The following is a 288,358-nucleotide window of genomic DNA, read 5'->3' on the forward strand; positions in this document are numbered from 1 at the left end:
ATTTCGTCTCTCTAAAGATATTCATATAACAATAATAATAATAATAATAATAATAATAATAATAATAATAATAATTATTATTATTATTATTATTATTATTATTATTATTATTATTATTATTATTATTTATTCCTGAATATGTCACCCTTATATAATGTAGTAACCTTAGACATCTTAGTTTAAAGTGCTTTCTTTAGTAATAATTTGAGCAACCACGTAACAAAATTTAAACTGTAGGAGGGGCACGACGTTTTATTTTGCCCCTCTATTTTCAGGACCCTCCCAAAAGAAAGTATTTAATTTCTGGTAATCAGGGCAGACAAAATGAATAAGAAATATATTTAGAGCATCCTTTCCTCCGTGAGTGGAATATCACGTAGCATTTTTTATTTTACCGAAAATGACTCTAGGCTATTATGATTAGGTAACAAAAGAAATAAGCGGTTATGATTAGGTAACAAAAGAAATACGTAATATATTTATAGCGCCCTTTGGCTGTAATATTACCGCTTCTTTATTTGTTCGAAGGCGCCCTACACAACCAAGGGTGACAAAAAGAATAGGAAAAGTGTCTAAAGATTATAAAACACTTTATATTTTGTCAGAATCATGGCAGTGTATGCACAGCATTGCTTTCGTTAACAAGTGTTTCACCCTTGACTCGCTTATAAAATTAGCCAGAATAAACTTTTGCCGATCGTTGCTCTAGAGGGATTTGTCCAGGATGATTTGGTGTCGGGCTAATAACAAGGAGTATGTTTATTTACAACACCGTTAAAGAAATATCAAACTTTCTGAAAGGAACTTACTTAGGAAATATCAAATCCTCCTTATTCTTAGCCAGAGCCCATTCTGAATATTGCATCTGGTGTTCTATGGGACTATTAGAAAAATATATATTCCCGTTTCCACGCTGACGGTAGAATTTCTGAAACAGTTATTGAATTACGTTCGAAGCATTGGCGTAAATAGCGCCCCCACAACCCTGTGGCGTGGGACCGCACAAGCTGCAAAGCCAAAAAATATATAGAAAGTACGCAGGGACGGACCAGGCCAAATTTTCACCTGGGCAAAGTGACTTGATGGCGCCCTCCCCCTAGTATTTACATTTTATCCTAGTATTTTAATAGTTTAAACCCATTTTTCAAAAAGACATTCATTTCCTAGGAAAACTTCACAAAGAATATGGCCTGCTATAAACAATACGAACACCGCCCCCCCAGCTTGGTCTAGTGGCTAACACGCCTGCCTTCTGTGGTCCCGGGTCCAATTCCCGGTGGGTTACTGTTGAACGATAAACGTGGTTCGGATTTCACTATAATCAGTATCCACATCTCCTTTGGCTATTAAGGCATAACCGTGGAACGCTAAACTCAAGCAAAGAAACAAACAATACTTACTCCCCCTCCACTCTTTATTCTACATGCCATCTCTCCATTTGTCGATACAGTCCCCTTAGTGCTATGAAACTCTCTTCTTCCATGGTGAAATGGAAAAAAGATTATGTAATTGCCGCTACTTTACAAGAATATAAACCAAAAAAGTCAGTAGGAAACATTATAAAATTTACTTTTTGAGGCTCGTTTTGGCGTCCCTCTGACTCTGGCGCCCCGGGCAGTCGCCCGGGTTGCCCGGCCCAAGGTCCGACCTTGAAAGTATGGACGCATAACTAAGGGCTGCGGACGTGAGGTTAACCTTCATGCTATGCCACTGGCGTTTGAAATGTTCAGCAACTGATCGGTTAGTGAAATAATTTCGACGGTTACTGATATTTAATTTAGGATGTTTATTTTAGGACAAAGTTACCTAACCAAATACATTTGATATCGCGATGTTACAATTTGATTTCTCTTCACATAAAAAAAGAGAAAAACAATAGTAATAAAAACTCTTACTCCTATTAGGCTCGAACTAACAACCTAATTCATACAGATTAGTTGCTCTGACCAACTGAGTTTAGATTTCTTACGCGAAAGAAGTCTGTTATATTAAGAGGCATGCTTTTCATTATGATCGTGCTGTTAATTTATTCTTTCGATAGGTAATTTCCACTCTTTGCTTTACCTATATAAATAAATGTATGGATTCATATATTAAGTGACTTTGGGTAATGTGTGTAATAATTTCGCGACAAATATACTTGCTTAAATGTATTGTATGCTATGATTTGCCCTGATTGTCTGTTCATATGGTGGTTGAAAAACACACGTCAAAACTGTTCGAAGTAATACAAACACAGCTTAAGAACAGGGACTGAACTGAATCATCACTCGATTGACCTTGAGGGCAAAAAACACCAAAGAGTAGCTATAAACGAAAGTTCAGCATGCATTTCTATGGAGCTCTGTTCAGTATCACGGTTCTCTGGCAAACACGTTTGTTCTTAGGAGTATATATTACAAACCTAACCTTTCGATACAGCGCATTGGCAGAGAACCAAAGTAAAGAAATTCTTGCCCTGGTTAAGTTGGGGTACCACCATGTGCACTAAAAAATATCGCGTCTCCTTGAAGTGATACTTTATCGAAAATAACTCGTTTTCCTTTATATATTCGAAGTTTCTGAGGGTTTGAAAATGAGGAAACATTACTGACAAACAAGGACGCAAGTAGGGGTGGGTTCAGGGGGTCCGGACCCCCTCTGAAATCCCAACTTTTCTGTAAATTTAACCTAATTTTGGGGGTTATTTTTTAAAAAATATTATAATTTATCCTAATATTGAAGTCGGACCCCCCAGATATCTTTGGACCCCTCTCGAAATAAATTCCTGCATAGGTGCCTGCTGACAAATATATTTTCAATATATTTGTTAAATAATAAAATAAAATAACTAAATTAGGCGCAAAAAGCTTCAACACGGTCCAACTTTTGTCCACTGCCAATATTGTTAGAAGGGATATTAATAGCAAAAACTCCTAGTCAATGCTGAACCTTGGAACTTCATCCCGAACACAAGCATATTTTCGAAACACACTAAGGCCTAGCCAGAAAGCATTGTAAGCGAGTTACGTTTGGCAACATCGCACGGAAACAAATGGATGCTGAGTTGCATTGTAACCCGTTCCTACTACTACTATTTTTACTACTAACTTTGCTACGGATCTGTATAGTGCAAAAACAAACTTATTTTAATGAAAGAAGTTTAATGAAAATTTTAAAAATAATAATTGTTAAATCACTTTTTGAATATTGTTTTAAATATTTTTTTAACGAAAGAAGTGTTATAAACTTTTTTTTAAAAAATAAAAATTATTCTCCTTAGGAAGGATTTGAACCCACGCCAAAACCAATCTTTCTTACTAGCATGCTGCGCTAGCTCACTTTTTTTTTCTCACTCAGCTACGAGAGCCGACAGCATTTAGCGTTTACTTTGTGCTATATTTACGTCATGACTCGTGATGTCACCTACAGGATCACGATATAGACGTCATTATTTTTCCTACATTGCAGAGTCCCCCGAGATTTGATCATTGCCTACTCTTACTGGAATTGTCATTAGGAAAAAAACACTTGAATATGAAGACAAAAATTCCTTTAAAATAGACGAAAACATCGAAAGTTTTAAGAATTTTAACATTTTTGCCTTTTTCCATAAGGGGGTCATAGCCTCTACACCGAAAAGCCCCCCGAGATTTGATCATTGACCACTCGGACTGAAATTCCCATTTGAAACCAAAACTTTAATATGAAGTAAAAAATTAAACTTTTACATCAACTTGAACTGACTGGGTTCCGGTTAACCACACTATTATGTTTAGTTTAGTTAAGTGGTAATTTGTGACATCTTCACATCATCAAAAGAATCCTTCACTTCACCGCTTCCCCCCCCCTCAGGAACCCGTGCTGGATCAGCCACTAGAATCAATACACACTTTTCCTATTCTTTTTGTCACCCTTGGTTGTGTAGGAGCTCCCTCGAACAAATAAAGAAGCGGTAATATTACAATCAAGGGGAGCTATGTATTAGGTCTCTCTTTAGTTACCTACCCCTAACGGCACATGGTTATCTTCGGTAGAATTAAAAATGCTACGTGATATTCCAATCATGAAGGGAGAGAGGGTGATATAAATATATTTCTTATTCATTTTGTCTGCCCTGCTTATCAGAAATTACGTAACGTTGTCTCTGTTTGTCAGTAACGTTGTCCTTGTCTGTTGGGAGGGTACTGAAATCAGAGGGGCAAAAAAACGTCGTGTCGCCTCCCACATGGTTGCTCAAATTATTACAAAAGAAAGCATTTTAAACTAAGATATCTAAGGTTACTAAATTAGGTAAGTATGGCATATTCAGGATTATTATTATTATTATTATTATTATTATTATTATTATTATTATTATTATTATTATTATTATTATTATTATTATTATTATTATTATTATTATTATTATTATTGGGTGATATCAATAAAAATAAGTAACTACTCCTGAGAAGTCCTGCTCGAGAATCGGAGTAACTACACCTGGAGTAATCTCCTCCCTCAATTTCGTATCAATAAAACAAGCCACTACTCAGGTCTAGTCTGCTCCAGATTTATGAACGTTTACTCGCGCTTCCTCTGCACGTAGCACTGAGTCGTATCAATAAAAGAAGTGACTACTCATTTCTTCCATTCATCGCGCAGTCATTTCGTTGTTTTTAACCTATGGCGTAGTATCTTAAAAGCCATGAAACGGGCAAGTAGCAACGACAGCTTCAATCAAAGTGCATTTATGGATATTGCAAAAGAGTTTCCAGTGGTACTTTCAAAGTCACAGCTACCAGAAAGTAAACGAAGGAAAGCCGAAACTTTGAAGGTAATTACAGTGAAATGCAACGAAATATCAAATACATCTACGACTGAGACACAAATTCAAAAGAGAATCTTTAATATTCGAGCGAGAATAAAACAAAAATAAAAAAGAAGAAAAAATTTTTAAAAAAACGGGAAAGAAGAAAGTAATACTGAAACCATGGGAATGAACCTATTTGAGCTGATGGATGTTGATTGGAATCCAGCAATATCAAGATTAACACGACAAGAGCATATCACGTGTTGTCCAAGGTCTTTGTAGATTGTTTGGCTTTAAGAACGAAATCAGACACTTGGCTCCTTTGTTTTCTTCTTTAAAAAGTCCAGCCACCCACGTTATAAATCACGTCCATGTGATTGCGTTCTCTACACCATACGTGTCCCTTTTGCCTTGATATAAACAAAATACATTCTCATGTATACACCCTTTCTATCAACGTTGAGTTGAGTTGATTATTAGTTTAACGTCCTTTTGAGTAGCGTGCCTATATGAGACAGAACCCACTGATTAACGTGGAATCCAAACCACATGAGCTCCTGCCGGGAATCGAACGCGGGTCTCCTATGCCAAAGGCATGTACGCTAACCACTTAGCCACGAAATAGCTCTTCCTATTAACGTATTACTCTCCAAAATACTAGGTTTCTTTAATGCCACTTGTGTATAGTCAAGTGCTCCGATAGCACCGGGAAATATATATTGTTCTTGCCACTCTGCCTTTGCTGTTTGTATATTACGCACACTTCCGGAAACAATCCATTTTCAGGTAGTCATAGACAGTACTTTGAGCCACACCAGAATCCCCTGACATTCCGACCTGGAATCCCGGATCACTCACGTAACGCAAGAAAACCAAGGGCACCGATTTCTCTGTAAATTTGGGGGGGAGGGCATTCAGATGCAGAAGGTATATATATCAGGATTTTAAGACAAATTGCACTCTAATTATGTCAAATATTGTATATTCATAAATATAATAGGGGGCCCACATGAGCTTTGGGGAGCCCGGGCTCCCACAGGATCGGCGCCCTTAAAGAAAACCCGCATCTTTTCATCATTACGTAGTCCATCACCCCGAATTTCGGTTGATTCTCCTTATAAAATGTTGTGCTAATTACTACATTTTCTTTCATAAACTTATAATGCTTTTTGTAATCTCCATTTCCAACATTTCTATGCAGTTTATAAGTTTTTCTACGTAGTAAAACAGTCATATACTCTGCCATATTTCGCACGGAGTCACCTATTTAGCTTGCTCCACAAATTTGGAGAAGTTACTAGCATCACAGAGGAGTCTTTGATTTTTATTGATATCAAACGCGTAGTAGTTACTCGGCTCGAGAATAGAGGTGTGGTTACTTCAAAAGGGCGGGGCTTCTCCGAGGTCAGCCGAGACGACTAGTGCTCAGTTCTCTTTTTATTGATACTAATGCGAGTAACTACTTCAAAATTGGGCGTAATGAGTAACTTCTCCGTTTTATTGATATCACCCATTATTATTATTATATGAATGTCTTTGGAGCACCGAAATTGTGTAAGACGAACCATGGTATGTAGAGGTTTAAGATGGGTGGTCATAGGGGAGGAAAAAACAAGATTTTTCTCCATCTGACTCTAACATAAAGATTATGTGCTGAAGGTAAGAAGCATCATCATTCTACAATAGGTTGCTTTTACGTAAAATATCAACTACTTCAGTTCTCCTCCTTCGGGCTACTTACCTCATGTGCTAAATTCAAAACAATTTCAATTTAAAACAAATACATTGTAAAACTTTTCCGTAATTAAACATCTAGGGAAAATTAAACATTTAATAGGGAAATCTGTTATCAAAATGTCCAAACAAGTAGATAGAAGATTATTTAATGATAAACATTATGAAACTTTATAAAATTCTCCAAATTACAATTAACGTTTACTGGAAAACATTCGTTATACACCAGCGAGCATATTGTGAGCAGTGAGCACAGGGAAAATAATTACGAAACTGTTTGCAAACAAAAATTAGGGACACTAATGCAAGTGCGACATTTTTTCTTTTTTGGTACACAGAGAAAAATCCGTTCTCCGGACAGCGGTATATTGTACAAATATACGGTATCCTCTTGCTTACTATAGAAATCAGTACGGAGCGTACGTTATCCGTATGCTACATAGGCACTGCCATTAGATGTTACATCATGTCGTTGCAGGATGTCTGACATCTAACAGTTTTCCGTATATCACATGCATATACTTATGTTAACTACGTCAGCTGTATGTTGTATACGTCCATTTGTATGTGAGATCCTGACCGCCTACATTGTTTCATACAGAAAGTACATATAGATGGAACACTTATACGGAAAGTATTATAAAACATGCGTTTTCAGTTATACGTCTGCTGTACGTTAAGTCCAAAAACTACAGGAATTACGCATGTAACCTATCTTTTTAAGTACGCCACCTACAATTTTTTTTCTCAGTGTATTGTCATGAGTTTTACACATATGTTATAATTTGATTCTTTCCTACATAAAAAAATGAATAAAATAACCATAATAATAAAAGTGAAAATTGCACTTCTAAGGGGTTCGAACCAGCTACCTCCGGCATGCAGACTAGTTGCTTTAACTAACGGAGCTATTTGTTTTCTTACAAATGAATCTTTTCTACGGTAAAAATGATGTTTCATTACGATCGTGCAACCAGTTCGTCCTTTTTCATAGGTAATTTCAACTATTTGCTCTATCTATACGTTAATACTTGGCATAGATTCATATATTTGAAGTTTGCACATAATGCACGTAATAGAACATATTAGAAATGTTTCATTAAAAGTTTCGTTTGTAGATCTAATCCACATTCGTGTTGAACTGCATAATTCCCTCGCGTTCTTGAAAAATTCCCACTTTAGCAGAGTTGGTAATTATCGTAATTTCGGTCGATTTAATGTTTTTTGCTTCTAATTTATTTATTTTAAGCTAATATCTAACACAAATATTTAAAACGGGCTTGTTATTAACGTTTCCTGCTGGGGAAACCTTCCGAAATTTCGAACATATAAATAAAACGGAGACATTTTCAAAAAACTTCAAAATAAAGAGACGCGTCATTTATTTTTCTCATAGTAGTACATGACATTCGGGCCTGAGATAATCTTTATCATACCGTGTCCCCCAACATGAGGAGGGGAGAGGAATACATAAAAATCACCGCCAATATCAGATTACTGGCGAGTGCCTTGACCAGAGATTCACGATCACTAAGTGCTAAATGGTTCGTCTTTAGTGTGTTTAAATTAGATTTCCTTGCATCCACTTATAAATTTCTAAGTTAGTATTTTTCTTTGTTTCAAAATATCTTTCGTATTTCTTTTATGATAATGTAAGTCAATAATCTTTGGCATAATTTATATTAATACCGTGGGTTGTTCTTAAACCTTTCGTTCGCAATTTTGGTTCTTCTCCACTCCAAACTACAGATATGATAAATGTAATTCTCATACTTCGCATTTGGTTTCAAAGCAGTCACCATTAACTGGTAAAGCAATTTTGTCCGCCACAATTCATGAATTTTATAACAAAACACGTCAGGAAATGTATTAAATGAAGGCTGCAAAAGTTAATATCAAATTTGAGTATTGTGAGCTAATGACAAGCATGTAATAACGTCCCGTATTTGAAAATAATGTCAGCTACTTTTAATTCACTAACTGGTATTAAATTTGATTCAAGCTTGAAGATCTGGAATGCACAAACTCAGTGTAGCTAAAAGAAAAAAAGCAACAAGGATGGACGAGATTCGAACCTAGGATCACCAGCAGAAGAATCCCGTTCACTAACCCCTCTTCTAACAAGCCATCACCTTTTACAACTTATAAATTTGCTTGCAAATGATACCATTATACGTTTGTGCAATCAATGTTTTGCTCTTTTTCTCTTCAGAAACGTAACATGTTTACGAAGATTCGTTTTGTTTTCCATTAGAGCTTCGAAAGAGATAATTTGTGTTTGAGTATAGGATCTTTTGTTTCTTGTAACCGACAATTCTAGCAAATACAACTCAATTCACACAGCAGGAAAAAACCGTACTGCCTTAGAAAATATTCCTAAAAGGGGGAAACTTCTTCATGCACCCTGAACGGTGGTGTAACTAACGGGAGTGCGGTGAGGAAGGCCTAGAGCAAAAAGGGGCTCACTGAAGTTTACTAATTCCACTTTGGTTTTTTTTTTTATATAATTTCTCAGTTTTTCCTCAATGCAACTACTTTAGCCTTAGATGAAAAAGAAGTTGTGAAGGAGCTACAGACTGTGAAGTCTGCTGAAAAGATTTATCACGTTCTTGCAGCAACAACTTTACGTTTTCGAACAGTAATGAAGAACAAGATTGATTGAAATTTTAACTTAGAATGAAATAACTAAAAATCTATTCTTATATAACTCTCATTGATAGTAGTGTTCCGTATTTGTTTAGGCGTCTATTCTTTTATAACTTTACCTATGGTGCATGGGGTCCTTGGTTTCACCCCAGCTCGCGCCGAATGAACTTTATTATGGACAAACTCCGTGTGCATGAGTTTTCTCGGGTTTCTCCCGTTTCCTCCCACTTTTTCATTAAACAATTGCATTTATTTCTCACCATTACTCTCTCTATTAGCGTAATCGGCATAACGTGGAACGTAAAACTTAAATATTTCATTTCATTTTTCTTTTATAACTGTATCTCACTTTTCCTGTGACGAAAGCAACATCTAAGCGAGTATTCAGTGAATTAAACCACTAAAATCTATATTCAGAGCACAATAGTGCACAATAGCACAATAGTGCAGAAAAAAAGGAAATATATTTATATTGAAAAAGTAGTTAATGAATTCATCTCCAAAAAAGATTACCCGTACAGTTGTTTTTCAGATGGTAATTTATAATTATACTTACGTTTGTTGCAATTCCTTCACAGTTATGGGGGCGAGACACTGAAACCATCTCTACCAAGAGGTGAAGGTGACATGTAAAAGTAGTCAAATACGAACGATATTAGTGTCGAATTCATGTGTAAAGATGAATAGTGACACTGTGGATGCTGCGTAAGTCCAAATTAAGCCTTGGTTGGCATCTAGTTGACAATGGGAGGGTGACAGGAAAAAAGAATGAAAATATCCTATATTTGTGTCGAATGGATAGTTTTCGGGATCACTGACATGAAAGGTGATATTTCAGATGTGGATATGTCCAAAGTTGGCCCTATTGGTATGGGGTCATAGGGAGAACCAGTAAAGACTTCAGAAGAGTTCTTTTTTGGAATCTAATCATCATCTCTAAAATTAAATATAATTTACAGAAAAGTAGTGTTTTCGTGGGAGGCAGGAGCTTCGGATTGCCAAGGCCTGCATCCTTTGTATGTCCCTGCTGCTCTGAATTGTCATAAGGTCCTCTTTAAATGTAAGACATAAAATGTAAATAATAAACTATAACATAGAATAGAATATAAATAGAAAATGTTATTATAACTAAGAAATAGAAAATAATTATAAAATAAAGTTGAAGGTCAATGATACTTGAAAGTAAAATATACTTTCAACGTAGCTAAAGGAAACGTATGTGAACGAGTACATACAGTTCTCCGTAGCAGAATGGATAAAGTCATGGTTCGATAACTACAAGGTTTATGGTTCGAAACCCGTCTCGGAAGCTGTTAATTCTTCCTCTCTCTCTCTCTCTCTCAATGTCGCCAGGAACTCATTTAGCTTGAGATCAAACCTTCAACTCTTGAAACCAAATGTAAGCTCTCTAGCAATGTGCTATCGTAACTCTAGATGTTTGTTGCTAACAGCAGTGTCTTTTAGATTTTATTGAGGGGGGGGGGGATTCTGCGCCGATATAGGATTTTCACTATTTTATTAGTGTGTTACTATACATTTGATCAAGCAATATGTATTTATGAAGCTCAAGGGAGGGGAAATTACACCCTCCTGTCCTGGCCAAATGACACCCCTGGAACATTTGCTTGCAATTACTTAAAAGAAATGAAGCATTGAATAACACCATAGCTATCTCTAGGAATGCCCCGCCATAGAAACTTGGCAACGCAACGTGAACGTCCTATCGGCTGGAACATTTGCCTTTCGGTAAATGGTGAAAATCGCACACTGTCAGTAAAAGGCGTTGGTATTTAGATGCTGTCAAGTGTTACATTTAGGCTCGGTTCAGACGTGCAGAAAAGTCTGTTGCGGGCCCGCAACAGACTCGCAGCAGACTCGTGCGGGCGTCTCAGCCCAACCACTTCACATAGACATAAAAAACAGCTCATTTTATTTTCAGCTGCAGTTGAATGAAGATGGAAATTGAAAGAAGAAAACGATCTTCTTCCAGTATATCCTAAGGACTTAGCCAGTAAAATCCTAAGGAAGAAACAGAGACGATACTGGGTTCATCCGTATGTAAGCTCACGACTGCTTAAAGGTGAATTTTCTTCCATGTTTATTGATTTGCGCAATGACGAAGAAAAGACCTTTAATTATTTTCGCATGAGCATTACTTCATTTGATGAACTCTTATCGAAAATAAGTGATAAAATTAAAGCAGAAGATACTTTCATGAGACTTGCGATACCACCAATTGAAATGTTGGCTGTTACATTGAGTTGATTCTGAGTTTAACCTACTGATTAACGTGGAATCCGAACCACATGAGCTCCCGACGGGAATCGAACCCGCGCCTCCCGCCCCAAAGGCGGGTACGCTAACCGCTTAGCCACGGAGGAGCTCTGGCTGTTACATTAAGGTAAGTTAATTATGCTAACTAATTATCGTTTGTAAGATCACAGAAAGTTAAACATTCGGAGACCTATTCACAGACATTTTCAGACGTTATTAGCGGCCACTGGCGTAGTTTAACAATTGCGTGACTAATTTCGATTTTTTTTGACATAGTTGGTGGCTTTAAATTAAAAATAAGACATTTATTTTAGACTTCCCGAATATCCCGCTCAAGAGGGGGCGTTTCAATAATAGTAAAATTTCCCTTTATTTATTCACAAATTACCGAAAGTGAGGATTCGCTTCAGTTAGAGATGTAAAATTCGGCATATAAACTCATATTAAATATAGGAGCACAGATTTCAGTGTCTTTGAAAATTTCCTCTTGAAGGGGAGATGGGGGATTTCTATAGTAGTGGGATCCGGTGGCTCAGTGATAGTGTGTTCGCCTCTGGTTCGATCCCAGCTTGCGTCAAGTGGGCTTTGTGGTGCGAGAAGCACCGTGTGCGTGAGTTTTCTCGGGGTTCTCCCGTTTCCTCCCACTTTATTCATTCCACCATTTCATTCATTTAGCATCATCATATTATTTCCTTTAGCCTGCCCGGTATATTCGTGCGACGTAAAACTCAAGGATTTAATTTCATTCCTATAGTAGTGACATTTCCCGTTATATAATGAGAAAGTATAGGACTCGCTTAGATTGGAGATGTGAAATTCTTAATGTAAATTCTTAAATAAAAATAATGGATTTAGTGTTTCCGAATAATCCATTTCTAAGGTGAGAAAATGGAAACATTTTTATAATTGTGACATTTAACGATAGAAGGTTTTGAGGAAATCCCCAATGCGTGTAGCACACCAAAAGGAGGCAACGCAGCAAACGGAAGCAGAAACAGATGGGCTGATTATTTTGTAAGCGACATAGGTAGAGTTCCATGGGAAGATAACTTTGTTTAAGTTGTTCTTTATGTAAGAAAACATTCAGTTGTTATCTCTAGAATAGCAACGACGTGCACAATATTATCAATTGCACGAGAAACAAAAATATTTCTGTTACATCTCGACCATGCTTTTTTGTTTTTTAACTACATGAGTACCCTAATGTTCAACAATTTTCGTGTTAACTCTATTTTTTTTTAAATTTAGTACATTACCAAATAAAGACAACAATTGTCAGTCGAAAAACGATGTTTTTTCTTTCTTTTCTGTTCTGCTATTATGTTGATTGTTGTTTTGGACTTCCGCGTCCCTTTTGAGCACAGAAGCTATATAACACGTGACCTCGACCCAAGAGCGCCCATGTTATGGTTTTCAAGGGGGGGGGCAAATATAAGCGACTTTTCAAATATAGTTTCATTTTTTGCTGCAACTAATGTAAAAATTCTATTGGGTTTTCGATATTCACAAGTGCAATTTCCTCTTAGGGGAAAGCGAACGCCCCACCTTGCCCCCCCTGATGGGCGCCCTTGCCTCGACCTAAAGTATAATGCAACGTACGTTATAAACAGTCGGTTCATTCCGGAGTGAGTGACAAGAAATCTCATCAAAGAAACTGCATTAAGAATAAAGGCTTTTTCTCCAAGCGTATGTGTTATCTATTGTTATCACAAAAAAGTATTCATAGCCTCTCTGCTGGAAAGGGACGCTAAACGAAAATCAAATGTAAACACTACATGAATATTAGATTTTTACATTGAAAAGTAATAATAATACATACCAATGCTGTTTTTTTTCTTTTTCTTCTGTTTTTTCATTAAATTTCTCACATAAGGTTTCACACGCCTTATTCCATGCATCCCGTTTTCTTTTTTATTTCTATCTCTATACATTTCGTACTTTAAATTCCATATCTCGTGATATTTTTGTATTTCGTTAATGAACAGTTTTTCATTCAGTTCTTCGCTTTCCATTTCTGCGGGCGCGGGAAAGTCTGCACGTGTGGCTTGACTCATTGCCAGCAATGGTTTTCCGACCCGCTACACCTGTGCGGACTCGCTGCGAGCCAGCAGTCCCCGCAACTCAATTTTTGCCCGCTGCGGGTCCGCAGCAGAGTCGTGCGGGAAAGTATGCACGTGTGGCATGAATGATAAGAACCAATGTATTTCTGGCCCGCAACAGACTTTTCTGCACGTCTGAACCGAGACTTATCATTTATGGGAATTAGAGGACAGAATGCCAGATAAATGTATTATGCCTGGGTATCAACGTAATTACACTAAAACAATTAAGGAGGAAGAATATGTAAAGAGTTTCCGATTTCCAAAGCGCTCCATTCTCAAGCGAAATATTGGATGATCATTACGAATTTGTAAATAGTAAAGATGATATTAATAGTTTGTTTCTTGACTATTTGCGCGGTGTTACATTAGATGATTCTGCATTTCTGTACGTATGTGGCTGTACATATGTGTTTGAAGACAACACACAAACTTAACTGTGATGCATGTAATGATATTTTGATACATAAAGAAGAATCAAAAGATGAATATTTTACTTAACATAAATCGAAGCAAATTGTCGATACCATCAGATTTTATTGTAAGAGTGTACAATCAGGTATTTGCCATTATGCAAGTGTTAATATCTATAGAATATGAAAACAAGTTAATTTTAAACAATAGTTAAGTCATGCTTCGCTTAAGTGTATTAGCGATAAGCAGAGACAATAACATACTTGATTGTATGATTATTGTAAATCGATAGCACCTCAACAGTGAAAAATTGGTAGGAAACAATGTTTCTATTATGTGTAATATTGTTTTAAAAAACTATTCAAAATTAATGAAGAAATCTATTGTGAAAGAAAGGAATAGAAGGAACTTAGACATCTTTTCAGCATGAGAACGGCCTTTAATACACCTAAAATTCTGACAATTCTGCCAAATTTGTAAATGTACTGCATATGCATTATCTACAATACTTATGAACATGGGCGCCAGAAGAAAATTTTCTAGAGGGACATCTCCCTAGCTGCTACATTACGTTTGGTATTTTTTTAATTTATGTTAAGAAAACCTTAAGAAATTTAAAATGAAATCTTTGAGTTTTACGTCCCACGGTAATGCCGGTTAGGCTAAAGGAAACGGTGATGATGGGAAATGAGTGAAATGGTGGAATGAAGAAAATAGGAAACGGGAGAACTCCGAGGAAACTCACACACATGGTGTTTGTCCACCACGAAGTTCACTTGGACGAGCTGGGATCAAACCTGGGACCCCACAAACCAGAAATGAACGCTCTACCACTAAGCCACCGCGGCCCTTAAGAAATTTAAGTAGTTGTAATGCTCATACATTTTCGTGAACCAGGGGGCACCGGATTCCATGCCCTCACCTTCGTGCGCCTATGTTTTATGAATACTTATGTAAACGTATATAAAACGAGAATAGGAATTTATGCATATATCATCGTCACTTAAACAGATAGCCTCAGTGCTGAAAAGGACGCTGAACTTCAATTTAATTGTCAATTTAGTGATATTAAGCCTATCATATTGTTCGTTTACCCTTTCTTGCTTTGGCTTACATCTTTCAATATATTTTGTAATCTTATTTTGAGTACTTCTAATTTTATGAATAGATTTTATATTATTCTAGTCAATTTGTTGTCATGATCGTGTACTTTAAACATATCTTACTAATTATATTGTATTAGTCAATCACTCTTTGTTTACTTATTACTAATTTAGGTAGTCTTCGCTATATTAGTCTCTTGCTTATTTCATTTAACAAGAATATTCCATTTGTTTGTTGAACAAAACAATCACAAAAATTTGACAGAAGTGAAAAAAAAAAGAAAAACAACCTTCAGAAAAAGATTTGTTCCCGTGTTGCTCGCGATGGACGTTGAGTAGTGTGGGGAACAGCGTTGCCACACCGAAGGCCGGGGCCTTCCTAAAACCGGCTATAATAACACTCATTTCTGTCAGTAGATATTTTAGAGCTCTGTGTATGCATTACAGATTTTGGGAAGCACAAAACCTACTACCGTTATTGGCAATTTCCATAGATTTCTTAGGGAGCATCTTACTAGTTTGCAGTCTTTAAAGAAGGGGAAAAATGACACTAAATGTATTTATGAAGCTCTGGGAACATCGTGTGATTTTTTTTTTAATTTAGGCTCTTAAAATATTTCAGAACAAACGAATGGAAAAGACTGTTTTCAAGCGATAACGTTGTAAACTTGATTCCTGTTTCTTTTTCAGCTGAATGGAAAGAGTGTACTACATCACACACATTGCTTTAGACAAGGAGAGGTGAAGGTGGGGGAGGAGTTGGATTGAATACTAGAAGCAACTAATCGATTGAGACATGTATTTCTGGATGTATAAGAAAACGGGGCAAGAGTTTGTTATTAATTTGGATTTAGAATTTGTGTAACGATTTCTATGCCGCGAATTGTACAGTAGTCACTTGTAACAGTAATCACTTTTCTGTACAATTTAGTAGGGAGAGAAACATTGTTGCGGTAGTTGCTTGTAACAGTAGTCACTTTTGTGTACAATTTAGTAGGGAGAGAACATTGTTGCGGTGAAGTACTATTTTATTTTGCTTTTTTTAAATTTTCTACTCGATTTTCATACTTTTAAACCGAAAGTACTAATAGAGGGTATAGCTCATCTTGTCAGGTAATATTGTAAGAAGTAGATTATGTAATACTATTAACATAGCAAATAAATTGTATTTCATAACTGCAGCATATCATTTGCTTGCATATTTACAACCAACCTCGCTTTGATATTTATAGTAATTTGTCCGGCACTGGGAACAGTTTTCTGACCAACGCCATTTTGTGCATTTTAGAAAATCGAAAAATTTAATGTTGAAATCTTATAATAAAAATGTTATGCTGTGATTATTGTCAGTGTGTTTTCTTGTATCGATTGTTGATTGGTTCTTAAGCAAATAGAAAAAATGCTTTGGTGTCCGATGCTGAGGCAAGCTTCTCTATATTAAAGGGAAGCAATGAAGCACGACCAATACCTACAAGTTCTTCAAGAAGAACTGCTTCCCCAGATATCTGTTTTGATGACGCATACTTCATCTTTATGCATGATGGAGCCCCATGCCACCGGGGCAAAACTGTGACAAATTTCTTCAAGGACAATGAAATTAGTTTTCTTCCGTGGCCGGGCAATAGTCCTGATATGAACTCGATTGAAAACCCGTGGAGCTTCATGAAGGAAAATCTAAAGAAGAAGCATATTACAACCAAACATTAATTGATCGAGGAGTTCAACAATTTGTGGCATCATTATGCTGAATTGAAGTCAAAATGTGCTAAACTCGTATATAACATGCCACAAAGGATAAAAGACTTAAATAAAGAATAACGGATTTCATACGAAATAGTCATCTTTGTGTGAGAGCATTTTCTTGTAAGTATTCCACTTCATTTTTTTGTTTCCAATTTAGGTACACACACTGTATAGTATTTATATTTAAATGTCACGTACGCATTTATTTAATTGATATTGAAAAGCATGTGCCATGACCAACAGAAACCAGAAGAGTTGCAGAACAGTAATTTGGACTAAGTTGAAAGGCGTTTTCTGATGAAATATTGTAAGAACTGTAAATTATTCAGAAGCTAAATGTTGAGTCGAATAATTTGAACACGTCTGTAGTAAGTATAAACTATATTTCACATTTCGATCTTTGCTAATAAAAATATCTTGATCAGTATTTCAGAATTAAAATAAATAAATATTTATACAACGCTCAAAATAAGACTCCTATATGCTATGTCGTGAAGATGAACATTTAAAAATAATCAAATAACATCACAGTTAGTTTTCACAATTAAAATGAATGGTCTAAAAATAACATGCTGAACATATTTCAAATGTATTAAATGTGTAATAAATAGGAGTACCCAGAACTTTTCATGTGGGTGTGTGTGAAAGTAATTAAAGCTAATCTACCCTTTTATTATAACATTTTTAGGAATAAGTTTTATTGAGTTTTCCGTATTTTAAAAGAAAGAAAATGTGACAATCGAAGGAAAAAAATAATCATATAGGGCGAGCACTGGTAAATCAAGTATATACTCATATAATGCTGTCCATAGGATTTCGTCCGCCTTGTCAGAATTTTTCTTGGATTTTTTTATCGCTTGGGTTTTGTACCCGCTCTCGTTACTACCGCCATTATATGCAGCTTCATGACTTCCGACGTGCATAAAAACACGCTAGGAGTCAAGCATTTAGGTGCTACATTTCCCTTTAAAAAATCCTTCCAGCATAAATTTCCCTGTCTCCAAAGATTAGGCAGAACGGAAATTCCCGAATTAGGCAGAATTATTAATAATAATAATAATAATAATGCAACAGTTCTGTACTTCTCTTAAACTTTTTCCTACTTTTCATTTATAAACCGCATTTACTTTACATTTACTTTGTAAACTGCATTATAGCACAAACAAAATGAAACATATTTTCGAGAAAAATGTAACTAAACAAAAAACTGTCTGCTACGTATATCGCATAACAAAAATAGCAAGAAGACATTGAGTGTATCGTTCTAATATATTAAAGTTAAAAACAGAACGGAAAAGAAATGTTAATCCTATTTAAAACTGTTCTTTAATTCCACCTGGTATAATGGCATTATGGTATGTTCTTAGAATTATAACAAGACAACAGCACATTGCCCAAAGTTTGGACACTGACTACTAGTAAACTAATATAAAAGAACCTAAAAAGGGTAAAAAAAATTTTTATTAAAAAGTGCTTGAGTTTCGGAGAGCGACAGCCCTCAGGCTCTCACGCTGGATACGTCCCTGATTCAGTGCAGTGCAGTTATTTGTTATAAAACATTATTATTAGATGCGTAATATGTAAAATTATATCATAAGTTTTACTTTTAATAGGTCTTTTCTTAACACATCCATATTATCCAGCGTTCTGACTGCCTGTTTATGTCGGATAAGCGAAACTCTACTGTATTTCCAAAACTAGCATATACATGAACTAGAATTGTATCATCCTAGAACAGACAATAGTGTGAAATGCTTATTAAAAGGCTGGAATAAAAAAAAGCGTAAGTACTGTTTTGGTAGCGTGAGAACAAATTAAAAACAATTGAATATATTTCCTAGGTATCAGATTATCATCTTATTGTGTCGATGTGTATTCTTTTTTAAACATTGTTTTAAGTCATACCATTCGCAATATTCCTAAGGAAATCGAAAGAAAAACTCCTATGTGCCTCTATGGCAAAGCGGCTTAAGTGCATGGTCCGAAACCGATTCCCACGTTAAGGTATAGATAAAGTTCCCGTACTTCAAAAATGCAAATCCAGGACGCTACTAAATTACGAGAATCTTTGAAATGCTTAAAATTGAAAGAAGTGTTGAATACTAATTTACTTTCCTCCATTAGATAGAGTTATTCAAGTATTACGTTATCACATTTTTATTCATTTCACTAGACCTTCCAAGGACGCCAATTTCTCTGTAAATTTGGGGGAGAGGGCATTCAAATGCAGAAGATATATATATATATATATATATATATATATATATATATATATATATATATGAGGATTTTAAGACAAATTACACTCAAATTATGCCAAATATTGTATATTCATAAATACAAAGGTGGCCTGCATGAGCTTTGGGCGGGCCCGGCCCCCCAGGATCGGTGCCCTTGCCTTCTTCCTAGTTAAGAAAACGTATGCAGATGATTTACTCCCTCCCCCTGGTAAGCAAAAAAAAAAAAATTTTTTTTTCTCAAGATCTGTTGTGTTTCGTGAAATAACAGCAGGAATTTCCTGATTACTTAACCATCTAAATGAATGTTTTCACTTAGAGCCATCCCGTCGATTCGCGTTGCCTAGGACTAAAATAAATTAAGGATCAATAATGAAGATGAGACTTCCATATCAAACATGAAGAGACATGTGGATCGAAGATCTTTCTTTGTTCCAACTTTGATTTTTTCAAATCCATGATGGGAAATTATATTATGAGTACAATTTTCGAAATTAATAGTATACAATCGTAAAAATATCTTACAAAACGATGGTTTATTGTAAAATACTTTGACTCAAAGAATGAATTACAAGTAATAAACTTGTTACTTTTCCTGAAGAGTCTAAGTCTTGAATGAGACGGAAGCTCTCAAGCGTAGTGCTTGGAACGATTGCCTCACTTGTTCTACCTTCCCGTGGCGCAGCCTTAATTCGACTTGATCCTAAACGTATTATTCAGAAGTCGAAGTCGGAAGATGTTTCCCATTTTTCCAAAACACTCTTGGTCGATTACAATCTGCCTCACTCGTGAGGGGAAAATCCCATGCCGTAAGCGTCGGTGGACCACCGATAGGCAACTAGTGGCATGTCCCCAAAAATTGACGGTCCCGCAGCCAAAAATTGGTAACACTTCTGTTTTGAAAATTATACCACCACCGGCAGAAAAGCGACGGGACGCCAACGAAACACAAAATTATTCCCCTAAAGTACGTTAAATCGCCTATATGCGTAATTTCTTTGCATCAAGGTGTCTAAAAACATTTTTTTAAAAATAAAACAACAGTGCCGTGAGCTGGGCGTGAACCATCAACCTTAGGGTTACTAGTTGCGTAATCTTCCGAACTCGCCACGGAAGCGACTATGAAAAAACAGCTTGTAGAGTGATAAATCGTTGAAGTCTTTTTAATATTTCTAATCAGAGTGCTCCTTTAACCGTGTATATTTGAAGATAACTGTTTGGAAGCAGATCAAATGCACTCGTCATGTAATTTTATAACAAAATGGCAAGCGTCTATTTACTTTTTTTCATAGTTCTCCCATATTCACTTGCTAGTGATCGGCGACAGTTGCCAACTAAATTCATACAATTATACGCACCCATCTCAAGATTTTTCACTTCATGATGTAAAGGCAGGAGTTACTCTTGACCCCCGGAGTTCAAGTATTCTCCTTATAATAACAATTCGTCAGCGAAAAATAATATATAATAATAACCGCATGCACATGACTGGTGATAGTTCATGTTGGCCCCTTTATGATTCTCCGTGACAAATCAAACGAGCGCGGACCAAAATGAAGTCCTCGTTTTTACGTGGTGGTAACTTCAATACCCCGATTTTTTTTTTTTTTTTTAAATGCTCAGATCTGCCTCTTCAGTTTCGGCATCTGAAGACTTTAACCGAAACGGGCTATCATCATCGCATTTTGTTTTTCTTTAGCCTTTTTCATCATCCTTTATTTGCAATAATTGGAAAGAAGACAGGGAACAAGGAAAACGGTGGGAAGGACGAGACCACAACACTCAACATCCAACAACAATGAACAACAAATAAAACAAAACAAAATTTTAAAAACAAAAAGAAAAACAAAAGGACTTGAGCTATCTAATCAATATTAACTAACTAAACAAGAATTAAATTACTATCTAATTCCTGGTTTGGGTACAAAACCTCGCGGCCAGAACCTCGCGGCGACAACCTCGCGGACCAAAACCTCGCCTAGCCAAAACCTCGCCTCCCAAAACCTCGCGGCCCAAAATCTCGCCGGGCCGAAACCTCGCCTGGCCAAAACCTCGCTTCCCAAAACCTCGCGGGACAAAATCTCGCCTGGCCAAAACCCCGCCTGGCCGAAACCTCGCCGCCCAAATCCTCGCGGGACAAAATCTCGCTTGGCCAAAACCCCGCCTGGCCAAAACCTCGCCGCCCAAAACGTCGCGGGGCCAAAACCTCGCCTGGCGAAAACCTCGCCACCCAAAACCTCGCGGGCCAAAACCTCGCCTTTCCAAAACCTTGTCTTCCAAAACCTCGCGCCCCCAAAAATCGCCATATCCAAAATCTCGCCTGACCAAAATGTAAAAATTCCAACAGATTATAAGGATGACGGTATAAAAGACGCTGTTTCAGAAGAAATATGACGGGTATTTGAGTCCCGCGATACCATATGAAAATTCTATTTCTGTATTAGAGGATTTCAATGTGAAGGTAGGGCGACAGGATGTTTTTAAACTGGTTATAGGGAAAGAAAGTCTGCATAAGAAAAATAATGACAACTAACGGGGTTAGTTTCGTGAACTTTGGAACATCCAAAAACTTAAAAATTTAACAAAAATCTAATAATATTTATGAAAGTATGAAATAATATATGAGTTTTTACGACGTCCCTTGATTATGTCTTGTAGGTTAAAGGAGACGTAGATGACCAGGATGAAGGAAATGATCGAATAAAGAAAGTGGGAGGAAACGGTAATAACCCGAGAAAGCCCACGCACACGATGTTTTGTATGTTATTATTATTATTATTATTATTATTATTATTATTATTATTATTATTATTATTATTATTATTATTATTATTATTTGTAATGTGAAATTGCATATTAAGAAACTCATTGGGTAAATTTTAAAGAAAAGTTTCATTCGCGTCGAGGTTTTGGCCACGCGATGTTTTGGGTGGCGAGGTTTTGGCCCGGCGAGATTTTGGCCGGCGAGGTTTTGGCCACGCGAGGTTTTGGCCCGGCGAGATTTTGTCCCGCGAGGTTTTGGGCGGCGAGGTTTTGGCCTCGCGAGGTTTTGGGCGGCGAGGTTTTGGCCACGCGAGGTTTAGGCCCGGCGAGATTTTGTCCCGCGAGGTTTTGACCGGCGAGATTTTGGGCGGCGATGTTTCGGCCGCGAGATTTTGTCCGTATCCCCTAATTCCTACCTAATTTTATTATCGTATTAAGTAAAAAATTTGATTGCTATCTAGCTACTACCTAAATTGTCATATATAGTAAGTTGACAATTGTTTAATATTTCCAAAGTATACATTTTCTATTTTCGTCTTATTGATTTTAAGAGTTTATTAAATAACACGAAAAATTCATGTTATCACACTCTGATAACTTCGGTGTCTGCTTACTGCTGACTGCTGATACACTTCCTAATCTTGGTTTCTCACCTAAATGATTTTCACCTGTATGTGCGTTCCTCTCCTGTGTCACGGTTTCCCCTGTGTCGTTAATAATCACTATATACACATCACTTCACTAAACACTACACTACACATCACTTCACTAACACACCACTTTTCTATAATGCATTTAAGTGTCATATCGATAAAGTTGGTTCACTGATTTTTTAAAAATTTTGATTATGGCTGTATTTGTTGATGTAGCTGTATTATTCATTGATCTCGGTTCATCCTACACATCAGAAACGGACCGTGAGTATCGACATGAGGCCCAGGACACACTCGGAGCACTTAGTGCGGGCCCTGGTCAGTTGTGTCCCGCCGCCGCGTACCCACGGACCGAAAGTCGCACGCTATCGTAACCGAATCGCGAAGCGGCTTCGAGATTATGCTCTATTTCCGAGTCTTCATGTCAAAATTGGGATATTTTTATATGATTGTTTCTATTACATATTAGTGTATATTTATTCCCACGGCTCTAGATTTAACACTCATTCCGTCACCATCGCATCACATACGCTCCCAGAGCATCCGGAGTTCCTTACCAGTCAAAGACCGAGAATGCTCTAGGCACTCACACACCATCACTCAACCTCCTTCCTGGGGGCGCGGAGATCCAGCGCTTCCAGAAGTTTCCTTCGGTCCAGGAGGGAGGAATCCTCATTCATTCTATTTCCATATTTTATGTTCATTTAGTTTGTTTTTTCTCTGTAAAATATTTTCTGCATAGTTCTGAGTATTCCTCTGCTACATGTGCCAGGATTCTATAATCCTCTTCATCTTCCAAGATAGCTTTTATATCTTTCTGTCTAATTTGGTCACGAATTCGCAAGTACTCCTCCAGGAACGGGCACCACAGAACACTGTGTTCAGGTGTCCCTTGTTCTCCACATTCACAGCTATCATGTTCTTTTTTGTTGATTCTATAAAGATGGGTTGGAAAGGGACCATGTCCTGTTAGGAAATGAATTAGTCTTTTGTTGGGATTGAAGTAATTCCATTTGAGTCGCGTTCCAACGTCTGGAATAAACGTGAATTATCTTCTTGATGTTTTGTCTACTTGCCAGTCCTGTATCCATTTTTGTTGAATTTGTCTTTCTATTTCATCGAGTTTTTGTGCTTTGGTCCCTAAAAGTTCTTTCGTCTTATTTAAATTTCCTTTTTTATACCAATATGTTGCCGCTCTCTGGATTACTGTTAAATACATTGGTTTGAAACCCATCAAAATACACAACGCGCTGTGTGGTGTCGTGCTGAAGGCACCAATGAGCCGAATTAAAAGGTTTCTTTGTGGGCGATTTATTTTTGCTTTTAAGAAGTTATTCTCTAATAATCAATGTGTCCATACGCTGGAAGCATAGTTCATCGAGGCGCTTAGGATTACCTCCTGATAAGTCTTAATTAATTTTCTCGGTAGCCTATAATTTGTTTGAGCCAATGAAATGAGTTTATTAGTTACTTTATGACCCTTTTGAGTAACATAATTAATATGCTCTCCAAAATTCAGTTTATCGTCTATCATAATCCCTAAATATTTAAATACTGATACCCTCTCGATCTTACTGTTGCCTATTTTAATTATTGGTCCTCTTAATTTACTTCCAAAAATCATGTATTTCGTTTTCCTCTCAGAGATTTTTAGCTTAGACTTTCCACACCAATCAAGTAATTCGTTTATAATTCGTGCTGATTTTCTTTCCAATTCTATTCTAGAGTTTGCTTAGATTATTACAGCCAAATCATCAGCAAAAGCAATTACTCGTTCAGTTTCCTCTAATTGGTTTAGTCTTTCTAAACACGGCTGGTATTCAGAATCCCACATCAATGGTCCTAAGATCGATCCTTGCGGACATCCCTTTTGTGCAGTAACTTTGATATTTCCCAGGTTTTCATGGATGATGATCTGTCTATTTAAGAAGTAATCCCTAACTATATTTACTAAATATTGTGATAAATTTAGCTCTTTTAACCTTTCAATGAGAGATGGTATCCATAAGTTATCAAACGCTCCCTCTATGTCAAAAAAAGGGCCAGTGCATATTTTCTTTCCATGCTACTTTCCTTAACTTGATACACAAATGCATTTAAGGCATCTTCCGTAGATTTGCCCTTTCTGAAACCATATTGTAAACTATCATCTTCGATATTTCTATGCTTTCGTCGAATTCTATTTGCTATTATCCTTTCTAATAATTTTGAGATGTTTCTCAAAAGGCAGATTGGACGGTAAGAACTCACTTCTGTTAAATCTTTATCCTGACTTTTTAACAAAATTAGCAATTTCGATTCTTTCCACAACGAGGGAAATATCTGCCTCTTAAGTAGGGTGTTGAACAATTTTGTTACATATGGAGTCCAAATATCCTTTTTATTTTTGTAGATCTCATTTACTATACCATCCAATCCTGGAGCTTTTTTAGTTTTTAGTTTCTTAATTATTGTTTCAACTTCCTCGTTGTCCGTTACTTCGATATCTTCCTCTGCTGTCAATGCGATGGGTTGCAAATATTTTCTTCCCGATACCCCCGATTCTAGATATCTGCTTTGACTCGACAAAACCCTGCCACTAGTGGCACACTAGCGGCAATCCTTCGACGCGTCGCTATATCGACGATCGCCATTTATCGGCAAGTGGGCCACTAGGAGTTGGCGACGTTTACGGCATGGGGAAGCTAATAAACAAACAAAAAAATAAATCTAAAGCCTTATAAAAAAAGTTTTCCGAAAATTTACATCTAGCAAAATCATTTGTTGGTATTCCAGAGCTGTGAATTCACCTTTATTCATAATTTATTTCTATCGTAGTTTTGATATGAGAATGATATGTCTGAAACTGTAACACAGGTCATTAATATATATATATATATATATATATATATATATATTTTTTTTTTTTTTGCTTTACTCAGATTTAGCAGTTTTACTTAACAGTCAGTCAACTTGGATCTGTGATATCAGAATTTTAGAGATTTCCTTAAATTTTTCATTTCTAAAACAGTTTGCAACTAACACCATTAACGTATCTCTTTCGATATTTCCATATGTAATGGCTTGGTCACTCCCAGTATATTTCAAACAATAAACTATTTACAGTGTCTTACTCCATTAATCCGAACTACATTTTATATCCAACAACTCTGTGCATTTTCCCTTAAATCTGCAAACTTTCTATTAGGTTAAAACTCAGTATTTTCTATTTTCTTCCTTTCTTGCTAAAACGAAAGTGTTCTTTAGGCAACCTGAAATGATGACTCTATACTACATTATGTTGCATAGGGCATTTTATGTAGCATATCATTTGAAAGTTGGACACTTTCTTCGTATATTGAAAGCAACAGGGATTAAGTCCTTCTACACTTACATGAGAAGTAAACACATTCTTTTTAATTCGTGGAATTGTGCCAATGCACTAGGTCCAGAGAGTTTTTAATTTAAGCTAATTAATAATAATAATAATAATAATAATAATAATAATAATAATAATAATAATAATAGTTATTATTATTATTATTATTATTATTTTATTGACTTAGGTTTTCCTGAATATTAAACAATATTTCACAAAAATCTGGTATTTTTAAACAAATGTGTTCGATATCAAGTTTTCATAAAGTAGTCACTCTCTCCTATAAATAATTTCAGAGGGGCCGCGGTAGCTCAGTGATAAAGCGTTCACCTTTGGTGCATGGGATCCTTGGTTCGACCCCAGCTCGCACCAAGTGAATTTTGTGGTGGAGAAACACCATGTGCATGGGTTTTCTCGTGGTTCTCCCGTTTTCTCCCACTTTTTTCATTCCACCATTGCATTCATTTCTCATCACCGTGTCCTTTAGCCTAGCCGGTATAACCGTGGGTCGTAAAACTTAAAGATTTGACTTCAAATAATTCCAACCCAAACAGTTGCAGGAAGTATGTCATTTCGAATAAAACAAACTACTCTATAAAATTCTGAGTATTATTATTTTTTATATATACAATTCTAGCGGACCTTATTTGTAAATCGAAGGGTAAGAAGATTAAATTCACTCTCTTATTATTATAAATTCATTTCAATTGAAGCAGTTAAAATAGTTGGGAAAAATTAGAAAGCCATACCCTATATTCCAGTGTGCCACAACCGGATAACGGGGCACACTGGCGTGCCCAGCAAAATGAACAGTGTGACGCAAACTTTTACCTATTATTTACAAGAATATTTGTCGAGTTTATTTTATTTATTATTATGAACAATTCTTCCACGGATCAGCTGTCTGTATACAGTTAAACAAACAAGTGTCACATTGAGGGAATGAGTGTAATTATTTACTTTAATAGCAATAGAAATGTATATTTTCTTGTATTTTCTACCGGGAATAACTGCATCCGGTCTAGAAAGCTGCGACTAACAACAAAGGAACCCGATGTGCCAAACACACACCACCTACGCACTTCAATACACCAACAAAAGGTGCAGACTATTCATGAGTTAAAGTCTCTCACCCAATGTATGCTCCTAACATGTCTCTCAGCGATTACAACATTTTTTGGTATCTCAATCACTTCCTAGTAGGATAGCTTTACCTAGAGACCACTGATTAACCTGGTATTGGATGTTTCACTTTTTTACCTTTGGAGTTGACAGTCATCGTTTGGATATCTCACACGCAAATATCTAATATTAACAACGTTTCTTCTATAATTTCGTAATATTGTATTATTTCTTTGTATTATTCATTAGCTTGGTTAAGCTTGTTTAAACACTTTTCTCTTTGCACCTACTTATTACCTATACCTTAACGTTGTATAAAAATACACTAACTCTCACCGGGAATCAAATCCGGAACCAATGCACTTAAACCATTTGGCCACAACAAGGCACATTTAAATAGAAGTTTCGATTTTGTTAGGAAACTTGTGATTAGGTGTAACATTTAAAAATATATTTAAGAATGAAAATGAAATGAAATCTTTGAGTTTTACGTCCCACGATTATGCCGATTAGGCTAAAGGAGACGGTGATAATGAGAGATGAGTGAAATGGTGGAATGAAGAAAGTGGGAGAACCCCGAGAAAACCCACGAGCACGGTGTTTGTCTACCACAAAGTTCACTTGGCGGGGGCTGGGATCAAACCCGGGACCCCAAGCACCAGAGGTGAACACTCTACCACTTTTTTTTAACTTCCTGACTATTTTTTTCTATTTTAACCACTTCTCAGGACTACTGGACACGACAGGGACACGAACACAGAAACATCGAGGACAGTTAAAATTCCACCCTTGCTCTTCAGAGGGACTCGAACCCCCAATGGACTTCACCTTACGATCATCAGCCTAACGCCTCAGACCGTTCGGCTACACCCACCGGCTACCACTGAGGCACCGCGCCCCTCATATTTAAGAATGGGTACGGATGAAATGCACTGATTTTTCTCGCTCGAATTTCTTAAACTGACTCGTGTTAGGCTGCAGCTATTACTGAAACATTTATTTGGGAAATGCGAATAAAATAATGTGTTTTGGAAAACTTTGTTCAAAGTAACTTATGTCCAAAAGTAAAGTAGCCATTGGTCATATTTCTGTTAGAAATAACATATGCCATATATTAGAATTATTAAGGAAATAATTGTATGTGAATTATGAGCAAAAGCGTCTGAGTACTTTCTACGAAATCGTCAAAAAAGTCATCCCGAAGAATAAAATATCCCTTGTGTATCTTTTTAGGACAAACGAGTTATGCTATTTATGAAATACGAACAAAATTGCCAGAGTCATTCTCGACAAAATCGTAGGGTAATTACTTGCTCCGAAAAGTAATGAAATGAAATCTTTAAGTTTAACGTCCCACGGTTATGCCGGTTAGGCTAAAGGAGACGGTGATAATGAGAAATGAGTGAAATGGTGGAATGAAGAATGTTGGAGGAAACGGGAGAACCCCGAGAAAACCCACGAGCACGGTGTTTGTCCACCACAAAGTCCACACGGCACGAGCTGGGATCGAACCAGGGACCCCAAGCACCGGAGGTGAACGCTCTACCACTTTTTTTTCACTTGTTTATTGTTAATAAGTCATATTACATATCAGCTGAAAATCCAGAAAAAAAAAAAAAAAACAACTAAGACTACACATTGGTACAGTTTGTAGTTACAAAGTGAATATATATATAGTAGAGAAAATAACAAGTACTTTCATGTCAATTATAGTGCATACCCATACAAGAGGTAATTCAGGTAATGCGCAAAGAGCTTTTTCTTTCTTGGTGGTGGTAATTTACCGTATCGTAAACACAGGAAATCTTTGTACGTGTGATGTGCTTGAGGAGAACTAGGGGACAGAATAAATTCAATGGTATGAGCAGTGAGCCATACAACAGAGTTTTGCTTCTCATTAGGAAAAAACTTAAAATCAGGAAACAAAAGCATCTGAACAGTAATAGAATCCATGCTTATTTTACACAAATATTGAACCATTTCTCTATAGGTTTTCCAAACTGAGGTCGACCCGTTGCAGGTGGTGAGACGGTGTTCTATAGTATCAACTTGTCCACAAAGAGAACACTGGTTGTCATCTGTAATATGAAGGTGATGTCGTTTAGCCTTAGTATCTATAATGTTATTAACAAGTCTGTACCATAAAGAGCGGGCTGAGGTTGACACAACAGTAGATGAAATTGTTCCCCAAATACGTTGCCAATGCGCAGATGGGAATTTTGTAACTATGTGAGGACATTGGCTTGGTTGTTCTTGTAGAAATAAGTTATAGAGAAGTTTCACTCTGTGAGGTAAGGCTTGATGGCCACGGGCAGACAGATAAAAATAATTACATATTACATCTTTAAAATACCAAAAGTCGGGAGGAATCTGAGATAAGTTGACAGGTAGTACTCCGTCATTGGTAGCTACGAGAGACGAAAGAACGGTCGTGCTGAGTTGATCTCCAATACCTTGAATGTTTTGGAATCCTCTGTAGGAGAATAAAGCTTTCGTTTTACTTGCAACATGGATCAAGTTGAGCCCTCCTGCACCATATGGGAAACATGGAGTTGGATATCGTACTCGAAAAATCGTACCTGTCCACACAAACCAGTTACCAATGCTCGTAAACTTCTGAATGTAAAATGTAGGCATAGGCAAAATTTGACAGACGTACCACAACTTGGAAAATGCATATGTATTCACAAAGTAGACACGAGATATCAACGACAGGGAACGAGATGTATGTTGATGTAAAACAGAGCGAACCTTCAGAAAGACATCTTCAAAATTTTTTGCTATACTCTCATCCAAGTTGCAGGAAAAATAAATACCAAGTACTTTCATAACCTTCACTATCTGAGGAAAATTGGTATATGCATGCGTAGAACCATTTCCTAATGGCATAAGTTTAGATTTCAAGCGATTAAGACGTGCTCCTGACTGTTCAGAGTACTTGTGAACGCAATCTTCAACTACTTCTAAATCCTGGGGATCACGAAGGAAAACATGCACGTCATCAGCAAAACTATACACCTTAACAGGAACATTGCAGATAGTAAGGCCTTGGATACGTTGCGCAATGCTGTGTAGGAAGGGACAGATGGAAATTATAAAAAGAGTCATGCTTAATGGACATCCTTGTCTAACGCTGCGTTTGAGTTTAAGAGGTGTAGTCAGGAACCCGTTGATTTTTAATTTCGATTGAGCGTCACCATACAGGACGCGAATCCAACGGACAAATAAGTCTCCAACGCCCATATGGTTCAATACTGACCACAAGTAATTGTGATCTACACGATCAAAGGCTTGGTTAAAATCTAAGGATAGCAAAGCATGACTAGTAGTGTGAGTCTGAAAATTTGCAATAACATCTCGATCAGTTTGAAGTACGTGATATATTTTTTTCACTCCGACTCGTGCATATTGAAATGGTCCAGCGAGAAGATCAATATAGTGGGAGAGTCTGTTGTTCAAACAACGAGCAAGCAACTTGTAATCACAATTCAGGAGAGTGATGGGTCGATAATGAGTAACACTTGTAGGGTGTGCTTGCTTAGGAATAAATACTGTGACACCAGGACTTCTGTACAGTCTCTGTGGGTTATTACTGAAATATTCATTAACGAGACAGGTGAGTGTTTCACCAATTAGAGGGAAAAACTTAACATACCATTCTGCACATATGCCATCTAGCCCTGGAGATTTACCTTTCGGAGCTGCGAGAACAGCGTGATGTACATCTTCAATACTAAAAGCTCGAACAAGAGATTGCTGTGCTGCATCATCAAGAATACCAGAAAGTGAAGCAGATAATTCCCCAGACGTTGTAGTAGTGTCTGCAATACTATAGAGTTCGGAGTAGTGCATCCAAAACACATGTTTAATGGAAGCAACATCCTTATGAAGGTGTCCGTCGTCATCTATGATTTGATGGATCCATTTTCCTTGGCCTCGTTTGATTTCTTTGAGGACATGATGTAATGATGGCTCTTCATCAGCATCTATTATGGGAACCTTGCTTCTGACCTTGATGCCAGCTACACGGCGGCGATACAAATTGAGAAGCAAAGCTTGATAGCGCTTAACCTGAGAAAACATAGATAAGTCAGAAACAGCAGCACAGCGAGCTTCTCGCAAACACCTGGTATAAAAGGAAAGCAAATTACGAAGATCTCTGGACTTTTCAGCTGAGTACCACCGACAGAAACTTGCAAATCGTGGTTTGAAATAAGCATGCCACCAATCACTAACAGTGGGAAAGTATTGACGTTGTCTAAGCCAGTAATGCCATTTGGATTGAAACTCAGCACAAAATTGATCGTCTTCCAATAACGATGTGTTGAATTGCCAATAACCACGACCTCGTTCAACAGTGAGATCAGGAACGGTGAAGGATACAATATAAGCTGAGTGATCAGAAAAGGAGGTGGGGACAATTTCAACTTGCTTAATGCATGGCACAAAGACGGGAGATACATATATGCGGTCAAGGCGTGACGCACTCTGGTGTGATAGATAAGTGAAATCCCGTGCTTGCGGCTTCAGACAGATCCATGTGTCTCGTAAATTAAGTCCAGTAACTAATTCCTGGAGAGCATGGCAGTAGTTAAATCCTGGCGTTTGATCTTCAGGTCTTAAAACGCAATTATAATCTCCAGCCAAAATTAACCTGTCAACATTGGGTCCAAGCGACAGAGCAACGTCCTGGGAAAAGAAAGCATTTCGCCTAGTGCGAGCTTGTGAACCACTCGGAGAATAAATATTTACAAGATTGATGTCTCCTAGATTACCCCGTATTATTCTAGCAGATGGATGGAACACAGGTGAAGAAAAATTTGTTGAATGTCGGTAAGCAATAGCTGTACCTGTGCCACTATTGTCAAAGTTATTTTCTACAACATAGGACGGACTAAGATTTAATTCAGAAATACCAACCTCTTGTAAAAGGGCAACGTCAATGCCCTCTATGCGCAAAAAGTCACAAAGAGCAAACTGCTTGGCGGAACTTTGCAAATTATTAATGTTAATCGTAGCAATTTTAAGCATCATCACACTGGTAAGCACAGAAAACCACCGACACAAAAGAATGAGCAGAGAAAGTAAATATAACGGCATAATTTCTGACAAGAGAAACAGTAAAAGAAAGCTTAAAACATCTAAATGACATACATATCACTCTAACGTATTATAGAAGAGACTAACGTGTTTTAAGGTACTTAAACTAAATTCATTAAAATATAGCACATGTACTGTATTAAGAACCATATTACGACATAACGTCAGTATTTGGAGACAGAAGAGACGCATTCGTTTCATTTTCAGACTTTTTAAATAGCTTTTGGCTCAATTCATTACGTTTCGTACGCTTGCGTCGATTTCGATTGTCGTCACTAATTGTACTTACTTCCATGATAGGAGAAGCGACCTCCGACTCACTAGACTGAGATGGGGGGGAGGGAGCATGAAACCTTTCTTCAGGAGAACCACACTTTGCTTGGGAATCACTCTCATTACGATTAATTGTTGTAGAAATCGGCGCAGCAGAGAGATCTTGTCCCCCAGGAACTGTTTCGAGATCAGAAACAGAATTTGATAAAGGTGCATCAGATGGGAGTAGTAACGGCTGTGAACCATCTTGTTTTTCAGTGGAACAACTAAAACACGCACTTGCGGACGTTTCTGAGGAAACACTCTTAGCATTGTTCGGCTCGCAGGAAACATTCGTACTTGGTAGTTCCGGAAATTGAGAAGCGTCTATTGTAGGTACATTTGCATCAGATGAGCACGATACACTAGGGGTGGGTTTGTTCCAGTGTCGGGAAGGAATGGGCAAACTGTCAAATTTAGGCATAAGACGCTCTGCAGGATCGTTATTGCGAAATATAGGAGCTACCTTCCCTGCATAACTGTTCGGATCACTGGGAGCTCGAAGGGGACAATTGGAGTACATATGAGCCCCATTGCACCTGAGACATGTTCGGATCTGGTTGGGGTACGTGACACAAAACTTTTGTCCTTGGATGACAACAAAAGATGGAATAGGCCTTTTTACTTCCATACGTATTAATTTACGCCCGGTTCGTATAGGGTAAACATGATCAACGGAATATAGTTCATCAGAAATTTTAGAGATGATCCCATAGTCCCCAAGAACTTTCTTAATTTCAAAATCGTCAAGTTCCATTGGTGTACAAAGCAATTTAACTGTTACAATTTGCACATCAGCCCACAAAACTGGTACCGCATGTTGACCATCTGTATCACTATAGTACACAGTTCCGTCAGAAGCACGCAAAACGTTTTCACAAAGTTCTTCGGTACGAAGTTTCACATACAACAATTTACGATAAACATCCATTTCAATACTCAAGACATCATCAACAGAAAACTTGAAAGAATCACTGAGCCACTGATGCAAACTCAAGGTACTTGGTCGCTGTGAAACACCACCAAAATCATATTTTAATGTATTGACCCTTTTTAACGACATGGTTCATTCAACGAATTCACTCACAAAAATAACAAAAGAAAAAAAACGAAAAATAACAACAGCAAAACTGAATGCTAACGAAAGCACCGTTGAAGGTAAACACGTCAGAGCTTGTTGCAGAGAGCGAAGACACGTCTACTCACTTCAACAACCAAACACAGTATTCTATAATGAATGAAATGGTGGAATGAAGAAAGTGGGAGGAAACGGGAGAACCCCGAGGAAACCCACGCACACGGTGTTTGTCCACCACAAAGTTCACTTGGCGGGGGCTGGGATCGAACCCGGAACCCCAAGCACCAGAGGTGAACGCTCTACCACTGAGCCACCGCGCCCCCACCCGAAAAGTAATATACCACTTCCAGCTTTTTAGGATGATGGAATTATACCATATCGTTAGGTTATTTATGTAACATTTATTTATGAAATATGAACAAAATTGCGTCAGGCGTTAATGGGAAAATCGTTGGAGAAGAGTAAACTACTCCTTCTGAAAGTTTACAGGACGAACGAGTTGTGTCATATTGTTAGGTTATTAATGATACAATTATTTATGAATTGTGATTGAGAAAATTGTTCGAAAAAACGCATCCCATACAGTAAATTACACCTTATGTATTTTTTTTCAGAGCAATGATTCATACTATACTTGTAAACAAAAATAAGCAAAATCTTTACAGCTGTTTTTGAAACAATTTAATTATTTTAAATTTTCATTCGTCAGTAAACTACCCTTATTTTTAGGTGTCGGAGGATATAGAATTCGAAACGATAAAGTGTTATAAAAAATTCGTCTAGAATTCGGTCCAGATACGTCGAACAGTATGGCCTCTATTTGAATGCATGTAAAAGCGTGACGAACCGACAAACGAACAGATGAACAGACATCAAAATAACTTTTTCGATATGTGGGGACGTGAAACTTGAAGTCATTGAAATCTCGAATTCGATTTTTATCACTATTACTACAATTTCTTCTTTCGTCGCTTGAACGTGAAAAAGAATAGGAATACAACGACACGTAAGGTGATAATTTGTAATTCCCAAAATTTAATGAATTACGTTTAATGTGTTGCCATGCTAGAAAAAAAGCTTATGCCTGTTTGTTATATCATTTTAATATCAGTTTTTCACGCTACTATATAATGTAGAAATATGGTATGATTATCGTTCATATTCATGCTATCTTTTGGAAATATTCGTGTTCCGCATAGATCTGTATAATTTAGTTACGTTCAACGAAAGCATTCTTGCACTTGTGGATATGAAAAAAAAAAAGAGATAGAGAAAGTCAATACTCTAAAAAGCAAAAAAAAAAAAAAAACAAGCACACACACACACATAAACGATAATTTAACATCAGGTCGATGTAACAAGGGGTAAGACTGGATAGGCTGTCAAGGTCGCGTATGTTTTTTTTCTTGTTCCAGACACACAAACCCGAAGTGAGTTGTCTGCTGTTCAAGAACGGGAAGTAACATACAAGACTATAAACTGAAAACAATAACTGTTTCCAATAGTATGATCTGTCAGGAAAGTAAATGTACACCTATTTTTCGAGTCTGGCATTCCTGCGCTCCATCCGTGGAGAGTATGAGAATTAAATCAATCAAATGTTTACTGAGGGGCAAAAAGAAAAGCTTAATCTGAATAAGGCATTGCAGAGGGGCACAAGCTGTGAATACGAATAGTGCATTGTGTAAATAAAGGACGACACCGAAAGAGAAAGCCAGAAACAGCTGTTAAACTTACAAAAAAAAGAGTAAAAATTGTCGAAGTGGGAACATAAAACACAAATACAACAAATACGCCGACAACTAAACGGTCACCATGCCGTGATCTTGGTGTAGTGGTTAAGGTGCTGGCTTCCAAATGCAAAGGACGCAAGTTCGAATCCTCGTCAAGGACATTTTTGAAAATTTTTGTTAATAATACATACAACTCATGAGAGATGGTAAAAGAGGTCGTATTTAGTTTTTCGTAGCAATTATTATTGGTAATGTTTAGTACTGATAATACTTTGTCTTTGCGTATTGCTTTTATTCTTTTCTTCATTTCAAAAGAGAAGAATATCCGAACAAATGCCACCAAAATTCCTCATATTTTGAATGTAAACGCCATTCGCAATTAGTAAAGAATAAAAATTGAACGTTCCGATGTAGCTGCAAAAAGTAAAAAGAAAAACATGGAAGTAGACCATACTCATGGTTATTAAAAATACAATTTCTACATGCCTTACACCTCCCGACCACGTTTCTACGTTAGCAAGTAAGAGGTTTGTGTTTAGGTCAGGCTGGTCAATACGTTTTGCAAAGGGGCCCGGTTTAGCTCTGACGCACCACAGGTGCGAGAAGGGAGCAAAACACTTTTTCTCTCTTCCTCTGTGTGTCTATTTATCTATCTATCTGTATATATATAACGCTATTTGTGAATACCATAACCACCCTAATTTTCAGCGGATTGAGACGAAACTTGGCACAAACATTAATTGTTGAAATATCTTGATGAGTTCGTTAACCAGAATAATCAGATGAAAATGTTCAAAATGACGGTCCTTCAAACTCTCAAAAAATTCCAAGGGAACCAAATTTCGTCCATAAATAGGTATTTAGAAAGTTTGAATAACTTTTCCTCTTTTACTGAAATATTTGTGTGCAGAGACTTATTGAAATATTGGACCCGATTAATCGCATAAAGCATGTTCACGCCCTTTCGCTACGGTCAGGCTTTTTTTTTTTTTTTTTTTTTTTGCAGGAGAGGGTTATTTTCGTATCGGAACAAGATGATTGTTAGTGATGATATGAAATTACACATTGAAAGCGAAGTAACTTGTGAAACGTGTTATTTGAAAGAATAATATAATAAATGTGCTTTCCCCTAACACAGAGAACTGTAAATCATGTATTTCGAGTTCGGGGGCGCGCAGGGCGAGGAGTGTTACTTGATTTGATTTGCTTTTTAGTAACACATTGCATTGCAAATAAAGGTAGGCAACATTAGTGGTAAGTAAAATAATAATAACAATAATAATAATAATAATAATAATAATAATAATAATAATAATAATAATAATAATAATAATAAAAATAATAGGTATTGTTTGAGGCAAGGCAATATCTTCCTCAATTCTTCTTCAAACGTAATGATTGTAACGCCATAACTCCCTTACAACCAAATATGAGCAATTTATATCGAGAGAACGGGAAATTGTATAGTGATGGGAGCAACGTTGGACAGTATGCACTCATAGTACTCAGAAAAATAAGCGATTTCAATGCAAAATGAACGAAGAGTCATTGTCATGGGTAGTCATGGAGCCACGGCAGAGCCCTCTTTAGGCAAAATGTCGATAACTTATATCGAGAGAACAGGAGGTGATAGTGAGATGGGACAACCGTTGGACACCGTGGACCCATAAGGCGCATCGAAAAAATTAGGGGGGCGGGCGCCAGCCAGCCGTACTTATTTCCACGTAATAATATAAAATTATATTGTCGAAATAGACACACGAGTTAGCTAGTAATATTTCATATTATTATTATTATTATTATTATTATTATTATTATTATTATTATTATTATTATTATTATTATTATCGACAGCGTCTTTTCATTACGTGTGCATGTTTGACATGAAGCCAAAGAGAAGATCCATCATTCGTAGAAAGAATAAGAGTAGTCAGTTACTTTAACTGTGAACGACAGCGAAAAATACGAAAAGAGTGATTACCTGTAGCCAGGGGCGGATCCAGGGGGGGAGATCGGGGTGATAGCCCCCCCCCAGAAGAGGGAACTTTTTTCATTTTATATATATATATATATATATATATATATATATATATATATATATATATATATATATAAAACCCATCTCAAAGTTTGGAGCCCTCAAAAGTAACAGTATGACAACCCCCCCCCTCCAGAAGTCGGTCATGGATCCGCCCCTGCCTGTAGCGAAAAGAAACAATACTTTCTCTCAAATGGATAAAAAATCATGCCGAGATAGATTCGAACTCGCATGGACGGCGCGAACAGCCAGTTCCTTGTCCATTTTTTTTTCTTTAACTGACTCACCGAACGTGTTTCAGTAACTTACTTATTGCTAATTTTACTTGCTTCACTCGTTTAACTTGCTTTTTCTAATAACTTATAACGACAGGGACACGAACACAGAAACATCGAGGACAGTTAAAAATCATAGATGCTCTCCCGCCGGGAATCGAACCCGGGACACCATACACCAAAGGCGCACGTGCTAGCCACTAGACCAGCGGGGAGGGCACTGTTCACTCTCTGTGTCGTTAGGGATTACGACCACTGTATTGCCAGCTATCACTTCTGTGGGTTGTATACTATGATCACATGTTTCTTCTTTGCTGGAAGAGTTAAACCTACATTCTATGTAATACATGAGGTATTTAGACCTACATGCTCTTCATATAATGTAATAAAAGGGTCATGCTGGGAAGAAGAAAAAGAACATTCCTTGGACAAAACGGAAACTATTGGCATCAGAAATATTTATCTACGAGGCATGCGCAGTAATATATTTCAGAATAGTTACTGTTTAGTTCAGTAAACGAAGAAAGGGGTATAAAAAAGCAAATATGTCGCGTCAACGAGATCGACCAGAGTTGACAGAGGCGGAGCGGATTGATAATTGGTTCTTTATTCTGTAGTAGATCGTATCACAACTTTACGGGAGAGCAGAGAAAGAATTACTAACGCTGTCATATAGTAAGCTTTAGTAACACGATCATACAGACACAAATGGATGTAACTGTGAGTACTACAACTTGGATTTAACGAAAGCCGTTTAGATATTCAGTGGTTTGCAGGGTTGTATAAGACACAAAAAGTTAAGACACAATACAATTCTTCATACCTCAGCTTCCAGTAACTAGATACATGCAATTTCTGGATAGATACTGAAACTGCTGTCGGATTTTAATACATGACGTATTGCAGGATACAAAATGCTTTGCATTACTTGTTTGTTTGTAGACAGCTACTAGCTTAGTGTTCTGAAAGGTTTGTATAAACTAGGGATAGTCAATTCCGGAATTATTACTTTTCGGACTCCCGAAAGTAAAATCGGACAAATTCCGGAATTCGGAAAATTCCGATTTTGGAATAATTCCGGAATTCGGAAAAATCCGGAATTTAGAAATTTCTGATTTCGTTTACATTCCGGAATTCGGAACAATCCGGATATTTTTTGAAATCCGGAGTTTTCTCAATTCCGGAATTTTCTAAATTCCGGATTCTTCCCGAGTTCCGAAATTCTTCTGAATTATGGAGTGTAACTGAATTTCATAATTTTCCGAAATGCGGAAAGTGAAAATTCCGCTTCCAAAAAATGAATTTATTTTGGTTAATATGAATCGTGGTGGAAATAAGTCTTTGGACAGGTAATGGCGACTGCTTTGAAAGAAATAGAGAGTATGAGAATTCAATCTGTCATATTTGTAGTTTCGTGTGGAGAAAAAACAAACTTGTGAACCAACGGTTTAAGAAAAACTCAAGTTATTAATGTAAACTTTTCCGACATCATAAAAGAAATACGAAAGACATTTTGAATCGAAGAAATATAACATACAAGTTTGCAAGCGGAGACAAAGAAACCTAACGTAACCAGACTAAAGACGAATCGTTTACCGCGTAGCGGTCAAGGTCAAACTGTTTTCCAGGGCGAGTTTCGAGTTGAGTCGAGTTTGATAATGGCTCGCTCGCTCGTTCAGCTCGTTTTAACTCTTTTTTAAATAATGGCCTGATTAGACTGGAAAGCGAAAGCCATGAGAAATGTAAGCACTAATGTGGAATACTTTTTAATGTTGCTCACGACAGGGGTGCGTCTCGTCTCGTAATTTGAGTGCATCTCGTGGGGCAATTTTTGTGTATCTCGTCTCGTCTAGATAACGAGAAGACAAGTTTTTTTTATTATTTTTATTACGAGACAGCCTCAAATGTCGTAATCACCAATATAAGTATATACTGTTGTTCTGAAAATCAAGGCTGAGACCTGCACTGTCGAATTTTTGAGCCCAAGCAGAAGACCAACTCGGGTAGCGATATCAACCGGCTCGGCTCGTATCAACTGAGCGAACAGCTCGAGTCGGCTCGGTTGGGATGAGCCGATGACCCGAGCCGGCTCTGTTGGAACGAGCCATCGACTCAGCTCAATTGAGCCGATGGTTCGAGCTTTCTCGGTTGGGATGGGTCCCCTACTGGGCTCATGTGAACCGGTTCAAGCCAGCTAAGTTGAAATTAGTCCATCGGCACGTTAGGATTCAGCTCAACTAAGCCGATGGCTCAAATCGGCTCGGTTGGGTGAGCTGTTGGCTCGGCTCACTTCTTGGTTCGGTTCAATAGTGAATGAGCTGTAAGCCGAGCCGCTCGAGCCGTTGAGAAGCCTAAACCCGGTCCCAGCTGTTTTGAACATGTTTGGCTGAAGCCTATAACTTTTAATAATTTTTGGCTCGAGCCCGAAAACTTGCCCCTTCGGAACTCAAACCCAGAACGTGACCGATGTCCTTCCCTCCTGAAGACTTCTCGACGACCGAGATCGACAGTCAATTAGCTTTTACTATTCAGATACAAACCGTATATCTTTTAAAGATTATACACGGTGTTGATATAATAATAATAATAATAATAATAATAATAATAATGATAATAATAATAATAAAAGTTTAAAACTTGCCGTTGAAATTTGGCAAAACTTACTTAAAAGTAGAGATTTCGGGGAAAGGGTTCCGTACCTTCAAGACAGTGGCGCAGGGAAGGGGGGGCCCGGAGGGGCAGGCCCCCTACAAAGAGGTCCGGCAATGTACTTTGGTACTTTCATGTTTGTAATTTTTTTATATATATTTTATGTTTATAAATTTTTTGTTTGTAATTTTTCTATATGTGCCTATAACAGCACTTGGCCTCCCCCCAAACACACATCCTGGCTACGCTACTGCTTCAAGACACACCTCTGCAACTACCAACATTTTAAACTACAACGTTCCATTGAACTTTCATGTAGAAAGTATTCTACTGTATGTTTTAAGGAAAATAACTGTAATAAATATAACTGAATATCACGCAACAGTAAGGCATATAATAAACTAATTTTTAGGATATGCAGAGGTAAATATAAAAGCTTTGATACAAAATACCTACACAGAGCATAATTCAATGAGCTCTGAAATATAATGTAACGAAATAGCCTATGAGATTCAGTCTACAGAGCAATTGTTACTTAAAGAATGGACATACACTATTTCGAGAATCGAGACAAGACGGGATATGTTTATGATACTTTTCGTCTCGTCTCGATTCTCATCTCCAAACAGAGACAAAAATTTTGAGTTAGTCTTGACCCGTTTTGAATAAAAAATGTTAATTCTCATGTTATTTTATTTGTTTTAGAAACGAGATGAGAAACTCCTCTTCTCGTGAGCAACATGCAGCCCCCTCTTTGGGAGCTGCTATTTATATTTGTGTATATTACCTTGTTTAATTATTCTTGTGTATTGTATTATCAGTTAATATAGTTTTAGAGAGAAATCCCGGCCGGGTAAAATTATTATTACATTTCATATAATCTACATTTTTATTTTTGTCTTTGTGTGATTTTGTTTCTATGGCTCGTTAACTAACATGCAGTTCCCTTTTTTCCAACAGGATTTCTTTTTTCTTTTTTTTTTTTTAAACAGCTCACTTAGGGGAGTGCCAGAAACCAACGCTATCTTGCCCGTTGATATTTTTTGTTTGTTAATTTTAAAATATTTAAGCCAAGCGTCTGTCTGGTGACCGTTGGTTGTATCTTCTATATAAGAGCAGGAGAATCATAGGTGGGGGAGGATTCCAGCTCGACCGTCTAAAGAGGTAGATGGTTAGGATTTCTGTCCAAAGAATGGACGAGATCTCTTTTCTGGAATTCTCACAAGTAAACCTTACGTTTGGGTGAATCGAGTTGCTGACTGAGACACATATGAGAAAGTAGTACTAAATGTGGTCAGTATTTCAGTGAAGTTGTAGGTGCGAAGCTCCAGGGGTTTAGGAGATACAGCTACCAGAACATCACATGGAAGTACAGAATAGTCTTCATACAGTTGGAGGTAAAAGTTCTGTAAGACCTCTTGTAACAACAACAGGTGAATAACAAATATATGGGTACATATTAGGACTAGGGGGAAGTCATATAGTAAGGGTATACCTGACGGCGGCCATCTTGAAATCCGCCATTTTGAATTAAGGTTAAGTTTTTAAAATAGGAATAGGGTAATGTGATACATGATTTAAGGCGCAAATTTAATCAGAAGAACAATGGTGACGTTAATTTTGATTTAGGCGCAATTGGTAAAAAGTTACAGGGAAATTAAATATTGTTGCAGCATATGTATTAGTCCTTTACCCCACCTTGTAAATTTTGTGTTAACGATAATAATTAAATAAAAGGCAGTTGGATAAATATTAGGTGTATGGTAAGAGTTGCCTTGATGGCGTCCATGTTCAAATCCGCCATTTTGAATCAGACAAAAGTTTTAAACAAAACGCATAACAGTGACACCTTATCAATAGCAAATTTTACCATAAATCCAACGGTATAACAATTTTTGCTTTATTATTATTTAGCACAAAATTAAATGGATCGCTCCTTACAACTACTGCTTTGACGGAATTGTTAACGACAAATGTGTGAAGTGTAACTCGATTGCCTTTGTCAGGTGTGCTCACTTTGAGAAGAGCATTTGTGCAAGTCATGCACTCTTTTCTGAACTACATATTGATTGTACTAATTGAGGACTTTTCTGGAAGAAAGACCCAAGTTCAATTATGACTCAATCCCACTTTGGTGATTTGTCCTTAAATTAGCAACTTGTTTATGCGATAACAAATGCTGGTTAATGATAAAGCAAAAATGGTTATACCGTTGGATTTATCGTAAAATTTGCTATAAGGTGTCAATGTTATCTGTTTTGTTTAAAACTTTTGTCTGATTGAAAATGGAGGATTTGAACATGGACGCCATCAAGGCAACTCTTACCATAGACCTAATATTTATCCAACTGCCTTTTATTTAATTATTATCATTAACACAAAATTTACAAGGTGGGGTAAAGGATTAATACATATGCTGCAACAATATTTAATTTCCCTGTAATTTTTTACCAATTGCGCCTAAATCAAAATTAACGTCACCATTGTTCTTCTGATTAAATTTGCGCCTTAAATCATGTATCACATGACCCTATTCCTATTTTAAAAACTTAACCTTAATTCAAAATGGCGGATTTCAAGATGGCCGCCGTCAGGTATACCCTTACTATATGACTTCCCCCTAGTCCTAATATGTACCCATATATTTGTTATTCACCTGTTGTTGTTACAAGAGGTCTTACAGAACTTTTACCTCCAACTGTATAGAGACTATTCTGTACTTCCATGTGATGTTCTGGTAGCTGTATCTCCTAAACCCCTGGAGCTTCGCACCTACAACTTCACTGAAATACTGACCACATTTAGTACTACTTTCTCATATGTGTCTCAGTCAGCAACTCGATTCACCCAAACGTAAGGTTTACTTGTCAGATTCTTAGCCGAAGAGGCGGCTAGAGATTGACATGGTACAGCAAGAGGGCTGTATCGCCGCGATGCGAAAAGTTTAGTTTTTGACATAATTTCAGACCACAACTCTCTTAAGAGGAAGAGAGTCTGGGGGGCTACGGAAATTGTTGGTCTTAAACTGTACCACACAGCAAAAGGGTTGTGTGAAGGGGAAAGCGAATTAAGTCGCTGAACCGTTTTTTTTAAGCTGGCTTCGGGGGCCACGCCACTCCTTTAGTGGGAGGGGAGGCTAGGGGTTCAAGTCCCGTTTGACACCTCACGAAGGAGGCGAAGTTAGGCTTACCCAAATTTTTCGTTAAGATAATTCGTTTAGCATCCTTCGGCAAATTTTGGGGAGATATGCGTGATTAATGGTTCTCTTCTATAAAGGGCTGGATTCTTTTCTTCGAAATGAACGATGCGAGAATTTTTTTTTATTTACTAGTATGAATAAAGATTTATTATAAGTTAATCCTTGGGCGTAATCCTTTCATATTATTAACTTCCTCATTAAGGTTTTTTGGATCCACCTATTAGATTGCTGTTTTGGTGTAATTGAAGTTTCTTTGTTTGAATCTGGTGCATCTAAACCGGATTCGGTACATTGCTTGGAGAGAGATTTTTGGGGGATCGTTTTTATTTGATTTTTCTGTTTTATTCAATTATGCTAATCCTCCAGGGTGCACACAGATGTTAATGAGCCGCTTTTAATCTGTGGACACAAGTTCGGTTCCCGGGGTGATTCTTTTATATTAGGAATGTTGAATTAGTCATTGGGGGACGAACAGTTGGAGGTTGCAAACATTAAACCAAACCGAAATATTATTTCCAAATGTCACGTTTCTGCTTGTAATGGTATGACCTGAGCGATAATTAGCTCCTAGCTTTTAATCTTCTACGAGATAATAATAATTATTGTTAGTTTATTATTATTATTATTATTATTCCTGAAGATTTGATAGTTCAAATATTCAAACATCCGAGTATTCAAATGACTGAATATAATAAAACATATGTTATCGCTGATCAATCGCCATCAAAAATCCTAAAGTAAAAAACAAAAACAAAAAAAAAAAATACAAGGTGCATTAGCACAAGCACCTTGACCACTGAACCGCGATCGCTACGCGGTAAAAGATTCGTTTTTAGTCGGGTTACGTTAGGTTTCTTTCTCTCCGATTGCAAACTTGTATGTTATATTTCTTCGATTCAAAATGTCTTTCGCTTTTCTTTTATGAAGTCGGAAAAGTTTACATTAATAACTTGAGTTGTTCTTAAACCGTTGGTTCACAAGTTTGTTTTTTCTCCACACGAAACTACAAATATTGATTGAATTCTCATACACCCCATTTCTTTCAAAGCAGTCGCCATTACCTTGTCAAAGACTTATTTCCGCCACGATTCATATTAACCAAAATAAATTCATTTTTCGGAAGCGGAACTTTCACTTTCCGGATTTCGGAAAATTATGAAATTCAGTTACACTCCGGAATTCAGAATAATTTCGGAACTTGGAAACAATCCGGAATTTAGAAAATTCCGGAATTGAGAAAACTCCGGATTTCAAAAAATATCCGGATTGTTCCGAATTCCGGAATGTAAACGAAATCAGAAATTTCTAAATTCCGGATTTTTCCGAATTCCGGAATTATTCCAAAATCGAAATTTTCCGAATTCCGGAATTTGTCCGATTTTACTTTCGGGAGTCCGAAAAGTACTAATTCCGGTATTGACTATCCCTAGCTTATACACAACCTTTCAGAACACTAAGCTAGTAGCTGTCTACAAACAAACAAGTAATGCAAAGCATTTTGTATCCTGCAATACGTCATGTATTAAAATCCGACAGCAGTTTCAGTATCTATCCAGAAATTGCATGTATCTAGTTACTGGAAGCTGAGGTATGAAGAATTGTATTGTGTCTTAACTCTTTGTGTCTTATACAACCCTGCAAACCACTGAATATCTAAACGGCTTTCGTTAAATCCAAGTTGTAGTACTCACAGTTACATCCATTTGTGTCTGTATGATCGTGTTACTAAAGCTTACTATATGACAGCGTTAGTAATTCTTTCTCTGTTCTCCCGTAAAGTTGTGATACGATCTACTACAGAATAAAGAACCAATTATCAATCCGCTCCGCCTCTGTCAACTCTGGTCGATCTCGTTGACGCGACATATTTGCTTTTTTATACCCCTTTCTTCGTTTACTGAACTAAACAGTAACTATTCTGAAATATATTACTGCGCATGCCTCGTAGATAAATATTTCTGATGCCAATAGTTTCCGTTTTGTCCAAGGAATGTTCTTTTTCTTCTTCCCAGCATGACCCTTTTATTACATTATATGAAGAGCATGTAGGTCTAAATACCTCATGTATTACATAGAATGTAGGTTTAACTCTTCCAGCAAAGAAGAAACATGTGATCATAGTATACAACCCACAGAAGTGATAGCTGGCAATACAGTGGTCGTAATCCCTAACGACACAGAGAGTGAACAGTGCCCTCCCCGCTAGTCTAGAGGCTAGCACGTGCGCCTTTGGTGTATGGTGTCCCGGGTTCGATTCCCGGCGGGAGAGCATTTAAGATTTTTAACTGTCCTCGATGTTTCTGTGTTCGTGTCCCTGTCGTTATAAGTTATTAGAAAAAGCAAGTTAAACGAGTGAAGCAAGTAAAATTAGCAATAAGTAAGTTACTGAAACACGTTCGGTGAGTCAGTTAAAGAAAAAAAATGGACAAGGAACTGGCTGTTCGCGCCGTCCATGCGAGTTCGAATCTATCTCGGCTTGATTTTTTATCCATTTGAGAGAAAGTATTGTTTCTTTTCGCTACAGGCAGGGGCGGATCCAGGACCGACTTCTGGGGGGGGGGGGTTGTCATACTGTTACTTTTGAGGGCTCCAAACTTTGAGATGGGTTATATATATATATATATATATATATATATATATATATATATATATATATATATATAAAATGAAAAAAGTTCCCTCTTCTGGGGGGGGCTATCACCCCGATCTCCCCCCCTGGATCCGCCCCTGGCTACAGGTAATCACTCTTTTCGTATTTTTCGCTGTCGTTCACAGTTAAAGTAACTGACTACTCTTATTCTTTCTACGAATGATGGATCTTCTCTTTGGCTTCATGTCAAACATGCACACGTAATGAAAAGACGCTGTCGATAATAATAATAATAATAATAATAATAATAATAATAATAATAATAATAATAATAATAATAATAATAATAATATGAAATATTACTAGCTAACTCGTGTGTCTATTTCGACAATATAATTTTATATTATTACGTGGAAATAAGTACGGCTGGCTGGCGCCCGCCCCCCTAATTTTTTCGATGCGCCTTATGGGTCCACGGTGTCCAACGGTTGTCCCATCTCACTATCACCTCCTGTTCTCTCGATATAAGTTATCGACATTTTGCCTAAAGAGGGCTCTGCCGTGGCTCCATGACTACCCATGACAATGACTCTTCGTTCATTTTGCATTGAAATCGCTCATTTTTCTGATTACTATGAGTGCATACTGTCTAACGTTGCTCCCATCATTCAACAGTTTCCCGTTCTCTCGATATAAATTGCTCATATTTGGTTGTAAGGGAGTTATGGCGTTACAATCATTACGTTTGAAGAAGAATTGAGGAAGATATTGCCTTGCCTCAAACAATACCTATTATTTTTATTATTATTATTATTATTATTATTATTATTATTATTATTATTATTACTATTATTATTATTATTATTATTATTATTGTTATTATTATTTTACTTACCACTAATGTTGCCTACCTTTATTTGCAATGCAATGTGTTACTAAAAAGCAAATCAAATCAAGTAACAATTCCCGCCCTTCGCGCCCGCGAACTCGAAATACATGATTTACAGTTCTCTGTGTTAGGGGAAAGCACATTTATTATATTATTCTTTCAAATAACACGTTTCACAAGTTACTTCGCTTTCAATGTGTAATTTCATATCATCACTAACAATCATCTTGTTCCGATACGAAAATGACCCTCTCCTGCAAAAAAAAAAAAAAAAAAAAAAAAAGCCTGACCGTAGCGAAAGGGCGTGAACATGCTTTATGCGATTAATCGGGTCCAATATTTCAATAAGTCTCTGCACACAAATATTTCAGTAAAAGAGGAAAAGTTATTCAAACTTTCTAAATACCTATTTATGGGCGAAATTTGGTTCCCTTGGAATTTTTTGAGAGTTTGAAGGACCGTCATTTTGAACATTTTCATCTGATTATTCTGGTTAACGAACTCATCAAGATATTTCAACAATTAATGTTTGTGCCAAGTTTCGTCTCAATCCGCTGAAAATTAGGGTGGTTATGGCATTCACAAATAGCGTTATATATATACAGATAGATAGATAAATAGACACACAGAGGGAGAGAGAAAAAGTGTTTTGCTCCCTTCTCGCACCTGTGGTGCGTCAGAGCTAAACCGGGCCCCTTTGCAAAACGTATTGACCAGCCTGACCTAAACACAAACCTCTTACTTGCTAACGTAGAAACGTGGTCGGGAGGTGTAAGGCATGTAGAAATTGTATTTTTAATAACCATCAGTATGGTCTACTTCCATGTTTTTCTTTTTACTTTTTGCAGCTACATCGGAACGTTCAATTTTTATTCTTTACTAATTGCGAATGGCGTTTACATTCAAAATATGAGGAATTTTGGTGGCATTTGTTCGGATATTCTTCTCTTTTGAAATGAAGAAAAGAATAAAAGCAATACGCAAAGACAAAGTATTATCAGTGCTAAACATTACCAATAATAATTGCTACGAAAAACTAAATACGACCTCTTTTACCATCTCTCATGAGTTGTATGTATTATTAACAAAAATTTTCAAAAATGTCCTTGACGAGGATTCGAACTTGCGTCCTTTGCATTTGTAAGCCAGCACCTTAACCACTACACCAAGATCACGGCATGGTGACCGTTTAGTTGTCGGCGTATTTGTTGTATTTGTGTTTTATGTTCCCACTTCGACAATTTTTACTCTTTTTTTGTAAGTTTAACAGCTGTTTCTGGCTTTCTCTTTCGGTGTCGTCCTTTATTTACAACTAGCAGCGTTCACCCCGCTTCGCTGCGGTCACCCCGGAACGCAATAAACGTTGTTACTTAGATAATTTTTACTTTTTCGCTTTCAAGTGATATGATAAAAACCATAGAAGATTGCAGTAAATGTTAACATTATATCGCCTGTCATTTATGTTAACCCGCCCCGCTTCGCTGCGGTCACCCCGGAACGCAATAAACTTTGTTACTTAGATAATTTTTACTTTTTCGCTTTCAAGTGATATGATAAAAACCATAGTAGATTGCAGTAAATGTTAACATTATATCGCCTGTCATTTATGTTAACCCGCCGAGTGACACGGTCATGCGGGTTGCATATAAATGCGTTTATTTTTATACCTATGATGAACTAACAAAGGATTTGTACGTTATGGACACTTGAATGGTCAATTATCTCAAGACACTGGTAATTAAAAATTAAAGTGATATGATAAAAACCATCTAGGGTCCAAATCCTAATAACCCCCCAAAAATGAAAGAAATTGGTTCAGCCGTATTAGCGTGATGAGGGTACAAAGGATTTGTGCGTTCTCTTTTATATATATAGATATGCACTATTCGAATTCACAGCTTGTGCCCCTCTGCAATGTCTTATTCAGATTAAGCTTTTCTTTTTGCCCCTCAGTAAACATTTGATTGATTTAATTCTCATACTCTCCACGGATGGAGCGCAGGAATGCCAGACTCGAAAAATAGGTGTATGATCTGTCAGGAAAGTAAATGTACACCTATTTTTCGAGTCTGGCATTCCTGCGCTCCATCCGTGGAGAGTATGAGAATTAAATCAATCAAATGTTTACTGAGGGGCAAAAAGAGAAGCTTAATCTGAATAAGACATTGCAGAGGGGCACAAGCTGTGAATACGAATAGTGCATTGTGTAAATAAAGGACGACACCGAAAGAGAAAGCCAGAAACAGCTGTTAAACTTACAAAAAAAGAGTAAAAATTGTCGAAGTGGGAACATAAAACACAAATACAACAAATACGCCGACAACTAAACGATCACCATGCCATGATCTTGGTGTAGTGGTTAAGGTGCTGGCTTACAAATGCAAAGGACGCAAGTTCGAATCTTAGGCGAGGACATTTTAAAAATTTTTGTTAATAATACATACAACTCATGAAAGATGGTAAAAGAGGTCGTATTTAGTTTTTCGTAGCAATTATTATTGGTAATGTTTAGTACTGATAATACTTTTTGTCTTTGCGTATTGCTTTTATTCTTTTCTTCATTTCGAAAGAGAAGAATATCCGAACAAATGCCACCAAAATTCCTCATATTTTGAATGTAAACGCCATTTGCAATTAGTGAAGAATAAAAATTGAACGTTCCGATGTAGCTGCAAAAAGTAAAAAGAAAAACATGGAAGTGGACCATACTCATGGTTACTAAAAATACAATTTCTACATGCCTTACATCTCCCGACCACGTTTCTACGTTAGCAAGTAAGAGGTTTGTGTTTAGGTTAGGCTCGTCAATACGTTTTGCAAAGGGGCCCGGTTTAGCTCTGACGCACCACAGGTGCGAGAAGGGAGAAAAACACTTTTTCTCTCTCCCTCTGTGTGTCTACTTATCTATCTATTTGTATATATATAACGCTATTTGTGAATACCATAACCACCCTAATTTTCAGCGGATTGAGACGAAACTTGGCACAAACATTAATTGTTGAAATATCTTGATGAGTTCGTTAACCAGAATAATCAGATGAAAATGTTCAAAATGGTGGCCCTTCAAACTCTTAAAAAGTTCCAAGGGAACCAAATTTCGCCATAAATAGGTATTCAGAAAGTTTGAATAAATTTTCCTCTTTTACTGAAATATTTGTGTGCAGAAACTTATTGAAATATTGGACCCGATTAATCGCCTAAAGAAGGTTCACGCCCTTTCGCTACGGTCAGTTTTTTTTTTTTTTTTTTTTTTTGCAGGAGGGGGTTATTTTCCTATTGGAACAAGATGATTGTTAGTGATGATATGAAATTACACATTGAAAGTGAAGTAACTTGTGTAACGTGTTATTTGAAAGAATAATATAATAAATGTGCATTCCTCTAACACAGAGAACTGTAAATCATGTATTTCGAGATCGGGAGCCTGAATGGCGAGGAATGTTATTTGATTTGCTTTTTAGTAACACATTGCATTGCAAATAAAGGTAGGCACCATTAGTGGTAAGTAAAATAATAATAATAATAATAATAATAATAATAATAATAATAATAATAATAATAATAATAATAATAATAATAATAATAATAATAATAGGTGTTGTTTGTGGCAAGGTAATATCTTAATCAATTCTTCAAACGTAATGATTGTAACGCCATATCTCCCTTACAAACAAAATATTAGCAATTTATATCGAGAGAACGAGAAACTGTAGAGCGATGGGAGCAACGTTGGACAGTATGCACTCATAGTACTCAGAAAAGTAAGCGATTTCAAGCAAAAGGAACGAAGAGTCATTGTGATGGGTAGTCATGGGGCCACGGCAGAGCCCTCTTTAGGCAAAGTGTCAATAACTTATATCGAGAGGTGATACTGGGATGGGACCAACTTTGGACACCGTGGACCCATAAAGCGCATCGAAAAAAATAGGGGGGGGGGGCGCCAGCCAGCCTTACTTATTTCCACATAATAATATAAAATTATGTTGTCGAAATACACACACGAGTTAGCTACTAATATTTCATATTATTATTATTATTATTATTATTATTATTATTATTATTATTATTATTATTATTATTATTATTATTATCAACAGCGTCTTTTCATTACGTGTGCGTGTTTGACATGAAGCCAAAGAGAAGATCCATCATTCGTAGAAAGAATAATAGTCAGTTACTTTAACTGTGAACGACAGCGAAAAATACGAAAAGAGTGGACTACCTGTAGCGTAAAGAAGCAATATTTTCTCTCAAATGGATAAAAAATCAAGCCGAGATTAATTCGAACTCGCATGGACGGCGTGAAAAGCCAGTGCTTTGTCCACTTTTTTTTAACTGACTCACTGAACGCGTTTCAGTAACTTACTTGTTGCTAATTTTACTTGCTTCACTCGTTTAACTTGCTTTTTCTAATAACTTATAACGACAGAGACACGAACACAGAAACATCGAGAACAGTTAAAAATCATAGATGCTCTCCCGCCGGGAATCGAACCCGGAACTCCACATACCAAAGGCGCACGTGCTAGCGACTAGACCAGCGGGAAGGGCACCGCTCTCTCCCTGTGTCGTTAGGGATTACGACCACTGTCTTGCCAGCTATCACTTCTGTGGGTTGTATATTATGATCACATGTTTCTTCTCTGCTGCAAGAGTAAAACCTACATTATATGTAATACATGAGGTATTTAGACCTACATGCTCTTCATATAATGTAATAAAAGGGTCATGCTGGGAATAAGAAAAAGAACATTCCTTGGACAAAACGGAAACTATTGGCATCAGAAATATTTATCTACGAGGCATTCGCAGTAGTATATTTCAGAATAGTTACTGTTTTGTTCAGTAAACGAAGAAAGGGGTATAAAAAAGCAAATATGTCGCGTCAACGAGATCGACCAGATTTGACAGGGGCGGAAGCAGATGTATAGTAATACAACAACTTCGCTCAGTTGATACGAGCCGAGCCGGTTGATATCACTACCCGAGTTGGTCTTCTGCTTGGGCTCAAGAAATCGACCGTGCAGGTCTCAGCCTTAATTTTAAGAACTACAGTATAATTTTAAGTACTACAAGAAAAATACCTTTGACTCTACTCGGATTGAACTCGAGTCGAGTCGAATTTTGGCTCGACTCCTGCTCATCCCTATTCGTATTTGTATTTTGTTTCCACTTCAACAATTTCTACTCTTCTTTTCTTCGTTTACCTATTGTTTCTGGATTTCTCTGTCGGTGTCGTCCTTTATTAACACCATGCACTATTCTTATTCCCAGCTTGTGACCCGCTTCAATGTCTTATTCAGTTTAGGCTTTTCTTCTTACATTGACTTGACATGTGATTGATTTAATTCTCACTTTCCGCGCACGACCGATGAAAATGTTTTATTATTATTTATTATTATTATTATTATTATTATTATTATTATTATTATTATTATTATTATTATTATTATTATTATTATTATTATTATTATTATTATTATTATACTATTGAACTTGCACGGCGAAATTACTGTATAATACGATATCATTTCAGTAATTTTATTCTATTGTATGTTATTTAATTTATTAATGGGCACTAAATTGTCTCCAGATCAACGAATAAATTAACTACGGCATGCACTTTGGTGGAAATATCATTACATGAACATGTTTGGAACGAACCAATAATCTTATTGCAATGATATTTCCACTAAAGTGCATGCCGTAGTTAATTTATTCGTTGATCTGGAGACAATTTAGTGCCCATTAATAAACTAAATAACATACAATGGAGTAAAATTACAGAAATGATATCGTATTATACAGTAATTTCGCCGTGCAAGTTCAATAGTATAATAATAATAATAATAATAATAATAATAATAATAATAATAATAATAATAATAATAATAATAATAATAATAATAATAATAATAATAATAATAAAACATTTTCATCGGTCGTGCGCGGAAAGTGAGAATTAAATCAATCACATATCAAGTCAATGTAAGAAGAAAAGCCTAAACTGAATAAGACATTGAAGCGGGTCACAAGCTGGGAATAAGAATAGTGCACGGTGTAAATAAAGGACGACACCGAAAGAGAAATCCAGAAACAGCAGGTAAAAGGAGAAAAAAGAGTAGACATTGTTGAAGTGGAAACATAAAATACAAACACGAATAGGGATGAGCACAAGTCGAGCCAAAATTCAATTCAACTCGAGTACAATTTGAGTCGAGTCAAAGGTAATTTTCTTGAATTGAGTTCCGAGCCAAGTCGCTGTTTTCGAGGTCTAGTTTCGAGTTGAGTTGAGTTTGATAATGGCTCTCTCGCTCGTTCAGCTCGTTTTAACTCGTTTTGAAATATTGGCCTGATCAGACTGGAAAGCAAAAGCCATGAGAAATGTAAGCAGTAATGTGGAATACTTTTAGTGTTGCTCACGACAGAGGTGCGTCTCATCTCGTAATTTTAGTGCATCTCGTGGGGCAATTTTAGTGTATCTCGTCTCGTCTAGATAACGAGAAGACAAGAGTTCATTATTATTATTATTATTATTATTATTATTATTATTATTATTATTATTATTACGAGACAGCCTCAAATGTCGTAATCACCAATATAAGTATATACTGTAGTTCTTAAAATCAAGGTTGAGATCTGCACGGTCGAATTCTTGAGACCAAGCAGAAGACCAACTTGGGTAGTGATATCAACCGGCTCGGCTCGTATCAACTGAGCGAACAGCTCAAGTCGGCTCGGTTGGGATGAGCCGATGACCCGAGCCGGCTTAGTTGGAACAAGCCATCGACTCAGCTCAATTGAGCCGATGGCTCGAGCTTTCTCGGTTGGGATGGGTCACCTACTCGGCTCATGTGAACCGGTTCGAGCCAGCTAAGTTGAAACTAGTTCATCAGCACGTTTCGACTCAGCTCAACTAAGCCGATGGCTCAAATCGGCTCGGTGTGGTGAGCTGTTGACTCGGCTCACTTCTCGATTCGGTTCGATATTGAATGAGCTGTAAGCCGAGCCGCTCGAGCCGTTGAGAAGCCCAAACCCGGTCCCAGCTGTTTTGAATATGTTTGGATGAAGCCTATAACTTTTAACAATTTTTTGCTCGAGCCCGAATACTTGCCCCTTCGGAACTCAAACCCAGAACGTGACCGATGTCCTTGCCTCCTGAAGACTTCCAGACGACCGAGATCGACAGTCAATTAGCTTTTACTATTCAGATACAAACCGTAAATCTTTTAAAGATTATACATGGAGTTGATATAATAATAATAATAATAATAATAATAATAATAATAATAATAATAATAATAATAATAATAATAATAATAATAATAATAATAATAATAATAGTTTTAAACTTGCCCTGAAATTTGGCAAAACTTACTTAAAAGTAGAGATTTCGGGGAAAGGGTTCCGTACCTTCAAGACACACCTCTGCAACTACCAACATTTTAAACTAGAACCTTTTATTGAAGTTTCATGTAGAAAGTATGTTTTGAGGAAAATAACTGTAATAAATATAACTGAATATCACGCGACAGTAAGGCATATAATAAACTAATTTTTAGAATAAGCAGAGGTAAATATAAAAGCTTTGCTACAAAAATACCTACACAGAGCATAATTCAATGAGCTCTGAAATACAATGTAACGAAATAGCCTATGAGATTCAGTCTACAGAGCAATTGTTACTTAAAGAATGGACATACACTATTTCGAGAATCGAGACAAGACGGGAAATGTTTACGATACTTTTAGTCTCGTCTCGATTCTCATCTCCAAAGAGAGACGAAAATTTTGATTTAGCCCTGACCAGTCTCGAATGTAAAATGTTAATTCTCATGTTATTTTATTTGTTTTAGAAACGAGATGAGAAACTCCTCTTCTCGTGAGCAACATTAAACCAAACCGAAATATTCTTTCCAAATGTCACGTTTCTCCTTGTAATGGTATGACCTGAGCGATAATTTAGCTTCTAGCTTTAAATCTTCTACGAGATAATAATAATTATTATTATTACTATTATTATTCCTGAAGATTTGATAGTTCAAGTATTGAAACATCCGAGTATTCAAATATCTGAATATAATAAAACGTATGTTATCGCTGATCAATCGCCATCAAAAATTCTAAAGTAAGAAAAAAAAAATTGCAACGTGCATTCGCAGAAGCACCTTGACCACTGAACCGCGATTGCTACGCGGTAAACGATCCGTCTTTAGTCTGGTTGCGTTAGGTTTCTTTGTCTCCGCTTGCAAACTTGTATGTTATATTTTTCGATTCAAAATGTCTTTCGTATTTCTTTTATGAAGACGGCAAAGTTTATATTAATAACTTGAGTTTTTCTTAAACCACTGGTTCACAAGTTCGTTCTTTCTCCACACGAAACTACAAATATGACAGATTGAATTCTCATACTCCCCATTTCTTTCAAAGCAGTCGCCATTACCTGGTCAAAGACTTATTTCCGCCACGATTCATATTAACCAAAATAAATTCATTTTTCGGAAGCGGAACTTTCACTTTCCGGATTTCGCAAAATTATGGAATTCAGTTATACTCCGGAATTCAGAAGAATTTCGGAACTCGGAAAGAATCCGGAATTTAGAAAATTCCGGAATTGAGAAAAACTCCGACTTTCGAAAAAATCCGGATTTTCCGAATTCCGGAATGTTAACGAAATCAGAAATTTCTAAATTCCGGATTTTTCCGAATTCCGAAATTATTACAAAATTGGAATTTTCCGAATTCCGGAATTTGTCCGGCTTTACTTTCGGGAGTCCGAAAACTAATAATTCCGGAACGGGCTATCCCTAGTTTATACACAACCTTTCAGAACACTAAGCTAGTAGCTGTCTACAAACAAACAAGTAATGCAAAGCATGTTGTATACTGCAATACGTAATGTATTAAAATCCGACACCATGACCCTTTTATTACATTATATGAAGAGCATGTAGGTCTAAATACCTCATGTGTTACATATAATGTGGGTTTTACTCTTCCAGCAAAGAAGAAACATGTGATCATAGTATACAACCCACAGAAGTGATAGCTGGCAAGACAGTGGTCGTAATCCCTAACGACACAGGAAGTGAGCGTTGCCATCGCCGCTGGTCTAGAGGCTAGCACGTGAGCCTTGGGTGTATGGAGTCTCGGGTTCGATTCTCGGCGGGAGAGCATCTATCATTTTTAACTGTTCTCGATGTTTCTGTGTTCGTGTCCCTGTCGTTATAAGTTATTAGAAAAAGCAAGTTAAACGAGTGAAGCAAGTAAAATTAGCAATAAGTAAGTTACTGAAACGCGTTCAGTGAGTCAGTTAAAAAAAGAAAGTGGACAAAGCACTGGCTTTTCGCGCCGTCCATGCGAGTTCGAATCAATCGCAGCTTGATATTTTATCCATTTGAGAGAAAGTATTGTTTCTTTTAGCTACAGGATGGATTTTCTCTTTGGTTTCATGTCAAACATGCTCACAAAATGAAAAGACGCTGTAGATAATAATAATAATAATTATTATTATTTATTATTACCTATAACAGGGGTTTCCCCCCAATTACAATAGGTGTACAAGTATATGTTTCAAAATATTATTACAAGAGAAAAAAAACAGAAAAGAAAAAGAAGACGTCATATATAAGCACCTATTACAGTATTAACTACAATAATCAAAAAGAATATTGCAAGATGCACAACTATACAAACATTTTTTCTACAATACATACTGCTTTTACAATTTGTAATTACAAATGAGCAACTATAAATTTCATTTCAACATTGCTTCTATAACTAAAGCTTCTTATTTGCACTCCAGCAAATTTTAAATAAATTTACCTAGATATGTGTCAAAAATAAAAATAAAATCTTTATCCAATATTAACAGCAAGTAAAATTTAAACTACTTCTTTAATTTTTGACACATATACTTTAAATGGTAAAGAAAAATCAATATTTGAGTTACGTTGTACCAGTTCATTATGTTTTTTACTAAGCCTTATGACAGGTGAAAATTGGTGAAAATTAGAGTGTGAAATACCATAATAAAAGGGTAACCTAATACGCAATACATCTTTCTTCACATTAAAACAAAGTGAACCCAGAAAGTCAGGATTATTAATAACACCATTAACAATTTTATACAAAAAGATATGTTGACTTATTTCTCTTCTGGTATATAACGAAGTTACAGCAAATTCTTCGAGTAAAGATTTATAAGAAATCCTTTCAAAATACGAGGATTTATTGTATTTTTTATAATAAAGAAATCGTAGAAACTTATTTTGTACACGTTCAATTTTCTCTATATTCTTTCTAGTGTAAGGAAACCATATCAGGCTAGCATATTCTAACTTACTTCTTATAAGACTATTAAATAAATTAGTCAAAGCAAATGCATTCTTTATCACCTGAGTATTTCTAAACATAAATCCAAGTAATTTGAAAGCTTCATTACACATTTTGTTAATATGAAATTCAAAGCTTAATTTATCATCCATTGTGACCCCAAGATCTTTTACAACATTACATCTTTTTAAACTTTTTCCAGACAATTGATAATCATAACATAATGCCTTTCTCTTTCTAGAAAAAGATGTGACACAGCATTTATTTGAGTTAAAATATAACTTATTGTCTAAACTCCATTTGTATGCCCTTGATAAATCAGAATTTAACTCATTGCAGTCAGTGAGTGTTTTTATCTCTTTAAATAATTTGACATCATCAGCAAATAACAAACACCTGGAGTATTTGAAGATATCTGGTAAGTCATTAATGAACAATAAAAAGAATAAAGGTCCCAAATTGGAACCTTGTGGTACCCCAGAATTTACCTTATATAATATAATATAATATAATAATAATAATAATAATAATAATATGAAATATTAGTAGCTAACTCGTGTGTGTATTTCGACAATATAATTTTATATTATTATGTGGAAATAAGTAAGGCTGGCTGGCGCCCGCCTCCCTAATTTTTTCGATGCGCCTTATGGGTACACGGTGTCCAACGTTGGTCCCATCCCAGTATCACCTCCTGTTTTCTCGATATAAGCTATCGACATTTTGCCTAAAGAGGGCTCTGCTGTGGCCCCATGAGAACCCATGACAATGACTCTTCGTTCATTTTGCATTGAAATCGCTTACTTTTCTGAGTACTATGAGTGCATACTGTCCAACGTTGGTCCCATCGCTCTACAGTTTCCCGTTCTCTCGATATAAATTGCTAATATTTTGTTTGTAAGGGAGATATGGCGTTACAATCATTACGTTTGAAGAAGAACTGAGGAAGATATTGCCTTGCCACAAACAACACCTATTATTACTACTACTATTATTATTATTATTATTATTATTATTATTATTATTATTATTGTTTTTGTTGTTTTACTTACCACTAATGTTGCCTACCTTTATTTGCAATGCAATGTGTTACTAAAAAGCAAATCAAATAACACTCCTCGCCATTCAGGCTCCCGAACTCGAAATACATGATTTACAGTTCTCTGTGTTAGAGGAATGCACATTTATTATATTATTCTTTCAAATAACACGTTACACAAGTTACTTCACTTTCAATGTGTAATTTCATATCATCAGTAACAATCATCTTGTTCCAATAGGAAGATAACCCCCTCCTGCAAAAAAAAAAAAAAAAAACTGACCGTAGCGAAAGGGCGTGAACCTTCTTTAGGCGATTAATCGGGTCCAATATTTCAATAAGTTTCTGCACACAAATATTTCAGTAAAAGAGGAAAATTTATTCAAACTTTCTAAATATCTATTTATGGGCGAAATTTGGTTCCTTTGGAAATTTCTAAGAGTTTGAAGGGCCACCATTTTGAACATTTTCATCTGATTATTCTGGTTAACGAACTCATCAAGATATTTCAACAATTAATGTTTGTGCCAAGTTTCGTCTCAATCCGCTGAAAATTAGGGTGGTTATGATATTCACAAATAGCGTTATATATATACAAATAGATAGATAAATAGACACACAGAGGGAGAGAGAAAAAGTGTTTTTCTCCCTTCTCGCACCTGTGGTGCGTCAGAGCTAAACCGGGCCCCTTTGCAAAACGTATTGACGAGCCTAACCTAAACACAAACCTCTTACTTGCTAACGTAGAAACGTGGTCGGGAGGTGTAAGGCATGTAGAAATTGTATTTTTAGTAACCATGAGTATGGTCGACTTCCATGTTTTTCCTTTTACTTTTTGCAGCTACATCGGAACGTTCAATTTTTATTCTTTAGTAATTGCAAATGGCGTTTACATTCAAAATATGAGGAATTTTGGTGGCATTTGTTCGGATATTCTTCTCTTTCGAAATGAAGAAAAGAATAAAAGCAATACGCAAAGACAAAAAGTATTATCAGTACTAAACATCACCAATAATAATTGCTACGAAAAACTAAATACGACCTCTTTTACCATCTCTCATGAGTTGTATGTATTATTAACAAAAATTTTTAAAAATGTCCTTGCCGAGAATTCGAACTTGCGTCCTTTGCATTTGTAAGCCAGCACCTTAACCACTACACCAAGATCATGGCATGGTGATCGTTTAGTTGTCGGCGTATTTCTTGTATTTGTGTTTTATGTTCTCACTTCGACAATTTTTACTCTTTTTTTTTTGTAAGTTTAACAGCTGTTTCTGGCTTTCTCTTTCGGTGTCGTCCTTTATTTACACAATGCACTATTCGTATTCACAGCTTGTGCCCCTCTGCAATGCCTTATTCAGATTAAGCTTTTCTTTTTGCCCCTCAGTAAACATTTGATTGATTTAATTCTCATACTCTCCACGGATGGAGCGCAGGAATGCCAGACTCGAAAAATAGGTGTACATTTACTTTCCTGACAGATCATACACGTATTCTAATACAGAATTAATACGTCGATTAAGGGATACTATCAATAAATTATTTCCTTATTATATTGTTTCGGTTCTTATTAACATCAAAATTATACACTTCCTATAATGTTTTGTAAAAAAAAAATAGGATGGGATGGGATGGGATGGGATTCGATGTGGTGTCAAAATAATGAAATAACTACAAGTCCGCCACTTTATCCACCTAACCACGGAGGTTACATGGTATTGGCTCTTTTTTTTTTTTAAAGACATAATCTTCATAACCATGGTCCGTATCGCTTCGAACCTTAAGATAAGAGTTTTTCTGTTTAATTCTATATTTTCGTACGACATCTTAGTTACAGAAGCTAATTTATATTTGGCAGGCAATCTACACACTAGGTTTTAACCAATAAATGCAACATTTTAGTCCACTATCCAACTCCTCGACTCCCCTACTGAATTCCCTCCGCAATCATGCTCTGCTACTGAAAAAAATCCCTAGAAATCATCGTTGCCAGTATACACAAAACCGAGCATAATTTTGTTTTTTGCTTATATTTTTATTATTTTATTATATTTTTTGGAAATATTTTCTTAGATGGATTGCTTTCTATTATCTCCACATACTAATAACTGAATTTTACCTATAAACGTAAGGAAAATGGAATAAATACGAAAAATCTTCAGTTACAGTATACGCGCAATTATTTTGCGCATGGGAGTATTATCTGTCAGGAAAGTAAATGTACACCTATTTTTCGAGTCTGGCATTCCTGCGCTCCATCCGTGGAGAGTATGAGAATTAAATCAATCAAATATTTACTGAGGGGCAAAAAGAAAAGTTTAATCTGAATAAGACATTGCAGAGGGGCACAAGCTCTAAATACGAATAGTGCATAGTGTAAATAAAGGACGACACCGAAAGAGAAAGCCAGAAACAGCTGTTAAGCTTAGAAAAAAGAGTAAAAATTTTCGAAGTGGGAACATAAAACACAAATGCAACAAATACGCCAACAACTAAACGTTCAGCATGCCATGTTCATGGCGTAGTGGTTAAGGTGCTGGCTTACAAATGCAAAGGTCGTCAGTTCGAGTCCCCGTGAAGGACATTTTTAAAATTTTTGTTGATAATGCATACAGCTCATGAGAGGGTAAAAGAGGTCGTATTTAGTTTTTCGTAGCAATTATTCTTGGTAATGTTTAGTACTGATAATACTTTTTTTGTCTTTGCGTATTGCTTTTATTCTTTTTTCCATTTCGAAAGAGAAGAATATCCGAACAAATGCCACCAAAATTTCTCTTATTTTGAATGTAAGCGCCATTTGCGATTAGTGAAGAATAAAAATTGAACGTTCCGATGTAGTTGCAAAAAGTAAAAAGAAAAACATGGAAATGAACCATACTCATGGTTACTAAAAATACAATTTCTACATGCCTTACACCTCCCGACCACATTTCTACGTTAGCAAGTAAGAGGCTTGTGTTTAGGTTAGGCTGGTCAATACGTTTTGCAAAGAGGCCTGGTTTAGCTCTGATGCACCACAGGTGAAAGAAGGGAGCAAAACACTTTTTCTCTGTGTGTGTGTGTGTCTATTTATCTATCAATCTGTATGTATATATATATAACGCTATTTGTGAATGCCATAACCACCCTAATTTTCAGCGGATTGAGACGAAACTTGGCACAAACATTAATTGTTGAAATATCTTGATGCGTTCGTTAACCACAATAATCAGATGAAAATGTTCAAATTGGCGGCCCTTCAAACTCTTAAAAAGTTCCAAGCCAACCAAATTTCGCCCATAAATATTCAGAAAACTTGAATAACTTTTCCTCTTTTACTGAAATATTGGACCCGATTAATCGCCTAAAGAAGGTTCACGCCCTTTCGCTACGGTCAAGTTTTTTTTTTTTTTTTTTTTTTTTGCAGGAGAGGGTTATTTTCGTATCGGAACAAGATGATTATTAGTGATGATATGGAATTACACATTGAAAGTGAAGTAACTTGTGAAACGTGATATTTGAAAGAATAATATAATAAATGTGCTTTCCTCTAACACAGAGAACTGTAAATGGAGCGTGAATGGCGAGGAGTGTTATTTGATTTGCTTTTTAGTAACACTTTGCAATGCAAATAAAGGTAGGCAACATTAGTGGTAAGTAAATAATAATAATAATAATAATAATAATAATAATAATAATAATAATAATAATAATAATAATAATAATAATAATAATAATAATAATAATAATAATAAGTGTTGTTTGTGGCAAGGCAATATCTTCCTCAATTCTTCTTCAAACGTAATGATTGTAACGCCATATCTTCCTTACAAACAAAATATTAGCAATTTATATCGAGAGAACGGGAAATTGTATAGTGATGGGAGCAACGTTGGACAGTATGCACTCATAGTACTCAGAAAAATAAGCGATTTCAATGCAAAATGAACGAGGAGTCATTGTCATGGGGAGTCGTGGGGCCACGGCAGAGCCCTCTTTAGGCAAAATGTCTATAACTTATATCGAGAGAACAGGAGGTGGTGGGATGGGACCAACGTTGGACACCGTGGACTTATGAGGCACATCGAAAAAATTTGGGGGGCGGACGCCAGCGAGCCTTACTTCTTTCCACATAATAATATAAAATTATATTGTCGAAATACACACACGAGTTAGCTACTAATATTTCATATTATTATTATTATTATTATTATTATTATTATTATTATTATTATTATTAATATTATTATTATTATTATTATTATTATTATTATTATTATTATTATTATTATTATTATTATTATTATTATCGACAGCGTCTATTGATTACCTGAGAATGTTTGACATGAAACCAAAGAGCAGATCCATCATTCGTAGAAAGAATAAGAATAGTCAGTTACTTTAACTGTGAGCGACAGCGAAAAATACGAAAAGAGTGACTACCTTAGCGAAAAGTAACAATACTATCATTCAAATGGATAAAAAATCAAGCCGAGATAGATTCGAATTCGCATGGACGGCGCGAAAAGCCAGTGCTTTGTCCTATTTTTTTTAACTGACTCACCGAACGTGTTTCAGTAACTTATTATTGCTAATTTTACTTGCTTCACTCGTTTAACTTGCTTTTTCTAATAACTTATAACGACAGGGACACGAACACAGAAACATCGAGAACAGTTAAAAGTCATAGATTTTCTCCCGCCGGGAATCGAACCCGGGACACCATACACCAAAAGCGCTCGTGCTAGTCACTAGACCAGCAGGGAGGGCATAGCTCAGTCTCTGTGTGCTAGTGATTACGATCACTGTATTGCCAGCTATCACTTCTGTAGGTTGTATACTATGATCACATGTTTGTTCTTTGCTGGAAGAGTTAAACCTACATTCTATGTAATACATGAGGTATTTAGACCTACATGCTCTTCATATAATGTAATAAAAGGGTCATGCTGAGAATAAAAAAAAAAAGAACATTCCTTGGACAAAACGGAAACTATTGGAATCAGAAATATTTATCTACGAGGCATGCGCAGTAGTATATTTCAGAATAGTTACTGTTTAGTTCAGTAAACGAAGAAAGGGGTATAAAAAAGCAAATATGTCGCGTCAACGAGATCGGCCAGTGTTGACAGAGGCGGAAACAGATGTGTAGTAACACAACAACTTGGTTAAATTTATAATTTGTTCTTTATTCTGTAGTAGATCGTATCACAACTTTACGGAAGAGCAGAGAAAGACTCACTGACACTCAGGTCATACCATTACAAGCAGAAACCATCACGACAAGAGGCTTTTCTCATCTTGTTTCTAAAACAAATAAAATAACATGAGAATTAACATTTTACATTCGAGACGGGTCAAGTTAACTCAAAATTTTCGTCTTTCTTTGGAGATGAGAATCGAGACGAGATGAAAAGTATCGTAAACATTTCCCGTCTTGTCTCGATTCTCGAAATAGTGTATGTCCATTCTTTAAGTAACAATTGCTCTGTAGACTAAATCTAATAGGCTATTTCGTTACGTTCTATTTCAGAGCTCATTGAATTATGCTCTGTGTAGGTATTTTATAGCAAAGCTTTTATATTTACCTCTGCATATCCTAAAAATTAGTTTATCATATGATTTACTGTTGCGTGATATTCAGTTATATTTATTACAGTTATTTTCCTTAAAACATACACTAGAATACTTTCTACATGAAACTTCAATGGAACGTTCTAGTTAAAAATGTTGGTAGTTGCAGAGGTGTCTCTTGAAGGTACGGAACCCTTTTCCCGAAATCTCTACCTTTAAGTAAGTTTTGCCAAATTTCAGGGCAAGTTTAAAACTTTTATTATTATTATTATTATTATTATTATTATTATTATTATTATTATTATTATTATTATTATATCAACAATGTGTATAATCTTTAAAAAATATACGGTTTGTATCTGAATAGTATAAGCTAATTGACTGCCGATCTCGGCGTCAAGAAGTCTTCAGGAGACAAGGACATCGGTCACGTTTTGGGTTTGAGTTCGGAAGGGGCAAGTATTCGGGCTGGAGCCAAAAGTTGTTAAAAGTTATAGGCTTCAGCCTATATCATTACATGAACATGTTTGGAACGAACCATTAATGTTTCTGTAATGATATTTCCACCAAAGTGCATGTCGTAGTTAATTTATTCGTTGATCTAGAGACAATTTAGTGCCCATTAATAAACTAAATAACATACAATGGAGTAAAATTACAGAAATAATATCGTATTATACAGTAATTTCGCCGTGCAAGTTCAATAGTATAATAATAATAATAATAATAATAATAATAATAATAATAATAATAATAATAATAATAATAATAATAATAATAATAATAATAATAAATAAATTTTCATCGGTCCGGCGCGGAAAGTGAGAATTAAATCAATCACACTTTTAGTCAAGGTAAGGAGAAAAGCCTAAACTGAATAAGACATTGAAGCGGGTCACAAGCTGGAAATAAGAATAGTGCATGGTCTAAATAAAGGACGACACCGAAAAAGGAATCCAGAAACAGCAGGTAAACGGAGAAGAAAGGATAGAAATTGTTGAAGTGGAAACATAAAATACAAATACGGATAGGGATGAGCACGAGTCGAGCCAAAATTCGACTCGACTCGAGTTCAATTTGAGACGAGTCAAAGGTAATTTTTTGAGTTGAGTTCGGAGCCAAGTCGCTGTTTTCGAGATCGAGTTTCGAGTTGAGTTGAGTTTGATAACGGCTCGCTCGCTCGTTCAGCTCGTTTTAACTCGTTTTGAAATAATGGCCTGATTAGACTGAAAAGCGAAAGCCATAAGAAATGTAAGCAGTAACGTGGAATACTTTTAGTGTTGCTCACGACAGGGGTGCGTCTCGTCTCGTAATTTTAATGCATCTCGTGGGACAATTTTAGTGTATCTCGTCTCGTCTAGATAACGAGAAGACAAGAGTTTTTTTTTATTATTACGAGACAGCCTCAAATGTCGTAATCACCAATATAAGTATATACTGTAGTTCTTAAAATCAAGACTGAGACCTGCACGGACGAATTCTTGAGCTCAAGCAGATGACCAACTCGGGTAGTGATATCAACCGGCTCGTCTCGTATCAACTGAGCGAACAGCTCGAGTCAGCTCGGTTGGAATGAGCCATCGGCTCGGCCCAATTGAGCCGATGGGTCGAACTTTCTCGGTTGGGATGGGTCACCTACTCGGCTCATGTAAACCGGTTCGAGCCAGCTAAGTTGAAACTAGTCCATCGGCACGTTTCGACTCAGCTCAACTAAGCCGATGGCTCAAATCGGCTCGGTGGGGTGAGCTGTTGGCTCGGCTCAATTCTCGGTTCGGTTCGATAGTGAATGAGCTGTAAGCCGAGCCGCTCGAGCCGTTGAGAAGCCTAAACCCGGTCCCAGCTCTTTTGAACATGTTTGGCTGAAGCCTATAACTTTTAACAATTTTTGGCTCGAGCCCAAATACTTGCCCCTTCGGAACTCAAACCCAGAACGTGACCGATGTCCTTGCCTCCTGAAGACTTCCCGACGACCGAGATCGACAGTCACTTAGCTTATACTATTCAGATACAAACCGCATATCTTTTAAAGATTATACACGGTGTTGATATAATAATAATAATAATAATAATAATAATAATAATAATAATAATAATAATAATAATAATAATAATAATAATAAAAGTTTTAAACTTGCTCTGAAATTTGGCAAAACTTACTTAAAAGTAGACACACCTCTGCAACTACCAACATTTTTAACTAGAACGTTCCATTGAAGTTTCATGTAGAAAGTATTCTAGTGTATGTTTTAAGGAAAATAACTGTAATAAATATAACTGAATATCACGCAACAGTAAAGCATAAGATAAAGTAATTTTTAGGATATGCAGAGGTAAATATAAAAGCTGTGCTATAAAAATACCTACACAGAGCATAATTCAATGAGCTCTGAAATAGAAAGTAACGAAATAGCCTATGAGATTTAGTCTATAGAGCAATTGTTAGTTAAAGAATGGACAGAAACTATTTCGAGAATCGAGACAAGACGGAAAATGTTTACGATTCTTTTCGTCTCGTCTCGATTCTCATCTCCAAAGAGAGACGAAAATTTTAAGTTAACTTGACCTGTCTCGAATGTAAAATGTTAATTCTCATGTTATTTTATTTATTTTAGAAACAAGATGAGAAATTCCTCTTCTCGTGAGCAACATTAAACCAAACCGAAATATTATTTCCAAATGTCACGTTTATGCTTGTAATAGTATGACCTGAGCGATAATTAGCTCCTAGCTTTTAATCTTCTACGAGATAATAATAATTATTATTAGTTTATTATTATTACTATTATTATTCCTGAAGATTTGATAGTTCAAGTATTGAAACATCCGAGTATTCAAATATCTGAATATAATAAAACGTGTGTTATCGCTGATCAATCGCCATTAAAATTCCTAAAGTTAAAAAAAAAATACAACGTGTAATCATACAAGCACCTCGACCACTGAACCGCGATCGCTACGCGGTAAACAATTCGTTTTTATTCTGGTTACGTTAGGTTTCTTTGTCTCCGCTTGCAAACTTGTATGTTATATTTCTTCGATTCAAAATGTCTTTCGTATTTCTTTTATGATGCCGGCAAAGTTTACATTAATAACTTGCGTTGTTCCTAAACCGTTGGTTTACAAGTTTTCGGAAGCGGAACTTTCACTTTCCGGATTTCGGAAAATTATGGAATTCAGTTAAACTCCCTAATTCAGAAGAATTCCGGAACTCGGGAAGAATCCGGAATTTAGAAAATTCCGGAATTGAGAAAAACTCCGGATTTCGAAAGAATTCCGGAATGTTAACGAAATCAGAAATTTCTAATTTCCGGATTTTTCTGAATTCCGGAATTATTCCAAAATCGGAATTTTCCGAATTCCGGAATTTGTCCGGTTTTACTTTCGGGAGTCCGGAAAGTAATAATTCCGGAATTGGCTATCCTTAGTTTGTACACAACCTTTCAGAACACTAAGCTAGTAGCTGTCTACAAACAAACAAGTAATGCAAAGCATTTTGTATCCTGCAATACGTCATGTATTAAACTCCGACAGCAGTTTCAGTATCTAACCAGAAATTGCATGTATCTAGCTACTGGAAGGCGGAAGCTGAGGTATGAAGAATTGTATTGTGTCTTATACAACCCTGCAAATCACTGAATATCTAAACGGTTTTCGTTAAATTTAAGTTGTAGTACTCACAGTTACATCCATTTGTGTCTATATGATCGTGTTACTAAAGCTTACTATATTATAGCGTCAGTAAGTCTCTGCTCTCCCGTAAAGTTGTGATACGATCTACTACAGAATAAAGAACCAATTATAAATTTAACCAAGTTGTTGTATTACTACACATATGCTTCCGCCTCTGTCAACTCTAGTCCATCTCGTTGACGCGACATATTTGCTTTTTTATACCCCTTTCTTCGTTTACTGAACTAAACAGTAACTATTCTGAAATATACTACTGCGCATGCCTCGTAGATAAATATTTCTGATGCCAATAGTTTCCATTTTGTCCAAGGAATGTTCGTTTTCTTATTCCCAGCTTGACCCTTTTATTACATTATATGAAGAGCATGTAGGTCTAAATACCTCATGTATTACATAGAATGTAGGTTTAACTCTTCCAGCAAAGAACAAACATGTGATCATAGTATACAACCCACAAAAGTGATAGCCGACAATACAGTGGTCATAATTCCTAATCTCCCTGCTGGTCTAGTGACTAGCACGTGCGCCTTTGGTGTATGGTGTCCCGGGTTCGATTCCCGGCGGGAGAGAATCTATGATTTTTAACTGTTCTCGATGTTTCTGTGTTTGTGTCCCTGTCGTTATAAGTTATTAGAAAAATCAAGTTAAATCAGTGAAGCAAGTAAAATTAACAATAAGTAAGTTACTAAAACACGTTCGGTGAGTCAGTTAAAAAAAAAAGGTGGACAAAGCACTGTCTTTTCGCGCCGCCCATGCGAGTTCGAATCTATCTTGGTTTGATTTTTTATCCATTTGAGAGAAAGTATTGTTCCTTTTCGCTAAGGTAGTCACTTATTTCGTATTTTTCGCTGTCGCTCACAGTTAAAGTAACTGGCTATTCTTATTCTTTCTACGAATGATGGATCTTCTCTTTGGTTTTATGTCAAACATGCTCAGGTAATGAATAGACGCTGTTGATAATAATAATACTACTACTACTACTAATACTACTACTACTACTACTACTACTACTACTACTACTACTACTACTACTACTAATAATAATAATAATAATAATAATAATAATAATAATATGAAATATTAGTAGCTAACTCGTGTGTGTATTTCGACAATATAATTTTATATTATTATGTGGAAAGAAGTAAGGCTCGCTGGCGTCCGCCCCCCAAATTTTTTCGATGCGCCTCATAAGTCCACGGTGTCCAACGTTGGTCCCATCCTACCACCTCCTGTTCTCTCGATATAAGTTATCGCCTTTTTGCCTAAAGAGGGCTCTGCCATGGTCCCACGACTCCCCATGACAATGACTCCTCGTTCATTTTGCATTGAAATCGCTTATTTTTCTGAGTACTATGAGTGCATACTGTCCAACGTTGCTCCCATCACTATACAATTTCCCGTTCTCTCGATATAAATTGCTAATATTTTGTTTGTAAGGGAGATATGGCGTTACAACCATTACGTTTGAAGAAGAATTGAGAAAGATGTTGCCTTGCCACAAACAACGCTTATTATTATTATTATTATTATTATTATTATTATTATTATTATTATTATTATTATTGTTTTACTTACCACTAATGTTGCCTACCTTTATTTGCATTGCAATGTGTTACTAAAAAGCAAAGCAAATAACACTCCTCGCCATCCACGCTCCCGAACTCGAAATACATGAGGCCCGGATTCGATTCCCGACGGGAGCTCATGTGGTTCGGATTCCACGTTAATCAGTAGGTCCACGTCTCATATAGCCTCGCTGCTGAAAAGGGATGTTAAACTCAAAATCAACTCAACTCAACTCGAAATACATGATTTACAGTTCTCTGTGTTAGAGGAAAGCACATTTATTATATTATTCTTTCAAATACCACGTTTCACAAGTTACTTCACTTTCAAGGTGTAATTTCATATCATCACTAACAATCATCTTTTTCCGATACGAATATAACCCCATTCTGCAAAAAAAAAAAAAAAAAAAAAAAAAAAAAAAAAAAAAGCCTGACCCTAGCGAAAGGGCGTGAACCTTCTTTAGGCGATTAATCGGGTCCAATATTTCAATAAAAGAGGATAAGCCTTGCACACAAATATTTCTGTAAAAGAGGAAAAGTTAATCAAACTTTCTGAATACCTCTTTATGGGCGAAATTTGGTTCCCTTGGAACTTTTTAAGAGTTTGAAGGGCCGCCATTTTGAACATTTTCATCTGATTATTGTGGTTAACGAACGCATCAAGATATTTCAACAATTAATGTTTGTGCCAAGTTTCGTCTCAATCCGCTGAAAATTAGGGTGGTTATGGCATTCACAAATAGCGTTATATATATACATACAGATTGATAGATAAATAGACACACAGAGGAAGAGAGAAAAAGTGTTTTGCTCCCTTCTCGCACCTGTAGTGCGTCAGAGCTAAACCGGGCCCCTTTGCAAAACGTATTGACCAGCCTAACCTAAACACAAGCCTCTTACTTGCTAACGTAGAAATGTGGTCGGGAGGTGTAAGGCATGTAGAAATTGTATTTTTAGTAACCATGAGTATGGTTCATTTCCATGTTTTTCTTTTTACTTTTTGCAACTACTTCGGAACGTTCAATTTTTATTCTTCACTAATCGCAAATGGCGTTTACATTCAAAATAAGAGAAATTTTGGTGGCATTTGTTCGGATATTCTTCTCTTTCGAAATGAAAAAAAAGAATAAAAGCAATACGCAAAGACAAAAAAAAGTATTATCAGTACTAAACATTACCAAGAATAATTGCTACGAAAAACTAAATACGACCTCTTTTACCCTCTCATGAGCTGTATGCATTATCAACAAAAATTTTAAAAATGTCCTTCACGGGGACTCGAACTGACGACCTTTGCATTTGTAAGCCAGCACCTTAACCACTACACCGAGATCATGGCATGGTGATCGTTTAGTTGTCGGTGTATTTGTTGTATTTGTGTTTTATGTTCCCACTTCGAAAATTTTTACTCTTTTTTTTAAGCTTAACAGCTGTTTCTGGCTTTCTCTTTCGGTGTCGTCCTTTATTTACAATATGCACTATTCGTATTCAGAGCTTGTGCCCCTCTGTAATGTCTTATTCAGATTAAACTTTTCTTTTTGCCCCTCAGTAAATATTTGGTTGATTTAATTTTCATACTCTCCACGGATGGAGCGCAGGAATGCCAGACTCGAAAAATAGGTGTACATTTACTTTCCTGTCAGATAATACATACTTCTACTGAGCTGTACGTTATCACGTGGAATTTCATCACTCTACGATATGTAGAAGTGAGTCAGGGTAAAACTTTCTCGCGCTCCTGTTGTTAGACGGCAAATTTCAAACAAATCACACATGTGCAAATTATTCAGAAACCATTGATTTCCGACCCCCCCCTTCACATAGGTGAAAAGGTTACAAAGTACTTGTACAATATCCCTTTGCGAGGAATGCATCGAATTATTCATTCTGTATATATATATATATATATATATATATATATATATATATATATATATATATATATATATATATATATATATGCACGTGTGTGTTTGTTTGCGTATGTAAAACTTAAACAATGAAATGAATTGTTTCTCTTTCTCTAGGTCAGTGGTCCCGAACGTTGTTTTGAATCCATCGGGCCACTTGTCCAGTTAGCCATCATGTTGCGGGATATAATTAAAAAAAATGAAAGCAGTGTCCTTCCAAAAATCGCTTTCTGAAAAACATGTGAACGTTTTTGTAAAAGGTAGATACCAAAAACTGAGGTTTTGTAGTTGTAAATAAACTCTAATTCTTAAAAAGCGGTTAGTATGAATTTAAAACTTTACTCCATTTACATTTATATGGAAAACTGGCAAATTTGAAAATATCCTTGTTTTAAAATTTATTTTTCCCATAACAGGCATTAATTAACACAAACGTTATTTATTTCAAAAATTTTAATTTTCCTTGGATTGTAAAACCCAATACGCCATGCCATAAACGTCACCAACACCTAGTGGCTCACTTGGCGGTAAATATCGATAATCGATATAGCGACACTTCGAAGGATATGCGCTAGTTTGCCAGTAACAGCATGGTTTCGTCGAGTCGGAACAGATATCTAGAGTGGGAGTGTTGAAGTTACTACTGCGTAGAAGCGAGCACACTGGAGGACTGGGTCATAAAGGGCAAAGGTGTGGATTAATCATGGTGACCCCTCTCTCTCCATACACAGACACAGATATTGACTTTTTCTTTAGAACTATTGGGCCTTATGCAGAGTCGTTTTGAAGCGCGATTAGTGCCATACTAAAGAGCTCGACTAACATAAGTGTCCTGCAGAAGTCAGTGCTTTAGTATGATGCCAATCACACATCAAAACGACTCTGCATAAGGCAGATTATTTTTTATGTTGTACTAGAATAGGGGTGTATAGCAGCAAGGCTATATGAGACGTGGACATATTGATTAATGTAGAATCCGAACCACATGAGTTCCCACTGTAACTGAAATCTGTTCTCATTATAAGAATATTATTTTAACGTCATCGTATATATTTGACGGACTTGTCAAATTAATGTGACTGAGCTTTGAAACGTGACAGTTTATCTGATTTAGTTTTTTCAAGCACTTCAAAATAGAACTTTATACCTTTTTTTAAAAAAAAAAGATCCTTGTATTGAAAATAAAAAGAACTGATTGTTCTCAGGCTTGAATTACCGCCCTTTGTCTCCAGAGTTTGAACAGTATTACTAAACACGCTTGACCACAGAGGCAACTTGTACGTATATGCGTTGTGATATTGCTAATTGAATCGCTCCAAACGCAGGTTTACGTTTGAAATTTTAAAGACCCATTTTTTTTTTTTTTTTGTCTCTTTCAACAATTCCCACTGAAGATATTGATTGATTTCGCATATTGTACCTGTACATTAAGTGTGAATTAAAAAATACTTTATTTCCTGTTTTTCTTTTTTCAAATTTATGTATTTGTGCGTGTTCCTAATGCCTGTGCACTGTGTGGAGTCATTTTTCCTCATATTTCCCCTGGAACACTCTTCGTGTAATTTATCTGGCAGACTAAAGTTTCATAGCAATAAAAGTTTTTGCTTATAATTTTCTTATTTTGCTTTATTTTATTTCAAAAGTCATAAATAATTATTCAATACTACACTGCTTTGTTAAAGAAAGCACGAAGCAGCATGAAAATGTGGAAGTTACAGTATATGCGAACTTTTTTTTTTTTTTTTTTTTGCAGACAACGATACTTGTGTCAACAGACCACAAAATTTGCGTTTTTGTTTCCTGTCGATAAAATGTTTCTCGCAAACTAAACCGCACGGTTTGCTTTGCATTCACGAAAATCCGTAATAAATGAGACCCAATGAATAATATTTTTAGTGATTTCTTCGTAGAAAAAGTGTGATTAAGAGAATATACTAAATGGTAATATTGAGTCAACCGGAACCGGAAGTCAAAGTTTGTGACATATTTAATGGTTAATGTGTAGTAATGTGGGTGCTAGGTGAAGGCTCAAGAAAAAAACATTTATGTATAAAAAGTTAACGTTTTATAGGTTTACGACCAGTTAGTGAGTATATTTTACTTGATAATTTAAGTTTTGTTTAAAATGTATAGTCAGTACTGAACGATATCGTACAGTTGTTCAACCCATTGTATAACTTTCTCTGAAAGATGTGACTGAATCGTTTGCCTGGATTACCTTCGCAAATGCATGGAATTATTTACTCTGTAAAGGCGATGTGTCACATTTAGAGTATTAAATAAGGTTTGTGTAAACTTCTTTCTGAATGTTGTATACAATTTGCACAAATATTTGTCTGCGGTTTGATGCTCAAATGATGAATATAACTTCCATCGCAGAACTCGGGGCTGAATGCATTAACGTATCTAGTGATAGATTTTATGCTGGATTGAGTTGTGGAATAGCTTACTGGCAGAATGCATGACGGCTGTCAAAAGGAAAACAGTAATGGGATGTTTTCGCATATGTACAGATTGATTTTCATGTATTAAGTAAACTGCTGTAAAAAGAAAACCGTGGTGTGACACTGCATTGTGGAAATTGGTCGTATGTTATTGGTATAGAAACTCTCAGATAGGAAGACAGTTCTCTTTTTTTGACCTTTGAACAGCAGAGTAGGTTCAACATGTTATGGATTAAATTAGGTTACGTTAGGGTAGGTTCGATATCCCTGGACCTGTTCTGCGGCACTTAGTCTTTTTTTGTTAGTTTATTTTTTTACATCACAGTAGTGATGGAAAGTATAGTTTATTTTTCGGCATTATTTCTTTCAATCTATTCCAAGCAACTATTCATTCCTCTGGATTGAATGCTTTGGTTCCTTCTTCAGTTTGTTTCCTTAAATGACTCGTTGCTCTAGATCCAGTCCTTTCTTCAATAAGAATTACCGGTAGTTACTCATGTCATGCAAGGTAGGCTATCGGTAAATAAGTTTTCGTAAGAGAATGGGAAGAAGTAGATGTCAAAAGCACAATAAAACTAACTTACGATTAACTATTGTCATGTTTCCAGACTTGTATAGGAGGTAGTATTTTCATTCCGTGAGTCTAATGTTAGAAGTATTGGTTGAAGTATACGACAGCTACTTCCCGTTTGGGAAGGAGGGGAAACGTGATACTTTTAGGAATTATTCATTGATTATCTAGGATGTTAAAAAGTAGGTAACATAGCGACTTTGATTTAGTTACTGAGCTGATCCCACCCTGCTCTACTCTACTTTATCGTTCATTCAAGCAGACGGTTCTACCAAATAGAAAATTTGGATGGCATTTAGTATCTCCCCCAACTCGTCTCCAGAGCAGAGTGCCTTGTTTTTGTCTAAATCGTGATAAAGGTAGAAAAAAGGCCCTATGGAGCTTCTAATCCCCTAGCCCAGCTGTCGCTTGCCCAGCTATATTTTGTGAAGTGAGTAACACGAGATCATATATGTGCAAGATTGGGGGAGATACTAAATATCAGCCGAAAATTTAAAGGTCTGTCTGAATAGAATAGAATAGAATAGAATAAAATATTTTTATTGTCGTTAACATTTGTTGCAATAGACAACGTCAAGAGAGTATACAAAATATATACATTAAATATATAGGTACATAACTAGTCACTTCTTATTTTTTAATTCTTTCTCAAATTCTAAAACGCTATACACAGCTGTTTCATTGAGCCAAGATTTACAGTGTTTCTCAAAGTTTCTATTACACATACCACGAATTTCTGTAGGTAGAAGATTATATATCTTCATCGCAGTGTATTTATAACTCTTTTGTGTTTTACTTAACCTGAAATATGGTGTATCGAGGTCGTCTCCGTATCTTGTGTTATAGCAATGAATTTTATTTCGGGGGGGCCGCGGTGGCTCAGTGGTAGAGCGTTCACCTCTGGTGCTTGGGGTCCCGAGTTCAAACCCTGCTCCCGCCAAGTGAACTTTGTGGTGGACAAACACCGTGTGTGTGGGTTTTCTCGGGGTTCTCCCGTTTCCTCCCACTTTCTTCATTCAACCATCTCATTCATTTCTCATAATCACCGTCTCCTTTAGCCTAACCGGCATAACCGTAGGACGTAAAACTCAAAGATTTCATTTCATTTTTGTTTCGGGTACTAATATTTTCCAAGTTTTCTTTAATATACGTGAGACACCTATAGATATACATTGAGGGCACTGTCATGATTTATATCTCTTTAAAGAAAGGTCTGCAAGAGTCATTATCACGTAGTCCCTGTCTGCTCGAGTAATGCTCTACTTTTCCCTATCGTACTCTACTGTACCCTTTTAAAACGGTCCTGCTTATCGTTTCCAGCTGGAGCGTGTATTGTAAAGTTTACGCTTCTTCTAAATGTAGCAGTTTTAGAATTGAATCCAATTATGAAAATAGCTTGTCAGCTGAATGGTGAATAACTGGTGGTTTTAAGAACTTAGTAACTAACTATATGACCTATGGAACCCGGAGGTTCAGTGCTGCGTTCACTAAAGTGACTTCCGTCCTTAGCCAACTGGATCCAGTTTCTACTTTGTATTTCTGTTTCTGCAAGATCCATGTTAATATTATCCTCCCATCTGCGCCCAGATCTTCCTAATGGTCGTTTTCCTATTGTCTTCCAGGTAGCTACTTCTATCTACCTGGCTACATAACAGGTTCTTCTATCGTGGCTACATGACCTGCGCACCTGAGCCTCCTAGACTTGACCCTAACAATGTTGGGTAAACCGTATATATTATGTAGTTCCTCGTTATGAAGTTTCCGCCATTCTCCATTCCCATTCCTCTTGGGACAGAATATTCGTCTCAGGATCTTGTTCTCAAATACATTGACTACGTTATCCCCTTAGAATAAGCGACTATATTTCGCAACCATACAAAATATCAGGCATGGTTATCGTTTTATTTATTTTAAGCTTCAAATTCGCGACGACAAGAGATTTTTGAGCTGAATAATAAGACGAATTCCCTGCTTTTAGTCGACATTTAATTTCTTCGTGAATATGGTTTTCATCTGTTAATAATGATCCTAGTTATTTGAAAGTATCCACTTTATCAAAAGTATTATTTAATATTTTAACGCTATATCAGGTAAATTGATAGTCAAGTTTGGAATAAATGCAGGAAGAAAAACTTCATAAAAGATGAATTAGGACGTAATTGAATAAGTGAGTTGAAAAAGGAACACGTTCCAGAAATCTCAACGTTCCGACACTGAATGGAAAAATGAATGAATTAAAGGAATATGTTCCATTTTCCACTCACATGTTTCAGGAGACCTCAATATAGATTATTTAAAATTAAGGAATGTATTCGTGTTCCTCTCAACAGGTATAGACTTACTAAGAATAAAATAACTATCTGAGTTTAACTTGCCTATATTTGTGGAATTTGTACCTTTTTCAACTCACTCATTCAATTAAAATCCAAACGTGCAAGACAGGTACTTGCTGGACATTGTTCGGGTTTCGCCCTTCACGTCATTATCATACCTGATTGTGTATGCTGCAGGGTTGGCAAAAACCATGGTTTTTATTTAAAAAAAAAAATGTTTGTTTAAACCTGGTCTTTTTTGGTTTAAATAATTTGCTCTATGTATTTATATCCCATACGGACAGAAATAAGTTTGTTTCGCCTTGGTGTTATTATGCAACAACCAGGTTATGCTGAGAGGGTTCACATAACCTTAAACCGCTTCTCGGCTTACATCCCAGAGAAATTGTCCTCCATTTGAACTCGAAACCAGGACTAATTGGCCACAAATGCGATACGTTTGCTGACTCACTCACGAAGGACTCCTGATAAAAATATGTTGCACTGATGCTTTACATACTTATTAACATAATTGTCAAGAGTCAATTCAGAAGGACAAAACGATACAGTTGCACAAGTGAAACCACTATACAGAATTACATATGGACTAATTTAGTCCAAGTTAAAGAAATACGACGACTTAATTTGTATAAAATTAAAAGTGAATAAAGATACGAATTATTTGAGTCCACTTTGGCTTTGACCCATTTATACATAAATAGATACCAAAGATATTTTGATTTCAGTAAATGCCTCTCACGGGGTTTGTATGATCCTCCCTCCCAAAAAAAAAAAAAAAAAAAAAAAAAAAATACGGCATATGGATGTATTTTATAAATAGTAAACGTTATTAAAACGAAACAATATTTAGATTTTTCTTTGATTGCTATTGAATAATAATAATAAACTATGAAAAAAATCACAAAAGAAACATTCATAAACTTATTTAAAAAATGATGCTTTTGTAGTATTATCTCTTTGAGTAATGAATGGGGAATTTAGGTCTGAATATAATACGAATAATATACAGAAGTATAACATGATAACCCACAAATGTGAGTTCATCAATATTTTACAAACAGTTACCCTTTTACGAACATTTTTCATTTTTTGGTTGACACCAGCCAACCCTGGTATGCTGTCTTGAATTGTGAATTGTTTGCATACTTGTTTGCTGTGTGATATAAATACATCTACTTAAAAAGAGTAATTTCTACTGCCAACAGTGCATTTTCAATACATTTCTCCAGTCCCAGTGCTTGCATTTCTCGCATTGTTTTTAACACGTTAAATTTGAAGACACGTACTGGACGCTAAACAGAAATACGAACAAGCACAATGTTACAAACAGAAAGGCATGATAAAAGTCACTGAACTAAAAAATATTTTCCCAGCTAAACTAGCACATATTAGAGATAGTGTTTTAATTTATAGTCGAACATTTAGGTTTAAGTACATTGAGATGAAGAACATTAGAAACAAGAATAAAGTTAAGAGCACCCACAAATCAGAATTATGGTAGAAGGGGAGTATTGTTCATAATTAACGAAATTATTGTAGTTTCAGCAACACGAAATAGTGTATAAGAAATAACTCTAGAGAACATAAAAACTTACTATATCTGACACGACATTGAAAATTTGATATTTTTATCTCCATTATAAATAGTGAAACAGGATTTAATTCACAGTGGGTCGTTGCTCAAATAACGAAATGCATGAGTTTTTTTAAGCATGAATGTAAATTAACAATATCTATCACTATTACTTTTTCTGTGAATGGTCGGCCCCTGCGAGGAACATCTTGGGCATGGAAATTTTCAGAACCAAAGCGATTGAACAATTTTTCGGCTGTTTCTTTTGATAGCGTATTTTATCCATACACAGCATAAATTTCTTCACTGGCCTGCGCAGCATTTGTGCCTTTATCGAAACAAAAATCTACAAAAGTATAGCGTGGTTTTGCGAGGAATTGACTTATCTTTACGGTGTGCAATGAGTCTGATTATAAGAATTACAACGCCTTTTTTGACATCTAGCTTATGCTGTCAAATGACGTTAGGCTTGACCTGCTGTAACTCATACAACCCGAGTTTTGGCATATCTCGGGCATCTTGTGCCCAAGAGCTCAATGCATTTTAGAGTATCTGACATATAGGTTATATAAAAATCATGCTTGTGAAAGGATATGAAAAAGAGTGTTTGTATCCGTCCTTGATAAAAGTCTGTGTACACCACTGCTTGGGAATCTGTAGGTTTGTATATATCTATAGGAACCTACAGGTTTATGTAAATATTTTATATTAGAAACTTGTTGGTAAAGAGCACGAGGTACCGAAAACGAACGTATGGAAAATTTGTGTATGGAACTTCGTTTTCTGGATTCAATTATATCCCTATAGCAGAACATGCCGCGATCTGCGATGTGATCGCAGAAAATTTGTCGCGCCTGTGCAGAAAAATTGCCAGAGAAAAAAAAGAAATAGCCAACAGAAAAGTATCAAAACATGCCTGCTATGTGTAGATGTCTTAAATGCACGGACGACTCGCATAAATATAGTTTGAACTGTTTTTTACGTCGCGTAAAGTGTATTTTTAACAGTCACAAGTGTTTTCTTCTGCAGAAAATTTTTGACACAAGAGCTCATCGCAGAAAGACAAAGAAAGTTCTGCCATCAGCAATTATATCGAAACGTACATTGACATTCTATTCACTCTACTTTAGAAGAGGTAGGTAAGCGTTTCACCACAGGTATTTTTTTTTTAATGAATGCTTTATAGTCGATCTTCGTTATATGCTAGTGTAGAAGATCAAGATTATGAAGGACTGATACGTTTCATATACGTGAGCAGCTAAACAGACCGGAATTTCAATGTTGTGCACCGGAAGGGTCTTCAGAGAATCGTGCAAAACTTTTTCGCACAAAACAAAACAAAAAAAAAAAAAAAAAAAACCTGTCGAGTGGGACCTGGGGACCATATCCCCAGAAATCTCAACTTTACCTACCTTCTTTCCTCCCTCCCTCATTAAAGGCATGCGTGCTAGCCACTAGAATACTGACAAGGGCTACGGAAAAGGACAGTAAATAAAGAAAAGTAGTATTTGCCTATGTTCGGTGAATTGTAAAAACTTCTAACACAGTAAGAGCGCTGTGAACCAAAATGTTTCTGCAATAAACTGCATTATGACATGGTCATATCTTCTTATTTTTCCATTCCAGCAATTATTTCACAATAATGATTTTACACTCCATAAATTAGTTAACTTCGAGGTCAAAATGTGAGGACACGATGGCCTAGTCAAAGAATAGTATGATCTCTTGTCCAAGTGATCCTTGGTTCTTTGCATGGGAGCGTGTGGTGGAGAACATTTCCTGTAGTCCACAGAACGTTTCACTTCAATTAAGACGACGTGTGGGATAACATTTAAGTTATTAAATTAAATTATGAGGCAGTATCTGCCAATATGAGAGAGAATATTCTTGTTACTATTTAGTTTCGCAAAGATCTTGAGCAATCTCCGATATGTTAAGACAGTTACAAACTTATTGCAGATTTACTGTAGTATAATAGAAAATTTCTTAATCTACGACTATGTAATGTTTCCTACTGTTAACCTCGGAAGTTAAGTAGGTTTATGGGCTTAAATGCATAATGTGAAATAATTGCCAGAATGAAGAATTAGAAACATACAGGAAGGAATATCTTTAGCTGATGGTTCCAAAGTATTTTTTGTTCAGTGCGTCCTACTGTGCTAGAATTTTCCACGGCTTCCCAAAGACAGTGTTTCGCAACCAATGTGCCGCTGCACACTGCTATGCCTCGCAGGATGAAAGGTGTGACGCGAATTTTTACCTATTGTAAGAAACTAATTATCGAGCTATTATTGTACCTGAGTTACTGTGTTTCATATGCTTCTACATGATTTCATCCTCTGCTATACTTTTTATACTCTGTGCAGTATTTTCGTCAGTTGTTATAATAACACAAAAAACAAAGAAACTCTTATGACTGCTACAGTACGTGTTTAGGAAAGAGTACAGAAAGTTAGTAATAAGACAGGTGAACTTGTCGTAAAGGCCAACAAACTACACATAGTTGAAATGTTGTAAATGACTGCTTGTAAAGAGATAGAAAAAAAAAAAAAGTCAGGCTCATCAGCTCTAAGTGAAATTTTAAAATTTCCTGTCTGTTGGTTACCAGGTTAATTAATTTTCAACTACATATTTGTGTGAACTGGGCTACTCGACGTTGACTGAAATTGAAATACCACAGAGAGTAGGACTCAGATCTGTCGATGAAATAATGAGACTTCTATTACTAATGTTGCGTCAACAGACCAGCTATTTGTGTGCAGTTACGTAGGCATAAGTACGACATTGAAAATATCTGTTCAATTATTTACTTTAACCTTTAAACGCCCATTGACGCAAATGCTGCGTCAGGGCTTTAAGCCTCAATAGCTCACCCCTTAATTAAGGTAGGAAGATGACTATAGTACCAATGTATTCCTGAAGGACGCAGCTTTCCGCCGGTGTGCATTTTATGTATGTGGGGGTACCACGGCGGGGTTAGGAGGGTAAAGAGAGTTTTTTTCAAAAAGTTTTTTTTTGGGGGGAGGGTGCCATTCCCCCTCTGGAGATACACTCATAAAAATCGGTATCTGAAGCAATGAAGTAGGCCACTACATGGTAATATCCTGTATTTGTACTTCTTGCTTATATGGGGGAGCAGGGAGTGGGCAAAGTTGGCCATGTTTTGGAGTTTCAGATTTTTGACGTAAATTACATGTATTTTTACGATAAACATCAATAGCTCAGCCCATAATTATGCCTTCTACGAATATGGTGGGAATTGCACGAATGTTACCTCGTTGAAATCTGTATTCTATAAGCTTCTCAACGGTGTATGAATCATGACTGTGATAATTAGGGGAGCCGCAAGAACCCCTCAACGTGAGAGTCTACGATTTTGCTTAAAACAAAAAATAACAATAACGTGGCGGGCGTCTAAAGGATAACTGTAACAGAGCGTTGTATTTTCTTGCCTTTCTTTTCTTTACAGTAGAGTAAGTTTATAGTATTTATCTTGATCATTATAACTTTAGAAATATTTACACTATTAATGAAAGAAAACAAACCAAAGCACCAAATATGTATTAATAATACTTGTGTAACAGTTTCGGAAATGTAACATCGTCCTCGTCAGACACACTATCTAATGAAGGCGATGTTACATTACCAAAACTGTTACACAAGTATTATATATATATATTTGGTGCGTTGGTTAGTTTTGTTTTATTAGTACCATAATATGGAGCACTTTTAATTCATGTTTGTGAATTATTAGCTAGTAAATACACAATTTAATTTCTATTTAATAATATTACGATACAATAATAATAGGTTGATTATAATACGCATTTATAACAACACTGTCATTATATAATACGTTTTTAGAAGAGAATAAAGTGAAGCTTTTTGGTGTGCCATGTTCAGTCGTAGATAATAAGTACTCTGCTGCGAGTAGAGAAGGGTTGCGGAACACTGATCTGTAAGTCAGTTTGAATCCTAACGTCGGCTGCTAATTTGCCGCGGCTCCCTAAGTCAAGATCAGTAAACAAACAATTATGAAACTTAGGTAAAGAAGCTTCCTTGGGTCAAACACTTAACCCACCTAGAGTAGAAAGATTCCAAGTTGAGAATATGATATATAAACGTTTTATACACACAGTCGTGGGGTGGTCTTAGTAGATCTTTTTATATAATATAGAATGAGCATACCGAATATAGATATTTGTTAATGTGATAGCTTAAATGTACAGTTACGTTATCCACAGGGTGACATCCAGAAGTCCTAAAAATATGGGCACTAGACCTAAATTTTAGGACTTCTGCCATTTAGGACTTGTGCCTTTTTCATTCACTTGCTTTAGTTCTGAAATTCGCCACCACCACACGAAATTGGGACGATGCAGCAACTAGTTGGCAATAATGTTACGAACGTATCTAATTCCAACAGTAACAGCTATATTTGTACTACTAAGATTATTATTATCACTATCTGTTCTGCACTTATACACGAATTACATAATACAACCTATTTCATTCTAAGAATTACATAATTAGTTACGAAATTCGTTTCTTTCGAATGGAGATACGAGAATTCCAAGACAAATTCCTAAAACGAAAATAAATAAATAAATAAATAATAAAAAATGTTTAAAAAGCATATTTTACCAGACTTCTGAAACCAAGCAAATATTCAGAATTGCAATATATACAGTGCGGAGCGTATTTTATTAAGAGTAGGACAAAAATCCACCGAAGTTTACTTAATTAGGACAAAAGTTCACTAGACATTTCACGAGTGAAAATTAAATACCAACTGTATACATAAAGAACGCAGTAAATTTAAAATTGAACAAAGAGCATTTATTATGCAATACAGTGGGTGACATTCATAAGTCTTAAACGGCACAAGTCCTAAAAATATAGGCACTAGACCTAAATTTTAGGTCCTGTGCCATTTTTGCAAAAATTACTACATAGTCATTTAGGGGTGTAGCCTGCAAATTTTTCTAGGGGAGCATGATTTTTATATATTAAAAGCAAATCAAAAGTTTATTTCCAGATTACGAAAGCTTCAATAAGACAATAAATTTATACATATTACACATGTACACAAATACATAATATTATTATATTTCCAGTTAGTTCCTTTTTGAAACCTGGACCTTGACAGAGCGTAAATTTAAAATCACAGCTTGTGGGAAATGTACGAATCAGGTAGTTATAAGAAATCGGAAACTGTTCATGGAAATCCATTTGTTTGACTGTATTTATCTTCTGTACTCTTATATAAAAGAGTAAAGATGAGTAATTTTTTGGGCATACTACTTTAAGTAGAGTCGTTAAATTTTAATTATAAAATATAATTTTCTTATGAAAGCAGGACATAAAAAAGAATTTTTGGAAATAAGTATCGTAAAAAGGGTGGGGCAAGATTTTTTTAAAGGGTAGTGTATCTCGCAAGTTTCTGAAGCTAGTAAAATGAAACTTGGCATATAAACTTTCCTGTTAAAAAAAAACTGAAAATTGAACACATAAAAAGGAAAGAGCAAAGGGAGCACTTTTTTTATGTTCGAATTCCCCATTACTTACTCAGAAAATATGTAAATAAATTAAGGAAAGATTTGTTTAAGCTAGATGCGTGAAACTCGGTACTTGAACTTTTAACTAAAAGTAATAAAATACTATATGTTTCAGCATCTTGAAAATTACACTTCTAAGGGGAAGGAGGGTCAATTTCTATAATATTAAAATATCCCGCTGCTTATAAGATTTGGGCAGAAAACTCTCTTCCTTTAGGCCTCGGTTCATCCAGTTAAGCAAACGAGAGTACAAAGTGGCTAATTAATTAGGTTCTTTTAATTATTTTAACTTGTTGACGTAGTTTAATTCTTTTAAAACTGTATTCTTTCACATTCTATTATAAACATCCTTCATTTGCTGTAATTATTAAACACGTTTAGTAAACATAAAACAGACTAACCCCCGGTCCCGGCCAGGAATGTGTTTTTGGTGTTAAGTCATCATTTGCCGTCCGTAACATAACCTTTGATTTTAACTTCACATACTCTCAAGACTCAAGTCTCAGAAATGTAGCATATACTACTACTGCTTCTACTACTAATACTACTACTATACTACTACTACTATTTCTACTACTATACTACTACTACTACTACCATTACTACTACTATTACTATACTACTACTACTACTACTACTACTACTACTAATAATAATAATAATAATAATAATAATAATAATATGCACTTCTGAAATACGTATGTATCTATGCGTTATTAATTCTTTCATAATCTTGAAAGAAACTTTGGATTTGTTTTTAGTTTGTAAAAATCAAGGCCCTCTAGAATAACTTGCTGGCTACTCCCTGAATGACTATGTATTGGTTTCTGTACACGTATTGTGTTATCACTTGCTAGTCTAGTGTTATTTGTAGAACAAGACAATGGTTCTTGTCTTGGAATATTACTAGTTTGGTGTGGTAGTACAGTGATAGAGTGTGACGTATAATTTAATTTCCCTGTAGGGTATGCTATCTGCAATGCAATAAACTGTATATGCTTCTTTTTCCTAACAAGGATGGGCGATAAGCCCCTGCAATTCCATTACAAATAAGGACGAAATTATTTTATATACTACTTGGTGAACCTTTGTTAATATAACGCTATTAGTTCTTACAAACTTTTGTTAATCTTATTTAACAGTTGCAAAATGGAATAAGAGAGAAAATATATAGTGATGATGATTGTTTATTTACATAAGATATACATACAACAAAAGGGAATCTGTTGGTCACTACTGCGTATCTGCTAAACCAGGGTCAAACTCTGTGTGTCACAAAAGTTAGTTTAACAGAGTTTAAAATAATATATATTTTGTTTCAAAGCAAAATAGGCTTTGGAACAGTGGGTGAGATCCAAAGCTATTGCTAAGAGGTATCAAAAAACTAAAAAAGATTGGCTCTGAGAAACAGAAACGCAACTTCTAGAGACTTAAACATTAAAATGGCTGAGTATGGTGTAGACATTTCGCCTGATAATGTTCGAAGGGTTCTTTGTGTTAAGGGAATAAAAGCACTCAGGCCAAGAAAGAAAGCAAAAATTACTCCAATCATTACAAAGAAGCGCCTCGAATGGGCACGTGGCAAAGAACATTGGACTGCTGATGATTGGAGAATAGGAGTTTCAGTGATGAATCATATCTTCGTATCTGATGAATGTTCACAATATGTGCGACTAGTGTTGCAAAGGTCTAGAAAAAACAAAAAGGAAATTTTGGGTAAAAAAAAACAGTTTTTTTTACCGTTTTTCCCGAACCTGAAAAAAACGAAAAGATTGGGAAAAATTGAAATATTCGAATGTTTCACACATTATGCTTTTAAAATGAAAACTACACTATTTTATATTTATTGCTTTACAGTTAAGATCATTGAGTAGTTATGTTTCTTGTATTAGAATAGGGAAATTTAATGGCAATAAATATATTTACACCATTCCTTTAAAGTTAGCACCGTGATAGAATGGAGTTATGGCTACAAAAAATTCTGAAATATAATGGAAGTTAGATTAAATAATATAGACGCATTTAAATTATCTTAAGTAATCTTATAAAGTTACCGTTTCATGGCAGGGAAGTGTTAAAATAACAGGGCCAGAATCATTTTAGTTAATACCAGTATGTTAAAATCAAATATCTATTTTATGGATACACGTATCTTCCTTGTGCTGTGTAAATTTTTGTAAATTTTGAACCCATTAGAAAAAATCTTTTGTTCGGAAATATTGGCAAAACCCGGATAATGTAATTTAAAAACTATTTATTCGCCTGATGCTAATCTTATTTGCTGTAACGTGTCTGCAGCATCTATACATACAACGTATTTCGCTAGCAGGAAAAATATTTAAAGCAACATCTTTTAATTTTACTTTTTAGTTTTCTGATAAAAAATACCTCTTTATTATTTGTACACTTTTCGAAGAACTCAAAAAGAGAAAGGATTTTCTTTACATATACACACATACACCGCATAAGTGCGTAAATTTGAGCAGCGACAAATATATTAAAGAATTTAACATGTGAAACTTCCGTTCGCTATTCTTAAAGACTAGCAGAATACCCGTTCTTCATACGGGGAGAATAGTTTCATTTTCGGTATAAGGAGCATCAAAACTGTCACCAGTGAACTTAGGGACCCCAAAACTATGAGTTTGACACTAGTATCAGTCATTTTCACTTACTATTACATGTCATCCTCTCCCTTTAGGAGTAATAATGGGGGCTGAATTTGGATTTAAACGGCATCGGAAGTGTCACTGTTCATCTCAGCCACCCAGAAAAGTATGGATTCGACACTGATATCGACCATTTTTATATACCCACATCTTCTCCCCCCACAAGTTCCGGTGCTGAATTTGGATTTAAATGTCATCTGAAGTGTCACTGTTCATCTCAGGACCCCAAAAACCATGAATTCAACACTAGTATCGATCGTTTTGGATCATATATATATCCGCCTCCAAGTTGCGGGGATGCATTTGGATTTAAAGTGCATCGGAAGTGTTACTGTTCATCAAAGCAACCCCAAAAACTATGTATTCGACTATAATATCGGTCACACACACACACACATATATATATATACTATTTCATATACATACATACATACATATATATACCCCTCTCCTCTGTCCCCAGGTCACGGCGCCTAATTTGGGTTTAAACGGCATTAGAAGCGTCACTGCTCATCTCAGCAACCCCAAAAACTATAGATTCAGCACTAATATCAGTCATTTTCGATCATTTTTTTTATATATCACCCCCTTCCCCCTCCCTAAAGTTTCGGCGTTGAATTTGGATTTAAACTGCATCGGAAATGTTACTGTTCATCTCAGTGACCCTGAAAACTATGGATTCACACTAATATGGATTATTTTTCATCATTTTTATATACCTCCCTCAATTTGCGGGAGTAAATTTGAATTTAAACGGCATCGAAAGTGTAACTGTTCATCTCAGCGACCGCAAAAACTGTGGATTCGATACTTATAACGGTCATTTTCGATCATTTTATACATCTTCCTCTCCTTCCCCCAAGTTGCAGTGCTGAATTAGAATTTAAGCTTCATCGGAGATGTCAGTGTTCATCTCAGCAACCCCGAAAACTATGGGTTCGACACTAAGATCGATAATTTTTAATATATATCCGCACTTCCTTCCTCCAAGTTGCACCTTTAAAGTGAAATGATAAAACCATCTCAGGCCCGAACCTCATCTATGTTGAAAGTTTTTGTCGAGATCAGTCTGGTGGTTCAAGTGTTGTTAAGTTACAAATATAGTTACTTTCATTATATATATATATATATATATATATATATATATATATATATATATATATATATATATATATATATATATATATATAGTTACATTCTTTCATTTCTAGTCTAGTTAGTTACATTCTAGTATACTTTCATTTATATATATGTTTATAAAAAACTCAGCTATTGCTTCTGCACTATTTCAATGGTTCGTACTTTAATACATCCCTTCCTCAACCATGATTGCTGAATTGATTAAACGTAATGTTCTTGTATTAAATAAATGTATTTTAAATATATATTTCTCATTAATTTCAATTAAGTTGCTTTTCAAAGATCCTCTAAAATTTCAGTGACGCACTATGGGCTATAAGCCATTAACTTCTATGGCCACCCTGCTACAAACTACAGACTTAAATATTCGATAAAGCATTTCAGTACTAAGTAGTTGCCACAATACCAATATGAACGTATTTAATTCCAACGGTAACAAGTATGTTAGTAACACTAAAATTATTATTAATAATGATAACGAGTAAGGGTTTAGGATGTTTCGGTGTAGGATGTTTCCCTGTAGGATGTTTCGGTGTACGGACGCTACGGTGTAAGGACGGTTCGGTGTAAGGACGCTTGCTGTAAAGGACGTTTCGGTGTATAGCCTAATATTTGATTGCATTAATCATATGCTTGTAATGAACAGGCATGAAGTGTCATAGTGTAGCCACTCTGGAATAGTGTAAACTGATTAACATTGTTATTGAGACAGGATGATAATACAACACCAATCCATTCGCAACAATAATTTCTATTGAGAGATTTCCATAGGCGAGTTTTATAGAATAATAATCAAATTTACTGCAAAATATTCAGCATTATTTCTAAATTGAAATAAATATATTGTACAAAGTTCCTGAGACACAGTAATAATATATACAAACTGAATAATACCTCAAAGGAATTTTTGGCGTGGGAGACCGATTTCCGATGAGAGCTCATGTGGTTCGGATTCCACGTTAATCAGTATGTGGACGTCTCATATAGCCTCGCTGTTGAGCGGGACGTTAAACTCAGAATCAACTCATCTCAACTCAAAGGAATTTTGTTGAAAAAAATATAATTACATAGAATCACTCAACTAAGAATCTAAAATTGTATACAATTCCTTTTAAGACTGTAATCACATCGTCAGATTTGTAATTTTCACAAACGTTGTTCAGTCTCTTCGTAACATCGGCGTATTTTTTCTTTGTTCTGACTTCATATCCGCCAATTAACTTATTTTTTTCCATTTGAACAGCACTAACAAGGAGACTTACGGAAGTGTAATTTACTGATTTGAATGAAACTTTGCATACTTGTAGAATATCAAAAAATAATCGTCACTTTTTTTTAATTTTATTTTTGGCAATGGTGCGGGTTTAAGAGTAGAAACCACTCTTTGAACGTTAGAGGTGGCCTCCAAGCATAAACAGAAAGCAATCATTAAAATAGAAGATTAAATGATACGACCAGCTTACTGTCAAGGAGGTTTTAGGACAGGTGATTCAGAACCTGACATTGAAATTACAAAATTCAAATTGGCGGATCCAATATGATGATTACAATTACAAATAGTCTTCTGGTTTGAAATGTTCTGCAGTTAGCCAAGAACAATTATAATTGGCAGGGACTACTGAGAGAAGGTGCAGACTGATTTGAAACCCCTTTTTGTACTTATTTTAACAGAACGTTTGATTAAATCTATAGCCAAAAAGTTAGAAGCCAATGCCAATGCATTTGTCGCGAATGTGAAGCAACACATATTGGAAAATTAAATATTTATAACTCTGATCAATAGGTTTAATTTTTAAATGCAGACGGGACGTACTCTAGTGTTTACAGGGACACAAACAGTAGAAAGTGTGGTACAGTCAGTAAATTCTATGACTCGTAGCTACATCATACAGCCTTTAATTTCTGCAAATAGTGTTTTGTTATCACCACTTTTAATTGTTTTGTAGGAAAACAATGGAACATTTGGTCTTATAGTCCAACACAACCTCTTTAAATTTGAAGATATCCTTGTAAAAGCATCAAATCCGGAAAAATTAACATCAAGTGTTGTAAGATCATGGTTCCAAGAGATTTTTCTTCAAGCGTCTAATGCAAAGTCCATTTTGTTTTTAGTTTCGTGGAGTGGTCACAATTCAACTTTGACCTATTTTAAGAACAAAAGAGTAACTCATAATAGAAACAATTTCTGCAGGAACAACTGGTAGGATTCAGCCTCTTGTTGTGTTCTTTAGGCCGTTAAAAATTTTCTTGAGACATTTTTCTCACACTGTCCTTCTCTACAACTATAACATGAATTTACATCTCCGTAATAATATAATTAAGATCTCATCACTGATTCATAATCAGTTTTCTTTTCCTAGATTTGCTAATCTTATTGGATATGCATGATATAAAAGCGGTTATTGGAAGAAAAACTACCTGTGTTTGAAAATTTTCTTTCAAAGATTGTGCAGCATTTTGCGATTTGTGCACAGTTATTGCCGTAATAAGGTGTGTGTGGTGTACACAATGTTTATGCATCACACACTTTTTTACTATATATCATTACCGTAAAACGTTTTCCCAATCAATTAATAATTATAACATTTGAGGATATAAGATATATGATGATGATAAGATATAAGATATATATAGGATGAGGATATAAAATGAATCGTTTACAAAAAATAGTTTCTCGCTGATTAATTTGCACACATTCCGGTTTTGGTAGAGTGTTGTGGATAGTTATATTGTACTGCTTGTTCCTATCTGTACCCGTTTTCGTTCTATGTCAATAAACGTTGAAACCAGAAATGGCTAATATTAACCACTTCCAGTTTAAATAGAGTTAATGAAGCAGATGGAACTACTACTTCGGATGCTAATCGATTACAGAAAACTTCACCTTGATACTATTTACCGTCTTTGCTCTAGTGAAATCAGTATTGAAACTGAAAGTAATAGTAAATTTTAACCAGTTCCAGTCTCGGTGGAGTATTCTGGATAGTCGCGATATATTGCCTAGAGACGCTGAACCGCTTAAAAAAAAAAAAAAAAAAAAAAAAATTCATAAACAATGAAACCGGAAGTAATAATAAATTAGAATCACCGTTATCTGTATCATTGTATCTCTTATCGAATGGTTATCTCTTACCGTTTTTACTCTGATACCTGTCGACGGATGGACAGAATCGTTCTATAAAAATTCCGACGCTTATGCATAGCGTAGTTTGTAAGTCTGAACATAGCGAAAACATAATTTGTCATGTTCTACCTAAGTTACAATATCAGGCACAGTATATGATAACGATATCTATTTTATATTAGTTTTTATCACGTTTGATTTCTCTGTGTATTGAATTATCCTATGATTCCGTGTGGTGTGTGTTGTCTGTTTGCCTCAAAACAATTCCCTCTACCCTGACTGCTATGAGAAAAGAGGAGGAAAAACACGCACGACCTGAGAACTGTGTTGTCAGTAGTAGTAATTAAAGATTCTGACTGTTTTCTCCCGGTTTACCTATGACTTACGAAAGAAAGTGGGCCATAGAAGCCTCATCAAAGACAATAAATAAGTCAGAAACCTCCAACAGTTGCACTGTTGGCATTTTTTTTTTACCCATTAAAGGGAACGACATGGACCACCCAAACTTCGAGATACACTTGGAACCAACAATTGTGTCGCAGGCCTTTAGTAATTACATAAATAGAAATAACTATCTTTCTTATGAGAGAAAATTTCATAAGTCTTCTTGGAAATGTACAGAAGAAGAAAAAACATATTTGCTAAAAGATATTTCAACAAAAAATTTAAAAAATAAGCAAGTTATAATTAAAAAACGAAATCTCCGAGCTTTTCATCGCCAAATTCTAAATTCTTTTTTTGTAGATGTGGCAGACGCGCAGCGAAATTTACAGAGAGAGAGAGAATTTTACGGATTTTTACAAATACAATGTAAATCTCTCATTGTGTTAGTTACTTTACATTACAACGGTTTATCGTTGTACTGCCATTGTCTGTACGCCCCTGTCATTGTCAATCTGTACCTGTTTTATGTAAAGGATCAGAGGCGTCATAGCTGAGCAGCTATGCGAAAAGGAAGATAAAAAGAAATGTCTTGAGGTTGCTAGGTAGAAATAATAAATAGATATGTATGAAGTAACGATTATTGAAATGTAAGGTGGTGAGACTTCTTTTGGAAATAAAAAAGGTAAAAATCTAGTTATCCTCGAAAAGGATTGTGTTAATCTGCTAGTATAATTATTCTTCTGATTACTAGTTATCCATACGTATTGACTTGTCGTATTATGTTTATAAGCATATGTCATTATAACATCAGGGGCGGATAGGCATCGTAAGGGGGGCGCGGGCGCTTTTTCTCACAAGGACCACCAGCATCTCAATGTCACAAATCAAGTTGCGCAGTTTTCTTTCTGCAGTTAGTCAATAATATCAACCATTAACAATTAAAATCTTATATCCTTCTATCAGCGTCTCATTCTGAATTGTTCAAAGTACTGTATTATACAAACTTCAAGGAATACGTACACTATATTAATAAAATTAGCAGATGTTTAGTGTACTACCTTTTGATGTTACAAGCTCTATCAGCTTTTCATTCAAAACATTCTCTAACAAGTCCTTTTCAATAGACATCAATACAAATGTCATTAAATGTTCCTGAGACATGGCAGTCCTTAACAAATTTTTAATGTATTTCAGTTTTGAAAAAGTTGTTTCACATATTACCTGGGTTAAGGGACGAAGTTAACAGAAATCGGTATTCTAGTAGCAAACCTGGATAAGCATTACTGTTGTACAAATTATAATTCTGCAATATTAAAAAGCAACACATTGGACAATTTTTGCAACCCGTTTTGTGCTCGCATTCCTTGTGAAGAAATGCATTTTTATCTAATCCTGAATCACTTGCGCTATCAACATAATCGGTCGTTTCTTCTCGGTTGCACTTGTCAGCAAGACTGACTTTCAAGGATTCCCACTTCCTTGAAAAGTCCAAAAGCTCTTCTTTTATAGAATCCTTGGAAACTTCTTTACTGATTTTTTTTCAAAAGGTCCGTAAGTTTATCGAAATTCTTATCTGGAAGTTTTGTTACTTGCTGAAGGTTTTAGAGTCCAAACACGATAAATCAGCCCATAAAATATCTTGGTTCTTGAATCTTAAAGAAATACGAAATCACCGTATCCAATATTGTGTTGAATGCTTCGATGCAGTACCTGGTCATTGGATCAGAAGCAGCTTCATCTTCACATTCATAGGGAAACATCCTTTTCCACCTTCGAATTCAAGTTTTCGTCAGGTCTGTAGATACAAAGAAACCGCGTTTTAGTTCTTCAAATCTGTTGTTGGCCCATTCTAAAAGTCTTAACGCTGCATTTTTAGCAGATTCAAAATCATCTCTCTGCTCTTTCAATTGGGACAGTAGTCTGCAGCATTCGATATGACTATAATACATCAATACCCTGTGTTTGGAGAAGTTTGACAGAGGTGTCGTCACTTGAAATATTCTTAGGAACACTTGTGATGTCAGAATTGTGTTGAACTTCTTCCGCTTTGCACCTGGGGCCGCGGTGGCTCAGTGGTAGAGCGTTCACCTCTGGTGCTAGGGGTCCCGGGTTCAATCCCAGCCCCCGCCAAGTGAACTTTGTGGTGGACAAACACCGTGTGCGTGGGTTTCCTCGGGGTTCTCCCGTTTCCTCCCACTTTCTTCATTCCACCATTTCATTCATTACTCATCATCACCGTCTCCTTTAGCCTAACCGGCATAACCGTGGGACGTAAAACTCAAAGATTTCATTTTTCCACTTTGCACCTAGCTTCTGGTTTGATATTTTCTGTAGAAGCAGTATCCTTGATTTTTATGATAACTCGATGTACAAAGCATTTTATGGGTTCGAAAAATCACAAAACACTTTCTGCAAAGCAAAGTGTTTAGCCCACCATCTTGTCTCCGCAGTAACTGTAAGACGTCTTTGTTGAGATTTGATCTTCCAAATGTTCATTTGCAGATAAGACTCACGTATAAATACCGCAGAGTCATTCAGCAGAACAATGACAGAATCAATGCAACTTTTTATCGCATCACATGTGACAAGATTGAGTATGTGAACATAACATCAGACGTGTAACTGATCAGTGCACACGGTACTTAGGTGTTCTGTAAAGCCCGAATATTGTCCTTGCATATTATTTGCGACTTCTGTTGAATTTCCAATACACTTCTTAATATCAAGGTTCAACTCATCAGAATTTCCAGCGGTAAATCGCAAAGATGCTGACTTGTGATAGATATGCATTTTACAGGGGCAACAGTTCTTTCTTTAACAACAGTTTTACCAATCGTAAAACAACAAAGGACTGGTCTCAAACTATTATATCTTCAGTAGTGTCTAATACACTGAGTGCTTACTGAATTGCAACCATCTACCTAATATTTTGTTGATCATCTTTTGCTCAAAGGACGGCGTGGCATGGATTCTTCAAGTTGCTGATATGCTTTGTCGATGATTTGACACCATGGCACCCCACAATTATTCCATATATATCGGTGCAGGAGTCATGAGCGCGAAGATCTCGTTCCACAACATCCCGTGGATGTTCTATAGGATTAATATTTAGTAAGTTAGAGGGCCAATCCATATGCTGCAGCTCGTGGAATGTACCTCAAGCCAAGCAAGTACAATCCTGGTTGGTGGCACTGTGCATTGTACTCCTGAAAAATTCCGTCTCCGTGCCAGTAGAAGTATTGCATTGTAGGGTGTATGTGATTACCTAACACTTGCAATACACAACGGATGTCATTGTGGTCCAGCCATTGTTGGCAGCCAACAAGAAACAAGGAGTGACAACCTGTTTGTCCTTGCTCAGTCGGCACCTGAACACACCTATCTTTGATCGCTTGCTCACTGGTGACGAAAAGCGGGTCGTCCATGACACTCAAGCGTACTCGACATTGGTTGTTGCCATATGATCCTGTTCCTCACACCTCAAGACCACCTCTGCACCCACCAAAGATTATGTTCTCTATATAGTAGAATTGTCTGCAAATCGTGCATTACAAGCTCATTTCACCTGGTCAGACCATCGCTGGTGACTTCTACTCGCAGCAGCTGCAAAAGGTGCACCGTGCATCGCGGCAGAAGGAACCGCATTGGTGAATTGCAACGGTATGCTATTCCTGCACGACAATGCCAAACCACATATAGTAAAATGACGCGGGAGACCCTTTAGCACCTTGACTGGGAGACACTGTCATACACCATATTCACTGGACCTTGCACCAACAGAATGTCAACTGTTTTATTCCCTCCGTGGGAGATCCTTCGCAAATCAGAGAGACCTGCGACTTCTTTGTATCCACAGTATCCGAGTTTTATCACCAAGGTATTGTGCATCTACAGGAACGTTGGCAAATGATGGTGGATGCTGATGGAGATTACTTCGAAATCTAAAGGTGCATACCATCCACTGGATTGCCCTTTGTGTATCACTGCTCTAGAAGGGCAAGAATGTTTTCGATTACCTTGTATGTAGGTATCCACACTAGCCTGATGCATTTTAGAGGATTTATGTTCTCTTATTCGCTGATAAGCGTGTTTAGTGTCACATACAGAACCTTTAACAAATATGTTCGTTCGATTTACAAAATAAGTTATACATACGCTGCAAACAAATGTATTTTAAGGACAATATGACAGCCAAACACTGTTGGTGTCATCTGCTTGTTTATAAGCAAACTCAGGATAAAAGAGTGTTTTCTTTTGGTTATGAAAATAATAATAAAAATTGATATAATTCTCTTGTGAACGTATGAAATAATTTGTTGCCCCGTTCTCTGTTGCATAAAGCTTGATGTTGCCAAGTCTACTGTAGTGAATCTAAACAAGCTTACTCGCGTCGTGGGAAAAAAAAAAAAAAAAAAAAAAACCTGCGGACACTCCATGTATATGTATGCCTGGAAAATCAAAAAAATGGAATTAAACGTTCAATATTGTGAAATAGCATTATAAGAAAACAGTTATGTGTATTTCAAATGCAAAATAATACATAACAAGCTAAGTTTACACAGAGACGTCCGAAATGTCTGTGTTTATGGTCGGGATGATGTTAAACATTCGGAAAATAGGAAATTCAACAGTTTTTTAATGTATGAGCCCCACTTGAAACTGAATATGTTTCTTCGTTTCCACTGCACCGATTTTCACGATTTAAAGTTTGTTCCGTTCAGTTCAAAATTTAATTTTATATGTTGCATCTAGGGGGCACACCGGGCTCTGCCCGGTGGCGCTATCCGCCTCTGCTTTACATATGGCACAGTCTCAATATCAATATTGGGCACTTGAATTAATTCTTGATGTTCGTTGGACAGAAAACACATTTTTATTCCAATAGAATTGTGCGAGATAATTTAAATAGTAGTGTCGAAAAGTGGTCTTTTTTGCCAGCTAACAACCTTTTCCCGCTTTTCGGGTAACAAATAGATTCCACGATAAAGAAAAAATAGTGCATGGTCGTTTGAGGTGATTCACTCTTGAAGTCAGTTTTCAAGATCGTTAAAAGGTGTGAAGTGAAGTCTTGTTCAGAAAGGCCATATTGTATAGACCGAAACAAATAGTAATCGAAAGGGGCTACGTCTGGTGAATACAGGCGGATGGAGTAAGACATCCCATCGAAGTCCTTTCAAGTTTTCCTTCACTCGGTTTGCAACATGTGGTCATGTCATGTCCCTGAACATATTGCGTGCATTTGTCTTTAAGTGCGCTATTTAAATTGAGTAATTGTGCTTTGTAGTGTTCAGCATTCACCGTTTGACCCGGTTGCAGCAGCTCATGATACAGCACACCGACTTGATTCTACCAAATGCACAGCATAATCTTCTTACTATGAATATCCTATTTTGATGTTGATTGTTCGCGCGACGCGCCCATGATTTCGTGAGCTTTGGATGGTCGTAACGAATCCACTTTTCAAATCTAATCACTGTGCGATGCAAAAATGATTTCCGTTTTTGTCTTTGAAGCAACATTTCTCAAATGGTTAAGTGTTTCGCAACGTCTCTTTCTGTCAATTCATGTGTGTACCGTGTTTCCCAATTTCTGAATCATCCTCATTGCTTTTAAACACTTACAGTTAACGCATCCACATTTAGTGTTTCACACAACTGTATAAGCATCTGAGATAAATCTTCCGCGAGCAATGCCTCTGTCGATCGTGAAGCCTCTTCGGCTAACCAGAACGCATTTTGTCACTCACCTGAAATCGTTGTCTCTGAATTGTTGAAACCAATCTCGTCACTTTGTTTCCGACAGTGCATGTTCTCCATACGCTTCCACTAGTAAACTATGACTTTCCGCAGCAGATTTCTTGAGATGAAAGCAGAAGAGTAACACTTCCCAAAATGCTGTTTTTTAAGTACAAAACTCCACATGTTCAAGGCACTAAATAGGTATGTTCTTTTCACTCCACTCAAAAGTCACACACAAATCTGAAAGCCTATAGTTTCTACTGTGCCCATGCCGCACTAGCACAATTGCTGCCCTCTCCGTCAATAGCGAGAAAACTTTACTTCATGAAAACAACAAACATTTTACAAAAGTAATTTCAGAAAAACAATTTAATAACATTTACGGAGCGAACGTAGGTTAGTGGTTAGCGTTGGCGCTTCATTTTCAGAAGTCCCAAGCATTCTGAATGGTGATTTTCTAATTCCCCCAGGCGAAAGCCGGGATACCTTTAATACATAAGCCTTGGCAAACTTTCATTAAAAGTTCGTTCCTTTGTTGTTAAAGCTTCAGTGTAAAATGGCCTTTTCGCTGAATTCTATTTGATAAATCAATAAATAAAATGTATATTAGGTATAATACAATCACTGTGGCTTGATAACTAATTGAGTACGGAACTGAAGTTTAAAAGATGCCATTACGATCCGTTATACAGGTAAATGAATAGAGTAGCTAAGTTATTTGCTCTGAGCAAACCGTTGCAAATAAATGTGAATACAATGTATCCTCAGATAAACTAATGGTTGATCTGGGTTCGATTTCCGGTGGGAGCACACAAAAATCAATATTTCTTATTTGCATTAATTATCCGTCTCCTTTAACGTTAAGATCATAAACGTGGGACGATAAACTAAAATAATTTAAATCCATTTTTCATTTCAATAATTTCCAATGATTTCATCGTCTTAATCGTCAGCTTGCTGCGATCGTGCTATATACGATAAAGATACGAACTGATTTTTCAGCGGACAATTCAATGACTAGACACTACTTATGGACCAGTAATAACACCTAATTTCTTACTATTAATATACTAGTTCAAATGCCAGTTCTTGGCACGGGAAGATTAGGTTTATGGAAAATATTTAAAAGATATATTTGAGCGCACTAGTCCCTCTTTAGGATGACCCTATTTATGAAAGTGAGATGATAAAAACTCGGGTAGACCTAAGTTACAAATCAATTTTAAACGGTTTAACCATTTTCTCATTTTGTTCATTTTATGAATAGAAAATGAGAAAAATAACAGAAATTGATCTCCTCATCCCCTTAAATCGAAATTTTGGAAATCACTGGGACTCGTGTCAGCTTAGATTTAACAAGGAGCTTGTATACCGACTTTGAACTGTCTTGAGTGGTTTCCAAGATATACTTTAGTCGTCTTTCATGAGAGGTTCCAGGTTCGATCCTTGCAACATATGGTACAAGCGTTCCAGCGGACGCATATCAGTGGCTGTCTAGAGCTGGATCTCTGGTGACGGTTGTGGGTATTTGGACACAGTTGATGGGCGTCTTACAGGTGTGCACTATAAATTCTTCTTGGAAAATATTATGCTGCTATCTGTTCGATAACTTTATCCTGAGGGAGTAATCCAATTCCAGCATGATCAATCACCTGTTCATATGTCACGAGTTGTCCAAGAGTGGCTGGCAGAGCAAAATGATGTAGAGATAATCAATTGACCTCTATTTAGAGCAGATCTTAACCCTATAGAAAATATCTGGGCAGAGGTAAAGATGTGTTTGAGGAAGAGATGGGCAAGTGCAGTTCCTTGATCTTCCAATGACCTCTGAGATTTAGTGTTTAATGGTTGGGAAGGCTGCTACGAATGGGACGGGCTATATCCATCGAATGGTAGAAAGAATGCCTCTTCGAATGCTAGCGGTTGTTGAAGCAGATTGTCACTGGATATACTATTAATAACGCATTTAATTTCAAACAGCCCTTGTAAGAGCTACATTTCATACATAAAATTAATGTGAATATGTGATTAAGCATACAAAGAAACTTGTGATGCAATCATCGAAATATTTAATAAATAAATAAAATGTATCTTGATGGGGATTCGATCGCACATCCAGCGACATATGAAGCCTAATTGCTCCCTCTACTCCAACCTTTTACTGGTAGTTACTGCCTACTGATACCTTGTGTACAATAACTGTTAAGCCAGTATTTCATGCGTAACATTCCTAAGTAATTACAGACTGTATACAAGAGATGTAACTAATACGTATCATTTCTTAGCATCATCAAGAAGACTTTTCTTGCATGGAAACCGTAGGCCTTCATTATTGATTGATGAAAAAGGAAACACAATAGTCGAAAATTGTATTTTCTTTGCAGATGATTTGAAGCTAATTCGTATTCAGAACCAAACTTGAAATGAAATGCAGTCGTATCTTTAGACCAGAATTTCTTATATTTTGGAGATTTAGGACATAAACATTAACAAACTTCTGTTGAGTTGAATTGAATTTATTATAAGTTTAGCGTTCCTTTCAGTGGCGGGAATATATGAGACGGGAACTACTGATTAACGTGGAATCCGAACCACATGAGCTCCCACCGGGAATCGAACCCGGGTCTCTCACTCCAAAGGTGCGTATGCTAACCGCTTTAGCCACGAAGGAGCTCATGAGCAAATTTTTAATTAAAGTGACAAAACATGTACAATTTTTGGGGATCCATTACGCATCTTAAATATCTTTAAAATACTTTAGAAATTCTGATTAAGATTTTAACATGGTTCCATGATGTGATAAAATTTCTCGATTTTGGGTTATTATTTTGCAGGGTGGATTGATTTAAATCAGTCTGATTTAAATCACGATTTTAATCAAGATTTAAATCACTTGATTTTTTAAATAAAAATCGTTGGTTTAAATCAAATTCCGAAATAAATTAATTTAAAGTGAAGATAAGTAAAATCCCGTTTCTGTTCTATTATTACGATTATGGAAGATAAACATAATCATAATACAATGAGACCCAAATGTATGTAAGCTCAATATGAAAATGAGTATAATGCAGAGGATGATTAGGGAAAATCCCGTTTTGAACGGGTAACGGGTGAATCCTACTTTCTTCTCTTCGTAACATACGGTTTTTAAATCGTTAACTATTCCAACGGGGAAATCACCATGGACATTTAAGATGAAAATTATTTTGTATCCACGTCTATTTCTTTGTTTCCAGGTAATAGGGGCGTATTTAGAGGGGTTCGATCCCCTCTCCGAAACAAGAAGAAAAATAAAAACAAACTTTAGTCGAAATTTATGTACTAAATACATAGAATCGTAATACGTCAAATTTTGGATGCGTTAAAATATCAAATAATACTTTTGATAAAGTGAATACTTTTAAATATCTAGGATAAATATTAACAGGCGAAAACGATATTTACGAAGGAAATAAATATCAACTGAAAGCAGGGAATTCGCGTTATTATTCAGTTCAAAATCTCTTGTCGTCGCGAATTCTGTCGAGGAATTTGAAGCTTAAAATACATAAAACAATAATCATGCTTGTTGTTGTGTATGGTTGCGAAGTATGGTCGCTTACTATGAGGGAAGAGCATAGGCTGAGAGTATTTGAGAATAAGATCCTGAGACAAATATTCGGACCCAATTGGAACGAGAATGGTGGAAACTTCATAACGAGGAACTATATAATTTATACGGTTTACCAAACATTGTTGGAGTCATCTAGTCTAGGAGAGACGGGTGGGCAGGTCATGTAGCCAGGATGGAAGAAAGTAGGAACACTTTCAAAGTCTTAAGTGGAAAACCAATGTAAAAGACCATTAGAAGACCTAGGCGCAGATGGGAGGACAATATTATGGTGGATCTCGTAGAAATAGTAATACAAAGTAGAAACTGGATCCAGTTGGCTAAGGATAGAAGTCAATGGAGAGCTTTTGTGAATGTGGCATTGAACGTCCGGGTTCCATAGGCCATAGAGTTAGTTACTTAATTTTAGGCGAAGTTTATGTACTTCATATGTATTTCGTGCCGCTAGCTAGTTCCGAGTTTTTAAAAATATGTCCCTGCCAAATATCAGTAACTTTAGTGAAAAGAAAAGTGTCATGTTGATAAATGTTGTTGTACTTTTTCTTTAATGCATAAGAAACATTGTTTGGGATTGAAATAGGTTAGCGATTAGGAATTAATTCAAAATTCAACCCCAACGCTTTCACTTAAATGGCATAATTGACATTTAATACTAATTCCTAATGTTTCTTCTTCAGTTCGCGACGTGTATTATACGAGGAGAAAGGTTTGATTTAAATCCAAAAAAAGATAAAAAAAATCAACGCCTATTGACTTGGGATTCTAATATTTAAAACAACACCAACTAAAAGGATTGCACATGCTCGTATATAACCTTATTCCAGTAACTTGATCACTGAAACGTGTGTCATTGGAAATTATTAGATTATCAGTACATACAATATTGAATTCACATTCATATGCAACAGTTTATCTAGAATAAATAGTTTCCAGTTACTGTCTTAATTTAACTGTATAATGGTTTGTAATAGTGTGTTTTAATTTCGATTTTTGTATATTCAATGTGCGATCAAGTTATGATTGCGTTATACATCATGTGTATTTTATTTATTTAAAAGGTTTCAGATAAAGTTGGAAGACCAAAAAATATCAGATACACTGAAACATCAACAAAAAACGAACTGAATTTATATTAAGTCGGCTGAGGCCTTCTAAGAGCTTAAATGTATCCCGGCCTTTGCGTAATTGAACTGGAGAATCTCCAGGCAATATATCCGATATTTAGTTTAAACCCAGAGACTTCTGATTTTGAAGCTTTGTTAGTGCTAACCGTGCACTTACATTCGTTAGGTACTGAACATGTGACCAATTTTTTGAAACGATTATTTTCATAAAATTTTTGTTATTTTCTGGGAGAGTTAATTTAATTCAGTTTCCTCTTCAAACAAAAAGCTAATTGGGCACTGTTCAAAATAGTGTTAAATAATAAATAATAATAATTCAACAATTGACAAATGCTCAATCCCGCACACTTTAGCAGTTAAAATACACAGTCTAGAAGAGCCTACTCTTCACAGATAGCCAAGGACTCTTTTCGTATAACTTCTAGAGTGTAGACTCTCAAGTTGATATATAATAACACGTGTTACACATCATATAAAATTAGAAATAAGATAGCTATAATCATTACTTGTTACGTCAGGAAGAAGTTTCTTGTATCAACATCATAGGTATTAATCTATTTTCGTGTAAGAAAGGAAATAAAGAACTACACTTTGTTTGGAAATAATTTAAGCTGAATATTTACTAAGAATTAGGGACTTTTAAGACTGGAAGCTCTGGTGCTCTCGTCAGTTAGGATATAAGCGTCCTCAGATTTCTGAAATAACAATAACAATTAGGAAACTATCAATGCATTTTGAATGTGTTTAAAATTGTGTCAGTGCTCAGATATTTAGCCTTTCTTTCTAAATAAATTTACCCAAGGCCGCCTCCGAGTTGGATTTCTCCTCGAAGTGAAAACTCGAGACCCACAAGAGACCCTAGTTGGACTTCCGGTGGGAACTCATGTGATGACTCATATAGCCTCGGTGCCGAAAGGGACGCCAAACTCAAAATCAGCCATCGAAGTGAAAACTTAACTACATCGCTTTTTCGCGCTCATGAAAAAGCATTAAGCGCAATTTTAATAAAATTACATTTACTATCAAACAAATTAATTTGGATTGCTTCCTTTTAGAATATTTAATTTTCATTCCACAACATATTAGACAACTTCGCGTAAAACGATACTGATAGATCTTCATGTTGATCAACATTTTTTTTTTTTTTATCGGCAATTGATAATTTATATTAATTATTTCAAGCCCATTTCCATGTATTACTTGTAGAGAATATGCGGGGTAAACAAAAGAAAAGCAATCATATCTATGGTCATTTTAATGCAACAAAAGATTTGATATTGCTTTTAAAATATTTTGCATTGAACCGTACACATAATTAGAAGAAATTTTCGATAAAATAATTTTGATACTTTCATACTCCTGTACGTTGTAATGTAACGATTTATCACGATATTGTGCATCGAAGAAGTTAACAAACGTAGTTACTCGTTTTTTGTATAGTTAAATTAAACTGTACTACAAAGTGTGACAATAAATTATAGTTACTTATATCGAACTTGGTACACGTATGATTTACAATGTGACAAAATATGTTGTGGAATAAGACACATCTAGCTCTACTAGGAGTGGGAGTAAGAAGGGATGACACATAAAAATAACCAAAAACGACAAATATTAATGTCGAATCCATTGCTTTCGTGGTCACTGATATGAACACTGACACTGCAGAGTCGTTAAGTCCAACTTCAGCCCCCAATGTCGGTGGGTTCGGAAGGAAGCTGATATTTACAAATAATATATATATATATACCGACCTATATTAGTGTCGAATCCATAGTTTTCGGAATCACTAAGATGAATACTGACGTTCTTGATACTGTTCAAGTCCACGTTCGGCCCCCATCGGCATAGTACGTGAGAAAGGGTAGAAAGTAAAATATTCAAAATGAAAGACTATAGTGCCGAATTCATTCCGGGGTCGGGAAAACGTCTGGCCCGTTTGAGATAAATTTTGGGGCATAGTTTCTACCTCAAGATGAATTTTATCATGTCACTTTGATTATAGTTCGTGTTCTATGGAGGTAGGATATTTCAAAATTTATGCCAAAAGTAGGGTATTTTATGGATCATTATCATTACAGTTCCACTGCAATGCGTATCATGAGAGGAAGGGGATTCAAATATTTCCAATGCACCTACTCTCCGCGTGCGAAGAATGGACGTATCAACTAGTTTCTTTATAAAGTTGTTAAAATGAGAATTTGTCAGAAAATAGAAAGAGTTTAAAGAGCTTAAAGAGCTTTTTGGATCAAAAGATCCAGTAGATTTCAATCAAAAATTTTCTTTCAGGCCTTATATCTGGAGAACTACATACAGGGTGGCCCAAAAGTAGGTACATAGTCCCGTACTGACTGGCTCATGACATTTTGTATAATTTTCTTATTGTTATCCATACAGGTAGTGACTTAGTTTCTTTATTATTTGTTCTTAATCTCTCTTCACTCATACCTTGAATTTGGAACAGACAGAAGCAAATAAACTAATTATCTTAAATTTAAAATGTCATACTTTGTAGGACTGTATGCCTATTGTGGGCCACCCTGTATGGTGTAGCTGGACCAGTATAATGTAACTTAACTCAGTATAATGTGCTTAGTCCATAAAAATTACGAAAACTCTATTTAGGGCCGTTCAAAATTTTGCTACCCCTGATCAAATTGGCCCAAAGAAATCCAATATATTTCAAAGGTTTTCTTGTACGCCTTATATCTGGAGAACTACATATAGTGTACCCAAACCTAAACTATCTCTTAATTCAGTATGATGTGCTTATTCCGTAGAAAATACGAAAACTCGACTTAGGGGCCGTTCAAAAGTTTTGTGGCCCGTGATCCAAAAACTAACTATTGGCCAAGATCGCAATCTTTTGATCCATTTTTGGTTTTCCTAAAATCCTTTGTTCATATTTACTACACAAAAAATATACTCGAAAATCATGCATTTTAAAGAATCATATAATGTGATCTGTAATGTTTCCCTTGCAGAGTTCTGTTAAAAGTAATTATTGTTTTCTTGACATTGATGCATGCTGTTCTAAGTTTCTGTGTGCTGAGTCTGTAACGTGACCTCATCAAACGGAAATCTGGTAAACAGGAAATGCATTAATCATAATTGTTGTATTCCTATTGTTTATAAGGATGCCATGAATGGTCATTACTGGAATTCTTCTCTTGTGTCGCTGTCGTATACGTAGTGTTTCAGTTCCTGTCCGTAAAACTGTACAGAAGAGGCGAAACGGTGGCTCAGTAGCAGAACGCTCACTGTAGTGCAAAGGGCTGCCATTCAATTCCAGGTCATGTAAGTTTGTGGTGGGCTTTTTCCTTTTGGTGGGGTGATGTGTAATCTCGTTTCTTCACATTACATCAATTATTTATTTATTTATTTATTTTGAATTTATCAACCGCCTACTTTTGCCGACAGGGTGTAAACACAGAATATTAGTAAAGAATATAGTTTAACTTTTTTCTGCGATTTTGAGTTTGAAGAAGTGGCTTCGTACAGCTTTATTTCCTGTTTTAAAGATTAGTATATGTTCGGTGATTTGTATTTTATTTTTTATTTTTAGGTAAATTTGTTTCGCGATAATCTCTTCCCTAAAGATCATAGGAACATATTAATTGGGTGATTCCACCGAAAATAAATCGATTTACCACAAATTCGTTCCACGACCATTTTTGAAAATTCTGATATGCACAATTATTTGGTACATGCTTCTTAAATACAGTTGTATGATTAAAAACATGGTATGTCATTGCGTATGCTAGCGATAGCCATATTTTTAACATGGCATGTATACTCATGTACAAAATTATTGTCGCATGTCTATAAATATGTTGTTGTAGGAATATAATTTGATAACGATTTCGCCCGGTATTTCTTATAATGATAGTATCTGTATAATCGGCAAAGAAATGTATGTGGCAAATTTCATGTCAAAAGTGCAGTAAATAAGAACAATAAAACGAAAACAAAACTTCCTTTTCCATTTAGTAACATTTTGTTTTACTCATTCTAATTTTCGTATTTATAATTCTTTTCCTATGAAATTTACCACAAATACACATTTCCCGATTATACACATAATATCAGTATTAAAATTACCCTGCAAAATCATTATCAAATTATATTCTTACAAGAAGACAGTTATAGATATGCGACAATCATTTTGGACATGAGTGTACATCGTCATGAGAAAATCAGGATGCGCGCAAAATGCAGTATTTCAGATATGAAAAGTAGTGAACTGGAAGAGAGATGAAAGAAAGGTATTGAAGTGATCTTTAATGCAATGCTAAAAACTGTTACTATCCCAGTTTCAAATGGCGCAAATAACGGCACAAAGTTCTGAATGTGCATAAGCCAAATTACCATTGTTAAGCTATGAAAAGTCTGGGAAAGGGTTGTGCCAAGAGTGTTGCATGCGAACTTTGTTTGTCTCTGCATAATGTACAGTTGAAAGAAATACGAGGTTGTAGATATGAATGATGATTTGATAGGTCATCAAATCTGACCACATACGGAATTTTGCCAGTGTTTACACTTGAATATCTCTCGTGGAGAAAATACGAAAACTCTGAAACGTAAGCTAAATTACCTTTACTTCATATTGTACTTCAAGCATAAAATTGAAGTTCGAGCGCGATCACACATGGACATCAAAATGCCGTGCCGAGCGCGGTAGATTCATTGTGTATTCGCACGGAGTGGCCATTAAGCGGTAATGTGCCGTGGTTGCCGCGTCGACAAGCAGGCAGCACTTCTCGCTCATTGCTGAATTGATACGGCTTCACTTTGACGCTGTTAATTTATCGATGATGTACATAAAAGAACAAAAAAATGTTTCTGGGTGCAATCAATTATATCCGATTATATGATAGTTATATACTAATGTTTTTGGTGAAAGTTAGGAGGTAACAGTGAAAAGTTTTATAACTCCACAAGGTTATTTCGAACATCTTTTATCAAGCTTCTAAGAGCCGTACGAGACAACTAAAAACAAAAGGCAGTATTTGTCCAAGTAATAATAGTATTTGTGTGTCTCTATGTTTTGAGTGTTCCTTTTTGTTTCCCAATCGTTGCTACAACTCAAATTGTTAATACACATTTCGAAGTGCTTCATGCAAAAATTTAATTGTACAAATTTAGTTTAGGTGGGCAAGAAAACGATCTTTTTAATTGTATTTATTTTTTATAAACCGTAATTAGTATATTATAGACGTGGTATATTATATTCCATGCAAATAGCGAATATGGGAGTCACTTTATGAAATTTTATATAAATTATTTTACTTCAAATAATGCACTAATATGTCATAGTGTCATTTTGTTGGTGCATGTGCAAATAGCTGTGTACAGGTTGGTAATATACCGGCAAACTGATACGTCATATACAGTTGTTCATCCCAAAAAAAGTTTCGTTTCATGGTGTAAAATACGGTTGACTTTCAAACTATGCGAATACAATATTCAAACTTGAAGAAGTACATCCATAACTACTGATTGCAAGGAAGTAATAATATCAAAGATAGAACACACTCCTCGGACGCTGAATCCATATCAAAAAGCCATTACTCGCTATCTCTTACTGATTTTTTCTTTGACGATAAAGGCTGAAACGAAATATCGGACCTCTTTTCTTCGTGTACCATGGTTTAAACCAAAAAACGAAAAATGCTCGTAAAAGTGTGTGTTCGTAAAATCTTGATGAACACATATTTATGGGTTACTAGCAGCGTTCACCCCGCTTCGCTGCGGTCACCCCGGAACGCAATAAACTTTGTTACTTAGATAATTTTTACTTTTTCGCTTTCAAGTGATATGATAAAAACCATAGAAGATTGCAGTAAATGTTAACATTATATCGCCTGTCATTTATGTTAACCCGCCCCGCTTCGCTGCGGTCACCCCGGAACGCAATAAACTTTGTTACTTAGATAATTTTTACTTTTTCGCTTTCAAATTGCAGTAAATGTTAAAATTATAGCGCCTGTCATTTATGTTAACCCGCCGAGTCACATGGTCATGCGGGTTGCATATAAATACGTTTATTTTTACCTATGATGAACTAATAACAAAGGATTTGTACGTATGGACACTTGAATGGTCAATTATCTCAAGACACTGGTAATTAAAAATTAAAGTGATATGATAAAAACCATCTAGGGTCCAAATCCTAATAACCCCCCAAAAATGAAAGAAATTGGTTCAGCCGTATTAGCGTGATGAGTTCACAAAGGATTTGTGCGTTCTCTTTTATATATATAGATCACGTTTCACTCCCATATATTATTCGTATTATATTCAGACCTGAATTCCCCATTCATTACTCAGAGATTATACTACAAAAGCGACTTTTGATTTTTTATAAGTTTATGAATGTTTCTTTTCTAATTTTTTATAGTTTATTATTATTGTTATGCAACTGCAATCAGAGAAAAATTCTAAATATTGTTTCGTTTTAATAATGTTTACTATTGATAAAATACATCGAAATGGCGATTTTTTGGGGGGTGGAATCATACAAACCTCACGAGTAGCATTCATTGAAATCAGAAGTATCTTTGGTATCTACTTATGTATAAATGGGTCAGAGCCAAAGTGAACTCAAATAATTCATATCTTTATTCACTTTTCTTACTGATATGCAAATTAAGTAGTTGTTCTTTTTAACTTGGACTAATAAAAGTCGTAGTGAATTAACTTTGACTAAATTAGTTCTTCTATACTCTGCAGTGTTTTGAAATTGTCCATACGTAATTCTGTATAATGGTTTCACTTGTGCAACTGTTTATCTTTTTGTTCTTTTGAAATGACACTTGACAGTTATATTAACAAGTATGTAAAGATCAGTGTAACGTATTTTTATCAGGAGTCCTTCGCGAAAGAATCGGCAGACGTATCGCATTTGTGGCCAATTAGTCCCGGTTTCGAGTTCAAATGGAAGACAATTTCTCTCGGATGTAAGCCGAGAAGAGGTTTGGATTTCACTTTAAGCTTATGTGACCCCTTCCAGCATAACCCGGTTGTTGCATAATAACACCAAGGCGAAACAAACTTATTTCTGTCCATATGTGATATAAATACATAGAGCAAATTATTAAAAAAAAAAAAAAAAAAAAAAACTTTTTTTTTTTTCAATAAAAACCATGGTTTTTGTCAACCCTGCCGTGAAAGCTGCTAATTAGTCTCATGTAATTCACACATTGGAGTTAAACATCACTCACTTTTGTACATGTACAGAGACATATAAGTGAATACATATCTCTGTTTGTAAAATTTTCCCTTTATTGAACTGTACTCGCTTTATACAGAAACCAAGTGGTATCCAACTGAAGCAGATATTGTTTATCGGCTTTTTATCTTTGAAGCAAAGTATTAATCCATTGGAACATTGAATTAATGAATTCCTTATTTTGGCCTAGGGAACTTTTCACACAGTTACTGAAGAAATTTTCTATGGGAAGCGGGTTTTTGGAGACGCTGTGTGATCAGAATCTAAAATAGCCCAGACATGCTCAAATTGAGTTCATATCCGGGGAATGTCGACCCATGGCAGTTTTGGGATGCCATTTTGTACTTACCTGGTTTGGGTGCCTTTGGTAGTATGGCAAGTGGTGCTATCCTCCTTAGAGTTGTTTTTGGAAGCAACCCAGTGGAAAATATTGGTAACAAGTCTCTCTGCAAAATGTCCAGAGCTTCAAATGATTCCCCACATCATCTATGAAAACCGTATCAGGATTTCTACAGACCAGGAAAGTCAGGGAAACTACATTTGGTCAAGGAAGCATATAAGTAGTCAGTAAAAGTCAGACACAGTTACCAAATAACTACTTGACGAAAAACATATCAAAATAACCTACTGCATGTTACTAGTAGGTAGAAAATGCATATTTAAAAAATAATATTTTTTAAAATTTTCAAGTATTATGTATGTAAAATTTTATGTGCTGTTACTTTCGCAAGAAGTTTGTATCAGTCGAGTTGTTTATGTCTAACTGAACATTCAGTTGTAATTCCATGTCTTCAGTATATGTGAACTACGTATACTTTTATAGTACACGAAGCAGATCGAATTAAAATAATAGAAATTGAAACAAGAATATTGAAATATGATACATACATTTGTAGGAAGGTTTATATATTTCTTCCTTTGTAACTGAACGTTAAATTGTAATATTAAAAATAACCTGAAAAGATAGAATATAAAGCCGAGGTATTGATCGTCTGTAAAAGGCTATAACCGATGAAAAGTTTGACTCATAAAATACACACAGAAATAGAAGACAGATTCATCAGCTTAAAGATACTGGACTCTAGTTTTGGCTTTCCTTTAGATGTGAAGGAATTGATGTGGATAACTTATGAAAATATCTTGAAATAGAGGTGCATTTTTATTTGTAGCTTTTATGATACAGACTTGGATGCCTTGCAAATATTCAGTGAAAATACTATTCAAAACAAGGGCTAATGTTAAGCTTTTGACAACAGAGGACCTGCTTCACTTCATTGTGCAGTATGGGGATGATGTACATTCATGCCCGAAATTATTGTCGCATATCTATAAATATGTTGTTGTAGGAATATAATTTGATAATGATTTCGCCCGGTATTTCTTATAATGATAGTATCTGTATAATCGGCAAAGACATGTATGTGGCAAATTTCATGTCAACAGAGCAGTAAATAAGAACAATAAAACGAAAATAAAACTTTCTTGTCCATTTAGCAACATTTTGTTTTACTCATTCTAATTTTCGTATTTATAATTCTTTTCCTATGAAACTTAACACAAATATAAATTTCCCGATTATTCACATAGTATCAGTATTAAAACTACCCTGCAAAATCATTATCAACTTATATACTTACAAGAAGACAGTTATAGATATGCGACAATCATTTTGGACATGAGTGTACTTCCAAATCTGATACTCGGTTTTCAGGTCTGACTTGACTGCAGCATCATCCATTGCTAGTTGTGAAAGGCCTTTCGCATAGGTTGAATAAAGAGTAGTGACAACTATTCTTACGTCAAAGCAGTGTATCTTAACACTTCAAGAGTTCCGAAGCTAATAAGGGAATATGAGACGATGAAATGTGTTGAGTGGTAACGGCTGTGTGTTCAGTCAATAGCAGCAGTCTGGTAAAGTAGAGGAGGAAAGTGGAAGCCTCATAATAATATGTTTCGGAAAGACTAACAATCTGCATGAATCAAGGTTGAAGTGACACATGGGCACAGTGCACAATACTGTTTTCAGGGACTTAGTGACTTTTTTTTTTTTTTTTTTTTGCCAAAGTGAAGAAACGGCTTCGCAGGAAGCCCCACAATACAAAAGAATCCCATCCGTGGCATATGAGAGTCTCTGCAGGACATGACAGAGATTAACGCTCTGACGGTGTACGATACCTACACGTATGGCAGAAGGGGCAGAGATGGGAGACAGTTACATTAAAGGAATGTAACAGGTGTTTTGTGCACAATGCCAGGTACGAGTTATAACATTGTTGCCATTATTTCTTATCCAGTCCTTGTAGTAAGTTACAACTTATACTGCTCTACCTGAGATCATCCATGGAACAGAAAAGGTTGTCAGCTTTGGTTCTGGTAGTGTGGAGCGACAGGTTGATCTAATCGTAAACTGTGAGCAAAAAATCGATAAATTTGCAGCAGCAAAGGCAAGGGGAATCGCTCTTTGAAGTTACATAACTACGAGGATGTACTACAATGATTTACACTTCCTTTTTCTCGTTCGAGATGCGGTGAATCATTGAAGTTGAGAAGGCAGTCACAGGCGTCTAGGACCTTCATCTACCAATTGGGAGCGACACTGGCAAAGAGGATAACAACAGTGCACTGCGCAGTACGTTTCTTGAATCCCTGTAAGTGTTACTAACAGACAACATAGAAAGTGATTATGGAGGAAGACGTCTTGGTTCCTCTGGAAATAGGGCGTGGCCGTTATTCAAATCCGTAGGCAATTTTTGGCAGTGTATGAAGAACATGCACCATCGCGGAAAACATTGTACAACTGGGTAGAAGGTTGGAAAATGGGTAGAATTTCGACGAAAAAGAGGAGCAGTTCTGGAAGGAAAATGACAGTGACAACACCAGCCATCATCGCTGTGATAGAGAGGATCATTGAAGAGAACAAATGCGTCACATTCTTTGAAATGGAGGCTGTCACAATACTAACCAGAAACACCCTGCAGCGCATCGTGCACAACCTCTTACAATTGGGGAAGATCAATGCAAGTTGGGTTCCAAAACTGTTGTCTGCAGAACAAAAACAATGTGTGGATATGTGCATGGAACTTCTGCAACGCCATGATGATGATCCGTAAGATTTCAAGTTTAGACTTGTGACTGATGGTGATATCTCAGAAGCAGCAATTCATGCACTGGAAACATTATGACAGTTCTCCGTCAAAGAAATTTCGAACAACACTTCCATCTGGGAAGAATATGGCTACAATATTCTGGGAAGGGGGGGTGCGGTGGCTCAGTGGTAGAGCGTTCACCTCCGGTGTTGGGGGTCCTGGGTTCGATCCCAGCTCGCGCCATGTGGACTTTGTGGTGAACAAACACCGTGCTCGTGGGTTTTCTCGGGGTTCTCCCGTTTCCTCCCAGTTTCATCATTCCACCATTTCACTCATCTCTCATCATCACCGTCTCCTGTAACCTAACCGGCATAACCGTGGGACGTAAAACTTAAAAGATTTCATTTCAATATTCTGGGACACGAAAGGCATTATCCTGATGACTGGCTGAAAGGTGGAGCCACGATTAACAGTGCAGCGTATGTGAAAACCCTCAGCCAATCAGAGGAAGCGGCTAGAAAAGTGGGTGAAAGTAATACTTCCGCAACATAATAATGCTTATCCTTACACCAACCGGGAAATCACCGCTGCCATTGATTAACTATTGTTTACAGTGCTGTCACACCTTCTCTACTCTCCAGACTTGGTCCCCAGCGATTAACACCTGTTTGGGGCAGTGAAAAAACCTCTGCGTGGTCGTCGGTTTGCAGATGCTCATGAACTTGAACAAGCTGTCGAAACGTGGGTGCGTGGGTCTCCAGACAATTGGTTCCAGGAGGCTCTTCTGAAGCTGACACACCGCTGGCAAAAGTACATAAAGAAATGAGAAAGTGGTCACATCAGTTGCTGTGTTACCTGTATTAATATATCAAAAAAAAAAAAAAAAGTGTAAATCATTATAGTACGCCCCACGTAAATTAAGGCATATCAAACCACTTCTTTTAGTTCGTTAGCTTTTCAGATTATTATATTCAAAGTAATGTTTTCAAGTTTTCGCAGTGCTATATTTTACTAACATTTTAGTGTAAAGTAATTTGTATTGTTTAGGTGCATCCTTGTTTCTTGTTTTGTTATTCAATTATAACTTTCAAGTACCTTGTTGTTTTTATTGTTTTACTTTTTTCATTGTCTTCATATGATAAAAACATGCCACGAAATAAAAGTTTTCATGTTCAAAAACTCAAAATTTTCCGAGAAACATAATAGACTCCGTTATGGTTCACACCTTATCACGAGTTGACCAGGAGGATTCGCAAAAACCGTAGCTACGCGTCTGGTTTATATATATATATATATATATATATATATATATATATATATATATATATATATATATATCCACTTTGAACAAAACGTTTTGCGTTAAACGCTAATAATATATGATAGAATTTGTAGTCTAGACTTACAGTATTTTTGTTAGATGTAGTCTAGATGTAGGTATGATCTACACTTAATGTTCTTGCAATATCTTTCATATTTGTTTTGTTTCTGTAACAGTTTAACATTAAATCTGTTTTTAAGGACAATATGCCTTGGAAATGTTTAGCTTGTCTACAGCCGGAGACGGAAGAGATTAGAGAATTAGATTACAGACATTGTTCTTTATCCGATGTTCCACCAGAAGTGTTCGCTTTTGAGAGGACGCTTGAAGAGCTCCTGTTGGATTCCAATCGAGTAAGTGAACTTGGAGTGTAATTGCAATATTGAGTAAGACATCAAGTAAAAGAAAAACAAAATCTGATATATAAAGGGTGTTTAATAAGTAATGGTCATAAATTAAACCGTAGATACTACACGCCAAAACTAACAAAAAAGTCTTAGTAAACATGTGTCCGCAAACGCTTCGTAACGGAGATAGGGGCAGTTGAAAGTGTGGGAAAATGAAATTTAGAGACGAATATCTCAAAAAGTATGAATCGGACAGAGGGCGATCCAATGAATAACTATCGAAGTCAGACCTGCGCTATGCAGAAATGCATGGTTGATAACTATGCAATGCGCGCGCAAGGGATTTCCGGAACGCGTGCTATAGGCAGTGGACGAAAACCCAGGAACGAGCACAAGACGTGTGGGATTTGCCGAAGGCGTATCCAATGCTTTCGTATGGCACATTCTCCGTGAACAGCACATTCCCCATACCATCTGCAACGTGTCCAACCTCTGATCCCCACAGATTTTCCGATGAGAATGCAGTTTTGTCAGTGGCTCCGAAGACAAATTACTGGCAATTATCATTTCACTGATGACGTCCTATTTACAGATGAAGCACAATTCACCCAGGATGGCATTGTAAATTTTCACAAATCTCATATCTGGGCCACTGAGAATCCACTTGCAATAGTGAAGTTAGGACATCAACGTAGGTTTTCCTTAAACGTGTGGGTAGCACTTAGGTGATCAGCTTGTAGTGCCACTCTTTCTTCCTAATGCATTAACTGGGATCCCATATTTGAGATTTCTCCAACACGATTTGCCGCTTCTACTCGAAGATATACCTCTCGATAGGCGTTAGCGACTGTGGTTTATGTATGATGGAGCGCCAGCATATTTCTTTAACCGTGTCAGAGAACATTTACATGCCCGATTCGGACGAAAGTGGATAGGACGTGGGGGTCCTATTGTTTGGCCATCGCGCTTTCCGGACTTAAATCCTTTAGATTTCTTTCTCTGAGGCCATGTGAAATCGCAAGTTTATTCTACCCATGTTTTAACATTAGAAGACGTTCGAGAAAGGGTTGAACAATGTTGCGGACATATTCAACAGGATGCCAACATGTTATCACGAGTACGTGGATCTTTGCGAAGACAGGTACGAGCATGTATTCGCATGAATGGACGACACTTCCAACATTTACTTTAATGATTAAGTAGGTTAATTTCTTATGCAACTCTTTTGTAGTTACACATCTGGGTATTTACTATTTCCCTTATGATTAATACAGTACACATTACCAACATGACGATTTCTGTTTGTTGATATGGACAAACACGACATGTCCATCATTTTTCGCTTGTTGTAATACACTTACGCGTTCAACATGCGAAATGTTTCATATTCGCCTCCCACATACTCGAATGTTGTAATGCTTTTCCCATTGCAACCCAGTTTCCGGATATAGCACATAATGCTTCATCATTGCCTTGCATACCGTTTGATTTACCTAAATGCTGCTACACTTGTGCGTATGCATTAGTTGTCGGAATTCTCCCTGGAGCCATTTACAACGTACATCACCACACTTCGATTGCCTCCCTCATTTCCTGCTGGTTATGCAACAACACACGGCACGTAAACATTGTCCGCCATTTTGTATCTTTTCGAACTTTCGACCTGGTACCACGACTTATGAATTACTGGTGGATAGACTCGCTCTCGATGTTCATCTCGAGCCCCATTCCCTTGGACAATTTTCCGGGAATCCCTCCTTTTCTTTGGGGAATCCCTTGCGCGCGCATTGCATAGTTATCAACCATGCATTTCTGCATAGCACAGGTCTGACTTCGATAGTCATTCATTGGACCGCCCTCTGTCCGATTCATACTTTTTGAGATATTCGTCTCTAAATTTCATTTTCCCACACTTTCGACGCCCCTATCTCCGTTACGAAGCGTTTGCGGACACATGTTTACTAAGACTTTTTTGTTAGTTTTGGCGTGTACTATCTACGGTTTGATTTATGACCATTACTTATTAAACACCCTATATATATATATATATTTGCGATATTCAAGAAATCTATTAAAGAATCATAATAAGGCATAAAGTTGACCTTATTTTAAACAATGTAGTTTATTTTTGTAACTGGGGAAGTTCATATTCTTGTCAAATATTAAGTATAGATTAGTATAAGATAGAATGAACAAGTTCACTTTGTGCAAAATAATGTATTTATTTACTGAGCTGCCCTGAATTCATTACTTTTATCAGGAGAAGCAATAAATATCAATATACGTACGAATTTTAAGACGTTTTTGTATTGGTTTGACACCACTGTGCCCTTTTGTCGTAGTTGGAAAAATTTAGAAATTAACGGTTTAAAACTGAAGTCTATGGGAAACAAGTGATTAAATTAGAAATTCGTATTAGAAGTAACAATTAAAATTTAGAAAAGAATAATTTATAGATTGAGCAATAAGAAAGTTAACGTAAAATTTAACAAATTACAATCAAGTCATAGAAAATCAATTAAAATCTTTGTTCAGAGATTGGTAAAGTCAAAATCAATGTAGAAAGTAACTGGTAAAAAGTTAGAATATCGTAAAAGAAAGGAAAGAAAAGAAAACTTTTAGTTTGGAAATACATAACTTTTAAGTAAATTTCTTTGTACGCACTAGTTCTGTACTTCTACTATAGATAGTAGTGAGATCTACTATATTAACAGGTAGTAATATCTTGGTAATTTTCCATAAAGTTATTGCAGATTCATATATTAGTACAGGCTTTCAGTAATGGCAATTCCATCATTATAGTAACCATATAAACTAGGTTCGATCTTTGCCGTATTACAATGTAGTCCATTCTAACTAAATATTAATTAATTAAAATTAAAATCAACTCACATGTTTACAGAAGAAAATTGTGATAAGAACTGAGAATTGCTTGATTGTCAATGTAATGTTTTTATTTGTTATGTATCCCCATTATATATAACTCCTCTAAATATATAGTTTAGATTAAGATAGTTCAGTAAGTAGAAAGAAGCATGAGTGAGAGGGAGAGAATGAGTACCCAAGATTTTTGGAATAAGACTGTATATGCTTCATTCTGAAACATTATTTTGTTTGATCACAAGAAGCAGATTACATTTTTATTTTTTATATTATTTGTGAATCACTCAAATGCGTCTAATAATAATAATAATAGTAAATCAACTATCAGTTGGCATTAGGTCTTTTTGTTTTACTACTACTAACGAAACAGAAGACTACATATATTGAAGGCACGTTTGCTGCCACACAGCTACCTGAAAGGTTTAAAGGGAGGAAAGGAATTCGGTGATATTTTCCGAAGCATTCCAATGTTTATCTATTTAATATTACGAATAAAAAATCCAAGAAAGAAATCTCAGTCTGCTTTGACGATACTCTGCTCGGCTCCTGTGTTTGTGTACTTTAACACAAAAATACATAGCCCAGTCAATAAAGGTTTTGAATCGGAAATAATTAGGATAAAGTTGAATTTTACCCCATTGATAGACCTCTACCAGAGGATCATTTTTACAAAAGTCCCCAAAAATCCCCCTGGAGCTTCCCCCTCCGCCCCCCTTCAAAGGGCCGAAATGCCAATATTTACGAAACAGTCAATATCTCTGTTACTAATAATCGGATCAACTCCAACTTTGTTTTGTTTTGTTTGTTATTAAATGGACTACAACTTTGGTCCTCTTCATATTTACGTTAAACGTAGTAGTTTTTTTTATAAATTTAAGAAAGTATACAGAAAAAGTAGATTTTGGAATTTGCAGCCTTTGATTTTTGGGCTGTATTATTTTTATATGTCATATTACGTAAAAACACTTCCTATAAAAGTTATAGCCTATACTTTTTCTGAATCTACTGATATATAGTTTTATTTATGTGCGATGCTAATGATGGGGAGGGAAAGTTAGCAAGAAGGTTCGACGTGGGACGCGGCTGCTCGGTCATGTAATTTTGTAAAGTGGATGAATTACATCCACTACAAAGTGTAAAGTAGTTGAAAAGAAGTATGGTTATTAAATCTACATCTTTAAATTGAGTTTACCGAAGAAATAAGAACATGATATAATACAACATAAATATTTTTATTCAATTTCTAGTAGTTATGCCAGTTTTGGTTCGGGAGGATTTTCCCTAACTCTTTCCATTAAGGGCGATTCCATTATCTACCACCTGTGTGTTCCGGACTGGCAAAACCGGCAGCTATTTAATGACACTGTATCATATAATGATAAGTGTTTTATAGCATCACGGACCACCCACCCACCACTAAATTTTACACTATATTTTCTTTTGACCATCCAATTCTTTTTATCTTTATATTTGTGATTGCTATCAGATATTGAATCTTTATTTACAATATGTATAACTTTATTATACAGATGATGAATTCACATTATCGTCCTCTGAGTAAATTGGCGAGTTTAAGCATAATAATCCATTACAATGCTCACACATGGGAGAACAGTCCAAGTTGACTTTTCTGCACAACATCCTTTTTAGCAAGCACAAGATAGCTGATGTAACTGGTCATCTGGAGCAAATGGCCTGGTTGTTGTAACTGGTTTCAGTGTCCTTTTGAAACTTCCGTTGTGTTTTACAATTTCAATTTTCCATCCCCACTCTATGGCGAGGAGTTCGTTCCTTAACCACCTTTGAATTTGAAGAAAAACTGTAAGTAAGTGTTGATGACACGCTTCTGAGGTCGGCGGTAATTTTGGAATGTCAAAGTTAGATCACAGCGTAGTTTTCTTTGTCAAAAGACAGAAATCTGTAATACCGAGCTTCATTCAATGTAGAGTATTTTTTCAACCTATAAAAATACAATACATATTTCTCTCCGGCAGCCAACAATTTTTCCTTCGATGTACTAGCATCTAGAAATACTTCGACTCAACTGTAAGTCTCTGGTGACTTAAGCATTTCCATTGCTTTTATTTTCCCTATGCCATAAAAACAAGAGGTGGTATCACAGCCGGTCAGTGCATGAGTGAATAGTAAAAGTTGCCGGAAACTCTTATACTTTTCAATTAATGTTTCTATCTTGTATATGACTGTTGAAGAAATAGTACCTCCTTTCTCTTTACGAAAATATATATTTTTTCGTTCAGAAGACAACGAAATTAATACAATTAAATCTGTATCTGAACCCACAACTACAACGTTAGAACTAATGTTAGTTTGGTTTATGACTGTCATCACAATGTCTATATCGGCATCTTCTTCCGCTATTATCACCCTAAGTCCGTGATTTTGAAGTTCCGATTCCAAAGCCAACGTCAAGTTCTTTTTATTGGTCTTGTTGCCCAAGAAGTCCTCTTTTGTTGCAACACAAACGGTGTTTTTCTCAAACGCGATATCACGGGATGAATGTCTTGATGCCCTTCTGTTCTGCTCTTCATTCTTTGTAGTAGGCTCTTCTGGATATCCGTGAAAAACAACGATTGCATTTTCATCATATTTATTGAGAATATATGCACGGTAATTTTCTAGGACATCACCGTACGTACAATTCTTTGGCCATGGCACATAGTGTAGTACCTCCATCCAAAGCTTAAGTACAATTGTTCATATCAAGCTTATCGACAACACCTTCCTCAAACATCTTCATCAGAGAAGATTTTGTACCCTTTCGAAGTGATACGCCATCAAATATGGATGATGGACGTGCTACCAATTCATATTCCAGGTACAATCTTAATTTGCTGGAACTGTCGCAGACACACAATATACGGTTGAACAGCTGTTGCGAATTAACGATAACTTCTCTGGACCTGACTTTTAAGTTAAGCACACTGCAAAATTCATTAACACTAATAGTTTTACGTAATAAAAATGGCAGTTTTAATTTCAAACACTGGATACAGAGCTTAAACGAACTTGAAACTGTTCCTTGACACTGAACACAAAGACACCAAATAAGAGAAGACAACTGTTTCTTCCAACAAGCTATGTCCTACTGAAAGGTCAATGAAGGGTGTGGGAGGGTGGAATCAGCGTGACGTATTTTAGGGTAATAAAAGCAATGTTGACAACTTAGCCGCGACTCAGACAAAACCTTTTTCCTTTCTTCCCCTTTCCCATCGTTGGCATCGCACATAAATAAATAAAACTATATATCAGTAGATTCAGAAAAGTATAGGCTATAACTTTTATAGGAAGTGTTTTTACGTGATATGACATGTAAAAATAATATAGCCCAAAAATCGAAGGCTTCAAAGTTCAAAATCTACTTTTTCTGTATACTTTCTTAAATTTATAAAAAAAACTATTACGTTTAACGTAAATATGAAGAGGACCAAAGTTGTAGTCCATTTAATAACAAACAAAACAAAACAAAGTTTGAGTTGATCCGATTATTAGTAACACAGATATTGACTGTTTCGTAAATATTGGCATTTCGGCCCTTTGAAGGGGGGCGGAGGGGGAAGCTCCAGGGGGATTTTTGTAAAAAATGATCCTCTGGTAGAGGTCTATCAATGGAGTAAAATTCAGCTTTACCCTAAGTATTTCCGAGGTTTGGTATTTTGGAGTCTTCATTGACTGGGCTAACATTATCGTGCTGCACAAAAATAATAATTTGCTTTTCAAAGCTATTTTTCCTAAAGATGTCGATTTTGTTTTTATATACTGGTTTTTACACAAACACGAGAAGTAGAGCGAATAGATTACCTTACGGGCTGGTGTGTTTCTTTGCGTATTTTCCGTATGTACAAAAGTACAGCCATCAGCAAACTGATTGTTTTTTCTTTCTCTCAAATTTCGAAGAAAGTCAACTAATTTTAATCCAACGTTCTTTGAGGTAGAGAAAACATTACTGAAAATTCATTTGACAATAGATCATAGCACGTGTGCACCTATTTTTACCGATGACTACTACTAAAGCGATTTAAAATCATACACAAAATTTAATAGACTTCTGTGGAAAGACAGGTTTCTATAGCTTCTTTTCTCTGTGTTTAACAGAATTGCAGATTTTGATTGCTATACATGTTAACGTAAGAGAAACATAGCATGCATAAATGATGCTGCACCTGTATGGTGTTCATATCACTAATATAGAAATAAAGTCTGTTGATTTACGAATTCTCTATTCTTTGTTTAAAGTTATTAATCAGCTAAGGTAATTAATGTAAACTTCCCCGTACACATGTGAAAATAAACACTGCGTTGAATAATGTATTTTATATATTTCATCTGCAGAAACTTTTTTTTTTTTTTTTTTGTCAGATTAAAGACTTACCTCGCCCCCTATTCCACTGTCATGGATTAAAGCAGTTGGGACTAAGCGATAATGAAATTGAGTTCATACCACCTGCGGTAGCATCTCTGATTAACCTGCAGCAGTTGGATATTAGTAAAAACGGTAAGTTCTGATTGTGTAGTTTACGCAGTAGGAATTATCAATAATTCTGTAAAGTGCCTAAAGTAAACAGGTTTTGTTTCAGTTTCTGTAATTGATTAGTTGGTGTCATTTTGATAGGTGCGTATTATTTATAGGAAACATTTAGCTGACTTAATAAGTAGTAATTTGCTAGATGACATTTAAAATGCATTCAATGTCCAAAACGTAAGGGAATGTTAATTTCGAAAAGTAATCCTTATGTCATGTTGACCCTGAGAATGCCAGACATTGGGCTTGCACGCCTGACTAAAATGACGTAGTTACCAGCTCGTTCGGCGATATAGGTACTCTCAACAACTGCGATAACACGAGAAACATCCGTAGCGGAAGAAACATGTTATTAGTGAGTTGTGATTGTCGGAGTGTGCAGGATAGTGAACGTATTCGAGAAACACACAATGGCCCAGAGAACATACGTGAATGATGTAAAGTGCAGTCGGATCATCAGTAGATTATGAGTGGAACAAAGTCAACAGGGTGTGGTTCGCGACTTGAATATTCCTCGCAGTATTGTGTCGCGACTGTGAAGTCTTTTCCTGGCTGGTGAAAACATTGAAAGGTAAGAATAGTGGAAGTCGTCAACGCGAGGATCGTTATTTGGTCTTAAATGACCGATGAAAAACAAGCACAGCAGGTACAGTAGCTTGTGACCTTCAACTGCATCTGAGACCTACGTATCACGTCAAACCGTATACTGGCGGTTACACGAATTCACATTGTATGCGCACCGACCTGCCAGGTACATTCCTTCACAACAGCAGGGCCAGACACGCTTACAATGAGGTATTACTCACAGTTAGTGAACCTCAAAACGGTAGAGTAGTTTACTTTTCAGCGACGGGTGACAGTCTGCTTGTTCGGGGGACACGGGGAACACACAATGGCGTAGAGTGCTATGAGACATTGAGACGCTGTCTCCCCTTTCAGATTAAAACAACATAGTTTTAGAATTTCCTTATTAATAAGAATCAATATACATTTCATGTTGTAGAAGAATATAGAAATAATAGGTTCGGCAATAGTTTGATTAATTGCAATATACATACAGTATATATATATATATATATTTCAAAACTGCAGAAAAGAAGATCTGTCCCTGTGAAACATGTTATACAGAAACACCAAGAAATATGTCTCAACGCGGTTGAAACAAATCGGTGGAACTCCCAGTTGACAGAGACGCGCGCATATGGCTGTGAACTTCTCGCTCGCTGAAACAACCCGGCAGAGACACTTGGAAAAATGTTTCAGCAGCAGTGCTACCGTACTTACAAGCAATGTACAGAACAAGGCAGTATCAGATCCGACTCAAACTTCGCCCAGAGGACACATAATAGAAAAGAATAAAAAATGCCAAATTGGAGTTGCCCCCATCCAGAAACACCAGAGATATGCTCCGCAACATAACGCACCACGCGACAATATGATATAAGGTAAACGTCGCAAGATACCCATTTATGTCGAAAACGGAAAGAATGGGCAGCACCAGGATGATATCAAGATATTTGATATGCTATAACACTGACTTGGCGGCCATCTTGAAAGCCGCGTAAGGTATTGAAATGAGAAGCGGGGTGTGTGATATATCAATGTAAGGTAAAATGCAAAAGGAAAACCAAAAATGTAACCGCGAAAAACATATGTGTAATGTGTGGACGGGACGAAGTGTGGAAGACGGGCAAAACAAACGTGTGTTCGAAGGACAGAATAATAGGGCAAGACCCCACGACAATGGTGCGCGACAAGTAACTTCAACTCTGTCTGTGCATGGAAGTGCATCCGCCTTGACAGATTATGCCTTTCGAGGATATTGGGACTCTGTTTGGGACAGTGGAAACCACAGTTGCAACCCGCGATACGAGCGCTCGTTTGGAGACTACATAAACTACAAAGAACTATCTCTTATGGAATAGCAATTCGGCAGCTCGCTCCGGAGTGTAGGAGATATCATCTTGGATTGGTGATCAAAAACACGATCTACTTGGGATTGAAGCCCACTCCTGGACAATGTTTTGTACGTTTCTTGTTCAATTTTCTTGCTGTTTCGTGTGAACAAGGAACATTTCGACCCACGTTTGTTTAAACAACACTATCTGAAACAAAGTGTATACGGATGAGAAAGCCCAGCCAAGTTTTAGCTTACATTTCTTTACGAAAGTTTCTTTTCCTTTGTGCGGTTTGCTACGCTGTTTTGCGACGGTCCCAAACAGTCACAATATCAGGGAAAGGCAGCGTTCTGCATTGACTCGATGAGTTACAGGAGTTGTTGCAGTCTCAAACTAGAAGGCTAGTTTACCACACAATGAAACGACTCGAATTGTGTCTACTGGTTTCGAGAGTCTCATCCACATTCACTTTTGTTATATCGTTTTTGTTCAAAATCTCCAGCATGTGTTCAGTTGCTTGTCGTTCGTCCACTGTCGGTTCTGTCGATTGGATGTACATTTGTTTTGGAAGTACACTTTGCATTAGTACATCCAATCGATTTAGTAGCTAGTTTACCACATTGAGAGGGTTCGCCATTGCAACTCTACATTGGTTTGTAGATGAACGATACTACGGACACATACACTACATAGAATATTGCGCGTTTTTGCTTGCGTATGCCACAAACACACTATCCCTTCTCAGTTGCCGGCCTCTGCTGTCACAATCACTTCGTTCCATATGTGCCAGTGAAACCAGTAGACACAATTCGAGTCGTTTCATTGTGTGGTAAACTAGCCTTCTAGTGGGAGACTGCAACAACTCATGGAATTCATCGAGTCAATGAGGAACGCTGCCTTTTCGTGATATTGTGACTGTTTGGGACCGTCGCGAAACAGTGTAGCAAACCGGGTTTCCTCATCCGTATGCACTTTGTTTCAGATAGTGTTGTTTAAGCAAACGTGGGCCGAGATGTCCCTTGTTTACACAAAACAGCAAAAAAATTGAACAAAAAACGTACAAAACCTTGTCCAGGAGTGGGCTTCAATCCCAGGTAGGTCGTGTTTTTGATCACCAATCCAAGATGATATCTCTTACACTCCGGAGCGAGCTGCCGAATTGCTGTTCCATAAGAGATAGTCCTTTGTAGTTTATGTAGTCTCCAAACGAGCGCTCGTATCGCGGGTTGCAACTGTGGTTTTCACTGTCCCAAACAGAATCCCAATATCCTCGAAAGGCATAATCTGTCAAGGCGGATGCACTTCCATGCATAGACAGAGTTGCAGTTACTTGTCGAGTGCTATTGTCGTGGGGTCTTGCCCTATTATCTGTACTTCGAACACACGTTTGTTTTACCCGAGTCTTCCAAACTTCGCCCCGTCCACACATTACACATATGTTTTTCACGGTTACATCATTGGTTTTCCTTTTGCATTTTACCTTACATTGATATATCACACAACCCGCTTCTCATTTCAATACCTTATGCTATATCCAAGATCGCAGCTTCCAAGATGGCCGCCAAGTCAGTGTTATAGCATATCAAACATCTTGATATCCTGGTGCTGCCCATCCTTTCAGTTTTCGACATAAATGGGTATCTTGCGACGTTTACCTTATATCATATTGTCGCGTGGTGCGTTATGTTGCGGAGCATATCCCTGGTGTTTCTGCATGGGGTCAGCTCCAATTTGGCATTTTTTCTTTTCTTTTTTTTTTCTATTGTTTGTCCTGGGCGAAGTTTGAGTCGGATTTGATCCTGCCTGGTTCTGCACGTTGCTTGTTAGCGTAGACACTATTTAAATCCAGTATACTTTTTACTCTTCTTTTTAGATATTCAATAATATTTCAAGCAAAATTACTAAGAAACAGAAGGAAACCAAAACCTAAATTAGTATCTACCTTAAGAATTAATACAAATTTCATGGATACCAGTAATTCATCTAAACCTTCCACGTTCTTGGTTCGGCTTCTGTTTGATCACAGTATCAGAATGTATCAACACTGCGAAATGCAAAAGTGAGCTCATGTTTTGTTATTCTTTTAAAATCGTTGCTAAATATGTGTGTGTGTTAATTATGTATTATATGCAAATCAAATGATTAGATATAAATTTATTGCACCAGTTGTTATTAGATGGCATGTCTAAGCTGTCATAAAAATTAGAAGTAAGTTTTAAAAATAGCCAATTTCTGAGTTTGTTTTGAATGAGGAATCATGCAAATGCTCCCGATAGGGAATCCCGCGTTCGCATTTACTTTACAGGAATGAAGCAAGTAAGAATTTTATAGATAAGAAGTAAATTATTAATACAATTTCACGTATTTCGTGTATATACCAAGGTTCGTCAGAATGAATTAACATTGATATACTGGTTTAATTTAATCGTTAGGGAATTTGTTGATCAAAATTAGATCTTCGTGTGTTATATACAGTAGTGTAATCTGCCAAAAATCAGTTTTTAATTCAATTTTGATAGTCAGGAGTTTCACATTTCTTTCCAACACTGAAGCTATGGACCTACGACTTAACATGTTGGTTCTCAACAAGAGGTGTTGACACTGGGGTTAAACTCACTGCTCCTGAATTGAATTGATTCGAGTTTAGATACACGATTGAAAGGAAATATGGAGAAGATCGATCATAGCACTGAGTTGATACATATATATATAATATACAGTGTGTAATAAAAAGGTTGGAACAGTAGAATATCTCGAGAAATACACTTGAGATTCAAAAACCACGAAACACGTATCAAACATTTTAAAAAGATCTATTCAATTAACATACCAGGTAAAATGAAGTTGCTCTCCCCCTCCCTAATGGGGGAGGAAGGGAAACTTTAAAATTTTAAAGGAAACCCCATACTTTTATTGCAGATTCGGATTCTACAACCAAAAATACGTAACTTCTACTGAAAGTACTTTTTCGTTATCTTTCTAGATGGCGCTATAATCGCAAAAAAGTGTTAATATGATCTACGTCACCTGAGGTTGATAATAATCGAGGAAGTGGGAACTAGAAAGGATCGTGACATTCTTGGTGGACCAAAATCCGTGGCAGCTGAAGACAAACAGTTTGATATTGCACAGTCATTTGTTGAAAACCCTTACCTTAGCACACGTAAAGCTGCCGAACAACATAACATTAGTCATATGTCTGTGACAAGAATGTTAAAGAAAATGAAATTCCATCCATACAAAATTCATTTGATACATCAACTGAATGAAGATGACTTTGATCACCGTGTAGAATTCTGTGAAGATAAGATTAATCGAATTGATGATCATCCTACTTTTTATTACCAGCATTGTATTCTCTGATGAAGCCACGTTCCACCTAACCGGTCACGTGAATAGACATAATTGCAGATTTTGGTCTGACAGCAATCCGCATTGTTCCTCTGAAACATACTCAACATCCTGAAAAATTGCATATCTGGGCGGCAGTGTTGAATAATACAATCATTGGTCCCTTTTTTATTAATGGCAATTTGACCTCTGAATTGTATGAGAATATGCTTAGAAATCAAGTAGTTCCAGCAATCAGAGATACAGTAGAAGACAATTTCGGCCATACATGGTTCCAGCAAGATGGTGCAGTACCGCACTACGATAAATGTGCGGCAATTTCTTAACACGAAATTTCCGCAACGATGGATTGGCAGAAGAGGCGAGATTGGGTGGCCTGCTCGTTCTTCTGATTTATCGCTACTGGACTATTTCTTCTGGGGATATCTGAAAACCCGTGTCTACCAAAGCCAACCACTTTGGACAACCATCGTCAAAGGATTATTGACGAATGTGCACTTATTGAAACGGACGTCATAAGGAGTGCTGTAGTTGGATTTTACCATCGAATTGATCACTGTCAGATCGAGAAAGGTGTGCAGTTCGAGCACATGCTGTGAAACGTCAGCTACACTTAGTTAGCTGCTAATCTTATAAACAACAAAATCGTGAAAAGTATTGGGATTCATGTTAATCAAGATCTTCGAAAAGAACGGAAAGACAGTACGTGGCTGATAAACATGATGTACAGTTACGCATTCCGCCGCTAGGACGACCGTAAATCAAGGTGGTAGGAAACGAAGACAGGACAGTATTTTGTGTTCTCAAATTTCATTAAAATGGACTGCAAAAGTGTTCAACGCAGTTAAAGATATGCTAGAAACCACGTGTGTCAACCACCCTGATAACACTGGTCAACAAGGTTTTTACACAAGTAATCTGAATAGTGTTCTAGGCTAAGTCGAGGGTGCTAAGTTCGAAAATGAAATCAGTTTTTGTCTATCGGGCTCAGTTTTCTTGTGACATGCTACCCCTTCTTATTGAAATTCCTGAAAATCGGTAGAAATGCTGCATATGGTTTATTTTGCCATGGCTGAATTTAACTAACTAGAAGATTTATTGACTGAAATAAAATTGAGAGAAAGTGAGATAAAATCGAGAAAAGTGCAAGAAATTCCGATGCATACCCCTGAGGTCAAGGAACATACTCCAGGAAATGAGTGACATTTGGCAATATTGCCGAGGAGTCATATTCAATCACATAGAATTGCGTTGTGATTCTTGCCACCTGTGTCGCAGCATTGCGAGTTCTGATAGCGTGGGAAGTGGTTGCATGTTGTGCTTGGTTAGTGAAATTTGAGTGTTGTAATCATTCAGAAGAAGAAAATGCATAGTACCGGCCTCAATAGGCAAATTATTTTTGTTATATCTGTGGAGAGTTGACTCTCAAGTCGCTAAAACGACAATTGATCCCGCTCGTAAAGAAGTGCTACGAACATTATTTCGGCCTCCAGAAAATGTGCTGCGAGTGACGATGAATCTGGTAACGAGTATGAAGAAGGTTCAGAAGATGGGGGATCCACTCATGCCGACCCAACATTTGAATTGCCCTGTGAATCAAATACCCCACATATTTTGACACAAGGTGATCTCAACGATCTTGTTCGCGATTTAAATGTGTCTAAGCAGCAATCTGAGCTTTAAGCTTGATTGAAAGGATGGAATCTTCTTTCTCCCGATGCAAAGGTGAGTATTTTTCGTGACCGCCATGCTGTTTTTCTGAATGTCTCGAAGGAAGGTGACAATATCGACTCCGTTATGGAGACTCTTGGCCATACACACTACAGTGTAACTGAGTGGCGTCTGTTCATAGATTCTACAGGGTGCGGCACGTAAAACCGGCCCGTAAAGTGAACACATAAAATGAAATGTAATGTATTGAATATGATTAAATATAACACATAAATGAAATGTAATGTATTGAATATGACTACTCACCTTCACAGCAGCCTTCACAGCAGGTGCTGAAAGTGTCCTCCGCCCACTTCAACACACATGTGAGCACGATTGAGGAGATTTATATATACCCTTGTCAGTTCTTGTGTTGTAATGCTATTGGTGACATCCTGGATCCTGGTCTTGAGTACTTCTATTGTGTGTAGATTTGTTTCGTATACTCTTCCCTTTAACAGTCCCCATAAGTAAAAGTCACACGTGTACAAGTCTGGTGACCGAGGAGGCCACAAGCCTTTGCTGATTGTCCTCTCTGGTGTAAACATCTCATGCACAAGGGACAATGATGCAGCTGATGTGTGGCATGTTGCACCGTCCTGCTGAAAGTAACATAACTGACGCTCCTCTTCGGTCAAGTGTGTATAAAACTCCTCCAGGATTCCCATATACACGTCACTGTTACTGTTGTCTCAAAGAATATGGGCCCAATAACGCGTGTGGCGGAAATGGCACACCAAACACCAATCTTCTCATCATGCAAGGGTACCTGGTGGATTGCGTGTGGATTTTCTGTCGACCAATACCGGTTGTTTTGGGAATTTACGTACCCAGACAGGTGGAACCACGCCTCGTCACTCATGATGAGCATTAGTGGATCCAAGAAACCACTGGCAACATTGCTCAACAGCCATGAACAGAAATGCACCCTCTTCTGCAGGTCAGGCTCCTTCAGTTCTTGCACAACACTTATCCGGTACGGTTTTAACTTCAGTCCCCTTAAAACACGTCTGCAACTTCTCTCACTCGCATGAACCTGTTGACTCAATCTCCTGGTTGACTTTCGAGGACTTCTTGTCATTATCTCCTCCACCTGCATCTTTAATTCAGGTGTGCAGACAGATGGTCGTCTGTTCCTGGGAGCATTTTGAACCGATCCTGTACGCCGCCATTTTTCAATCAATTCCTGAATGGTGCTTTTTGCTGGCACAGAACGTCCTGGAAATTTCTCCCGAAACAAATTCTTTGTTTTCACAAAAGATCCAGTGAGAATGAACCCTTCAACAATGGCAACACGCTCGGGTATCGAATACGGCATTATCACACACTGACACTCACCCGGCTTAACACAACGAGGCCTTTTTCTCAACTGGTTTCGACAAGTTTCACTGGCTGCGGCTGCACGTGACTGCTGCAGGTCACGTAAGTCGACCCGACCTTGACACGCCATCTCTTGGTAGGAAGGTAGGTTATTTAAGTGTTGCCAAAAACACAATATACCAGAATATTACGACGGGCCGGTTTTACGTGCCGCACCCTGTAGTAAATTGTCTCAAAGCAGTCAACCTTGAGAAGACTTATGAGACTTTTAAGACTGATTCTTATGAAATATCACAAATACAAATGGAATATCCGTGGAGATCTAAAGGTAATTGCTATTCTGGTTGACATGCAGCCGGGGTATACAGAGTACTGCTGCTTTCTATGCGAGTGGGATAGCAAGTACCGAAAAAATCACTATTGTGGAAAAAATGACCTGATCGCAATGAACTGCTGCCTGGACATAAAAATGTGGCGAACACTCCTCTTGTTGACCCTAAAAATGTGTATTTATTTCCACTGCACATTAAATTGGGACTTAGATATGAACCAAACATCACGTGCATTCATGTACTTACGACAGAAGTTCCCAAAGATCAGTGATGCTAAAATAAAGGAAGGAATATTTGTAAGACCGCGAATTAGGAAATTAATGAATGAGAACTTGAGTGATGTTGAAAAAATGACATGGCTGTCCTTTGTAAGTCTGTGCAAGAACTTTATAGATAACCATAAGGCAGAGAATTATGGCGATAATGTACATGAACTAGTGAGATTATATCACCGTATGGGATGTAATATGTCACATAAACTACATTTCCTGAACGACCAACAGGACTTCCCGGATAGCCTTGGAGCCATTAGTGACAATGGCATAAGACATAATCTATAAAGACAAGAGAGTGTTTTCACGTAAACCAGGTTGTTGTAAGGATTTTGTGTATACTATTGAAGTAGATGCTAAAGATCCCATTGTGACGAAACCTTATATTATCCCATATCGTTTTAGAGAAAACGTGCGTAAACAGATATCTGAAATGTTAGAGCAAGGAATAATAAGACCTTCGCAGAGTATTCATTTAAACCCGTTACACGTAGTACCAAAGAAGGACGGAAAACTGAGAATAGTGATGGACTTCCGAAATTAAATTCACATGTCAAGTTGCAACAAGTCCGATATCCACCTGTAGATGAAATCCTCAGCTCATTACAGGGTAACACTGTGTTTGGGAATTTAGATTTGGTCATGGCCTATAATCAAATTATGTTGGACGAAAGTTCGAAACCCTTTACTGTCTTTTTGTTTGAAGGTCAGCTATATGAATATAATCGTGTGATGTTTGGATTGATTAATGGTAGTTCAGCATTGGCATCTTGCTTGAATCAAGTGTTAAAGCGATTTACGTAGTAATGTTGTATATTATGCCGATGATATTTTGATCATGGGTAAAACACCAGAGGATTATTTGAAAAGCTTGGATCTAGTTCTTGAGCGATTAGAAAATTTTGGCTTAAGAGTAAATATTGAAAAATCTAAATTCTTTCAAAAGTCCATTGAACTCTTGGGGTACTCAATCGATGCAAGTGGAATGTGTTACAGTGATTCCGAAGTGCAAGCAATTAGAGACCTACCAGTTCCCACTAATTTAAAAGAAACTCGGTAAATATTAGGTCTTTTTAATTGGTTCAGGAGATCAATTCCAAAATTCGCTGAAATCGCCGAACCTTTAGTTTCGATAACAAAGAAAGGAGTGCCATGGCAATGGGGAGATGCCTAAGAACAAAGCTTTCAATGTTTGAAAACATGTATTATGAAAAATATTCGTCTAAATCATCCTGACTATAATCGTCCTCTTTTGTTCAATGTGATGGTGCACTTACAGGAATTTCTGGGATACCCTGGCAACCTGTGATTTTTACAAATGAACCTTCTGTAATACATTGTGTCAGTCGAACTTTGAAAAATACAGAAAAAGGGTACACTATTACTGAAATTGAACTACTTGCGGTACGTTTTTCGTAACAAAAATTCGCTCCTTACCTTAGTGGATGTCATTTTACTGTACTGTCATCACGGACCACAGTTCGTTATGTCATTTAAAGAAAATCCAAGGATACAATAGTCGTTTATTAAGATGGTCGTTAGAATTGCAGTCTTTCGATTTTGAAGTCAAACATATAAAAGGAGTGGATACGTTATCCAGATTGTTTCCTAGTGAAAATCATCATGTATTATCGATAAATGTTTTCAAAATTTTACAGGAAGAAATTTCCAATATTTCTGTGAACGAATTGCAAAAATCCCAAAGGGAATATCCGCCCTATGCAAAAATCATTCAACATTTGACGTCATGTGTAGATAAATGTGACTGTCCTCGTTCCTGGAACACCCTGTATCAAATGTCGAATAATGTTTTGGTAATTAAGGACTTCAAATATGAACATAGGACCAAAATTTGTGTTCCACCAAAATTGGTTCCGTGCATATTGAAAGCTTATCATGATGACTTTGGACATTTTGGATATTTAAAAGTTTATTCCTTAATTAATAAATCCTTTTATTGGAAATCGCTTAGATCTCAAATCAAAAATTATATTAATGATTGTGAAGAATGTATGAAGATCAAGCATAATTATCGATCTATATATAAACCTATGTTGTCCATAATACCTGAACGTCCACATTCGTTCATTTCTATAGATTTATATGGACCACTTCCTAGAGCTCCCACTGGCGAAACTTTTCTGCTTACTGTATTGGACATCTTTACAAGATATATAGTAGCGTATCCTTTACGTAAAGCGACTTCATCAGCGATAGTTAACCGTATATTGAACGTTTACATCCCACATTGTGGTCCTGTCGAACATATATTATGTGATTATGGGGGTCAATTTCGTAGTGGTGTGTTTATGCGTGCCATGAATACTGCTGGTATTAAAATACATTTCGTAACGCCGTATCATCCCAGCAGTTCAGTTATTGAAAATATACATCGAAACCTTGGGATGTTATTCCGACATTGCTGTCGTAACAAACATAGTGATTGGATAATATATGTAACTGAAATTACATATTTTCTAAATTATTCGGTGTCTGATACTTTAAAAGTTGCGCCTGCTAATATTCATAATGGGACAGATTATGTTGCACCGATTGAACATCATTTTGGAGTTCAAATTAATGGAAACAATGAAACTGATTATTCACATCTTGTGAGTATGATACATTTTCGTAGAATGCCGAAATTCAAATCCCGAAACTTGAAAGTTGAAGAACAACAATTGGGTAAAATTAAAATTCAGCCTAATGATTTGGCATTCGTAAGACTACATCTCCAGAGTGATGCATCATTGAAAAGGATATATAAATTTTGCGATTTGTTTGCTGGACCTTACTTATGTACGAAACAAATTAATCCTAAAGTATTTGAACTTATGGATATAAGAACTAGGAAAATTTTAGGATTACGAAATATTGATGAAATTAAGTTATGGCAGCCTACCGAAAACACTAGAAAACGGTGGATGGATTTAGTCAAAACTTTAGTTCCTCCTGAAGTTATAACGAAAGCTAATGTAAAGAAAACTTAACAGTGAAAACTTAGTATTCAAAAGAGAAGAACGAAATACTTTATGGATGTGAGAGTTGGTTTAATGTATTTTACTTTATGTTATTTAATCTTTGAGTTTATATCTATGTCAATATATGTCTTAATGTTATGTGTTTTATTTGATATTTGTGTTTCATACATACTATTCGTGTGTTTTCATATGATTGCAAAACGCAATATTAATTACATTATTCGTATTTGATGTTATAGAGTACATTTGAAAGCTTTCTTTTTGTAATGCTGGAATACATATTGAAGTTAATACATTGTTTTCTCTAAGGAATTCGTATTCAAGCACTTCTTGCTTTTATGTTCTCGTTCTATTCAAATTTTATGCCAATAATATAAATGTTAAAGAATAAAAGAAGATATTTTTAATGGAAACGTAAGAAAGTAATGACAGTTATGTAAAATTGATGTTACATATTTTATGGAAAAATTATGAGTAATGAAAATCAAATTTATACGTTTTCCAATCTTTCATATATTCATGTAATAATTACTTTTTGTTTAAAATAATGAAATTTTGTGCATTACAATTTCTCTGATTACAATTTGCCTAGAATACATGTATATTAACATATTTATTTATTATGCCCAAAGCTAATGATTTAGAATTGTTAATAATTAACCACTTTATGGCCCATAATGGACTTGAATTAAGGTGTCGACCGTATTTTTTCTTTTTAATGTGCCTTATAATTGACAATTATGGAGTTAATAATGAAGAAATATAATTAATGATATTTTTTGTGTAAAAATAATGAAATATATATGTGAATTATGATATGAAATATATATTGTATATACGAGGGGCACTTAAAAAGAGTATAAAGGTTAACGGTCCAAAGTTCTTTTTTCTTTTTATTGAATAATTGAATAAAAAGAAAAGTCCGTCAAGCGCCATAATATATCACAGTATGTTGTATATTTTTACTTGTTATTTCACTTGTAAATTATTATTTGCTTGTAATTTTGGGCCTTGATGTATTTTAAATATGTACTAGGCTGATTCTGTTGTTAGAAGAAGAGAAAGAAAAAGAAATAATATGGTTATAATGTTAATATATAAATATATTAAAATGTTGTTATGTAATCTAATCTCGAGGTGGTCGTCATGACAACATACAATAAATAAAATTATTCAGTTAAATAAAACACATCTTGAAAAGGTGTGTTGTAAGTAATCTGTACGCATCTCTTATATAATTATTAAATCACCTGTGTAAATGGGTAATTGGTGTGTTTTGATGGCTCAATAATTAAAGGAACCATTATAAGTGGAGTGCAGCAATGTTGTCTGAACATTGTTGGACTTTACGAGGGACTTTCCTGAGACAAAGTTTCGCAGGAAATCGAGTAGAAATCATTTTTAGGTATCTTAATTTTTACTTACTTCTATGCTGCTATTCCTTTGATTACTTTGTGTACTAATACCGATTTTTAAAAACTATGTAAGAAACTATTGTTGCCAGGCCATGTCTTGATGGCAAATACATAACACGTAAGCTACTATAGGCATGCACAAAAACCACTTTCACATGAAAACTGACTGCAATTTGATCTGGATTCAGGTCCGAATTATCTTCCGGAAATAGTTTTGTTCTTGTGACATAAACTTTATTTATTTATTTATTTATTTATTGTATACCAGTGTAATATACCTAAACTTTGAGTTAGGTAAAGCATCTACAGTCTCTGGGATGATGCAAAGTGTGTCCCAAGAATTAGACTATCAGATTGATTTGGGTCGAATTACAAAAGGCACTCATATTGAGCATCTTCGACGTCGAGCATGTATTTAGATTTTTTTTTAGTTTTTTTCATATAACATTAACTGCATGTTATTACGACTAAATAAATGTCAGTTATTAACGTTTTAGATCGGAAGCTCACTTACAATATAACTGTATATCAATTAAATTTCTTTGTGCTTTATCTACGTTTTGTAAAATTCTTCTCCTGTGACATATTTCTTTTACTCTTCGTGTGAAATAATGATTGTACTTACAGATGTTTACGTGCCACGTGATATTAACGAGCATATTTGTATACTTTACCTTCATGGTTCTAAAACATATTAACTTTGCTTTTCACATTTCAATGGTTTAAAACTGTTGTATTGAAATGTAAATGAAAGCAATTTAATTTTGAGCTAGACCTTTTAAAATTATTGAATACGTGTTTCGTGATTTTTGAGTCTTAAGTGCATTTCTCAACATATTTATTTCATCATCATCATCAGGTGGCGTATGATTTTTTTTTCCGATTAAATTAGTATCTAGTAAAAGTTATGTACTTTTGGCCGCAAAATCCGAATTTGCAATAAAAATTGGGAGTTTTCATTTAAAATTTTAAAGTTTCCCCCTCCTCCCCCCGTTAGGGAGGGAGAGGACAATTTCATTTTGTGTTAGTTCAATAAATCTTGTTGGGATTATTTATGTATTGAACAGTGTGTGTGTGTGGAGGCAAGAACATGCAGTTTGGTGGACCATATATCATGGTCGAAAATCATACTATATAGCACAAACAATAAGCCATCGTATCACAATCATTTACAACTAAAGACCTTGTGAATATGTTTATTCTCGTGTATTATTTTTGTGTGCAAACTGAAGTTGTAATCATTTAAATACAGTGAATTTATATTTGATTGCACTCATGTGGTATACGAATCAAGCCTTACAGTCCGCTAGTATGGACATTGTTTTTAGCATTATCATTGTACTTTAGTGAAAAAACAAATATATACATTCATATTGTACAAATCTTTTTAAAATATTGGATACATGTTTCGTGGTTTTTGAATCTAGTGTATTTATCGAGATGTTTGGATTATTATCAACCTCATGTGAAGTAGATCATAGTAACACTTTTTTGCGATTATAGCGCTATCTAGAAAGGTAACGAAAAAGTACTTCCAGTAAAAATTATGTATTTTTGGTCGTAGAATCCGAATCTGCAATAAAAGTATGGGATTTCCATTTAAAATTTTAAAGTGACCCTCTCCTCACGGAGGGGGAGGGCACTTCATTTGATGTCAGTTGAATAGATCTTTTTAAAATATTGGATACGTGTTTCGTGGTTTTTGAATCTCAAGTGTATTTCTTGAGATATTCCACTGTTCCGACCTTATTGTTACACACTATATATATATATATATATATATATATATATATATATATATATATATATATATATATATATATATGAAAATATAAAAAAGTATCAAGTTACTAGCATATTCCTTCCAGAAATGTTGATTAACACAGAGCTCGTACTATTTTATTGACTGAAAGGTTTTTATCAGGAAGTAAAAACCTCAAGCTCAGACATTGATTAGATTCTGGATATGGATGCGATGTTTTGCACTATGTGTCTGCTCGTCCTAATAATAGTTTATGCAATACTTAATTTTCATGTATATGAAGTGTAAACATGTGGATTTCACGTTACAAGATACGTGAAACTACGTCCATATTGATATTTTAAACTACAAATAACTCCAAAATAAATAAATAAAATAAACATGTTAAACCGAAAAGTCTAAAACTGTTATTATGAGAAACTGTAAATGGATATTTTTGTAATAAATAGGGGGGCCCGCGATGGCTTAGTGGTACAGTGCTCATCAGTGTCCCTGGTTCGGTTGCAGATCCCACCGAGTTGACTTTGTGGTGGACAAACATAATATGCTTGTTTTCTCGAGGTTCCTTCGTTTCCTTCCACTTTCTTCATTCCACGATTATCCAACTCATCATTACCATCTGCTTTAGCCTTGGTGCATAATCATGGGACATTCAACTTACTCTCTATCATTTTGAATTGAGTTATAACTCTAGTAATCGAAGTTTACAAGGAGAAGCAATATGTCTACCCGTTGGGAAACTTAACACTACGCTACTGGGAACACATTACTACAACCAAAACGCTGTTGAAAGGGACAGGTATAGAGGCTTTGGTGTCATAGTTTGAGGCGGCATTATATTAAAGGCTCGTACATCATGTAATGTGTTCCAGCATCAAACGGAGACAGCTGAGATCTACAGGAACATCATCCTTAAACTACATGTCCAACTATTCCGTGGTGCATACGATCCTGAATTTCGTTTTATGGACGATAATGCACTTCTACATAGGACATAGTTGACAGTCTGTAGCATGAAGGTATCCAGCGCGGTTTGCATTGGAAGCTCTCGGACGGCAGATTGCAGTCTTAACACCTCCACAACGCTCAATTTCTGAACTGCTCAGGGTGCTTGGGGAAGAGTAGGATGCTTTACCACAGGAGCTGCTTCATGGTATAATCCGTAGTATGGGTGCACGCTTTGCAGCCTGCATAGATGTTCGCGGTAACCATACCTATATTAAACATTTCTGCCATCAAAATCCCGGACTCATGACGGCCAACAGATGGTGATCCACATTATGTAAGTGTATTGTCGTATCTTTCATTGTTCATGTGTCATTACAAGCGTTTATTTTGTCCACAGGTATCAGTTCCACGCTTCTGAGCGAGCCGAAACATTTTTGTATCCGTTCCTCGTGTTGATTATTACTGTTATTCGCATATTCCTGGACTTAAGTGTATGACACTGATGAATAAAGAATGAACATTTATATCTTCATCTGAGATTCAATACCGCGTAAGTAACATATCACCAATTTTACAGGAGATAAAAACTATTGTAAAAAATAACTTGAGCCTCAATATACGCGGTTTTACGTTCAGGGAATAACAGAGCCATTTTTCGTGATATAGGTATACTACTTAACCAGATTGTGCGCCATCCTATACTGATTCTAATGTTATCAAAAATCAAATTTACCAAAATTGGAGATACGCGGTGTTGAATCTCAGATTATGATTTTTTTTGTAATAAGGTAATCGAAGGACATGAAGATCCATGCTGATAAACATCCAACTGTTATAATTAATTACATCCTAAAGTAAAAATTCTGTGTTACATGGAGTATGTGCAGAAAAATATCCGAAAATATATAAACTACTGTACAAAAATACCTGGAAAGTATTTTAATTAAAGAAAGATCTTATTTTGCTGATTGTAGGCTTTCTTTCGGAGTACAGACATACAAAACTAATTCATTCTTTTCTAGTTTGATTAAAATTTGGATTGTATTAAGCTGTATTTTCTCTTATGAAATAGTGAACTTAAGCGAAGCTTTTTGAACTTTGTTCCATTTGATAGTACGTTGTACTTAATTTCGGTATAAATGGCATACTTTAGTGTGTATTTATTTATTTCGTTTTCATTCATTCAGTTATCAGTCTGAGTTTAACATCTTATTTCTGTTTTAGCTGTAACAGGCATACCAGATAATATAAAAGGCTGCAAGCAGCTAGCGGTGGTTGATGCAAGTGTTAACCCTCTTGAGAAACTGCCTGAAGGTTTTACGCAGTTAATTGCACTTAAAGAGTTGTATTTGAATGACACCTACCTGGATTATCTGCCAGCAAACTTCGGTCGTCTTTCTAAGCTGACCATCCTGGAATTGCGAGAGAATCGGTTGAATACATTACCGAAGTCAATCGCAAGGCTATGTTGTCTTCAACGATTAGATATAGGACAAAATGAATTTTCTGATTTGGTAAGTTTCGTATTCTCTCATGCATACATTCTACCTTTTGTGGACCGTTTTTTGTATATTGAATTCTATTCTTGGCGACCACTTACGAGGTTATTGCAGTCGTTATTTATTTATTTATTTATTTAACTAAAATGAGATCTAGGGCTCTTATAAGTAAAATTGTGTGCTGCGAATAACATAGATAATCATGATGATTATCTATGTTCCAGCCTAATTGAAACACTGGGCTGTAATTTGAATTTTTACTTGTAACTTACTTTTAAATGCTTGCTCACTTATAATTTGCCTTGAATCTCGAAGTATGTTTCCGCGATGAGTATTTTTAATTCGAATTTTGTTGCCCAAAACTACATAATTACATAATTTTGCACAATCTTATCCAATTTGAACCTGCAATCAGGATAGGTCTTTCTAAATCTTCTTAGATAATGCATTGGAATCCAGGAACTACCAGAATCCGATTTGGAGCACTGAACCAAACTATAATTGAAAATTTATATTTAAAAACTACCATCTATATTATGTAATTCCGTAATTACTTTTGTTGTTTAAAAATTTGCCAATAAAGATAAATTTCTTGTGTGTGTATTCAAATACGTATATACACACCAAGATTTTCAGATGGCCACCAATCCATTGTGAATTCTAGCATAGTCAATCAATATACACATAAAATGGTGGTCTTTCCGTAAACGGTGTCACGAAAACCATTTACCTACAAAAGTTGTTTGTTTTACGATAATTCTTTGAATCATGTATCAAATTACATATCTTACCATTTAAAATTTTTAGGTAGCTCTCCGAAGCCTCATGATAGAGAGCCCTATTGGCGAAGCAGAGCACTGCATTCTATGCGTCTTCCGACAATAAGTACCTCAACTTTTGTTTTACTTTTTATCTTCAGCCGTTTCTAATTCATAACCATTGGATATTTTATTTGCATGTGCAAGAACTCCCAATTAAATCGCAGTCACTTCGTAAACAGTGCCTCACACGGAAAAAGTCCCTCAATCTTTTCAACAATAAAAAGTTGACACCTTGCTATTTAAAATTTTTGGGTGAACCTCAAGGGCCACTTCATTCGATGCGGTCTCTGACATTTCCTAGACTTAGTTTTCCTCGATAATAGTAGTTCATTTGTATCTGTGTCCGAAATATGTACAATATTACTAATTCGGTATATATTTATATTTTTAGCCTGAAGTTATTGGTAGTCTTCCGAATTTGACTGAACTGTGGTGCGATTGCAATCGTATAAGGAGCATCCCAGAGGTATGACTTTTCAATTTATCTTATTTAGTATATAAGATTAACATAGTTTTTTTTCTTTTTTTTTCTCTCTCTCTTTTCTTTCTTGTCTTTTATGTACAGTAAGTTGATGAAGTGGAAATTCTGTGTATAAAACTGAAAACTGGGGAATAATACAACGCGAGTGATTAGTAATAGTAAGCCATGTTAATTTAATGTGAAAATATGTAATTAGACTCATCGTCAAAGAAGCTGCAGATTCGCAGTGCAAGAAAAGATTAGTGATTTAGAAGTTTGCACTCACGTTAACCACTTGGCCACAAGGGCAAGCAGGTTGGAGAAAAGAATGAAAAAGTACCCAACTGAGTCGAGAATCGAACCCAAACAGTAATACTGCGTGCCCAGTCTGCACTGTCACACTTTCGAATTGGCATTTTAATTCGTAGCTTTGCAGGATGTGGTGTCCAGTTAAAAAAAAAAATAAAAGTATTGACTCCTCCAGACTTCCCACATGATAAAAAAGCTAATGAATTCCTATGTCAGTTTGAACCTTTCGAAGTAAAGAGCTGATGCTAAAGCGTAAGAATGATACGGTGCCATTATATATAATATCAGCATTTCTTATCCTGGCATATCTTTTATTTGTTCCGCTGTTTATATATATAAACAGCAGAAGAAATAGAAGATATGCCAGGATAAGAAATGCAAAAATTATCTTTACCAATTTGGTTCTGAAACGGAGTAGTACCAATAGCGAGCTCTGAGGAGTCACATGTGATGATAAATGGACGACTATCTCAGTATATTTAAGGAGAGAAGGTGAGGTGGTCAATTTCTTCTTCAAATTTTGAAGAACTCAATTCCTTCTTAGTTCTCCAATTGAATGGAACGTCTTTCCTCGACAAAGAGGTTAGAGGTTGGTTTGTATTGCTATAGCCCTCGATAAATCGACGATAATAAGAACTTAACTGTAGGAATCCGCACAGTTACTTCACATTTTTAGGATGAGGAGAGTTCAGCATTTTCTCAATCAAGCTGGGGCTTAGTTTTAAGACCTTTATTAGTAGTCTGATGTCCTAAATAAATGACTTTCTTTTACACTTGTTGGGCTGAAGTTCGAGCTTGTAAGTTCGAAACCTGTCGAACAGAAGCTTGAGTCGGAAAATATGTTTCTTTAATTTCGCATTATAGATACAACAATCATCTAAATAATTACAGCACTTCAATCAATATTCATCATTCTTTGAAAAGTTGCTGAAACACCACACAACCCAAAACTCATTCAATCATATTCTTAGTGACCATATGGTATAGTGAGGGTTGTTATACAATGGTCTTCAAACTTGATTCGAATTTATTGGTACGAACTGGTTAATCCGAGATCGTAAAATACCTAGATTGTCATATCAGTAATGTTTGTCAATGAAAAACTCAGTCCATGAAAATCCAAACAAATGTGTATTTTGGGTTTTCCGGAAGCACTTATTTTTTTCAGTATTATAAATAAGGGGAAGTTCCAAGAATTCGTGGAGAAATTATTCCTTCATCTAATGTTTTGTCAGATTGAGTCTGTACTTCCGCTTTGTGTACCTCTGGTATACGGTACTGTTTGAGTTACAATTGTACCTCGTTTATCGGATGAATGGAAATGCTATGCTCCGTGACATCCGTGTATGATAGCTTGTCACCTCTCTGTGTGGGCATGAAAATGGTTAAATCCGCATACAAGGGTAGATTCATATTTGTAAGTCTTTTTCAGTATTGATACACTCAAATGTTTACATTTAATGAGGGGAAGGTCGGAACCCAAATTTAACATCATCTCATGATTCTTATTTAAACCATTCTATGGATTTTATTTTGCATTTTCGTCAATAATATTTTTCGTCAATAATAATATTAAGAATTTGTGGAATCAGATGCATGTTGCCCAGCTAGCCATTGATATTTATCTGTATATTCTGTCGTAGGTTCAGGTGTTTGGAAGGATAGGCGCTCTTCGAGCTATTAGATCGTGTCAGATATGTTGCAAAAAGATAAAATCCTTATTTCTAAACTTCTATTTTTAAAGCACTTGCTTCAGAAATAGAACCGTTCCTTACTGAATTTCAGACTGACTCTTCTATCAGTCCTTTTCTCTCAACATTTGTCGGACGTGATCAAAAAAAAAAAAAAAAAAAAAAAAGTGAAACGAGAAGTTTTTGTTCTTCGAGTTTATGTATAGGAATTCATATGAAAAAAAAATTTCCTTTTCACAGGGAAAGAATCTTTTTCCTGTGAAAAATACGTACTGCCTTTTAGGTATTGTCAGCCAATAACACATTTGGACATTTTGAATTTTCGCCGAAATTACAGAAAGTGTCTACAGAAATTTGGTCTTAAACTTCCAGAGAAGTCACCTTTAAATTATAAATTGACTAAATTGACTAGAGCTCTTTCGTGTTTGAATCTTAGTGTTTCTTCATGATCTGGTGTTTGATTGAATCGCGTGAAGTCTCTTTTAGCTGAACTAGTTGAAAATGGTTGGTTAGTTGGAATAGAGGAAATAGAGTTGTGAGGAAGTTTAAAAAGTTTTATTCAAATCCGGATTGTAAAACATTTATTAGCTAGTGTTCTAGAACTGATCAGTGTTTGGATGACTTGGCTAAAGAATTTGGACACTTCAGAGTAAAATGATTTAAAACTTGTTAAAATGGTCTTGATTTTCACTCGTGAAAATTCAAATACAGAAAGAGGGTTTTCAACCAATGCACACTTGTAGCAGATAATTTAAAAGAACAAACTTTAGTAACACTCTGTCTTCAACGATTCAGTAGCTTCTTCGGGTGGCTTTAAACTATTCATAAGGAAATCCAGGATTTATTGTGCACAAAATGCTCGTACTCGTTTTGCAGAATCAATAAATGCACGATGAAAGGAAAAGAAACAAAAAGAAGCTGAAGACAGGAAAATAGAGATCATTCTGAACGACCTTGGGACAAATAAAACTTAAACAACAAAATATATATGCAATATTGAGAGGAAATAAAACGTTCGGAGAGGTGAAAAGAATTAAATATAATACTATTGATCTTTTTCTAAAGATATGTTAATATAGAACAGCCAGTTTTATGTGTATACATCCACCCCTTTCCGATGGATGTCTCACTGATTTTTCCTTTCATACGTGACGAAACTTTTATTGTGAGACTAAAGTTACAGATTCAGGTTTCAGGGAAGATCATGCAATTCAATCAAACATCAGATCATGCTGAAACATTAAGATTAAAACACGGAAGAGCTCTAGTCAATTTATAGTTTAAAGGTAACTTTCCCAAAAGTTTAAGAACAAATTTCTGTAAATTTCTTTAAAGCATTTTTTTGATTCGTGCAGAAATTTTGTTTAGGCAAGCGTTTCCTAAGTTCATAATAAAATAAGATGTATTTGTTTTTGTATTATTCATTTTTCTAGTTGAATAGGGAAAAATGTATTAGTTGTGTATCAGTATAGAAAAGTCTGTGTGCTTAATTACATATCAGGGAAATTTTCCAATAATATTCTGGAAAACTGAGAAAAGTGAGGAAATTCTTTCCCGTAATTTTTGTCGTCACCCTGACGGACTAATAGTTCATTTCCGTATCAAAAAATTGAAGTTAACAACTAAGTATGTATTTATAACAATTAATTTCTGCTATGTGTTACAGAAAACACCAGTTATCTTTTTAATAAAGAATTCTGCTTGATTGAGGACTAATTCTTACTTTGTAAAGGAAGGGAGTAAGGTACTTAGCACACTTACCTACTAGAGCCTTATTACAAGCACAAATTATTGAGAATTATTGGCAATATTTCAGTCTTTTAATCGTGTCACAAAGTTCATTTTAAATAGGTTTTGGTTGTTGCCGTGTTGTGATTATGTCAATTTTAATTTTGTAGGTAATTGGTAATTTAAAGAAACTTGTTCACCTAGATGGTAGCAATAACAACATCAGATGGATTGCGTCTGAAATAGAAGGATGTTACAAGTTAACAGATTTGACGTTGTCTACGAACGAGCTTCAGGTAAAGCTTTTCCATTGTTATCTGTATTACCAAAATACTCTTTATACAAGGAATACTGAGCTTGAAAGGTAGTCGTAATTTCGTAGTGATATTCATAGATTTTTCTATGTATAGTTTTCAGTTAGGTTCTTCTTCGGAGCCTTTTTTCCAGTTAGCTGAATCGGCTTTTCTTATTAACGTGTATAACAAAATCAATGTAACATATGTGTGCTAAGAATGTAAAAATGTAGGTATATAAATATTAAGAAAGTAAGAAATGTGTTGAGTAATAAATACTTAGATAAATAATACACTAAAGTAATAAATACTTGTTAAACAAACAAGTAGTGTTGAATTCTCTGACACACACAGTAAATATGCGTCAGCAGTATTAAGTTTTGTTCAAAAGCACCTGATTATCTATCCCTATTCAAAATATCTCAACCCGAACCCGCATTTGTAAGTATGAACGATTGAAAAAGAAATCCTATTGAACGTTCTGACTTGTTTCATGTGAACCTAACTACTGGTAGAGTTCATTTTCTTTCAAAGCCAGACTTCTGAACTAAGTTTCTATTGGGTGTACTTCAGTATATTTTTTAAGAGTTTCATAACTTCCCCACATATCTTTTCATACTCTTCAAAAATTAAAATAATCTAAATAATAACTTCACATCTGCCTAGTTTTCCAATACTTATTGAAATAGTATAACGAACTAGTCAAACTATAACAAACTGGTCCTTTTCGTCATTGGGCACGGAAAACACTGTAAATGTGGTTAACTTTGCCTACAGTGAAACTGATTTTTCATTGAATTCACCCATATGGGATATGGTGTAAGGAAATTTTTAGATTATTTCAATTTTCTCACATAATACAAGGGTTCAGCCATCAGAGGTGTTCATTAATATAAACACCGGGACTTGCAAGCACAATAGGCCTGAAATATGAACACCTACCCTAAGACTGAGAATCGTTCAGGAAGTAGATTGGGTAGTGTATTGATTAGCATACCGGCACTGTAAATTTGACAGTTTCATTCGATTTCCTGTCTCGAACCCCTTCGTGGCTAAGCGGTTAGCGTACGCGCCTTTGGCGTGGGAGAGCCGGGTTCGATTCCCGGCGGGAGCTCATGTGGTTCGGATTCCACGTTAATCAGTAGGTCCACGTCTCATATAGCCTCGCTGCTAAACGGGACGTTAAACTCAAAATCAACTCAACTCGATTTCCTGTCTCCATCTTGCACGTTTTTACTTTTAGTTTTTATTGAATTCGTAATTACGTGGGATATGGTGCAAATGAGGTCGTTTGATTCCTCCCATTAAGTGTATTTATGTCCATACATCACATATATAGACCTAGCGGTGTAAAGCGAATCCGAGCAACGAAAATGGACTACGGTTTGTTGACTTTATAGTTGAAACTTTGTCATTTGAAGCCTTTTTCTTTCCTTTTTCTTTTCTTTTCTTTATTTTTTTCGAAAAAGATTTTTAAGGATTACTTTTCTTGACTTTCAGTACGGATCTTCTATAGAAGTACTAGCTAAAATGCCCAGTCTTCACACGGAGATGATAGCTTTATGGAAAATATTTGGATCCCCTTTCCCTTAGAATATTTATTTCAATGAAATTGTAATGTCAAAAATACAGAAAGTACTTTACTTTTGCCATAATTATTGAAATATTCTACCTCCAAAGAATATGTCTTTAATGAAATTGAGGTGATTGAAAGATCCACCGAGAAGGGAGTACTAATTATCTTCCAAAAATCATTTCAGATGGGTCAAACGTTTTTACGACCCCGAAAACTATGAATGCGACACAAATCTCAGTCATGTTTGACATTTTAATTTTAACCTCTCCAACAGCATTGGGAGCGTCACTATTCATTTTCAGTGACCACGAAAACTGTGGATTGCACAGTAATATGAGTCGGTTTGCAATATTTTCACATGCCACTTCTTCCAACATGTCACTCCCTCTGGGTTCTTAGTCCCACTTTTTTCTTTTTCAGATTAAAAGTAATATGTCTACCAAGTTTGGTTAAAATTGCTCCAGACGTTCTGGATTTACCTGCAATATATATTCATAATGCGAGTAACGCATTGAGCCTTGCCTCTGCAAATTCCCAATCCAGCTGACATGCCCTTTCATGCCTAAACTTGAGATTAAATATCATCGCGATTGTAAGCTAATAGCTTGTCGAATCCAAATTATGAATTCGAAACTGAAATCAAATCGTTTGAGAAAGTTTATTCTTCACAATTTCTCGTCCCCATGCCGCAGTGGACTGAACTTGAATTTTTAACGCTATTGAGAGTGTAATTATTAATCCCAGCGACATCGAGAACTATGAATTCGACACTAATAGTGGTCATTTTATATTTTTTTTTTTTACATATCAACCCCTTCTTATCGCCCTAGAGGTGCTAATGGGGGCTAAACATAGACTTAAATTGTGTGGGAGTGTCGCCAATTAACGTACGGACCCAAAAACTATGGATTCGATACCAATATTGATCGTTTTTGATTTTTTTTTTCATGTCAGCATTTCTCTTCCCTAGGGTACTAAGATTTAAACGGCATCGGGAGTGTCGCTATTCGTCTCAGCGAGCCAGAAAACTATGAACTCTACACTAATATCGGTCATTTTGTTACCCCCTTTCACCCTCCGTAGGTGTTCTTACCCCTACTGGAGACTAAACTTGAACTTAAAGGTCATCGGAACAGTTACCTATCAACTTAGGGACCCCGAAAACTATGGATACGACACTAATATAAGTTATTTTCAATTATTGTTACATGCCATCATTCTCTCCACCCTCCCCCTCAGGAGTGCCATTGGGGACTAAATTTGGATTTAAACATCGGAAATGTCACTGTTCATCTCATCGACCCCGAAAATTACAAATTCGACACCAATATCGGCCGTTTTCAATCATTTTTATGTCACCACTCCCACTCTCCCTAGGTGCGCTAGGACAGACTTACCGCGTCAGTATTCTTTTCCAGACTGTAAGTAGTATGTGTACCAAGTTTGGTTAAAATTGGTCCAGGCGTTCGAGTTATGCTGGAACACACACACACACACACACACACACACATACATACATACATACATACATACATACATACATACATACATACATACATACATACATACATACATACATACATACATACATACATACATACATACATACATACATACATACATAACATACATACATACATACATACATACATACATACATACATACATACATACATTACATACATACATACATACATACATACATACATACATACATACATACATACATACATACATACATACATACATACATACATACATACATACATACATACATACATACATACATACATACATACATACATACATACATACATACATACATACATACATACATACATACATACATACATACATACATACATACATACATACATACATACATACATACATACATACAGACATACATACATAATACATACATACATACATACATACATACATACATACATACATACATACATACATACATACATACATACATACATACATACATACATACATACATACATACATACATACATACATACATACATACATACATACATACATACATACATACATACATACATACATACATACATACATACATACATACATACATACATACATACATACATACATACATACATACATACATACATACATACATACATACATACATACATACATACATACATACATACATACATACATACATACATACATACATACATACATACATACATACATACATACATACATACATACATACATACATACATACATACATACATACATACATACATACATACATACATACATACATACATACATACATACATACATACATACATACATACATACATACATACATACATACATACATACATACATACATACATATACATACATACATACATACATACATACATACATACATACATACATACATACATACATACATACATACATACATACATACATACATACATACATACATACATACATACATACATACATACATACATACATACATACATACATACATACATACATACATACATACATACATACATACATACATACATACATACATACATACATACATACATACATACATACATACATACATACATACATACATACATACATACATACATACATACATACATACATACATACATACATACATACATACATACATACATACATACATACATACATACATACATACATACATACATACATACATACATACATACATACATACATACATACATACATACATACATACATACATACATACATACATACATACATACATACATACATACATACATACATACATACATACATACATACATACATACATACATACATACATACATACATACATACATACATACATACATACATACATACATACATACATACATACATACATACATACATACATACATACATACATACATACATACATACATACATACATACATACATACATTCATTCATTCATTTAGTTATTTATTTAAAATATGATGTATCATATACCTTGATTTCTGTAAGTATTGTTTTTGTTTTACTTTGTGCACAGAAATAAACAAGTAACTTCCATTGGATAATACTGTTTCAGGATTTTCAGAGAAACAAAGAAAAAATGTTTTCAGATAGATTACAGTGAAGTTGACTGCAACTTATACCAGATAATATTTAAAAAAGTGAGTGATATTGAGAAATTGTATGCACTAATAAGTTTTGTGTTTCGTTTTTAAATTCAACAAGTAGTATGAAATAATTATCATAGTCTTGCTTTTACAGGAAATACCTGACACGATTGGGAAATTAAACAGCCTTGTGACGCTGAAACTCGACGATAATCAGCTCACTACACTCCCCGAATCTATAGGAGGGCTGGTGAATCTAGAGGAATTAATTCTCAGTCAGAATGATTTCGAAATTTTGCCTGCGTCTATTGGTTTGCTCAGAAAACTTCACATCCTAAATGTAGATGAAAATATGTTGGAAGATTTACCGCCAGGTAGGTGGTAATAATATCAGGTAATGTCCTCGTTTTTGATGCTATATAAATTTATTAGAAATGCTTCACATTTTATGTATTTAATTTGGATAAAACTGATAATTAATACGATTTATTACAACAGGAATCTTAATTTGATTTGCAAGCAACTTAAAACCAGATAAAGTAGTCGAGGAGATAGAAATGGTAAAATTCACTATACCGTACTACATAGTATAGTTTTTTCTTTGCTTTTTATTATGAAATGGAATGTTTTCTTTAAAATTCCGATTGATGCCACCTTGGCATCCTTGGGTAATTTTTAATATTACGTCATGTATGACGTCACTGTTTCACACCTCTATTTTACGCAGTAAACCCTGACAGATGCGTTAAAATCTCCGTAACAAAGCAACCATACACAATGAAAAAATAATTTTTGGCATGATACATATAATCAAAACTTTCTACAATTTGGAACATTTTGGTGACCATTCCTGGTATGGGAACACTATAGTGCCGTCACAATTTTGGAAAAATATTCATTCACTTTAATAATTCGCTATGAACAAAGTATTTAAACAAATTGGACCAAACTAAAGGAAATAGCAAAGAAAAATATAAATATCTCTTACTCATGAAAGCACTACAGTAAAACTTGTATAAAGGTAAAAAGTGAGATAAGGGTGTTTATGTTACGCTAGTATGTAGTGTATAGGAATCATATATACCCAATGACACGAGTCAATCATATGGACTAACAATACCACGTCTGAAAGGTTCATATTTGCTTCATCTCAAACTCATTGACTTGCTACAAGTAACGCCTATGCATACCACGGTCCAAAGGAACCGTGCCCACCCTTTGTTGCTATCACGAAAGTCAATCTCTCGATATCATCGAAACTTCAGAGAATATTTCTCATGCCTTAGAAATGGACGTGCAGTGGTTGCAAACTATTCTGACTGGTGACGATATAACGGTCGGGGAACATGAACAGAATTGCCAAACAAACAAACTATACGTCAACTCCATCACGCTATATGTTGGGGCTACTTATTGATTCTCCACCGTCCCATCCAGATACTGTTCTTAAAACGTTGTGTTACGTGGAAGAAGTTGTCAGAGAAAAATATCCCTATATACATATACAGCAGACATGCAAATATACAAAGTTATAACGAAAATCAAGTGGTCTGATATTGAGCGCTGGCATCACCTTGTTGCTAGACCAGGTATGGTGCACACACTGTCATTCATTGGATCCATTGGATATCCTATGAGAGGAAGCAGTTTGAAGGATTTGCTACAGTTAGCATTTGGAGATGTGAGCAACATACTTTCCGGAAACGTATGGGTGAGAGCAGTGCGAGGATTGCGTATGGTGGCATCCGTTCTTCTTGACGACTTTTATTCACGATGGAACTTACACAGTAGAAGAGCTACAGTGTGGATTTGAAAAAGCAAGGAAAAACCCAACTAGTCAGTTTGTGGATTGACATGTTAACCATCCCTGTTGTCATTACTCAGTTGTTTATTAGATCACAAAGAGAGGGTGACTGATTAATTAAGCTGTACTGTCTAAAGCGCATTTTTGAAAAGCAGCTGCACATTTCAACTATGCGAGATGAATAACGTGGCATATTGCTGAGATGGAAAATGCTTTCCCTTCTGGGTTTAAATACACTCTCTTAGAAGGAAAGACACTCTCTGTTTGCCACCATAGAGCTGGACCTTGGAATAGTGTTCATGTAGATTAGCTTGGAGATCAAACTTAAATTAGAAAGGAGAAGGCAAAGAAGGTCTCATTCTGATGGCACTTTCTCAAGATCAAGTTTCCGGATGGATTCTTTCTCACTATATCTGTAATATTGTGTCCATATCAGTGGATCTGATGGAAGAAGATTCCAAGGAGAATACTCATAAAGAGGAGGAAGCCAGCCGTATAGTTCTTGATCAAAATCACTAAGAGAAGATAAGAAAACCTTTTAACAATGCATCCACTAAATATTGAAATCAATGGTATTGTTAACGTCAGTACTGAACATACAGGCGACGTTAATGTAAATGTAGAAGATGCTCTGAAGATTGGTTTCAGATTTCAAAAATAATTTGCCGCATGGATTCCACCACAGTCTAAGAAAAACCGTGAATACCCTTTCGTCATTCAAAAAGAAAGTCAAACTTGGGAAGAAGGAAGGATATGATGTTTTAAAAAAAGTATACAGCCGCTTATTAGTTATATCGCAGAAGAGGCAAATGGATCTATCGTATGTTCTCAATTTTGAAGTAAATGTTTTGCCAGGTAGCTGCATAGTACAGTTGTGATGTCATTGTTGTGTTTGATAAATACACTGATCTGCCAGAACATTATGACCACCTACGTAATAGTCGGTATGTCTACCTTTGGCACGGATAACAGCGGCGGCGCATCTTGGAAGTAATTGAGATCTTGGTAAGTCACTGGAGGGATTTTGCATCACATCTGCACACACATGTCACCTAATTCCCGTAAATTCCGAGGGGGGAGACGATACGCTTTGACGGCACGTTCAATCACATCCAAGAGGTGCTTTATTGGATTCAGGTCCGGCAAGTTGGGGGCCAGCATATCAATTGGAACTCGCCACTGTGTTCCTCGAACCACTCCATCACACTCGTGGCCTTGTGATATGGCGCATTATCTTGTTGAAAAATGTCACTGCCGTTGAGAAACATGACCATCATGAAGGGACGTAAGTGGTCTGCAACCAGTGTGCGATACGCCTCGGCCATCATGGTGCCTTACACGAGCTTCACTTGATCCATGGATGTACACGTGAATGTTCCCCAGAGCATCATTAAGCCGCCGCCAGCTTCTCTACGTCACGCAATACAGGTGTCAAAGAGCTGTTCCCCTAGAAGACGACGGATTCGCACCCTACCATTGACAGGATGAAGAAGGTATCGGGATTCATCAGTTCATGCAATGCTCTGCAACCACGCTAAGATCCACTGGTGATGGTCACCTGCCCATTTCAGTCGTAGTTGGGGATATCGTTGTGTTAACATTGGCAGATGTATCGGTTGTCAGCTGCGGAGGCCCTTCGTGTTTGGTGCACTGTTTGTTCAGACTAGTGGTGGGCACAAAAACCGGTTTTTCGGGTTTTAGAGAAACCGAAACCGGTTTTTGAAAATTTTCAAAAAACTGTTTCGGTTTTCTCCAAAACCGGTTCGGTTTTACGGCGGATCCGGTTCCGGTTTTTTCAACATTTGTTCTATTTCTGACCAGAATAGTTTCGTTGTTCTCCGGAAACCGAATCCGTTTCCACAGAAATAGTTTTGTGTTTTCCAAAGGTTTTCACCGAAACCGGTTTCGGTAAAAAAAAAAAAAAAAAAAAAAACTTTTTGGAGAACCGAAATGTCGGTTTTTCGGATTTCAGTTTTTCCAGAAACCAGTTTTTATAAAAACCGGTTTTGGCCATTCCTAGTTCAGACACACTTGTACTTGGCCAGCATTAAAGTCGAATGTTAGTTCCTCTACAGTTTGCCGCCTGTCCTGTTTTACCAGTCTTCCCAGCCTACGACGTCCAACATCTGTGTTGAGGGGGGCTGCCCAAACCCTGGACGTTTGGACGTCGTTTCACCTTGGTTTCGTCACTTGTTGAAGACACTCACCACAGCACTCCTCGAACACCCGACAAGTCGTGCAGTTTCCGAAATGCTCGTGCCGAGCCTCCGGGCCATTACAATCTGCCGTCAGTCACTCAGATGGCTCGCGCGCCTCCCATTCTAACGCACGGGCAGTACGCTCACTGATACTACATGCACCGTATGTGTGTCCGAATAGCAGGCATTCCTCGGCAGGTGACGCTGCTATCATCTGGACGGGTTTATATCGATAGTAAGTAGGTGGCTATAATGTTCTGGCTGGTCAGTGTATAAGCCACAGTCTATTATTACTCATGAACGCAAGGGACATACATATTTATCCTTTCTGTCTCATTTAGTTTGGTCGAATTTGTTTCAATCTTTTGTTCATAACGAATTATTAAAGTGCATTTTTGAATAAATACTTTTTCCAAAATTGTGACGTCACTATATTGTTCCCATACCAGGAATGGTCACTAAAATGTCCCAAATTGTGGAAGGGTCTGACTATATATATTCTGTCAAATATTGTCTTCTTACTGTGTAAGGTTGCTGTGTTACAGAGATTTTAACTCATTCATTAGCGTTTAGTATGTAAATTAGAGGTTTAAAACATTGGCGTCATATATGACGTAATATTAAAAATTGCCCAAGGATGTTAAGGTGGCATCAATCGGAATCTGCAAAAGAACATTCTATTTTATAATAAAAAGCAAAGAAAAAACTTTATACCACATGGTAGTTGCGGTTGAGAGTCTGGAAGATGGCCTGTGAAGTGGACGATGAAATTGGAAAAACTGCACTATGTTGTATTTCTGGATTGTCAATGGAGATTTCCACTTTTTATTATTATTGCATTATAAAATAAAGAACTTTTCCAAAATAAAGATAATTTAAATCCTCTACTGAATTCAATACTAGGACACACAAACTTAAGTTGATAATCACGTCCATGAGCATTATGAGAATCCTCCAGTACTATTATCGAACTACTTTACATACTAACAATATTATTTTACCATAATATTTTCGCGCTTACTTTTTTTTAAGCCAGTGGAAGATACTCGTAATATATTTATACTAGTCCATGTGAACATTTATATATCGACTGTTTTAAATTTGAAGTGTTTTAAATTCGTGAGTTAACATATAAATCAACATATAAACATCTCAGCCGAGCAGATATGATAACAAGTAGTGAAAACAAACCAGTCTCAATTGGCTGATTATTGAATGAAATGAAATTTCTTGTTCCACTTCCCTGGTTTATGCCCTGTAGGCTGAGAGAGATGGATGATTAATGAAAATGAATTATTATAATAGAATTGATGAAATGCTCATGTGGGAGAAAACAGAATCGCGAGAAAACCTACGAACACGGTGTCGTGTCCCAACACAAATTCACATGGTCTGGGGTCGAACCAAGGACTCCTCACACCAGAGGTGAGAGCTCCATCACTGACTCACCGTGTCCTCTGATCACGAATATTTTAAATGTCATCACGAGTAATATACACAATATTTTGTTCCAGCGAATGAATTCAGTAGAAGGAAAACCAATCTATAATAACGAAACTTAACAATGGGTTAAACTCTTCAAACATTTTTTTTTCTCTTGTGGACCTCAGAAAACTTGCAAAACACAATACTTTCACGAACTAACCTTTCGCAAGTTTACCACCATATACCAACATTACTTACACTCAGAGCCGACGAGAGAAAAATTATAAATGTGTTTGTATTCTCTGAACACTATATCGTGTGAGATTGTTGAAAAGAGGAAGTTGAAGTTTTAAAGTAACAACTCGTGTAATACATAATGAATTACCAGCTAATATTCCGCTTGTTCATGATCGAAACATCTCAGGCGTCAGGTAGTCATGGCGACTGGAAGTACAAGTCTAGAGCCTAGATAATTTTAACCCAAAACATTTAGGCCCATGTATCCAATTGTATTTGTATTATTGTTAGCTTTGAGAACTAGTACCTAGGTCAGAAGAAACATTTTTGAGCTCTGCTTTTGTTCATGGTACTCTTTCGGCAGCCTAACCATCTGTCTGCCTCTGTTTGTCACAGCTTTCTTCAATTCTAAACCACTGTGGTGACCACGAAAGCATTTCCCTTGTGGAAATATAGAAAACAATACTCTATGTAATACGATTCTCATAACATTAAGATAAGAATAGTCATAGTCGTAGCAGTGATGTGTGATGGATGACTAATTGCTAATATGTACAGTATTTGGTAGAAATCATGTGAAGAATGTACTAGGAAGCGAAGTTTTTAAAAGACATTAAAAGCTTTTGGTGCAGAAAGTGCTATATCTGAACAAAAACACCAAAGGTGCAAAAAGTGCAGCCAAGTTCGTGAGCCTCAAAAAGTGTTGAGTTGAGGATTGATGAGCCAAGTTCCTTGGCCACTGCATCAGAAACGAACACTGGAACTTGGCGCGAGGTGTTTAACATATTCGAATACACCAAGATGTCTGTTCCTAGTTTCACGGCCGGGACATTTCAACCCCAAGGCTGGTGGTGGCCCCCAAATCCACCACGCTCACAAGCATTATCCCTAAGGCTCGTCAACGTCATTTTCCTTGACACCTCGTGGAGGATTATAAGTATTCCTTATCTGGGTAAACCACCAATCTTACTCCAGTATACTGTATATGCGCCTTAGCGAAGTTGATATTACTAAGGTTGGTGGTGGCCCGAAACCCACCACTCCCAAGACCACTATCCCTAAGGCTCCTTAACATCATTTTCCTAGACACCTCGCGCCAAGTTCTACTGTTCGTTTCAGATGCAGTGGCTCATCCATCCTCATCTCAACACTTTTTGAGGCTCACGAACTTGGCTGCACTTTTTGCACCTCTGATGTTTTTGTTCAGATTTCACTTCTTTTTGTAGTTCACCATATCAATATCGTATATTGGGATTCTCAATTGTTTCATACTGTTGGATTTAAATTTAGAATTGTACATTTTTAAAGGAGTCATAATGTGTCACATACAACATTAGTTCCCAAGGACTCTCCCACCGGGAATCGACCCAGGACCCCGTACAATAAAGGCGCACATGCTAGCCACTAGACCAGCGGGTAGGGTTTATTCTATTCAATTCTGTCAGAGAGAGATGTCCAAACGAGATTCTAATTCATTTACCCGAGCTACAAAATCACGAGCGCTAACATCTCATCTTTCATTACCTAAATACGAAGAGTATCAACAGGGCCCCAAACCCTTGATGCTGAACCCTCGATGCTTCATCACTAGACATGGCTGGTGTTTCAGAATAGGTAGTTGTTCTCTACCCTTCCATATTGCAAAATTACGGAGTTCATTACGTGACGCGCATGCTGCGCAGTTTCATATTGCCTCGGGTTTTCCTTCCAATGATATACAAATTTCAAATAACTTGTAAACTTAATTATATTTGCCACCAACGTATCTCATATAAAAGTCGAACAATTGGATTTCTCATTTCTTGGAAAATGTCATTAATTCTGAATATCCCCACTTCTGCATTCCCTTACTTATCAATTTAATTTAAATATCTATTTAATACCAATGACCACAATAAAGGAAAAATATTCACCGAAAAAAGAAAAATATTAGCTTTCCTTGTCTGGGTTTTCAATCACGAAATTCACTGCAGTATGTATGCGCCTAAGCCCACTTTTTTTTAAAAGTGATTCACCGAACATGTTTCATTAACTTGCTTGGCTACTTATTACTAGGTTTCACTTGTTATACTCGCACACTGAGAAAAAAGTATGTGGCGTACGTAGAAACGTAGGTTATATGTGTAAATGTTGTTTTTGGACAACATACACTAAAGGTATAACTGAAAAAGTATATTTTATACATACTTTACGTATAAGTGTTCCGAATAAACGTAATATTTTCCATAAGTAGAAGCTTTGCTTTGTATTTATTGAAACACAAACAATTTGTTGAGCAAAGCAATATATTCCCATTAAAAAAAATACATACATGTTATAGTTTCGCCAACTAACACTTTGACATAATCAGACACTAACTGATGTGTCCGATAGTGTCTGAAGAAGCCAAAGTGTTAGTTGGCGAAACTGTAACACGTGTGTAGTTTTTAAACGTGAATATATTGCTTTGCTCAACAAATTGTTTGTGTTTACGAATAAACGTACTTTCCGTATGAACGAAAGAACTGTATACCTAGGTATAGGCGGTCAAGAACTCACATACAAATGGATGTATGTAACTTATAGCTGACGTACGTAACATACTGTACGTATACGTATGTAATATATGAAAGACTGTTAGATGTCAGACATTCTGCAAATACATGGTGTAATATCTAAGCGGGAAAGAGGGCAGTACGTATGTAGCATATAGATAACGTATGCTAAGTACTGATTTCTGTGGTAAACATAAGGATCCCGTATATTTGTACAATATACCGATGTCCGGATAATGGAATTTTCTCAGTGAGCTTAGCTCGTTTTTCGATTAACTTGGAACGACAGAGACACGAACAGAGAAACGTCGAGGACAGTTAAAATTCTGAAGTCTCTTCCACCGGAAATCGAACCCGGGACCCCGTACATCAAAGGCGCACGTGATAGCCAATACAACAGCGGGGAGAGCATCCACTCGACCACTCGGACGATTGACAACATTATTACTATGCACATGATGTGTTGAATAACGGAACCGTTCCCGATTTCTGATTGTAAGGATAGTTTTTTGCCAATGAAAAATTTCCCATAGCAAATTCCTCAAATTTCATACTCAAGCCGTTATAAGGTACCTTTAAGCAGAGTTTAACATCTTTATCTCATTAAGAAGTACCTAATGGCTACAGACAGTTTTTCGCCCATGAAAAATTCCCATAGTACATTCCTTAAATTTGGAACGTTTCCCATACTCAAGACGTTATGTAAGGTAGATACCATTATGCAAAGTTTCACATCTCTATCTCATTAGGAAGTATCTAATCAATGATGAGTGAGTGAATGAACCGATCTCTGTTTGGTTAAGAACAGTTTTTCACCCATAAAATATTCCATGGCATATTCCTTAAATTTCGGACATTTTTCATAGTCAACCATTATAAGATACCTTTATGTAGACATCCAGATCTTTATCTCATTGGGAAGTACCTGATGGCTACGGACAATTTTTTGCTTATAAAATATTTCCCGTAGCACATTCCTTAAATTTCGGACCCTTTCTATAGTGAGGTCATTATAATGTATCTTTATGCAGTTTCATATCTTATCTCACTGGGAAGTGCCAAATCAACGTGATAAATGAGTGAGTGAACTGATTTCTGCTTGGCTAAGAACAGTTTTCACCCATATTTTTTTTCCATAGCACATTACTTAAATAATGGACACTTCCCATACTCAAGTCACTATAAGGTACATTTATGCAGAGATTCACGCCTCTATCTGATTGGAAATGCCCAGTCAATGCTATGAGTGAGTCAGTCAGTAAGTGAACCGATTTCTCCTTGGATAAGGACAGTTTTTCGCCCATAAATATTCCCATAGCACATTCCTCACATTTCGGACTTGTCCATATTTAAGTCATTATAGCGTACCTTCATGCAAAGTTTCAGGTCTCTGTCTTTTCAACAAGAGCTAATGAATTTGATGACAGAGAGAATTAACATATTTGAGTTTGGCAAAGGACAGTTTTCGCCTATAAAAATTTCCCATAACACATTCCTCACATTTCGGACCTTTTCCATGCCCATATCATTATAGGTACCTTTATGCACAGTTTCGCGTCTCTATCTCATTGAGAAGTATTTAACCAATGTGATGAGTGAGTGAGTGAAACGATTTCTGCTTGGCTAAGGACAGTTTTTCGCTCATAAAAAAATTTCCCATAATATATTCCTCACATTTCGGACTTTTTCCATAGCCAAGTCATAAGGTACTTTTATGCAAAATTTCACGTCTCTGTCTCATTGGAAAGTACCTAATCAATTTGATGAGTGAGTCAGTGAGCCTGAAAACTGCATATTTTAGGGGTACAGTATTCAAAAATGGTTGAAGGTAGGATGAGATTTCTTATATAAGCACATCTCTCGGGTATCTCCTTAAATTCTAAACCTCATATTTGTACCTTTAATAGAATCTGTTTTACAAAGCCTCGAAATCTGCGATTTTACCCTAAACTCTTCTTCGTGTATAACATGCTTACGGCAGTGCAGGCCAGTTTTCATTTTCTTAGCGGAACTTGGCTGCCATGCACTCCCGTGCATGTTGATTTATAGCCGTAATATAATAGCAAGGAGATTTACTACATTTATAATATGTATGCCAACAAATTTTCAATATGTACAGTTATAAGTGGGAAAACTATATAGGTGCCAATGAACTTGATCTTTCAAAGCACTCGAAGCCAAATTTTCAAAATAAAGAAAAAGCTTATTTGTAACTATAATATGGTGAGTTATTCTCAATCTATGCGTGATATATTTTTCATTTACATTGATGTAGTAATTAAACTCTTGATATTTCTGGTCTAATATTATAATAAAATAATCCTGCTTATACATATCTAAAATTTTGTAATGATGGAACGTTATAGTTCATTTTTAATGTATTTTAAACTAGGAGAATAGATCTTGTTAACACATTATTTTTATATACAGTAAGTATTTTACTTCCTTTATCACTTTCACTATTCCACTAAATTTATTTGTAGCTTACAGTAAGAAACTGCAATATGAAAGAATTCCCTGAAGCTTTCAATACGGCCCAGAGAGAGGAACCGATATATGACGTCAGGCCAGAACAGTTTGTTTCTGTTGCCGTGACGCAAGCAACGCAATTTTGCATTGTTTGTGGAACTTTATATCTCTGTAACTAAGAAATATTTTTCTGAGAATTTTGGTACTGTTGTATTGAAGACTAGTTCTGCATGATAGTATCATTAAATTAGAACTTTTGATTAGAAAGGAAATGTCCATTGAAGCTCAGCCTTATTTTATGCATCGATTCGTAGTCATTAGTGAGACATCGTTACACTACTATATTTCAGAAACGAAATAGCAGTCAAACTTTCTGATTCCATCACATTTCCATCTTCAAAAAAGACCATGTGTGTGAAGTCTACTGCAAAATATCATTACTTCAGTATTTTGAGGTAAAATGATCTGTGAATATTTCTTCCTCAACTCCGATTTTCTTCAGAGCAAGAATCGTCAGTGGGGGAGGATTTGTGGGCTTGGGGAAATCTGATTTCCGCGTTTGTGTAAAGACTTTAGAACATATTTGGACTGGTTTTATAAGTTTTAAGAGAAGATCATGTTGACTAATGAAGGCAATTGTTCGGAGGTAAATCAGGTGTTTTTTACATTATTCCGAGAAGTTTTTAAATAATCCTAATATATTATGTTAATGGATAAGATACAGAAGAAGCAATCTAGTGTCGAAAGTTAAATAGTGATTGAATTAATGTTTTACTTTGTTAATAGTCACAATACCATGAAACTATTACTGTTATTTATTTCAGAAATTGGCAGCTGCTGCAGTCTGACAATCCTGAGTTTGCGCTCGAATAAGCTGATTCAGGTTCCAGCTGAAATAGGCCATCTACAACGCCTCCGTGTCGTGAATTTGAGTCAAAATCGATTAACTAACTTGCCTGTGTCTATGATGAATCTAAATGAGTTAGCAGCACTCTGGTTATCAGACAATCAGAGCCAACCACTTGTGCCTTTGCAGCCCGACTATGATGTAGAAACTAAGCAACGAGTCCTTACATGTTTTATGCTTCCGCAATCTATAGTCAGAGATCAGAATGGTGAAGGTAAGTTTAATATTTCCTGTTGCGAGTGGTGTTATATCATTATGAATATGCGTATCTTAGTTCATAAATGTTTACTAATCTGTACTACTACTATTTTCCATAAATGTGCGTAGGTACATCTTCATCTGTTATCTCCAGTGAAACTAAGCAACGAGTCCTTACATGTTTTATGCTTCCGCAATCTATAGTCAGAGATCAGAATGGTGAAGGTAAGTTTAATATTTCCTGTTGCGAGTGGTGTTATATCATTATGAATATGCGTATCTTAGTTCATAAATGTTTACTAATCTGTACTACTACTATTTTCCATAAATGTGCGTAGGTACATCTTCATCTGTTATCTCCAGTTTAAGTTATTGTCAGTCCTCCTCCTGGCTATATGGTTAACACTTTATTGGCGGAAACTCGACGAGAAGCAAACAGCGAAGCTACTGAAATTGCCTACAGTTGGACCGGTGAACGTGTCAGTAGAACTTCACCATCTACTGAACGTCTCTCAAGGGGTGAGATCGTGTTGCGACCTCCTCAATGCCACCAAGGAGATGATTAAATCAGAGTTAGCTGACCAGCATGTTATAGAAGTAGCTCGCATTAAAAGTAAGAAGTCAGGTGAACTCCAACGCTGGTTATTATCACCTTAAGGTCCGTTCTTATATTACCAATCCTCTGCGCTGTTTCAAATGTAAACACTTCGGCCACACCAGCACGTCGTGTAATTCGAGTTCTGCTTTTTGCGCTAGTTGCGGCCAGGATAGTCATGGTGAGGAACCTTGTACAGCGACCAAGCCCTTTTGTGTCAACTGAAAGGCTTGAGTATTCTGCTTGGTCTCGGGACTGTCAAGCCTTTCAACGTGAGAAACGTATCCGATAACACGTGGTTGAGAATATCTCTGCTGCGAACGCTAACTGTCGTTTAAAAGAAAGCTGTGGCTACTCAGACATTCGACGTTTCCACCTAAACGGACTTTGTCCCTGAGAATCGTAACGACCCAAAGACTGCAATTGCATCGACAAGTGAACCCCTAAAATCCCCACATGTTTCGGTTACTGGTGTTCTTCGGCGTACTCCCACTCATCGCCGATCACCTTATATCGCTGATCTCAAATTTAGCCAAAATATACACCGGTTCAACGATACGGTTCTCTCTCCAAAGAGAACAAAATCAACGAAATCTACCCCTGTTCGTAAGCCATCTGCAATTTCTCTGAAATCGGACAGTAGAAGACGAACTCATGGATAAAGAGTGGACTGTGCTTGGCTCATGTGGGAAAGTTCGCCTTAAACGTTAATCTCTTCCGTTATGACGCTTTTTCAATGCAACCTCAATGGCTCCAGTAGTCACATTGAGGAATTGACATAACTGGTCTTTGACCACTCAGCGGTACTTGTCTGTTTACAGGAAACACATTTCAAGCCTACTCAGTCTTCCCTTGTTTCTGGGTATACGATGTATAGATATGATAAGCCAGATGCTGCTGGTGGCGTGGCCGTATGTGGTCTCTGATTCTCTTCATTCTTGACAGACTCACATAGTTTCCCGACTGCAAGCACTTGCGGTGCGAGTTTACTTCCTTTGCCTGCTTACCATTTGTTCCTTATACATTCCTCACTCTGAAGTCTTCACGGCCGCCGATTTGCTTTAGCTCATCATCAGCTTGAGCCGCCAGTCTTGATGGCGATCTTAATGCCTATCACCGTCTGTGGGGCACTGTTCGTACTGACGATCGTGGCCGTCAGGTAACGGAATTTCTAGAAGAGAGTGGATTGCTCATCCTTAATGGTGGCAGTCCTACTCATTTTTCCACTGCCCATGGCACGTATTCCTATGTCGACCTCTCCACGTGCAGTACTGGTCTGTTGACCTTTCCGTTGTTCCTCGAAAGCCTCCCTGTTTCTCATTTCCCTCTTTGCCGTTTCAACCTGCAGTGCGCTGACTGGCGTGAGTTCTGCGAGCTCAGTGAGTTTCATTGTCGTACTAATCTCCCTGTAGCTGCTGTAGGAGAGGATTTCGAGCAGACTGTTCTTGATGCTGGTCATGGTTCCGTTTCAGAATGCGGTGGCGAAGTTCCCTGCCGGCATGTTCCTTGGTAAATTTCGGAAATCCATGAAGCTCTCCTGGCTCGTCGGCGAGTTCTTAACGCTTTTAACCGTCACCCAACTGACGGAAATCTTCATCACTTCCTCATTCTGCGTGTTCGGGCTCGACGTCCTGTCAAGCTCTCGAAGCGCCAAAGCTAGAAGAATTACGTTTCGTTCGTTAGTAGTAGAACCCCGAATGTCTACTGTGTGGCGTTGAGTTCGCTCTCTTACAGGTACTAATTTTTCTGTTGATGTGCCCGCTTTATCTCTCAATGGTGTGCTAGAGACTAACCCTTCAGAGATAGCTAACACTCTGGGTAACTACTTTGGGTTTGGGCTCCCTCGTGGCTAAGCGGTTGGCGTGAGGGACCCGGGTTCGTTTCCCGGCGGGAGCTCATGTGGTTCGGATTCCACGTGAATCAGTAGGTCCACGTCTCATATAGCCTCGCTGCTGAAAGGGACGCTAAACTAAAATCAACTCAACTCAACTACTTTGGGTCTATATCTGCGTCTGCACACAACGCTGCAGCGTTTTGCTCGTTTTCGGGCAAGGCTAGAGAGGAACCCGTTAAACTTCCGAATCGCCAGCAGCGAGTACCCTTTTACACTAATTGAGTTTGATTCTGCTCTTCGTGAATCCTGCAGTAATGCTCCAGGGCTTGACTGTATCTCCTACGCTATGTTCTGCAACCTCTCCCGCGATACTCTGCTTGCATTATTGCAACTGTACAGTGCATCTGGGTAAATGAGTTTTTTTCCACCCGCCTGGTGCGTGGCTCTGATTCCTCCAATCTGGAAGCAGGGAAGGTCGCAACTAGCCCCATGAGCTACGGTCCTATTGCTCTCACAAGCTGCATCTATAAGGTGCTTGAACACATAGTTAACAAGCGCCTGGTGTGGTATTTGGTATCGAATTCGCTCTTGAACAACTATCAGTGGATTTCATTCTTTCCGATCCACTACTGACAATCTCGCTTATCTCAAGGGGCAAATACAGGATATCTTTGTCAGCGTCGAACATCTTGTTTGTATCTTTTTCGATTTAAAGAAGGCGTTATGGTATTTTGAAACAATTATATGGTTAGGGTCTTCGTGGGCATATGGCTAAATTTTCTTCAGGAGCGACATTTAGAGTGCGTGTGGGCTCACGTCTTTCCGAGCGCTTTGTTCAAGAAAATGGTATTCCACAAGCCAGTGTCCTTAGTGTCAAGCTGTTTGCTGTCACCGTCAACAGTGTTCTTTCGCAAGTCCAGGCTCCTGTCCGTGGTCTACTTTATGTTGACGATCTATTGTCGCTTTGCGACATTACCTGACAGCTTCAGCTGACTATCAATCGTCTGGTTTGCTGGTCGAATGAGACAGATTTTCAGTTTTCCGCCATGAAATATCAATGTGTTCACTTTCGCTGCCAGCACACTTGCATTGTTGATCCGGACTTGTATCTCAATTGGCACTGATTTGTTATTCGTTTATACTGTCCGTTTTCTTGGTCTAATCTTTGACCGTCGACTGACGTGGTGCACCGCACATTCGTTATTTTAAGTACTCTTGTCTCTGCGCTCTGAATCTTCGTGTCCTTTCCCGCCGCACGTGAGGTGGTGATCGTACTATTCTGTTCTCCTTTGCTTATACGTAATTTAATCCGGTCCAAGTTAGACTATAGTTATATTACTTATGGGTCTGCTCGTTCTTTGCTGCGACAAGTTTACCCAGTGCACCACATGGGTATTCGCCTCGCTACTGGTGCCAGCCTTTATATTGAAGCCAACGGACCTTCGTTAGCATATCGTCGTGGAAGACTTCTCTTGAATTATTCTGCTCATGTGCGTTGTATTCTTGACCTTTCCTGTAGATTTTTGTGTGTGGTGGACCGGTTTATGAGCGCTATGCTGCACGTCCTCGCGCTATACGCGCATGGTACATCCGTGCACGTGTTTTTTCGCTGAACGATTTCATGTGGCCCTCTCTCTAGCTGCTTCACTTTTGTACTATTTCACCATAGCTACTTCATCTACCAGGACTCGGATTTATACTTTGGTGCTTGGGGTCCCGGGTTCGATCCCAGCCCCCGCCAAGTGAACTTTGTGGTGGACAAACACCGTGTGCTTGGGTTTTCTCGGGGTTCTCCCGTTTCCTCCCACTTTCTTCATTCCACCAATTCATTCATCACTCATCATCACCGTCTCCTTTAGCCTAACCGGCATAACCGTGGGACGTAAAACTCAAAGATTTCATTTCATTTCGGATTTATACTTATCTTTGCATTCTAAATCGGACTCCAGTTTATAGGTTTACCAGCAGGAGTTCGCAGCATTGTTACACCAGTTCCTCAATTGTAATGTGTTCTATACGGACGGTTCTAAGGATGGGAATTCTGTTGGCTGTGCCTTTGTCACCAAGGAGGGAAGCTCAGAATTCTAACTGCATAGCCTGTGTTCTGTATTTACTGCTGAATTAACAGCAGTTAAGCTTGCCCTCGACCATGCGCTTACGCTTTCGTTACGTCTGTGCTGGTTTGCACCGATTCTCAGAGTGTAGTTCTGAGCCCACAGAATGTCTTCAATAAGCACGCCCTCGTTCAAGACATTTTTGTGAGGTGCCGTCAGCTACAGTTACAACACTTGTGTCGTCGTCGTCGTCTGCTGGGTGCCAGGTCATGTCGGCATTCGAGGAAGCGACCGTGTTGACTTAGCTGCCAAGAGCGCCGCCTTAGCCGTGGTTGCATTGTAGCATAGTCTTCCTCGCTCCGATCTCTAGCTATTTCCACACCTTGATACGCTCTCATTCGCAAGTGGATTGGGACCAGGAACATGAAAATAAACGCAGTTAACCCGCTCCTAGGAGAGTGGCACATCTCCTCTCGCCCTAGTCATCAGATGAAGTACTCCTGATGCGTTTGCGTATCGGACACACTCATCTGACACATAGTTATTTGCTGCGTGGTTGGACCCTCTGTATTGTGAGGAGTGTATTGTCCCGCTGAGTATTCAGCACATTCTTATCGAATGTCCTGAATACTCAGATCTCAAAAAACGTCACGAACTGCCATGCATCTGAGATTGCTCTCGTTCTCTGAGGTGTTTTATTCTTTTGTTTATCGCTTCTGCAATTGTATCTTTTATTCTCACTTTTTATTGTTTATTATTTATTGTTATTCCGTTTTATTTCCTTTATTTATTCTTTTACCCTTTCTTTTAGCTTTTTTGTGTTTTCTGCAACAGTATGTTTATTAACTTCTGCAATATTCGTTTTTAAATTTTTCTTCAGACAGTCCGAGTTTGAGCAGTCGTACTGATTTAAACAAGAACAAATAGCTTCGGTGCGAGCGATTCCGGGTTTGATTCCCGGCGGAGGCACTCTGTCGAAAAAAAGCGTAAAATGCTTTTTTCAGGCCAGCCATCCTGAATGAGATTTTCCTCATTAACACCAGGTAAATGCCGGGGTGGTACCTAATTTATAGGTCCCAGGCCTCTTCCTTCCTTCCCCACTCCTTTCTTCTTCTCTTTCCCCTGGTAGTGTGCTCACCGAAGGACGTCATTTCTCATACGTGACAGGCTAAATATCCATAGATGCCGAAAGCTCAGTGATCTACATTCCCTCGCTGCTGACGTCCTCATTAAACCCTAGTCACTCACTCACTCACTCACTGAAGCTGAAAAGGCTTCTCCGACCCACCTTAAAATCGTTGATTGGGAGGTTTCCACATTTCATTACAACGAGAACTGGTCTTCGGAAAGATCCAGTTTCACCAAAAAATGTGCACATAAACCAGATTACAATCTGTTACATATCAATAAGAGTTGAACTTTCCAACAACCCATCACTAAGATGACATACACTTTCCACGATCACTTTTCGGATGTATCGATTCTTCTAGCTAAATGTTTATCCTTAAATAATCTATTGTCCAGTTTTTAATATTGATGGAAATAACTTCTCTCAACTCGCAGCCAAAAGCTCAAAGTTCCGATCTACCTGTCCCGGAACGCATAATCCATCGCGGTAATTAATTTGACCACAACTTCCACATAAAGAACTTCATAACTCATTCTCTCAGACTCTTCCATGTCCCCCAGAAAGATATCGCAAGACATTTACAGTACTGAGCTCCTCCGTGGCTAAGCGGTTAGCGTACGCGCCTTTGGCGCGGGAGACCCGGGTTCAATTCCCGGCGGGAGCTCATGTGGTTCGGATTCCACGTTAATCAGTAGGTCCACGTCTCATATAGCCTCGCTGCTGAACGGGACGTTAAACTGAAAATCAACTCAACATTTACAGTACTATCATATCCACAAACCACTCTTAGATTTAATTGTCTGTAATATCCTACCTTACTACACTTATTCCGTTTCCCATGTGTTTTATTTTTCTAGTTTCTTTATTATTTTATAATATACATTATTGTGTGGAATTACATCTTCGAAATATTTTTCACTGTGCCTTATCTCCCCTTTTTTGTAAACTTATATATTTCATGTTTTCCTATTATTTTGAAATCAGTTATTAATTTTTATTTTTCATTATTAATTTTTAATCCATTTTCTTATGGTATTTTTCTTCTATTATTTCTTCGCTATTCTGCCCTTGTGCCAAAAAGTTACCCGTCGTATTAGTTTTATCTTCACCAAACTCCATTCACTTTCACCACGATAACTAGCCCTGGATTTATATGCACTAAAAACATGAAAATATGTACTATAAATAAAATGCAGTTAAGAATAAGCGTTTTTCAATTCAGATTCATTCGTTTTACAATACTTATGTGCAGAATGAATTTTTGCAGTACATTATTGGGAGTTTTTTAAAGATATTCTGATGTCAAACTTTGTGTATTGTGTGTTAAAATAAGTTGATGGGCCAGAAATGACTTTCCAACAACAACTAACGTAATTACACAATATTTATACAGTGGCACTAGAAGTTCGAAACATTTATCTTGCAAAGATTTACTAATCCCACACATGTATAGATTGATTGACTTGATCTTTCCTAATTCTAGATTTGAACTAACACCTTATTCAACTTCTCTTAACTTTTTTTTTCCCACTTCCACCTGGGACAAAATTTTAAAAAAAGGTTTTCTTTAACAAGTTCGAGTGACTCGTAGAGGGTCTTGAACTTCCATACACTTATTGGTAATTGTTTCAACTGTTGTTGAAAGATGTATATGAATGAAATCAATATATTGATAGATGGTATTTTCTAATGCTAGATAAGAGTATTTCAGAGACCAGGAAAAATACTTTCTTAAAGGATATTTAATACACACGATTCAGGACGTTAAGTATATTAGCAGGATTTATAACTTCAAATATATGCAGAAATGCAAATACCCTTAGAACATGCACTAGTCTCCGCAATATTCTTTCGCATATGCATTTTTCAGAAACCCGGGCGCTGGTGATAACACTTATATATAATCACGTGACTCTGCACTTCCAACACGTACACGAGACATTTTAAAGAGAGGGCTTAGAGTACTTCTTACTTTCGAGGTTTCAACAGATTTACAAGTTTCATACTCCTATATACCAAAAAAGGAATTGTTTGCGTCTGTCAGTCCGTCTGTTTGTCCCGATGTAAATATGTACACTCGGTTAGAGGCCACACCGTTCAGCTACCAACAGCAATTCTTAAATTTAAAGTTTTCATAAGATTCTCTAAGGGCGTTTTTGGAATTTTCTTCTTACCGCCAAAACAAGGGTAATTTGCTGAAGGGTGAAAATCAATATTTGCGATTTTCTCGAAAAGGCTTTTAACGTTTACGTTCATACTTCATAAATCAAGATTTCATTGACAACCTTATAATATTCCCTTGACAAACGGCCGTTTTCATTGACAACCCTTACTTATTCGTTAGCAAAACTTAAGAGCAATTACATAGAATGTAATTGCTTCAGTGTGTCAAAAGATTGATTTTCCTGTTCTTAAATTTAACATAAAAGTAGAGAGAACAGAGTAATATGTTTAAGATGCAATTGAATTATGCGTACATTGCCTCAAAGTAGCAAGAAATATTGTTGAAATAGTGTGTTTCACTAACGTTAGTAAGAGAAATGTGTATCCATAAATAGATTTGTATAAAACGTACATATATGTATAAATGGTGAAACCTGATAGTGACAAATTATGATTCCAACCGATACATGTCAAAATACTCACTGTACTAGTGTTAGTATATTTACTTTAAATCAAAGATAGTATCAAGTTTTATTTCAAGATTGTGATGGTTTCTGTTGTTCGTGGCTAGACATTTTGTGTTTTTCTTTACATAAAGATTTACATGAGGTTGGGAGAGTTGATTGGGGAGAAGTTGCTGTAACAGTAGATAACCTCTTTTAAAAGAATTAAACTTTACACATGTTTATTCAACGAAAATCGTTAAATACGTATAATTTGACATATTTTTGAGTTTATACAAAATCTTTATCCGCATAATTATTTTTAGCTGGCTCGATGGACATTTACTGACTCACTAAAGAAAATTGATATATAATTGTGTCACTAAACTTACTTTTGATCGAACAGAGCTAAAGCCACTAGTTTTATTTAGTGTGTAATTGTACTTTTTTTTTTCTTTTACCCAATTAGTAAGTATTTGCTAAAGAATATTCTTCGATAACTGATTGCATATTTCAGTAGTAGTTGTATGCTTGCATGTTAAGATAATTGACACAGACATTTAAAACCTGATATAGGATATACCTTTCTTTGAGTAGATGAAAGAGTATTGAGGTTTTACTGAAAGGGTTTTTTTTGTTTTGTTACGTTGCACTGTACAGAATTTCTTTGAAGTAGAGAATATATGCTTCAATTTGTTGGAAGGTTTTCTGGTAAATAGGAAATAAATTTTGATATAGGGAATCTTGCAGTTGTATAGTATCACATCTTTCAATTCTTATTCATTTAGTAAGCTGAATTACTAGGATGGATAAGTATGGAAAAAGAGGTAAGGTTGCATTAGCATAGACAATGTTATGAGTGCATCGTATTAAACCCCAGTTAGAGGAATGCGAGAGTGTGTTTGAATGTTTGTGCTTGTCCAATATTATCGTTCCACGTTATTTTTATTAGCTATTATTTTTAGTAGGCATATTGAGTGTGCAAGTGCTTTTATTATTATTTATTAATGATGGATTTTAGTGTTATAGGCAGGTCACGGGCTTTTATGTAGACTATATTACGTGGAATTTCAATTTGTAGAATAAAACAATATACGTAGATCAAGCAATTTATGGTGAGTGATACGTAATGTAACAGGCTAGAAAGAATTCTTTATCATTAAATTTCACAAAGGGAAAAATTATAGAGAGATGTAGGGAGTATCGTTTCTGTAAATAAAATATAGCCTGTATTATTGAGACTGAGTTTTGCATGTAATATATGTGATGATTACCAAGGACGTTCTTTCGAATTTTCAGTCTACTCAAGAAAAGAAAGAAAGTAAATATTAAACTTACCCAGCAAATGACAGCCTTCGTGATCATCTCTGATCTTTCTCCGATGTTGTTGGAAGACCATGAATTTCACCGCAGTAGAATCCTGCGAATCGTGTGCCAAATAAGTCATTAAGTGCTATTTGCGCTTCTAGTTTTCTGAACTGTCGTCCTCTGAGACAGTTTTCCAGAAAATTAAATATATGGTAATGTCGGAAGAATAACACGGACTCACCAGTATTTGCTAAGACTGAGAATGATCTTAGCAAATACTGATGAAGATAATAAATATCCGACATGTGATCATAGCCACTTGTCTGATATTTCTTAAGTAGAGACCTATTCGGTTCACGAGTTCTAATAACAAGGTTTTCATTTTCTTATAAACGTGTTCTAGTTACTGATAGTACATAGTTGAATTCGTTGTTTGGCCAGCTATTAGCAGTATCTGGAGCACTAAACGCTTATCATAACCATTTTTTGATGCATTGGTGGTCTAGGTTTTGGAATGAGTTCATATAAAGGTAAGCAAAGAATGGCGCTATGACATATTATATACGAGGAATGTTCATTTAACTCACAGATTGATTTTGCAATAATTACTGGATGACTTACCACCATGCTTGCTCCTTTCTAAGTACTTTTCCTGTTACATCAACGTACAGATTCGAGTGTTGTTGCCATAATTTTGGGAGCAGTCTTGTAATGCCTGTTTTGAAATGCATCCGAATTCCTTCGTCGCGTTATCCTGGATAGTGTCAAATCGTTCCTCTTTTAAGGTGGATTTCAGTGTAGAGACCAGGGAAATGTCACACGGAGCAAGTAAGGGGATAGTATATGACGGGCACATTTTGACTAAGAAGTTGTACAGCATTCCTGAAGTGTGCCACTGAGCGTTCTCATAGTGCAAACTCCACTGTTCCAAATGACCACTTGTCCGGCGCGTAACCGTTGTAATACAGCTGTGTAAACCTTCTTATTGACAATTTGGCCACATAAAATAAATTTATGATACACAATCCTGAACATGTCAAAAATCACAGACATTAGCACTTTTACCCAGAGTCGGACTTGTCAGGCCTTTTTGAGTATCGGGAAATCTGGTGACTTCCATCGGGAGGACATTACTTTGCTTCGTACTCGTAAACCTTTGATTCATCCTTTGGGATGATACATGGAATGTAGGATCGTTTGGAGATGCTTCCTTTAGTTCCCTGCTGATAGTGACACGATTGTCCTGCTCTTTTGTGGTAATACTCGGCACACATTTTTGATTATACGCACCACTTTCCGAGATCGTGTAAGATTTGATGGCCCGAACCAACGGAGACGTTTAACTCTCATGATTTGATTGAGTCAATCAGTCGTGATCGATCTGAGAAGTACATTGATCTGGCCAGTTTTCTCCTCATTCTGACATGGACGGACAACCAGGACGAGGACCATCCTTCACGGACATTCTTACTGCTTGGAAATGTGCAAACCACTGAAATGTCGTTGCGGGACTCATCGGTGCATCACTGAGTGCTACTTGTAACATTTCCTACGTCTGTCTACCCGTTTTTCCAAATTTAATACAAAATTAAACACAGATTTTCGTTCCTTTCGATCATCCATTTCACAATCCGACATGAATCTCACAACCACGTCTCACTTAAACGCTACATGGGCTCAGATCAGCCATAACACCATGACATTAGAGATTGTCACATGAATTCACGGTGAGCATTACGAGCTACAATTAATACTTTTTGAAAAGAAAAAATAATGTGAAAATTAAATCATCAACCCATATTTGTAATAGATTTGTGAGAATGAAATGTCCATTTTGACGTCTGTGGTGAAACACATCTCACCTAAGCAGTACAACACGGGGATGGAGTAAGGTTAGGTGTTTAACGTCATAAATTCTATACACATCCAGCGAACAGGTTGGGGTACTCAGTCAGGAGATATTGAAAAAGGTCGTACGAAAGTGCGTCATGAATAACAAACAATTGCGAGCAGTTTTTTTTGTACGAATTCAAACTGCAATATTCTACATAGCAAGCAAACAAGCAAAAATGGTGCTTTTGAACCAGGAATGGCGAATGATCATACCATTCGGTGTTTTTCAAATTTCGTTCCGGTGACACATTATTGTAAAATGAGCCCCGTGGGCACCAACCAACATCATGTTCGAATGAACTCTTCAGGAACACCGTAGAAACACACTCGGAAAAGTGTTAGTGCCATTGCAGAAGAGTTAAGCATACACGATACTATTGTTGTTTGGCGGTTCTATGCGATCAGTAAGGTGAAAAGGTTGGACTCGTGAGCACTACGTGAGTTAAAACCGGCCAACATGACTCGCCGTGTAGAGTTGGTGTGCAGTTCTTTAAGTGTAAGAAATAACTGGGGATGTTTCGTTCATCTTATTGTTACTCCAGATGAAAAATATATCTGCTATGACAATTGTAAACTGTCAGGACAATAGTTGGATTGGGATCAACGTCCAGGATGATTTTCTAAACCACCTTCCCACTCACAGTTGTTGCTAGTATGGTAGTTTATAGTGGGAGTGATCTATCATGTCTTTATCAGGTGAAATTAACCCAGTGCAGATCGTGGCAGTGATGAACTACGTGAAATGCATCGCAAGCTTGTTCACAAGTATCCAGCAGTAGTTAGTAGACATGGTGCCTTCATGTTGGACGAAGTGCTCGTCCACATGTGTAAAGGACGATATAGGGTCTCAATGCGTTGCAGTATAAAACCGTTCTTCACCCACCATAGTCCTCCGATATCTTCCCCACTGATTAATCTCTCTTCTGGCGTCTCAATCACTTCTTGGGAGGGAATATCTTCCCTGATTATCCAGTGGTGCTACGTGCAGTTGAGGACTTATTCCCATCTTAGACTCCAGGCTTATTTTAACATAGAATCCAGTCATAGCCTGAGCGTTGACAAAAGTGCGTGATTACTACATTGGACGAACATTTCATTCGCACTAATCAAATATTCGTCTCTCCTTCAGAGTTTCATCGACCCTATTTATACAATATACGCAATCTCCGAGTTTCAGAAGTGCTTTTCGAATAATTTCCTCACTGACATAGAATTCTTATCCCAGTTCACCACAATTTGACCATTAGTCTTTACCTTCATTACATGGCATATTCTCGAAGGATACACCCGCTTCCATAAATCCTATTAAACTGTTGTATTACTCCTCATTCACATGAGTAGAGATAACTTGCATCTTTGTTTCTTCTACACTTGCATTTATCAAGTTTAAACTCACATGGCATACAGACCCCTATCTGGCTGGTTATAGACCTTTCATTGTACTTGTCCTCACTGACGTCATGTTGAGCCTCACGTACCACAACCTGATGGATGCATATGAGTGTACGTTCCCCAACATCTGGCAGTCCTGCCTGTGTAATTTGGAAGTCATAGTGTGCAAAGCGCTTCACGTTAGACATCGCTTAAAATGCTATGACTCTTGGTTATCTTGTAATATGTTGTTTAATTTTCAAGATATAAAGAAACTGATTTTTTCACATGAAGGTATTTCCTATTGGTTTTCAATACACGAGTTGTACGTAAAAAGTTAAGAATACAAAATGATTTTGTCGGTGACACAGATGTGTTTTATTGCCACAGATTCTGTTCGTGTATATTTAGTAGTAACTATAGACGGTTATCAAAATAATGCAAACACTGACGAAAATTTAACTTAGCTGATTAATACGGCCTAGAACAACAATGAGGTCTTATCTATCGCGGAATGGAGGCATATAAAGCATGACTGGTTTCCAGAGGAATTTTGTACTGTTCTTCGTAGAGTGCAGCACTCAGTTCCGTCAGCGAGGATTGAGAAGGATACCTGCTCTGTATTCTGAGCTCCAGAACTGACCATAGGTATTCACTTACATTGAAATCTGGGGATTGAGCGAGCCAAGGAAGACTAATTCACCACGGTGTTCATGAAACCATGTCTAAACAACTGAAGCAGTGAGAATTTGCGCATTGCCATCTTAGAAAATTGCGCCATTGACTGGAAACACCATCTGGACCATAGGATGCACGTGGTCACCTAAATGTCCACATAATTACTGGCATTAATACGCCTTGTGGGCATAATCATAGTATCCATGGAATACCAGAAAATAGGGCCACAGCATCACAGAACCGGCACCATGTTTCACGGTAGGGGGAGACAGTTTGAACCATAAGCTTCTTTGAGCATCTGCCATGCAAAAAATACTGATTGTTGTTTGAAATAAGTTGTAAAAGGACTTACCAGAGTATATTGCTTGTTTCCCTTCATCGGTGGAACGTTGTTGGTTGGGATCAGCGGTTTGTAAATTGGAAACCTGTTGGCGGATGTTCAGACTATACAGTTCGTTTCTAACTCTGATTATCGCAATAGGCTGTTACAGGTGCTGATTGAGTTCTCCGGTCACTTGCCGCACTAGCTGTAGGCCCATGGTATCTTCCTCTTCAGTACACACCGATCCTTGCCATTGAGGAATCCTTCCGCCTTCTATTACTATTCGTCGATGTTGTTTTACCATGAGTTCCGTAGATCATTATCACCTTCAAGTGCTCGTCGCAACATACCTAACACAGGTGCCGCCTAAGATCAATTGCGCCGACTTAACACTCACCCAGAACGTGGGCTGTTTGAAATCCCCATTTTGCGTTACAACCCGCTTCAACACACATCTTCGATCTTCCGTGCTTGACGTACTGCAGTTGATCACTTGACATACCATTAACAACGGCCAAGCGCAGCACACATCTTCAGTTTGACCACCTCACATATCTTAGGTGTTCAAATTACATATGTTTCCATTATTTCTTGATGATATATATGTGTTTTGTATATTTTAGAAATATTTATAAAAACTGACTATTACAAGTACTTGTGGTCTTGCAGCTATATACGGTGATATATCTCATTGACGATTCATAGTAAACGGGAGCTACCGTGGCTAAGTGGTAGAGCGTTTATCTTTAGTGCTTAGGGACCCTGGCCCCGGCAAAGAAAGTTTGTGTTGATCATCATGATGTCCGTGGGTTTTCTCGGGTTACTCCCGTGCCTCCCACATTTCATTGTACCAATTCTTCCATCATTATTCACTTGCTTTAATCATCCGTCTCCCTTAGCCTAAAGGGCATAATCATGGGATGTTAAACTGAAAGATTTTTTGTTTTATTTGAAAATTTCATAGTAAACAGATTTGTTTCATCACAAGTATTGATAAAGTAGATTGCATATCAATCCGTAGCTGTATGTGGCGAAACATATAACTTAACAGATAAGCGAAGGAAAGCAAGAATTGACATTTCAAGCAAAGTCACACCATTCTAAGGAAGAAAAGAGCCATAAGAAATATTTTAAAACACTGCAGTTTTATCTGGCAAAATAGGCAGTAGAAATACCTATGTCACTTTTCGGAACCATAATTTAATATTAATTATTTTGCGGAAGTAATTTCTGATTGTATAGGCACTTGCACATTCGTTATAAGTATTATATTGTTGTCAGCATGAAATATAGTGTTGTGTTAGATTTGCTGATAAAAATGCCACAGTTTAAGTGTAGGGAGGAGGTTACAATCATTATAAATGTACGTTCACTCGATTTGAATAATATAGAAATAACTGGCATGAGTATTTTATAATCATACAGGTAGAACGTATAATGACTTGATTCAAATAAGTTCCCGGAACTATGGTCTAAGAGTAGAATTTACGTATGCTTTTGTAATTATTAGTGTCCTCCCTCTGAGATTATTCCTTGAGTGAGGCGTTTATTAGAGATGTTCGTGTCAAACGTTCTGTTTCACGAGTGTGAATACATATCTTTAAAAGATATGGAGTTTTTATATTTGTTTTGTTCGTCTGTTTTTACAACATGGCTGTGCCGCTCCCTTCCCCCCTCATGTCTTGCTCCAGAACCGAAGTAAAAGACAATTTGTGATAGGTATATATTTAATGAGAAATACTGATAAATATAATACTAAGGGTTTGTTTCCTGGTGCAAGCACTCATTTAACTTTTTCTCTAGATTTCTGGTGCTAGTTTTCGTAGCAAAGATTTTCTCTTTCGCTTATTCCTTCAAAGATCTTGCAAGCTGTCCGTGGAGGCTAGTTTAACAAATTCTGCGAAACGAAGGTTGATTAACTGTTGAGGTTGTGTAATGTTGATATCTAATAGTGAAGTCTGCGTAAATCAAGTTATTTTACGTGTGGTTATGTTTCTGGTTTCCACGAAGCGTGATTCTTACTCGTAAGTTAGCTATATAAATATTCTCATACTTTAGTGAAAAATGGTGCAACTAGGCCAGCCAAATGTTGAGTGATTCGTATCATGTATGGGACCATAGTTGCAGGAAGTTACGGTAGAAGCATGGGATCGACTATATGAATTTGTTGATTATTTACTTATTTATTTGTACTATATAATTTAACTGTGTTTGAGGTAAAATGCCTGCTTATAAAAATATCTCCATTGTCATCTATAGTTCTAATTTACATGATCATTTCTATTTCTTCGTCTTTTCCGTCCTTCTATTTTAGCTATCATAGTTTGGACTGCAAAATGTTTTTCAGTGTGTGTACATCTATGGAGTTCTTTCGGTGTGTTTCTTCTCTATGGTATTATTGTAATAAAAGTGAAGTTAAAATGAGACTAGATATTTTTTTCAAAAACCTAAAGGACTACATAAGATAGGAAAACCAAATGAATAAAGTTATCTTACAAGACGGTGGTTTATCATTATTTTTAACTAGCAATTTTCAAAGATTTCTTGTAACATTTTACGAAAAAGTAGATGTGACAAATTTCGAACCAAAACTAATAGTGCGCACTCTTATTTTTGTAAGGGGAATCATGTGAATGTATTTTAAGTAAGGGTAAATGCAGAGCACGTGTAAAAATGTTCCATTCTGAGTTCAATGTAACGTCCCTTCACAAGGTCATAAACTGTAAAATCACATGTTGTAGATTTAAAAATCTTCACGTTATCCATATTCTGAAGTAATACAATCCAGAATAGTTCATACCACGAGAGGGAGGATAGGGAATGCTGCTTAATCTATAAATTCCAAAAGCAGCATAGAATAGAGACTGCTTGCGGCATAGTGTCACAAAACACAATTAATTATTGGTAGTGTTGTTGTCTTCACAGCAATTTGTTTTACTTTGCAGTAAAATAATTGTGAGTTTAACTGTAGTTTCAATTTAATAATATTAGGTGTCTAATTACCTCTTTGAATTTAGTAATGCCCAATAGTCAGCTGCAACTACATATATTGTAACTGTAGTACCAGTACTGTATATCAAAATTACATAGTGTGTGTTATTGTTTCAGACTCAACCCGTGATATGTTGAAAACGACCAAGTACAAAGATGACCACCATCCCAAGCCTCGCCCACATATTAGATTTGCCACTGATCCTGACCTTGATCAAACTGGAAGACTTCTTCGTGCCCCTACACCTTACCCAAAAGAACTACGTGCACTTGCCCGACATGCACGAAATTTGAGGTCTGCTGTTGGAGAAGGATCTGGAATTTCTGCTAAGAAGGTATTGCTAATTGCTTCTCTGGACTTTATAAACCAGGACTGATAATTTAAAACACACATTTCTTTAGTTGTGTCTTTGTATCTCATAAATATTCATTCTTATCAATTTCTAATTGTTTATTATATTTTTAACTGTTTAGTAACACTCAGGTGCAGCGTGTAAAGCCAATTTATACTGGAATTCTTAATAATTAATGGAGCTAATTATTTTAAGTGCAAAATTTTCCTTTAAAAGTGGAAATTTCAAATGTAAATATTCATTCCCGCGATTATGCACCGAAAGAGAGTGTGTGTTGATAATGGTGGAATGGCGAAAGTGACAGAAAGAAGGCAAAAAATGCCTGGGAAAACTCAGGCAGACGGAATTTGTCCACCATGAAGCAGTTGGCTGGAACTTGGATCGAATCAAAGACCCCACGCGTCAGAAGTGAATGCTTTACCACTGAGCCACCGTGGCCCCGTAAATATTCATACAAACAATACGAACAGGACTCGAAAATTCACGTATGTATTAAAAAGTCTGCCTAAACAAGTTCCAAACATAATGTTATTTAAGTCATAAGTTCGGAAGACTTAACATTTAACCTTTCAGTGTTCCTAATGAGGCTACATCTCCCCTCACTAAGTAAATATTTGTATATAGGAAAGCATTTAAGAATATCGATTGGTGATAGCCGTGATTGATCAGTTTGATATTGCTATCTTTTTCCACTGCATATTCAATAGCTTTCGCCTAAAGTTATACTGAAGCGAAAGTAAGATATTGTTGAGTGTTCCTTGTTAATTTTTACAGGAATAAAATGCGGTAAAGGAGCTAAAAAAGTTTTTATAAGTGCAAAAAGGTGATGACGTTGATAAAAGGTGCAAAAAGATGCTGGCATTAAAAAAAAGAAGAAAAACTGTATCGAAAATACAGTGATGGCATATACCTCGGGAATCAAAAGTCTCGACGTGACTAAATTTGAAACAGTGATAGACCTTGATAAGCTCAGTAGGCATGTAAAATAATGTGCAGTGTTTTGTTTCCTGAGTTAAAGTTCAAATTCCAAATTTGATAGCTAATAACTTGAATACCAAAGTCCTACACACTATAATTTTTCATATGTATTAATCTGGTCAAGATTACCACTACATGAAATTTGGTGAAAATGGGTTGAGTGTCATCGTCCGCGTCTAAGTGACTTACATATATATATATACAGTGAAACCTGTCAACTTGGCCACCTCTCTAAGTTGGCCAACTGCTTATCTTGGCCTAGTTCGTCTTGAACCAGCATTTTCCCATAAGACATTCGTTACTTACTACTCTATAAGTTGGCCACCTGTCTATCTTGGAAGTTGGCCACTCTGAAGCAATGTTTACCCTATGATAATAATGATAAATTTACCTGCGTATCTTGGCCACGCAAAATACAATTTTGTTATTTTTCTTAACTCTTTCGAATTCCCATATGAGAGGCAGATGTTCTGTATTTATGTATTTATGACTGGACACAAAGAATCATAGGTTCGCATGATTTGTTCTTGGAGGTCAATGGCTAGAATACTACCCTCATAAAGGGGTGGTGAAGGAAGGTGTGAATAAGAAAAAGCACGTACAGGAATTCAGGAAATGGTTTACGTATTTGTTTACCCTGTCTGTTTTGGTAAAACCATTAGCTATATCAACTTCTCTCATCAGTGGAGAGCTTTAGTAATTCCGGAAAGTTTTCAAGGTTAAAACTAACCATCTCAATTGTCAACTATTGGCACCTGTCGGCTTGTCAAAAGATAGCGGAGTGTTTGAGATATCAATTCCCTGAAGATTTTCTTAAAACATCTTTTGCTCCGAGGGAAACACTTCTAGCTCATTAACAAGAGGTAGTTAACTACAATATTAGAATGTGCATATCTGCCAAAAAGAATAAAACAAATACGTCTAGAATGAACCACCATTCAGTAACAACCGAAAAGATGTCATATAAATTGCATATGAATTTCTCAATTTATAACTTAGCTTTTCTTGTTTTCAATCTGAATAACTCAGTGTGCTATAATATCAATTTCAATAAACTGCGTACATACGCTTCTATTTCATGGTTGTTTGTGTTATTGTGTTTTCAATCCGAATAATCCAATGTACCAGACTAGTTTTCAGGAAGAGAAAGGTATGCACATATATTAAACATACTATAGTAATATTTTCTAGTACTGTATATTTTTATGATTACTCTATATAGATTATTTATAAGTAGCTGTCGTGCCACTGCTTATTAAAATTTTACAATCAAGTAATACTAGAAATCCTATTCTAAAAATACACAAATCACACTTATTTTCTGTAAGTTGGCCACTTTTCGATGGAACCGATGGTGGCCAACATAGACAGGTTTCACTGTATATATAAAATTTGAACTAACAAAATTACCAACTTTGATGGCCTATAACTCTGAAGTCAAAAGTCTCCCCGTTTGATTAAATTAGGTTTAATAAACATATAAAATAATATCCAGATTTTTGTCCTGAGCTATTATGCATCAGATTTGGGATTTGGACTTAGTCAAAAAATATATTCAAATCCCAACTTCGATGGTTAATAACTAGAAAACCGAAGACCTGCAACGTCATAATTTTTCACATGTGTACTAAGCTTGTCAATATTTACCTCTGTGAAATTTGTGGTAGGGATGGTATGAGTTTATCTTTCGCGTCTAAGTAACTGTTTTTTCTTTCTTATTCAAAAATTGGACTAAGTTAGGAAAGTCAATTTAGATGATCAATAACTCGGGAATCCTAGGTCTCTAGTTGACCACATTGAAATAGTGGTAGATCTTGAGGAGCCCAGTAGCCATATGAAACATTTATTTATTATCATATATTTATTTATTTATTTTCAATGTCCACTTCCCCCTGCCTTAGCCAAGTTCTTTTGGTCGTATTTAAGGCAGATGCAACTGCCTCTCAAATTTTCTCTTTACTACTTCTATCGTTCCATTTTTTCTCTTATTTCTTTATCTTTGTGGTGGACAAACACCGTGTGCGTGGGTTTTCTCGGGGTTCTCCCGTTTCCTCCCACTTTCTTCATTCCACCATTTCATTCATTACTTATCATCACCGTCTCCTTTAGCCTAACCGGTATAATCGTGGGACGTAAAACTCAAATATTTCATTTTTTTTATTTCTTTATGATTCAACCTCAACAGAATTAGACGAGGCTAACTTCCTTTTGGCATGATACCTTATTATTTTAAATTATGCTTTATTTTTCCTTTTTCTTATTTACTTTACCTTTTCTCTCTCTATTTATTTTATATTATAGAAAAATCCCAAAACCTTGAATAAACTAGTGAGTTTGAATTTGCAAGTGTAATTTGTTTTTCTTTCTCACCCTTTTGTTCTTCGTTTTGTCAGTTTCTCTCCTGTGGAACAAATATCTTTGTTTTAACTACTGTTTTCTTCTGTAATTTTTCCTTTTATATACTTCTCATTATTTATGTTTTTTGTTTTATTTGTATTTCGCCTGCTTCCGTCACCATAAAAACATTTAACAAACTGAAAACTGCACTAGTGTTTCTCTTGTTTTGTATTTAAGTTCCGGAATGTTTATCAGAACTTTTATTATTATTATTATTTTGCTTTTATTAATTAGAGTTTTGATTTAGAATTTATTTTCGTAATGCACACACACACACACAAAGAACACAGTCACACAGTAAAACATGTAATAAAGAATAAACAATTAAAATAGATGTTTAATGAGATAGAATATAGAAACATACAACGTAAGTTAAACTGAAGAGTTGTCCTAGTTCCGGAATTTCTCTCCAGAACTTTCAGTGGTTGTTTATTCAGAGTTCATATGTTGAGGTTTTATTATTATTATTATTATTATTTTGAGTGTTATTGGTTTGATTTAACTCTATCTTCTTTTCTCTCTTTCCATAGATTTCTTGAAACATGTCTTGCTAACCTCTGAAAATTTCCAAGTTTTGAGTCTTCATTTCTTATTACATTTAAGTCTAAGAATAATAGTTCATCTGTTATTCGTATTACTTTTCTGTCCGTAATATAAAGGTAACCAAGAAAGTTCTACTGCTTTTTCACCCACCACCCTCGAACATCGATATGTCATCTAATACGTACCTGGAAGATCAAAAGTAGTCCCCATCAGCATTGTCGACCTTCTGCCAACTTCTGGAAGCCCATGGAATCCATCACAGTAGAACTTGGTGGGCCGTGAAGCGAAGAAGGTATCAAGTGCATTTTGCACCTCTCTTAGGGATTTGAACTGGCGTCCTCTAAGGTGATTGTCCAAGGAATGGAACGGGTGATAATCGGATGGTGCAATGTCCTGGATGTATTTCGTATGCAATAGTGTTTCCCCATTCAAGGCGTAGAATGGTGTCTCGGGTCAATCTAGCCACGTGGGACTTAGTGTTGTCCTGTAACAGGAGGACCACTTTGCGATTCAGAAGTGCTTGCTCCAGAGTTTTGAGTTTTTCTTGAAATCGACTCAACTACTGACAGTACACAGTTGCATTGATTCTCTGACCAGCCGGTAGCAGTTTCCGATGCACGATGCCGCGAGCAATCCAGAAAAAACACCAAAGGACCTCCTGGTACATTGCTGGTTTCGCCTTTTTGGAACGGCTTCATAGAATTTTAATCATTGATGAGCTTCGTACGGGACCCACTTATCACATGTCAACACCCTGCCGAGAAATGGCTCCTTTCTCAGACGAGACAGCAAAGAAACACAGGTGTCTGCTCGCGTTGCCTTCTGGCCCCGAGTCAAATCAGGTAGGACCCAACTTGTAGTGCTTCCAAATGATTTCTTCACTCACACTGAATTGTAATCCTAGTTCCTCACATGTCTGACTACTGTTCGCCTCAATTGCTGCCTGAAGTTCTTCATTTTGTACATGTGTTGGTCTTCCAGAACATGATGCGTCTGCGAGTGTTTTGTCACCGTCCTTAAACTTGTTAAACCACCGCTACATTGTCCGCGTAGTCACGACACCCTCACCAAAGGCCTGGCATCTTCCGCCCCGCTGCAGCGGCGTTTGACCCCAGTTTGAACTCGTACAGCATACATGCCCTTATGACGCTCTGTGAAGGTCCCATGTTTACTCTGTCCTTACGCAAGTTCGCGGTGTAAGTGAACTGCCACAACCAGGTAGTACATTGGACATACCCACACCAACAACTGACCTTCACCTTAACTCGATTCGCATTCAACTCACGGTGTGAGAGCCAATTGAAGATAGACCTCCACAAAAAGTGACAGAACTTTCTTGGTTACCTTTATACCTAGGTATAATGATAACAATTCCAATATACATATTTGGGAGTGTTACCTTGCCCACAATGACAGTGCTAATCATTTATTATATTCAGTCTTGGGAGGTGTCTTCTGAACGGGCCGTGTCCTGAAATGTATTCTATTGTTATTGGATCAAAAGATCCAATATATTTCAAGAAAAAAATTTTCTTGTAGGCCTTATATCTAGAGAAGTACATGTAGTGTAGCTAAACCCAGTGTATCTAATAAGAAGGGTTTCCGTTAGCAATTAAATCCTAGCAACTCTTTAAAAATGAGCGTGTTGAAACATTTAATCGTTTAAATAGGAATAGTAGAAATGTTTGTATGTTCCTCCCCATCCGTAACAAAAGTGCATCAAACTGAACTCGTATCACAATTATAATATTTTGTAATTTGGGTGTTAAAATGATAATATAATAATAGTAACTTTCATATTTAATTTTTAACTTCAGTAGCTTTAAATCTGATTAAAATTTCATTTGTTTATGTATACATATTTCTGGACATTATCATCATTTATGGCCTTAAGCCCGTCACGTTTGAAGATGTTCCTCGACGTGTTCACTATCCGTTGGAAGGGGAAGGAAGAGGGAAAGAAGAAAGAAAAGGAGAAGAAATATCCAATTAGAATCAAGTAAATTTGTAGTGAATATGAAATGCAGTAAGATATGTTAATTCGGCCTCATTTTTTGTGTAATTACATTCAAGCAAGACATACATTACTTATTACTCCGTAAGTTCCAGGTAGCTGTCTACCTTGGAATTTAGTTGCATTAAAGAAACATTATTGCAATAATACTGCTAATATTAAATTCACCTCTGTATGTAAGAGACCTAAGAATCTGAACTGAATATGTGACCTGATGTTTTCATTCCTTATGGATCTTTCAGAGCATTCTTTATTGTTTTTGTTGTTGTGATGTTTCAAGTCAAGAAACCCAAGTGGAAAATAGGAAAGATGTGTCCATTAAAATTAATTTGTCTCAATGTATAGAAGGCGAAATGCTGGCTATTGCTCTTTTTGTTTGGCAAGAGTGTGAATAAATCGGCTGCATTAACTCTTTCATTCATACTATACAATTTCAAGGCATTCGATAGTTGAAGCAGATTTATTCAAACATTGATGACCTTCATTTTCTGTACATATTGAAATATTTTTCTGCTAGAGAATTCTTACAGAAAACTAGTAATGACTACCTGAATCTTGTTACAATGTGTAAAGAAGAAAAAACAACGGCAATACTTTGTCTCGCCCCACTCCTTACTGGTCAGTTACATTTACCAGGACGGATACAGGATGCAGGAAAATAAATCTATAGATAATGGCCCTTCGTTGTCCTGTTACTTACAGAAGATGAAACATGATGGATGTTCCGTCCATTTCCTGGAACTCACGGTCTTATATGCATTTATCGTGGAAGACTGAAGGAAGTTTTTGCAGATAGTGACCATGTTTAGTTTTGTTTGAAAATAGGCGTAATTTTCTTGAGTTGGCCAGTTTTCAATGGAACTAGTGGCGTATAACATAAACAGGTTTCACTTATATTAATTCATATAAAATAATGTAGAAGGTTTTTATACTCATTTTGAGCTGTACCCGATATTGTTATTTTGAGGTGTTCTTGTGTCATTTCATACATGTGCAAATTCCTGTTTCGAGAATTCTGTTTTTTTTTGTTTTCTTCTTCCCAAAAGCTTCCTGGAGTCCCAGGTTCGATCCCAGCGCCCGCCAAGTGAACTTTATGGTGGACAAACACCGTGTGTGTGGGTTTTCTCGGGGTTCTCCCGTTTCCTCCCAGTTTATTCATTCATTACTCATCATCGCCGTCTCCTTTAGCCTAACCGGCATAACCGTGGGATGTAAAACTCAAAGATTTCATTTTCATTTCAAAAGTTTCCTCTTTTCTTTTTTTATTTTTTTTAGCACTTCTTTTCCTTTCTTAGAAATATTTGAAAAATTCGTTTCCATATTTATAGGCTTCGAATAGTACACACTTTCCTACATTAAATCTAAAACAAGATAGTTACATGTGTTCAATTTACTTATACTGCTAAGGACCATCTGTAATATTTTAGTAAATTTCTGTTTTATTGAGTTTCTTTTCTTTTAAATTGTATATAAATACGAGTAAAAGTTTGAAATAAAATATTATTATATAAAAACTAATAATTAAAATCTCACATATTTCAGAACGAAAGCGATGTACCTGTGGTTGGCGAACTGATTTCTGTCAGTACTCACGATGTGAAAATAAAGGAGGCTAAAGTAACAAAGCCACAGATTACCTCTGGGAAAGCGACTGATACCAGCGTAAGTAAATTGTGTGAAGGTGAAATAGAAAATAAAAAGTTTTAAAAAGGAGATACATTTAAGGTTTATTTGATAAACAAGTGGACTGGGTCTGTGCTTTTCGTACATGTAGAAATTAGGAAAAACCTACACACTTGTGTGTTCGTTGCTACATTTGCCTATTGCGATGTTATGTTCACATAATTTTCTTTTTTAGTCGCAATTCACATTAAACCCTCAAACACATAAGTGCAGTGATAGCTTACTCCAGATATGTGAAATTTTATGTTGTTCAGTTCTTGTGTACTGAAGATATTCAGCGAGCAGAGAGATTCGTGGGTTAAATGTCGTATACGGTCACGAAGTTTTGCAGCGTGCAGTAGTATTTAATTGATGCAAGGAATTCCCAGAAGGGAAAACAAGCGGGCCTGCCACGCCCAGGACATTCTATCCAGGTGACATATGAAGAAGCACGTTTAAAAATGTATGAGATCGTTGTGAGATCGTCGATCAACTTTGCAGTTGGCCTTCGGTGCGAGCGGTCCCGGCTTCGATTCCCGGTAGGAGCACTCGGTCAAAAAAGTGTAAGCTTTTTCAGGCCAGCCATCGTGAATGAGGTTTTCTTCATTCACACCAGGCAAATGCCGGGATGGTATCTAACTTAGAGGTCCCAGGCTGCTTCCCCAATCCTTTCTTCCTTCCTTTTTCCCGAATAGTTTGCACGCCGAGGGGAGTCATCCCTTGTACGTGACGGGTTAAATGGCCATAGATGCCGAAAGCCCAGAAATATAAATCGTAAAGCTTTGCGATTCATTAGTAAGGCAACTGGCATACACAAGGACCGTGTTCATTACATTGTTACAGAGAAACTGAGGAATCGAAAGTTCGCTACCACACCACTTTAATCCGAAAACAAAGCGCATTAACTAAGAATAGAAACATAATATCCCAAGAAATTGCAGGTTTCTTCTTTTGCTGAGAAGATAGTTAACCTTTTGCTTCGATCTTCAAAGACCTATTCTCATTAGTTGATTACCGACAAGCCCACAATGCACGCTGCTTCCTACTAGGAGATAGTGAAATGCTTGAGGAGTATTATTAGGAAAACTCGATCTGGAGTACTATTTTGAGACAATGTTCTTGTTCAGGACAATGGAATATCACATACATCATCTGAGATTTTGAAAAAAGTCGTAAATTCGATTGAGATGTCTAGTCCATTTCGTACAGTCCCACTTATCGCCTGGTCCAGTGAAGAGGGTTCACGAGGAGTAATACTTTGGATGTCGGAGCTCTATAGAAAAGGAATTAACAAGCTAATGTATCTGTGAAATCTTGTTGTTGCAAATAGTAATGTAAATTGATGTAACCAGTTACTACGGGCATAATTATGCCAATGCAGGATGATGAGGATATTGCCTAATGAAATTTAAATAGGATTAATTAAGGTATTTATTTTTTAAGACGAGCACATTGAGAGTTGTTTCACTTGTCACATCCGTGACAAAAGTGTGCTTAGGAAGCAGTGCTCCTTGTATTACCGTTTCTTGCTTCTTCAACAGAACTTACATAAATAATGAGTAAGCTGAGTATATCATTGTTGCACTGAGTGAAGTTAGCCGTAATATCAGCATTTAACTTTCCCCTTTGTTAGTTTTCTGGTTTGTACAGTATACGGCGAATGTCGTATTTTATGTAATTTTCTTCTGTCAAGAACTGTGCAATCAAAACTCCAAAACGAAATTCAAGAAGGCTATCCGTGTGTCAAATCCGGCAAGCAAAGCAGCTGTTTATCCTATTAGCACTTCCAAATTCTTTTGCATTCCTCCTCCGAATAGTTATGCATACGTGAGCCGTAGATCAACTTAAAAATGACTCGAGGAGATAAGATTGTCTCCTCACATTAAAAAATCCAAGTAGTAGTAGCAGGTCCCATGCTTCGTAATCTGCATGTTGATGAAGAAGCAAAATCTGTCAATTTCGTTCCTACATTGAGTTGGTTAGTTGTGTTGGAGTTGAGTGTCTTTTTCCAGCACCGAGGCTATCTGAGGCGTGGGCCTACATCTTAACGTGTGAACTGCAGGGTATTAGCTTTCACTGAGAATCGAGCTCGGTATCCTACGCTGAAAGTGGGTACGCTAATCGTATAGCTACGGGCGAACTGAATGAAAAATAAGGTGTAGAATGTTAATTCGTAATATGGCACCGTTTCAAATATCTAATGTGAATTTTACGTTCAGATTTTATTCAATAGCTGAGTATCTATTACAGGAAAGAGAGTAAACTATCGAAATTAGCCCTGAAAGAAACTTTAAGAAAGAAGAAAAAGAGGAAAATATTTTTTTAAAAGCTTTGCTGGGTCTAAGCATATGACAGAGACTCAAATCCTGGTTCCCCATTTTAGTGGACAAACACTGTGTGTTGGTTGACGTTGGTTATTAAAGTTTTCTTCCATTTTATAATTTCAGAAATTATATTATTTAAACTTTCTTATCTGGTAGACCAGTAGAAAGTTTACTTGTATTCTGGTTGAAAATTTTCGGATTTGTAGTTTTTCTCCCCCTTGTAATAAGTAACTTGGCTAATTGTGTGTGTATATATATATATCCGTAATTTTTAAGAAACCAACAAATGTTACGTCACTTAAAAATCTTTTACATACTCTGTATTCTAAAACAATGCTTTGATTTAATCGAGAAGCGGACTAATTTAATGCCATGATCACTGATTGAATTGAAATTTTCAGGCATCGGACCGGACGTTCTATCGAATTAATTTCTATTATAAATTGGATAAGATATTGCCGATAAGGAAAAATAGCTAAAGGGTCAAAAGACAAGCAAAAGCAAAAGGATTAGAATAGGAACATGAAAAATGAAGTGAAATGAAATCTTTCAATTTTACGCCCCATGATTATGCCGTGTAGGCTAAAGGAAAAGGTGATGATGATAAGAATGAATGAAGTGGTGGGATGAAGAAAGGGGAAACGTAGAACCCCAAGAAAACCTGCGCATACGTTGCTTGTCCACCACAAATCCCAAATCCCATTGGCGCGATCTGGGATCGAATCAGGGAACCATACATCAAACTGGAATGCTCTACCACTGAGCCAGTGTGGCTCTACAGTAGGGACATGGAATATATGTACCATGTTACAAAGATGATCCTTAGAAAATCTCAACAATAAAGTGTAAGGGCCACCCAAGGCCGGATTTAGGCATGGACCCGGGACCAGGCCGGCAATTTTTAAAATATTAAAAAACGATAATCTGTTGAAAATACATATTTTACCAACGATTCAATAAAATAAGAGTTTTGTCGTGAGGACGATAATATTGTAGCAGATTAGTCGTAGAAAATATTGCCATAAGTCAGCTGGTTATTATGGTGGTTTGATCAGTTGTTGGTGGATGTGCTGAAAAGGGCTGCAGTAGGCAGCTCGACACTCGTACCTTCACAAATTGGCTTGTATTTATTTATTTATTTCAACAAATACCAGATACAGCCAGGAGGCCATTTTACACTGGATATATAACAGCAGAAAGATAGGGAAAAATCCCAGTTACGATGGTCGGCGGTTACAATCGAACCCACGACCTTCCGAATGCGAACCCAACACTCTACCAACAGATCGTTTCGCTCGGTTTGAAGCAGTATCGCCTACATTAATACCATTTTTGCTCCGGAAAGAAAATCTTACAATTTAGTAGCAAACGTAAAAGTAATATTTTAAGAAGTTGGTCCAGGAGAATGGAAGTTTTGGAGAGCGATGCTATTGGCGTAGTTAGGGGTGGCAATTTCGCTAGGGCCCATGGGCGCAAAACATGGAAATCCGGCCCTGGGGCCACCGCACTAAACCACCCTGCTCTCAATTCTCAAATTGAATCCTATCCATGTTATAGTTATTACGGAAACATTAACGAAATATGAACAAAATTATACAGGGTGATTCTTTTAAAACTCACGGATTTTATTTGGGTCTAGAATTTCTAACTGAAGTCCGATTTTCATGCGGTTTGTGGCAAATGATAAAGGAAGGATGGGAGATTTATGGGACTGTGTTTACTGGTTTAAATTCATCCGGGTTAATATCGATCACGCCTCAAGAAAAACAGCAAATTTTCGTCAGTGTGTCTTACAATTGGAACAAGGTGTGGTGCGGTGTGGAGATTTGAGCTTTATTTGTTAGATGGCAACAGGGTTTGAAAAAACCCAACCTCCTGGGCCCATGTGGGTTTTTTCGGGTATTTTCGGGTTTAATTTGGTTTTTTCGAAATATTTCAATGCCTTTGGGGTAAAAAGGTTAAAATATGCCAAAATATGATTTACATTACAAGATTGTCATTGTCACAACTTGCAACATTTTTCTATTCTCTGCTGTTTTGAAAAAATGGCTGCCATTTTGAATTTTTTTATTGGATAGCCAAAAAAATCTATACAGCAAGTTTAGAATGTCTCGTTCTTCTACCCTCAAAATTTGAACTTAAAAAGTCCGAAAATTGTACCCTGTAGCATGGACACACGCTATTTTGAATAATGGCCGCCATTTTGAAATTTTATGCCGCCAAAATATATATAGCTAATTTAGTCTCTCGTGCTTTTACTCTGAAAATTTCAACTTGAAAGACCGAAAACTGCCCTTTGTAGCGTGGATGCTGCCAAAATCTATGCAGAAAATTTAGAGTGTCTCCAGTTTGTATCCTGAAAATTTAAAAAACCGAAAGTTGAACACTGTGTAGTACAGGCAGACAAACGAACAAATGTAGATAATCCCAGGAGCCTGAGTGACGTTCGGCAAATATGAATACCAAATAGCTATATTAATTTGAAACAAAGACCATAATTCATCAAAATGTCTTATATGAAATAAATATTTTTCAACGTAAAATAAATGGTTTTATTGTTGAAGTTCACTTTCGATGCTTTGTGCGTTCAATTACGGGAATTTCCCGAGCACTTCTAGTGGTTGCCAACTATGGAAAGTAGAAAAACTGCACCCTCGCAAAATTCCCTATAATATAGGTCTAAGTGTAACGTATCTCTGTTCGGACCCCCTCCCCCATGGGAAGGAAAATACTATCGTGAACAAAAGTGCATTAGCACCTGTATTCTGCATATCCTTAGTACATTCAGTAATAAGCTTAATGTTATAAATTAGGAATGGCCAAAATTTTCCGGATTCGGGAAATTTCACTTTCCCAAAATTTTTCCGAATTCCAGAACTGGCCAAACTTACTATAAATGAGAAACTAAAATCGGCATTAATCATTTTTTTTTTTTTGTCATCACTTTAAAATTATCGAAACAAATGAATAAATTAATCTTTACTTGACAATTTTGGATTTGGAAAATGAAATTTATTCTTTAAACTTACACTTCAACTACAGGAAATTCTTTAAGAAGTTTTTTTTTCTTTTTTTTCTCTCTCTCAATAAATGGATAAAGTTCCTTACAAATAAATTTCAAATTTTCCGTGATACAGTCCCTGTCATCTCTTCAAAATTATGTAAACAGATGAACAAAATCTATTAATCGTTGATAGATGGTGAAAGGTGAGTTTTGGATTTACAGAATGAAAGTTACTTTTTAAATCTATACTTTGAACTAGATACAAGTTTGAAAAAAACGGCCATAAATGGGCTGGTAAGAAGTTTGTACCGGTCACCGGCTTTAATCAAAATAGCAGCAATATTTCCGGCCAGGCCGGTGAAAAACCAACTCTATCCTTTTCCGAAAATTAATTTAAAACAATTAACAAAGATAGGCCTATAATTAATAATTTATAAAGTAAATGTTTCAAAATGTAATAAACGAAATTAAATATCTTCCAGCGTAAAATAAATAGCTTTATTGTTGAAGTATTCACTTCCGATGCTTTGCGCATTACATTGCGGGAATTTCCCGAACACTTCTTTCACGACAGGTTTTCCCTGAAAATGCAGCTTGCTTTACTGTACATCGAAACTTCCATTAATACTGAAGTTTGAATGCAGCACTTGAAATAGTAAGTGTTACGCAGTCTTGGGAGCTCCGAGCATTAAGCTTCTTAATTTTGACAAGAATTGTTATGCTATTGCTGGTGTTGATTCTACAGAATGCTTATTTGAAGGGTAACAACAAATGACTGTTGTTGGAAAACCAATTTGTTGTTGTTGGAAAACCAAATTTTACTGAATACTTTTGTTACCACCAAAGGTAAGAAATAATACTAATAGTTTTACTAATGTATTTACATATTTACTGTTAGTACCGGCACCTATGACCTTAAACCCGTCAACGTATGAGGGATAACGTCTCTCGGCGGCGCCGAGTCAGCAAGCACACTATTCACGGAAAGTATTTTTCTAAAATATAGAATTGCTTATTTTACTTCAAATAGGCTATAAGCATAATCCACACATTGCTTTGTTCTAATTATCTCAAGCTAAGGGAAGTTTTTTTTTATTCATTCCTTCAGTTTATTCAGAACTTTATAAAGGTCTTATGTTGAATGTTGTTGTCTATCTTAAAGTGAAAGCATCTAATTCGCCCAAAGAAAGTTCAAAATCTGATAAAAATAACTTTCAATGTGATCACCTTAGTTGTACCAATAATATACTAACAAAAAGCTCAAAAACCCAGGTGGGTTTTAAGGCGGTTTTTTCAGGTGGGTCCAACCCGAAAAAACCCGCTAGGTTTTCTCGGGCTGGACCCACTTAGGCGAACCCTGGATGGCAACCTCATCAAGGTCAAGAAGAAGCAGGAAACTGGGCCGCTGTATGGGAATTGTGCTGTACTGTTTCGTGCTACTGTGTGAGTATGATCAGGGTACAGTGAGAATAGTGTATTCTTTGGAACAACACGAATTTGTCGTTAAAAGTTTTGGAGAACGGAATTTTTGCTATGCAAAGGGCATTTAGAAACAAATTTGTTTCTCGTTCTGCCCCCGACAGGAACATAATGTGGTCGCTAGTAAATAGATTGGAAGAAACAGGATCGCTTCTGAGTGAGCCAGAGACGCATCGGAGCCCGCAGGCGGCTGTTGTGGAAGATGTCAGTTATCGGCTCCTTAGGTCGCCCAAGAAATCTCCGTCGTTTCTGGCAAGAAACTGGCTATAGCTATCCACATGTGATTTATGGGTGTTACTACTAACACTTTATTTGTATTCTGCAATTTCGGTTAAAAAATTCAAAACCTCATTCCAATTGTAAGGTACACAGGCGAAAACTTGTTGTTTTTCTTGAGGCGTGATCGATATTACCCCGGATGAATTTAAATCAATACACATAGTCATAAATTTCCCATCCTTCCTTGATCATTTGCCACAAATCGCATGAAAATCGGTCTTCAGTTAGAAATTCTAGACCCAAATGAAATCCGTGAGTTTTAAAAGAATCACCCTGTAGTAAGCATTTCCGGAAAGCTTTGTGTATTTAAGAAAATTCTCCCACGAGCAAACTACTGTTTTGGATTTTTTTAAAAATGAAATATGATTTATGCAATATTGTACTTTGTTAAGAAGACCTTTATTTATGAAATACGAACAAAATCGCATAGGTCGGTTGAGAGAAAATCGAAAAAAAAAAAAAAACAACCTCTCTTAAAAGTAAACTGTTTCTTTCGGGTTTTTTCTAGAGAAATGACTTACCCTATATTATATTGTTTCTAATGAAATACTGATGTATGAAAAATGAACTCGTGTTCAAAATAATCTCCCCCTAAAAAATTGACGAAGTCTGAATCCCAGCTTAAATGATCAGTAATTCGGAAATCAAAAGTTTCCATACAATAATTTTGCACATGCATACTAAGCTGGTAAAGGTCTAATACCATTTCCCAGTTTGGTAAATAGCAGATAAGTTTAAGCGAACACATGTGATATATATGATTTGTACTAGCTCTTTTTGTTCTTTAAATCAAAAGGACGAAAATAATAATAAAGTATAAATATATTGTTTATCAATAGCAATATATCTGTTACTCTACTCTGTTTTGTGACATAATACCACATGTGAAAGATGATGAAAGGAAAACATATTAAAAGGGAGGGAGACGCAGACGCAGAAGGAAGTGATTACAGGAAGGTGCATTCAGTGTTGTTGATCAATTTGATATTAAAATTTCGCAGTGTAGTTAAAAGCCTCATATGTGGTAATACAATAACAGAACGGAATGTTACAGGTTCTCCTACTCATTCGTAATGTTGATTTTTTTTTTAAAAAAATGTTTTAGGTATAACATACACAGTTTGTTTTACATTTATGACTGAAAGTGTGAAATTCTTTTCTAGACGAAACTTCAAAAGTCAGTGGAGGAAACGATTGGAACAAATGAGAAGAGTGAACTTGATGTTCAGGAGACGAAAGAAAAATCTGCTGCATATGTATTTGATCAAGGGAAACCCAGTGATGCTGTCAGTGACACTATGGATTCTTCAATATCTTCTATCCGTGAAGCACAGTTGACGTCAACTCCACTGTTACCATCAGGAAGTGGACTTTTAATCAGAGAAGCACGATATGTACGGCCCACTGATCTGTCATTAAATAGTTCAGAAAGAAAAGTGTCTGCTACAAAACCTAGTTTGCCTCTGCGAATTGAAAATACTGTGATTAAAAATAGCTCGCAATATAGTGGAAATTCACAATGCAGAATGACTTCTTCCTTCGATACTCAGAGGATTGACAAGGCAGAAGATTCCCTCAATTTATCTGTAAAAAGTCATTTCTATGCCAATACATCCGTGACTGGATACTCAAATAACGAAGATAAATCGTTACCCAAGGACAGAGAAGAGAACACTTTTGTCAAGGAGAAACGCAGCCCTAGTGCACAGATAGTTGCCAGTGAAATGCCAGATACACCCAAACAACAGCCACCACCGTATCATATCGCTGCAGCCTATTCGAAACAGGCAGTTTTCTTCAACTCCAATATTGAAACAAAGTTTTCACCGAAGTATGAACTCAACTCTTCAATCTGCAAGCAGGAGAAGAAAGAGAGTGATAGTAACAATGCCGTTGTTTCTAACACATCAAAACATACGTCATTGGTCGTTGAGAAAGTAGAAGTGCATCCAACAAATTCTCCAAGTAAAGTTGGTAAGTTCAGTAATATTCAGTCCTTTCCATTCGTCTTCACACGTTAAGTATACGAAGTGGGATTTAAAAGAAATATTTATATGATGCACCACTTCCATTTTCAGTAGAAAAAAGATCGCAGATGGAACTTATCCTTAGAACCCTAAATCCGATTCTAAAATACATTTCTTGCTGTACTTCACCATATTTACTCTTTGCAATTCAGTATTGAACTGGTTAAATCTACATGTAGTTTCGATAGAGATAAAGTTGATGATATAAACTATCCATGGAATTCATGAATCCATGTGAAAAGAACAATTTTATTTATCTCTAACTGGTTTTGGAGATCCAGTATTGAAACTGGAAGTGGTAAAATGTACCAGTTTTTAATAGAGATATAAATGTGTTTTTCGGACTCTGAATCTAAATTAAAAAAAGGAAAAAAAATCTCTCACCTTTACTCTTTTTACTCTTCGATTGAATATTGAAATCGCAACTGTTTAAATCTACCACTTGTGGTTTTCAATAGAGGGAAGAAAAGAGTGTAAATGAAACCTATTCTTGGGGCGATGAATCCACATCAAGAAATTCTCTGCTGTCTATTATCGATGTTGCTCAATCTATTCTGAAACTGAAATTGGTGGTAGATTTCTACCACTTCTTGTTTCAGTAGAGGGATTACGGGAGAGATTAAATCTATTCTTAGTAATCCATATCAAAAGAACACTTTTCGCTCTCTTTCAGTAGTTTCCCTATAGGGATCCAATATTAAATTCTGAAGTGCTAAGATCTACCACTCCCGTTTCAGTAGAGGGATAGAATTGATTATGAAACTTTGATCTATGCTTCTACTTGGAATCAGTATCAGATATTTCTTGCAATATTTTATCATTTTTATTCTGTGATATTCAGTATTAATCCGGAACTAGCTAAGCCTACCAATTCCGGCTTCAAAAAAGAGTTAAGTGCAAAAATAAAGCCTATTCGTGGGACTGAGAGTCTAAATAAAATTCTCACCTTTTATCGGTTTTGTTCTATGGGGATCTAGTGCTAAACCACAACTGAAATCTATTGTTTGGGTTGTGAATCCAAATAAAACAAAAAATCTCTTTCCTAGCGCTTTCTGTGGATATTCAATATTGAACTCAGAGCTAGTGAAATCTACCACTTCTGGTTTCAGTAGAAGGATATGAGTGAAAATGGAACCTGTTGTTGAGTCGATTAATCCATGTCAAAAATCCATTTCTCGCTGTTATTGTGTTTGCTCTATGGGGATCACGGAAGTGGTGAATTTCAAACCCTTCCAGTTTCAAATAAAGAAAGAAGGTTTTTAGTGAAAAGCGTTCTTTAAACTCGGAATCTGTATTTAAGGGAAAAAAAATCTCGCTCTTTGTTACCGACTTTCGTAATGAAATGATATGAACTTCGTTACTTCGGACGCTGCTCATCCCTTCAGGCTTACTTATTTATTCTTAAATAATACCTTCATGCGAGAAATAATAGTTTTTCCGTTACGTGGTAATGTTTTCCTATTGATTAAGTAAAGTTATCAAGTGTACTGAGGGGGGAAAAATAGGGAGAGAATTTAGTTCTGTCATTAGAAAAAATAGGGAGTCTGTGGGGGCATTCTCCTTTATCGTTTAATTATTCTGTTTTAATATAGTAAGTAGTTCAGTTTAATTGCAAATTAAAACGTTCGACAAGAAAAAGCTATTGCAAGACAAAGAAAAGATGTGTAGAATGTTAATTTCCAATGTGACACTATCTCAAATATCTAATGTGGATGTTATGTTCGGATTTATTCAATAGCTAAAGTTCACAATAGTGAAGAGACTACGAACTAGATTTCTACTACCGGTACTTCTAGTTTCAGTATCGAGATAAAGGCGGAAATTAAAAACATATTTGGGACGCTAAATTCATATTTATAAAAATAAAAGGAGAACTCTTCGTTATTTCTTATCATGTATAATATCGACAAACAGATGAACTAACATATAGTCAGTATATGACTTTCCATACGTATGCATAGCATAATATGAAGTCATATAATATTCACATTGATAATTACATATCTACTTTGAATGGGCCTAACGATTTCCTAATTGATGATGATGAGATCTAGAGTGTTCCATACGAATTGTTTTTCTGAGAATAGTGATACGAACACTTTTCGATAAAGTATTGTATGGCTGTCTTTACGATATATCACATTGCTTTCGTTATATGAAAGTTAATTATTTTAGGACTTCAGACGGTAATAACTTCAGAACGAAGGTATTTTGAAAAGACCATTTACAATATTTACGGTTATAAAAATGTTTTGCTGTTAATCAGTAACAAGTTGTTTCTAGAAATTAGAAATATAAAATGAACACCAACAAAAGTAAATTTAGAAATTTTTAGTAGTCTTTATCAAACAGGAAGGAGATACTGTTTGATATACTTGATGATACTTCTTAGCATACTTAAGGAATGCTAGGAACCTTACCTATGAACATACAGCATATTGGCAGAGTTAGCGAGGGAGCGAATACTAGGTTCGAAGCGGTAGATGTTGGAAACCAATAAGCTTAGAGATGGCGGTCTAGAAAAATTCAGAGGTGGCGCTTGTGTTCAAGATGCTACAGTACAGGGGTACAATCATTGTGCTGCGAGTGCTGAATAGGACAAGTGCAGTGTTCGACTAAAACATGGTGCGTTATTCAAATCCAAACACGCCGACATGCTATTCATGTACGGTCGCGTAGATGGCAATGGGCATGAAGCTACATGACTCATCAGGAGCATTTTCCTAACAGACGCCAATCATCATACAGGATATTTGCAACAATTTATCGTAGCGTGTGTGAAACAGGGACCGTACTACCCACCCATGTGGGTGCTTGTCGATCCCGTCGTGTACGAGTACGCAGTAAATTAGTCGTCAAAGGCATGTATTACTCCTTATACCCTTACCACCTGCAAATGGTACAAAGACTGATAGAAGCAGATTTTCTACCACGTGAAGCATTCTGCCAGTGATTCACTCAACAGACCACTACTATCATGCTGTCACAGGCATCAGTACTGTTGGAAGGGATGGTATCGTCAACGTGCATACACACACACGTGGGGAGATGCGCATCCACATAGTGCAGTTGCTACTCACAATCATCACCAATTTGGAGTCAGTGTATGGTGCGGTATTGTCCATGATAAACTGATTGGCCCGTACATGCTACCCCAAAGACTAAAATGGAGCACAGTATTTGACTTTCCTGCAGGTTACAATGCCCGAGGTACTGGAAAATGTTCCCCTAGCGATTCGCCGCAACATGTGGTACATGCATGATGGGACTTCAATATGAATGTCGCCGGTGATTGAACAACAGCTTCCCAATATGTTGGATCAGGCGTGGCAGTTCAGTGCATTGGCCTGCCCGGTCTCCGGATCTGATTTCACGGGATTTTTTATCTGTGGGTGGACATTAAAAGTGTGGTGTATGCTACTCCTTTCTAACGATGCCAAGGACTTGAAACAGCGTATCCATAACGCCTGGGCAACTGTTTACCATGACACAGTCATCTTCGAATAGATTCGCCAATCAATGATCCGACGTTGTCATACATGCATTGCTCTCCATGGCGGACACTTTGAACATCTGTGATGTGCCCGATGAAGGTATGTTTGTGTCTCTCTGCACGTCGATATCTACCACTTCGAGCTTGCTGTTCCCACGCTTCCGGCCCTTGCAAACTCTGTCCATATGCCGAAATATGCTATATGTTCATAGGACTTTTTTTTTTTTGGTTATCTCACTGTCAGGAATTACATCCCGACGTCTATTATATTAATTAAATCCCATCCTGTATCTATCTATCTTGTATCTTTCTCTTTCTTTCTTTCGTTTTCTTATTATTATTTGTCCTATCTTTTGGCAGGGACTATTTTTTTTTCGGGGGGGGGGGGGTGCTTTGGGCCTGGAAATGTTCCTTACACGTTTCTCGATCATCAGCTTCCTCTTGTAACTCCCAGTATTTTCTTCCATTTTTCAAATTATCTCTCAGGTGGGTTCTTCTTCCTACTCCTCGTTATCCTTCCATCTTTCCTTCTATGGCGGTATGAACAAGACAATTTCTTCGCAAGACGTGTCCAATCCAATTGACTTTCCTAGGAAGGATGCTGACTAGAAGCGTTCTCTTCTCTCCCATACATTTAAAAACATCTTAATTTGTTATTCTGTCCATTTTATCTTCTCCATCTTCCTCCAACACCACATTTAGAAGCTCTCTAAATATTTCCTCTCTAACTTCCTTAATGTCAAAGTCTCTGAACCATACAGTTCAGTACTCCATATATAACACTTGACCAACTTCTACCTTAGTCCAATAAGCCTGCCAGTTAAGAGTGATCTTTTCTTGTTAAATGCCTCTTTGGCTATGGCAATTCTTGACCTGATCCCTTTGGTACAGTAAGCGTCTCTCGTCAAAATGCTTACCAGATGTTTGACATTATAGACCTCTTCAAATTCACTTCGTTCTACTGTAACCATTAGGGCGCACTTCCATGGGATATTCTTACAGACTTTCGACTTTTCGATGTTGATTTCCATTCCATATAATTTCCCAGTGTCAACTGTTTTGTCAATCATCTTCTATAGTCCTTCTTCGGTTCTAGCTATATTAACCGTATCATCTGCATACCTGATCTTGTTAATGATCTGCCCTCCAATCTTGAAATCTCCAATTCCCATTAATGCTTCCTTCGTTAAACATTCGTTGTAAATGTTGAATAATTGGGGCGACGTACTACATCCTTGTCTGACTTCTCTTCCAATCTCCACACTATTGGTTTATCCTTCATTCAAGTGCAACTTCACTCGTTGTCCTATGTAAAGGTTGCGAATGAGTCGACCGTCTCTCTAGTTGACCCCGATTTCTTTTAAGTATTTTCAGAAGTTTGGTCCAATTGATCCAGTTGGAAGCTTTTCGCCAGTCAATGAAGCACAAACATAACTCTTCCTTTACGTCAAGATCTCATTTGATACAATTCTCATCAACCCAATAGCATATGTGGTGCTTTCCGTTTCCAGAATCCAAATTGATCTTCCTCCAACATCTCTTGTATCTTACTTTCCAGCTACGTGTTTAGGATGGACGCAATAATCTTTCGAGTTTGTGAAATAAGGTAAAAGGTTCTGTGATCACTGTACTTCTTTGCTTTTTCGTGAGCAATGCAACCATTGTAACATCAAGAAAATACTTGAGCCATTCTCCACTCAGGTACGTCTTGTTAGAATTCCAAACTATGCTATGCATAAGTGTTGGAAGTCTTATAGAACTGCTTTGTCTGTCCCTCTGTCGACAGGTATCAGAACAAACACGGTAAGAGATGTCGAGATGTGATTTTTTTTGCAAAATGGATTCAGCTTCCCAGGGATAGGTTCCATCTCCACCGCTAACTCTCTGTTCAAACCGGAAGTTGTTCAAAAACAGATAGCAAGAAGCAGTTTTATTTATTTATTTTTTTTTTCCGAACGATTTAGCGTCTCAAAACAACATACCATGACAAATCCACAACACATCACCAACGGAAGTGATTCAAATTCACCGGTTCAATACTGATTTCTGTATAGTAAAAACGGTAAATGCTGTCAAGATGCAATTTTTTGCAATCGATTTAGCGTCCCAAGAATAGGTTCCGTCTGTTCCGTTAACCCAGCGTTTCCCAACCTTTTTCAGCTTGCGGCACACTACGGGTGTAACTTGAATTCTCGCGGCACACTCATAGATATCATTATTATTATTTGCAAATATAAAATACCATGGTAATTTTTTTCTGTGATTACTGATCTCCTTCTCATAGAAATGAAAGCTCGATCACTGGTTTCTCCTTATGCTAATTCATTATGCTTATTTTTTATTCTAATTTTAAAATAGAAAACAATTGCAATGAAATATAGGACTCAGATTTTTAAAAATACGCTTTCTTTTTCGAAAACTATTCAACCTTTCACTAAAAACGAAGATCACTAAATAACGAACGAACAAACAAATGTCTTGTACTTTTAACTTTGCTGTTTTAAACAAAACCGGTGCACGTCGTTGCAATCACACAGCTTGCGATGCGTCGAAGTCAAAACACACCTGTTGAACAAAGTGTTGTTCTGTCATTCACGTGCGAATGAGTGTTCTACGAACGTTCACTTGACGCGTACCGTACAAGTGATTCCATTTCTCGATATTAGTATGACTCTCAATTGAAGTGTAACATAGCAGCTAACCGTGGAAATGTGTACGAGCCGAAATACTGTCTGCTACTCAGTAATAGATGTAGAATAATATATTACAATTACAGTAATGTTTCCATGGTAGAAATTTATAGTAATGAGAAATACAAAAATATACATTTTTTCCTATGTCTTGCAATTTGAAAAATAAACACACTGCTGAACAAGACTGCACTTATTTAATATAAAAACACATTTACACGTGACGTTTCGATCTTCTAGCCAAGATCCTCATCAGACGTACACTCTGACATGATGAGGACATGATGAGGACGTACACTCCAGACATGATGAGGATCTTGGCTAGAAGATCGAAACGTCACGTGTAAATGTGTTTTTATATTAAATAAGTGCAGTCTTGTTCAGCAGTGTGTTTATTTCTCTGATTTTATTCGCAAGACGTTGACTATGATTGTGTGTCAGCTTGCAATTTGGTTGATATAGAATTAATAATTTTGTTTCGATTTCCTCGCGGCACACCAGCGGCCCATTCGCGGCACACCGGTTGGGAAACGCTGCGTTAACCCTCTATTCAAAGCAGAAATGTAAAATTAGCCATTTTCGGTTTTAACGTTTATCGCCATGAAACAAAAACAGTTAGAAATAGCGAGTAATGGCTCTTTTATATGGATTCAGCGTCCAAGGAACAGGTTCTTGTTATAAATGCAATAGTTCAAGTTTGAGTATTGAATTCGCATTGTTTGGAAGTCTTAGTTTCACACTGTGAAACATACTCACTTGTTAACAAGTGAAGTCAGTACTTTCATTGACTTGTCTCCTAATCCCTTAAGCAAATCTCCTGGTATGTCGTAGTCTCCAGTATCCTTCCCATGTCTTGATGGCTTGTTCTACTTTGGTTTTCAACATGCTGGTCCCGTTTTCATCATCATCCACCTCTTCCTCTGTTTCAGTCGCAATATCTTTCTGATCATTTATGTATTCCTTCCGGATTCTAAAGATTCTTTGGTAGTCAGTGACTATATGACCGTGTTGATTTTCGATTCCAGACGTAAGTACAATGTTATTAGCTTTCCCTCTTAATTCTTGTGCTTTATAATACATCAAATCATGTCTGCCGCGTCATTGAAGTTCCATTAGTTTTTCACATGTCCGTTCTATGTTCTTTTCTTGGTTTTGTCCGTTTCTTCTCAATTTATTATTCAGCCTTCTATATTCTTTGATGTCTGTGGTTTTTGCCCTTCCGTGTTCCTCCATTCTCTTGAGCTTCAGTTATCCACGGTTTTCTCGGTCATCTTATACCGTTTTGTTTTTCTTTCCTTAAACCACGTATTTGTCAACATCATGTTGCCTTCAGAAGTCGATATGCATTTGGCCCTGTGCGTTTCTTCTGCCTAGTCCAAATGGTCCCATCTTCTTATTCGCAGCTCCTCCTACTACGCTGTTGAAGTCTCCCATTACTATGGTTGACCTTACCTGTTCCCTCCTGATGTTGTGTCACTAATTTCATCATATATTATATCTGATTCATTGTCATTATGGTCGATTGTTGGCATATGCACTTGTATTATCATACTACTCACTGGTTTTGCACTTAGCTTTACAAACATCAAGCAGTCATTGCAGCATTCTACTGTGGTTACGCTTCTTGCTACTTCGTTTCTCTTTGCTATCGCGACCACATTCTCAGCCTTAACGCTACCCGAAAAAAATATGGTGTAATTTCTCGATACTATCTCACCCTTTCCTGACTATTTCACTTCACTGAAGCCCACTATGTTCACTTTACATTTATCCAGGTTCCTGTGCCGAAATGAAAGCTATTATTTTTTCTTCTGATGATTCTTTCCGGAGTAGTCCCCACCCGGAGATCCCAACGGGCAACTATTTTACCTCCGAAATGTTTTATCTTGGGAAGAACCAGCATTGTATTTATTCTCCTTCTTCGCTCCTCCTTGAAAAATATTGTGGTATTCCCATTTCCTTTCCACATCTTAATGCTGTTGACCACTTTGTGGTTCATCCGTCTTTTAGAACAGTTTCTTCTCTGAAGGACATGAAGGTGCCCTGACCACCCGCTCATCCGCCCTCCGAGAAGGCCATTGGCACTTGGTAGAAGTTGGTTGGTCGATCGGTCCCCACCTACGTTAGCCGCCAAAGACGTTGCCCGCTTTCTCTCGTGAGATGTGGGTTGGGGTTATGTACATTGTTATTTGTACAAATTGATTTCATTTGCACTGATATAAAGTAATAGTAAAGTTCCATACATGAAACAGCGTTGCCAATTTACGTAATTTTTCACTTTTGCAGTTTTTCTTGTGTCGTGTTTCGTTTTTGAGAGGGGCCGCGGTGGCTGTGGTAGAGCGTTCACCTCTGGTACATGAGTCCTTGCTTCGATCCCAGCTCGCGCCAAGTGAGCTTTGTGGTAAGCAAACACTGTGTGCGTGGGTTCTTCCGTTTCCTCCCACTTTCTTCATTCCACCATTTCATTCATTTATCATCATCACCGTCTCCTTTAGCCTAGCTGGCATAACCGTGGGATGTAAAACTTAAAAAGATTTCATTTTTTTCTTCGTGTTTGACAAACGGTAACTTTCCAGTTCGTATATCAGTAATGACGTACTAAGGTGACTAGCATAGATTCGAAACGCATTGTACCTTCGTTTCCAAGTAAAAAATATATCTTTACTTTAGTACTTTTTTTTATGGTTTTCACTATTTTCTTCGGTGTGAATGCAACTGTGCTTCTGAATCTCGATTAAATGTACTGTTCAGCTACTTCCCAACGACATCTCGAGCACTTCAATACGATCAGTTGTTCAAATGTTACAGTATGTTTACTTATAAGTCAAAATATTCCGGTCGGTCATTTTAAATTCGCCTTATCGTGAACTCCACTGGGCTGACAGGGCGAAAAATCCACATTTGTGCCTCTCTTTTAGTACTTTATATATATATATATATATATATATATATATATATATATAATATAGTGAATATATATTAAAAAAACACACATTAGCCAGCAACATTGTTCGATTTTATATGGATTGATCCATATGTGAAAATGTTACCTAAAGTACATTTAATTTCTCATTTCAGGAGAGAAAGCGGTAAAAGCTTCTATGGACGTAGGTGATAATTTGAAACTCGAAGAGAGGAGAGAGATCAGTCCAGCTACTGATTCCAGCTTCAGTTGTGTAAACAATAATCTCGTTGATGAAAGTCGGGTACAAAGGAACAGTATGGCAGAATCTCTTAAAAATACAATCTTTCAAAAACCCAGTGATGAAACTCGAAATCAAGAACTGTTCAAGGAATCGACAACGTTGTTAAAACAGACTACTCCACATTCAATCTCATTTTGTCACAATAAATCTGAATCTCATGCTGAGGAATCGGAATTCGAGACTAACCTCAACTCAAAGAATATGAATCAAACAGTACAACTGAATGAAACTTATACTGTACCACAAAAAGAATATACCTCCCCTAAGGTATCCAAGGAGTTAACACTAAATAATAACTATCAGTTAAATACTACTTATACGGTACATCCTGCCATTTATTCAGATGAAGATTCAGTAACACAGGAATCAAAAGGACTCATTTGTACAATTGCAAAGGTACAAAGTGACTTAGAACTGCAAACCTCGGAAGATAACATTCATCAGGGAGAGGTTTCAAAGGGTGAATCTTTGTCTAGTCCAGTAGTACCTGATGTAAATAGCCTGTATAGTAATGGGACCAAATTTCCTTCAGCGCCAACTAATGTAGATATAGAGCAACACACCATAAAACCCGAATCATGTGAAGTGAAGGATATATCAATGGATAAACCAGCCACTTTTACTCAAGACAAGCCAGAAGCTAGTGAAACAGTTGTTGCACCAACACCACAACGACCAGTCGTATCAAATGGTCTTTCAGGTGCTATTTCGGGTAGCGTAAATGGTTCATTAGCTCAGCCAACGGGTACAAAGAAGTCAGGTATTCCTAGAAATATAAGTGCATCTTCGCTTTCGAGGGAAAGACCTTCGAAAGTATCAGCTTCCAAAATCCCGTCCTTGGCGAGCTCAACAATAGCAAATCCTCCCAGTAAGCCAGTAACAAGTTGGTACCCATCAACCACAGTCACCTCAGCTCCTACTAGATTGCCACAACCCGGATTCTATTCTATTAATACTCGCTCCTATTCTCAGGCTTCAAATCAAACTTTATTAACTTCGAGTCAGGTTCCACAAAATACTTCCAATCTTCGCACATCAGGCAGCAAATTACCATCATTGTCACAGGTTACAGATCAGAATGCACTAAAAGGCTCTAAAAGCATTGCATGTAGTTCGAAGCCTAGTGTTAGTCCATCTGAGAGCGTTACATGTGTAGCTCAGTACGCAAGAGTTACAAACTCACCTCCGTTGTTTGATAAATCTTTCCTAGTAGCTCATACGCAAAAAGCAGATTCAACACATCGAACCCATTTAAGCAAACCCGCAACTTCAACGGAAATTACTCCTGATTCAAAGCAGCCTGGTTCATTACCGTCCGAAGAAAATGGACTGAAAGCTCCCAGAACACGAGCCTCATATTCAAGAATACCGACTTTGTCTACAATTCGCCAGGAAGGTTCATCATCAGGGCTTCCACGATATTCACAACCTTCCGGTGGATCGAATGAAATGGAATTTAAGGGCAAAACAAATAGTGGTATGCAAGGCAAACAGTCGAAGCTATGGATGTTTGGACCTCATAGAAATGCCACTGTAGTAAGTAATATTTGCAAACATCTAAGAAATTGAAACAGTAGAACCTTACAAGTTAGTTTCATTACCAGGGTAAAAAGGATGAAATAACATGTATTTTGACTTGCTTATATTTTTAGAAGTAGTCAAACTCAGTTTTTTTTTTTTTCATTGATCATAGTTTCACGAAGCATAAGAAAGTAGGAACCCTTTTTAATTATTGAAATTTTGGTTTGATTTTATATATACGAGGGAGGATCAAATGAAAACCTTAAAAGTGCAATCCATAGAATGTAACAATGAAAAGGAAATCTCTTTTTCCCTCATATTTTTCAACGTAGTCCCCTTGACGTTGAATGCAAGTATTCTACCGCTTCGGAAGTGCATGGATACCATGTTGGAAGAATTCTTTTGATCGAGATTGTAATCACTCGTGCACCACATATTTTTCATCACTATTGAAATGCTTCTTTTATCGCTTCTTTGAGTGGTCCAAACACATGAAAGTCACTGGGGGCAAGGTCTGGTGAATAGGATAGATGAATGAGACTCTCAAATTTGCTGTCATCGATAGTCTCAACGGTCAAACGGGCAGTATGGGGTCAAGCGTTGTCATGCAGTAGGACACCTGAGGACAGAAATCCTCGTCGTTTACGCCTGATTGCAGAGCGAAGTTAATTTTTCAGCAGGTTTGAATACGAGACACTGGTTACTGTCATTCATTTTTCCATGTACTGTTCCAAAATTAATCCCTTTGCATCCCAGAAGAAAGTGAGCAAAACCTTCCCTGCTGATGGTTGAGTGCGGAATTATTTTGGTTTCATGAAGAGCTATGCCGCCATTCCTTGCTCGCTTTTTTGGTTTCTGGTTGATGATGGTGAACCTTGGTCTCATCGCTTGTAACAATCCTGTCCAGAAATGCATCACCTTCGGTGTTGAAACGACGCAGAAGTTCTCCACAGGTCTCGACGCGACGATCTTTCAATTCAGCAGTCAAATAACGTGAGGCCCATGTTGCAGACAATTTATTGAAATGCACAACACTATGCACACTGTGTTGAGCTGAACCAAAGCTAATATTCATGATTGTGGCGATTTCATTCAGCGTAATATGTCTGTTTCCCTTTACAAGCTGTTCCACTAACGCATTGTTTTCGACGGTCACTACGCGGTGAGCCTGTCCTAGTCAAGGAGCATCCTCCACACATGTTATGCCACGTTTAAACTTCCTACACCACACGTGTACTTGCTACAGGGAGAAATACGAATCACCATACTTTGCTGCCATCCTGCAATGAATTTCACTTGGTTTCACATCTTGAATGCTCACAAACCGGATCACCGAACGCTGTTCTAACGCGGTGCATGTGGACAGTGGGGCAGCCATCTTGATATTGACGCTGCTGCATTCGTCGTTCTTCCAGCAACATTGTGCCACCTGTTAGTCATTAAGTGCAACTCAAGGTATATTACAGCCATGTATCGAAACAATCGTCCAACTTTACGGCATTTGATTGCATTTGATCATCCCGTATATATACTAAATGAAAAGTACCATTACGAGATTTTAAAAAGTGAGAATGAGAGTAAGTTAAATTCGAAGTGCAAGGTATTAAAACTGCTGACTAAAATCACATATCAACGTAACTTTTAATCTTAGATTTGTTACTTCCAATGGTTTATACGCCATGAATTACGAACCGTAGGAATGAGTTCAGGGTAACTTTGATTTCCAAATGGGATATACTGTAACTAGTTTTAACTTTTCATGGAGTATTGTGTAATTTGTATGAACTAAATAATTTAATATCTAATTTATGTTATTGAAACCTTATTTTCATACAAAGAATGTAATTTAATATTTGTCTTTTGATTTTTACAGTTGCCTGTAGATATTCAAAAGAATCCAGGATTGGGTTTCACCATAGATGTTGATGTTGGTAATATTCAAGACAAAAGTCCCGATCGGGTTAGTATGTATATAATGATATACTGTATTAGACAATTTGTTTGTGTCTGTAATTATTCGTTTCAGTGTATTCGTATTGTATTGAAATACGACACTGAAAACAATGTTATTGTAAGTATTAATCTGTAATATTTCGTAAAAAGGGATCAAATATTTATTCCTAGTGCTCTTACGTATACCGCGCAAAATATACCAAATTAAACTTCATGCACTATTGAAAAGTTTTACCTTAGCGTTTGATTCTTTATTCAGGGTAGGAGTTCTGCACGTAACTGTAATATATAATACGAAATGTGTTCCATGATGTACCGAGTAAATTTGAGCATATTTCTCAGATCGTGATAAGTCAAAAGTTGAATTTATGTTGAATTTAGTCGGAGAGTTAGTAATGGAAATGTGATGCTAATGTACCATCATGTAATGCATCCATTTAGTGGTAATGTATCTGAAACTGATAAATTTAGTTACCGGAATAAACCTTGATACAGGAAGCCATGGCAAATGTAATCAGTGAAATCAATTTCTTATTCATATTTGGGTGCGTATAATTGTGATTTTTCATTCTTACTGGTGAGAGATTATTAGTTTTTTGTGGTGGCGTGAAACAGTGAAATACACTAACAGCTTTTTGAGTTACTGTGTCAAGATTTGACTCAGCGTGCCTACAGACATTGGCGTCGGAGATAATGATCTCAGTTTTTTGCAAATATGTGGCTCCTTTGGCTGTAACTTCGTAACAAAATGTGTTTCAGTAATGATAAAGTTCCAACTTTGACTCAATTGAAAAAATAAAAACGCCTAACACTTTAAATAGTTAAATGAACATTAAGTAATTCTTCATTAATTGTTTAATAAAACCTTAAAACTAGAAAAGTTACTAACTATTTTAACAAATTAGAATTACAATCTTCATGTACATGCAGCACGAGATGGGGGAAATAATCAGTTTTAGATTATACCTTTAAATTACTATCTTAATCTGCCTCAAACAGTAGAAGAAACGGTCCATAAAAGTTGTATTCAGGTGTTCGTTATATTTATTAGGTAAACAAAAATATTCTCTTTATTAATATACTGCAAAGAGGAAGGCGATAATATAAAGTAAGAGATACCAGGAAAATCAGAAATAGCAGCAGCAGTAACCTACCTTCAACGCTCAGCAGACTATGGATCTTATGGTGGTAGAACAACTGAACCAAAGAAATCATCCGCTGTATAGGTCATTTCGTCAAGATTTTGAAACTGTCGGCCCTGTAGATGGGTCCTAACGTGGAACGAATGGTAATCCGACGATGCAGTGTCCAGCAATATGGCGAATGCATTAGTTTCCTAAGTTGAATAATGGTGTTACGGATGATCTTAGAAGCATGTGGCTTCACATCGTTCTGAAGCAGAATAGCACCTTTGCGGTCCACAACCGTGACTCTATTTTAATGAAAGAAGGAAACAACCGATTTAAACATATTTTTACACACCAAGACCGGCATGTAAGCAGCAACGATATCGCTAATGATCTAAACATCCATCACTGAACAATGATCACCTTTCTACGCCCGCCAGGGATTTGAACGAAATCTAGACTTTCACGTTGAGGGCCGTGGTGATCCCCCTCACAGAAGAAACAAGAAATCTTAAAAAACATGCAAAAAAATATAGAATTTGGGGTCCCTGGTAACCTTTGCAGTCACCCTACGCTGACAAAATTATTCAAATGTGTAGGCAACACACTTGTGACAATATTATTTAAAAAATGGTAGCCATTGCTGCGATACAAAGCGACATAAAACTTCAGAACGAAATTCCTATGTACACAGTTTTGAAGGGCTGTTGCAGATCTTCGCGTTGGCGCTTTAGTGACTCTCCTAATTATCAGTCATGATTGATACATCGTTGGAAAGCTTATGAAACACAGATTCCAACGCGGTAATATTTGTGCAATTCTTTTACCTTTTCCACTTGTCAACAACCACCTGAACTCCAGTAAACAATTACGGCCTCGCTAGCTTACTAATATTAGCTTAGCTTGTAGACAAGAATGTAGGGATGAAACTGATGTTAGTTACTCTTTTCTTCTTACAAGAAATTATTGTGTGTGCGTGTGTCAGGGAATTGTTGTGTTTTACCAAAAAGAAAAGCGTAATTCGTTTTATGTAGGAAATATTCTCAAAAACAATGTTACACGTAGAAGAAAAATTCATTGAATTTGACATTCGTCCTCCCCATCCACCACCACAGTACCACGTTATGTGCACACTACTTTTGCTGCGCACATCATGTGCAGCAACAAGAATTATGCTTCTAGACCAATTCATTGAAAAGATGTTTTGTATGAAACCATCCTGAAAATAAATATAATTCACGTCAAAAAATTGGCCAACTTTGCCTCCTTCCCGCATATAAGCAACAAGTACACATACAAGGTATTACCATGTGGTGGACTACTTCATTGCTATAGTGAATTTTTTCCTCCGTAAATTCCCTTTTTTAATTAGCAACAACTACTAGTAGAAATTTATTAATCAGTAGTGGCCTGTGCTTTCCCAACAGTAGGAAGTGTATGCAGTGTCACCACATGGAAATCCGACAAAAATTTTTAAGGTTTCTAATAAGAACAAGGAATCCTGTGTCAGAATTCCAGAGTATGATACGGACAGCCTTCAGTTGTTCGCACAGTAACATTGGTTGATTGATGTGAATTTAATGCACCTATTCAAGTTCCTGTAGCATTTAACTGTCTGTCTCATAAATAGTGTATTTAAATTACCTGCATTAATATTTTTGTTTTTTATTATAGTTTCACAAGCAAGAAAGAGAGAGAGAGAGAGAGAGAGAGAGAGAGAGAGAGAGAGATAGATAGATAGATAGATAGATAGATAGATAGATAGATACATACATACATACATACATACATACATACATACATACATACATACATACATACATACATACATACATACATACATACATACATACATACATACATACATACATACATACATACATACATACATACATACATACATACATACATACATACATACATACATACATACATACATACATACATACATACATACATACATACATACATACATACATACATACATACATACATACATACATACATACATACATACATACATACATACATACATACATACATACATACATACATACATACATACATACATACATACATACATACATACATACATACATACATACATACATACATACATACATACATACATACATACATACATACATACATACATACATACATACATACATACATACATACATACATACATACATACATACATACATACATACATACATACATACATACATACATACATACATACATACATACATACATACATACATACATACATACATACATACATACATACATACATACATACATACATACATACATACATACATACATACATACATACATACATACATACATACATACATACATACATACATACATACATACATACATACATACATACATACATACATACATACATACATACATACATACATACATACATACATACATACATACATACATACATACATACATACATACATACATACATACATACATACATACATACATACATACATACATACATACATACATACATACATACATACATACATACATACATACATACATACATACATACATACATACATACATACATACATACATACATACATACATACATACATACATACATACATACATACATACATACATACATACATACATACATACATACATACATACATACATACATACATACATACATACATACATACATACATACATACATACATACATACATACATACATACATACATACATACATACATACATACATACATACATACATACATACATACATACATACATACATACATACATACATACATACATACATACATACATACATACATACATACATACATACATACATACATACATACATACATACATACATACATACATACATACATACATACATACATACATACATACATACATACATACATACATACATACATACATACATACATACATACATACATACATACATACATACATACATACATACATACATACATACATACATACATACATACATACATACATACATACATACATACATACATACATACATACATACATACATACATACATACATACATACATACATACATACATACATACATACATACATACATACATACATACATACATACATACATACATACATACATACATACATACATACATACATACATACATACATACATACATACATACATACATACATACATACATACATACATACATACATACATACATACATACATACATACATACATACATACATACATACATACATACATACATACATACATACATACATACATACATACATACATACATACATACATACATACATACATACATACATACATACATACATACATACATACATACATACATACATACATACATACATACATACATACATACATACATACATACATACATACATACATACATACATACATACATACATACATACATACATACATACATACATACATACATACATACATACATACATACATACATACATACATACATACATACATACATACATACATACATACATACATACATACATACATACATACATACATACATACATACATACATACATACATACATACATACATACATACATACATACATACATACATACATACATACATACATACATACATACATACATACATACATACATACATACATACATACATACATACATACATACATACATACATACATACATACATACATACATACATACATACATACATACATACATACATACATACATACATACTTACTTACTTACTTACTATCTATCTATCTCATACGGAGAACCGCAGGACAAGCATCAGGAACCGTAGTCATTACCACGAAACCTCTTACCTTGCTACTGTCACAACGTTCATCACATCGTAATCAACTAGAGATTGGTGCTTGCCTGTTCATAATTGCTGTACTTCATCCACGCGTTCTGATACTTCCCTGAAATATTTTTCACAACACTCCGAACATCTAGGAAGCAAACTTTATTTATTTATTTTTTTGGTATTAGGAGTTCAGTATTTGTTTTATTATATTATTCATAAAAGCAGTATTTCTAAACTATGCATTTAACAATAACGACTAACAATGTCAATATTTGCCTCATTGTTTTACAGTTTAATTTTATTATTATTGAAAGAACAAAAGCAGGATACCGCAAATCGATAGGGCAATAAGATACGTTGGAATATTTTGGTTCTATAGTTTACATTAGTTAACATTATTTACCACTGACGAGGAAACCGATTCAAGCGTGACACGAAATTGTGGACGAGTTTATGCGCAAACTAAATGTTTTTGTGTACATTTAAACCCACTAGTGGGAAAAACCGTCGATCTCAACCGTTCCGGAGATATAGAGGAATAAGGGGAAGGTTGGTGCTCCGATATTATGCAATTTTCGGCTATGTTGCGAGTGAATATGTTTGAAAGTTACATTGAAACGTTAAGAAAGATGCACCAGGGTGGAACAAAAGTGGTGTTGAATGTTGAGGTGAGTGGCGTAGCTTTTCCCCGAGGCCGGAAAAAGAAGAAGCTTCAGGAATAACAAACGTCATTGACACGAAGAACAAAATTGTATGATATTACATGCTAATATATCATGTCGTTAGTTCGTAGAAAATGAGAAAAGGTATTAATTACATTGCAAAAGGAACAGAGACGTTAGTGTGTGAACAAGAATACAGTGTTATATTCTGTGCAAAAGTGCTATAGAAAAACAAATTAAATAATATGAATCATAAACACACATTGTTGCAAACGTAAGTACGTCAGTGTGTAGTTGTGTGACATATATTAAAATGCAATGTATGGATCAATAAACAAAAATCTTCAACTTAAGAAACGAAAAACGGTACGCCTTATATACTGTATATTACATACAGTTCCGATCGGTTAATAATTGTAGAAGTTAAAAATGTTTGGAAAGTTCGGATAGCCACCATTTTTTATATTTTTCACCCTATTTGACTGATAATACTTTTATTCGATTCAGCGTAACAAGAAACCTGAATATAGATACCTGATACTCCTATTTCAGGCAAAAATGGAACTCCGGTATTTTCGCCTTCCCAGTCCAAAACATTCTTCCCCTAGAATTTTTTATGGAGTCTTCGGTTTTGAACCTTCATGTCTAAGGCGACGTATTACTACAATTTCATGGATGAAGGAATTATTCATTTTTAAAAGACTCTTTTACTTGTACTAAAGCTTCACCTCTGTCGGGGTTACACGGATGAGGCTTAACTTAATATTAAGCACAGTATTATTTTTCTCAAGTTATATAAAATAATGTACAAAATAGAGTGATATTCAAAGTAGGCGTTTTACTATATTTTATTAGTCAGTTGTTTACCACTATTTCTATTTTATAACTTTTATTGTGGTAAAAAGAATCTGAAATTTAAGTTATTTTTGTACTTATTCTTATTTAGGGCATATATGTGTCAAAAGTTCAACCAAACGGCCCTGCAAGTACAACATTGCAACCTGGTGACAAAATTCTGGAAGTTGATGGATTAGATTTCACGAAGATGGACTATGATAATGCAATGGAAGTTTTGAAGCGCACAGGGAATGTTGTTCACATGATGATATCCAGACAGCAATAGTACAAATTTTCCATGAGTTACACAAACATTGTGTAGCGAAAACATTTCAGATATTGATAAATATATTTTTTTGATCCACATTATACAACCATTTGGGCGATATTACATATATGTATAACCTTCTCCACATAACTGGAACAGTGGAAATTGTTTTTTAGATTGTCAGCACATGACAGGCAAATTTTTTAATGCTTGTGATAGTGACTTGACGTGTTTCATATTCGTTTGAAACGTTAACGTGACATTAGTGGCAGTTTTAGGCTGCCACACTACTTTAGTACTATGTAATTAAGTTGCATTTTCCTCATCAAATTGGAAAAGGTTGATTTATACAGTCAAAGCACCAATTGGTGTATCGTATTCCACAGAAGCAAATTTGTGAACTGCCGATAATAGCTTTACAGTCAAAAGTGGGAAAATATTGACTGCGAAATATTTATCTAGTCATAATTTCTAAAATATTAACATAGATATTTTATTTTAAACATTTATAGTTTCAGGAATATATAGAATGTATTTTTTTACATTTCAATATGTAACACTTGCAATATATATTTTTTCATTAGTTGGCTTATACTCAACATTCGCCTTTTATGTAACTCGAAGGGTAGCTGTTTTGTTATATTTTTCTGTTTATTACGTTAAAAATTATAATTGTTACCTTCATTTAAAGTATTTATAAATCATTTCAGATTATTCAGAGGTAAAGTTAACAGTGTTTCTTTTTTTTTTTTTTTTTTTTTTTCTTTCAAAAATGTAATTAAAGAAATATTCATCGAAACCACACACATTTTCAAAAGTGAGCGTTTTTTTTGTCGTGTTACGTAGTACATCTATTTGTTCACCTTTTTCGTAAATTGTATTTTCAAAATTATTACTTGAACACTGTCCATTATCTGATGTGGCTATATTTTATGGAAATAACGATTTTTAAACTATGTCCATTAGAAAGACGCACAACAGCTTTATTCAAGTAAAAATATAGTAGAGAAAAATAATTCAAGTGTGATTGACAAGAGTATAATCAAACAATTTTCAATAAATGTTAATTGCAAAGATCAGTAAATTAGCTTTTTAGGGAAGAAAGAGAATTGAGCTTTACAAATAACAACAACAAATAAAAAAAGTGTATTAATTTTTCTGCTGTGCGCATATTTAAACTGAACTCCTTGGTATTGAAGTCCACGAAAGGCTATGGCCGGCGCAATGGCTTTTAGTTAGGCCATATATGGCGATCCTTCCCATAGGCATTATTTCATTAGTTCTGGCTTTCAAAACTTATTACATCTAAGTTCAGGGAGCTCCAGTTGCTATGCAGTCAGATTAACACAAAAAATCTCCATTGGGAATCAAACCCGATACAGTGTGCATCAGGCATACTAGTATGTCCTATCCCTTGTAGAGCATTTGCTGGTGTTGACCCAGCATCGTGACTGTAGAAAAAATTATGGCATTGGATGTCGATGGAACAGAATCAAACGTATGCCACACGTCCGGCAATAGCTTTTCGCTGGCTGTAATGTCGTAAGAATTTAATACAGAGGTGCGCACAAGTGGATAGTGGCTCTAAATATCTCAGTGAAATTTTAGGGAGGCGAGAAAAATGATAAGTTGAAACATTTAAATCAGTTAGCAACCGAAAGTTGCATAAAAACAACTAAATTTTAAGCAAAGCTCTACTCGAAAAAGAAAGTAAAGATCAAAGCCATTAAACAAGTTGAAAAGTGATGCTTCTTTCTTGTGGGAGGAAAACATGTCAGTAGAATAATTTGAGGATGCGTCATAAACCATGGTGTAATAGACACCCTGTTTAATATATTTATATAAAGTATTTGTACAATGAATACACCTAATGGAATCTTTTACGTTTCAAGTTCTGAACGGTTCGTCATCGGAGTGTAAACGACAGAAAAGAAAGAGCACTATGTAGATTCATAAAGCGTTTCGTGTATCAATTCAGAATGAAAACAAAACGTTTTCTAATTCTCTCAAGTATTTTATTTTGTCATCGAGCAGTAGCTCCAGGATTGAAAGATAAACGTCAATTGATTCGAATAGTCATAGATAACTTTTTAACCAACTTCAAGAAAGGAAGTTCTCAGTTTGATATATCATGTGGCAACGTTGCAGATAAAGAACCGTAGAGTAAATGTACCAATCCACCAAATAGTTACACCGATTCTTTCCAGATGGCGGTTAAAGTCGACAGACATTGACGCTAGCACCACTTATTAGCGTATCAATCGATGTAACTGCGTGATGGATTCATAGGACGGTGCTACTGGTTCCAAGTGAATCTACGACGTTGCCACAGAGTGAAATTTTTGATTATCCGTAGCGGCTGAAGGAGGCCCCGGAGTAAAATAGCGCCCATTATGTATCATTTTCGCCATTATATATATATATATGTATATAAAACTGACCGAATTTAAAACCTCCTTTTTTCAACATATATATATATATATATATATATATATATATATAAAATATACACCTCCTTTTGTGTGTGTGTGTGTGTGTGTGTGTGTGTGTGTGTTTATTTGTTGTGGGTATGATCACGCATAATTTCAGCATAGGTGCATCGATTTTGATGAGCCTTTGTTTGAAAGTGTATATTTTCTCAGTAGTCCCATATAAACTTCATCAGAATGTAATGAGTCCTTCGGAGCTAGACCATGAAACACCTCAGCGGGGGTACAGTGTGAAAACTGTTATTAACCAATCTCAATATGTGTACGAGGTATGTTCAAAAAGAGACCAAACTTTTGAAATAGAGCTTCAACCGATACAGGGAGCTCCTTGTGGCTACTGAGCACATTTAACGGCATGTTTAGACAACAAACTGCTGTCTGCCTAGTTTCGCTATGACTATTATTTGCCGAGCTTCAGCTGCTCAAGTGAGCAGATATACAAGCTGTTCGTCGGATTAGTGACAATCAAAGAGCTTGAGGAACAATGGGTGTGTGTAAAGTTTTGCTACAATCTTGGTAAAAATTTTCAGATGCATTTCAGTTGCTTAACTAAGCATATGGGGTGCGCAGTTCTGAGTGATTTAAGCGCTATGAAAAGGGCAGAATGTTGGTCGGTGAGGATCCCAGGCCTGGACGACCTTCCACATCAACAGATAACGACCATATCGAGAGAGTTCGTGATTCATGGAAATCGTCGTTTAACTGTTCGGAAAGTTATTAACGAAGTGGCATCAGCATAGGATCATGCCATCAAATTTTGGAAGAAAAACTTCAGATGCATCGTGTTAGTGCAACATTCGTGCCGCGTTTGTTGACTGACGATCAGAAACAAAACCTTGTTGAAGTTAGTCCAAAACTGCTTGCCACTGCAAATAGCAATAAAAACTTCCTTAAGACTTTTCTTGTTTTTCCAAACTTAACGTCCTTTCCAAACCATAGAAGAGATGAGGGCAATGCGACAAGGGTCTGCTCGCCATCCCGGAAAGGGCGTTCCAGTTTTTTTTTAAATATAACAAATAGAAGAAACGTTGGGAACGATGTATTGCCAATAGAGGGGACTACTTTTAGGGGAACAGTGCTGAAAATGTAAAATAAGCAATACAGGTTTTATAGCTAAAGCTCGGTCTTTTTATGAACAAACCCGTATGTTCACTCATAACTTCGACATAAAGATTAAAATTCTATATTTAGCTCCTTATGAAACATTCGTTCCCCATTAGCAGACGCTGAAGGATAAAATTATTATTTTCAAGTGTTAGCTTCAAAATGATGCAATCTGAAATTATGCATCATTTTTTAATTACGTTGAACTCCGAGTGTTCGGACAAAAATGTGAAAATTCATTTTACATGTCATTTTTCTTATGTAAGTTTAATGATTTTTTTTTATTACTTATTAAAAATATTATTTCGTTAGTAGACCATTTTTGTCCGTATAGAGTCTTCGTAAAAGCTCTTTATTTCTCAATTACCAGTACACTTACGGGAATAATTTTCCACATTACATACATTTTTAGTAAAATCATGCGTAAATTTCGTGTATATTTTCACTATATGTATATAATACATGCAAGCTATGTCAGTCTTATATGTAAGTATAACATATCCCGTTACATTGATATTTATGTGTCACATGTTTACAATTTATTTTACATATTTATTTATATATATAAACATTTCAATAATTGAGTCACATCACATGTAAAAGTGAAACGCAAAGTACTAGTGTAGAATTAAGTTTACTCATTGTCACATATTCAAGGCAGCTTATGAAACTGCTTTTCGCAATCAACTCTTAACATAAAGTTTAGCATTAATACGTAATTGTTAACTCAGAAATATATTTTATAACCGAGTGATGTAAACAAATTGGGTTTTTGTGCTTGTTTTTACAACAAAACAGCTGTCACTTGTGGCTGTGGGTAGATGAATGTTAGATCTATACATATTTCGCTCAGTATGTAAGATTTGAGTCTTTCGTCAATGTGCAGCAAAGTGCAACTTGTTTACTGCAGCTAGAATTTATGTATGCCAATTATAAATCAAAAGAGCATTTATGTTTACGTACGTAATTTTAAACTCTCTCCTTGAAGAAAACTTTTTTTTTTCTTGAAGCTGATTTTCAGATCGCATATAAACATATTTAAATTTAATACATATCTCTACATAGAATAATGTTTTAATTATTTTTTTTCCAAATTTACAAGCAAAAAAATGTACCTTTCATATGCACAGTTAATTTAAAATTGCTTTAGCACCAAAAGCCTTCGGTTGAGTGAAGTAGTGTTCTGTAAATTAAAAATAACTAGCGTATACCGTATTATGAAAACCTTCGTTGTTATTTTTTAAAAAGAAGAGAAAAAGGAAAAAGAAAAAGAAAAAAAGAAACTCGAAAATGTTCATTAATCACCAGTAAGTCAACTGTTGCTAATTTCAAACAGTGGTAAATTTTGACATGTACGTATGTACTAAAACTTAAATACATAGAAAGGAAGAAGAGCTATTTATGAAGAAAACAGTAGAGTTTCCGAAAGGAAAAAAAAAGCATATCGTATTTTTCTATAGAGGTTATTGTCAACAAAGCCTAAAATGTTGCAAACCGACAAAATCTAATTTGAAAAATAAAAATAAGAGTTTAAACTAATTTTTAATTTTTTTTCTGTTTTAGAATATACAGTACATATTTCTGTGCATATACATAAGAGGCATAATTATGAGAACATCTTAATTTCAGTGTCGTTTCGAAAACGCCTCACAGTGTTCTAATTTCTTCTGGTGATTATTGTAAAGGAATTCATACAAAGTAATGATACGTACTTTTAATGAAAAGTGAACTTTAAACAATGCAAGATTTACAATTCAATGTCTAGAAACAGAAATACCTTAAGAGTATAAGTACTTGCGATATTTCCTTGCCAAGAATCTATCGATTTGTGCTTTCACATATCGCGTCTCGAGACACGATTAATTTCTTTTCTTTAATGGAAACGTTGTTACCTGATGTCATGTTCCATTTAAACTTTATCATTGCTATAATACGTGCCATTTATTGTCTCACATAAGTTCCTTGGACTTTCCAGATGGTTGTCTGCTACACCTTTCATTTTATTGAACGTTGTATTGTAGTTAATATTTTATGGTTGAAACAGAAAGTGCCATTTTTAACGTAAATGAACTATTTCAATATACTCGTATGTGTGCGGGGCAGAAGGAACAGTGGTTGTGGGGAAAGAAAGTACAACAGTGTAAACCTATTAGAGTTCATCAATTTAATTGAACCTGTTTCTGCATTGTTGTATTCTGTATCAATTGACCTGCTGAATAATTTCATTGCACTTGTTTGTTTACACGTGACATTTTTTGCAGTCAATATCTAAGTCCTTTCCTTAAAGCATTAAATATGAGAGAGCTCGTGTAATATATATTTTTAGATATTCTAACTTCTAATTAAGACTGTGTACTTTTGTGAGTACAGTGTGTAAGGTCTTTGGTGGTTACTTGCATTTAAAATTGTGGGTCACGTTTAAGTCATTAATATAATGACCAATAATTAAACTCGTGTAACAGTTTGATTTTAGGTGCAATATTTTACTCACAATATATTTGTAAATTACTGTTTTGAGCTGTAGTCGAACAGAGTAACATAAATTATGGAGTATATGGCACACATTCAAATGGTGCCTTTATAGCTTGCTCAATTGAAGTATACTATGAACACTACAATAGCTCTTCAATCTACCTTTACAGTTACACATCTTCCTGAAATAAGAATTGCATCGCGACATACATTTCCTTACTATTGTCATGCGGCAATGGATTTACGCATTCCGTAGGGAAATCCAAATCCCACACTTGTATCCAGATTTGTGTGTTAATGCTCATAGACTAATAGTTAAAAAAGATTTTTTTCACTCCTTGATGCCTTAAATTTTAAAAAGTAATATGATATAATGTTACTAAGTACAAATTAATGAGATGTAAATTAATGTTCGCGTACACAAGGGGGAGGAAAAAAATCTGTGTTTTTTTCAGTGACAACAGAATATTCGGAACAGATTACTTCGCTATTATATTCCTCAAAACAAATAATAAAATATTTTTTCGTATGTTTATTTAAGATCCCAAGAGTATTGCCTTTTAGTCCCATATGAATTATCATTGAAAAATGGTGGATATACTTGTATATAGCAATGTGCTATTTTCTAAATTTAGTATGTTGCAGTGTGTATGTAAGAACGTTCATTCCATATATATAAACCATCTGTGTAACGTACTTGTTCAGTATTAATTATTCCATTGCACGTAACCCCGAAATAGTGCGCTTGAGTTTGCATTAACAACCCATTTCCTACGTACATATATGTATACCCATAGTTGCCTTCATTCATGATTTTTCATATCTTTTCTTCATTATATTTAGATATTCAAAATTCAGACATTAAAATTCTAATTATTGTTGTGTCAAAGATGTGCGTGACTAGAATGAAATTTTCTGTATATGGTACAGTAATTTAACACAAAAGTTGTAGACAAAAAATTGGTAGTTGTGGCCTTATTTTCGAAGTTTTATATAATTTGTGTATAACAAAAGTTGTATATAAACTATGTATGGTATAGATTCTTTCTAGCTATCTATATGTAATACGCATTTATGTAGGAAAGGATATTTTAAATCTAAACATTATTGTAATTTGTACACTTACATGGTTACATGAAATTTGAGTGAAATATTTTTTTACTTATTGTACATTTCTTGTAATAATATAGCTTCAATATGAAATGCTGCTTAGTTGTTGAAAATTAGTGTATATGTAATATATAGGTACAGAGAGAGAGAGAAAGAAAGAAAGCGCGCGTGTTCGATGGTAGATAATTCCTGATATCAAAATTAAATAAAAAGTGTAGATCAACCTGGATATGGATATGGAAGTCGAGAAAATGAGAAAACAGCCATAACTCAAAAGTAAAATGCCGAATGAGAGAGAATATATTTTATTTTTACTTTTAGATTCCATTAATGCACAATGGGATGTGCAGAGGTGACACAAGGGCAGCTTCCAAAGAAAGTAGAAAATTCCATGGGTATTCTACCAGAAGTACAATGAAAAAACTTAATCAAGTACAACGTTCCAAGGAGTAAGTCACAGTACATTATTCAAATTAGAAGAGATGGGTAGACGAATTAATCTCCTTTATCAGAATACAAAATAAACTTTCGGAGGAAAAACTACAATCCTGACATCCATCGTTCCATTGTGTGACTTAACAATTTATAACAATCTTTTTTAATCAAGCTGTTTTGGCAGCTCATTGCAAAAGTGATCATTACATATTCTTTTACAAATAAGAGTTGTTTTCAAGAGGCGTGTTTTGGACTTCTTTTTTTAAAACTTGGCAAAACTACCACTTGGAGATCAGTTATGGAAATTTACAGTACAACTATTAATGTCCATCTATTTGAGTAAAATGTGTTTCGTTCGCGTGTGGTTTTCATTTTTACTTTCGAGCGACAAAAGGAGAGAAGGAAATGTGGTGATCGTCAAAAAATTGAATTCCAGATTTCATATCGAAAATGTTATTTTTTACTGTCTGCCCTGATATACATTTGACTAGAGACCATACTGTTAAACATATCTGGACCAAATTCTAAACCTTTTCTTTCTTTCTTTCTCTTTTTTTTTCTTTTAATTCTACAGGAATGGAAAAGGAGGGCAAATTTTCTTATTCCTAAAAATAAGGGTAATGTACTAGAGGGTAAACATTAGAAAAAAGGCTCTCGGAACTAACTACGATTTTATTTTTCATAAATGAATATTTCATTAACGACCTTTTAAGTCATTTCTTTGGAAAAAATTCAGTAGCAGTTTACTGTTGATGGTGTTCTTTACAAACGATTTTCTGAAAAAGTACTCAGACAATTTTCTTCGTATTTCATAAATAAACGTTCCATTACCAAATCTACAATGTGGTATAAATTACTTTTGATTTAAAAAAAAAAAAAAAAAAAAGGATTAGTACTCTTAGGGATGAGAGTTTGGACACTTTTGTCAAAAACTTCAGTTGATATTTTCTTATTTCATACATAAATATTTCTCTGACAACCCTAGAGTTGGTATGAATAATTTCTCATGAAAAATCCACAAGGGGTAACGTGCTCTTTAGGTAATGCGTATTATAATTTTGTCATCAAATAAATATTTCCATAATAACTACAGCACGATATAATTCAATTTAAGAAGTGAGAGCGAAAAAAAGTTTAGTACAGTGGATCGTGTCTTTTATTTAAATTTTTATTGTCATATTTATTTTTCTTTGCTGCTTCACTGCAGGTTACAAACGTTCTACCAGTTTTCCTAACTTCTTTGTTTTCACATTTTCTATTGCAGAATCTATCGTTTCTGAATGGATGCATAACTAATCTCTGGCTACATTTTGGCTCCTTTATTGAATTTATTTCAGAACTTCTTTTTCTCTTATTCAAAATTCTCCTAATTTTTAGCTCTTTTTCCTTTATGATGCTCTTTTATGCCCTAGTACATTCACAATGTCCTAAATTATGTAAATTTTATGAATTCTTCAGTGAGTTCCTGTACCAGTTTCTTTCGAATTTAAATACTTTTCAGCAAATACAAGTCAAGAAATAGTTATTGTGGGGCAATGAAAGTCAGTACATTGGTTCATTGTTGTTGACTACGTAGATCTTGTAGAATTGAACTTAAATGTTCTGCTAAATGCTGTGTATCATTATGTAAATATGTTAATAGAAGAGGCGTCCAGTAAATATCCTGGAAAATTAGTATCTAGAGTCTTATCATGCATGAATTAAAGTTATCTGTACTATTTTATTTTTTTTGACTTAGTTCCCTGCCACTGTAACACATGATGCCATCTTGCTACTAGCTTCTTTATTTCGGCAGCATAGGATTCAGTTTTCCGGTGCCTCCATCATTAGAGAACTTGAATAACTTCATCGTCCTAGAGGTTGTGTCAGACTTCGTTGAAAATCAGTCGGAGACACGTCGAAACCATAGAGCGGACGTGACAGTAATTCCTTGAGTTTTCGCGGCCGTACGTGATCTCACGTTTTTGCTTGGAAAATTACACCTTTGCTTGATACTTCTGTACATTTTTTGTGAATAAATATCGTTCCGAACTCTGTGACAAAGTAGCGTTGAATAGTATGCAACATCTATAGTCTTCGTTTTTCAAGAAACGCACAATAGAATGCTCTTCTGGTTTCATCTACAAAGTTGCCGTAACCTTACCCGCGGAAGGTGCAGTAGAAAGCTTTGGAGCAGTATGTTTTATTCTAACGAACTCGAAGTGTTTTCTTTGCCTCTGTGAAATGAATAAAAGCGGACAAAGCGTGGTGCTGAGTATCTCACCTCCTTATGTGGCGGAATTCTTATATGGAGACTGACTGACCTTTACCAAGCACTTTGGCGTCATCTGGCCTATCACGAATAAGTTGGGGGAAGCATCCTTTACGCTTCATAGAATACTCAAAGAATTTACTAATATCCTGCGTTCCCTCTGCATCACATCCAATTGTGCATTAATGAAATGTACAACTAAAAATTCTACATTGTTATTAGTATCAGTTAAAAAAAAAAAAAAAAAATCCAAAGACGAGAGAGAATCGATAGATGTCTTGAGTTGAACGAAGTGGTCTTTAATTCTCAACTTTTATTCTCTGTTTGAAATAAAATACTGTCCAAATTTTATATATATAATATCAGTTGATAGATTACATCGATCTGAACAAAATGGCACGGTTGGGATAGAGATGTGTAGATTTGGAGAAAAGCTAATTTTTATGGCACGATGCACTTGATAGTTTTTATTCTGCTGAAGTAAATTATTAGTCTATTTATGTATATGAAAATTTACATTATTAACTATATATTCCATCTGTTGTTGCTTGATTTCTTTTGACAGTGACCACATGAAACTTCTGTGTGTTCCGTTTTACCCGATTTGATCTGGCAATTTATTCTCTAGTTGTTTTTGTAATAATTTTTCGGCTAGTCATAGTGCCGAAAGGAATAATTTTTACACCTACGTTGATCTATAAATTTTTCTTATTTATTTTGGTATCAGGATTCACCTCCCAATTATGTTCATATTGTTTCTGAACACCCATATATATATATATATATATATATAATATACTCCAGTATACTACTAGTGAACACTACTTTTCACAGAGCCACGTTAAAGAAGTGTCTGGTCAGTTTTTCGTTAAAGAAAGTATATATAATATAGAATTGTGAATATATTTCCACTAATCTTGAGCATTTTTTTTTTTCGTTTTTAATAATAACTGTACAGTGGGCAACCCCGAATTCAATAAATTGTATGAAGAATTACACATTATTTATTTATAAATTCTTTGTAAAATGATCAATTCATTGTCAAAATATATCATAATTAACCTTAATTTGAGTAATATATGAACCTCTAAAGCTGGTTACAAAAAAAAAAAAAAATCACTTATTATCTGTACTAAAATCAGTTCAGATGTTTCAAAAGGTACAAATTGTTTTATATGCCACTTTCTACAGCTTTAAACTGCCGTAGGTTAAATATGCATTGATCCGAATTTGATTGGTGGTTCTGTTGAGTTGCCTATTTAACAACTAAAAATTATAATAGTATTTTTTTATATATACGTTTCCAGAGTGTGATAAATTAATTCGGTATTTAAATCGATAATTACTTCTTTCACCGTTCATCGAATTGCGGCAGCAATATTCAGTAATTGTTACTACAGACCAGAGCTTTCCAACTTTGGTATCGCGTGTTGGTTTCAAAGGTGTCGCGAGATTTTTTCTTATACATTTAGAATATAAAACAAATTAAGAACTTGTTATCAAATAATATTAAATTTCCCTTTTTCCATATTAACTGCGTGATCGAAATGTTTTCTACAAGTTTGTGCAAGTAACACTTAATGATAGTATTAGACGTCTTTGTTCATAATGCTGTATATTGGCGTTATCTATCAGTTCATGTTTGAACTTTTCGAGTCTTGACACTCTAGCGAACCGAAATTGTAACGCTTGCCAAGACAATGTCATTGAACTCTCCTGAAGATACAACTATTTAATATAATTTCGAATGTGGCAACGTAGTATTATATCTATAAAGACGATGTTTACTGTCTTAAACTTGGGGAGTTCCTTGTGTAAAATAAAGCATATTGGTTACATTAGAACCTATGTTCTGTAATTAATATCAATGAATGTGTAATTATACTAATAGGGTGTCGCTATAAGGAAAGGGTTGGAAAGCACTGTTATAGACATTGATAAAAAGTTACTGGATAAGCTGGCGCGGGTTGTGTCTGTTAGTTCATCTTTTCTTCTGTTCCTTTAAAAATGAGGGCTGTGGTTGGAAAAAGTTTACAAGAACCAAATTGTTGAAAAAAGGCAATTGAAATTATAAATTAGTGTGCAAAATCGCATTTTTCAACCATCTGCTCGATGATTAAACTATGTTGAGTTGTATACAAGATTGCAATGAGAATTATCAACTTTCTCGACCCACCCCTCCTTCAAATTTAGTAACTTGGAGTTTTCCGGTACACACACACACACACACAAAAAAAAAAAAAAAAATATTAGGCGTAATCATCTTTCGATTTCTCGTTGAAAGCGAATTTAAGCAGCTTAGCAAGGGTAAGACAATAATTTAGAAACGATCTATTAGATGAGTCGTAAAGACCATTAATGGAAACGTATAGTGTCAGTGCTAGAGTTATGATGATACACGTTGAATGGAGTGAATTTGATAACCATGATTCATGTTGCGAATCATAACTAGGGACAGGGGTTGGTACGACTTGAACAACCAACAATCTTGACAGTGGTAGACTCCAGTATCTCCAAGCAGGACTGTAGCTATGAGATGGCCACGGTGGACTCAGGCTTCCTTTCCCTTCGAAACTTTGAGTTGTTGGTTTAGCGTCATTAATATTGTAATATGTCAAGTTTAGGAGACCAAAAACCCTGTTACTGTAACAAATTCGAACCCCTTGGCATTGACTGTATTGCCAATGTAAAAATAGCTCTCTTGCTGTTGATGCGAAGTCTTTCAGAAAGCTGCTGCCGGTAATTTTGATTACGAAATGATGACAAATTAAACAAGTCTTATGTTTTTGACATAATGATCTGAACAGAAACACCAGAGGTGCAAAAAGTGCTGAGATGAGGATGGATGAGCCAAGTTCCTTGGCCACTGCATCTGAAACGAACATTGAGACTTGGCGCGAGGTGTCTAGTATATTCAAATACACCAAGATGTCTGTTCCTAGTTTCACGGCCGGGACATTCAGCCCTAAGGCAGGTGGTAGTCCCCAAATCCACCACGCTCACAAACACCATCCCTAAGGCTCGCCAACGTCATTTTCCTCAACACCACGAGCAGGATTATAAGTTTTCCTTGTCTGGGTTTCGAACCACCAATCTTACTGCAGTATATAAGTGCCTTAGCGCATTAGCGAAGTTAATATTCCTAAGGTTGGTGGTGGCCCAAACCCACCATGCCCACCAACACTATCCCTAAGGCTCCTTAACATCATTTTCCTTGACACCTTGCGTCAACTTCCAATGTTCGTTTCAGATGCAGTGGCCAAGGAACTTGGTTCATCCATACTCATATCAGCACTTTTTGATGCTGACGAACTTGGCTACACTTTTTGCACCTCTGATATTTTTGTTCAGATTTCACTTCTTTTTTTAGTTCACCATATTCGATACCGTATATTGGGGTTCTCAATTGTGGCATATTGTTGGATTTAAATTTAGAATTGTACATTTTTAAAGGAGTCATAATGTGTGTCACATGCAACATTAGTTCCCAATGGCTCTCCCACCCGGAATGGAACTCAGGACCCTGCACTACAAAGGCGCACATGCTAGCCATTAGACCAGCGGGGAGGATTTCTTCTATTAAATATCTGTCAGAGAGTTATGTCCAAACGAGATTCTAATTCATTTACCTGAGCTACAAAATCACGATCGCTAACATCTCATTTTGCATTATTTCAATACGAAGAGTATCAAAGGTCCCCAAAACCCTTGATACTAAATCCTCGATGGTAGACATGGCTGTAGGTGTTTCAATATACTTAGTAGTTCTTTACCCTTACGCATTGCGAAATTACGGAGTTCATTACATTACGCGTATGTTACGTAGTTTCATACTGCCTCGGGTTTTCCTTCCAATGATACACCTTTCAAATAGTTTGTAAACTTAATTATATTTGCCACCAACATATCTCATAAAAGTCGAACAATTGGATTTCTCATTTCGTGGAAAACTTCATTAATTCTAAATATCCCCACCTCTACATTCTCTTACTTATCAATTTAATTTCAGTATCTATTTAATACCAATGACTGCAATAGATAAAAAAAAAATAGCTTTCCTTGTCTGTTTCCAATCAAGAAATTTACGGCAGTATGTACGCGCCTTAGCCCACTTTTTTTTTACAAAAAGTTAACTGATTCACCGAATGTGCCTCATTAACTTGCTTTACTCGCACACTGAGAAAAAAGTATGTGACATACATAAAAACTGTCTTACATGTATAAATCCTGTAGTTTTTGGACAACGTACAGCAGACGTATAACTGAAAAAGTATATTTTATATATATTTTCCGTATAAGTGTTTCGAGTAAACATACTTTCCGTACAAACGAAAGAACTGTATGTAGGCGGTCAGTATCTAACATACAGCTGACGTACGTAACATACGTATGTAGTGTACGGAAGACTGTTAGATATCAGACATCCTGCAACGAAATGGTGTAACATCCAAACGAGAAAGAGGGCAGTGTGTACGTAGCATATGGATAGCGTATGCAAAGTACTGATTTGTGTAATAAACATATGGATCCCGTATATTTGTATAATATAACGCTGTCTGGATAACGGGGTTTTCTCAGTGAACTTAGCTTGTTTTTCTATTAACCTAGAACGACAGGGACTCGAACAGAGAAACATCGAGGACAGTTAAAATTCCAAAGACTCTTCCACCGGGAATCAAACCTGGGACCCCGTACACCAAAGGCGCACGTGATAGCCAATACAGGGGGTCTACTGAGTTGCATTTTCAGAATTCCAGTATATTCATTATAATTATCAGCAAAATTTAATCCTACTACAAGGATTTTTTTTAAAGTCCTTTAGGAGTAATCACACTCTTGATAATTTTAGGTTTGTAATTGTTTTCCCAAGAAAAGAATATTTTATTTTTAATTAGCCTTGATTTTTTTTAAAAAAATACAAATATTTTTTTTAACATTTTTTAAAGGGGCTCCCAACTCCCCTCACAGTCCCCCACTCCACCCATTGCTTTTAATGTCTAATTACAAAATGTATATAACTCTTGTCTTGGAAAAATTTACAATCTCAATGAATTTAAAATTGTTTCTAAGACTAATATTTCTAAAACAATTACAAAAAAGTATAATTGACAAATTACCAGTTTTACATAAATAAAAAAATAGTTTTATAAATTTATAGCTTCATATATAACTTTTCATTTTTAATTCACAATGATATAATACACACAAAATATATTTGAATAGTGCTAATATCACAGCTTCTAAGTGACGATGCATTTTTGGCTACATAGATAACTTCGTTAACACTTACATCCAATAAACACAGCCAAAGAAAGAGTATCATAACACACACTGTGCAAATAAATAGTTCTTCAGTGGATTCTGTACCAGGCTTATTGTAAGTAAAAACTTGTTCTAAATAATAAGTCATAAGGCAGACATATACATATATGAAATCAACCACTATATGCAACACAGAAAAAACTTTAATACATTAGCCTGTATACAGTAGTTTATAAAATATGTAACACAAAATTTTATGTTCTATGCTATATATTTGGTCTAGGAATTAATTCGTGCGGTTGGTACGCACACATTGAAGCTGTAGTACAAACACAAAATACATAAATACCTTAAGAAAAATATTGTCCATCGCTAGCCACCACTTTCGCCCATCTGTCAGGCAATGTACGGATTCCGTGGCGAAAGAAGTCCTCATCCTTGGAAGCGATCCAGTCAGAGACCAATGTTTCGATATCTTCTGAAGAAGTAAACCGCTGTCCAATCAAATCGTTGTTCATGCAATCGAACAAGTAATAGTCCGAAGGAGCAACGTCTGGTGAATACGGCGAAATCTTTCATCATGTTAGTTACTATACATATTGCACAGCTCTAATAATAATACATATTAAACATTTTATACGTAAACAAACAAATAAAAGGAAATAAGCCCCAAAATATGCAAAGCGATCAGTCAGTTTGTGGCAGTGATTTTCTAATATGCGTTAACTAAGAGAATGAACCTTACCCTACCTTTGTAGAGTAGACGGTTAACGCGCGCTCCTTGAGTATTTTGTTTTATCCACGATCATCAATTCGAATCTCATACCCTACGCTGCCCCCCCTTTTTTTTTAAATAAGAAAATCTTGATTCTGTTAATTTCTTAAACAGCAATGTTTTGTTTTAGTAATGTTGCTTTAGTATTATCGTCTTCATTCTAGTTTATTTGAATATTTCCAACTAATACAGAATTACGTCCTTTAAATAAAGTATTACAATTATCAAGAATTTTATAAAAAGAGGAAACTTCATTGTTAATCATTAACCTAGCCGGAAGGGGAAACTTACATATATTTGAAACGGTAATTAACATATGACTAAACTTTAATGAAACATTACTAAAGTAAAACATTTACTCCGAATAGTCTCTGCAAGTAATTTGTAGAAAATGGACAGAAATAATGAACATAAACTATTAGTTGTCAATTAAGTGTAGTAGCGATAGTTCTAAACCCAAGTAGAATATTCACTCTTTGTTGCATGAAAATAATAAACATTTTACAAAAATAATGATCTTTTGACTGTATCATAAATATTTTAGTAAATAAATAAATAAAATACATATGTATAATGTCATCACCGTGACTCGATAGCTGATTGCGAGGGTGAAGATAATGAATATTACTACAAACTATTCCAAAGCTAGGGGTCGCAGTAAAGGCCGGTGGGTGTAGCTGATCAGCCTGAGTTGTTAGACTGTAGTGTTATCAACGGCTCGGCTCAGTAACCACAGAGCCGAACCGAGAAGTGAGCCGAGCCCACACCTCACCCTACCGAGCCGAGCCAGTGGCTCAACCCAACGGAGCCGCCTCGAGCCGATGGCTCACTGAGCTGAACCAATGGCTTATTCCTACCGTGCCAGCTCGAACCAATGGCTCATCGCAACAGAACTCACCTGAGCCGAACCGAGCCGGTGGTTTATCGCAACCGAGCCTGCTCGAGCCGATGGCTCACTTGAACCTAGCCGGTTGACATCATTATTAGACTGACGATCGTGAGGTTTCCGAGTCCGTCTGTAGTAGGAAGGGAAGAATTTTAATTGTCCTCGATGTTTTGGAATTCATGTCCCTGTTGATTCTAAGAGTCCTGAAATGTGATTGAAATAGAGAATATGTAAGAAAGTTAAAAAAATGTAGAGCGGTCACTTCTGGTGCATAGAGTCCCTGATTCGATCGCAGCTCGCGCCAAGTGAACTTTGTGGTGGACACAGCGTGTGTGTGTGGGTTTTCTCTGGGTTCTCTTGTTTTTCCCTACCTTCTTTATTCTAGCATTTCATTGATTTCTCATAACCACCGCCTCCTTTACCCTAATCGGCGTAACTATGGGACGTAAAACTTAGATTGCTTATTCTTTTCGTTGTTGTGGGAGACCCGGGTTCGATTCCCGGCGGGAGCTCATGTGGTTCGGATTCCACGTTAATCAGTAGGTCCACGTCTCATATAGCCTCGCTGCTGAACGGGACGTAAAACTCAAAATCAACTCAACTCAACTCTTTTTGTTGTTAGAGGTAAATGACTGTAGGTAAAGTGTTGTAAATAATTGTCAATAGAATTTTTCATCCTCAGATAAAATATTAGCTTTCAACCCTTCCCGTTGGTCTAGCGAGTTGCACGTGCGCCTTTGGTGTATGCGGTTCCGGGTACTATTCCCGCCAGAACACATGAAATAATTACCTTTTCATTTACTCTTATTAATTGTCTATCAGTTTTAATCTGAAGAGCATAAACGTGAAACATTAAACTAAATAATTCCGTTCCAATATTGTTCAGTGATTTCACTATCTCAATCATCAATTGTTGCGATTTACTATATACTACCATATATATATATATTTGGCTTGTCACAGCTGATCCGAATTTGAATGTGGTCTTTTTGTGGTTGTTCAAAGATTCAATGCTTGTTTGTGTTATTTTGTCGGCTATCACTACTGCTGTGCCAAGCTGTTTTTCCTTTAGGCAGTTACCTGGATGCAGTTGTAGCTCGAGCCTACGTGTTCTGTGTTGTGATTAGCACAGTAGTCTTAATTCGAATAAAGCAATCTTTTCCTTTCTACATGAAGTCTATCACACAACTCAAATGTAGGTGAATGTATTTAGAAACGACGAAGTTTTCAAACGTCATTCACTACAGACGAATCTTCTATTATCCAGTTTTAATTGCTGGCAGAAGCTTGTGTTTTATACTGAAAATTGTCATTCAATGCACAAAGGAATCAGGTTCACTTTACGTATGAGACTTCCAAACTATGCTATGCATAAGTATCTAAAGACTTATAGAACAACTATGTCCGTCTGCCGACAGGTATCATAGGAAAAACGGTAAAAGATAAAGGATCTTGCAATTGATTCACCGTCCCAAAGATACGTTTTATTTCCTCTGTTTACTCTCTGTTCAAATCGGATGTTGTTCAAGTTAATCATTTCGGTTTCAATGTTTATCTCCATATAACAAAATGGTTATTAGATGACAACAAACGATTCAGCGTTTCAAAGCAACTTATCATGACAATGGCGAACACTACCAAAACCGGGAATGATTTCAATTTACTACTACTTCCGGTTTCAATACCGATTTCCGCAGAACAAAAACGGAAAGAGATATCGAGATATAGGAAACAATGTGGTTGATTGGCGTTTTGTCGCGTCTCTGCCGCTGGTGGGCCGCTAGTGGTAAAATTTTCAAAGCGGAAGTGGGGCCGTCGCAAATCGTCGCTGCGGGGCCGCCATTTTTTTGTGAAATGTCGCTAGTTGCCCATCGGTGGTCCACTACGCTTACAGCTTGGGGATATGTATAAATAATGGTTACAATCGATTAATAAGATCAGAAATTGAATCTGTTCCGCGGTCACTCAATCCATATCAGAAAGCCATTAGTCGCTATCCCTTAATGTTTTTGTTCTATGGCGCTAAAGATTGAAATCGGAAATCATTAATTTGAATCCCGTCCGGCTTGAATATATAGTTAAAGAGAAGATAGAACGTACTGTTGGGAAGCTGAATCGATTAGATAAAACTATATATCGATATCTCTTACCGTTTTTGCTCTACGGAAATCGGTATTGAAACCGGAAGTAGTAGTAAATTTAATTCATTCATTCCCGGTTTTGGTAGAGAGTTCGTCATTGTCATAATACGTTGCTTTGAAACGCTGAATAGTTTGCTGAAAACCGCTTGCTGTTATCTAATAACCATTTTGTCCTATGTAACCGTTGAAACCGGATATGAATAACTTTAACAACTTCCGATTTGAACAGAGAGTAAACAGGTCAGACGTATCCTCGGGATGGTGAATCGATTGCAAGATCCGTTATCTCTTTATCTTTTACCGTTTTTCCCATGACCTGTCGGCAGACGGACGCACGAACGGACATAGCTGTTCTATAAGTCTTTAGATACTTATGCATAGCATAGTTTGGAAGTCTCATACTTCCTCCTCATTCCTTTGTGCATTGAATGCCGATTTTCAGTATAACACACTAGCTTCTGTCAGCAATCAAAATTGGATAATAGAAGTTCGTCTGTAGTGAATGACGTGTGAAAACTTTGCCGTTTCTAAATACATTCACCTATATTTGATTTGTGTGATAGACTTCATATAGAAAGGAAAAGATTGCTTTATTCGTATTAAGACTACTGTGCTAAGCACAACACAGAACACGTAGGCATGAGCTACAAGCTAATGGTTAGATGGTTTCATCCAGGTAACTGCCTGAAGGAAAGACAGCTTGGCACAGCAATAGTGATAGCCGACAAAATAACATAAACAAGCATTGAATCTTTGAACAACCACAAAAAGACCACATTCAAATTCGGATCAGCTGCGACAAGCCAAGGTAGTATATAGTACGATCGCAACAATTGATGATTGAGGCAATGAAATCACTGGACAAGACTGAAACGGAATTATTTAGTTTAATGTTTCACGTTTATGCTCTTCAGGTTAAAAATAATAGATTATTAATAATAGTAAATGAAAAGGAAATTATTTTTTGTGTTCTGACGGGAATAGAACCAGCTACGTTTTTCTATTAAAAAAAGGAGGGCAGCATAGGGTATGGGATTCGAACTGATCGTGGATAAAACAAAATACTCAAGGAGCGCGCATTAACCGTCTACTCTACGAAGGTAGGGTAAGGTTCATTCTCTTAGTAAACGCATATTAGAAAATCACTGCCACAAACTGACTGATCGCTTTGCATATTTTGGGGCTTATTTCCTTTTATTTGTTTGTTTACGTATAAAATGTTTAATATGTATTATTATTAGAGCTGTGCAGTATGTATAGTAACTAACATGATGAAAGATTTACGTTGTATTTCTAATAAAGCGTAAAATTCCCTCTCTCTCTGTAAATTTCGCCGCGCGTTTCCCACGCTTAGGAAAATAGAACTTAGAATTTGGTGACGAGTTTCGGAGATTTCTCTTATTAATTATAACTTCTTTATTTCTTAATTTTTTTTACAAAAATATATTTTTTTAATATGTGGTTTCCCTTTTCTGCATATTTCTAAGAAGACATTTAACATTTTCTATCATAAGAAAGAGAGTTATTTCTACTTATGTAATTTTGAAAGAGATGCGACAGAAATTCTGGACAGAAGTGTAGTTTCTTCTTTCATTTATACTCCATTTCTAGACACAGACAAAACAATTTTCCTCCATTTTATTGTTTCTTTAAACAAATCACGTAATGACCCATACCTTTGGTTCGGTCTTACTTGTTAGCTCTAAACTTCATGCGTCTCGATTCGTTTTTTTCCCTTCCTTTTCTACTTGTGCTGAAGAAATAAAAATGGTTCTTCGTGCGCGGGAATCCATCCGTGGACTACAAGATCTTCAGACCACCTTGCTGTCGAATACTCTACGAGGGAGAGTGGCCAGAGCAGAGAAACTTTCTTTGTTCAAGAGACATACGCACATTACTGTGGCTTCGTTACCTCAATCTGTGTGCGAATTTACACAACTAACTCGGTCTTCAAATTTTACACGTGATTTCGCTAACAAGTTATTATTAGCTTCAACGCTACATGCAACGTTGATAAAACATTAAAGGAATAATAGAAATTACAAATAGTGATCGAACTTACAACTCTAGTCACAAGAAGGATTCTATTCAAGGTGTCATCTCCCCTTCCTATCTAGCAGAAGACCAGGGTTCGATTCCCGGCAGGAGATCATGTGTTTCGGATTCCACGTTAATCAGTAGGTCCCATCTCATATAGCCTTTCTGCTGAGAAGAATGTTAAACTCAAAATCAACTCAACCTATCTAGAAGAAGGGCGAAACAAAATTCATTAATGCTACCAGCTAACACATTTATACTCCATTTTTTGTTCTCATAAAATAATAATTCTATCTGTCAATCCATAAATGTAATTATATTATTACGTTCATGTGTAAACCTAAAAAGAATCTGACATAAATATATCTCTTCTGTTTCTATCGATAGCTTCTTTTTCATTCTAGTAATAATAATAACAATAATAATAGTAAATGGACACTGTTTTCCTAAGAAACTTGCGACTTTAAGGTCTATTCGAAAAACATTATTCGCTAACTTATTGTCTACGGTTTGAACTGCAGGAAATGATCATATTTCTTCGCGATAATATGAATAGAAAAGCGAAATGTTGTGTTTCTACCAGGGGCGTATCCAGGACGGACTTCTCGGGAAGGGGGGGGAGCGGTGAGTTGGAATACTGCTACTTAGAGCTACCTTTAAGAGGTCCAAACTCTGGGATGGGTTTTATTTATATATATAAAATAAGAAAGTTTCCTCTTGTGTGTGTGTGGGGGGGGGGGGGCGATTCCCCCAATCGCCCCCCTGGATCTGCTACTGGTTTCTACACAAGTTCCTTTTCTCGAATGACTGGATAGTTTTTTTTTTAAAAAAAACTTTTATTGTTGTAAAGAAAATAAAAAGTATGTCTTTAGGGGGAATCGTTCTGAGGATCCCGTGAACTTGAGCGCACGGTGTTACCGATTACACCATCAAGACCTGCATGGAAAGATAGCGCTACATTGAATGATTTGTCGAAAGAGTCCAAGCACTTTACATCGCATTGTATTTGTTTCGTTTTTATTGCGCTCACTGTTTTTCGTATAATGCACGAAAAAGCAAATACACTTTTCGCCACGATACCCAGGAATACTGTTTTAACTGATGAGCAAATAGGGAGCTACTGGAGAAATGATATGGGGTAATGTGTAGTATTTTATTTTCATAGCAGCAAGGGGCAAGATACTATCCCACGAAAAACATGTACAAACTTTCTTGACAGAGAATACCTAATCAATTTGATGAGTCAGTGAATCAATGAACCTGAAAACTACATATTTTAGAGGTCCAGTACTCGAATATGGTTGAAGCTAGAAATGTGAGATTTGGTGTGTGAGCACATCTCCTTAAATTCCGAATCTCATATTTCTACTCTTAATAGAGTCGTTTTTAGAGAGCCTTGAAATCGGTGATTTTACACAAAGCTCTTGTTCGTGTGTAACATGCTTACGGCAGTACAGGCCAGTTTTTAGTTTCTTCGCGGAATTTGGCTGCCACGCACTGACGTGCATGTTGATGGTATATTCAATAAAAAGCATTTCTTGTTTTCAGAAATTTAAATGTTTTGTTGGAACAACTTCTTTATTTATTGCGCTAACAGACGGTTTTGTCGTCTGCAGTTAGACATGCTATATATTCACATTATAGCATTGCGTACATTTCAGAAAGTGTTAAAATCTATTTGAATTAGGCTACTCAATGAATTTCAAATGCTTTTTTTTCTGTACGTAGCTCATTAATAACACTCGAACGCATAGGATGGTCAATAACAAACGCTCACAGTGGACAATTCGTCCTCAATAACTTTTCATGTTCTTATCGTTAAACGAACGTTGGGGATTGGGCACATCTGGTTTCTGTAATGTCTATTGTATTTCTCTCTCATCACCCGAAGCAGTGTCGGAACCAGGTAGATAAGAAGGTTCAGAGCCTTATAGTAAGAGATACTTTTGTACAGTTCATACTTATTTAACTAAAAAGTTTTGTTAAATGTTTCAGAACTTTGTCTTTTATTCCACGAACCACACCAAATTTCTACACATGTTACAACAATTTAGTTTTTGTTCTTTATACATCGTTGCTATAACATACAGATTCCGATTTGAGGCATGCTATTCTCTGGTAGCATGTGGAATGCATTCTTCCTATGTTTCGTGTAAGATCCTCTGTCAATTTTTGAATAAACAGTTTTTTTTGTTTTTTTTTTTATACCTACATCTTCAACTTGTTAAAATTCGCAGAAGATAGTAACATTGCTACCATGAACTACTGTGTGTCTGTAACAACGAACGAGGTAAAGAGGTCTTACTCGAAAAGAGATATTAGCGTACGCGCCTTTGGCGTGGGAGACCCGGGTTCGATTCCCGGCGGGAGCTCCTGTGGTTCGGATTCCATGTTAATCAGTAGGTCCTGTCTCATATAGCTCCACTGCTGAACGGGACGTTAAACTCAACTCAACTCGAAAAAGAGCTATTCATCGCTAGTAATGTGCGCTCTCGATTTATTTGAAGAAGAAAAAAACAGATCTAGGGTGAATTCATTGAATAAACACGAACCTCTCGTTTCGTAGACACTGGTTTTATGTAAATGTCAAATCTAAGAAATAACTATCTCGGTAAAGAATTGCAAGCTATTTTTTATTTACAAAATTGGACAGTCTAAATTTCAGTTAATAGTCTATGAATATCCATATTCTTACAATGATACACACCATGTGCAATGCGTATACATTATTGAAATAAACATTTCGAGTTCGTTCAATTCGGTTGATCACGTTCTTTTTGTTCAAGACTTGAAGGATGAAAAACTTTGCTCGAGGTCATAAAATGTAAGACTTGATTGGTTGGTTGACTTGGAATTGAGCGTCTCGTTCAGCATCTAGGCTCTATGGGACGTTGACCTAGAGCTTAACATGGGATCTGAATCGCACTAGCTCCCGCGTGGAATCCCGGGCCGAAGCATTCATATAGCCACGAGGGAGATTCATATAAGACGTGCAAAGTACACTAAATGAACCCGTATACAGTTTGTGTTTGAACAACGGCGTACGCAAGAGGTTTCCAGGTTTTAAGCCCCTCCTCGAAACGATGTGAAAAATAAACATTAAGATAGGTATACAAAAATCCTGGAACAATAATTTGCAAGATTGAAACCCTCCCTGATGAAAGGAAAATGATAGTTCCAAATTGCTGTAATCAATCAGCTTATATAATCTACAAGTAATTACATTACACAAAGTAGTATGGGCCTGACTTGGCCGAAGTTTGGACTTTGACCCCGACCTTTATGACGTCATAGATCAATGACCTAGGACCACCCCTCTAAATTTTGGCAGGGGTACATAGGACCACGCCCCTTAAATTTTGGAAATTGCCAAATCTAAAAAATTTGGTATGGTAGCCTAGGACCACAGTATGTACCTCTATTAGTATTGGGTGTCTATGTCGTTCCCTTTTATGGGTAAAAAATTGCCAAAAATTCAAATTTCGGGGGTTTTTTGACCTAATTTATCCCCTTTGATGAGGTGTTATTACCTTATATAGTTATATGGGCGTATACAGGGGTTCATTCCCTTTCATAAGACATGGGTATATTAATGCACCCCTTGAAAAAATTTGGGAGGGGTACCTTGGCACACCCTTAAATTTTGGAAATTGACCAATTTAAACATTGGGTATTATAGTATAGGACCCTAATATGTATTATGATAAATTTGGGTGGTTCACCTCATTCCCTTTTAGGGGTACAAAATTTCCAAAAATATAAACGTAAGCAATACGTTGTACCACGTGTTTGGTTTTCGACCTAATTTATCTGCTTGGATGAGGTCCTATTACCTTATATAGTTATATGGTCATGTATAGGGGTCCATTACCTATCATAAGACATAGGTACATTTGTGCACCCCTTTAAATTTTTGGGAGGGGTACCTTGGCCCACCCCTTTAATTTTGGAAATTTTCCAATTTAAACATTTGGTATTATAGTATAGGACCCTAATATAGATCACTATAAATTTGGGTGGTTCACCTCGTTCCCTTTTAGGGGTACAAAATTGCCAAATTTTAGTACAACCACGTGTTTGGTTTTTGGCCCAATTTATCCCTCTTTGATGAGGTTCTATTACCTTATACGGTTATATGGTCATGTATAGGTGTCCATTCCCTTTCGTAAGACATGGGTATATTGATGCACCCCGGGAAGGGCACCTTGGCCCACCCCTTAAATTGTAGAAATTGCCAAACTTAAACATTTGGTATCATAGTATTGGATCCTAATATATATCATTATAAATTTGGGTGGACCATCTCGTTCCCTTTTAGGGGTACAAAAAATTGCCAAAATATAAACGTAAGCAATACGTTGTACCACGTGTTTGGTTTTTTGGTCCATTTTATCAGCTTTGATGAGATCCTATTACCTTATACGGTATGATTACAGGGGTCTATTTCCTATCATAAGACATTGGTATATTGTTGCACCCTTCTTAAAATTTGGCAAGGGGTACACCCCCCTTCAATTTTTGGAAATTGTCCAATTTAAGCATAGGACAGGACCTCAATATTTTTTGGTGGTCCTATTGCCAAATTTTTTAGTACAACCACGTGTTCGGTTATTGACTCAATTTATCCTATTTGATAAGGTTATAAGGTATGGACAGGTATCCCCTTTCAATTTGGTAGGACCCTTCGGGTGTAGTACGGTCACGTGATCGATGATTTGGTTTTGATGCGCGACGAGGTCCCTGGTCAATGTTCTCTAGGAATTAGGTGGAAACTTTGAAAGGAAAGATTCATGGCATTTAACTTTTTTTCAACTTTTAAACTAAAAAAAATGAAACCAAAGTTTTCAAAAATAAAAATTGAATCGAAAAACTTTTAAACGAAATCTCTGAGTTTTACGTCCCACGGTTATGCCGGTTAGGCTAAAGGAGACGGTGAAGATGAGTAATGAATGAAATGGTGGAATGAAGAGAGTGGGAGGAAACGGGAGAACCCCGGGAAAACCCACGCACGCGGTGTTTGTCCACCACAAAGTCCACTTGGCGGGGGCTGGGATCGAACCCAGGACCCCAAGCACCAGAGGTGAACGCTCTACCACTGAGCACTTTTAAACGAAAATCTTGAAACTAAAAAATTTTCAAAACAAAAATTTGAAACGAAAAATTTTGAAAAATTTTCAAACAAAAATTTCAAACTAAAAATCTTCAAACAAAAATTTTGAAACGTAAAAAATTTTCAAACTAAAGAAATTTCAAAACAAAAATGTTTGAAGCAATATTTTTGAAACGAAAAAAATTTCAAACTAAAAATTTGAAACAAAAATTTTGAAAAAAAAATTTAAACAAAAATTTCAAAAATTTCAAACGAAAAAATTTTCAAGTAGAATTTAAATCAAACAGTGATCAGCTTTCACGGTTAACCGTTAAACGTTATCCGGGTTTTAACTATTCGATTAACAAATAAACGGTTTTCAACTATTCGATAAACAGATGAACGGTTTTTCCGTTTCTCGCCAACAAGTGAGTGCAAGAATTTACAAACTAAAACAAAAAAATTTTGTACTCGCTTTAAATACGCATCATTTTTGAAACAAGGTGTTAGTGTTCATCATGGATACACAGTGGAAACATCCGTTTACCTGTATTCTCGCAGGACCTAGTGGGTGTGGAAAAACGTATTTTGTGAAGCGATTACTGTCACATCTCCCAACCATGATCAATGCGAAATTTCGTAAGATATACTGGTATTATGCAGAATGGCAAGACGTGTATGCAACAATGCCGGTTTCAGTAGAGTTTCACGAAGGACTTCCACGAATGAAAGATTTTCAGCCTCAAGATGGACCACATTTTATTATTATTGATGACCATATGCGAGAAGTGAATAGGATATTGTTGATATGTTCACGAAAGGATCGCATCATCGAAATATTAGTGTGATTTTTATAACACAAAATGTATTTCATCAAAGTAGAGCAAATAGAAATATGAGTTTAAATTGTTCGTATTTGGTGGTGTTTAAAAATCCACGTGACAAGTCACAAATCAAGCATATGAGTTATTAAATCATGCCTGAGCATCCACTGTTTCTACAAGAAAGTTATGCAGACGCAACAAGAAATCCACATGGCTATTTACTGATGGATCTTAAACAAGATACACCCGATGAAATGCGATTTCGTACAAATATTTTCCCGACGATTTGCATCATTATGTTTACGTACCAACAAAACATGTTTAAATTATTGTGCATGTGAAAAGAATGACTTAGTCTGTCACGATGTCTCCTACAGTGAAACACGCTGATCTGCTACGTGCTCTGCACAAAGCTAAACCAAGATTGCGTAAAGCTATTATTGCCAATGCAGACGCTTCATTAATTTATAGTATTTGTGAATGTTGTTATAATGTCTTAAAAGGCAATGTTCCACTGACAAGTGCGCAGAAGTCAAGATTAAAGCGTTACAAGAACACGCTCCGCTATCTCGTAGACAATACAAAATCTTTGGATAAAAAGAAGAAACATTTAGCCGTACAACAAGGAGGATTCTTCACTGCATTACTTGCACCTATTGTAGGAAGTGTGTTATCCAGTATTTTGTTTAAACAATAAACATCATGGAACATAGCAAGAAGATGGTTTTAGTGCCACCAGAAATGCTTCAACGAATGCATGCATCATCATCCCGTGCGAGTGAAAATCGAGAATATAATCTCGATCGTGAAATGCAATCTATATTGAATACATCGTATCCAAGTGATGAAGAAAAATGGAATCAGTACAATAGAATATTACAGAAATATCTTTATGTGATACGTAAACAAGAAGAACCAATACTACTTACAATTACATCAATGAAACCTGATGGTGACGTCCCGAATGTTGACGATAGCACGAAACAATAAATTTTAGCCGCAATACCACAAATGTATCGTAAGAAAGCCGAACTACTATTCCGTCGTTTAAAACAAGGTGACGCAATTACGTGGGATCATAAAGGAACAGTGTACATCAACGATAATAAACTACATGGATCCAATATTGTAGATTTAATGTGCGATGTGACTCGACCGAGGAAACATACCCATCCTCAATGCTGGGAATTGTTTTGCAACTGCCTTGCATCGTCAAACACACCTCAAGAATTGATTGGCAATCCACGAAGATTAAACTATATTGTCAAGCATAATAGTACAACAGCATCTGAAGGATCTGCACCACCAAAACCGGCACCTGAATTATTTTCTTCCGGAGAAGAAGAAGAAGATGACGATGATGATGTTTTATAAGTCCGGCCAAAAAGAAAACGTATCATTCCACAATGGTCAACGTACAAACCATGAACAAAAAGTTGAAATCCATTTATTACAATCCAGCACACCCTGCATCGTTTTCTACTGCAAAGAAATTATGGCAAGCCACAGGAAAATCTATACCTTTAGCCAAAATAAAACTTTGGTTAAACAAACAACCTACCTACACGTTACATCGTCCTATACGTCGTCGTTTCCGTAGAGATTTTTATCTTGTCAACAATATTGATGATCAATGGGAATGTGATTTAAATGATTTACAATCACTTCAAAACTATAATGACAATTACCGCTATATTCTTACAGTGATTGATGTGTTAAGTCGGTACTGGTGGGCTGTACCACTAAATCAAAAAGTGCCGAGGATATAATGAATGTATTTGAAATGATTTTCCAGGACAGGAAACCAATTGTGCTACGTAGTGATCAAGGAACTGAATTTACCAACAAGACAGTACAAAAGTTTCTCAGGAAACACAACGTGCAACATGTTACAACAAAGGATCCAGATATTAAAGCCAGCATCGCAGAAAGATTTAATCAGACATTGAAACATCGTATGTGGAAATACTTTACCAAATATCTAACATACAATTACATCAAAGTATTGCCTTTACTTGTAAAAGCATACAATGAAAGTCGGCATTCCAGTATTAAAATGGCACCTGCAAACGTTTCTCAGGACAATTTACTGGAGGTGTGGCATAACTTATACGACAAAAAGCTATAACGTTCAAAACAAGATACGGATTTATCTGTTAGTGATACTGTTCGTATAAGTAAAACAAAACGTATCCTTGACAAGGGTTACCTCGAGAACTGGACTTGGGAAATATTTAGAGTAAAAGCCATTGTACCAAGAAACCCACCAGTGTATCGACTAGAGGATTTAAATCATCAACTCATCGATGGTGTTTTCTACAGAGAAGAATTACAACCAGTGGCGCTCCCTTCGACGTTCCTCATCGATAAAATATTACGTACAAGAACAAAAGGTCGCAGAAAGGAGTATCTCGTCCAGTGGAAAGGATATCCTTCCTCATTCAATTCGTGGATCCCTGCAACTTCATTGAAGAAGAAGAAGAAGAAGAATGGAACCTGATCAAGATTTTTACGTTACACTTCCCAGTAATAGTTCCATGGATTATTTTCCAGAAAATACATTGACTTCATATATTACGAAATTACAACGACGTGTAGAGTTTCGCCAGAAATGGGATGTGGCAATTGTAGAGATTCATTATCCACATTCTTTGCTGAACATAACAGTAAAAACAATAAAATATATTACAAATCATCAAGTAGTAGTGATCAAGAACCGTGAAAGTTTGTAACGATCCCTGTACGCTATTATAACAATATACGGGATCTTATTCATGCAATTAATATACATCATAAAGAAACCAATTTATTTATATCTCATGACGCAACTAATAATATATGCCTCATAAGACATCCCAATAAGGAAATCCATACTTCTGTACAAATCTCACCAAGTGTTAGTTTAATGCTTGGATTTGAACCGAAAAGTGATTTAAAAGGTATGGAAAAGGGACAATATACACCGGATGTACGATTAGGCTTACCATCACAAATGTACGTCTACTGTGACATTATTGAATCTGTCATTGTTGGAGATACAATGGTACCCTTGCTACGAATTGTCAACATGGATCCTGTGAATCAAATTTTTGGAAGTCATGCAGTACAAATCTTTAATCCTGCACATTATGTTCCGGTGGAAAAAATGAATTTTGAGCAAATACAAATCGATATAAGGGATAGCACAGGTCATCGGATGCCATTCACCTTTGGAACGGTGTGTACAAAACTCATTTCCGTCGTCGTCGTCATGACATCCGTATTTGCAATACTACCAAAAAGAAGCGTTGTCCGGTATCGGCAACGTCTATGTGGGAAGTCCCTATCAAGCAGGACATGACAATGGAAGTTTCCTTGGTGGTTTATTTCGTTCAGTGTTACCACTTGTGAAGCAAGGAGCTTAAACTGTGGGAAAAGAATTATTAAAATCAGGTGCCAATATGATTAATGATGTTGTGATCTCGAATCAACCGCTGGAAAAATCGTTTCATCAACGTATGCAAGAGGCAAAAACAAATTTACAAGAAAAAGCTAAAAATAAGTTGAAAACTATGCTGGGAAGTGGATATCATAAACGAAAATGGGATGACTGCTCAGTTTGAGGTTGACCTTCCAACGATCAACAACACCATCAATCCTACGAAGAGACGTAAATTATCACATAAGATGAAGAAGAGATCATTGGCATCGTCACCAGATATTTTTGATTAATTCCACGATGGCTTTCTTACATCATCAATCCTGTGAATGTGTAAAAAGTGAATTGGACATTTTTTCAACGTTACCCACGCAAACCAGTGTTCTAGACAATCGTATTATTGGCTACAAACCAATTAGTTCAATAGATGAAAATTCACCAATAGAATTTGTAGTGAGTGGTAGCAGTGATGAATATATTGATTTGCCACAAACCTTATTATACATCCAAGCACAAATTGTGAAACCAGATGGTTCCTCCTTCACCGAAACGGATAAAGCAATTGCACCTGTCAATGATTTTCTACATGCTATGTTTAGTGAAGTACAAATCTACTTGAACAATAAACTGATTTCATTTCCGTCACAAAATCATCCGTATCGTTCGTACCTGGAAAAACTGCTCAATTATAGTGATGGAGCTAAAAATACACATTTACAAACAGCAATGTGGTTTCAAGATACGGCTGGTCATATGAACGCAACCACCAGGAAGAACAAAGGATTTCAACAACGCTATGAACTGACAAAACAAAGTATGAAATTCGATATGATTGGACATCTTCATTGTGACATTTTTAATTCATGGAGTGGAATTACGTGTGAAACTTATTCCTGCAAAACCAAACTTTTGTCTTATGGCCAGTGAAAGTGGTGTCAATGCAAAAATCAATATTCTAGATGCATCGTTGCAGGTGAAAAAAGTCAGCATCAGCCCTAGTGTCAAATTGGCACACAATAAAATTTTACAATCTACACCGGCAAAGTATCCTCTGACAAGGGTTCAAATGAAATCATTTACCATCCCGAAGGATATAAAATCCAAAACTATTGAAAACCTGTTTATGGGAACATAGCCAAATCGTATTATTGTAAGATTTACATCGAATGAAGCATCCAGTGGAACTATTACCAGCAATCCATTTGAATTTCAACATCTAAACATTAATTTCTTTACATTGTACGTGGATGGAAAAGCTGTACCTTCAAAACCATTGCAACCCAACTTTGAAGAAAATCTCTACATTTCATCGTACCACACATTGTTCTCAGGCTCTGGCATGCATTTTACCAATACTGGAAATACAATTTCAAGAGCCGACTACAAGAATGGATATACACTGTTTGTATTTGACCTAACTCCCGATTCTTCTGCTGGAGATTGTCACTATTGGAATTTACAACGACATGGAGCCATCCGATTGGAAGTTCCATTTCCAAGAGAAATTAGCAGCACCTGCAAACTGTATTGTGTATGGAGAGTTTTCCTCACTCCTAGAGATCGACCACCAGCGCAACATTATCCTGGACTTTTAAATTACAAGGTACGTATACGTTATGTATCATTTCCATTCACGATGTTGAATACATTACAATTAGCTAGTGCTTTAAACGGTAGTCCATTATTCAGAAATCATTTTACCGGGGTATTTGCAAGCGATGAGTTGCCCTAACGGATTTCTCTTCCTCTGGCAACCATTGTAAATACAGATCCATCCACAAAACTAGGAAGCCATTGGATTGCAATTTATATTGATAATCGCGGTGTTGGAGAATATTTTGACAGCTATGGCCTTCCTCCTTATGTACCACAACATGTTGCATTCTTAAAACTTCATTGTATGTACTATAAATATAATAATAGCCAAATGCAAAGTCTTGGTTCATCCGTATCTGGCTATTATGCTTATTTTTATTTGTGCTGTAAAGCCCAAGGAAAATCTCTACGTGAAATCCAATACTTGTTCACAACAGTACCCACGGTTAATGATCGTAGACTACTGCAATATACCTTCCAGGTAATTTTATCATATTTATCATTGTAAGTGTATTTGTTTTATCATCATCTATTTCTATACTAATCATTTTTTTCCTCGTTCTTTTTACAGAATTCACAATACGAAGCTTTGCAAACGGGTGCTATGCTGCAAAACATGGAAACAAATCATCGCAATCAAGAAGAGGAGGCGGTTTAATGAAGAAACCCAGCTCAATATACAAACATTGTCAATACCTTAGTGTAACAAGAAAGAAAAAGAAGAAACCAGAAAAATGAATAAAATACAATTTATGCTTATCTATGTGTTTTTATTGTTCATTCCATCAATATGATACATACAACGTTATCAGAATCTCCTAAAGAACTGTGCGATATAAGACGAGAACCCTGGGCAAAGTTTCCACCTAATTCCTAGAGAACATTAACCAGGGACCTCGTCGCGCATCAAAACCAAATCATCGATCACGTGACCGTACTACACCCGAAGGGTCCTACCAAATTGAAAGGGGATACCTGTCCATACCTTATAACCTTATCAAATAGGATAAATTGAGTCAATAACCGAACACGTGGTTGTACTAAAAAATTTGGCAATAGAACCACCAAAACATACTGAGGTCCTGTCCTATGCTTAAATTGGACTATTTCCAAAAATTGAAGGGGGGTGTACCCCTTGCCAAATTTTAAGAAGGGTGCAACAATATACCCATGTCTTATGATAGGAAATAGACCCCTGTAATCATATAAGGTAATAGAACCTCATCAAAGGGGGATAAATTGGGCCAAAAACCAAACACGTGGTTGTACTAAAATTTGGCAATTTTGTACCCCTAAAAGGGAACGAGGTGAACCACCCAAATTTATAGTGATCTATATTAGGGTCCTATACTATAATACCAAATGTTTAAATTGGACAATTTCTAAAATTAAAGGGGTGCACAAATGTACTTATGTCTTATGATAGGTAATGGACCCCTATACATGACCATATAACTATATAAGGTAATAGGACCTCATCCAAGCAGATAAATTAGGTCGAAAACCAAACACGTGGTACAACGTATTGCTTACGTTTATATTTTTGGAAATTTTGTACCCCTAAAAGGGAATGAGGTGAACCACCCAAATTTATAGTGATCTATATTAGGGTCCTATACTATAATACCAAATGTTTAAATTGGAAAATTTCCAAAATTAAAGGGGTGTGCCAAGGTACCCCTCCCAAATTTTTCAAGGGGTGCTTTAATATACCCATGTCTTATGAAAGGGAATGAACCCCTGTATACGCCCATATAACTATATAAGGTAATAACACCTCATCAAAGGGGATAAATTAGGTCAAAAAACCCCCGAAATTTGAATTTTTGGCAATTTTTTACCTATAAAAAGGAACGACATAGACACCCAATACTAATAGAGGTACACACTGTGGTCCTAGCCTACCACACCAATTTTTTTAGATTTGGCAATTTCCAAAATTTAAGGGGGGTGGTCCTATGTACCCCTGCCAAAATTTAGGGGGTGGTCCATGGTACCCCTGCCAAAATTTAGAGGGGGTGGTTCTAGGTACCCCTAGGTCATTGACCCCGGGCCAAGGTCATTGACCTTTGACCTATGACGTCATAAAGGTCGGGGTCAAAGTCTAAACTTCGGCCAAGTCAGGCCCTTACTACTCACAAAATGTTTTCAGAGTTTACACCAGCACTTTAAGTTTTAATATGTAATCTACGTATTGAACTATTAGCGAAGTACGGTAAGAAAAAAACGATATTTTTAACACTCCACGGTTAAACACTTTAGGTTAAAGGAGACGAGTGCTTAATTAAAGTGAATGTTTATGAAATAGTTGAGGGAATAAGTATATAGAAAGAAATGGAAGAACACACAGAAAAACCTGTTGCGCACAAAGTCACGTGACCTGGAATTAAACCAGATACCCCTCGCACCAGTGGTGAGCGCTAACCTATAAATCTCGTTTCCATGCTATTCTATTCTATTTACGCACTAACAAAAAAAAAAAAAAAATATATCATGCTTATTTGGCTTTTCCATGAGACACCTAATGTTTCATCAAATTGAATTGATATATAAAAAATGTCTTGAATTTTGGACTTTATATTTTCTTATTTCGAAAAAACAACGGTTAATATTTTCGATAAATCATTTCGAATATTCCTTTAAATACGGGAAGTCTTCCCTAACAAGTGAAAGATTCACTATGTACCAAGTATTTCGATTATATATGTTTCATAGCTTTATGAAATTACCCAAATCAGAAATACCACTTTGCCTTCCATTAGAGGATCCAGAAGGGTCGTTTGGAGTGGGTGGATCGCCTCTTGGATGATTAATGTAGGCTTGAAATAAGGATTTCTGCATCAAATTTGAATAAGGTACTGCAATCCTTTATATATATATATATACAGGCCTCTAAATAAATTTAAACAAAAAAAAAAAAAAACAGCCAATATAAATTTTTCGTTGTACTACAGAAAAACAATAACAAATTGACTTCACATGATAAACGCAACAAGTATAAACTATACAGAAGAACAGTCTGTCAAGAAAGTACCTGGAATTGTACATTTAAAAAGCCTAATGAAAGGAAGCGTCGAAATTATTCTTACCGCTACGTTAGCACAACTGCCCTCTATGTTCACGCGGAGTTCGAACGCCATCTGTCAGTTAGTTTGTTTACAGTGTCTCTATTTGTCAGTTCATCGCGTGTGTGTGGGTGATTTTACAATGGATAAAACTATCGAACAAAGAATGTATCTGCAATTTTGCATTGCAAATGGAATTGCGTTTGCCGAAGGTCTGAAAATGTTACATAAGGCTTACGGTGAATAGACTTTATCAAAAACACGTGCGTATGAGTGGTACAATGCATTCAAAAGCGATCGAGAGGTGGTGGAAGATTTGCCTAGCTCTGGTCGACCATCAACGTCTTCAACTGAACTTGATATCGCTAAAGTAAAGGGAATGATAACTGAAAATCGTTGTTTATGTCTGAGAGAGAGAGAGAGACTGGAATTTGTGAGTCTCACGAACCAATTTGTACCATTTTAAACGATTGTTTGGGCATGAAACGTGTTGCCGCTCGACTAGTGCCGACGCACCATCTCACAAGGCTATCATTGTGAACGAATTTCTGGCCAAAATCTTAACAAATCATCTCGAACAACCACCGTATTCCCCTGATCTGGCTTCGGTCGGCTTTTTTTTCTTTCCCAAAACTCAAATTACCAGTTTGAGGCACCCGTTTTTAGTGGCCTCATCAAAGAGAATTCACGGCGAGTATTGAGGTCGATTCCGGAAAATGCGTTTCAAAAAATGTTCTGATGATTGATTATTCAATGGCATAAGTATATTATTTCGGAAGGAGCCTACTTTGAAGGTGATACAATAAATTTGGATGAATAATGCATATTTTGTGTTTTATTGGCCAATTTCCGGTACTTTCTTGACAGAATGTAGATATACTGTCAATTCTTATGCTCCTAAACAGAAACAATGTAGAGTAACGTGAGTTTATATAATGTGTTTGCGATTGATATTAATAGTTCCTCTTTAGTTGTGAATGCAATATAACGCTAAACTACTTTCATACTATTATTTACATAAGGAACGTGCTTCAGAAAGGCATTGAACTGGCCATTTGTGTTTTCTTGATGTTACTGCTTCTACAGTAGGTTCTGTAGAGAAAACTTCCGTTTAGCTCACAATACATAGAGTTGATAGTACTGAAATATGCCAGGATCTATCGAAGGCAACCGTAGGATTGTAAGGGACGGGAAGGAGTAGAAACACAAGCGTTTGTACAGCGCATTCTAATCCTAGCAGAAAACTTTTGCCAGAAACCCTCTGTTTGCAACAACTCTTGGACGCGCAAAGAACCTAGCGTACAAGGATGTTATAAAATAGAGGATGTACCCATACAGCAAAATCATGAAGCCATACGTCACAGCTTCGCCACGCCATCTTTGTTGGCTCAACTTATGATCAATGTCCCGTAAGATAAAGTTAGAAACTCCAATATTTTCGGTGCTATTTCGGTACCTGAAAATTAAACAATCGGAAGTGACATTTTGAGTTTTACGTCCCACGGTTATGCCGGTTAGGCTAAAGGAGACGGTGATAATGAGAAATGAATGAAATGGTGGAATGAAGAAAGTGGGAGGAAACGGGAGAACCCCGAGGAAACCCACGCAAACGGTATTTGTCCACCACAAAGTTCACTTGGCGGGGGCTGGGATCGAACCCGGGACCCCTAGCACCAGAGGTCAACGCTCTACCACTGAGCCACCGCGGCCCCTGCACAATCGGGAGTCCGATCACGAAATCAATTAAAGTTCGTGAGCCCGAGCGAGCGTGAGTCTCACAGAAAATAATGAGTTTAAGCTCTATTGAAGGTAATGAATCCAAGCTCGAACGAAATTAACAGGAGCGTGAGCCCAAGCGAAAGCGAGTCTAACCAAAGATAGTGAGTCCGAGCTCACTGATGGAAGTGAGCTAAAGCACGTGCCCATTTGAGGCTACGGAGTCCAAGCCTGACGAGCGCAAGATTAATGAAGTTTAATAAGAAATTAATGAACACCATCCCGAGTGACCCCGAACCCCACTGAAAACAAGGAGCCCAAGCTCCATTGAAGATAATGACTAGGAATCCGAACGAAAGTGAGCATGAGTATGATCCCCGGAGGCTAGTGACTGCATGTCTCATTAAAGGATATGAGCCCGAGTAAACGCGAGTCTCAACGAGAATAGTGAGAACGTGCCACACTGGCATCACTGAGTACGAGTCCTATTGATCGTAGTGAGGCCTCGTGATCTCAAGAAAAAAAAATGACTACGTTTTTATGCATGTATTTATGCAAGGAAATGACTCAAGAAAGGGATCGGACCTCCAACTCTGGGGTCAATTGGTCTTTTAGGTAGGTCTAGGATTTGGGAACGAACTGGCCCTGACCTAGAAGGTACCATCCCGGCCTTCACCTGGTGGGAGTGAAGTATACCAGGGAAAACCGAGTTAAACCAAAACAGCGTGCCGACGTACCACCACCAAGGAAGTTTGTGTCCAACTCTGAGCGACCGAAGTGCTGATCACATTTATTTGGGATCAGTATGGGGTATTACTACTTGCTTTCCAGGCAAAGGGTACCACAATTACCAGGATATACTATGCCTCACTGCTGCGTACGTTTCGGGATTCTGTGAAATCTCAGAGCTTGGCATGCTGACAGAAGATGTCCTCCTGCTGGAAAACAACGCACCTGTTCAGTGCCAGACAGATGCACGACCCTGGGTATGAAATCCGTCATAGTTCGCGTTTTCTCTTGATCGCAAACCATCTTCATTCCATCCGTTCCCAACTGTGCATTCATTTCATAGGAGCAAGTACTTCTACGATGTTGCCACGCTGCTGTCTGAGGTGCAGTAATGGATTTTGGACTGCTACACTTACTTCACGTTCGGACCTATGTCACAGCAACGGTGCAGAGTTACGAGCTGTACATTATCAGATGACCTACATAGGCATGGAAGATTACACGTGTAAAATTTCATCGCTCTACGATATGTGGAAGTGGGTCAGGGTAAAATTTTCTCGAGCACCTCTGGTTAACCGACAAATTTCAAAGAAATCACACACGTGAAAATTACTAAGAAACTATTGATTTGCGACCCCCAGTTCATATAGGTGAAAATGTTCGAAAGTACTTGTAGAATATCCCCTTGCAAGGAATGCATCGAATTACCAGTCACCCTGGATATATATATATATATATCAGGTGCTGAAATAATGATGATAAAGAACTCGAGGAGACCTCGAAAGAACCAAAACATGTCTAATAAATATAGGGCGGAAAATGATTCCTTCAAAAAGTTACAAGCTATTGAAAACAACGAAAATAAATTTTAAAGCTGTGTGGCTCAAGAACTATGGGGCCTATCGTAATCGGATCAAGAAATTAGATAGGAACTAGTATATGCTCTATCTAAAAATCTGTTTCAGAATCCTGCGGTAAAGGCGTATCAAATTGTATAGAGGAAGTTGAGATACGGAGGAACACTTCTATGTACTAATCAAGAATAAATAATAATACTCATGTAGATATCACTTTAAAATAATTTCATTTCTCTGTTAGTAATTGAAGATGACTAATATCACTTTTCCCATTCATGTAACAATTAATACATGCACTATGATCAGGAGTTATGCAACCATACACAACATATCTTGACTCCAAAGAACATTTTTCCTTTCTTCATAATAAAGTGGAATCAAATTTCGATATTAAAATAAAATTTAGTAATGTTTGAAGGATGTATTTTCTAACTTGCTCTTGTTTAAAAATAAAAATAACCGAAATATCTTAGGTCTATAGTCACTTTTACCTTGAAATACGTAGTTGTTTCATAAGAGTTAGCAATTGTAATCTAGTTGCTCATTAGAGGATATAAATGAATTGGACAAAACAAAGATCTTATTATCCAGTTGGCAGAGAACTTAAGCTAAGTCTTTTGTTTGACTACCGTTGTTTTATAGCTTATTTACTTTGGTCATCAGTTTTTTAATAAGGCTGATATAACCAAGAAACAAACAAATAATTGTATACCTCAAAAAACTTTGAGAAGTAATTTACGTGAAATTGAGTTTTCACAATAATCGTTCAATAGTATGGATTATTCGTAATTGCTGTAATTGCCTTTTAACAGTTATTTTGGTGCGTAACAAAATACAGTGATTGGACAAAAAAATCTAAAACGTTTGCTAAAGTGTGAAAATCGTACCTAGTATTGTGTGGGGCCTCCTTTTGCGTCCAAAACAGCTTGGATCCGACGTGAAATGGACGTATACAGCTCCTGAATCGTGGTGTGTGGAATTTTGTACCGTTGTTCCTCCAAAATATGCTCCAATTCCTTAAGGGATGCTGGTGGAGGGCAATGAGACCCAACACGCCTTTCTAACTCAGACCACAATGGCTCAATGATGTTCAGATCTGGTGATTGTGGGACCCAGGGGAGGTGTGATAGCTCTTGATTATGCTCCTCAAACCATGATTTCACCGTTTTTGCAGTGTGACAGGGTGCCAAATTATCTTGGTAGATGCCATCACCATCAGGGAACAATATTTGGGCCATGGGTAGAATCTGGTCCCCCAAAATAGCCTCATACGCCTTAGCATTCATCATTCCATTCAGGGCTATGATGGGACCTGCAGAAACCACGTTATCACTGCCCATATTGTAACAGAACCACCCCTATCCTTTACAATTGGGACCAGACAGTCTGTATCATAGGCCTGTGACGGTGTTCTCCATACGTAAACACGACCGGTTGTTGGAAACAAGGTGAAGGTAGATTCATCGGACCACGTTACGTGTTTCCACTGCTCATGAGTCCACGCCTTGTGGTCCTTGCGCAACTGGATACGCCTCTTCGCATTTACTGCTGTGACCAGGAGTTTGGCGATAGCGGTCCTGCCATGAATTTTCATTTTATGAAGTTCCCATCGCACTGTTTTCGATGAAACCGGATTCTGTAGGCCGGAATTGAGTTCAGACGTAATTTTCATTGCAGTGGTTTTCTTTTTAGCTGCTACAATCCGTTTTGATGCCCTTCGGTCCCTATCTGACAGGATTGTCTTTCGACCACTGTTGTGCTTTGCAGACATCGTTTGCCCATGAATTCTGTATGCCCTCGTGACATTGGACACAGTGCCTTTCGATACCCCCACAATGTTCGCCACTGAAGCTCCAACCAGACGGGCACCAACGACCATGCCTCTTTGGAAGTCTGTCAGGTCTCCATTTTACCGCACCACTTTTACACCACGACACTCACAGGTGAACTGGTTACTGCTGATAGAAGAGGAAGTCCACATGACACATTGAAAAAAAAAAAAAAAAAAAAATCGGCAACCGCAACACGTGTTATACAGTGGAGGGCCAAACCTACGTGTCCTGTATGAAGTGTTTTTAGATATATTTTTTTTTTTTTTTTTGTCTATCCCCTGTATTGTAACTAAGGTTCAACATTCAACCCGTTATACCACTGCTTGTGATATTGTGATAAGTACAAAGCAACATTATCACAAATCCTGAATATTTTCGCCTACTTGCAATTTGTAATCGATTAAGAGTGTGTAAAATGTCTGTTCGCCGAAAACTGACGATTTTTCACTGACTTCGACGTCGCCTCTGTGTTTGATGACTTCAAAAATCTGTAGGTGTAACTTTGAATTTTTGAGTTTACTGTGATTTGAATTATTATTATTTATAACTCTCCTTGAAGGAAGCTATTTAAAGAAAAAATACAATGTGTATAAAACCAACAATTATTTATTTATTTTGTTATATTTACGACTTATCCAGCTGCCTACCTATGATAATAATTATTCTTGTTCCTTGTGGCATGTTATTGATTTCAAGAATAGTAGAGCAAACGTTGTACATACTTTATTTCATGTGAAAAATGGGTATTTTTTAAAAGAGAGAAAAATAAAGAATAAACTGACAGCTTTGTCATGATTAATTTAAAATGTACAGAACAAATCTACATTAAACCAGTAACACTTATCTCTCTTAAATAAATAAATTGAAATTCTAACCAGTGTTCAGCTTTCTTTCAGCTGCCCAAGGTTTAAAGTAGATAACCAATCTTTAAACTGAAGTTTTACATTTCCTTTGTTGCTGATTACCTGAAGACTATATTCACAATCATTATCCACAGCGTAACTTACGAACTGCTCTCCACTCAATGTTCTCTGCAACACTCCCCGACTTCTAATAGCGTTCGGTATTATTACGTAGTTTCCTCGGAGATCCAATGCATATTTCCCACTTTCAGTTACATTTATTTCAGCATTTCCATTCTTAATTTCCAATTGGGATGATCCTTGGAGACGACTAACTTGAACGTTTACATCTCCATTTTCAATGAAAGCCTGCAAAGTTCCATCGAGTCCAGCTATAAGGATAAAAAAAAAAGGAAGCGTCGTAAAAGTTATGTGCAAATTTCTCTTTCTCTCCACCTTATTGAAGGAAAGAAAAACAGACCCAAATTACATAATTTGTTTTTGTATAACATAGAACATACACTGTTTAACTCAATAAGACACTAATAAGAAATTCGACGATTTCCTTTTAATTTAAATGACCTAATCAATCTCTTCTTGCTCTCTAGCTTCAATATCAAATAAGACAAAATCAAATGTAGCAGGAACAGATGGCAACCTTACTGACTGGATACCAAGTCCGTTATAATTACCTTTCCCTATTTTAGAAGTTAAGTTATCAAGCAATGCCTTATTTGGAAATAAAAACTTTATATTACAGACAGACATAAGAACTATGAGTATTATCTGCAGGTTCGTATCGCTCAAAGTATCCATCTCCGTTTTTAATGGATCTTTCCATCCTTTCCTCGTCTAAACCTTGAAAAAATAATAGAAGTGTGATCTGACTATAAACCAACTTGTTGCTGTGGGTAGAGGTCTGAAGCTGTGAGAAATGTATGTACGAAGATATAACATTTGATGTTCAAACACAAATGCACATCTCTCACACACAAACACACACAAAAAAAAAAAAAAAAAAAAAAAAAAAAAAAAAGAAAGAGAAGAAGAAGGGGGCAAGATCGAGAATGTATGTTAGTTGAAGCATGATTAAGTAACCCACTTGTGATTTTTGTTAGATGGAAAACATGAGCTTTGGTATTATCGTAATGTATTGTTACATTTATATAGTATCTTTCCCTTCGAAATTTCTGTATGATTTACAAAGGTCCTACAGTGGTCATGCCAAAAAGGATTAACCAAAGATGAGACAAGAACTTGCGCTTTTTTGCACACACTACATGAATCCCATCGTCATTTATATATACTGCGACTGTCTCCTCCTCCCCTGTTTCTTCTTCTTAAATATTTATAAAGAAAACAGACATCAATAGCTCAATAAATCTGTCTGGACTGGATTACTAAATATCGTGAAATTGTACAATATGAATGGGATACGCTCACAACTTGCCGACAACAGGCATAAAAAGCAATAACAGTATCTTTTTTTTTTCTTTCTAATCAATATCAATGGACAAGATTTCCCTGTCTCTCTCTCAGGTTTACTGAACTCCCAAACAACAGTAAAAGATGTTCTGAAGGGTTCCTATAAAATGATGATGACATGTGAAGTCAAATGTTTACTTGTATTATATTGGCTGAAACAATTGTGTATTAATAATTACATTGAGACCTGTCTAATGTTGGCCACAAACTACTCCATTGAAAGGTGATGACCTCGCAGAAAATTCTTATATTCTGAAGCAAAATGTTCTTATAAATTGTAATATATATCTTTAGAGCAGTAGCTCGTTATGGTCTCTAGACTAGTTTGCATTGTACAAATAATAAGTTATTTCTGTAATATAAAAACATTGCATGTAGTAAATATCTATGTTAAACTACCATTTTATAAACAGTATGATTTAAATGTTGTAGTTCTACGATGCTAATTACCTCTAAACGCTAAAATATTCTTTTCTTTCTGACATCTGTGACGATACACACATATAATACGAGCAGTTTAAGGAAATACTCAAAACATCCACTTTGTCTTATGCTTGCAATTGTCAAACACCAAAAGCGACCCTCAGTTGTAGATGTATCCTCACGAGCAAAATTCCTTTACATCACCTTGCACAGTACGTAACCACTTCTTACGTCTAGAAAGGGCAGGTTGCATAGGGATCTGTGATATAATTTTTATTTTGACTAGAGAATTAAAGCTTATGTAGTTAGAGCCCAGATTCGCAGCGTCACTGTAAGTCTGTCTCTGAAAAGATTCGGATTCTCACCTCGATTTCTTGTCTGATACGTTAAGGCAAGCACTACAATATGTATCAGTGACAGATTAGATATTTTAGTTTTGAAACTAGACTCTGCTGTCTACTTGTCGGAACATTCATCTCCAGAGATGAGATAGAGAGAAGAGAAAGGAGATATAATCTATTTGATTTACTAAACAACTATACACGAATTGCAAAGCAAGAGAGAAGCAAATATGATTAAAATTCCCAGTATAATAATGTAATTTCTCTCACTTTTCTTAATTTTAATATCATCGAGTACCAACGTCTGCATATAGAAATACAAGATAAAGAGAACATTTCTTCTTCAAGAATCAAATGAAAAAAAAAAAGTGCTTCCTAACTAGGATTTGAACCCACAATCTTTCCATTACGGATACAACACTCTACCGCTCTGCTAAATATAACTATTTCACTTCAAACTACTTCAAAAATAGGTATTCCTGGAACATAATGCTCGCGTGTCAGATTTCATGTATTTACCTATTAGCAAGATATATAAACGACTGTCCGTACACAATTGAGTTTTCCTATGATTGAACACCGCGATTAAAATTATTAATAACCAAATTTAACAGTTATATTATTTTATGTTTATAAAGCTAAATGTGTGTTTGTTCGTCCTCCATATCCGTGGGTTTACTAGAACTTCTTCCATTTCCTCCCGCATCCTCAATCCACCATTTCTTTCATTCTCTCTCTCTCTCTCTCCTACATTTCTCAACCGTCTCCTTTAGCCTAAATGTCATAAGTAAAAGTTTCTTTTTTTGTCCGTAGAAATCCACACTGTTGGCTTGATATACATATACTGGATAGATATGACATACTTGTAAATGACTTTAGAGAAGAGACCGTAAGCCGTTGATAATCAGAATTAGACTATTATAGATACTAACTGAAATGTCCGTTCTTCACACGGGGGGTAAAGATTTATAGGAAATATTTGAAAACTCTTCCCTCTTACGATATTTATTTGAATAAAAGTGAAATAATACTTAAAAAAAGTTTGACCGAACTCATAGCTATGTTCACAATTTACTCCATACAGTGGAGCCTTTATTCTTTGCGAGAAATTTAAATTTCCTTCTCCCCTTAGATAGCTTTTTTTTTCGGCCTTGCTAATTTGGCTGTGTCCTGTGCGGATGACAGAACAATCCCGAGCACGTATCTAAAGATTGCGTCTCTAGATGCACATTCCGAGGACGAACAAATATTTTTATTAAGCGCGTCTGTTGATATTCTCTCCATGTACCATTGTCTCCGAAGCGCATCTACAGACGCGTATTTCATATGCACATAAAATTATTCCATATTCAGAGTCCCTTGTAAAGTACAACTGGAGTAAATAACACATCACAAATGAAAATTCGTTTCGCGTAAGGGAAGAGAACACAGTAAAATCAATACAAATATATTTCGCGAAAGACTTTCCATGCATAGTGTTCGGGCTGCACATGTTCAATCAATTTCACACTGGAAAACAAAACGTAACTTAAAGGTAAGTAAGCATATTACGTTTCATTTCTTCGTTTTCATGCTTTTGGAGGATACATTAAAATAAGTTAATGGCTGTGATCTATTTACTCAAGGACTGGCACTTAAGTTGAGTAGGCTGGAGTCTAGAATGGCATACAGGTTCAACCTAGGGGTAGAAAATTTGGCTCCTTGCCCCTAGCTTTTGTATTACAGAATAAACCAACTTATTGTATGAGAAACTTTCTACATGGGCGTTACTATATTACAGTTTATAGCATATTTTGCCCTTTTTGAAATCAAAATATTCGACGATCAACAGATACAATTTTCCGAATGCATGAAAACAAAGTGGACAACAGGACCTTCAAAATCGGTAAGTAGAAATATATTTGATATTCACACTTCTTCGCGTGAGAGGGAAGGAAACAGTTCTGCAAGTATAGTCCAGGGACCAGAGAATTCTAGTGCGGTCTTTGCTCTATTAATACACACGGTAATATATATATATATTTTTTAATTATTATAATTACACAACAAGGATAATTGTGTACAAATAAAAGTAAAATCCTATTTTAAGCTTGTGGAAATCAAGCTTCACACACGAGCTTAATGATCTTTCTCTTGACAAAATTTATACCAGGTTATCATAAAATAAGTATCACTGTTCAGAGAACTCTGCAGACGTAACCACTTCACAGAATGCAACAAAATTCGTAGGAGTATATTTGAAAACATGCACAAGCGATTAGTGTAGAAAACAAAATTACTTCCAATTTTTTTTTTAACCAGAGGCAATTGTGGCGCTGTACAACGCCAAGTAAGTGCAGCATGGAGAAAAAACGACACTAGTGATGATAAATTGTAAGAAAGGCTGTAATCATCTCTCCTGTGTGTCTCGTAGCATTGTGCTATTAACACCCTGTGCGCAGTACGGATTTCTGGTCGGCTTTTGGGCTAAAGCGTCCCCTCAAAATTCCTCGATATCTTACAATACCGAAGTTAAATGTCAGTCTGTCTTATGCCCATAAACTGCAAGCCCCCCAAAAAATTCCATGAAAATATTAGTTTCAAATCTAGCATCCAGGGGCTATTGTGGGGGTGTTCAGTGCCAAGTAAGACGGTATGGAAGACAAATGTTATTATTGATGTTAAATGCAAGACATAATCACCTGGCCTTTCAGGAGGTAATTATGCTCGCCGTTAGACGCGTGGCATTGATTTGTAATCCTATTAATAACCCGGTGGTGTAGTGATGTGTTATGAACGATGATAATGATGTGGGGTTCTGTCCGAATGCAGGTCTATGACGTGAAGTTACCTGGGCAACGGTCCACGGTGATATGCCATTCCTTTCTTATGAGATGATGATGACGTTTTAAGGACGGGATCTACAGTTGAACATGGGATTCGGGAATCGCACATGTGTCTTCACCGGTAATCGAACACGGGACCCCATGATTACAAGGGAAAGAGTAGGGGAAGACAAAAGAAGCAAGGTCAGAGCAGTTCACATCTGGCACATAGTGGCGCTCGAAACCGTATCACTGAAACACATGCAGGCGTGAGTAAGCACCTGCGTTGTAGTGTAGTGCAAGACCAGGTTAAGAATGGGATACTAAGAGAGCAACCATGGTGCTGATGTTGCCAGAAATAGCTTTGTTAGTGAAACTTTACTATACGTTGAACAATAGTGCTGGTGCCATTCGTGAATATCGACGACGAACGAGGTTACGTCGTAGTTCCCTTAAACCATATGCGTTAAAAAAAATGGTGCGAAAGTTTGAGAAGACCGGCATGTTAAGGTTGAGACTAAGAAGAGGTAACAACTTCACAATGTTGCTACTGCCGTCGTGGAGAAATCCATAAGTAACAGTGGCGTGGTAAGTGCAAAGGGAGTGTTAAAATATTTGGATATGCCCTATTAAAATGTGTGGAAAATTCTGCGCAAAGTGCTGCATTGGTATCCTTACAAGCTAATAATAAAACATCAACTGCGTCTCGCAGATGCCAATGCTTGTATGACATTTGCATTGACATTTCGTGCACGCATGGAATTAGACAATGGATGGCCATAGAATATTCTATCCAGTGACGAGGCTCACTTTTCTACACGGGACTGTGAACATCTACAACTGCCGCATATGGGCTAGCGCAAACCCATATGAAATACACGAAGTGCCTCTGTTTTCACCTAAATTTACTGTGTGGTGTGGGTTTACTGCCCAGTTTATCCTCGGACCGTACTTCTTTGAGGACAATGGGATCAAATGCGTCAGTCTGACCACATTTGTTATTCCACAGTTACAGCAACGCAGGAGTCTCGAATCAACCGTTTTCATGCAAGATGGAGTGACGCCACATGTGGCGCGTGACGTACAGAAGAATGAATTCTTCGCCGTTGCTTTGCCTTTCCATGACCAGCACGATCACCTGACTTAACTCCATGTAATTTTTGGTTGTGGGTGTACCTAAAAAGTCTAGTGAATCAGAGACATGTTCCGACTCTGAACATTTTGCGTCAGAATATTATTCAGCATGTCCAGGCTATTATTGCAGATTAACTGCGTTCTGCAATTGACCATGTAGTAGATCGAATTCTCTTCATGGAACATCAGGATGGAGCTTACATTGAGCAGTATCCCATACCTCATTCTGCAGATGCAGATTAAGCCGTGAGTACACTGTGTTCATTGTGCTATGCCGTTATTTGCCCAGTAAAGTGCTTCCCTTCCGTTTCTGGCTTTTGTCTTCCAATTTGCTTACGTTTCCCCCCTTATCCCGCCACTAAACCACGGTCAGTGGTGGAACGTTTTGGGAGGGGTTTCTCCACAGGGGACTTTATTTTTTGAAATTCTGGCGGGAGATCGACGCTTATGAGCATAAGAAAGACTAACATTTACATCGTTTGTTTTTTAAGGCATCCCGAAGTTTAAGGGGAGCTTCAGCCCAAAATCTCCCCCGTAAGTTTGCCATTGTCCACGGGGTGTTAATAGCGCAACAATGCCACGAGACCCACAGGAGACGTAATTACAGCCTTTCGTATCTTTAGCATCACTAGTGTCGTTTTTCTTCCATGCTTGGCGTTGTACAGCGCCACAATTACTTCTGGTGGCGAAAATTAGAAGTAATTTTGCTTTCTACACCAATTGTTTCTGCATGTTTCCAAATATGCTCCTACGAAATTTGCTTTCATTCTGTCAAGTGGTTAAGTCTCCAGAGTTCTCTGAACAGCGATACTTATTTTATAACAACCTGATATTTTTAGCAGCACCTATATTCTGGTGGTAGTCGGTTTACATATATTGTTTGTTCGTAAATGCGTAGTCAAGATCTGTAAATTTTAACTGAAGACAGATCACGTATATAAAATTAATGTATAACAAAATTATGTCTGTTGTAGTTATTGATATTTGATTTTAATGCAACAAAGATTGTGCGCTTGTGGTATATTTTATATTCCATCGGCGCATACTTTCACTTGTTTGTACACTAGTGAATTGCACCCAGTTTTTTGATTTCAAGGTGAGTTGATTAAATAATACCAAGTTGACCCAAATACTAATTATGTACAAAAGTTAATTTTAAACGTTTGCACACTTCGAACATTTTATGAATATAAAATGTAAAACTAAAATATTTTAAAAATTGCCACCTGATCATCTTCAGAAGCGTATTTTTTAAATTGCTAGTGACGTTCTCCTCTTTTTAGTCTTATTTTCTCTACAAATGATTGAATAACTGGAAGCAAAGAAAAACAGGAAATATTCCCTACACCAAAATGAATTTTTATTTCAGATATCTGATAAATTTAATTACATACTTGATTGTTAATATGACAGAAAGGAATCATGAATTCAATTTCAATGCATAACATTTAGAAGTGGCGTCAGGGAAACCTTCCGTGATTGTGATCACAACTAACATTGTCCCCTAGCCCATTGTTGCATCTTTATGGGTGGAAAATCCGTCTTAGTACTTACAACAATCCTTTCATATTTCAGGACCTGCCTTCATCCACAAATTCTAAGTTTACAACTTAAATTGTGTAGCGCAGTACCCAGCTGTTACGCACCAGAACGTAATGGCCAAGAAGATGAATAATGTCAAAGACAAAGAGCTCCAAGAAAATGAGATAACACATTAGAAAAATCTGAACTTTCATACTGTTCAGCTCACTGGGTTAGTATGACTTTCTTTTTTCTGCTCATGTAGGCTTGAATCCAAAATAGGAGTCCGCTTTTCTCTGTCAAAATAGTCCTATTTTCAAGAAGGCAAAATATACATTTTTACGAATATAAAATATTAGAAACGATTAAAAAAAAAAAAAAAAAAAACTTTTTCTAATATAATAACATCACACGTCCCTACTTAGGGTAAAAAAAAAGAAATTATACTAATCACTTTTAATGTGCTAGTGCATATCGTTTTAAACTTTTCCTATAGAGTTCATCATTTCTCCTGAATTGGCCATATTCAGTTTATAGAAATGAAATACCCTGTAGATATACAAAGGTTTCCATTCAAATACATTATGGAGATTACTTTCTCTTTCATTGTCCAACAGTTTCTGGAACTGATTCCATCACGGATTTTTTTTGTTTGTATTTTCTGAATGTCACTTTCTACAGTTATGTAAAAGTGTTTGGTTTTTCACCGTAATAAATTACAAAAAATATATGTAAAAAGATAAATAATAATAATAATATGAAGAAGAAAGTGAGGCAAAGGTTTCGTGTTTCCACAATTCTGAATACTTCATAAAATGATAAAGAGACCCTCCTCTGTACCTTGCTCTCTACAACTCTCTTCGGTATGCAGTCCCGTTATATGATTTGGGACCAGAGAGTCGGGCCCTGTTATGCCACGTACAAATGGAACGAATACGTTCACTTCCGTTTTGTTTCAGGCCGTCAGTTTAGAATCGATTGAGAAAAAGAACATACTGTAGTCGGATTTGTGTGATGTACTGATCGAAATAAATATGCTCAAACAGTTGTGTATTATTATTATTATTACGCGTTCTTTATTTATCTTGTAGCAGTAAAGGTAGGCGTTGTCATTAATATGAGCAGATCAGCAATCGGAATTTCTTTATTTTCTGTTTCCTATCTGTTTGTGTTGTACGTATTTTTACATTGTAGCGACGTGACGTTTCCAGTGAATTCCTGTACAACGTCTTTACTACTACTTTTCGAGGAGGTATACAACCACACACAGTGATATTTACCTCATCCGCCATCTTTTAATCTGCGTGTATGAGTACTGACCTGCCATGTAGTAATTACTATTTCCAGGCAGTAAGACATCCTTTACATGCTCTTGTCTACTAAATGTAAGTCATAAAGTGTCGGGAATCCCTAACGTCCTTTGGGGAATTCCTTGCGCCGCCATTGCACAAATCTGAAAACTGCAAATTTGGATAGAGCAGATTAGGATCCTTTGACGATATCATGCAGCATCACGTCTACGCTCAGTAGTTTGTGCAATATTTGACTCTAAGATATGTTTTCGCACGTCTCTGGCAGCATTTAACACGTAAAATATGTGTTTTTCGCCCTATGTTTATTGGAACTTCTTTGTTTTGCTTTCAGAAATCACCCCTCTGCTTTTGTACAACGAATTTAGCGCCATGGTATATATATATGATGGCAAAGTGGAAATTTATTTTGCTTGGAATAAATCAGTTATCAATTTGTTTATCGAAATACGTTTCATCATTCCATTCTCCCAAGAGGGATTACGAAAAGGTATGCGGTTGTATCTTTCATATCATGTTTTCCTCCTTTCGGTTCATCCTGAGATCTGAATAATATCTGAGATCTAATGTCAGTTTATCTGAAAATGGTTAAGTTATGTGCAGATATAACCTCACCATTGTCTATTCTTACATGATGTGCGTGACAGTACAGAGTTTACACTTCAATAGCAGCTCCCTTTTCAAAATTACAGTATCTTTACATTTTAAATCCATTTGAGTCTTCCAGTTTAATGAGAGTAGATTTTTAGTTACATCTTTGGAGATTTTTTTTTTTTTAAATTTTAGTTCTATCTCCTGTGTTGTGGAGTTTGGGGAAATCTTGGTCAATTATTCATACTCTACCGATTATTTACTTTAAACATAGATTATTTCTAGTATTATTTATTATTTTACCCCCCATTGCCTCCACACCAGCAAGCAACCACATGTAACAACGACTTGCCCTTTTTTTCCCCTCCTCAATTTGTTTTGAGTTTCTTTCAATTTTTGCAGAAAGGAAAGGCTTCAAAAACACGTAATGAAAACATGCTGAATAATTTCATCTGGACTATCTCTGTGACCTATGGAACCCAGAGGTTCAGTGTCGCGTTCACAAAAGCTCTCCATTGACTTCTGTACTTAGCCAACCGAACCCAGTTTCTACTTTGTATTCCTATTTCTGAGAGATCCATCTTATTCCCTCCCATCTGATGCTAGGTCTCTCTAATGGCCGTTTTCCGATTGGACTTCCAGTTAAAAAGAAAGCGTTCCTACTTTCTTCAATCCTGGCTACATGATCTGCCTATCCGAACCTCCTAGACTTGATGATCCTAACAATGTTTGGTAAACGGTGATTCAGTTCAGTAATATTCAGTTCCTCGTTATGAAGTTTCCGCCATTCCCTGCCCCCGTTCCTCTTGGGCCCGAATATTCATCTCAGAATCTTGTTCTGAAACACTTTTATATACATTTTAAGCTTCAAATTCCTCGACGACAATTTTTTTTGAACTGAATAAGAACACGAATTCCCTGCTTCCAGTCGACTTTTAATTTCTTTGTGAATATGATTTTCGTCTGTTAATACTGATCCCAGATTTTTGAAAGTATCCACTTTGTCGAAAGTATAATTTGATATCTTAACGCATCCATAATTTGCAGTATTACAATTCCATGTATTTAGTTTTATCTGCATTTACTTCTAAACCCATATCCCTGCAAGCGTTTAGTAAGACCTCAGCATTTATTTCTATTGTTCTCCTATCATCCCCTATTATATTTACATCATCAGCATACACCACAACGTAGTAAATACCATTCAGCTCTAAGTCCTGTTCGTTATCTTTGATTTTTCTTACAGCGTACTCGAGAACAAAGTTCAATAATAATGGCGACAACGCATCTCCTTTCAGGCTATTCTTGACGTGAAAGCACGTGGACAAGAATTTTCCTACTCAGGCTATACTTTGGGATTCATTTAAACATATCTTAATTAATCTAACGAGCTTTTTCGGTATTTCAAGTTCCCTAAGAATGGTGTATAATGTTTCCCTCCTAACCGACTCGTAGACCTTTCTAAAATTAATAAATAACTGATTTGATTTATCGAGGTATTGGATTCCTATTTCTTCTCAGGTATTTGTCGAATGGTAAATACCTGGTCAATAGTTGACCGATTTCGCCGAAATTCGCACTGCTAATCTCCAATAATTTCATCTGCGCATGGGATCAAGCTTCTTAATAGAATGTTTAAGAGGATTTCATAGGATGTTGACAGAAGACAAATGCCCCAATAATTATTCCAATCATTTTTGACGGCTTTGTTGTGAATTGAAACAATGATGATTCGGTGCACTCTTGTGGAAACTCCTTTTTGTTCGAGTAAGGAGAATGAGTGTGTGTATCTATTTCCACAAATTTTCCCTCCAACTAAAATTACCTCATCCGGAATTTCGTCTTCACCCGGAGATTTGTGTTTCTTTAATTTCTTTATATTGATTTCTACTTCTGTTCGGTTAGGCTCTAGAATATACGGTTCTGCTATGTGCATTTCCATTTCTCCACGAATAGATTCATGTAGCGTGTTAAACAAATGTGAAAGGTATCTTTCAATCTATTCAAGATACTATGTGTATCAGACAGAATTGTTCCGTCGGCTTTCCTTAATATGTAAGAGCGAGGTTGATCCTTTTTTAAATCCTTTGATGCCCTGTTCATGTCCCAAATATTTTAGTTTTTACTATTATCTTCAAGCTCATTAATTTTAGTTTTCTGAAAGTCGCGTTTCTTTGTTCTAAAAGTTTTCGGAGTTTCTCGTCTCATGTCAACGAAATTTTGCCTAGTTATGTCGCTTGGATTTTGTAGCCAACGCAATTTCGCCTGTTTTCTCTTCTCTACTAGTTTAGTGCATTCCTGGTCTAAGCATGGTTTGTTCCTACGTATTTCTGCATGCCCCGATTTTTCTTTTGCTGAAATTTTAATGTTATCCCTAATTTGAATCCAAGTATCATCAACATTAGTCCACTCCAAACCTTCAAAACTGAAAATCTATTCGATACTTCGATGTGGCATTCCGACCTCACCTGACTCTCCATTAATTTCTTTAAATTAAACCTCTCCGTTTCCAGATGTTGAATATTTCCTTTACTCAATGATAATCTCTCTCTTATTATCGCTGCTACTAGGTAGTGATCAGTGTCACAGTCAGTTCATCTAAATGACCGAACATCTGTTATGCTAACCTGTCTTCTTCTATCTATTAAAACGTGAACAATTTAATTATGTTTTTTTCTGTCTTGTGAGGTCCAAGTATTGTAAGTTTATGAACGTCGCGATGCGGAAATTTTGTAGTCTTCACAATACGGTTTTTGGATGTTGCAAAGTTCACAAGTCTAACACCGTTGTTATTACTTGCCTTATGCAGTTTCATTCCCTATAATCGGTTTGGAAATATCCTCTTGTCCTAACTTCGCATTGAATTCCCCTAATATAGTTTTCATATGATATCGCTGGAGTTGGTCAAATATCCGTTCTACTTCTTTGTAAAAACTGTCTTTTATATCGTCATCCTTATCTTCTATTGGAGCATGTATATTTAAAACAAAAATATCACACCAGCGACCTTTACGAGTAATAAAAGTAAGTCTATCATTAACAAACGCAACCCGCTTAATTGCTGACATTTGTTTGTGAAGGAAAAACCCTGTTCCTAGTTGGTAATTTGTATTTCCTTTCCCGTAAAAGAACGTAAAATTTGCTGACTTCACTGCTCCATTTCCTTCCCATTTAACTTTCCGAACGCCTACTAGGTTTATCCTGTATTTCTCTAACTCAGTCTTACGATTTTACCGTGCTTGCCCTATTAAGACTTCTTATATTCCATGCTCCAAATCTCATGTCCATTTTACTTTGCTGAGGTCGTGCCAAGTTATGAGTCCTGGTTCAAGGCTTGCACTTCTGAGGTTTCGAGTCTCCATGGAATCTTTGCTACGGACGACAAAGAAAGAAAAAAAAAGGACAGGAGGATAAAGACACGAGGGAGAAAAATAAAAACATCAGGGAAAATAAAAGGAACGGTCTGACCAGGGTAAAGCAAAACTGGAGACACTTTTTTGAAACCAAAGATCAGATGTCAAATAATGGAAATGGCGGGGTTAATTTGCTTTCTCTCTCTCTCTCTCTCTGTGTGTGTGTGTATGTGCCACTGGTGACAGGCTGCCAACTCATTTTGATATTTTTGTTATGCCAATGATGTACAAATTTTGAAATTACTACTTTACATTCATCATTTAACCATCCCTCATCAAAATTTAACTTTAGTTTCTTTTAAATGGATAAACAAACTGTAAAAACGAGTCAAAAAACTAGTATAAATTGCTATTATTAGAAGTCCAAATTATACAGTTACATGTTTTACTGTATATACTCTTAACCAATTCTAAACCCTAATGATTTAGATAAACATCAAACAATGAAGAGCTGACTGTCTTGATAAATGTGGTTAGTAAAAAATAAAATATCAGAAATGTTACGGTTCGAAAGTCTCACTTGAGACTTGTGAATGTTGTTATCTCGTAGAACAGTATCGCCGTTGTTCACAAATGTACTTATTTTACTCATCATCTTATTACTTTTACGAAAGTCCGTACTAAATATATATATATACTGCTAATGTAGCTAGCTACCTGTAAATCCTGGGCATTAATATCTAATATACTTACAAACAAAGAGATTTCCCTTGTGTTGTATACGAACATCGCCGTCATAATGCAAATTTTTCAGGGATATATTTCCATCTCTAACAGAAAATTTTGATTTATCAGAATACACAGCATTCATACGTATATCTCCTTCCTCAGTTGAGGCAATCAACATCGTGCCTTGGAATTTGTTTCCCACAATGTTCTAAAAAACAGATGAAGTCATAAGTAGGTCTAAATCGTTGTTCAAGTTAAACGGTTGCAAAATCAGTTATTTAAAATTAAGAAGTTAATTATTGGAAGTTATTAAAATGATTGGAACAAATGCTTTGTAAGTCTGCATATGTTCTCATGGACAATTTTGAAGAAAGAAAAAAATTCACACTTATCTCCTTTAGGCTGAAGATGATGATCATTAATGAAAATGAATGATTATGAAAGAACTGCTGGAATAAGAATGTAGGACGAAAGGAGAGATTCCAGAGAAAACCCTGGTCACAATGTGTTCCATCACAAGTTCACATTGTCATTCACATAATGTGTCTGATAAAGGCAATTGCCGAAACTGTAATGAAGATTATTAATTACAAGTGTCTTTAGTAAAATTTTATTTTTATTTTAGAGCTATTTTCATAAAGATATCAATTTGATCATGAAAAACCATTCTTACTATTGAATTTCTTTATACGAAGTTCGGTAAATGTGTGTCAGTTATAGACAAAAGAACACACATGAGATAGTATGTATTTGCTACGGACTAATTTACAAAATGCTATCTTAAACTACTCATTCCACTAAAACTCTTGTCTTTGAAAATTATCCAAATATCAAATAAGGTAAGCAAACTAAGAACAGAGAAAGAAAAAAGACAGAAAAATAATACACACAAACGAAGAAAATCAAGTAAGAACTATCAAATTTGTGAATTATGAGAAAACATAGCAGTCATACCATTATGTCACTTACTTACTCCTTTCTTTGTATCCAACTGAACCTTTCCCTGGTGGACTCCATTGCAATATATATCCCCATGATTACATATTAGTTCTATTGATGAAGAGCGCAAATTCTGACTGCGAATATTTCCATATTCTACTGTTGCATGAATCATATCAGATTCCATATCAGAGACAGATATACTGCTGCCTTGCTGTCTGCACGAAACTAACAAATCTATAAAAGAAACACATACACTTGATCTTACATAAACGTGAAGAAATGTTAGGTAACATTTAAATATCATCATTGTTATCACAACAGATATTCTGCCATTATTTGGCAGGCTACTTGCAGCAACTGAGAACCTTTCATGTACAAAGATCCTCAGCTAGCCTATTCGTTTTCAGTACGATTTTCTGTTTTAATACCGTTCATCAAATGTAGCCTCCTTTGCCCCCTTCGCTAACTCTTTTTAACTGCCATCGTACCTCCTAGTATATCTCTCATAATATAGTTCTTCTCAGCCAATACCCCAACCGGTTTCTCTTTCTCTTTAACGAAAACCAGTCACATATACTACTTTCTACCCTTCTACTTCTATATTTGACATCAATCGTTTCGTTCCTTTAATGGCTTTTGTCTTGCTAACGTTTATTTCCATCCCATCCTCTTCGCAACCCTTTCTCAAGTTTTCTAACATGTTATTAATTCTCTTTTCAGATTTCGCAACAAATGCCGTATGATGTGCAAACCGTACATATCTAATGATTCTCCGAAATGCCATCTTCATTATACATATTAAAGTGACAAAATGTGGAGTTTTTAATACATTGTCGAACTCCTAAAAACATAGAAATACCTATAAACAATGTTGCTCTGTTAGAACATGATAACGGTGCTCTGTTAGAGCACTTCACCTTGATAAACCACACGCAATGAGTTGAGTATGTTACTACATGACAATAGTACGAAATGTTAATGAACAGAATTTAGAAAAGAGTTTCGAGTTGACTGATCAAGTATACGTTGCTGTCGCTTCGAACAATAGTACCAAGCACTTCGGCACTAGATTCAGAAACGAAAATCACAGAACTTGTAACGTGATTACAAATTTCTTCTGTTGTAACTATTCATAACCATAATCAACTCTCAACTTCATCAAAATGCTGAATTTTAGTCAATGAAACTAAGTTTTCTCACCATCTTCCGTCTTAAACTCGTCCAGTTGAAGATTAAGAAACATAATATGACACTTTGTATGTCCCATAACCCATCAATATGCAGTTGTTCTTGTATGACTGTGTATATTAAGTTACCAATAAACCAATGAGGTCATTTCTAAAAATAACTTATTTCTTCTTTACTATCGAAAAAGCAGAACTCCTTGAACTATTCCGGACTATCCCGAGTGGTCCAGAATGAACAGTGCTTTAGACTTTCCTGTGAAATTAACAATTCAGAATTATTGTGGACACATGATAAATCGTAATTAATCATGTTCCAAATTATCTTCTCTTTAAATATGGTACAAAATGAGTGAATTCAATTTTTATTTTCTAATGACATGGTACCTCACTCCCCGTCTTCCTTTATGTCCTGTGCAGTTCGCAGGAAACTATCAACGTAGTGGTGAGAAAAAGGAAAGAGACTTGAGCTGTAACCACTACAGTACGAAAATGTAATGGATGTTGGTGCGCCATGAAATTGTGCTTTGAACGTAAAATCAGTCTTTATCGGTTATATAATAACACTTAGTAAAGGAAAAATATATTTATAAACGAATATAATAAAGAAGTAATCAATTAGCAGGTTTTAAGAACCGTACAAGCATAGTTTAGACTCGACGGTTGGCAGTGAAACAAGGAAGGTGTAGTTTGAAAGTAACGCGCCTTGGAATGGCACCTGACATGAAAACCATCGTTCATTAACCACTATATTAACACATCTTCCTATAAGTAGCATATAATCAACAACAAAGGTAAGAAAAAAAACTGTGCAAACTATTTTTCGAATCATTTTGTTACAAGTATCCATAAAGTACCAAATTCTAATACGTGTATCCACGCCTGGACTAACAATTATGAGTGAGGCAAAGCAAATATACAAAATGAAAGAATAAGAAATATTGGGCAAGTCTTTACTTTGGTCGTTTCATTCAAAGAACCGATTCATAAAGAACCAGTTGCTCGGAACAGTTCGTTAAATATCACCAGGAACCATCTAATCGGTTAGAAATCATGGTGGTTCCGACTGTAATTCTACTATTATTTACAACACTTCATATTTCAAGTATTAATACATATAGAACTAAGCGAACTTCGTATTGTATCAGTTCTAAATGTAAGAAAAATTGAAATACATTACGTATTAAATAACACATGAAACTACAGCAAGAACCACTATACATTCATTTCAGAATAAAAAAAAGCACATGATGGGAGGCAAGGCCCCAACCCCCCCTCTTAAAAATAATAAATAAATTATACACACGAGGGGGCCATGCCCTCCTAACCCCATTACAGTTTATAAAACGGCAATTAACGTGCACTGGAAATTTCACAGAATTATATACTTGAAATGAAACAACAGCAAATGAAACCAAACAAATGTTTTACATCTTCGGAAAAAATAATAAAAAATAAATACCTGATATTTCAATGCAGCGTCTACAATTCCACAGTATGCCTCATAAATAATACTTTTGCCTAATGCTATAACCGGAACAAAATTTCTATTCCATAAATAATATCCAAACTGCAACATCATCCCTTCTGACCCACGCGTGCATTTCAAACTCATGAAGTGGCATCTAAGATTCTGAATAGTTTCCGTATATGGTTCACTTAAAAGGTCTATAACGTTATAAGAATGGCTCACAGTCAAATGTTTCCACTGACCACTACGTAACGACGAGTAAACTTTCCAGCAATCCGTGCTTAAAACACAGCTAAATGAATTCATAAATAATATTATAATTAACAAAAAATTGGCTACTTACCAACAAATCCTCCCTTGAAAAATTTAAAGATTTTGACGTTTCGGAACTCTAAGCTGGTTCATTCCTCAGTGGCAAGGTAAAAAGGATGGCAAATTTTTACTTTGACTCCAACTGATTCATCTGATCCGGTTCCCGGAGCAGTTTAGGAATCATTCCCAAACTGCTCCCGGAACCGGATCACATGAATCGATTACAATTACTAACACAGTGAAAGTAATGTACGATGTTAAGAATTATACTATAAGTACAAGGGCCACAATGTTACTATACGATGTTAAGAATTATACTATAAGTACAAGGGCCACAATGTTACTAAACATCAATTCAGGTGAAGCGGTGACTATGAATTTCGAGATCTAAATGGGGGGCTACCTCCCCCCAAACCCCCCGCTCAAGTACCATAAAAACATCCAAAATAATAATAAATAATCACACCACTACTATAAAGCTAAGATAAGAAGGGAAAAATTAAAAAAAAAAAAAAAAAACACTCGTCTCTAATCATAAATCAGTGCATGACAAAGAAAAAGAAATTACATTTCAACAAGACAATAGGACAAGCAGCAGCAAACCAAATACTTTGCCTAATACTCAAATGCAAAACAAATCAATAATAAAAATAATATGAATTAAAAAAAGAAAACACTCACTATTTCGCCATAGGAAAACACTCATGAATAATGAACTCATAACTGCTGATTCCACACACGAAAAAATAAGATACCAAGAACACATGCGCAATACTCAACATCACTGAAAAATGTTTCTTTCCGCACACACGTCGTTTTATTAAACCGAGCACACTTGCTATTATTACAAACAAGAAACCAATAAACGTTCACTTTTACAATACGTCGAAAATATCTTCAGCTTTAGACCACAACCATGATACGTTTTCTCTAACTCAATTCAACCAATTCAATTACGCGCTTCCCGCATGCCACAAACAGCAGCACACACATATATGCACACAGAACATGTGACATCACACTAACAAACTACCATATGACTATACAGACACCTAGTGGGAAAAATATGAACTAAGACGTCACACCAAAGGCATGAACAATTCCAAAAAGTGACTCACGCACAAACAGTTCGAGGAAGTGACTGAACCTATAAGAACCGATTAAAGTCACAGTTGGAGTCAAAGTAAAGAGTTGCATTAATACGGAAAGGAGAAAAAAGGAGTAAAACCAGGAATACATACCATTATATAAAAGTAACGTACAAAAAAGATCCTGAGATGGATAGAGCAGAATGAAGAAAGCTCTCTTCACTCTGCTCTATCCATCTCAGGAACCGAAAGATCAAATCACTGAACCGGAGAATCGAAAACATGAATGAAATGGCCAAAGTAAAGATTTACCGAAATATTGTGCAGTGCAAGTATATATATACAAGACGTAATACATACAAAAAGTCCGGTCAGCAACCTGTGTTCAATTTGAAATCTAACCGACCTTACCAAAGCCATTACTCTCAACAAAATAGGTAAATACTGTACATTACATTCGATTGTGCTGTTAACGCAAGACATGAAAATCCGCGAAAAACAAGAAATTCTGTCAAACAAGAAGTTTCGCAGAAAAAAAGTATAACAATCACTGAAATATTCATTGAGGTATGAAGTAAAAGCAGACAGTGTACATGTTTTGCATAAAACATTGTGCCTATAGCCATGACAGTTATGCCCTCCAGAATTTCTCTTCTTGTTTCACTTACCCTTTGTTACGCGCATACCCACCGTCGCTCCATACGGATGAACCCCATGCAAAGTCTCAACAACTTCACCCTGCCCTGAATCAGCACAGATAGAAATATTGCTCGAAATGACAAACTACTGATTAGTGCGTATCTTTCACACGAATGTTTTTCACTCTTCAAAAATTAAGCTGTATCGAAATATACGACGTCACATAAAATACGATTGTTGAAGGTGCTAAATGTATTTTTATGAAAAATGCAGGTTATAAAAAACTACTCCGGCACATGTTCTGCACCAAAAAATAACGTGCCAACATCTGCCGTATGCTCGGTTTACTGATATAAGCTAAAACCTTCCACGGGATATGTATATGTAACAGGTTATATAAAAATGTATTATTACTATTATTAGCAAAACATATTAAACGTAAACCTAACCTTGAACCTGCAGGTACAAAGTTAGGTTTACGTTTCTTTTGAATATTTGCCAGCAAGGCTTTAGAACACAGGTGTCCCTTCTCATTTAGCAGTAATAGAAAGAAAACAACGTGCCTGCGGGGCTCTACTCGCTAACGTTCGCTCGGCAATAATGTGTGAATTAAATATTAAACTTTGGTACTAAAAACGAACCAACCTAGCTACTAACCTACATGGTGGGACCTGTGGTGGAACCTTTTCATATTTTGCCCTATAGCTTCAACCAGTATATACTACAACTTATTAGTTGTACAACACATTAATTTGAAGTAACAGTGACTATACCGTTCATTGAAAGTGCTTTAAAGAAAAATTCTCCTCATGGAAAATCGCTGACATACACACATTACCTACCATATTTCACTGGCAGGAATATGAAACATACTGTTTGAAGTGGTCGTGAACACGCATTTCCATTGATAAATCCTTGCACTTCTGAATTGTCATAGGACAATTCAATATCTACGTCTGAACTATCATCACTGTATAACTTGACAATTAATCTATTTGGATTCTCACTATGAGGGTCTACAGGTTGTATCATAACACTGTATGGACAAGCTACTTTTAAAGTTCCAAAAGAAGGTACTTCTTTTTCAATAGATTTCAGAATAGGTAAATCAGGTCTTGGAATCGTATCAGAAAATGTCGACGTCCTACGAATTTGATTATATAATTTCGTAAAAGACCCTTGGGGAGCAGTACGCATTTTGGGTACGTTTCCAACAATTCTTGAAAGATTGTAAAACATAATATAATCTCAGAAACTAATATTAATGACACAGTTAACAGTGTCAAGCAGAACAGTGTTTTTATCTACCCTCCACAAGTTTACAACAATCAGTGCTGCCAACAGGTATTACCAGAATGTTTAGAAGTGACTCTTACATGGCCTCAATCCGTAAGTCTTCGCTTATGCAACTACAAGTAAAGCAAATAAAATAGCAAGTAAAGCCCTATATTTACTTGTTGGATTTGATCGCTCGGTTTATCGACTTTCTGCAGCTGCTACTAAATAGAAGTAACTACGTCAAATTCGATCTTTGGATTCTGTTCAATTATTTCAACAAAATTTCAGGCTACTTGTGACTTGCACTCACCTGGTCGATTCGAAATCAACCGGCAATTTTAAAAGTGGAAAGCTATTGTAACAATATATTATAGGAGAACAATTACAAGACGAAATCAAAATAGCAAAAACACGACAAGAAAAAGAAAAGAATACCTTGTACAGTAAGGGAATGGACTGTGAGAAGGAGATATTAAAAGGATCATACATTTAAATTAAATAAATTCTAATAGTGCCTAAAACAACCACAAAATACGCCAACCATTATTAACGAAATTCCATTCCATACTGTTGTATTGATTGCAGCTATCCTTGTTCTTTTCACTTCCTGTATCATTCACCTGCCGTGTTTATATACCAGTGGTTGTCAATATTTTTTGACTGAAGAAACTTTACTGAACAACCAGGACATCGCGGCTCACTTGTTTGATATTATTATTATAAATAATAATAATAATAATAATAATAATAATAATAATAATAATAATAATAATATCTATTATAATAGTAAAACCTATTAGTACTTACTTTGACTATATAGCACTGAGCATTATTACTACCACTGACAGTGCTGAGTGGTACCGTACAGACAATCTCGATTTTTAAATTATTAAATTTTTCGGGTTTGATGCAGAGTCGTTTTGATTAAAGGCCTGACTACTGCAGGAAACACATATTAGTCGAACTCTTTAGTATGGCACTAATCACGCGTCAGAACGATTCTGCATAAGACCCTTCATGATTTTTAAAATTCTAAAATTTCGCGACACACCTTAGGGCACATTTTTCACGACATACACATCGATTTAGATCCACTGTTCTACACCACTTTCCCAACATGAAAGATTTTGTGGATATGCAATATCATATAGTTCAAATTGAGAACAGTCCAGCATTAAAATTTTAAAAAATCAGATAATATATATATATATATTTTTTAAAGAAATGGCAATGAGAAAAGGGAAGGCAATTATGTGAGCGGCAAACCTGTTTCTGTAGCACATGCAAAATAAAAAATGAAGATCCCCTTATACAATATTGTTACATCAGTTTTTCGTATAAATAATACCTCAGTGCTTTCTGGAATTTTATTTTCTTGGGCCTTTCTGTCGCAGAGTATGCCCAAAATGTAAGGCTTTATAACATTAAGGACCATATGCAGTCGTTTTGACGCATGATTAGTGCCATAATAAAGAATTTGCCTAACATATGTTTTCTGTACTAGTCAGTCTTTAGTATGACGCTAATCATACGCCAAAAAGTCTCGGCATAAAGCGGTAAAATTTTATATTTTTTTCTATTACTCAGTTCGGTTAAGTTGGTAGTTAGTTTACGTTATGTTCCTCTGTTACTGAGTTGGGTTAGGTTAGTTTAGTCCAGGGCCGTAACTTGTGGAGGGCAGGGGGCAACTGTCCCCAGGGAAGTTTCCCGCCATTCGAGGGGGTTCCACTTTCAAATAATTTTTTACTCCATATACGATACGAACATGAAATTATAAATGAAGCATCAAACAGCTTCACCATATTACATAAGTTAAATAAAACAAAAATGACCCGTGAGCGCACTTTAGTAACAATGCCCTTTATTATGGACCCTAGAAATAATATTTATTAGTATGGCTTTGAGATCTGAAAATATTGTCTCCTTAATTAGTTTGTCATGTGCTGAACGGGCCCAAGGGCGTGCGGAAGGTTCCACAGTGGTATTGTGTCACATTATCTGGAAAATTATTTATCCCTTGGAAGAGCTATACAGGGAATTATGGTACATTTTTCTTTATCCGGGATTGCTCGGCATGTCCATGTCCGTGTCCAGCTGATTTTGTTTGCCCGACAGCTTTGTTTTTTCTTTATAGATCCGACCATTTGTGCTTGTTCCGTGCGATGTTAATGATATGTCCGTGTCCGTGCTTGTGGAATGTTAGTGTCCGGTTGGTCTTTACAGCCCCGAGCGGCTTGTTGTTTTTCTTTATAGACCCGGGCTCGGTCCGTGAGGTGTTAATGGTATTTTCCTGTTTGTCGGTCCTTTGTGGTCTCGCCCATGTAAAAAGAGAAAATTATTACATACCTTTTCACTTACTTTTTGTTGCTCACGAGAAAACGAAGAATAATTGGACGACAGATAGAATTTAGCCTTTTGTGACATAAATACGCGACATCTTATTTCCTCGTAATTTACTCGAACACTCTGTGAGATCATACTAAAAGATTTTCGTTAAAAATGGAAACTCGATTAGAAACTGTTTCGTAGGAATAAAAGAGTTGGAACTGTTAAAAATTGATGAAATGAGAATGTGAGAGGAAACAGAAGTACCATGGACATGATGCTTGTTTCCTGTAATATATATTAAATATAAAAATTCTCTGTTTGCTTGACAGCATGCATTAGATCTGTTAAGTCTGCCATCGAGTTTACATCAATTGCAGCATTAACTAAGAATAGAATGATATATTGTTCATTATTAATATCTGCTCGTTGAGTTTTTTCCGTAATATTTTTTTGGAAATACAGAGGAATTATATTCTGGAAATATTAAAAATGTCATGTAATAAAATCGTTGTTAATGAACAAAATATATTCAATCATTTGAGTTTTTCTTGTAACTCATATGTTGACACGTGGTGACATCTGGTAGGAATAATTTAAACAACGTGTAAAGAAAGGCAATTTATACCGCTTCCTTTCCAACCATTTTAAAAGCATCGTAATAAAATTAATCGGAACGTCTCGCTTATAGCAGTGATGATATATGAACAATAGAAGGAAACTCTACGTTTTAGAACTGCTACAATTATTTCTATTATATCTTTTATTTTCTTATAATAAATTACTCAAATAAAACAGTCATGCTGTGATTAAATTATAATTTGTTTTAAAAGCTCTGCTTATGTATTCTATCGTTTTTCATTAAAGAAAAACTCAGAAGAATTATACTCCGAAAATACTAAAAGTTGTGATCGTAGCAAAAAAAACTGTTAATTTTTAGTTGATCGATTTATGTATTATTATTTTGTATTATTTATTTAAATGGTTCACTTGCATAACAAATTCCGAGCAAAGTTTATCAGCGAAATAATAAAGTAGTTGTCAAATAGTCGTGGAAAGCTATTAACCTTTATTTTACGGCTTGTCAGTACACTGCCAGAATAGTAAATCCGTTCTTTCCCGCGTGGCACTGTACTGACACAGGCGAAAGGTCTACTTTGACCCGCGAGCACACCGGTTGAGAACCAACGTTTTTGGTTCCTTTCACTATGGACTATCTCTTCATACAATAAGGCACATCAGTTAAAAAAAATATGTGTGCTCGCGGGTCAAAGTAAACATTTCGCCTGTGTCCGTACAGTGCCACGCGGGAAAGAACGGATTTACTATTCTGGCAGAGTACTGACAGCCGTAAAATAAAGGTTAAAAATTATTTTCTGTATTACTTTGAAAGATAAATTGTAAAAGTTGATTATTATACTACCATAGAACAACTGAATATAGGTTGATGCTTGCAATAACATACTTAAAGATAAATATAAATGTATATGTTAGGTGTTATTGAGAAAAACAATTTACTACTGCTAGAATTGTATTTTACAATAATTGTTGAACTTAGATAGCACAAATAACATATAAATACATGGCATGCATCTGGGCGGGATGATAGCGTTTTACACCGCAATAGTTTGCAGCAATACAATGTGGTGTATGAGTAACGCGCTTGACTTATACACTAACAGTCCCTGGTTCAATCCCCGGCCAATGCGTGATTTATTTTTTATAAATTTACCAACTTGCGAAACGAAGAAATTTTATTTCTAATGTAATGTGTACGTTATTTATTGTTACGTTGAAGCTTGTTGATAAATAATTGCGAAAGATTGAGAATACTTTGTTAAAAGCTGTGAGTTGTAAAATTATTTTTTTGTGGAAAAAGTGTATTATTAGTTTTATAATGGTATGTCCGGGAAAACTCACCATATTACTACATACAGATGAATCGTATCTTTAAGCTTGCTTGTAGAAATAAATCGCATGGGTACCGCAAGAAAGTAAAGAGTGAAGCGTGTACGGAGTGTAAAATTCGGAAGTTGTTCGGGAATGGAATATGGTTTAGTAACGTCGTTAGGAACGGACAAGTATTAAGGGTGCTTGTGCGAACGAATCGTGGTTTATGGACGTTGTAAGTTATGGCGGGATAAGTGTTACTTGTTATTTTTGGGGAATGTTGGAAAATAGACGCGAACGTGAAGGAATTGGACTACACTTTGATTGGGGGAACTTGATACTACAGCTATGCTATGAGGTGTTATTTTTTATTGAGTGTTAAAATCTTGGGTCGGGTTGATCATATTGCAGAACTGATACTGCTTACAACATTTTGAGGTATCCCCAGAGCAATGAGGGGTGGGTATTAAGTGAAGGAGAGATACAATGTTAAGCACTGTAGAATGTAGAAGCACTGTAGCACTAGACGTAACCATGATATATATAATGTACTCAATATAATTGTATTTTAAATAATTTGGTTAAAATACGACTTAATCTTGAACGTTGTATAATATCTACATTGCTTACTTACGATTACATCCTACTGGGTTAGGCAATTTGGTGTGACATTGGCGTAGTGGTGGAATGTATACCATCAAGGACCTGAAATTGCAGTTTAATGGCAATAGACAGAATCATTTAATTTTTGCGATTAGCAGAATGCCTATGTGTTACCTGTTATGGGTAGAAATGATTGTATGATAGCATTACCGGGGGAGATTACAAAATTTAAAACAATAAATACTGAAAAGTTTACACTGTACTAGGATATTTGTTTCAGACTTACTTTGTACAGATACAGATAAAAGTAAGTTTACTTGATCTGATCCTCAAAACAATTGATGGCAGGGGTTTTTTATTCATTTTTGTCTACACATTTGTATATATACATTAGTTTGCATCATTGTCATGATAAATTATATGATCTATAGAGGAAAATACTAAACCGTATTGATATGAGAATATAAAATAATTATCAACACGCTACTATTGTTTTAGCTCTGAATCAGAGTGATACATAGTTGCCATTTGCTATTTTTTCTTTCTTTACTATCCTTTCGCCAATCCCCGCACCCTTTATAGACATTAGTTGCATTCTCTATGAATCTGCTTCCGTTATTTTCTCCTCTAAGGTAATATTTGGTTCGCCCTTAATAATAGGTGGTATTATGAATGAATCCCATGTGATTCTCTTATTGTTAGTTCCGCCTGTACACATCTTTGACTCAGTTTCATAGACTTCTATCACTATTCTTTGAACTTTTTGTATTGCTACCAATTTTTTGCCTCTTATTACTTCGAGCTTGTATTTTACTTATTATTTTCTTTCCTTTGGTAGTCTTTGCCATCTATTCCACCTTTACTTCTTATGCTCCTCGTAATGCTCTTAAATATTAGTACAAGATAGATAATTAACTTTAGGTAATATGAAATAATTAAAATTCTCCCTCCCTCTCTCTACCAATATCTATTTAGCTATATATCTATTTCTCTTTCTTTTTTGTTTCACTCTCTCCACCTACATCTATCTACCTATCTAGCTATTTCTTTTTCTTTCTTTGCTGGCTTTCTCTACCTATCTATCTATTTCTCTTTCTTTCTTTTTCTCTCTTTACCTATCTACCTATTTCTCTTTCTTTCTTTTCTCTCTTTCTCTACCTACCTAGCCATTTCTCACTATTTGCCTATTATATTTCATGTCGTTTTATCTTTGCTCCTTGTGATATATCAACTATTAGAATTCAATTATATTTTCTGTTTTTATATTCCTCATTTGCTGCCCACACCTCTTCTCTCTTAGAATATTAGAATATTAGCTTGATAAGAAATAACTAAAACTCTTTGTTTCCTTCATTGATTGGTTTATAAAGTGAACTTTCCTAACCTTGCTGTGTATTTAACGTTCTTTATATGTATTGCAGTTATTAGTCACATGTAAAATATTGGCTTGATAATGTGAACTAATTAAAACTTTTTCTATTCTCTTTTTGTGTAACCTCCTTATCTATATCTATTTCTCTATCTGTTTCTTTGGATTTTTGAACAATACTTCGGTACTAGGAATATTTAAAATCTCTTCTGTTTCTTTCATTTAAGATATGTATTTCCCTCCTGATCAACACAGCCTAAGATTTTCTAATGCCCTTTCTACTAAAACTTCTCATACTTTTTGCCTATCATATGTGTTTTCCTGATAAAAACTTCAGTCGCTATTAAAAAGTTTCTAGTACTTTCAGATATCCTCCCTTTTGCATGTCTTCTGATAAAGCCCATTGCTTCTACTAAACTCATTTACTTGTACTAAAACCCCAATATTATCTCTCCCACTCACTGGACCTCATGCTCATGCTTTACCATGTCATCGTTGTCCCCTTTGTATTTGATAGGCTTCTATGTGTTCCTTGCAGAGTAATGCCATCAGATATTATGAAATAATTAAAATTTCTCTCTCATATAAATTATTTGATATTACGAAGTATATAAAACTTCTCTTCCCAGACTGCTTTCTTTTCATGTGTTCATTTGGTATTATGAAAATTACTTCTTTCTATACCTTTACTTACAAACCTTTAACACACACACACACACACACACACATATATATATATATATATATATATATATATATATATATATATATATATATATATAATCATGTATAGTTATAACTTGGTTACAGTCACTACGATGAGAAAAATACTTAATACAATACATTTTAAAAAACTTTTTTCTGAGCTTTGGCTGCATAAACATATTGACACTTTAGCTTTTCCTGATACCATTCTTCTAAGGTATATATATATATTTAATAAGTATATTCTATAGTCCGTGTAACGTGGTTTCCTGTCACCACGGCATGGCGCGTCCTCAGGTTGCGGATCGAGGAGAAGGCTTCTAGATATAGAGGTTAGCTGCAAATATACTGAATAAGCAGTCGCGGACAGCCGACTAGGAGTGGTCCTCCAGCTTGGGGGTTTGGGTAGGGCTAACAACCTCATCCTGTAAAAAAAGCACTTGTTCAGAAATATTCACAAAAGCCTCGGACAAGAACTGATAACTTGGCGCGACCTCAGCAAAAGAAAATGGACATGAGATTTGGAACATGGAATATTAGGAGTCTTTATAGGGCAGGCGCGTTAAAATCCGTAACGAGTGAGTTAGAGAAATACAGGATGGACGTAGTAGGAGTTCAGGAAGTTAGGTGGGAAGGAAATGGATCTGAGAATTCCGGAAATTTTACGTTCTTTTACGGAGAAGGAAACAAAAATCACCAGTTAGGAACAGGGTTTTTTCGTTCATAAACGTATATTACCAGCAATTAAACTGATTGAATTTGTCACTGACAGACTCTTTTATTACTCTTAAGGGACGGTGGTGTGATATTAATGTTTTAAATGTACATGCCCCAACTGAAGATAAGGATGACGATATAAAAGACAGTTTTTACGAAGAAGTGGAACGGATATTTGACCAACTCCCGCGATACCATATGAAAATTCTATAAGGGGATTTCAATGCGAAGGTAGGACGAGAGGATATTTTCAAACCGATTATAGGGAACGAAAGTCTGCATAAGGAAAGTAATGACAGCGGTGTTAGACTCGTAAATTTTGCAACATCCAAAAACCTAATCGTGAAGAGTACAAAATTCCCACATCGCGACATTCATAAATACACTTGGACATCACCAGACGGGAAAACACATAATCAAATTGATCACGTTTTAAAAGATAGAAGAAGACAGGTTAGCATAATTGATGTCCGGTCGTTTAGAGGGGCTGATTGTGACACCGACCACCGAGAGGTTATCGTTGAATAAAGGTAATATTCATTGTCCGAAAATCGAGAGATTCAATTTAAAGAAATTAGAAGAGAGCCAGGTAAGAGAGAAATATCAGATTGAAGTTTCGAATAGATTCTCGGCTTTAGAAGATTCGGAGTGCACTAGTGTTGAGGATACCTGGAATGAAATTAGAGATAGCATTATAATTTCAGCAAAAGAAAAATTGGGACACGCGGAAATACGTAGGAACAAACCATGGTTCGACCAGGAATGCATAAAACTAGCAGAGAAGAGAAAACAGGCAAAATTACGCTGGCTACAAAATCCGAATGAAATAACTACACAAAATTTCGCAGATATCAGGCGGGAAACTTCCAAAACTTTTAAAACAAAGAAACGCGATTTTCTGAAAGCTAAAATTAAGGAACTTGAAGATAATAGTAAAAATAAAAACATCCGGGACATGTATAAGGGAATCAACGAATTCAAGAAAGGCTATCAACCTCGTGCTTATATATTAAAGAAATCTGACGGTACAGTTCTCACTGACACGGATAGCATCTTAAATAGATGGAAAGATTTCTTTGACGATTTGCTTAACACACAACCGAAAACTAGTGTGCGTGGAGAAAAGGAGATACACACCGCAGAACCGTATATTCCAGAACCCAACCGAATAGAAGTAGAAACTGCTATAAAGAAATTAAAGAAACACAAATTTACGGGTGTAGATGAAATTCCGGCTGAGTTAATTTTAGCTGGAGGCGAAAAATTGTGGAACAAGATACATAAACTCATTCTCCTTATCTGGAACAAGGAAGAATTGCCACAAGAGTGGAAAGAATCAATCATTGTTCCAATTCACAAGAAAGGCGACAAAACTGACTATAATAATTATCGAGGCATTTCTCTTCTGTCAACATCCTATAAAATACTTTCAAATATTCTATTAGCAAGACTGACCCCATACGCAGATGAAATTATTGGAGATTATCAATGCGGATTTAGACGGAATCGATCAACTATCGACCAAATATTTCCCATTCGCCAAATACTCGAAAAAAAGTGGGAATACAATACCCCGGTACATCAACTATTTATTGATTTTAGAAAGGCGTACGACTCGGTTAGGAGAGAAACATTATACAACGTTCTTATAGAACTTGGAATACCGAGAAAGCTAATTAGATTAATTAAGATATGTTTAAATGAATCCCAAAGTAAAGTCCGCGTACGAAATTTTTTGTCCACGAGCTTTCACGTCGAAAATGGCCTGAAACAAGGAGATGCGTTGTCGCCATTATTATTTAACTTCGTTCTGGAATACGCTATAAGGAAAATCAAAGATAGCAACCAGGGCATAGAGTTGAACGGTATTCACCAGGTTATGGCATATGCTGATGACGTAAATTTAATAGGTGATGATAGGAGAACAATAGAAAGAAATACAAAGAACTTATTAAACGCTTGCAGGGACAAGGGTTTAGAAGTAAATGCAGATAAAACTAAGTGTATGGAAGTGCGTCGGGACCGGAATACAGCAAATTATGGATGCGTTAAAATATTAAATAATACTTTTGATAAAGTGGATAGTTTCAAATACCTAGGATGGTCAGGAATCAATATTAACAGAGGAAAATCATATTCACGGAGAAATTAAATGTCGACTAAAAGCAGGAAATTCGTGTTACTATTCGGTTCAAAATCTCTTGTCGTCGCGAGTTCTGTCGAGAAAGTTGAAGCTTAAAATATATAAAACGGTAATCATGCCTGTTGTTTTGTATGGCTGCTAAACATGGTCACTTACTCTGAGGGAAGAACATAGACTGAAAGTATTTGAGAACAAGATCCTGAGACGAATATTCGACCCAAGAGGAACGGGAATGGGGAATGGCGGAAACTTCATAACGAGGAACTATATAATTTATATGGTTTACCCAACATTGTTAGGGTCGTCAAGTCTAGGAGGCTTAGGTGGGCGAGTCATGTAGCTAGAATGGAAGAAAGTAGAAACGCTTTCAAAGTCTTGACTGGAAGACCAATCGGAAAACGACCATTAGGAAGACCTAGGCGCAGATGGGAGGACAATATTAAGATGGATCTAGCAGAGATTGGAATACAAAGTAGAAACTGGATGCAGTTAGCTATGGATAGAAGTCAGTGGAGAGCTTTTGTGAACGCGGCATTGAACCTCCGGGTTCCATAGGCCATAGAGTTAGTTAGTTTAATATTCTATAGTATAAATATACATACTGTATGCGTATAAGATATTCTATACTTCTATTGCACATCACGGTATAATTTAGGTTATCCTTAGCGGACTACCAAGATATCTATTGGTGTAGCATATCTATTGACCTCACCCATTCAAGGACGTACTACAACAGTAGTACACTCTTTGTGGATTAATGCCAAAGGTATGTTTTATATTCTCGAAATACTTACTCTGAATATTTATTCTTTCGTAATATTTTTAGTCTTATAACAATTATTCGAGTAATCGATGATTGTGATATGATAAAAGTGATTTCTTTGTGTTAAAGTTCTTATTTTATAAAGATTGTTTTTCAAAAAGAAAAACAAATTTCTTTCTTATCTGAATTTTAATTTTACTCTCTGTTAAGGTCATTTGTAGTGAAAACTCAGAACAATCGTAAATTGTGAAAATATTAAAATTCCTATCTTTATCATTTCGTAATATTTTAAAAATATTACTCATTGTTAAATATGTGCGGTAAAAGTCTTAAATTTCTGTGAAACCTCAGCTTATTTAGTGGTTAGGAATCTCCTGACAGCAGGTACGCTGTGAAACTAAAAGTAATTCGTTTCTGATTTTTAACGTTTCCTAATAAATTACTCAAATGGACCAACTTTGTTGGGATCCAGTAAAATAATTGCATAGCAACATTAGTTGGTTCATCTCTATTTATGAAAACTCTGAACAATCTATGATTGTGAAAATTTTAAATTTATCAGAACGTCTTTGTTAAAATGTTCTGATCCAGAAAAGTTATGTGTTGTAAACGTATAAATATTTCATAATATTTCTTAATTGGAACGTATGAATAGCATATTTTGTTGCGTTTCTTTTGGAATTACTTTTTTAAACATTTGATTGTGATTATATTAAGAAACTTGGTATGTGAATCACTAAAATTAAAAATCACTGAAAGAATGCCCATTGCTTGTTTTAGGATATTCGAAATTGAGGTACACCAGACCAAGCCAAAGACGACTGGACTTTAAAAAATTGGATAAAGCACTTGCAGTTATCCTGTAAGTACAAAACCAATAATAACTTCATTACATTTTAATAGGAAACCTAAGATTTTTTAACATTTCATAACGTAGTTACTTGGAGAAATCTTTGATTTTTTATTGATTCATTTGCTTAGCATTTTTAATTCAATCGTTTCATGCAGAAGTTTGGTGTTAATTATTTATTAGATTGCTTGGTATAACTTCGCTGTATAATTTCGAATTAGCGGAAAATTGCTTTAGGAATTCTAAGTGACGCGTTTAAAATGAAACTCGATCCTAATGTTGTGAACAAATTAAACTTAATTTACGTTTCAAACTTGTAATGTTACATAAACAGGAAAGGACAGTGTCAACTTTAATTACGTGATAATGCAATTGATTGAATACTTTTAATTGATATCAGTCAAAAATATTTGTGTTTTAATATTTTAAACATTCGGTTGAAGACTTCAAACTCTGGTTATTTACACAATCGGTTCCTATTTTGCATTCTTTCGTAATATGTAACATACTAATCGATCTCAAATAATCGCTCTTAAAAATTGCGATCTGGTAAAAACATGAATGTGATATTACTAAAGAGATTTTTACGAAAATAAAAAACACATTACATTAAAGTTAATTCATAGTAAAGTTAGGAAAAATGTAACAAATTTAAAATGTTAAATATATTTTGTTACAAGTGAAATTGATTTTCATATATACTAATAAATGTTTTTTATTGTTTCAGTGTTGACAACAGCATAGAAGTTGTGTTACGTCGGAAAACCAGTTAGAGCATGTGCTCTTAGTCTTGTTTTACATCTAACCAGCGGCGGTGAGTGTTCATTTATCTTATATGAATTTTAAAGGTAGTAGTAAAAGATTATATTTTTGTTTCAAAAGTTTAGAAAATACATAATTACATTTTAAACTAACGAATATTTTATGAACGAAACAAAGATTAATTTAAATAACTAAAGACTTTAACTTGGTGAAACCGTATTAGAAAGAAATGTATATAAATGATTAAAGATTTTCATATAATGAAACGAATCTACAAATAAATTTTATTCTACACAAATAATTTTGAGTGTATCATAGTGAAAGGAACACACAAAAATTACACTTTCGTTTTTCATTAATATTTTCCTTTTGCAAAATTACATTTCAAGAATTGTAGATTAACATAATTGTGTTTAATGAAAATTACGCAAACACTTAACCTATTTAATGAACATTACAAGAAAGACAGTTTAGCATTACACGAACAGGCAAATAATCATATTTTGTAAGTAGGAAGGTTTGTATAATGAGAACACATCAACTTCAGATTACTGTGTCAAGTAAAATTTTAAATAAGAAAATTTTTAGTAATTAAAATACAAAACATCCTTAATTTTAACAGTTAGATTATAAACGATTATCAAAGTAGAAAATAAAAATATGAACAGATATTTATTGAATTAAAACTTTCATTACTAGTGAACAATAACATTTTAATAATAGAATAATTCATGCAATAACAATTACAAAAATTAAAGTTACAATAATTCAAAATTTACAATTGTATAATAATAAGTACATTGATTTGATTTACTAATAATGTATATAATATTACTTTTGTTGCTGGGACATTTCTTCTTTGCTATTTTTACAATATGCTATTTTTAACTAAGTAACTATGTTTCTAATCTCTGCTATTTTATCTTTTATATTATGTTTTTTCTAACCGCCCGTCTTTTAAATCTTTTATTTTATCTTTTAAAATATTTATGCTTTTTTCTTAACCTAACTTGGCATCATTTTCTCATTTGGTTTCACTAAGTTATTTTATTCTCTGCTATTTTCTACACTATTACTATTAAATAAATTTCTTTTTTGTGCTATGCTCTTTTCGTTGATTGCTCTTTTTATTGCTATGATTTGTAAATATTTAACATTAATCCTTTCGTTCTAACTGTATAGCATGATATTCTTTTTGTTCCATAAACTTCATTATTAAAATAGTTTAAAGTCTGGTATTTCTATTCTAGTCCTTTTAAAATTAATTTCTATTGTTGTAGTCCTTTGATTTTTGTGGTCAAGTTATGCTAAACATTTTATTAAATGTTTGTTCGTAAAGTTATTTTTTGTTCATTTGTGTTATTCCGTTTCTT

At 36.2% G+C, this 288,358-nt stretch overlaps 3 protein-coding genes across 6 annotated transcripts; 2 read left to right on the top strand and 1 right to left on the bottom strand.

Moving 5' to 3' along the window:
* The first annotated feature begins 72,832 nt into the window (after positions 1-72,832).
* LOC145688208 (uncharacterized) lies at positions 72,833-224,182 on the top strand. 2 transcript variants are annotated; one of them, XM_081762098.1, is made up of 14 exons: positions 72,833-72,961; positions 112,982-113,134; positions 120,389-120,524; positions 137,765-138,054; positions 139,252-139,326; positions 143,219-143,344; positions 148,218-148,437; positions 159,555-159,851; positions 176,734-176,951; positions 184,444-184,563; positions 192,813-193,623; positions 202,938-204,601; positions 206,460-206,546; positions 213,165-224,182. In XM_081762098.1, exons 2-14 carry the CDS (start codon positions 112,988-112,990, stop codon positions 213,339-213,341), a joined length of 4,368 nt encoding a protein of 1,455 aa, XP_081618224.1. In that variant the 5' UTR covers positions 72,833-72,961; positions 112,982-112,987; the 3' UTR covers positions 213,342-224,182. The 2 variants fall into 2 exon arrangements, with proteins under 2 accessions (XP_081618224.1, XP_081618225.1); XM_081762099.1 differs by lacking the exon at positions 72,833-72,961 and adding an exon at positions 73,023-73,159.
* A 15,469-nt stretch (positions 224,183-239,651) lies between these two features.
* On the top strand, positions 239,652-246,920 carry LOC145688210 (uncharacterized). 2 transcript variants are annotated; one of them, XR_014131855.1, is made up of 2 exons: positions 239,652-245,219; positions 245,784-246,920. XR_014131855.1 is itself a non-coding variant. In XM_081762103.1 (2 exons), the coding sequence occupies exons 1-2, from the start codon at positions 244,956-244,958 to the stop codon at positions 245,868-245,870; spliced, it is 351 nt and encodes a 116-aa protein (XP_081618229.1). In that variant the 5' UTR covers positions 239,652-244,955; the 3' UTR covers positions 245,871-246,214. The 2 variants fall into 2 exon arrangements, 1 of the variants encoding a protein (XP_081618229.1); XM_081762103.1 differs by having other exon boundaries at positions 245,784-246,214.
* A 7,199-nt stretch (positions 246,921-254,119) lies between these two features.
* On the bottom strand, positions 254,120-274,918 carry LOC145688209 (uncharacterized). 2 transcript variants are annotated; one of them, XM_081762101.1, is made up of 4 exons: positions 274,423-274,918; positions 268,918-269,120; positions 267,969-268,152; positions 254,120-254,645 (listed from the first exon to the last, which is right to left on the bottom strand). In XM_081762101.1, the coding sequence occupies exons 1-4, from the start codon at positions 274,817-274,819 to the stop codon at positions 254,293-254,295; spliced, it is 1,137 nt and encodes a 378-aa protein (XP_081618227.1). In that variant the 5' UTR covers positions 274,820-274,918; the 3' UTR covers positions 254,120-254,292. The 2 variants fall into 2 exon arrangements, with proteins under 2 accessions (XP_081618227.1, XP_081618228.1); XM_081762102.1 differs by lacking the exon at positions 274,423-274,918 and adding an exon at positions 274,238-274,366.
* Between the last annotated feature and the right edge of the window lie 13,440 nt (positions 274,919-288,358).

This window comes from Thermobia domestica, chromosome 6, assembly GCF_964235325.1.
Source record: "Thermobia domestica chromosome 6, izTheDome1.hap1.1, whole genome shotgun sequence".
NCBI classification, from domain to species: domain Eukaryota; kingdom Metazoa; phylum Arthropoda; class Insecta; order Zygentoma; family Lepismatidae; genus Thermobia; species Thermobia domestica.

Bases quoted from the DNA above. Each gene is read 5' to 3' on its own strand.
- LOC145688208 (XM_081762098.1), top strand. From the start codon at position 112,988: ATGCCTTGGAAATGTTTAGCTTGTCTACAGCCGGAGACGGAAGAGATT. The intron at 159,852-176,733 runs GTAAGTTTAATA...TTATTGTTTCAG, and splicing joins CAGAGATCAGAATGGTGAAG to ACTCAACCCGTGATATGTTG. The intron at 204,602-206,459 runs GTAAGTAATATT...TGATTTTTACAG, and splicing joins CTCATAGAAATGCCACTGTA to TTGCCTGTAGATATTCAAAA.
- LOC145688210 (XM_081762103.1), top strand. From the start codon at position 244,956: ATGCATTTTACCAATACTGGAAATACAATTTCAAGAGCCGACTACAAG. The intron at 245,220-245,783 runs GTACGTATACGT...TTCTTTTTACAG, and splicing joins CTGGACTTTTAAATTACAAG to AATTCACAATACGAAGCTTT.
- LOC145688209 (XM_081762101.1), bottom strand. From the start codon at position 274,819: ATGTTTTACAATCTTTCAAGAATTGTTGGAAACGTACCCAAAATGCGT. The intron at 269,121-274,422 runs GTAGGTAATGTG...TTTCTTTTATAG, and splicing joins ATTCCTGCCAGTGAAATATG to ATTTGTTAGTTTCGTGCAGA. The intron at 268,153-268,917 runs GTAAGTAAGTGA...TCTGTTTTTTAG, and splicing joins AGTTGGATACAAAGAAAGGA to AACATTGTGGGAAACAAATT.